This window comes from Budorcas taxicolor, chromosome 4 (assembly GCF_023091745.1).
Source record: "Budorcas taxicolor isolate Tak-1 chromosome 4, Takin1.1, whole genome shotgun sequence".
Classification (NCBI taxonomy): Eukaryota; Metazoa; Chordata; class Mammalia; order Artiodactyla; family Bovidae; genus Budorcas; species Budorcas taxicolor.
Window position 1 is genome coordinate 34,616,078 of NC_068913.1, and position 209,908 is coordinate 34,825,985.

At 39.4% G+C, this 209,908-nt stretch overlaps 2 protein-coding genes across 2 annotated transcripts; both read right to left on the reverse strand.

Annotated features, from left to right (window-relative positions):
• Positions 1–204: 204 nt before the first annotated feature.
• Positions 205–43,014, reverse strand: LOC128046259 (probable mitochondrial glutathione transporter SLC25A40). Its single transcript, XM_052638381.1, is given in 10 exon segments — positions 205–311; positions 738–824; positions 7,750–7,834; positions 11,038–11,147; positions 22,503–22,666; positions 23,292–23,420; positions 25,815–25,882; positions 27,933–28,164; positions 28,281–28,419; positions 42,873–43,014. Coding segments are annotated over 10 exon segments (1,263 nt in total).
• Positions 43,015–46,705: 3,691 nt separating this feature from the next.
• Positions 46,706–125,593, reverse strand: LOC128046260 (phosphatidylcholine translocator ABCB4-like). The gene is given in 16 exon segments (XM_052638383.1): positions 46,706–46,806; positions 49,608–49,769; positions 55,413–55,583; positions 55,938–56,141; positions 60,719–60,844; positions 61,063–61,173; positions 63,131–63,192; positions 63,195–63,243; positions 65,222–65,393; positions 67,488–67,638; positions 69,860–69,926; positions 75,086–75,219; positions 80,350–80,428; positions 82,865–82,987; positions 113,484–113,614; positions 125,572–125,593. Coding segments are annotated over 16 exon segments (1,788 nt in total). The 3' UTR covers positions 46,706–46,782.
• Positions 125,594–209,908: the final 84,315 nt, after the last annotated feature.

The window sequence follows — 209,908 nt, forward strand, 5'->3', positions numbered from 1 at the left end:
ATTTTTCTCTTCTTTACAAGAATGCTCAATGGTTATGATTTCTGGAATACCTTTTTAAAATTCTCAAAAAGTAGGATAAAAATTTGAAGTTAGAATGATAGAAAACCACTGTAAGATAATAGCATAAAAGGTGAAAAAAGCTCTTGCCTAACAGTCTCCTCTTATTATTTGGTATGGTTGTTATTTCAGGTTGAAACAGCATCTCTAGTATTGCTGTCTTTGAGCATTTTGTTTCTGGAAGAAAGACTTTCCAAATTCATATGTACTGATCATAACAGCACAAGCAGGAGCAATTTTAATTAAATGAGGAAAACAGTCCTAAAAAAGGGAACAGAAAAATTTTACCTTACATTTTAAAATGTTAATTTATTTGATTTCATTCTGACAGTTATCAAATTAAGTGAGGTGAGGTGAGGTGAAGTTGCTCAGTCGTATCCGACTCTTTGCAACCCCGTGGCCTGTAACCTACTAGGCTTCTCTGTCCATGGGATTCTCCAGGCAAGAATACTGGAGTGGATAAAACACTGTCCCATAACTGGTGTCAAAGAACTGTTCACTCCTCACTTTAATTCCAAATTACTTCAAAAGCAACTGGTATTTAAAAATTTTAAACTTACAGCAAAGATATTTAGGAGGAAATAGTAAATGAGGAATATTTTCAAAAATTTTCTGCTGAAAGGCAATTAATTTAAAAGGAAAAGTAAACATTTTAGTCAACAGTTTGGTAAAGGAAATATTTTTACCTGTAAATAATCCAGAAAATCCATTCTGAGCAACAATGTTCTTCATTATACTCCAGGTTGACATTTGCAAAGGCATAGAAACTAAATGTTAAAGAAACGATGCTATTATAAATTACCACTTAATTTCTAATATAGATAAATACACATCAAAGAGTGTTTATGGGCTTTGGGATATATCATTTCATTATAATAAGAACAGATCTGTTTACATAAAGAACTATTTTAAATCTTATTTTTAATAGTTGGATTCATTAAAAAGAAATTTTAAAGGCACTTTTAAGGTACATAGAACCAGATGTAATCAAGGAGGAATATACAGAAAGCCTCTCCTGAACTGATGTTTAAGCTTGGTGGTGTGTATCCCTTATACTTTTTTCCATATCTTAAAAATCTTTCATAATGAAAAATTTTAAAGATACACAGGAATTTTCATGGGGTTCTCCAAGTGAAGCCATGATAACCATTTTTCATTGTACTTTTAGTGCATACATTAAACCTTTTTTCCCCAAAGAGAAGCTTTAAGGAAAATAGCTCATTCTCCCTAGGGAGGTTCTACCTTAAAAGAATCTTTCTGAATAGATGTGCTAGTCTTGAAATAAATCAGTCCTGTCTCCTCTGAAGGGAAGAGTTGTTTTCCTGTAGCTAACAGTAACATCTCGCTTATTTGCAACTGCTCAAGTGTCTGGAACACAGTGAAGAAACAGATTTATACATCTTTTGAAAACAGCAAAAATAGATGTTACTCAGATTCAAACATAAACCTCATGAATGTGCTGTACATACACAAAGATTGCTCACCTTCGTTGTACACAATGATTCTAAGCAGCTGGCTTAGCTGCCAGACTACAGACACTAAAGATGAAAAAAAAAATCTGCTAAAAGGTGGGCATCCTACCACTTCAGCACTGTGACAGCTGAAGATTTCAGTCTTGCCCAGCCCAGTGCGTGATAGGCCAACACTCCTAACTGTCTCACTAGCTTCTGAGAGCTGTGTTATGAAACTACAGTAATCAGTGTGTACAGTGATGATAACTCTGAGTCATCAGGATTAAAGTACATTTTAGTACGTATGCCTAGGGAAGAAGGGAAAATTAGGGAAAGGGGTCATTCAGTAACAGCTCTGTAGAATCTGCAACTTAATGACGAGGGACTCATTATCTCAAAATTTCTTCTATATAATATCAGGTTCTCTATGAAGATAAATGAGGCCTTGTTATTTAAGAAGCTAAACTATCTATATAAATAGCGTAAGTAAAACTACAGTGATTAGAGCAACCAAACGGAAAGGATACATTTTAAAACCAAGAACAAAGTATTTATGACTGAAATTTAACCCTCTAAAAACATTCAGTGACAAAATATTTACACTGCAGGTTGACAACTTATACTCCTTGCTTAAATGTTTTCAATTTTGGAAACAACTAGTAAAGAAAGGAGGCGAACCCTAAAACCTGTGGGACACTATAAAAGAAGTGCTTAGAGGAAAGTTCATAGCAATATAGGCGTACCTCAAGAAACAAGAAAAAACTCAAATAAATAACCTATCTCTACACCTAAAGCAACTAGAAAAGGAAGAAATGGAGAACCCCAGAGTTAGTAGAAGGAAAGAAATCTTACCAATTAGGGCAGAAATACATGCAAAAGAAAAGAGACCATAGCAAAAATCAACAAAGCCAAAAGCTGGTTCTTTGAAAGGATAAATAAAATTGACAAACCATTAGCCAGACTCAACAAGAAACAAAGGGAGAAAAATCAATAAAATTAGAAATGAAAATAGAGAGATCACAATAGACAACACAGAAATACAAAGGATCATAAGAGACTACTATCAGCAATTATGTGCCAATAAAATGGACAACGTGGAAGAAATGGACAAATTCTTAGAAAAGTACAACTTTCCAAAACTGAACCAGGAAGAAATAGAAAATCTTAACAGACCCATCACAAGCACAGAAACTGAAACTGTAATCAGAAATCTTCCAGCAAACAAAAGCCCAGGTCCAGACGGCTTCACAGCTGAATTCTACCAAAAATTTAGAGAAGAGCTAACATCTATCCTACTCAAACTCTTCCAGAAAATTGCAGAGGAAGGGAAACTTCCAAACTCATTCTATGAGGCCACCATCACCCTAACACCAAAACCTGACAAAGATGCCACAAAAAAAGAAAACTACAGGCCGATATCACTGAGGAACATAGATACAAAAATCCTTAACAAAATTCTAGCAATCAGAATCCAACAACACATTAGAAAGATCATACACCATGACCAAGTGGGCTTTATCCCAGGGATGCAAGGATTCTTCAATATCCACAAATCAATGTAATTCACCACATTAACAAATTAAAAAATAAAAGCCATATGATTATCTCAGTAGATGCAGAGAAGGCCTTTGACAAAATTCAACATCCATTTGATAAAAACTCTCCAGAAAGCAGGAATAGAAGGAACCCACCTCAACATAATAAAAGCTATATATGACAAACGCACAGCAAACATTATCCTCAATGGTGAAAAATTGAAGGCATTTCCCCTAAAGTCAGGAACAAGACAAGGGTGTCCACTTTCACTGCTACTATTCAACATAGTTCTGGAAGTTTTGGCCACAGCAATCAGAGCAGAAAAAGAAATAAAAGGAATCCAAATTGGAAAAGAAGAAGTAAAACTCTCACTGTTTGCAGATGACATGATCCTCTACATGGAAAATCCTAAAGACTCCACCAGAAAATTACTAGAGCTAATCAATGAATATAGTAAAGTTGCAGGATATAAAATCAACACACAGAAATCCCTTGCATTCCTATACACTAATAATGAGAAAGTAGAAAAAGAAATTAAGGAAACAATTCCATTCACCATTGCAACGAAAAGAATAAAATACTTAGGAATATATCTACCCAAAAAAACTAAAGACCTATATATAGAAAACTATAAAACACTGATGAAAGAAATCAAAGAGGACACTAATAGATGGAGAAATATACCATGTTCATGGATCGGAAGAATCAATATAGTGAAAATGAGTATACTACCCAAAGCAATTTACACATTCAATGCAATCCCTATCAAGCTACCAGCCATATTTTTCACAGAACTAGAACAAATAATTTCAAGATTTGTATGGAAATACAAAAAGCCTCGAATTGCCAAAGCAATCTTGAGAAAGAAGAATGGAACTGGAGGAATCAACTTGCCTGACTTCAGGCTCTACTACAAAGCCACAGTCATCAAAACAGTATGGTACTGGCACAAAGACAGACATATAGATCAATGGGACAAAATAGAAAGCCCAGAGATAAATCCACACACATATGGACACCTTATCTTTGACAAAGGAGGCAAGAATATACAATGGAGTAAAGACAATCTCTTTAACAAGTGGTGCTGGGAAAACTGGTCAACCACTTGTAAAAGAATGAAACTAGATCATTTTCTAACACTGCACACAAAAATAAACTCAAAATGGATTAAAGATCTAAATGTAAGACCAGAAACTATAAAACTCCTAGAGGAGAACATAGGCAAAACACTCTCAGACATAAATCACAGCAGGATCCTCTATGATCCACCTCCCAGAATTCTGGAAATAAAGGCAAAAATAAACAAATGGGATCTAATTAAAATTAAAAGCTTCTGCACAACAAAGGAAAATATAAGCAAGGTGAAAAGACAGCCTTCTGAATGGGAGAAAATAATAGCAAATGAAGCAACTGACAAACAACTAATCTCAAAAATATACAAGCAACTTATGCAGCTCAATTCCAGAAAAATGAACCACCCAATCAAAAAATGGGCCAAAGAACTAAATAGACATTTCTCCAAAGAAGACATACAGATGGCTAACAAACACATGAAAAGATGCTCAACATCACTCATTATCAGAGAAATGCAAATCAAAACCACAATGAGGTACCACTTCACACCAGTCAGAATGGCTGCGATCCAAAAATCTGCAAGCAATAAATGCTGGAGAGGGTGTGGAGAAAAGGGAACCCTCCTACACTGTTGGTAGGAATGCAAACTAGTACAGCCACTATGGAGAACAGTGTGGAGATTCCTTAAAAAATTGCAAATAGAACTACCTTATGACCCAGCAATCCCACTGCTGGGCATACACACCGAGGAAACCAGAATTGAAAGAGACACATGTACCCCAATGTTCATCGCAGCACTGTTTATAATAGCCAGGACATGGAAACAACCTAGATGTCCATCAGCAGAGGAATGGATAAGAAAGTTGTGGTACATATACACAATGGAGTATTACTCAGCCGTTAAAAAGAATTCATTTGAATCAGTTCTGATGAGATGGATGAAACTGGAGCCGATTATACAGAGTGAAGTAAGCCAGAAAGAAAAACACCAATACAGTATACTAACACATATATATGGAATTTAGAAAGATGGCAATGATGACCCTGTATGCAAGACAGGAAAAAAAACACAGCTGTGTATAACGGACTTTTGGACTCAGAGGGAGAGGGTGGGATGATTTGGGAGAATGGCATTGTAACATGTATACTATCATATAAGAATTGAATCGCCAGTCTATGTCTGACACAGGATACAGCATGCTTGGGGCTGGTGCATGGGGATGACCCACAGAGATGTTATGGGGACGGCGGTGGGAGGGGGGTTCATGTTTGGGAACACATGTAAGAATTAAAGATTTCAAAATTAAAAAAAAATAAAAATAAATACTCTTGAACATTCAAAAAATATATATATATATATAAGCAACTTATGCAGCTCAATGCCAGAAAAGTAAATGGCCCAATCAAAAAATGGGCCAAAGAACTAAATAGACATTTCTCCAAAGAAGACATACAGATGGCTAACAAACACATGAAAAGATGCTCAACATCACTCATTATCAGAGAAATGCAAATCAAAACCACAATAAGGTACTGTTTCACACCAATCAGAATGGCAGCAATCCAAAAGTCTACAAGCAATAAATGCTGGAGAGGGTGTGGAGAAAAGGGAACCCTCTTACACTGTTGGTGGGAATGCAAACTAGTACAGCCACTATGGAGAACAGTGTGGAGATTCCTTAAAAATTGCAAATAGAACTGCCTATGACCCAGCAATCCCACTCCTGGGCATACACACTGAGGAAACCAGAATTGAAAGAGACACGTGTACCCCAATGTTCATCGCAGCACTGTTTATAATAGCCAGGACATGGAAGTAACCTAGATGTCCATCGGCAGAGGAATGGATAAGAAAGCTGTGGTACAAATACACAATGGAGTATTACTCAGCCATTAAAAAAAATACATTTGAATCAGTTCTAATGAGGTGGATGAAACTGGAGCTGATTATACAGAGTGAAGTAAGCCAGAAAGAAAAACACCAATACAGTATACTAAGACATATATATGAAATCTAGAAAGATGGTAATGATAACCCTGTATGCAAGACAGCAAAAGAGACACAGATGTATAGAACGGACTTTTAGACTCTGTGGGAGAGGGCGAGGGTGGGATGATTTGGGAGAATGGCATTGAAACATGTATACTGTCAGGTAAGAAACGAATCGCCAGTCTATGTTTGATACAGGATACAGGATGCTTGGGGCTGGTGCACAGGGATGATTCAGAGAGATGATATGGGGTGGGAGGTGGCAGGGGGATTCAGCATTGGGAACTCATGTACACCCGTGGCTGATTCATGTCAATGTATGGCAAAACCAATACAGTATTGTAAAGTAAAAGTAAATTTAAAAAAAGATTAAAAAAGAATTTAATAGTCAGTAGAAAAGTAATCTCTGCTGGTAATTTAAATTTTACTAATTATATATGGTTTTGAATTTCTTAAAAATAAAGCCTCAAATATTAAAAAAAAAAAGGTGGCTAAGTAGCTGGGTATTTCTAATCTTACGGAGCTCAAGTTCCAACTGCTAAGTTGCTTCAGTCGTGTCCGACTCTGTGCGACCCCATAGAGGGCAGCCCACCAGGCTCCGCCGTCCCTGGGATTTTCCAGGCAAGAACACTGGAGCAGGTTGCCATTTCCTTCTCCAATGCATAAAAGTGAAAAGTGAAAGTGAAGTCGCTCAGTCGTGTCCGATTCTTAGCGACCCCATGGACTGCAGCCTACCAGGCTCCTCCATCCATGGGATTTTCCAGGCAAGAGTACTGGAGTAGGGTGCCATTCCCTTCTCAAGTTCCAAACTAGTCTCTATTTTAATAGTAGGGTGAAATGAATGTAAAAGACGACGAACAAGAAGACTTCTCAGCTGGAGGGAAGCCATGGCAGAGCCCTGCCTAAAGATCCAACGTCCAAGAGCTCTTTCTACAGGGGAAAAGCAACTTCAAACACTGTAAGGAAACACTGTGTGATTATTAATATTTCAAGCACAGACAACAATAAACACTTCTCTACTGATCATCCAATTGATCAAATCCTAACAATTTTGTTTCAGAAACAAAGCCCTATTTCCAGTGGGCTTGCTACACTTTCTATAATAAAAACAGAATGAATCTAGTAGAAGCAACTAATAGTACTTTAAAAAAAATATGGACCATTGTTAAATTCTTTAGTGATGTTGTTCAGCATTGCTTCTGTTTTACATTTTTTTTTTTTTTTGGCCAGGAGGCATGTGGGATCTTAGCTCCCCAACCAGGGATCGAACCTGCACCTTCTGCATTAAAGGGGAAGTCCCTAGGACAATTTTGTTCTAGAAGAGATTACAGGTTATAAAGAAGTAGATGGGATAATAGGCAAGGGGGAAAAAAACACATCAAAAGGGAAGCTAAAAAATAGAAAAGAAAAAGAATATGTATATGCATACTAATATAGTCTTTAAATTTTCTTAAATTTTTTGCTTAGGTTTAGAGGTTTTTCTGGGTACTCCATTCTAGCAGTACATTAGTTTGAGTTAAATAGAGAGGAAGGCAACCAAGGGGCAGGGAGAATCTTGTCTTCCCTATCTTAGCTATTCCTAGCTATCTCGAAAGAAAATATTTTTCATGGCATCTTAGACACATTTTAAATTAATTAAACTTCTTTTCGGGCTTTCATATATCCAAAGTTGTATCTGCTCTTATGTTTTTACCACATCAAATGGCAAAGTTACAACAGCTGCAAACTAACAAAAAATAAAATTGATTAAATTTTTCCCAAAGTATTTTATACTCTAATTAGCGTATTACTTAATAAAGATAGTAATAAAATCAGAACTAAACTGAAAAAGTGAAACCAGAGATATTTAAGGAGAAGCTCCTATTGAAGAGAACAGATAAAGTCTTATGCATTTCTCCTAAAGTTCAGGAGTAAGAGAACAGTCCTCCTATATTCTTGAGGTCAACCACACTAGTTGGCAGTCAGAATTCCAACGAGACCCTCTGACTGCAAAACCAGTATTCACAATTTCTGATGCTCCTGTGTGTTCCATTATTCCTTTACTATAGATGAAGGTATAGTATTATATTTTAAAGCAGAAATCAAAGTACCTAGTAATTAGCATTTAAAATTTTCCAAATGTTTTTAAAATTGTTAAAAAAATAAAGAAAATGGACTTTTGAACTTTTAGTGCCATATACATTTTCTTTATGGGTTTCAACATATTTATCAAATGTAGTTCACAAATAATTTTTAAAAACATTTCATGCAAATCAAAACCACAATGAGGTGCCATCTCACACTGGTCAGAATGGCTGCTATCAAAAAGTCTACAAACAATAAATGCTGGAGAGGGTGCAGAGAAAAGGGAACCCTCTTACACTTTTGGTGGGAATGCAAACTAGTACAGCCACTATGGAGAACAGTGTGAAGATTCCTTAAGAAACTGGAAATAGAACTGCTGTACGACCCAGCAATCCCACTGCTGGGCATACACACCGGGGAAACCAGAATTGAAAGAGACACGTGTACCTCAATGTTCATCGCAGCACTGTTCACAATAGCCAGGACATGGAAGCAACCTAGATGTCCATCGGCAGAGGAATGGATAAGAAAGTTGTGGTACATATACACAATGGAATATTACTCAGCTATTAAAAAGAATGCATTTGAATCAGTTCTCAAGAGGTGGATGAAACTGGAGCCTATTATACAGAGCAAAGTAAGTCAGAAAAACACCAATACAGTATATTAATGCATATATATGGAATTTAGAAAGATGGTAGTGATAACCCTATATGCGAGACAGCAAAAGAGACACAGATGTAAAGAACAGACTTTTGGACTCTGTGGGAGAAGGCGAGAGTGGGATGATCTGAAAGAACAGCATTGAAACATGTATATTACCATATGTGAAATAGATCACCAGTCCAGGTTTGATGCATGAGACAGGGTTCTCAGGGCCAGTGCACTGGGACGACCCTGAGGGATGGTATTGGGAGGGGGGTTCAGGATGGGGAACACATATACACCTGTGGCTGATTCATGTCAATGTATGGCAAAACCCACTAAAGTAATTAGCCTCCAATTAAAATAACTAAAAATGTCAAATTAATGAATTTAACAGTTATTTCCATAATGCCTTAATTAAGCAAGAAAGGTTTTCTGAAAGAACAAATTCCCCTAAGAATGTCTTATATTTGATATAACAGTCATGCAAAGTAAAACCTAGTCTCTATTTTCTGTTTCCCAACTTACATTTGCTCAATATGCTCATAAAATAACCTTTAAAGTCATTCATTTTTATTTCACCCATCAATGTAAGGAGATTTAAGTTCTTGAAACCAGTTTCAAAGATCTCAGGTAAGATAAAATCAATGATCGTTTCTCCACAATCTAACACATATAGTTGTTCTTTAGTATCTGAGGTGCATTGGCTGCAGATACTGAAACCTGCTGAGTATCTGTCCCTTATATAAAATGTCATAGCACAGCTGGTCCTCTGTGTCTGTGGTTCCACATCTGTGGATTCAACAGCCAAGAATCGAATTGGTTCAATCTGCAGGTGCAGAACCCCTGGATAGGGGGTGCTGATGGGAGTATCAAAGGCAGCAACAATGCGGGATGAGCCTGACACTCTGCAGAATAACAGGTTTAGGCTGTTCGGTTTTCTAACAGAAAGCCTGGACATTATCCCACTGATGTGCTTTTCCTGTTGCAGACACATTTTTATTTGTTTAACAGTTAAAAGGCAGTAATAGTTTCTAAATTATTAAAGATTTTAAAAATATATTTTCTGTGTTAGGTAAGAAATAGTAAAACAACATTCTTTCGTTACTGGAAAGCTGGGACCCTAAAGCCATTCAACTTTTTCCTTTTTTTACATAACGCACTAAGTACAGAATTGGTTCTACAATTGTTAAGGATCACTAAACATAAATGGTACTTGTTTTTCATTTCATGGTGGATTAAGATATAAATAAAATTTGTAAGTTACTTTTAATCACCTCACAAATAGAAATAATGAATCATAAAGATTTTGCTCGTATTCTAACTTCTTAAATTGCTACAAAGAATTGCTCTTTTGCCTCAATATATTTATACCCCCCTAGGGTTAATTTGACATATACCGGACCCGAGAATCTTCATGTCTCAATTTTGAACACAATCTCTGAGATTGTGCCTAGGTTTTCTGACAGTGACTCCAGTAGTTTTCTGCCAGTCTCCATGACTGCACTGTGCTCCTTCACTCTCTCTATCTGGTTCCAGTATGTCAGCACATCACTGTGTCATCAAAAATTCATTCTCTAAGTATGTGGGGATAATAAAGCTCTCTGTGTCCAAGATCATGGTGATAAGAATCTGCATAAAGGCCCACTACATGAGTTTTCATTATGTGGAGGAGTGGCCAAAGGTGAACTCCCTACTACCCAAAAACGGTCACTGGGTACTGCTCCCTTCTAATTGTAAGTTTTTTAAAAATCCTTTTAAGAGGTACTCAGCTAGAATGTTCCCAAAGAAACAGGAATTAGCAGCAAAGGATGCAATTACTTCTATTCAATCAGATGATATATAAGAGATAACATTTATAAAATATTAACTAACAAGATCTACTGGTATTTAATGACCAAACTGCCAAATACTTTGTGTAATAAAGTACTATCTAAACTCATTATCATAACTAATGATCTAACAAGTTCAAAAGTTTCAGAAAGATATAATGTACTTGTAATATAATAAAGACAGATATAAAATGCATTTTAAAATATTTAATGGCTAGTGCTGATAATTTATCTTCAAAATAGGGTAGTAAATACTTAGCACTTTGAGGATGCACTACCCTAAAGCTGTTCTATCTCAATGGACTTGAAATGCTACATAATATTTTGTTCTGTTTCAGTAAGACAATTATCACTATTTTGGAATATAACAACAATAGAATAAACTTACAGAACCAGACAACGCCCCTGAGGTAAAGTTGATCATAAATGTTGGTTCATATAAGCCAGATTTTGCACACAACCACTTCTTTAAGACTTCATAGTTATACCAGTACATTGCTACAAAAACAGAATAGAATGAACACATTTAGAAATGAAATGTGGACTTTACGGAAAATATTTGAAGAATATTATATATTAAAGGAGAAGAGAATTCTAGTATTGACACACCTTGCTTTCTGCTTAGACAAATACTCGGTGAAATTTGTAAAAATAGTAACCAAATTCTCAGTAATATTCTAGGGGTCTTATAAACAAAACTATGCATCAGTAAAAAGTAGGAGTTTGATCTCAAAACCCAATAAGAACACGAGAGGAAAGGAGAGAGTCACATCTCATGAACACTGATGTAAAACTCCAAAAGAAGAAAACCAAGTATTTCATGAACTGTCACACACTATGCCTAAATTCATTTCAGTTCAGTTGCTCAGTCGTGTCTGACTCTTTTCGACCCCATGAATCGCAGCACGCCAGGCCTCCTTGTCCATCACCAACTCCCGGAGTTCACTCAGACTCACATCGATCGAGTTGGTGATGCCGTCCAGCCATCTCATCCTCTGTCGTCCCTTTTCCTCCTGCCCCCAATCCCTTCCAGCATCAGAGTCTTTTCCAATGAGTCAACTCTTCACATGAGGTGGCCAAAGTACTGGAGTCTCAGCTTTAGTGTCATTCCTTCCAAAGAACACCCAGGACTGATCTTCTAATGGACTGGTTGGATCTCCTTGGAGTCCAAGGGACTCTCAAGAGTCTTCTCCAACACCACAGTTCAAAAGCATCAATTCTTCAGTGCTCAGGCTTCTTCACAGTCCAACTCTCACATCCATACATGACCACTGGAAAAACCATAGCCTTGACTAGCTGGACCTTTGTTGGAAAAGTAATGTCTCTGCTTTTGAATATGCTGTTTAGGTTGGTCATAACTTTTCTCCCAAGGAGTAAGCATCTTTTAATTTCATGGCTGCAATCACCATCTGCAGTGATTTTGGAGCCCCAAAAATAAAGTCTGACACTGTTTCCACTGTTTCCCCATCTGTTTCCCCTGAAGTGACGGGACCAGATGCCATGATCTTCGTTTTCTGAATGTTGAGCTTTAAGCCAACTTTTTCACTCTCCTCTTTCACTTTCATCATGAGGCTTTTGAGTTCCTCTTCACTTTCTGCCATAAGGGTGGTGTCATCTGCATATCTGAGGTTATTGATATTTCTCCCGGCAATCTTGGTTCCAGCTTATGCTTCTTCCAGCCCAGCGTTTCTCATGATCTACTCTGGTAGAAGTTAAATAACCAGGGTGACAATACACAGCCTTGACGTACTCCTTTTCCCATTTGGAACCAGTCTGTTATTCCATATTCAGTTCTAACTGTTGCTTCCTGACCTGCATATAGGTTTCTCAAGAGGCAGGTCAGGTGGTCTGGTATTCCCATGTCTCTCAGAATTTTCCACAGTTTATTGTGATCCACACAGTCAAAGGCTTTGGCATAGTCAATAAAGCAGAAACAGATGTTTTTCTGGAACTCTCTTGCATTTTCAATGATCCAGCGGATGTTGGCAATTTGATCTCTGGTTCCTCTGCCTTTTCTAAAACCAGCTTGAACATCTGGAAGTTCATGGTTCACGTATTGCTGAAGCCTGGCTTGGAGAATTTTGAGCATTCCTTTACTAGCGTGTGAGATGAGTGCAATTGTGCAGTAGTTTGAGCATTCTTTGGCATTGCCTTTCTTTGGGATTGGAATGAAAACTGACCTTTGCCAGTCCTGTGGCCACTGCTGAGTTTTCCACATTTGCTGGCATATTGAGTGCAGCACTTTCACAGCATCATCTTTCAAGATTTGAAATAGCTCAGCTGGAATTCCATCACCTCCACTTATTCGTAGTGATGCTTTCTAAAGCCCACTTGACGTCACATACCAGGATGTTTGGCTGTAGGTGAGTGATCACACCATCGTGATTATCTTGGTCATGAAGATATCTTTTGTATAGTTCTTCTGTGTATTCTTGCCACCTCTTCTTAATATCTTCTGCTTCTCTTAGGTCCATATCATTTCTGTCCTTTATCGAGCCCGTCTTTGCATGAAATGTTCCCTTAGTATCTCTAATTTTCTTGAAGAGATCTCTAGTCTTTCCCATTCTGTTGTTTTCCTCTATTTCTTTGCCTTGATTGCTGAGGAAGGCTTTCTTATCTCTCCTTGCTATTCTTTGGAACTCTGCATTCAGATGCTTATATCTTTCCTTTTCACCTCTCTTCTTTTTACAGCTATTTGTAAGGCCTCCCCAGACAGCCATTTTGCTTTTTTGCATTTCTTTTCCATGGGGATGGTCTTGATCCCTGTCTCCTGTACAATGTCACAAACCTCTGTCCGTGGTTCATTAGGCACTCTATCAGATCTAGTCCCTTAAATCTATTTCTAACTTCCACCATATAATCATAAGGGATTTGATCTAGGTCATACCTGAATGGTCTAGTGGTTCTCCCTACTTTACTTGTTTATTCATGTATAAACAAGACTGAAAACAAAACAGTTGCACATATAAAACAAAAGGAGTATTTCCAAGTAAAATAAATTTTATACCTCAAAAATAGGCAAAACTGTATACCATTGTTAAGCAATAATACATATGTGGTAAAACTACCTTTTAAAATCAAATAAATGATAAAAATTCAGGTAAGAAGTTACCACTAATGATGTGACAGTGGAGGTGGACATATGTGGTTTCATGATTTTAAAAACTGCAGTGTTCTAATTCATATACAGAGGTGGTGATGTCACAGGTGTTTATTAGTGCACTTGGTAATTTATATCCTTACTACTTTTTATGTATAAAACATCAAAAATAAAATGAAAAAGTATTAGTCTAGGAATCCATGGTGTTTCTAAAAAGCATAGATGAACACAAAAGTTGAAGAAAAATACTAATGGAAAGGGAATGATACAGGACTGTGAACAGGAGTCCAAGCAAAGGATTAAATCAAAGGGAGAAAGAATGTGGAATGAGAGGCAGTCCTAAGATGGTGGAGAAATAGGATGGGGAGACCACTTTTTGCCCCACAAATTCATCAAAGGAACATTTAAAAGCTAAGTAAATTCCACAAAACAACTTCTGAATGCCGGCAGAGGACATCAGGCACCCAGAAAAGCAGCCCATTGTCTTCAAAAGGAGGTAGGAAAAAATATAAAAGACAAAAAAAGAGAGAAAAGAGGTAGGGATGGAGCTCCGTCCTGGGAAGGGAGTCTTAAAAAGAGAGAAGTTTCCGAACACCAGGAAACACTCTCACTGCCGAGTCTGTGGTGAGCCTTGGAAGCACAGAGGGCAACATAACAGGAAGGAAAAATAAACAATTAAAACCCACAGATTATGAGCCCAACGGTAACTCCCCCAGCAGAGAAGCAGCACAGACGCCTGCACCCGCCACTAGCAAGCAGGGGCTGGGCAGGGAGGCGCAGGCTGCATTGCTTAGAGTAAGGATTTGGCCTGAATGCCCCCAGTGCAATCTGAGTGAACTAACTTCAGCTAGCAAACCAGACTGTGGGATAACTGCCACGCGAAAAGCCAGCCCTAACCTAAGACACCAGCAGGCCAGCACACAGAACAAAGGACTGAACAGAGATAGCCAGCTGCAGACCATCTCCTGCCGGTTGACAGACAGCCAGAGCCGGAAGGGGGCAATCACAGCCCCAGAGAGACATTATCTACAAAACTGTTAGCAGGCTTCTTTCCTAACTAAGACTTCTTGGGGTTCTGAACGGTCAACATCCGCCTGAGAAGGTGCGCCGGTTGTACACCCAGAAAACCGAGCAGCAGGGACAGGGGAGGCGATAAGTTGCAGCAACTGCGCTCGCCAAACTCCATCACCTGAGCTGCTTGGACTTGGGAAGGGCACAAAATGCAGGCCCAACTGAGTCTGCGCCTCTGAGGACTACCAGAATGCCTGAACCCGAGTGGCTTAGACCTGGGAGGTGGATGCAACGCAGGGCCGGCCTCGGTCGGTTCCTGGAGGAGCAACCTAGAGCCTGAGCAGTGTGGGCAGGGAGGGTACATGCACTGTGAGCAGGGTTAGGCCCAGTGTTGGGGAGGGACTGTGAGCACACGCCAGTGTTATTTGTTTGCAGCGTCCCTCCCTCCCCACAGCATGACTGAACAAGTGAGCCTAAAAAAAGTGTGCACCACCGCCCCGTTTGTGTCAAGGTGGAAATCAGACACTGAAGAGACCAGCAACCAGAAGAAGCTAAAACAGAGGGAACCGCCTTGGAAGTGACAGGTGTAATAGATTAAAACCCTGCCATTAGTACTGACTACATAGGAAGGGGCCGATAGATCTTGAGAAATATAAGCCAGACCAAGGAACTATCAAAAAATGAACTGACCCCACAATACCCACAACACCAGAGAAAGTCCTAGATATATTTTTACTATTTTTATGATCATTCTTTTTTAAAATTTTTTAAAATTTTAAGTCCTCTATTACTCCTTTAATTTATACTTTATAACCTACTATTACTTTGCAAAAAAGACCCTATTTTTTAAAAGCAAACTTCATATATATATATTTTAAAATAATTTTTGTGACTTTGTTTTTTTTTTTTTCTTTTTCTCTTCTTTAATATTGTATTTTTTAAATTCCAAACTCTACTCTAGATTTTTAATCTTTGCTTTTTGGTATTTGTTATCAATTTTGTACCTTTAAGAACCCAATCTTCAGTACCCATTATTACTTGGGAGTGAGATTACTGGCTTGACTGCTCTCTCCCCCTTTGGACTCTCCTTTTTCTCCACTAGGTCGCCTGTGTCTCCTCCATACCCCCTCTCTTCTCTACCCAATTCTGTGAATTTCTGTGTGTTCCAGACGGTGGAGAACACTTAGGGAACTGATTACTGGCTGGATCTGTCTCTCTCCTTTTGATTCCCCTCTTCTATCCTCCTGGCCACCTCTGTCTCCTTCCTTCCTCTTCTCTTCTCTGTAAAACTCCATGAACATCTCTGAGAAGTCCAGTAGTGGAGTGCACATAAGGAAGTGTTTACTGGCTAGCTTGCTCTCTCCTCTATTGATTCCACCTCATCTCATTCGAGTCACCTCTAACTCCCTCCTCCCTCTTCTCTTCTCCATGTAACTCTGCGAACTTCTCTGGGTGTCTCTCATTGGGGAGAAACTTTTCATCTTTCAACTAGATGTTTTATCAATGGTGCTGTATAGGAGAAGTCTTGACACTATTGTAAAAATAAGACAGAAAACCAGAAGCAGGAGGCTTAAGTCCAAACCCTGAGAACACCAGAGAACTCCTGACTCCAGGGAACATTAATTGACAGGAGCTCATCAAATGCCCCCATACCTACACTGAAACCAAGCACTACCCAAGACCAACAAGTTCCAGAGCAAGACATATCATGAAAATTCTCTAGCAACACAGGATTACAGCCCTGAGCTCCAATATACAGGCTGCCCAAAGTTACTCCAAAACCACTGACATCTCATAATTCATTACTAGACACTTCATTGCACTTCAGAGAGAAGAAATCCAGCTGCACCCACCAGAACACTGACACAAGCTTCCCTAACCAAGAAACCTTGACAAGCCCCTGATACAACCCCACCCACAGCAAGGAAACTCCACAATAAAGAGAACTCCACAAACTGCCAGAATACAAAAAGGACACCCCAAACTCAGCAATATAAACAAGATGAAGAGAGAGAGGAATACCCAGCAGGTAAAGGAACAGGATAAATGCCCATCAAACCAAATAAAAGAGGAAGAGATAGGGAATCTACCTGATAAAGAATTCCGAATAATGATAGTGAAAATGATCCAAAATCTTGAAATCGAAATGGAATCACAGATAAATAACCTGGAAACAAGGATTGAGAAGATGCAAGAAAGGTTTAACAAGGACCTAGAAGAAATAAAAAAGAGTCAATATATAATGAATAATGCAATAAATGAGATCAAAACTCTGGAGACAACAAATAGTAGAATAATGGAGGCAGAAGATCGGATTAGTGAAGTAGAAGATAGAATGTTAGAAATAAATGAATCAGAGAGGAAAAAAGAAAAACAAATTAAAAGAAATGAGGACAATCTCAGAGACCTCCAGGACAGTGTTAAATGCCCCAACATTTGAATCATAGGAGTCCCAGAAGAAGAAGACAAAAAGAAAGACCATGAGAAAATACTTGAGGAGATAATAGTTGAAAACTTCCCTAAAATAGGGAAGGAAATAATCACCCAAGTCCAAGAAAACCAGAGAGTTGCAAACAGGATAAACCCAAGGCAAAACACCCCAAGACACATATTAATCAAATTAACAAAGATCAAACATAAAGAACAAATATTAGAAGCAGCAAGGGGAAAACAACAAATAACACACAAGGGGATTCCCATAAGGATTACAGCTGATCTTTCGACAGAAACTCTTCAAGCCAGGAGGGAATGGCAAGACATACTTAAAGTGATGAAAGAAAATAACCTACAGCCCAGATTACTGTACCCAGCAAGGATCTCATTCAAATATGAAGGAGAAATCAAAAGCTTTACAGACAAGCAAAAGCTGAGAGAATTCAGCACCACCAAACCAGCTCTCTAACAAATACTAAAGGATATTCTCTAGACAGGAAACACAGAAAGGGTATATAAACTCAAACCCAAAACAACATAGTAAATGGCAACAGGATCATACTTATCAATAATTACCTTAAATGTAAATAGGTTGAATGCCCCAACCAAAAGACAAAGACTGGCTGAATGGATACAAAAACACGACCTATATATAAGTTGTCTACAAGAGACCCACCTCAAACAGGGGACACATACAGACTGAAAGTGAAGGACTGGAAAAAGATTTTCCATGCAAATAGAGACCAAAAGAAAGCAGGAGTAGCTATACTCATATCAGACAAAATAGACTTTAAAACAAAGGCTATGAAAAGAGACAAAGAAGGACACTACATTATGATCAAAGGATCAATCCAAGAAGAAGATATAACAATTATAAATATATATGCACCCAACATAGAAGCACCACAATCTGTTAGACAAATGCTAGCAAGTATGAAACGGGAAATTAACAAAAACACAATAATAGTGGGAGACCTTCCCCTCTCACCTATGGATAGATCAACTAAACAGAAAATTAACAGGGAAACACAAACTTTAAATGATACAATAGACCAGTTAGACCTAATTGATATCTATAGGACATTTCACCCCAAAATAATGAATTTCACCTTTTTCTCAAGTGCACACGGAACCTTCTCCAGGATAGATCACATTCTGGGCCATAAATCTAGGCTTGGCAAATTCAAAAAAATTGAAATCATTCCAAGCATCTTTTCTGACCATAATCCAGTAAGATTAGATCTCAATTACAGGAGAAAGACTCTTAAAATTCCAACATATGGAGGCTGAACAACACGCTGCTGAATAACCAACAAATCACAGAAGAAATCAAAAAAGAAATCAAAATATGCATAGAAATGAATGAAAATGAAAATACAACAACCACAAACCTGTGGGACACTGTAAAAGCAGTGCTAAGGGGAAAGTTCATAGCAATACAGGCATACCTCAAGAAACAAGAAAAAAGTCAAATAAATAACCTAACTCTACACCTAAAACAACTAGAAAAGGAAGAAATGAAGAACCCCAGGGTTAGTAGAAGGAAAGAAATCTTACCAATTAGGGCAGAAATACATGCAAAATAAACAAAAGAGACCATAGCATAAATCAACAAAGCCAAAAGCTGGTTCTTTGAAAAGATAAATAAAATTAAGAAATCATTGCCAGACTCATCAGGAAACAAAGGGAGAAAAATCAAATCAATAAAATTAGAAATGAAAATGGAGAGATCACAACAGACAACACAGAAATACAAAGGATCATAAGAGACTACTATCAGCAATTATATGCCAATAAAATGGACAACATAGAAGAAATGGACAAATTCTTACAAAAGTACAACTTTCCAAAACTGAACCAGGAAGAAATAGAAAATCTTAATAGACCCATCATAAGCATGAAAATTGAAACTGTAATCAGAAATCTTCCAGCAAACAAAAGCCTGGGTCCAGACGGTTTCACAGCTGAATTCTACCAAAAATTTAGAGAAGAGCTAACATCTATCCTACTCAAACTCTTCCAGAAAATTGCAGAGGAAGGGAAACTTCCAAACTCATTCTATGAGGCCACCATCACCCTAACAAAACCTGACAAAGATGCTAGAAAAAAAGAAAACTACAGGCCAATATCACTGATGAACACAGATGCAAAATCCTTAACAAAACCTAGCAATCAGAATCCAACAACACATTAAAAAGATCATACACCATGACCAAGTGGGCTTTATCCCAGGAATCCAAGGATTCTTCAATATCCACAAATCAATCAATGTAATACACTACATTAACATGTTGAAAAATAAAAACCATATGATTATCTCAATAGATGCAGAGAAAGCCTTTGACAAAATTCAACATCCATTTATGATAAAAAACTCTCCAGAAAGCAGGAATAGAAGGAACCCACCTCAACATAATAAAAGCTATATATGACAAACGCACAGCAAACATTATCCTCAATGGTGAAAAATTGAAAGCATTTCCCCTAAAGTCAGGAACAAGACAAGGGTGCCCACTTTGACTGCTACTGTTCAACATAGTTCTGGAAGTTCTGGCCACAGGAATCAGAGCAGAAAAAGAAATAAAAGGAATCCAAATTGGAAAACAAGAAGTAAAACTCTCACTGTTTGCAGATGACATGATCCTCTACATAGAAAACCCTAAAGACTCCACCAGAAAATTACTAGAGCTAATTAATGAATACAGTAAAGTTGCAGGATATAAAATCAACACACAGAAATCTCTTGTATTCCTATACACTAATAGTGAGAAAACAGAAAGCGAAATTAAGGAAACAATTTCATTCACCATTGCAACGAAAAGAATAAAATACTTAGGAATATATCTACCTAAAGAAACTAAAGACCTATATATAGAAAACTATAAAACACTGATGAAAGAAATCAAAGAGAACACTAATAGATGGAGAAATATACCATGTTCATAGACTGGAAGAATCAATATAGTGAAAATGAGTATACTACCCAAAGCAATCTACAGATTCAATGCAATCCCTATCAAGCTACCAGCGGTATTTTTCACAGAGCTAGAACAAATAATTTCACAATTTGTATGGAAATAGAGAAAACCTCGAATAGCCAAAGCAATCTTGAGAAAGAAGAATGAACTGAAAGAATCAACCTGCCTGACTTCAGGCTCTACTACAAAGCCACAGTCATCAAGACAGTATGGTACTGGCACAAAGACAGACATATAGATCAATGGAACAAAATAGAAAGCCCAGAGATAAATCCACACACCTATGGACACCTTATCTTCGACAGAGGAGGCAAGAATATACAATGGATTAAAGACAATCTCTTTAGCAAGTGGTGCTGGGAAAACTGGTCAACCACTTGTAAAAGAATGAAACTAGAACACTTTCTAACACCGTTCACAAAAATAAACTCAAAATGGATTAAAGATCTAAACATAAGACCAGAAACTATAAAACTCCTAGAGGAGAACATAGGCAAAACACTCTCTGACATACATCACAGCAGGATCCTCTATGACCCACCTCCCAAAATACTGGAAATAAAAGCAAAAATTAACAAATGGGGCCTAATTAAAATTAAAAGCTTCTGCCCAACAAAGGAAACTATAAGGTGAAAAGACAGCCTTCAGAATGGGAGAAAATAATAGCAAATGAAGCAACTGACAAACAACTAATCTCAAAAATATACAAGCAACTCCTACAGCTCAATTCCAGAAAAATAAACGACCCAATCAAATAATGGGCCAAAGAACTAAATAGACATTTCTCCAAAGAAGACATACAGATGGCTAACAAACACATGAAAAGATGCTCAACATCACTCATTATCAGAGAAATGGAAATCAAGAGCACAATGAGGTACCATCTCATGCCAGTCAGAATGGCTGCTATCGAAAAGTCTACAAGCAATAAGTGTTGGAGAGGGTGTGGAGAAAAGGGAACCCTCTTACACTGTTGGTGGGAATGCAAACTAGTACAGCCACTATGGAGAACAGTGTGGAGATTCCTTAAAAACTGCAAATAGGACTGCCTTATGACCCAGCAATCCCACTGCTGGGCATACACACTGGGGAAACCAGAACTGAAAGAGACATATGTACCTCAATGTTCATTGCAGCACTGTTTATAATAGCCAGGACATGAAAGCAACCTAGATGTCCATCAGCAGAGGAATGGATAAGAAAGCTGTGGTACATATACACAATGGAGTATTACTCAGCCATTAAAAAAATACATTTGAATCAGTTCTAATGAGGTGGATGAAACTGGAGCTGATTATACAGAGTGAAGTAAGCCAGAAAGAAAAACACCAATACAGTATACTAACGCATATATATGGAATTTAGAAAGATGGTAATGATAACCCTGTATGCGAGACAGCAAAAGAGACACAGATGTATAGAACAGTCTTTTAGACTCTGTGGGAGAGGGCGAGGGTGGGATGATTTGGGAGAATGGCTTTGAAACATGTATAATATCATAAATGAAACGAATTGCCAGTCCAGGTTCGATGCATGATACTGGATGCTTGGGGCTGGTGCACTGAGATGACCCAGAGGGATGGTATGGGGATGGAGGAGGGAGGGGGTTCAGGATGGGGAAAACGTGTATACCTGTGGCGGATTCATGTTGATGTATGGCAAAACCAATACAATATTGTAAAGTAATTAACCTCCAATTAAAATAAATACATTTATATTTTTTAAAAAAGAATGTGGAATGTTAATACAATGGTTCTCAAGAATTATTTCTTCCAGGTTTTAAATGGAAACATCAGTTTCACAAGAGAAGTACTACTGAAGTATGCACATTCTATAAGTTGTTTTGTATTTCTTCATGATTTTCTCCCTCTTCATAATTCAATGATTAGCACAATCTTGAAATGATTTATCATAGTCCCTAGAAGACACGCACTCAAGTAGGGGAGATTGTTAATAATTGAAATAAGTAGGCATCAATATAATTCACAGGTGGTCTTAAATGTTATAATATTTTGATTTGTAGTACTTTACATATCTTACTAATTATGACTTCTTTACAATAATTTTAAAGGTAGCTTGTATTACCTAAATATGAGTAGTCACCAATTGATATTTAAAAAGAAAGAAAACACAAAGAGAAAAGAAAACCAGGCTTGAAACAGAAACCGTTCATCAAATAAATACTCATCAAGATCTGAGAAAGCCACACTGAACGAGGTGTGTGTGATCATCTAAGACAGTAACTTACCTTTATCCTTAAAGAGTCTAGAATTTCCTTGATTTAAAAGTGGTACATACAAAGCTACTTAAAAGGTAGCAGATAAGTCCTACCTGAGGATGGCACATCTCTAAGAATGGTAGGAGCCCAGCCCCTCCAGAGGGAAATCCAACCATCTTCAGACACTTTCTTGCTGACAAATAGAAGCAGTTCCTCATAAGAAAACTTCTTAGATTGCATCTTTGTTCTGATCAATTCCAGTGGACTTATTACAGTCCTGCACCAACTGGTACAAAACAAGCGAATACAACAAAAGCAAGCCATGCATTACGAAAACATGCTTGCAGAAATGATTATTTCATGCATCTTTATATTTTAAAATTTTATTCTGAAATGTCTGCAAACTGTGTCTAGTATCTCATGATGGCAACATACTGGCTCAGATTTTTTTCCTTGATAAAGGTATTTCACATATCTTACTCTTTCAAGAGCAGGTCCCCAGCCATTATACATCAACCAGGACTATTATAAACCTCACTTCCACTACACAGAGAAAAATGTCCTTCTGATTAAACTCTGAATCTCAGAGTGTATACAGAAAATGATGAAAGACTCTGGCATTAATTAGACTCTGTGTTATTATCCTAAAATCTAGAATCTAAGGTCTACAATCTCACATCTGAGACTCTGTCCAAGAATTAACAGGATAGGCTGATCCCGTCTGGTTCTGACGGCAGTCACCACACAATGTGACCGCTAGAGCATAGGTGTCGACATATGAGGACAAACTACAATGCAAAATAAACCGTCACCAATACTCTACTTGAAATTCTCCACGAATGTAAACATTTTAAAGCAAGCTTTAAGTAGAAATCAGAATGAAAATATTCTGAATTTATTACTTACGTCTGGCCACGATTCCAGCAACGATTGGTATGCGGCTTTCATTTTCTCCTAATTTAGATCTCAGAAGAGCAGTTAATTGATCATAGCAGGTAAAATAAATAACTGTGGCAGGAACTGCCATCACTCTGTTAGAACAAACGAAAAGATTGGTCCAACACTATCAAAAGGCAGAAACATATTCTTACGATATTATGAAGCACAAGATACAGTCATAGTGCATAGGTGCTCAGTCATATCAGACTCTCTGAGACCCCATGGACTGCAGCCCGCCACGCGCCTCTGTCCATGGGATTTCCCAGGCAAGTATACCAGAGTGTGTTGACATTTCCTTCTCCAGGGGCTCTTCCTGACCCAGGTATCGAACCCACATCTCTTGTGTCTCCTGCACTGGCAGGTGGGTTCTTTACCAACTGCACCACCTGGGAAGTATAAAGTGAAGATCCTTCTATTTTATAGAAGCTGAAAACCACAACAAATCAGCTATGAGATCAATTTTTCTTTAAGAATTAGCAGTGTTTAACTTAGAAGGCTATGGTTTTTCCAGTAGTCATGTATGGATGTGAGTTGGACTGTGAAGAAAGCTGAGCGCCGAAGAAGTTATGCTTTTGAACTGTGGTGTTAGAGAAGACTCTTGAGAGTCCCCTGAACTGCAAGGAGATCCAACCAGTCCATTCTAAAGGAGATCAGTCCTGGGTGTTCTTAGGAAGGAATGATGCTAAAGCTGAAACTCCAGTACTTTGGCCACCTCATGTGAAGAGTTGACTCATTGGAAAAGACTCTGATGCTGGGAGAGATTGGGGGCAGGAGGAAAAGGGGATGACAGAGGATGAGATGGCTGGATGGCATCACCGACTCAATGGCGTGCTGCAATTAATGGGGTCGCAGAGTCAGACATGACTGAGCGACTGAACTGAACTGAACTTAGGCAACAAAAAGATGTAAAGTAGGTTTCTGCTCCCCAGAGATTTGTAATGTAGTAGAGAAGGTAAGTTTAGAGCATCCAGTCAGGTCATAAATATGAAAAGACAAATAAGTCATCTTGACTTATTCTGTGTCTGGTCTTCATTCCCAACTACATACATTACGGTAACATGAAAATCACTAAAGTAAAACATCTTGTAAAAATTCCTTGTAAAAAATATATAAAATTATAAAATACTTTTGAACTGTGGACCATGTCATACCTGCTTATAATTGAAAATAATGTCACCAGAATTATATATACTTAAAGCAAATTCCAATGACATTCTTTCAAATGAAAATATCAAGAGGGAGTTATTAATTAAACACAAAGTTGAAGGTACTATCATGTCCTAAAGATTTAACACAACAAGAAACTGGTCTCTGTTTCTGGTCTAACCAAAGGACTATCACAGACCACACGTGGCAACACCTAATACTCGACAGTGAAGTGTGGTGATGAGAACTTAGGAACAGGACTGACTGCTGCTCCTGGATCTAGCACCAACCTTACAACCTTAGGCACTGTTTAGAGTATATGCCTCAAAACTGACTAATGTGCTCCATAACAAGATAAATCAGAAAAGTGAGGCAGAGAAAGGCAAGGTATTAATTGGAATTTTTACATTCAGCCTTACTAGCTTGCTGCTGTCCATGGGGTTGCACAGAATCGGACACAACTGAAGCAACTTAGCAGCAGCAGCAGCTTGTCATATGAATTCATGTAATAGCTAGTTAGTACAGAATTTAATTATCTGGAAAAGAAGTATAAATAGCACAGTATCTCTCATTATCTTAGTAAAATAAAAACTCAAATGAACACTAATTTCTTAATTTCTGAACATGAAAAGATAAAGAATGCTTGTGCCCCAAATCCAGTATCTTCAGGAGGGCCTATTTGTCTACTTGACCTTGGGTCATCTTCAAGGAATTTAGCCCTTGAAATACTCCCTGTAACAAGGCTTTTCTGTATGTCTGGAGCACTAAACCAACTTGCCTGCATTGATTTGTGCAACTGATGTGAGTTTTGGTAAACATCTACCGCTTTTTGTGGGGCTGGAGTTTCAGTAACCACAGCCAGTCATGAACACAGCATGCTATATCATCAGCCCCCAGTGCAAACCCTAGACTCAGATTCAAGTGTGGGTAAGGCTGAACCCCTGCACTTGCCGCAGTGGCCTGGGGCTGGGAGAGGCAGCATGCACCCTGCGTGTCACAAGCGGGGTCTTGGGAGGACTCCACCTGGCCAGCTCCTGTTGGGCCTCTCCCCTCACTGATTCTGCTTCACGCCTCTCCCCTCATTGATTCCGCTTCATGCCTTTTCTCCTTACTGATTCCACTTCGTGCCTTTTGCGGTAATAAACCACAGACATAAGTATACATCCTGTGAGTCCTTCTAGCAACTCATCAAATGTGGGGTAGTGTGAGAGTCACAAACCAATGCTCTAGAAAATGAAAAGTTCTGATATTAACATGCATGATGTTGTCCCATCATACTGATAAGGCAAAACAAAAACACCACCATCACTAAGTAAGAAAAATACTAAATTTCAACTTACAACGTATGAGGAAGGCCACTCCATAGGGATTTAATGCTCTCATTTAGAATGATTTTCAAAAAAGCATCCTAAAATTGTAATAGAAAAAAGTGGTCAAAATATACAAAAAAGCTTATAGTGATAATTGGTATTTGATTCTTTTAAGCATTTATTTCTAAAATAAAAGCTTCCCAGATTTACATACACCCATTCTTTAAAAAGGAAAAAAGAATTTTTCTCGACTTTCAGACACAAATGAAGCATTTCTAAATGACAGTTCCTGCTTACAAAATAAACCTACATTACTCAGCTTGGGATTGTTCTACTTAGGGCTAAGAAGCAATGTGTTTTGAAGATTATTATAAAAAGGAAGTGGAGGGATGGCAGAAAGTTAGAATAACTCTCTTCTCCAATTATGAAATCTGAGAGAACATTATTTAAACCCAATATTTGAAACCTCTCAGGAAGAACAAAAAGCAAGTAGAAGCTAGAAGGAAGCTTCTGTTAAAAGTCAAAGTGCCATGAATGAGGTTTGCACATTTACAGCTTTTTGCCAATGGGAGCTGCAAGGAACAGTACATTTACTTGCTTGAGATAGCAAACACCAGAGTTTAGGCTCGTAAACTAATCAGAAAGTTGGAAGGGAAATCCTAGGTAAAGAGGCTACAGAGGACATGATGTTGTTGCCATTTTAGTCTCTCAGTCATGTCTGACTCTGCTACCCCACGGATTGTAGCCCTCCAGATTCCTCTGTCCATGGAATTCTCCAGGCAAGAACACTGGAGTGAGTTGCCATTTTCTTCTCCAGAGGACCTAAGCCCTTGAATTTAGAGACAAAGTCAGCCCCAAGATGTGGCTCACCACTCAATTGTGCAGCCCCAGGAGAAGACAACAAAAACAAACCAGATACCCCGTGGATGGCAGACGGGGTGGGAATTTCAGCTGCAGCCCCCCACAGTGGTGCCTGAGTGCGAAGTCTGAATCTGGCCAAAGTTAACTGCCTTTTAGAGCAGAATGGACTCTTGGGAAGAATATAAAAGAACCCAGAGTCTTTACAAGGCATTCTTCATAATGCTCACTATCCAATCAAAATTCATTAGACATAAAAAGAAACAAACGAAAAAGTAGTTATCAGAAATCAGCACAGACATGATTAAGATGATGCTATCTGCAGACAAGAACTCCAAAACACCTATTATAAACATGTGCAAGGGTTACAAAGATGATGGGTCCATAGTACGTGGACAAATTTGGAATTCAGCAAGGAAATAATTACTGTTAAACTGCCAAGTGAAAATTCTGAACCTGAAATGAAAAATTAACTAAGTGGGCTTAACAGCAGAAAGGAGACATCAAGGAGTCACTGAAGACAAATCTAAAATTAAATCGGAAGAAGGAAGAGAAAACGAATGAAGAAAAATGGGAACTTCTCCATGGTCCAGTGGTTAAGACTCTATGCTTTCACTGCCAATGGTCCAGTTCAATCCCTGGTCTGGGACTGTGATCCAGCAACCCATGTGGCATGGCCAAATAAAAAAAAACCCAAAACTTAAGAAAAATGATCAGAGGCTCAGAGACCTGAGGGGAAATATAGAGTCATAGAGAAAAGGAAAGAAAACAGAATAGGAAATTACCTGATGAAATGATGAGCAAAAACCTCCCTGAATTAGTAAAAAGTATCAGTTGACAGGGTCCCCCCCACCCCAGAAAAAAACACCAAGTTAATAAAAAACAAAACAAAAAACAGTAGAGGAAAATGACAAAATACATATAGGAAAAGGATGATTAAATGAACCAGCTTCTCAGCAGACACATGAAAGGCCAAAAGACACATTTAAGGTGCTAAAAAAAAAAGCAAGCCAGAATTCTGTATGCTGCCAAACACATGTCAAAAATGCTTTTTAAAGACACTTCTATAGAACAAAAACTTAGAGATTACACTGCCAAAATACCTTCATTAAAGAAATGCTGAAAGAAGTTCTTTAGGGTCAAGGGTCATGGCGGCACCGTGTAACTACCATCTTAAGAAAGGCAGGAAGGACAAAAGAGGTGGTAAATATGTGGTTACAGGTAAAATATGTATTTCTTTTTTAACTATTTAAAAGACATAAGACTATTTAAGTGGAAAATTCTGTGAACCGTGGCATCTGTAAAGTACGAGAATGTGCCATCTGTGAGGCAACAACACAGATGAAGAGGAGGGGGTAAGGGTGTCAGGACATGAGGGGCCTGAGATCCATTCCACTTGCGAGTCAGCAAGTCGGCCTGCATGGCATCATGAGAGCACAGGTAACGACGAAACTCTCTGGGGTGAGACATAAAGTTCATCGTCACAGCAACAGCAGCAGGCAGAGTATCGGCATTCTGATCCCTGCATCCTGAGCCCCAGTTTCCACAGGCAGTGTGAAGACAGCTAGATGACACCTTAACACACAGTGGATGCACTCTAGGGGAGGAAACCTGACCTCAGGGGACCAAACCACTTACAACGGGGAGTAAGGATGCCTGTATCTTCCAAAGTCATTCACTCTCCAAACAGCCTTGAAAAGATGATCGGAACAAAGGACAGACAATGCCACGCACATGAGATATGCCCAATGTGAAACACTTTTGAAGAACTGTTTGCCTAGAAACAGGAATTGAGGAATCAATATAATGTTATTAAAATTCAAACCAATAACAGGAAAGGAGGAAAAAAGGGAACAATTAGAAAAATATACAAAAATAGATTAATACTCCAACCATATGAAAAGTTATATTAAAGGACTAAACTTTCCGATTAAAAGTTACTACATTAACAGCCATCTGCATCCTATCTGTGGAGTCTCTAGGGCTTCCCAGGTGGCGATAGCAGTAAAGAATCCACCTGCCAATGCAGGTTCGATCCCTGGGTCAGGAAGATTCCCCTGAGTAGGAAATGGCAACCTGCTCCAATATTCTTGCCTGGAGAATCCCATGGACAGAAAAGCCTGGCAGTTCAAGGGGTCACAGAGGGTGACAGAACAAGACAGAACTGTATCACCATCTTTGAGTAAAAGAATGGAAAAAGATAGGCTACATAAACACTACTATGAGAAAGCTAAAAGCTGCAAGCTGAAAGGTGGCTATACTATATTCAGATAAAAGACTTTGAGATAATAAAGATGTATCAGAAAAACATATCAAGTGAATGTGTATGTTCCTAATAATTGAGGTTCAAAACCCTATGAGGCAGACCAGAGAGAACTAAAAAGGAAAACAGACATATCCTCAATCCTATCTAAAGATTATTATATCCTCTATCAGAGAATAATAGAATAATTTTTAAAAATCTCTAAGACTTCAGCAGATCTAAATAAAGCATCAGCCACCCTGACCTAATGGCTTATAGAACGCTATACCCAACAATTGCAGAATACAATATAGACTTTAAAGAGCACAAAACAGTCACCAAGGCAGATCATACATAGGGCCATTACACAAGACTCAATACATTAAAAAAAAAAAAAAAAGACAATACATTAAAAAAATCTGAAAACGTAAGAGTATATTCCTTTGACCAGATTGGAATTAAATTAGAAATCAGGAACAATAAGGTATCTAGGAAAATATCCAATTATTGGAAAATTAATAATCCATGGCAAAAGAAATTACAAAGAAAATCAGAAAATATTTCAACTGATAATGAAAACACAACATCAAAATCTTTGGAACATATCTAATTTAGTACTTTGAAGGAAATTCACAGCTTTAAATGTGGAGTTGAGGAAAGAAAGGCTTAAAATCAATAATTCATGTTTCCACCTAAGTAGCATGCAATGACCAAAATAAATCCAAAGAATAATTCTGATTTCTGGTTCTGCATGTAAAGAGCTTGAAAGCATCACTTCCATCCTCACAACAAGAAAAAAACGTGAACAAACTGAAAAATCAATTCCTCTTAGAATAATCAGAGAATTGAGGTCACTGGTCAAGCTGCTACCTTGAACACTGATAAGTGAAAGTGAAGTCGCTCAGTTGTGTCTGACTCTTTGCAACCCCATGGACTGTAGCCTACCAGGCTCCTCCATCCATGGGATTTTCCAGGCAAGAGTACTGGAGTGGGTTGCCATTTCCATCTCCAGAGGATATTCCCAACCCAGGGATCGAACCCAGGTCTCCCATGTTGTAGGCAGACGCTTTACTTTCTGAGCCTATAGAGACCGTGAAATGCAGAGACTCACTGACAGCACAGTAGGGCAGAAGCCTGAAGTTAGAACCAGCACCAACAGAAATGCTATGAGCTATAACTGACAAACGGCTGGAAGCTCAGTGTAGACTAACTGGAGAGGGAACATACATCAACACACTAAAAGCCATACACACCCAGCCCACAGCTAACATCACAGTCAACAGTGAAAAGCTGAAAGCATCTCTGCTAGGATCAGGAACAAGACAAGGATACACCTACTCTCATCACTCAACATGGTTTATTCAACATAGTTTTCAAAGTCCTAGCCACAGAAGAGAAGAAAAATATGCAAGGAATCCAAATTGGAAAGGAGGAAGTAAAACTGTCACCATTTACAGATGACATGATATTAAATGCAGTAAATCCTGAAGATGCCAGCAGAAAACTACTAGAGCTCCTCATGAGTTCAATAAAGTTGCAAGATGCTAAATTAATATACAGAAATCTACTACTGCATTTTTAAACACTAAAAACTATCAACAAGGAAAACTATGGAAATTATCCCATTCACAATCATATCAAAAGGAATGAAATACCTAGGAATAAATCTAACTAAACAAGGTAGTAAAATATTAATACTGAATTTAGAAAATTACAAGACCACAAATTGCAGGTGACTCAAACAGATGTTTTTTGATTGGAAGAATAATGTTAAAATGACCATACTACACAAGGCAATCTATAGATTCAATACAATTCCTATCAAAATGACAATGGCATTTTTTACTGAACTAGAACAAATAAATTCTAAAATTTGTATGGAAATACAAAAGATCCTGCATTGCCAAAACAATCTTGAGAAAGAAAAACAAAACTAGAGGTTATCATTATCCCTGATTCCAAACCACATTATAAACTGCAGGCATCAAAACAGACCTCTAAGATGGCAGAGTTGAAGGACATGCACTTATCTTCTGCAAGAACTCCAAAATTCCAACTAGCTGCTGAGCAATTATTGAAAGAAGAATATTGGATCCTACCAAAAAAAGATATCCCACATCCAAGGGCAAAGGAGAAGCCCCAACAAGATGGTAGGAGGGGAGAAATCACGTTTAGAATCAATCCCCATACCCGCCAGAGACTCTCGGAGGGCTCAAACAAAACCTTGTGTGCACCATGACCCAGAGACCCCACAAGAGACTGAGCCATTGAGTGTTTGCCTTTGAGAGCCTGCCTTTGAGTGTTTGAGTGTCTCCTGCGGAGGCATGGGTCAACAGTAGCCTGTTGAGGGGACAGGGGCTCTGGCTGCAGCAGACCTGGGAGGCACAGCATGTGGCCTAAGGCCACTTGTAGGAGGCTGCCATTAGCCCAACCATACAGCCACCGAGCAGATGACCCACAGACTGGAGAACAGTTATACCAAAGAAGTTCTCGCACTGTTGCAAAAGTTCTAAGGCCCAAAGCAGATTTCTCAACCTGGGGATCCGGCAAAGGGACTGAGAATCCCCAGGGAACTTGACTTTGAAGGCCAGTGGGATTTGATTACAGAACTTCCACAGGACTGGGGACCAGACTCTTGGAGGGTACAACAAAAACTTGTGCACACCAGGACCCAGGAGAAAGGAGCAGTAACCCCATAAGAGAGTGAGCCAAACTTGCCTAGGAGCGTCCCAGAGTGTCCAGCAGAGGCATGGGTCAACAATGACCTGCTGTGGGGTCATGGCACTGAAAGGGAGGGAACACAGTCCCACCCATCAGCAGAAAATTGGATTAAAGATTTACTGACCCACCCATCACAGCAAGATCCAGATTCACCCACAGCCAGTCCCTCCCATCAGAAACCTTCCACAAGCCTCTTACCTTTATCCATCAGAGGGTGACAGACTGAAAACCACAATCACAGAAAACTAACCAAACTGATCACATGGATCACAGCCTTCTCTAACTCAATGATACTATGAGCCATGCCATGTAAGACCACCCAAGATGGATGGGTCATCGTGGAGAGTTCTGGCAAAACATGGTCCACTGGGGAAGAGAATGGCAAACCACTTATATATTCTTGCCTTCAGAACCCCATGAACAGCATGAAAAGGCAAAAAGATATGACACTGAAAGATGAACTCCCCAGGTTGGTAGGTGCCCAGTTGTGACTGAAGAAGAGTGGGGAAATAGCTCCAGAAAGAACGAAGAGGCAGAGCCAAAGCAAAAACAATGCCCAGTTGCGGATGTGACTGGTGATGGAGGTAAAGTCCGATGCTGTAAAGAACAATACTGCATAGGAACCTGAAGGATTAGGTCCATGAATCAGGGTAAATTGGAAGTGGTCAAACAGAAGATGGCAAGAGTGAACACTGACATTTTAGGAATCAGTGAACTGAAATGGACTGGAATAGACAAATTTAATTCAGATGACCATTATATCTACTGCTGTGGGCAAGAATCCCTTAGAAGAAATGGAGTAGCCCTCACACTCAGAAAAAAAAAACAACTCTGAAATGAAGTACTTGGGTGCAATCTCAAAAACGACAGAATGATCTCGTTTTGTTTCCAAGGCAAAGCATTCAGTATCACAGTAATCCAAGTCTATACCCCAACGACCAATGCCAAAGAAGCTGAGGTTGAATGGTTCTATGAACACCCACAAGGCCTTCTAGAACTAACACCAAAAAAAAGATGTCCTTTTCATCCAAGGGGACTGGAATGAAAAAGTAGTTAGTTAAGAGGTACCTGGAGTAACAGGCAAGTTTGGCCTTGGAGTACAAAATGAAGCAGGGCAAAGGCTAACAGAGTTTTTCCAAGAGAACACACTGGTCATAGCAAACACTCACTTCCAACAACATAAGGGACTACTCTACACATGGACATCACCAGATGGTCATTACCGAAATCAGACTGATTATATTCTTTGCAGCCAAAGATGGAGAAGCTCTATACAGTCAGCAAAAACAAGACTGGGAGCTGACTGTGGCTCATATCATGAACTCCTTATTGCAAAATACAGACTTAAATTGAAGAAAGTAGGGAAAACCACTAGACCATTCAGAAATGACATAAATCAAATTCCTTATGATTATACAGTAGAAGTGACAAATAGATTCAAGGGATTAGATCTGATAGAGTACCTGAAGAACTATGGATGGAGGTTGTAACACTGTATAGGAGGTGGTAATCAAAGTCACCCCCAAGAAAAAGAATGCAAAAGGCAAAATGGTTGTCTGAGGAGGCCTTACAAATAGCTGAGAAAAGAAGAGAAGCTAAAGGTGAAGGAGAAAAGGAAAGATATACCCATTTGAATGCAGAGTTCCAAAGAGCACGGAGAGATAAAAGAGCCTTCCTAAGTGATCAGTGCAAAGAAAGAGGAAAACAATAGAATGGAAAGACTAGAGATCCCTTCAACAAAATTAGAAATATCAAGGAAACATTTCATGCAAAGATGGGCACAATAAAGGGCAGAAACGGTGTGGACCTAAAAAGAAGCAGAAGAGATTAAGAAGAGGTGGAAAGAATACAAGAAGAACTATACAAAAAAGATGTTAATAACCCAGATAACCATGACAGTGTGATCACTCACCTAGAGCTAGACATCCTGGAATGTGAAATCAAGTGGGCCTTAGGAAGCATCGCTATGAACAAAGCTAGTGGAGGTGATGGAATTCCAGTTGAGCTATTTCAAATCCTAAGAGATGAAGCTGTGAAAGTGCTGCACTCAATATGTCAGAAATTTGGAAAACAACAGTGGCCACAAGACTGGAAAAGGTCAGTTTTCATTCTAATCCCAAAGAAAGGCAATGCCAAAGAATGCTCAAACTACTGCACAACTGCACTCATCTCACACACTAGTAAAGTAATGCTCAAAATTCTCCAAGCCAGGTTTCAGCAATACATGAACTGTGAACTTCCTGGTGTTCAAGCTGGTTTTAGAAAAGGAAGAGGAAGCAGAGATCAAATTGCCAACAACTGCTGGCAAGTGTTGAAAAAAGCAAGAGAAATTCCAGAAAAACAACTACTTCTGCTTCATTGACTATGCTAAATCTTTTGACTGTGTTCACTTCAGTTCAGTTGCTCAGTCATGTCCAACTCTTTGTGACCCCACGGACTGTAGCACGCCCGGCCTCCCTGTCCATCACCAACTCCCGGAGTTTACTCAAACTCATGTCCATTGTGAGTCAGTGATGCCATCCAACTATCTCATCCTCTGACTGTGTAGATCACAACAAACTCTGGAAAATTCTTAAAGAGATGGGAATAGCAGACCACCTCAACTGCCTCCTGAGATATCTGTATGCAGATCAAGAAGCAACAGTTAGAATCAGACATGGAACAATGGACTGGTTCAAAATTGGGAAAGGAGTACATTAAGGCTGCATATCATCACCCTGCTTATTTAACTTGTATTCAGAGTACATCATGAGCAATGCCAGGCTGGATGAAGCACAAGCCGAAATCAAGATTGCCAGGAGAAATATCAATAACCTCAGAAATGCGGATGACACTATCTTTGTGGCAGAAAGCAAAGAGGAAGTAAAGAGCCTCTTGAAGAAAGAAACAGGAGAGTGAAAAAGCTGGCTTAAAACTCAACTTTCAAAAAACTAAGATCATGGCAACTGGTCCCATCACTTCACGGCAAACAGATGGGGAAACAGTGGAAACAGTGAGACTTTATTTTTCTGGGTTCCAAAACCACTGCAGATGGTGACTGCAGCCATGAAATGAAAAGAAAAGCTCCTTGGAAGAAAATTCATGACCAATCTAGATAGCATATTAAAAAGCAGAGACATTACTTTGCCAACAAATCTCCATATAGTCAAAGCTATGGTTTTTCAGTGGTTGTCTATGGATGTGAGAATTGGACCATAAAGAAAGCTGAGTGCTGAAGAATTGATGCTTTTGAACTGTGGTGTTGGAGAAGACTCTTGAGAGTCTCTTGGACTGCAAGGAGATCAATCCAGTCCATCCTAAAGGAAATCAATCCTGAATATTCACTGGAAGGACTGAAGCTGAAGCTCCAACACTTTGACCAGCTGATGCAAAGAACTGACTCACTGGAAAAGACGCTGACTCTGGGAAAGATTGAAGGCAGAAGGAGAAGGGGACAAGAGAGGATGAGATGATTGGATCGCATCACCAACTCAATGGACATGAGTTTGAGCAAGCTCTGGGAGATGGTGAAGGACAGGGAAGCCTGGTGTGCTGCAGTCCAGGGGGTCGAAGAGAGTCAGATACAACTGAGTGACTGAACATCAATAACAAATGTGTAAAATGGATAGCTAGTAGGAACCTGCTATAAACCAAAGGAAGTTGAGCTCTGTGATGACCTAAATGGGTGGGAAAGAGGTGAGGAGGAGGGAAGTCCAGGAGGGTTTGGATATATGTACACATATAGCTGATTCACTTTATTGTACAGAAGAAACTATACAACACTGTAAATTAATTATAATCCAATAAAAAAGAAGATATTCAAATATTAAAAAAGAAACTTTTTAAAGAGGTTCATACTGACATACCAAGGGCTAAAATGTTGTAACAGGTGTAGTTTACACTACTTCAGAAAAAATAAATATATTAATATGTTAATAATCTGTTAAGTCTAGGTTTAAGTACCTAAGTATCTTAAGTTTAAGTACTTAAGTATCTTAAGATAATTTAAGTATCACACAACAAATTTTTTTAATTCCCAAAATGTATGTAGAATCTTCAAATCTAAGAACCTATTTCTAACATTGAACACAGGTCTTTTAAGTAGAAAAATAACATACATATGCTAAAATTCGGGTATACACTTCCTCCTGAAAGTTTAAAAGACCTATATACTTTAATACCCATCCTGAAGGATGGAAACCTGCATATTCTCACCTGAAATTAAAGCAAAAATAATTTATATATTTCTGCCAAGTGTTTAGAATGTAAGGGGGAAAAAATCCAAAGTTTAGATGTAACTTTTTAGAACCAAAAATTAAAGTCATTGAACTTTCATTTCTTAACATATATATGTGTATATATGTTATACACATATATATATTTCAGAAAAAGATCATTATCAGCCATCTCTAAAGATCATAACATGAATCTACTTATGATATCTGAAAAATCAGTCTCCTTTTCAAAATACTAGGGGTCAAATGGATAAGAAACCCAAAGATTCGGGAAATATGAAGAAAAAATGAGAAGTTATTAATATAATTTTGTGGACTGTCAAGAACTTAAAATGTATTCTCTAGTGCTGTAAATTCCTCTAGTCTAATCAACCTACTTACAGTTTTAGTTGTATCTGCTCTTCTATATGGCAGGTACCATCCCTTTTTCAGGGACCACATGGACTAGTGGGAAAGATGACATTAATATCTCCTTTAACTTATGGAGTCACAAACAAATGTTCCACAGGAATAGCTTGCTTCCTCAACTCCCTATAAAAATTCTCTTTTCTATACTTTCCCTGCATTCTGTACTCAAGTTAGTATTAATGATTTACTCTACCTGGTCAAGGTGGTCTTCAAGTATAAATGGTAAACTAAGGTCATGAGGAAGGAGGCTCGGCATATGCAAAGGTGGGATCAAGCCTCAGGAGACCCCCTGTTCCCGAGCATCTACCCCCAAAACCAGAGTCTGCCTACTTTACTGCTTTATGCTCTCACCTACGCCTCTGACTTTACGGGGGGCTATCCCCCACCACCTCTCTCTATAAAGGAGTTAACTTAGGACTCCAGATAATAAATCTCCTGGGTGTGACAAGGGTCTCAGGTCAAACCTCTCTGCTGGCAGACTAGCTTGTGTGACAGGATTATCCACACTCTTGCTACTACATACATGATTGTTTACAACCTCTCAACCATAAACAGCACAGAGAGTTTGGAGTATTTTGAAAGTCTTAGTTAGCATAGGGTTTTTCTAAAGATAAAAATCATGTTGGTGCAGGGTTTCATTGCTGAGTTAATGACTGCCGCCAGGCCTCCATATCCTTAGGCACCTGGGAGTATGTTAATCAATGTAATTGGAATGTAGAAAAAGAAATACAGTAGTTTTGATGTTAGCAATACTAGACTTTTTGAGTTAATGAATTTTCTCTTTTGTTATAGATCACTGTACTCCTCTTTCTTTGTTATGAATCACAGTGTCCTTGCTATGTAATAATGTCACTTTATCACTATCTTAAGACTAAACAGATCTTAAGGGGAAACAAGTTTTCTGATCGATTAACCTTTATCAATGGAAAGAAAGGTGGGGCCATAAAATGTTAATCAGACCAGAAGATATTGTGAACAAATGTAAGACCCTTGTAAGAACAAAGATATGGTGATAAGGGTCTGAGCAGCTGACCCTGCCTGACTCTGTTTCTTGCATTTATCTCTATGTATAACTAAAAGTATATAAGCAGACCTGAAAAATAAAGAAACGGGACCAGTTCCTGGAAAGACTGGTTTCCCCCATGTGGTCTTTTCTCGTTCTCTTCTTTTCTGGCTGAATTCCCATCTGGAGCGTGGAGGCTTGCCATGTCTACTTACTTGCCCTGGCTTCTAAGACCCACGCGAGAGGGAGCCCAAGGTGGGCCACCCTCCACTATTCAAGCAGGCGCCGGTGGCCTACGTAGGCGGTGCAAACTCCTTGTCTTGGGAGTTTTATTGGCTTTCCACGTAAACCAAGTTATTCAGCCTCTTTTCTCCACTAATTTTCTTACTATACTATTTTTTCCTAATCTCTCTTTATATTTCTAATTAAATAGCTCTTTCCTAGGACACCAACTCCATCCCCACTTCGAATTCCCTGGATCCACTGGGGCTGGACTCTGGAAGTAAACATTCTCAAACATGAGTAATCAATGAGCTCCTCTTGGGGGAAGAAATGAAAGCTACGTGATGACATCTACTCAACCAAGCAATAAATGGAGATGATTTAGTAAAAGGATTATAGCAATATCCAAGTCAGAAGATAGTAAATCAATATATACTTAGTATCATCAGAACTTTAAAAATTTTCCACAAATGTGTGCTAAATGCTATCTTCTTACCATCTTATGTTTTCTGATAATTAATGATGTTTAACATCTCTTCATATTATTAATATTAGCAGTATGTATTGCCTTTTCTGTAATATGTCCATTCATATCTTTTGTCTTATTTTCTTACTGATTGATTGACTGCCAGCCCCCGTGGCATGTGGGATCTTAGTTCCCCAACCAAGGACTGAAACTACACCCCTTGCACTGGATCAGCAGGAAAGTCCCATTTGTCCATTTTTCTCTTGGTGTATTTACATTATTTACTGGTCTAAGGACTTTTTTATTCTTAGTACAAATTATTTGCAGGTTGTGTGACTTCTCTCTTCTCAGAGTCTATGATTTATCTTTCTACATTCTTCACAGCATCTTTTTGATAAAGTTCTTCATTATTTTTTATGGTAAAAAACACAACATGAACTCTACCTTAACAAACTTTTAAGAGTACAATACAGCACTGTTAACTATATGCACATTATTTTACACATCTCTAGAACTTTTCCATCTTGTGACTGAAATTCTATACTCATTACTAACAACCCTTTCCCCTTTTCTTCAGTCCCTGGTGACCACCATTCCACTTTCATCTTCTAAGAATATGACTACTTCAGAACCTTTTATGATTAGAATCATGAAGTGCTGCTCCTTCTATAACTGGCTTATTCTGCCCAGTATAACGCCCTCAAAGGTAATTCATGTTGCAGCATCTGACAGGATTTCCCTCTTCCACGAGGAGTATATGATACCCTATGGTATGTATATACCACATTTTAATCATCCATTTCCCCATCAAGGGACATCTATGTTGTTTCCACCTCTGGAACTGTGCAGATGGCTACAATGAACACAGGAGTACAAATCTCAAGACCTTGATTTCAGTTCTTCTAGATAAATATCCAGAAGAGGGACTGCTAGATCATATAGCTATTCTATTTTAAATTTTTTGAGCATCTCTACACTGTTCTCCATAGCATATCATTCTACATTCCCACCAACAAAGCACAGGGTTCTGATTTCTCCACAGCCTCACTAGCACCTGTTTGGTTGTTTAACTATGGCCATCATAACAAGTATAGGAAAGACTAGATATCTCTTCAAGAAAATTAGAGATACGAAGGGAACATTTCATGAAAAGATGGGCACAATAAAGGACAGAAATGGTATGGACCTAGCAGAAGCGATTAAGAAGAGGTGACAGGAATACACAGAACTATACAAAAAAGGCCTTAATAACCCAGACAATCATGATGGTGTGGTCACTCACTTAGAGCCAGACATCCTGGAGTGTAAAGTCAAGTGGGCCTTAGGAAGCAGTATTAAGAACAAAGCTAGTGGAGGTGATGGACTTCCAGCTGAGCTGTTTCAAATCCTAAAGGATGATACTGTTAAAGTGCTGCACTCAATATGCCAGGAAATTTGGAAAACTCAGCAATGGCCACAGGACTGGAAAAGGTCAGTTTTCAATCCAATCCCAAAGAAGGGCAATGCCAAAGAATAGTTCAAACTACCATACAACTGCACTCATTTCACATGCTAGCAAGGTAACACTCAAAATCCTTCAAGGTAGGCATCAACAGAACGTGAACTGAGAACTTCCAGGCATACAAGCTAGATTTAGAAAAGGCACAGGAACCAGAGATAAAATTGCCAATATGTGCTGGATCATAGAAAAAGCAAGGGAATTTCAGAAAAACATCTACATCTGCTTCACTGACTACGTGAAAGCCTTCAACTGTGTGTATCACAACACTGTGGAAAATTCTTAAAGACATGGGAATACCAGACTACCTTACCTGCCTCCTGAGAAACCTGAATGCAGGTCAAGAAGCAACAGTCAGAAATGGACACGTGGAACATAGGACTGGTTCAAAATTGGAAAGGAATATGTCAAGGCTGTATATTGTTACCCTGCTTATTTAACTTACATGCAGAGTACCTCATGCGAAATGCTAGGCTGGATGAATCACAAGCTGGAAACAAGATTGCCAGAAGAAACAGCAATAACCTCAGATATGCAGATCCACCCTAATGGCAGACAGCAAAGAGGACCTAAAGAGCCTCCTGCTGAAGATGAAAGAGGAGAATGAAAAAGCTGGCTTGAAACTCAACATTCAAAAAACTAAGATCACAGCATCTGGTCCCATCACTTCATGGCCAATAGATGGGGAAACAATGGAAACAGTGACAGACTATTTTCTTGGGCACCAAAATCACTGCAGATGGTGACTGCAGCCTTGAAATGAAAAGACGCTTGCTCCTTGAAGAAAAGCTATGACAAACTTGGTGTATTAAAAAGTAGAGATATCACTTTGTCAACAAAGGTCCATATAGTCAAAGCTATAGCTTTTCCAGTAGTCATGTACAGATGTGATGTGAGAGTTGGACCATAAAGAAGGCTGAGCACTGAAGTATTGATGCTTTCAAACTATGGTGCTGGAGAAGACTCTTGAGAGTCCCTTGGACAGCAAGGTCAAATCAGTCAATCCTAAAGGAAATCAACCCTGAATATTCATTGGAAGGAATGATGCTGAAGCTGAAGCTCCAATACTTTGGCCATCTGATGCAAAGAGCCGATTCACTGGAAAAGACCCTGATGCTGGGAAAGACTGAGGGCAGGAGAAGAGGGAGACAGAGGATGAGATAGTTGGATGTACGATGGACTGACTCAGTGCATGGACCCAGTGGACATGAGTTTAAGTAAGTTCCTGGAGATAGTGAAGGACAGGGAAGCCTGGCATACTGCAGTCCATGGGCTTGCAAAGCTGGACATGACTGAGCGACTGAACAAGAGTATCAAGTGATAACTTTGGGATTTTGATTTCATCTGCTTGATGATTAGTCATGCTCAGTGTCTTTTCACACACTGTTGGTCATTTGTACCTCATTTTTGAAAAATGTCTATTAAGGCCTTCTATCCATTTTTAAATCAAATTATTATTATTATTATTTTTTTGTAAATCCAACAAAGTTAGCCTAGATACTCCAACAAACATGATCAGCTGCATAGTAACAGGTTAATAATACTTACTGTACAAATAATGCATACATAAAACACAAACACAAAAAATGAAGGAAATATTTTCAATCTTATAGTACAGAACCCTGTAAAGTACAGTAGTGCAACAGCTGGCATACAGGGCCTGGCATGTGAGTTTGCACCTTTGCAAGTTCACAACCTGAAGGTTCGTATGTAGGGGACTCACTGTGCATGGTTACTGCCATGGGCTGGAACGCTGCACGTGGACTGAGTGTGGCTGCACCGTCATGTTTATTCCCCTTCTTCTACACCTGCTCCTCCCTCTGCCTGAGCTCTTCCGCCCCTCACCTGCCTCCCCCCACCCCACAGGGTCTTGGCCCAAAGAGGTCTCTCCTGACCAAACTGCACGAAACAGCACCCCCAGTGCCAGCCCCTCCACTGCCTCACTGCTTTTAAAATGCCTGCGATCCTGTGACATGTAATATACTTGTTTTGTGTGTGTGTGTTATGCGTCTGTCCTAATAGAAAGTAAACTGTTTGGGGGCAGGACTGGTTTATTTTGTTTTCTACTCAATCTCCAAAAGCTCCATTTGACACTAAGGAGAGACCCCCTCATATAAATACAGGCCACACTGTTTTTGAATTGCAAGAGAGTCAGGGATTGCCTTATTCTGTACTGTAAAAACAGTTGGTGGGTTCTCCTTAATTCATTTATTTTTAAATTTGTGGTCTTAATGGTAGACCAACTTTCCAATTCAGAAGCGTAATAAATTCTTTATATGATGGGGAATAATTCAACTCTAACAAAAATTCTCTCCAATAACATTAGAGATTAACTAAGGACATAAAATATAAACGTTGGATTTTATGGAGCCTTAGATATTTCTGATCATTACTGATAAACATCCCTCAGGGAATTTAACAATTGGATTGTAGGAGTTTTCCTTCTGTGTCTCAGCCTCTCCAAGCCTTGTAAGGATTACTGAACAATAATGTAGTAGATAGCACTTTTTAATACTTACTTTGAGGTAGACACCCTTAAATGCTTTCTGTATATTAATCATTACTTATATCATCTCTCTTTTTAAAAATTTTTATTGGAGTATAGTTTTTATCATCTCTTAATCATCAGCCATCCTAGGAGGTAGGTTCATTTTACAGATGAACCAACTGAGGTATAGCAAGGTGAAGCATTTGCCCAAGTTTGCACAGCAACTGGGGGCTTCCCTGGTGGCACTAATGATAAAGAACCCATTTAAAGATGCAGGAGACGTAAGAGATGTAAGTTCTATCCTTGGGTCAGGAAGGTGCCCTGAAGAAGGACATGGCAACCCACTCCAGTATTCTTTCCTGGAGAATCCCATGGACAGAGGGGCCTGCTGGGCTCCACAGGGTTGCAAAGAGTCAGACATGACTGAAGCGACTTAGCACAGCAATTAAATGGTGAGGCCAGTCTGAGCCCAGAGCCTGGCCTCTTCAACCCTTGAGACGTGAGCTCTTCCCCCACCCCCACCACCCAACCACCCTGTGAGGTGAGCATCTTGTCTCCACAAACAGGGTGGGGATCACGGCCTGACCCCAGTTACCCGAACAAGGAGAGAGAATAGAATGCCTCCTTCAGGCGATCTCCTGTGGGGGTTAGTCGCTAAGTTGTGTCTGACTCTTGCAACCCCGTGGACTGTAGCCTGGCAGGCTCCTTTGTCCATGGGATTCTCAGGCAGGATTACTGGAGGGGGTTGCCATGTCCTTCTCCAGGGATCTTACAGTTTCCAATTTCCTTGACAGCATAACTGGCTGGCTTTTTCTTTTGCCTTGTGGCTTTCCTCCACGGGGAGTGAAAGCCTTTGGCGTAGGTTCACTGGAGGCTGCCTTACTGCGGAGGGGACTGGGTGGGCATGAGAACTGAGTTCGTGGCTAAGTGATTTCACTCAGGCCACCCAGTGGTGTTCCCACACTCACCGCTATCATTTCTGAGAAGATGACTGAGAAGGCCGGCTAGAGCGCCCCGTTGGCAATGGCGCACAGGGTTCCCACCACTAAGTAGGGCCACTCTGTCTTGTTCAGTTTCAGGATCTTCAGAAAAGACACCGGTGGCACACATTCGTCCTAGAACACACACACATCAAGATGGACAGGCAGCAACACCATAGGCACCAGAGCATGGACCTGGAAAGGGCCTGGCCTGCCCTCCAGGAACTTACAAGTTGGGCGGAGGGAATGCCTAGGCCACAGCAGACCACGGGAGGGTCAGACAGGATGTGACAAGATGCTAACTATGTCCCTGTCAATCCTAAAGGAAATCAACCCTGAATATTCACTGGAAGGACTGATGCTGAAGCTGAAGCTCCGATACTTTGACCACCTGATGCAAAGAGTCCACTCGTTGGAAAAGACCCTGATGCTGGGAAAGACTGGAGGCAGGAGGGGAAGGGGACGACAGAGGATGAGATGGTTGGATGGCATCACTGACTTAATAGGCATGCATTTGAGCAAACTCCGGAAGATAGTGAGGGACAGGGGAGCCTAGCATGCTGGAGTCCACGGGGTCGCAAAGAGCTGGACGTGACCGAGTGACTGAGCGACAGCAGACGGACTGCACAGCCTGAGCCGGGGGAGTCCACCACCCAAGAGGCAGTCCTCGCCGTGTGGCCAGCCTTTCTCTATCCCAGCCTCAGCAAGTGAGCGGAAGCAGGATCTGCGCCCCAGATGCCCTAAAATTCAAGTCATGATGTTGGGGTCACACAAGGTAAGACCCACAAATAGATGAGTTAAGCGTCCTCACCAACACAAGGCACTGTGATTCATCTGGGGACCTGGGCCTGGTCTCCTCACCCCAGAACCCTGCCTCGCACCTTATCCGTGTCATGTCCTAACTCACAAAACTCAAGTACCCACGCCCTTTCCTTTCACCGCTACTAACGGCAGGGCAGACTGCCTTGCTCTGCATTCCCTACAGACTTCTGCTTCATAGCTTCACTTGCTTTCTGATTTCCCCCCTGTTTGTTTACACGTCTCTGTGGCTTTGTTTTAAGATGTCTTGGCTCATGCCTCGGCTTTCCCTGTGGCTCAGATGGAAAAGACTCTGCCTGCAATGCAGGAGACCCGGGTTTGATACCTGGGTTAGGAAGATCCCCTGCAGAGGGAAATGGCAACCCACTCCAGTACTCTTGCTGGGAAATCCCATGGACAGAGGAGCCTGGTGGGTTACAGTCCGTGGGGTCACAAAGAGTTGGACACGACTGAGAGACTAACTGAATGGCCGACACTTTATCTCCTTAGAAGCAGCCCAATGCCTGGCACATACCAGCTTCTCGGCAAGTGCTGAGCCTGACGTTTGGTCAAGCATGAGGGATTTAAGTCACATAAAGGAGAATATTCTAGGGAATTCCCTGGCAGTCCACTGGTTAAGACTCTCTTAGCACCTTCACTGCCATGGGCCCCGTGTTCAATCCCTGGTCAGGAAACTAAGATTCCACAGGCTGTGCTGCTGCTGCTGCTGCTAAGTTGCTTCAGTCGTGTCAGACTCTGTGCGACCCCAGAGACGGCAGCCCACCAGGCTCCCCCATCCCTGGGATTCTCCAGGCAAGAACACTGGACTGGGTTGCCATTTCCTTCTCCAATGCATTAAAGTGAAAAGTGAAAGTGAAGTCGCTCAGTCGTGTCTGACTCTTAGCGACCCCATGGACTGCAGCCCACCAGGCTCCTCCATCCATGGGACTTTCCAGGCAAGAGTACTGGAGTGTGGGGTGACCAAAAATAAATAAATAAATAAAAAGGAGAATATTTTGATTATAGAGGTGTTTTCACAGTAAACTAGATACCATATGTGCCTAAGGAAACCCATGGCCTTACAGTTGTTTAAATAGGTTACAATTGTGTCTCTATGAAATAGAAAACATACGAATAGTTTCTATTCAGCCCTTTGCTTTCAAACCACCCCGCTCCTCTGCATTTTTAGGGGTTTTTTTCCTCCCTAGTTAGCCCTATCTTTTAGACCTGGCCTTCAGCCTGATAAAGGAGCTCAGGCTGCTTTTCACAAGCAAACAGTCATTTTAATCAGATTTAATCTCCCCCTCTCCCTGGGCACACCGTTTATCCCTCTATGATGGCACCGAGGACAGTCGTATTGATTGTGGCATTTTCTGCCTACCCCTCCTTGCAGAGAAGTGCTCCTCTAAAATACCAGACCTAAAGATGTAACAGTGTAACTATCCAGACAAATGAGAAAATGAGAAGCAAATACTTAACAGCCAAAAAGGGAGAAACTGACTATCTTACTTGTAATAATATAGCAGCACAATATACAATGTTATTCTCTTTCCATAAATGCACCAAGATTGAGACTGCTAAAAGAGCCCTTCTTATCTCTGTGGTGAATATCATCGTGGGCAGAGAAAACCAGTGGGCAGTGAACTCTCAGTAGGATCAGTTTCCTCAGACCTACACAAGAGGTAAAATACACTCAGCTTTTATTAATTGTTGTTTAGTTGCTAAGGCAAGTCTAACTCTTTTGTGACTTTTTGGACTGGATGTAGCCCACCAGGCTCCTCTGTCCATGGGACTATCCAGGTAAGAATACTGGAGTCGGTACGTTTTCACTTCTCCAGGGGATCTTCCTGACCCAGGAATTGAGCCAGGGTCTCCTGCATTGCAGGCAGATTCTTTACCAACTGAGCTATCAGGGAATAACATCAAAATACACTCCTAAATCATTTCTTAAAATCATAAAATATCTTTTCTTGGAATGTGTTCCCTTTCTATTATAAAAGCTTCTGTTAACTTGAATTAATAACATCCCAGTTACTTCTCTTGAGGTCCTTTGCCTTTTGTACTGTAAACATGAGATTTGTGTGAAAATTTGTATTGTAAAGTGCAAGATGTTTATCTAAAAAAAAAACAAAAAACACCCAAGGTTTCAGGTGAGAAATATTAAAGAATGTACACTTTGGCTATTTCTGGTTACTCTGTCCTTTTTTCCTAGTAAGAGAATTCCAGTTTCACTCAGACTAGCAATGCATATAGCAAAAAGGTTCAGTTTTCTACCTTCCCTTGTAGCTAAGTATGGACATGTTATGTTAAGTATGGACACGTTATGGCCAATGACATTTTTTTTTTTAAGTACTGTATGAGATGTCTGGAAAATCTTTGTTTTTTCTTACTTCATGGAACATAGATGTGATGGCTGGAGCATCCAGAGTCATTTTAGATTACTGAGAATGAAAGCTACATGCCAGGATAATGAGAATAAATATGAAACGAGCTTGAGTCCATGGTAACCATGGTGGAGTTACCATTGTAACCTTGGGTTTCTCCCCTGGTTTTTTTTTTTTAATGTGAAAGAGAAATTAAAGCTTATTTTTCTTAAACTGATATTACTCTGGGTTTCCTAGCATAGTCAGTCAAAAGTAATCCTACATAATAGATTATGCAAATATTAGGGTTTCTTGCTTTAGACCAGCCTTGTATTACTCTGGATCTCAAAAATGAATGGAATATCTCGTTTTAATTTTAAGCATCTAAGCACAAAGACTATGTTTTAGGATCCCTTTTCATTGAAAATTTATTGTTAATTGGAACTGATTTCAAATTTTGACAAGTACAACTACTGTTGGATATTTCCTTCTTTTAAGAAGGCTATGGCTCATGGTGGGAATCTTCTGTGCCTACAATGTACTTGCAAGGCTACAGACTTCACCAGCGAAACCAAACAATGAAAGATAATTGAAAAACAACTTACAAGTTCACTGGTTTCCACATCAAAGCCGTTCTGATACTGTCAGGAACTCCTCAGGCTTTTATGAAGAGAACGCCTAACTATGGGATGAGTCAAACCCACGGCAGGCCTTTCATGAGAGACTTTAAATTCTTCTCACTGGAGCTGGTTTCCTGAAATCTGGAAGAACAAAATGCTGAGCTGTATGTCCAGACGGATGTAACCTTCAAGTTTAGAACCAGTAACTACCATCTGTCAGGGATCTATTTTATGTTAGGTGCTTTTCAAAAAAAGAAAAAAATGATATAACAGCTTTATTGAGACAAAATTCACATACCATGAAATTCACCCTTTTAAAGTGCTTTTTCCTAGTATATTCAGGTGGTACTCATCACTACGAACAAAACTAGTGGAGGTGACAGAATTCCAGCTGAGTTATTTCAAATCCTGAAAGATGATGGTATGAAAGTGCTGTGCTCAATATGCCAGCAAATGTGGAAAACTCAGCAGTGGCCACAGGACTGGAAAAGGTCAGTTTTCATTCCAATCCCAAAGAAAGGCAATGCCAAAGAATGCTCAAACTACTGCACAACTACACTCATCTCACACGCTAGCAAAGTAATGTTCAAAATTCTCCAAGCCAGGCTTCAGCAATACATGAACCGTGAACTTCCAGATGTTCAAAGTGGATTTAGAAAAGGCAGAGGAACCAGAGATCAAATTGCCAACATTCACTGCATCATTGAAAAAGCTAGAGAGTTCCAGAAAAACATCTCCTTCTGCTTTATTGACTATGCCAAAGCCTTTGACTGTTTGGATTTCAACAAACTGTGGAACATTCTGAAAGAGATGGGAATACCAGACCACCTGACCCGCCTCTTGAGAAACCTGTATGCAGGTCAGGAAGCAACAGTTAGAACTGGACATGGAACAACAAACTGGTTCCAAATAGGAAAAGGAGTATGTCAATGCTGTATATTGTCACCCGCTTATTTAACTTATATACAGAGTACATCATGAGAAACGCTGGGCTGGAAGAAGCACAAGCTGGAATCAAGATTGCTGGGAGAAATATCAATAACCTCAGATATGCAGATGACACCACCCTTATGGCAGAAAGTGAAGAAGAACTGAAGAGCTTCTTGATGAAAGTGAAAGAGGAGAGTGAAAAAGTTGGCTTAAAGGTCAACATTCAGAAAACTAGGATCATGGCATCTGGTCCCATCACTTCATGGCAAATAGATGGGGAAACAGTGGAAAGAGTGGCTGACTTTATTTTTTTGGGCTCCAAAATCACTGTAGATGGTGACTGCAGTCATGAAATTAAAAGACTCTTGCTCCTTGGAAGAAAAGTTATGACCAACCTAGACAGCATATTAAAAAGCAGAGACATTACTTTGTTAACAAAGGTTTGTCTAGTCAAGGCTATGGTTTTTCTAGTAGTCATGTATGGATGTGAGAGTTGGACTATAAAGAAAGCTTAGCACCAAAGAATTGATGCTTTTGAACTGTGGTGTTGGCGGAGACACTTGAGAGTCCCTTGGACTGCAAGGAGATCAAACTAGTCTACCCTAAAGTAAATCAGTCTTTAGTGTTCATTGGAAGGACTGATGCTAAAGCTGAAACTCCAATACTTCGGCTACCTGATGTGAAGAGCTGACTCAATTGAAAAGACCCTGATGCTGGGAAAGATTGAAGGCAGAAGGAAAAGGGGACGACAGAGCATGAGATGGTTGGATGGCATCACTGACTCAATGCACATGAGTTAGAATAAGCTCCAGGAGTTCGTGATGGACAGGGAGGTCTGGCGTGCTGCAGTCCATGGGGTTGCAAACAGTTGGACACGACTGAGCGACTGAACTGAACTAAACAGGTGCTTATTTCTTAACCTTGCAGCAGCCTCACATGGTAGGTTTTGTATTTCAAATGTGGAAACTGAAACTCAGAGGAGTTAAATTAAATTACTTGTCAGAAAACAAAATAAATTTTTGCCTTAACTTTTTTGGAACCCACCCTTACCCCCCTCCCTGCCATGGGCTCCCAAAGGGCGATATTTAGAACAGAGAATTACTAGAAACAAGCCATGTAGTCAACTTTAGAGAAATGATCAAGCAGTTTATTACACATTAATGTAATTACTGCTGAAGACATATAAAATGATAGTATTTGGATGATGTGTATCTGAAATGTGAAGAAAAAAATAACAAAAGTATGTACATATTAGTTACAGTTATCAAAGCAAATGTATTAACTTTAACAAATATAAGAATTGTGTTTGCAGGATAAATATTTTTCAATTATTTATTTTGCAAAATTGCTCATGACTAATTTCAATAATAAGGCAAATCAATGATTATCAATAGAACCTGCTTTAGGAAATAGAATGAATAGTTGTTGTTGCTGTTTTAAAGGAAAACCAAACTCAGGAATTCCCTGGAGGCCCAAAGGTTACAACTTGGGCTTTCACTCCTGTGGGCCCAGGGTTTGATCCCCAGTCAGGGAACTAAGATCTTGCAAGCCAAAAACAAAAAACAAAACACCAAACCATTTACTTCCAAGAGCCATGAGTCTTGCTATTGGCTTCATTAGGATGATCTGGGAAGTACTTTAAGGTCTCATAGGACCTCTCCCAACTACCAGAGATCCTGGCCTCAGTCTCTTACCCCGACCACTACTCTGAACATCCCTAATGTTCAGAGTAGTGGTCGGGAAGGACCCATTAGTTTGAACAGGCAATTAAGAATCATTGTCCTAAACAACAAGTTCAAAATGTTTCTGGCATTTTCTTTTATTTCCTTCCCTCCCCACCTTTCTCTTTCAAGATTCTTTCAACGACTCTGAATTAAAGTCTCAGATGTATACTTGGCATCTTTCTGATACTTCTCATTTCTCAGTACAGCATTAGCTATGTGATATTTTAATAAAGAAAGAATACTATATTAAAGGGAAAACAACAGGAAAACTTCCCAAGAAGCAGATACCTGCGTGTCTGCAAGCCTGAAGTAGACCCCTTCCTTCTTCATTAGTTCTCTGTGGCTTCCTTGCTCCACAATGATTCCATCGTCAAACCCAGCGATGACATCTGCATTTCGGATTGTAGACAGTCGGTGTGCTATCACTATGGTGGTCCGGCCTTCCTGGGCCTAGAGGGGAAAAGGACAGGCACGAAGGGCAGCAGGGTTACACCATCCTTGCACTGTTGATCAACACACAGTGAAGCACGCAGATGGGGGTGTCTGTGGTTATTGGAGAGCAGCTCACCATCCCTGTGTGATCAGGGCACAAAGGCATCACTCACATGTGAATGTATACAGAGTGAGAGTGAAGTTGCTCTGTCGTAGCCGACTCTTTGCGACCCCATGGACTATAGCGCACCGGGTTCCTCCATCCATGGGATTCTCCAGGCAAGAATACTGGAATGGGTTGCCATTTCCTTCTCCAGGGGATCTTCCCAACCCAGGGATTGAACCCAGGTCTTCTGCACTGCAGGCAGACGCTTTAACCACAGAGCCACCAGGGAAGCCAAGGGCATTTAAACTCTGGACCAGACAGGAGGCCAGTCCCCCAGGATGAAGATGGATAATTCTGGAGTTTCTCTAATGTTTTCACACCATTGTGAGGAGCCCTGCTTCTGAGTTATATGATATGCTAAAGACTTTAGCAGAAGCATGTTCAGAAGTTGTTGCCACATAAGGCCTTCTCCAGAGCACTTCTGTATGATTTCTTCTGAAGTGCCTGCAATTCTGTAATTAGTGTGATTGTAATTCTGATGGACTATGTGCAGGCACCTTAGGTGAAAACATATCCTGAGGTCTGGATGGTTTAAATTATGGTTCAAAGACCATCTCAATCACAAACTCTAGAGTGGGGCCAGTAACTGTGATTTTTAACAAATACTTTGGGTGGTTTTTATGGATACTGAAATCTACAAATCACCCCCTAAGTAGTTCAGTGAACTCACATTGTCATTAGCTTGATGGGTTTATGAATGGGCTGGAAAATGTCCATCAAATTATTCACATTATGTTATTAACAATAGTTATTCTTTTTAATATTCATTACCCTATTAGACTAACAACTTCTTAAGACCACTACCTACCTACTCTAAGGCAATAAAACCACATTGTTAGCATGGTATTTAGGGTGTGGCCCAAATCACCTAAGCAGTTAAAAACATAAAAATGAGAGGCTAGATGCATAATAGCCAAAAAGTGAGAACAATCCAAATGTTCAGTTGATCAAAAGATAAACAAAAGGTGGTATATCCATACAATGGAATAGCACTGGGCCAGGAAAAGAAATGAGATTTTGATATGTGTTTCAATATGGATGGACCTTGCAAATATGATGCTAAGTTAAAGAAGTCAGTTAAAACAGACCATGCCTTGTATGATTCTATTTATAGGAAATATCCAGAATGGGAAAATACAGAGAGAGAGAAAGATTAGTGGTTGCCAAGCACAAGGGTGAGGGTAAAATAGAGAGTGAGTATTATGGGGTACAAGGGTTTTTTTTTTTTTTTTGAATGATGAAAATATTCTGCAGTGAGATCATGCAGATGGTTGTAAAATCTTGTGAATATATTAATACTAAAAACCAATGACTGTGCATTTAAAAAGGGTGAACTTCATGGTATATGAATCTTTTTAAAAGATTCATCAATCTTTTTAAAAAGAGCATCCACAAAAATTCTGAAAAAATTAATAAATATCTGGGTAATAGCTCTACTAGATACTAAAACATAAAAAGCTACAGCAATTAAAACAATAAAATCCAGGGGAAGCTATCACATGAACAGACAACTTGATCAACAGAACCATACGGAGAGTCCAGAATAGACATACATTTTTAAGAATTCAGTTCAGTTCAGTTGCTCAGTTGTGTCCGACTCTTTGCAACCCCATGAACTGCAGCACGCCAGGCCTCCTTGTCCATCACCAACTCCCAGAGTTCACTCAAACTCACGTCCATCGAGTCGGTGATGCCATCCAGCCATCTCATCCTCTGTCGTCCCCTTCTCCTCCTGCCTCCAATCCCTCCCAGCATCAGAGTCTTTTCCATTGAGTCAACTCTTCACATGAGATGGCCAAAGTATTGGAGTTTCAGCTTTAGCATCAGTCCTTCCAGAGAACACCCAGGACTGATCTCCTTTAAGAATTAGTGTGTGATAAATATGCATTGTCTATCAGTAGAGAAAAGGCAGACTATGGGATAAATGGTACCGAGTCAATTGTGTAGCCACCTGGATAAAAAAAATGTGGTCTTTCTTCTTCAGGCCTTATACTAATAACCAGATGAATCAATTATGTTTCAATAAATATAAAACAGCCTGGTGGCTCAGATGGTAAAGAATCTGCCAGCAATGGGGGAAACCCAGGTTTGATCCCTGGGTCAGGATCCCCTGGAGAAGGAAATGGCAACCCCCTCCAGTATTCTTGTCTGGAGGAGCTACAGTGCATGCCAGGCTACAGTGCATGGGGTCACAAAGAGCTGGACACGACTGTGTGATTAAGCTCACAGCACAGGAATGAAAGGTAGGCCCAAACAGAGGAAGCACTCATCTATTAGGCTTTTTGACTTCTGGGAGGAAAAAGCATAAATGGAAACTTTGAGGGATCATTTCATTAAATCACTATTTTCATTATTTTCCTGCCCCTGCAGTATGGAAATACTATGAGTAGAAGAGGGACATAGGTACAAAACTTTGTGATTATTGACTTTCTTTAAGAAATCAAAATATCAAGTCTGCTGTTCTATTCTTCTTTAAAATTTTATACTGAAAACCTATTATTTATTTTGAAGAACAGTTGCTATCTATTCAGCCAAAAGTGGATATGGTCATTAATTATTTGTTTCTAATGTAGAACTGTATTATTCAATGAGCTAGGCCATGGTAATCAATTCAGTAAAAATTTATTCAGGCTTTACTATGTGCAGGCACTGGAGTGGGTGTTATAGAGTAAACATGAGCCATTTATTAGTTCTGCCTCTTAGGAGAGAGATAGAGAAAGCATATAAATAAATAGCTAAGTACAATAACATGGTGCCAGACAAGAGACAGTGATAAACGTAGAAAGGGGCTACAAAAGGGAAATATTATGCTTCCAGGCTAGGTAATCAGAGAGGAGAAACAGTAATAGTGTTACATCCTTATGCTCCTCAAAGGACAGAGAATTACAAAACTCAACTTTCATTGTTAAAAGACAGTTGTTTTTAACCAGGTGGACCAGCCGACTGACTGACCAGTATCACTGGGGGAGAGTGCAATAATGAACGACTTCCCTCTTAAAGTTTATTGTCTGAAAAACATATCAGTTATCTTGCAATGTATGGAGTCTATTCAGTAGATTATAAACCATCTGTAGCAACCATGTAGATAACAAATGGCCACAAGCACTTTGCGGCTATTCCCATTCAGAGATGGACTGTATTTTTCCACCTCCTCAAATTTAGGCAGGCCATTTGACTAGTTTTAAGCAAAAGATGTGAAGGAATGAATGCTTGTTCAATGTCCAAAGCATAGACTTCAAGAGGCCTTATAGCTTCTGTGTCTGCCAACACAAATTGAAAGAAGCACCCCACTGTAGCACTTGCCTGGAAAATCCCATGGACGGAGGAGCCCGGTAGGCTGCAGTCCATGGGGTCGCTAAGAGTTGGACATGACTGAGCAACTTCACTTTCACTTTTCACTTTCATGCATTGGAGAAGGAAATAGCAACCCACTTCAGTGTTCTTGCCTTGAGAATCCCAGGGACGGAGGAGCCTGGTGGGCTGCCATCTATGGGGTCACACAGAGTCAGACACGACTGAAGCGACTTAGAAGAAGAAGAATGTATCCAAATATGAATTAAAACTTGCAAGGATACAACTTTTGTTGACAGAATTCACATCATGAAAAACTTGTCAGTAATTCTGTTTGTTTAGCACAGCAAGGGCTACTATCCTGAATGTACACATCCTAGAAAGTTTTGGGACCTGGGTCCTAGGGCTGACTAGGAGTTTTTTCTCATAAATATCCCTTATCATATGTAACTTTATGCTAAAAAAAATCTATATTGACATGTTTTAAATCAATTGTTTAATGAATGCATGTATTTGTTTTTATGATTTCCTGATTTAAGTCACCTCTAATTAACCAACCAAATATAAATCCCTTATGTATTATATTTTGGTTCATTGAGACTTAATATATGACTTCCCTGGTAGCTCAGACGGTAAAGCGTCTGCATAAAATGCGGGAGACCTGGGTTCAATCCTTGGGTCAGGAAGATCTCCTGGAGAAGGAAATGGCAACCCACTCCAGTATTCTTGCCTGGAAAATCCCATGGACAGAGAAGCCTGGTAGTCCACAGTCCATGGGGTTGCAAAGAGTCAGACACAACTGAGCGACTTCACTTTCAAGAAAGCAATGTAATTCAGTACAAAAATTTATGAGGAATAATTATCATATTCTCTCAATTATTAAATTACATTATATAAAATAAGCCAAAATGTTAATACGATAAACCACAAAGCCTGAATTAACTACAGTTTATAGCACACAAGGCAGTTGTGTTTACTTAGGATTCAAGTATACATTTTCCTGAGAAAATAAGGTTCATACAGCTCATCTGTATAATTTCAAGAGGACATATATATATATATTATATATATATAATATATATACATACACATATATGTGTATGACTGAATCATTTTGCTGTACACCTGAAACTAATGCCACATTGTAAACCAACTATATTTCAATAAAAACTGAAAAATAAAGTAGGTCTATTCAAAAAAAATTTCAAGAGGCAATTTGGATAGACTGTTAAGTAACTTGCACATTTCATGACAAAACTTTCTGAAGTCAAAAATGTTTATGATATTTATGTGTTTGAAATCTATTTACATAGTGTCATCTGACTCTAGTTTTTATACTGTGTTGTTATGACAGATGACATCAGCACTAACCTTGAAAGTGTCCCAAGATAAGGTTCATCCTGTGAAGCTTCAGCTTAGTAAAGACGATAGTGAGAGATTTAGAAACACTGAGCCAGGCCCATGAGTTCAGCAGCCTTGAAATATGTTCCTTATTTATATGCTTAAAGAAACACACACAAATTGAACTTTATTTCCAGAGAAGCACCCATTCACTTTTATGAACAGATAAAGATGATGTACTGCTACAAAATAAGGCAAGTATTTTGAACTGCTTTTCAGATGGACCACTGGGTAAGTAATCAGAATTTTCTTTGTACATTTTACCACAAGAACTTTTGATCAAAGTCCTAACCTATATGTAAACAAACAAAACCCCCAAAGCTAAGCAGTTCACTCCACAGGTCTGGACTGGGGGATAACTGCGCCTTGGTCCAACAAAGCAAGCCAGTAAATGGGCTGCCCACGTCTCTCTGCAATGTGCCCTGACAGAAAGGAGAAATCAAGAATGTCCCATGGCGTTGACCTGTACACACTGCTGTATTTAAAATGGATAACCAACCTACTGTATAGCACAGGGAACTCTGCTCAGTGTTATGTGGCAGCCTGGATGGGAGGCGAGTTTGGGGGAGAATGGATCCATGGATACGTAAATGCTGAGCCACTCTGCGGCGCACCTGAACCTATCACAAGACATTGTTAACCAACTATACTTCAAATGAAATACAACGTTAAAAAAAAAGCCCCACGGGAGAGCTGCATCTGCTCTCATATTCATGTTTTTCAGCCTAGGCCCACAAAACATTGGTAAGAATTTCAATAAAGTTTCAAGGGGCTGGCTCTTCAGGCGTTGAGGATCCACTGACCTTATCCAGGGCCGCCTGAACCTCGGCTTCACTCTCCGTGTCCAGCGCTGAGGTGGCCTCGTCCAGCAGGAGGATCTTGGGGTTGCGAACCAGGGCCCAGGCGATGGCGATTCTCTGCTTCTGTCCACCGCTCAGCTGAACCCCTCTCTCTCCAACCAGGGTGTCAAACCTCTACAACAGAAAGCGTGGTAGAGCTCTTGAAATATTTCAAATAGAAAAAGCTATGGAGTCTAGGAATTCATGGAAGACAACAGGGCGCTTCATTTTGACTAGTGTAATGAGTCACAAATCATAATAAATCATATCACATTCTAAAAAACTACTAACACAAACTCTAGAAAATTTCCTATGAGTCATTGTATCAAGCTACACTCCTTGACCCTCCAAATGGATAATTCAAGGGACTTACCTAGCAAAGTTGGACAACCTGGAACCTCAAACATTATTAGCTTATTTAAGCTTTGAAGAAAGAACTCGGTGGCATGAAGTGAAGTTCAAGGGCACTTAAATTAACAGAGGCTTTACCTGTGGTAATCTCATGATAAACTCATAGGCGTTGGCTTCCTTCACAGCTTGCTTTATTTCATCCATGGTGACATTTCCACGGCCGTAACGGATATTTTCAGCAATGGTGGTAGCAAAGAGCACTGGCTCCTGACTCACCACTCCAATTATTTCCCTCAGATACTTTGCATTAAATGTCCTAATATCCTGCCCATCGATGATAATCTGAAGAAACAAGATACTTCCATTAAATATTTTAAACCATCTGACGTTGAAAATATTTGTTACCAAAAAATCCTTAGCTAATATGTGATTCACGTTGTACAGCAGACACCAAGACACCATTGTAAGGGAATTATCCACCAATTAAAAAAAAATAACAATAAACGCAATGGGTCCACACAAACTGAGTGAGCTATTTATTATTTTACCACAACATGTAAATAAAATGGTGCTAATAAAATTTTTTCTTTTCCTGTTTTTGGCCATGCCACTTGGCTTGAGGGATCCTGGTTCTCAATCAGGGAATCAAATCCAGGCCCACTGCAGTCAAAGTGCTGAGTCCTAAACCACTGGACGGCCAGGGAATTCCTGCTAATAAAGTTTCTTCATTAGCACTCACATAATATTAAAAGTCAGCAGCAGTAATTTATATCTTTGTTCTTTTAAAAGACACTTTAATGGGATTATCAGCTATTTCTGCTTGCTGTGTTTACAAAGATCTTAAATTTGAATGCTTTAATCTTTTATTTAAATTATTACCATTCAATTTATACATTGGAATCTATTATTTTAATTGGGATGTTTCCAACATTGGTAAAACCATCTTTTAAATAATCTTTATCAGAACTTTACATATTATTTTTAGAATATAGCTCAATAAAATGTTTGCTGACAAGACAAAAAAAAAAACCTTAGCTAATATTTAACTTAATTCAGTGGTTAGAAATCAGAATTGGAAATAATGACCAATGTGCAAGGCTAAAAATAAAGTCTATTCTCTCTTTTGATTTTATTATCTTATGTATACTGTTTTTCATGGATGGAATATTCTCCGACCTAATAGGAGCAGAAGATATTAAGAAGAGGTGGCAAGAATACACAGAAGAACTGTTCAAAAAAGATCTTCACGACCAAGATAATCACGATGGTATGATCACTCACCTAGAGCCAGCCATCCTGGAATGTGAAGTTAAGTGGGCCTTAGAAAGCATCATTACGAACAAAGCTAGTAGAGGTGATGGAATACCAGTTGAGCTATTTCAAATCCTAAAAGAGGATGCTGTGAAAGTGTTGAACTCAATATGCCAGCAAATTTGGAAAACTCAGCAGTGGCCACAGGACTGGAAAAGGTCAGTTTTCATTCCAATCCCAAAGAAAGGCAATGCCAAAGAATGCTCAAACTATCGCACAGTTGCACTCATCTCACACGCTAGTAAAGGAATGATCAAAATTCTCCAAGCCAGGCTTCAGCAATACATGAACTGTGAACTTCCAGATGTTCAAGCTGGTTTTAGAAAAGGCAGAGGAACCAGAGATCAAATTGCCAACATCCGCTGGATCATGGAAAAAGCAAGAGAGTTCCAGAAAAACATCTATTTCTGCTTTATTGACTATGCCAAAGCCTTTGACTGTTTGGATCACAAGAAACTGGAAAATTCTGAAAGAGATGGGAATACCAGACCACCTGACCTGCCTCTTGAGAAATCTGTATGCAGGTCAGGAAGCAACCGTTAGAACTGGACATGGAACAACAGATTGGTTCCAAATAGGAAAAGGAGTACATCAAGGCTGTATATTGTCACCCTGCTTATTTAACTTAGGTGCAGAGTACATCATAAGAAACACTGAGCTGGAAGAAGCACAAGCTGGAATCAAGATTGCCGGGAGAAATATCAATAACCTCAGATATGCAGATGACACCACCCTTATGGCAGAAAGTGAAGAGGAACTCAAAAGCCTCATGATGAAAGTGAAAGAGGAGAGTGAAAAAGTTGGCTTAAAGCTCAACATTCAGAAAACGAAGATCATGGCATCTGGTTCCATCACTTCAGGGGAAATAGATGGGGAAACAGTGGAAACAGTGTCAGACTTTATTCTGGGGGGCTCCAAAATCACTGCAGATGGTGATTGCAGCCATGAAATTAAAAGACGCTTACTCCTTGGAAGGAAAGTTATGACAAACCTAAATAGCTTATTTAAAAGCAGAGACATTACTTTGCCAACACAGGTCCATCTCATCAAGGCTATGGTTTTTCCAGTGGTCATGTATGGGTGTGAAAGTTGGACTGAGTGGAAAGCTGAGTGCCGAAGAATTGATGATTTTGAACTGTGGTGTTGGAAAAGACTCTTGAGAGTCCCTTGAACTGCAAGGAGATCCAACTAGTCCATTCTGAAGGAGATCAACCCTGGGATTTCTTTGGAAGGAATGATGCTAAAGCTGAAACTCTAGTACTTTGGCCACCTCATGTGAAGAGTTGACTCATTGGAAAAGACTCTGATGCTGGGAAGGATTGGGGGCAGGAGGAGAAGGGGACGACAGAGGATGAGATGGTTGGATGGCATCACTGACTTGATGGACGTGAGTCTGAGTGAACTCTGGGAGTCGGTGATGGACAGGGAGGACTGTCGTGCTGCGATTCATGGGGTCCCAAAGAGTCGGACACGACTGAGCGACTGAACTGAACTGATGATATTTGCTTACCGTTATTAAATCTGAATTAACTGTCCTTTACCTACCTAGTCTACATATCACTTTGATGGCATTATGATGTTTTACTCTACATAATATATCAATACCATAATGTACTTCAGCATTTCCCACCTGCTGAGTATTTGGCTTCGTGCAAAGCACGCTGAAGGACAATCATAGTAGAAGGACAGAATTACCAGACTGAAGAGAATGTTTTATTTTTTCTTCTCCAATAATAATTGCTTAATTCATACAATGACTGGCAAATGTTGGGTATTTATTATTTGCTGAATAAAGGTTGAACAAACTCTCTAAAAAGATTTTTAATAATTTATGGTGGCAGCAGGAATATATAAATATGCATTTGCTTCACTGTAATTTACTGGCTTTTATCATATTAATCTGTCTTTTCTAATTAAAAAGTGTATGTTGTAGCTTATATTTAATTCATATATAAGTGAAATTGAGCATTTCTTGACTCTTTTTTACAAATCTACACTTATTCTCAAAAGATATGCATGTTCATAGCCTCTGACAGATTCATATTAATTTATAAAATAGTAATATAATAGTTTTACCATATATCATAAATTTTTCATTGCAATTTATTTCTTTCTTAAACTATAGCTTTACTGATTTTTATTGGAGAGAGGTTTAAGGGGAAATTGAAGCAATCAACTGTACCACTGGGCATTTTTTCCATTATTTCAGCAGTAAGAAAACTGTTAAATCACAATATGAACAGTGAATATCTCTGAGTTACAGAATTTCTGAAGACTTTTTTCCTGCTGACATGTATTTTCTTTTAAAAATGTATTACTCCAATAGTAATTTTTAAAATGTTTTCAAATGCTTACCCTCAATGTAAGTATTTACTAGGTTCTTTTTTAAAAATAAAGAAAACTGTTAATACTTCAACCAACCTAGAGTTTGCTTTAGGAAATGAGAAGGGGCCCATGTTCCTACTTGGTGTATCAGATTTTTCAAAGAAATTTTGTTAATTTTATTAAAGAAAGTAAATAATTCATGTATCCTAGAACCTCTTTCCTATATTAATGCCTTTTTGTGTTTTTATGTTTTCCTCTATAACTTGTAAACTTCTGTTTTCATAATTATAATACATTTCAATGTCAGGTAAACTCAACGTTCAAACTGAGGAAATTTGAATATTGACTGTGGGCCCCTATGGTATTAATGTCAAATTTACTGAATTTGATAATTGTTTTGTGATTAAGTAAGAGAATACTGTCTTCTCAGAAAATACATTCTGCTTTGCTATATGCCTGAAACGAACACAACATTGTAAAACAACCTATAATCCAATAACATTAAAAAAAAAAAGTAATTATATTCTAATGTATGTAAGGGTCAGGGGGCCATAATATCTTTAACTTACTCTCAAAGGTTCAGAAAAAAACTGGTATGTATGTTTGTGTTGTGTTTCATACATACACACAAACATACAGTAAGAAAGAGATGATAATAAGGCAAGTAGGTCAAAATAAAAACAATTAATAAATCTGGGTGAAGCATATATGTGAGTTCCTTACCTGCAACTTTTCTGTAAGTTTCAATTTATAATAAAAATTTTAAAAGATCAAAAAACTATACCCTAGGCCGTTACTGTTTCTCATATCCCCAGTTTCATGGAGACTGTTCCACTTTCCCCTTCAGATATTCCAACACTGAAGAAAACTCAACTGTCTTTGATGAATTAAATTACTGCCCTAAGATTCCTTGTGACCCTGAACACAAGCTTATTGACAATTACTAATGTGGAACATTTTTAACCAAACTCAGTAAGTCATTGAAAATAATCCTCTCAGTGGTTTGGATGACTATTTTCCAGTGACATAGTGGATTATGAAAAGCTTAGTTGGAACAGAGGAGAGCATTGTCTAGCTTCTTTGAGTTTTATCATCTTGACTACTTTTGCCAAAATATCCCAAGGGTTTGAAGGTCTTATGCAGATGCACTGCAATTCCAGAGCCTTTTTTTTTTTTAACAAAATTGGATTCACATGCAAATATGTTACCAAAAAAAAAACATTTCTAAGGGCTATTTGATACCCAGCTTCCCATTGTGAAGAGCGGGGGTTCTTCCCACTTACCCTCCCCACATCAGGGTCATACAGCCTCTGCACCAGCTGGACTACTGTGCTCTTCCCACAGCCGCTGTTCCCAACCAGGGCCACCGTCTGCCCGCTCTCTACCTTCAGGTTGAGGCCCTTCAAGATCTTTAAGGGAAGAGAGAAAAAGAGTACACTTCACATCAAAAGCCTGAAAGAGAAGTAATCTGACTCAATTTTAAAGTTGGAAAAATAGTATTAAATAAGGGACTATAACCCCCAAAGGAAAAGGCACATACATATCAAAATAATAGAGACTGTGGATTCCTGAAGATGATTAAACAATCAATCAAATTAGGAATCCCTATAAATACAACTTATAATACCTGGACATCAGGCTGAGCAGGGTAAGAGAAATGAACATCTTTGAACTCCAAATTCCCTTTGATGTTGTCTGGTTTGTGTCCTCTCTCTGAAAAACTGTCAATTTTAGGATCCTAAACAAAATAAAATTCAATGGCTATTCCATCATAGCATTTCTAAGGAATATGCTTCAGCAATTACAAAAACAGGACCCAGAAAAGCATAATTCCCTTCATGTGAGTCAGAACCCAAGTTGAAGACTGTATATGTGTGTGTGTGTATGTATGCGTGTGTGTGTATGTATGCATGTATTTATGTGTTTAAGGAAGTATTCCTTCTCTGAAAATAGGTTTTTCTTAAAACGTACATAAGGGACATATTCTTTTCATTTCATATGATATTTCACTTTAAGTTTCTGGCATATCCTCATAAATTTTCTAAATGTACATTCCTACAACTGTATTTACAAAATATACTATAATTGATACATCCAGGTTTTTCTAGTAGCCATGTATGGATGTGAGAGTTGGACTGTGAAGAAAGCTGAGCACCGAGGAATTGATGCTTTTGAACTGTGGTGTTGGAGAAGACTCTTGAGGGTCCCTTGGACTGCAAGGAGATCCAACCAGCCCATTCTAAAGGAGATCAGTCCTGGGTGTTCATCAGTCCTGGATGTTGAAGATGAAACTCCAGTACTTTGGCCACCTCATGTGAAGAGTTGACTCATTGGAAAAGACTCTGATGCTGGGAGGGATTGGGGGCAGGAGGAGAAGGGGACGACAGAGGATGAGACGGATGGATGGCATCACCGACTTGATGGACGTGAATTTGAGTGAATTCCGGGAGTTGGTGATGGACAGGGAGGCCTGGCGTGCTGTGATTCATGGGGTTGCAAAGAGTCAGACACGACTGAGCGACTGAACTGAACTGAACTGATAGATCAGGTATTTCAGCATTTAGTGAAAATTAGCTTATTCTTAAACAATAAGTGTGATGGACTGGACTGAGAAGATTGAAAAATTGGTCAGGGACAACTTAGTTTGGAATGATGTAAATTTTCAATATATGCAGAAGCTGAACAATTTTCTCATGATTTAGATTACTGAAACAGGAATTGCTTGGACTCACAATTACATTTCAGTTAGCTAGTTAGCATTTTCTCTGTGTAAATACAGAGACCACCTTTAATGTGTCAAAATGATTTTCTTTATTTCACTTCAGTCAGGATAACTTATGCAATACAATTGATTCAAAATTATATTATATATACAGTGATTTTTTTTTTTTTTGAGGGAGAGGGCAATCCACAGCAAAACATACTATCAATTTTGGTCCCACCAATCATTTTTCCATCCACTCATCTTGTCTACAAAGCATAATATTCTCAGTCTGGCTACAAAATGAAAGAGAAAAGGAGAAAAACTAGGAAGACAAACATCTTTGCTTTGAACTCTAATAATAACACACTAGTTCAGATGCACTTTCCTAAGTGAGATCAGTGCTATTTGATTAGATAAGCATTCAGAAATATTTTTTCTTTAAAATAAAGTTTATTGGAGAGAGAATTCTTTAAAAAAAAAACAAACTTGTTCTCCTTTATAAAAGTTCTTAGCACATTCTGCCTTTTATTCCCCAATTGGCTAACTCAAAACTTAAATTTATTAAACCCTAACTTGAGGCAGGCAGAGTAATAAGCACTCCTAACCTCATTTATTCCTCACTTGGAATCCCATTTCTATTCATTTATTATTTTGTATTGATTCTTTAATTTGGAACCAGTGTGAATGTTACAAATAGTCAAGTCTAGACTTAACCAAAAAAAGATTCCTCATCATTTAGAGCTGGTTTTGATTACTGATCTTGGGATCCTGTGAGTTCTCAGACTCAGAATATAATGCAAATAATTAACCTTGAAAAACAGATATTTTTTTTCAAACTTTCACAAATATTCAAAAGAGGCATTTGGTTTTATTCATTAATAAGCAGAGGTTTTTCACGTCACTTAATTTTTACAGGACATTTAACATAAAGCTAGATTTAATTATCCAGGCCTCAAAAAATTTTCAGCATTAAAAATAATAAATGACTCACATTATCAATAATAGCAAAGATTGCATATGCTGCTCCTCTTGCATTGGCAAAAGCGTCTATACAGGTGCAGCCTGTCCAATGCTGAAGGCTCCGATCAGGACTGAGAAAAAGACCTGAGCAAAAGAACACAAGGAAAAGTTACATGTCCCATTCCAGTGTCCACTGCCATCTCAAACAATGTGTTTGGAACACAGGCTACCCAAAGCGTCAAGATTAGGTCTATCCCTTGAAAACTTTTTTCAGCACAAGAGCAAAATTTATAAGGTAACTACAGAATTTTGTTGCACAAATGGGTTTCTTCAACCTCAAAAATATTTTTTTCATCTATCTTGTCAAACTATTGGTTGTTCTTCTCCTGGGCTTAGACAAAATGACAAAGATTTTTCAAACCTGTTGCCTTGATTCTGAAGCCATTGCCACCAGAGGAAAATATTTTCTGTCAGTATTATTCAGTACTAAATTATTTTCTCTAACTATGCATGGAATTACACAGAATGTTCAAGATGAAACAAGGTAGATTTTGGCCCCATATAACTTTCCTTAAAAGTGCCATGTTATATATATATATATATATATATATATATATACATTTTGATAAGATTTTTAACATTAAAGAGTAACGGTTCATGCATTATACATCACATCTGTGTGCATTGATTAATAATTCCTCTACACAATTAGCCTGTACTACAGCACACAGACTTAACACATTTCCCTTCATATTTTTTTTTTTCACTAGGTAAACAAATTGATACAGAAAAGTCAAGACTGTAGTTTCAGGAATCCAGGTTATTAGCATACATTAACTCAGAAAAACCTAAATGAAGAGAAATGACTCCTTTCTCTCTAGGCTTGGTGAAACATCTACTTATAGTTTGGCTTTTCTCAGAAGATGACAAATAACAATAACACTTAACATACCAGAACTCAAATATCTATCTACTATCTGCAATACAGAGAAAGACCAGCAAGAGAGCAAAAAAATGTCCCTACCAGAAGCAATGCTAGAAAGTTAACACACTCGAGTTCTCGGGCTTCATGAAGAGGGCATCACTGGGCTCCCTGCATCATGCGAGTCACTCTGCTCCCCTGTTTGGGAGCAGTCACTGTCTACACCCAACAAATGGGGAGACCAGGCCAGAGAGGATGAATGCCAGAGTCAGGGCTCCCTGCTTTGTAAAATTTAGCAAATGAGGAAGTAAAGAGAGGTGGAGTGCTTCCAAGCTGACAAGGAGAGGGGACCAACATGAGAAAAAACAGACTCAGCAGTGATGAAACCTCATCCAGCCAAACAGCCCTCCACACTTCAATGGGGGTCTGAAGGTACCACTCTAGAGAACATTCTGAAATGATAAATTTCCATAATGCTCCTAAGTCATCATCAAGGGGTCAAACTGTGTTCCATGTCCTCTCTTTAGAAAGACAGGGAAGTGCAGGTTTTAAAACATGGCTAGTTGAATGGTTACATGTTGTCGTGACCATCACTGACATGGAAAGAAGGTCACAATATGTTGCTAGTTTATAAAAAAATTTACAAAAAGATTTGCATAATGCAATTTAGGTTTCAAGAGAAACAAACCCATATACAGAAAATACCAAAAGTTATCATTAAGTGTATACGGATTTTTAGATCATAAGTAATTCTAAGTAATTTCTAATTTTTAAAAGTACTCTAATCTTTTGTATAACTAGTATGTATAATTTTTCTAATCAATAAATGAACTTATTTTCATTTTATAAAAGAAAAAAAACTAAAATCACTTTTCATCTTGTATTTGGATAGCCAATATGATACAAATTTAATATTCTCTCATACTATGAGAGACATACTATGCCAATTGATATTTGTTCATTCATAAATTCTTTCCAGCTTTCTTTATATGCTCCATATGTTTCTCAGTTGGTCTAACCACATGTTATGCTCTGTGTATTCTAGAAGGCCAGCTCTGCCCACAGGACTGAGCAAAGATATGCCACAAGTAAAAAGGTTAGAACCATGGTTCATCCTTCAAAAAGGAGGAAAATGAAAGAAGAGGTAGATAGATAAACAATATTTTCAGATTTGTAACAAATATTAGGAAAACAACTTACTGTAATTGCATTTCCAATAGCGTATTCTTTCGCTATAACTAGAGCGGATCCATACCAGAAGGTCAGTGCATATGATGCATATATTAGCAGGAAGACAATGCCCATAGAAATGTTCGCTGAAATAGCTTTTTAAATTCCAATCTTTTTGGCATTTTCTAGATGTTTCTGACACCTACCAGAAAATGAAGGGGGAAATATGATAAGAATCCATAATCTTAGCTATATTCCCCTCCTGGACAGCTAGAGGTTTAAGGGACAAGAACCATCAACCAAGAAACCCGTGGAGACACCCAGCTTCCCAGGAATTGAACCAATGCAGGGTCAGCCTGGACCAGAGCCCAGCTGAGCCTTTTCTCTACTGGCCTGGACCCATCTCCCTCGGTCCCCACCAGTCCCAGCAATGTTCCCATAGCTGATCCAGGACTGAACTGCCAACCCTGAGTGAACCTCACTATCAACCTTCATGGCCAGCATCACAAGCCAAGGTTAAGGAGGAAGAAGAGAAACCAAGCCCACCAGGAGTGACACCAAAATGTAAACTGCAAACACTATTTGGGACTCTTAAAGCAGTTATATTCTCAAGACAGGCTAATTTGTCTTCTCTGCTGTCCCACTGGGTGAAAGTGAGAGTGTTAGTCACTCGGTAGTGTCTGACTCTTTTCGATCTCATGGACTGCAGCCCACCAGGCTCCTCTGTCCATGGGACTCTCCAGGCAAGAATCCTGGAGTGGGTTTCCATTTCCTCCTCCAGGGGAGCTTCCTAACCCAAGGATTGAACCTGGGTCTCCTGCATTGCAGGCGGATTCTTCACCATCTGAGCCACCAGGGAAGCCTGACCCCTGTCCATGGGATTCTCCAGGCAAGAGTACTGGAGTGGGTTGCCATTTCCTTCTCCAGGGGATCTTCCCAACCAGGGATCGAACCCAAGTCTCCTGCATTGCAGGCAGACACTTTAACCTCTGAGCCACCAGGGAAGCCCAAGAGGTCACTACTTATGGGATATAATTTCTTACTCAACTCTTTTAGATTTTAGTTTCATCACTTGTAAAATGGAATTACTTTTTAAAAATTGAAGTATAGTTGATTTACAGTGTTGTGTTAGTTTCAGATGTGCAAAGAGATGCAGTTACACACACACACACACACACACACATTCTTTTTCAGATTCTTCCACCTTACAGATTATTACAATATATTGGGTATAGTTCCCTGTGCTATTCAGGTCCTTGTTGCTTACCTATTCTATATAGAGTAGTGAGTATATGTTAATCCTAAACTCCTAATTTCCCCCTCCCCTCCTTTCCCTTTTGGTAACCATAAGTCTCTTTTCTATGTCTGTGAGTCTGTTTCTGTTTTGAAATAAGTTCATTTGTATCATTTTTTCCAGGCTCTGTATTATCATAGGATATTTGTCTTTGTCTGCCTTACTTCACTTAGGATGACAAGCTCTAGGTCCATCCATATTGCTGCAAATGCCATTATAAAATGGAGTTACTAACGCCTACCTTGCTAGATGATTGCGAGGTTGAAGGACAATGTCAGAAAGTTGTTAGAACAGTGCTGGCACATAGTTGGCAAAATCTGATAAATCCTATTCTTATTCTTATTGCTATTGTTTTAGAATTTAATCTCTTCCTAAATACCACTCATTCTATTATAACCATAATTTTAAATATTAAGTAAAATCCATTATTACTGGCTTCTGGGATTTGACATAAAGGTACACGTGTCTAGAATGGTTCTGTTAAATAACAACATTTTTTCCATCAATTTCAGTTAAGCCTATCATTCCATGCTAGATGCAGAGAGTGTATAAAATTTAAATTTGGTTCCTTAAAGTCAGAAAAGAAAAAATCCACTGATGTACAATGAGACTTTAGGGAAAAGATCACATCCATTAGAATGTTTCTAACAGAAACAAAATATCACATCCATTAGAATGTTTCTAACAGAAACAAACAACATCATATCTTTTTTAGTTTAACCAAATAAGATGCTGAGAATTTATTCATTTTAAAAAATGCGTCCTGCCACCCAAAATTATATCTTTTAATTACTTAAAGCACCTAACTCTCCAGTGTTCTTTCCTCAGTGTTGGGCCATGCACTGACTTAGCAGAGCTGCGTCCCTGGGGAGACAGCTGGCACCCCTCGCCCAGCGCTGTGCTGAATCCCAGGTGCCCTGGCTGCAAGGTGTGGGCAGGGAGGTTTACATCAGCCCCACGTGACACGGGTTCCAGGGACAAGGATGGACATGCTGTAATTACCTTCGCTTAGATGGCTCGCCTTTTGCAGCTAATGGAGCGGCACTGATTACACTCACATCCTGAGGTGTGTGGGCTATTGTGTGCAGGAAGCAGCAGTGAGAGAGAGAAAGGAAGAGGTTAAGAACCAGGCACAGGTTGGCTGTCAAGAGGACTTAAGGAATAGAAAAACAGAAAATGAAAAAGAGGGGAGAGGGGAACCTTTGCTTTCAAGGCTAGAGAATTTCCAGAGAATTTCTTTTTCATAGAGTTGGGGGTATCAGGAGTCCTGCAGAATGGCAAAAGAAAATATTTTACATGGAGTCATACTTCAGTTATATTAGGGTATGTTATTATTTATATAAAACTGGTTGGAGAGTTGAGTAGCCTTTATTAGGGGGTTTGTTCTGGCCCATACATTTTTGTCTATCAACTCCCCTTAGAGCAGAGGCACTCGACCTGGAATCCCCGGTTAAGGAATTTGACCAGGGAAAAATTTACACTTTTAATTTTGCTAACCCCCAACCAAAATTCAGCTTTTCCTTCGATTATCAGTGCAGGCAACAAGCCTCTGTAGTGTTATCAGTAACTGTGACTGTGTTGCCAATAGAAATCCCAAACCAATTTCATATCATGGTCTAGTTTTTACAGATTTCTGGAAATACATTTTACCCACAGATCTACTTTGAATTACAGTAGGTATTAGACCTATAGTTAGTTCTTGATATACAATGGGTTAAAAATAGAGGCATGGATTTCAGCTCAGTTCAGTTCAGTTCATTTTAATCACTCAGTCGTGTCCGACTCTTTGCAACCCCATGAATTGCAGCACACCAGGCCTCCTTGTCCATCACCAACTCCCGGAGTTCACTCAGACTCACATCCATCGAGTCAGTGATGCCATCCAGCCATCTCATCCTCTGTCGTCCCCTTCTCCTCCTGCCCCCAATCTCTCCCAGCATCAGAGTCTTTTCCAATGAGTCAACTCTTCACATGAGGTGGCCAAAGTACTGGAGTTTCAGCTTTAGCATCATTCTTTCCAAAAAAACACCCAGGACTGATCTCCTTTAGAATGGACTAGTTTGGTCTCCTTGCAGTCCAAGGGACTCTCAAGACTCTCCTCCAACACCACAGTTCAAAAGCATCAATTCTTCGGCGCTCAGCTTTCTTCATAGTCCAACTCTCACATCCATACATGACTACTGGAGAAACCATAGCCTTGACTAGACAGACCTTTGTTGGCAAAGTAATGTCTCTGCTTTTGAATATGCTATCTAGGTTGGTCATAACTTTCCTTCTAAGGAGTAAGCGTCTTTTAATTTCATGGCTGCAATCACCATCTGCAGTGATTTTGGAGCCCCCCAAAATAAAGTCTGACACTGTTTCCACTGTTTCCCCATCTATTTTCCATGAAGTGATGGAACCAGATGCCATGATCTTAGTTTTCTGAATGTTGACCTTTAAGCCAACTTTTTCACTCTCCTCTTTCACTTTAATCAAGAGGCTTTTGAGTTCCTCTTCACTTTCTGCTATAAGGGTGGTGTCATCTGCATAACTGAGGTTATTGATATTTCTCCCGGCAATCTTGATTCCAGCTTGTGTTTCTTCCAGCCCAGTGTTTCTCATGAATTCTGCATCTAAGTTAAATAAGCAGGGTGACAATATACAGCCTTGACATACTCCTTTTCCTATTTGGAACCAGTGTGTTGTTCCATGTCCAGTTCTAACGGTTGCTTCCTCACCTGCATATAGGTTTCTCAAGAGGCAGGTCAGGTGGTCTGGTATTCCCATCTCTTTCAGAATTTTCCAGTTTCTTGTGATCCAAACAGTCAAAGGCTTTGGCATAGTCAATAAAGCAGACATAGATGTTTTTCTGGAACTCTCTTGCTTTTTCCATGATCCAGCAGATGTTGGCAATTTGATCTCTGGTTCCTCTGCCTTTTCTAAAACCAGCTTGAACATCTGGAAGTTCACGGTTCATGTATTGCTGAAGCCTGGCTTGGAGAATTTTGATCATTACTTTACTAGCATGTGAGATGAGTGCAATTGTGTGGTAGTTTGAGCATTCTTTGGCATTGCCTTTCTTTGGAATTGGAAAGAAAACTGACCTTTTCCAGTCCTGTGGCCACTGCTGAGTTTTCCAAATTTGCTGGCATGGCATATTGAGTGCAGCACTTTCACAGCATCATCTTTCAGGATTTGAAATAGCTCAACTGGTAAGCATGCATACATACATGCATACATAGGGTAAGCAACCATAAATTAGGAAAGCCTAACACAGCCTTAAATAAGAACACTCTTAAAAACAAAGAAAAAGAAAATTCACACAAGACATCCAGGAAGAAGGAAGAACTCAATGACAGTAGAGAGTTCATACTTTCAGGCCAGAGACTGACTAAAGGGGAAGAAGGCAATCTTGAACTTGAAATCAGCTGGGATGCTACGAAAATCCAATGGAAATATCTGCAACATAAACAACAATAGTAACTAAGGATCCAATACAGTGGACCTTCTGTCAAAGGTCATGTATTAATATTATGCTTACAAGTAATTGGCCCACATTAGCAAATAGGGAAGATGGATAAGTTCAGAAGCAAGCAAAATAGGTACCTGTTGATATGAAGTTATTTTTCTCAGAAAGCTAATCCTAGCCTGACACCTAAATAAGCTGATGTACAGAAACCCTATGTCCCCAAATTCCTGCATATTATACTTTTTATTTTTGGCTGCACTGGTGGACCTGCGGGATCTTCATTCCCTGACCAGGGATCAAACCTATGCCCTCTGCAGTGGAAACAGAGTGGTAACCACTGGACTGCCAGGGAAGATCCCTTGTGTACTGCAGAAAGAAGAGCTGCAAATATGGCTGAGACGTAAAGATTACAGTCACAGTCTTCAATTCAAATATTCGATTTCATTGACCGACTATGAACAGGCAGGCCCTGGAAAATGAGCTCAACTAGTCACAGACTAAGCAAAGAAAGGGAATGTCTACATTTTACAGGTCTCAGATTACGGTGACTAAGTTCACATCTCTTGTGGCAGCAAGTTTCTACAATGTGAATGTCAGCTGTACAGCGATATGAAGACAGAGGCAATCCTGATTCAATCAATCAATTTAGAGAATGTCTCTGGACTGAATCAATCATTGAGCCACAGGGTATCCTGTCTTCCACTATTTAAAATGTTCACATAACCCTAAAAGTGTAATCAGAATGAATCTGGTTTCTTAAATAGAAGTCAAAAATGAAGATTGTAGTTTGGTCCCAAGCCTACCGAGTTACACACTGTTTAAAACGTAAGCTTGGTGCTCAGGTTCTGATACGTTTTCCCAAGTATCAAGGCTGGATAAGAGTGCTATACATACTAGCAGTCACTCCGAACTGCAGTTCAAAGGCTCAGTAAACCTGCCAGGTGAGATATCTCTTTAATCCTTCAATCCTGACACTTGGCAGATGTGATTCACTGAGTAGATTAACTACTTTGCTCTTTGCTCTACAATAAATAAAGACAGGTGTAATCTTTGCCTGCAGACTTCTCTAGACAAGTAGTAGATCTTGCTTCCCAGTGGCTCAGATGGTAAAGAGTCCGCCTGCAATGAGGGAGATCTGAGTTCGATCCCAGGGTTGGGAAAATCCCCTGCAGAAGGAAATGCCAACACACTCCAGTATCCTTGCCTGGGGATGGACTCTGTTTGAGGTCTGAGCAAAACAAAGATATAAAAACAGGATTTAGAACGTAATTATTCTGTGGTGTTTTGATACTCAATACCAGTTTTTTACAGAATAAATATTAATCTGTCTCTGCTGGGCAGCATCTTGCTGTGTAGGGCCTACTCCCAAGGCTTATTAAGAGAGCTGGTCAGCTGGAGTTTGGGATTCTTTGGTCCACCCAGGTCAAGAGTGCTACATTTCTAGTGCTTCTTACCTTCTCAACTACCTTTTCTACTTTGGTATATGCTAGTTATAGAAATATATTCTCCCCTATATTGAAGGGGTTTAGAATATACTTGTCATGTTAATCTCTCCTGCTTTTAATTTGAAAATAAGAAAATAAAGTTTCTGTATCACTGGGGTACCTTCTATGAATATAATCCCTTATGATTATAAAGTGGAAGTGACACACAGATTCAAGGGATTAGATCTAATAGATAGTGCCCGAAGAACTATAGATAGAGGTTCCTAGCATCGTACAGCAGGTGGTGACAAAAACCATCCCCAAGAGTAAGAAATGCAACATGGCAAAATGGTCATCTGAGGAGGCCTTATAAATAGCTGAGAAATGAAGAGAAGCTAAAGGCAAAGGAGAAAGGGAAAGATAAACCCAGCTGAATGCAGAGTTCCAAAGAATAGCAAGGAGAGATAAGAAAGCCTTCCTCAGTGAACACTGCAAAGAAACAGAGGAAAACAACAGAATGGGAAAAACTAGAGATCTCTTCAGGAAAATCAGAGATACCAAGGGAACATTTCATGCAAAGATGAGCACAATAAAGGAAAGAAATGGTATGGACCTTGCTGAAGATATTAAGAGGTGGCAAGAATACACAGAAGAAGAACTATACAAAAAAGATCTTCATGACCCAGATAACCACAATGGTGTGATCACTCAGCTAGAGCCAGACATCTTGGAATGTGAACTCAAGTAGGCCTTAGGAAGTATTGCTACAAACAAAGCTAGTGGAAGTGATGGAATTCCAGCTGAGATATTTCAAATCCTAAAAGATGACACTGTGAAAGTGCTGTATTCAATACAAAAGCAAATATGGAAAACTCAGCAGTGGCCACAGGACTGTAAAAGGTCAGTTTTTATTCCAATCCCTAAGAAGGTCAACGCCAAAGAATGTTCAAACTACCATACAGTTGAACTCATTTCACATGTTAGCAAGGTAATGCTCAAATCCTTCAAGTTAGGCTACAACATTACATGAACCGAGAACTTTCAGATGTACACATTGGACTTAGAGGCAGATGAACCAGAGATCAAATTGCCAACATCCACTGAATCACAGAAAAAGCAAGAGAATTCCAGAAAAACATCTGTTTCATTGACTATGCTAAAGCCTTTGTGTGGATCACAACAACTGTGAAAAATTCTGAAAGGGATGGGAATACCAGACCACCTGACCTGCCTCCTGAGAAACCTGTATGTAGGAAGAACCAGACATGGAACAACAGGCTGGTTCCAAATTGGGAAAGGAGTACTTCAAGGCTGTATATTGTACCCTGCTTGTTTAAATTATATGCAGAGTAGATTATGTGAAATGCCAGGCTAGATGAATCACAGGTTGGAATCAAGACTGCCAGGGGAAATATCCATAACTTCAGATATGTAGATGACACCACCCTAATGGCAGAAAGCAAAGAGGAACTAAAGAGTGTCTTGATGAAGGTGAAAGAGGAGAGAGAAAAAGCTGGCTTAAAACTCAACATTTTCAAAAAACTAATCTCATGGCATCTGGTCCCATCACTTCATGGTGAACAGATGGGGAAACAATGGAAACAGTGACAGACTTTATTTTCTTGGGCTCCTAAATCACTGTGGACAGAGACTGCAGCCATGAAATTAAAGACACTTGCTCCTTGAAAGAAAAGCTACGACAAACCTAGGCAGTGTTTTAAAAAGCAGACATACCACTTTGTTGACAAAGATCTATATAATCAAAGTTATGATTTTTCCAATAGTCATGTATGGATTTGAGAGTTCAACCATAAGGAAGGATGAGCACTTAAGAATTGATGCTTTTGAACCTTGATGCTAGGGAAGGCTCTTGAGAGTCCCCTGGACAGCAAGGAAATCAAACCAGTCACTCCGAAAGGAAATCAAGCCCGAATATTCACTGGAAGAACTGATGCTGAAGCTGAAGCTCCAATATTTTGGCCATATGATGTGAAGAGCCAGCTCACTAGAAAAGACCCTGATGCTGGGAAAAACTGAGGGCAGGAGGAGAAGGGGGCGACAAAGAATGAAATGGGTGGATGGCATCATTGATTCCATGGACATGAGTCTGAGCAAACTCTGGGAGATAGTGAAGGACAGGGAAGCCTGGCGTGCTGCAGTCCATGGGGTCACAAACAGCTGGACATGACTGAGCGACTGAACAAGTCTTTTCATCTTAACCTACAGAAGCCACGATACAAACTCAGTTAAGACGTAAAAGAGAATTCAAATTGCACATTTTTATAACCTGTATTCAATCAGACAATTAGAAAGCAAATAAATGAATAAATTTAATAGTTCAAGAAAATGGAGGCCAAAGGACCACTAAGATAACAATTGTGACAAAAATGAAATCTGCTAAAGCAAAAGAGAAACAAAAAAGATTTAAACATCTATGAGAAAAACTTTTTTACAAAAAAACTAGTCATAGTTGACTTAGAAATGAAGACATTTATTGACTTCAATGTATTCCCTATTGGCTCAGACAGTAAAGAGTTTGCCTGCAATATAGGAGACCCGGGTTTGATCCCTGGGTCAGGAAGATCCCTAGAGAAGGGAATGGCAACCCACTCCAGTATTTCTGCCTGGAAAATCCCATGGACAGAGGAGTCTGGTGGGCCCCAACCCATGGCATTGCAAAGAGTCAGACATGACTAACACACTAACTTAAAAATATTACACATTCCATTAAACAAGATAAATACATTTTTGTTAATATTAACGTTATCAGAAAAGTCTTTTAAGTCCTAGGAAGCTATCAAGCTTGTGAATACACTTTAAGTTTTCCCAAGTTCTGATTTTTACCTGAAAGCTTTAATTTTAACGTTGGCCACAAATATTTGTCAAGCTGTTTTTCTTGTCAGAACAGACTTACTTCATTCATCTTTATTTAAGGACTGTCTACAAATGCCTAAGTCAAAAAAGCTATAGTTTGAATGTTTTTCTTTCAAGTAAAAATACTATTACACAACAAAAGCATCTAGTTCAGCTAACAATTCAAACGGTTGCATGAGTACTTTTCCTTGAGATGACCACCATATTTCAGTATGCTGCAGAAACGCTTTATGCATGCTTCCCATTGTGTCACTCAAAATACTAAAAAGAAAGGCTTTCAAAGGTTGAGATTTAATTAAATTAATGTTTACCAATATAGACATTAAGTGAAACTGGCTTTTTTTTTTGACTGAGTGCATGATGAGGAAGAACTCAATGACCACTAGAATAGTTTGATGCCACTGTTTTAATTTACGCCAAGGCATCAGCAATTTTACCTACCACTGCTTCTGCACCAGTAATATGAATATCAGCCTGGTACAAAAGGCAAATCACATTTTGGAACTATGTGAACAGACTCTGACATGCGGACTGCCAGTGCAGGACACAAAGAGATGCTGAAACTTCCCAGACTTGGAAAGATTTCACCGTGCCTCTCAAAAAAGAAACTCACAGTGACTAGCTTCATGCCTTCTTGCTACTTATAGGGCAACAGAGAAGATTTAAGAGCACTCTAAAATAACTAGTAAAAAAAAAAAATTAAGCCTCTGAAAGATGTTAAATTTGGTCAAGTGCTTAATTTCAACAAAGAAAAATATTCTATACAGCAAAGAGGTTAAATTCTCTATTTGGGTTAAAATGCTTAGTCTGAGAGCGTACACACACCCTGCACATTATTACTGATGTCTTACCTTAGCTCTGGAGGAACTGACATGTTCCATATTTTCAATGCTGCAGATACAGTTCTGTGAAACTTTCCGGCAAGCCACTCTGATATAGTCCCAGAAGCTACGAGGACTTCCATAACCAAAGCAGGTTACTTGACCTTCAGGAGACAAATTGTAACACAAAATAAAAAGAAAACCAGACTAGTAACTCAAAATGCAAAAACAACAAAATAAAGGGCAGTAGAGTGTGAGATTGTGGAAAGGACACTGATCTTGGGGTCAAAAAGCCTTAAGTCTGGTCCCTTTCTAACTTTACCTACTTGTGTGATTTTGGACCATCTATTTAATGGATCTGGATCGTAGTTTTCTCAACAATACAATCAGAGTAAATGAAGCAAAAAGGGCCTAGACACTAAACACAATTGTTTGCATGTTAATATCCTATTATTCTAACACAGTCTTTCAGAGAGCACACAGTTATCCTTCCTTGTGCTTCCAGTTAAGCATTCATTTAAATCACATCTTTGCTATTTACTGGCTGTGTGACCCCAGGCAAGTTAATTAACCTTTCTGAACACCACTTTTCTTGACTCTAAAAGGGGACTAGTTGGAGTAACCACTTTATGAGTATTCTCTGAATCAAATACAATACCCGAGTAATGCCTGACTAGTCCTGAGTAATGCCTGAGTAATGAGTATGCCTGAGTATTCAGAGTATGAGTATTCTCTGAATCAAATACAACAATGCCTGAGTAATGCCTGAGTAGTCCTGAGCATAGGACTTGGCACATAAGTACTATAAAGTAAGAAAGATAATAAAAAAGAAAAAAAAATGTTACCTATTGCATCCTAAACCTTTTTCTTCTTGGAAAAACAGAAAAAAAATTAAAAGGCAATACTGTTTCTTCTCTTCAGAGGGATACTTCAAAGAAATGGAACAATATGTAGCCCATAAGTACCTAGCAACAGCAGGAACCACAGGCTGACTAATCATTACCACCCATTCACTACCATTCTCCCAAGCCTTCATCCGTCATTCACCTGCTCACTTCTAGTCAACAACCCATGACAGGTCCTTAGGCACTTACCATTCTAATCTTCCAGACCTAGATAACTTCATCTGTGTTCAAGAACAAATGTCCTTTTGTGTGTATTAATATTTCAATGCAGGACTTTGGGTAATAAGTCCATGGGAACAATTTTATATTCTGAATATTCTTAAATGGGATATGAGAGACATCTTAGTATTTCTTCAGTTTTCTGAAATAATTATTCTTACCTAAGGAAGCTGTTCAATCTTAAGAAAGAATAGCTTTTATATTTTAAAACCTCTGCCTCTTTATTTTCAAGTAACATTTATTTATCTCAATTTTCTTTTCCCCAGTAACATGTTCTCTCTAAGCAACATCAAGAAGTGTAAAAGTGTTCTTGTCCACAAGCAGCATTTTATGAACAATGTCTGAAATATCCGAGTGGTGTCCAACCACGGTAACACTTAAGAACAAATAGGCTTCTTTTAAAAAGTACTCATGTCTAGGCTCCACCCAAACTAAATAACCAGAATCTTTGGGGGTGGGCCTAGGGCACTGGTATTGTTAAAAAGATCCCTCTGGTATTTCTAATAATATAGTTAATCAACCAAGGGAAAGCTCACATGTCATGATAGGTAATCCCTATTCATCATGCAGGACATTTCAAAGGCCTCCTCTTTTTGTAAGCCACATGTGATCTCTACAGCAAGTCACTCCTCCCTATGAGCTGGCCTAATACCCTGAGTTTACACTTAAAGTTACCTGCTTACTTGATTGTCTCACACATTAGATGGTAAGGTCACTAAGGCAGAGACTATATCTTATTTGTCTTTAATTCTATCTCTAGCACTTGACACAATGCTTGTCTCACAGCAGGCATTTAATAAATATTTATTAAAACAAATCGACTGGCTAATCTACACTAACCAGATCTTAACTGCTACTCATAAAAATTTGAATCTTAAAAATCTAATTAGGATCTTTTTACAGTAACAGCTCAGTGACAATCTGGTATCAAGATGTCTGCATGCTACATTACAAACATCAAATATTCTGGACAAAAATATTTACTTTTATAAAAATACAAAAGCATTGACACATCCCTACTCAAACATCATTATATAACTCAAAAACGTCTCTTCAGTAATGAAATCTTACTGCCAAAAGATAGAAATCTATAGGAATATTTATAATCTTCCTTCTTTCCTTCAGTCTCTCCCCATCACTTTTCTTTGCTCCTTCTCCTCGTTAGTTAAAAAAAGTTCCCAGAACAGGATGTCAGTACAGCCTGTTTTTAGGGAAATTTTCATGTTATCAATTTGTTAGCCATTTGGAGAAGAGATAGGATGTCTAATGTTAAGAAAGTGGGCTTTTGATTCAAGAGGACCAGAGCAGATCACTTTTTAGACATGTAATCTTAAGCTAATGACTTTTCACTCTACCAACCTGAGTTTCTTCTATAAACTGATGATAATGGTAGTATCTACATGATAACACTGTTGTGAGGATTAGCTAATGTATGTGCAGCAATTACTATATAGCCTAATACAGATGTGAATAATCATTATTACTTTTATTATTATTATCATACAAAGGGTTAAGAGATTCAAGCTCCCCTTGCATTACAAAATAGCAATGAAATGCACAGTGAAGTTTTTCCCATTACTTGTTTAGAATCTAGAAATATCTTTAAAATTCACTCCCTAATCCAACCTTTTCCCATATCAACCATCCTAAATTGACCTCCCTAAAATCTAGTCTTGGTTAATTTCTTTAGCCTCTATTAATTGAGATCATCCCACAATTTAAAAATGAGGACTAGCAACCACACTTCTCTCAATAAATGGAGTACCATACACTGGAAGCAATCTTGAAGGGAGAATCACAAGGCTTCTCTGGTAACTTTATTTTAAACCTTCTCATAAGTTTGATGCAGTTGAGGAAAATAATTTATGAGAAGTTTAAAAGTGGAGCTGTTGAAAAACTTAAAAAATGTAACAAAGTCCCCTTTGATGGGTAGGGTGACTCAGTAATCCCACTACTGGTCATATTTCCAGAGAGAACCATAATTCAAAACAACACACGCACCCCAATGTTCCCTGTAGCACTACTTACAATAGGCAGGACACAGAAACAACCTAAATGTCCAGCAATAGGGGAATGGACAAAGAAGCTGTGGTATATATATAGAATGGAATATTACTCAACCATAAAAGAGAATGAAACTGGATCATTTGTAGAGACATGTATGGACCTAGAAGCTATCATACAGAGAAAGGTTAAGTTACAAAGAGAAAAATATCATATATTAATGCATATATGTGGAATCTAGAAAAATGGTATAGATGATCTTATTTGCAAAACAGAGACACAGACACAGAGAACAAACATATGGACACCAAGCAGGGAAGAAGTGGGGTGGGATGAATTGGGAGTTTGGGATTGACACATATACACTACTGGTAACATGTATGAAATAGAAAAGTGATGAAAACTAACTATATAGCTCAGAGGAAATCCCCAAATGAGGGGATATATAGATACGTACAACTGACTCTCTTTGTTGCACAGTAGAAACTAACACAACATTATGAAGCAACTACACTCCAGTAAAAATTAATTTAAAAAACAGAGTCCCCTTATGGAAGAGAGGAAACAAAGATACGGAAAAACTAATTATCTAGGCTTAGGTTATACGGAGAGGAATGGAGGCTAAATCCTTGAGACTCCTATCATCTGTATGATTGCTGTCTACAGGACTTTCACCCAAGAGACAATGACGAGATTTCCCAGATTAGAAACTAAAGAAACTGAGAAGCTAAACAACTAACAGCCTGACTCGTCACTATGACTCGCAGGGCCTTATGCCGAGGCTGAAGCTCCAATACTCTGGCCACCTGATGTAAAGAGCTGACTCTTTAGAAAAGACCCTGATGCTGGGAAAGACTGAAGGCAGGAGGAGAAGGGGACGACAGAAGATGAGACGGCTGGATTGCGTCACCGACTCAATGGACATGAGTTTGAGCAAAGCTCCAGGAGATGGTGAAGGACAGGGAAGCCTGGTGTGCTGCAGTCCATGGGGTTGTGAAGAGTTGGATACAACTGAGTGACTGAACAACAACAAAGTATACCAGCAATAGTATCTTCACAACACTTCCACCTACTCAAGAAATTAGATGAGAGCGTGATTGGCTTGATTCTGCCCGCCTTACTCTTTCATGTGCATCGTTTTCAAAATGAATTTGTTAAATCAAGACTCTGAATTTTTCACATTCAGAAGATGTGCATTGATTAAGAGAAGGTGGGGTCGTTTGTTGGAAACTCCAAATGAACTCTCATGTAAATTGTCCATATATCCTAGGATTTTAAGAAAGTAATTTCTGCATCTATTTAAATGCTTGAGGTTAAAAAGAATAACAGGAGTGTTCAATTGGTTATTTGATTTATTATTACTTGAACATCACTTCTACTTAAATACAGATTAACTGTTAGTAAAAGATGTACTTGGGGTTATTAGTCTGTAAAATATATTCAACAGGAAAATTCAAAAACAAAGTTACAAGCTGACCATGCCTTTAAAAATTGCTGAGGTAATAAATAATCACTCCAAAGATAGTCTCATTTCCTTTAAAAATAACTACAAAAGCAAATCACATAGCAAGGAACCAACTAGCCTATATTTTGAAGACATTTTATTCAGAAGAAACATGCTATCACTAATTGAATTCTCTTTTTAATGTTGCCAACAAGTACAGATATATAAAGTGCTTTCAGTTTTATATGTATTTTTAGAAGTTGACTTTTTCCAAAGTGAAACAAACTTTTCAATACTTATTTCCAACCCATTGACCTGACTCTAATTCGTTTCAGGCACTGAAATACGAGGAGACAGTTTGCTAGACTAAAAGGTGATCTGCTACTAACCAGCTACATGATGTCTTTCCCACTAAACTGCCTATTTTCAAGCACCTTAAAATGGCTTGTGATCTCTAAGGTCTAACATTATTTTAAATTGCTCTTTTACATTACCTAACTTGAATAATGTAGATATTCACATCATCCAGAATATTTGTGTTTTGCTCTTATGTTATTTTATGGCCAGATGAGACCTTCTAAAAACTGAAATTTCCAAAGTGGATCTCTATTTAGTAGTGGATGACGACACGTCATCTTTTGGTAATATATAATGAATCTGTTAGATGACTTTCTTTCTCCACTCTTTGTATTCTGCTTAGTTATGTAAAGAGCTGGTCTCACAAGCTGAAGTTTTGTTAGTGCCACAATACATCACCTGGATGACAACATCCAAGACTGTTACCTGGGACCGGCCATTTATCTAGACAAGCGATAAAAGACAGAGCCATCAAATTTTAAAAAGCCACTCTAATATCACTGCTGCTTGGAAGAAAAGCTATGACAAAACTAAACAGTGTTTAAAAAGCAGAGACATCACTTTGCCAACAAAGGTCCACATAGTCAAAGGTATAGTTTTCCAGTAGGCATGTATGGATGTGAGAGCTGGACCATAAAGAAGGCTGCATGCTAAAGAACTGATGCGTTCAAACTGTGGTGCTGGAGAAGACTCTTGAGAGTCCCTTGGACAGCAGGACATCAAACCACTCAATCCTAAAGGAAATCAAGCCTGAATATTCACTGGAAGAACTGACGCTGAAGCTGATATTCATTGGCTACCTGATGCGAAGAGCCAATTCACTGGCCAACCCTGATATTCACTGGCCACCTGATGTGAAGAGCTGACTAATCGGAAAAGACCCTGATGCTGGAAAGACTGAAGGCAGGAGGAGAAGGGGACAACAGAAGATGAGATGGTTGGATGGCATCCCCAACTCAATGGACATGAGTTTGAGTAAACTTTGGGAGACAGTGAAGGACAGTGAAGCCTGGCATGCTAGAGTCCATGGGGTCGCAAAGAGTCGGACACGACTGAGCAACTGAACAACAAAAATATCACTGCAAAAGTTTCAGATACTGAAAGGAAACTAATTACTTGTGGATTTATATTGTTGCCAATATACTTAGATTTTTTAACTTTGCACTGTATAGTGTGTGTATGCGTGTTCAGTTGCTTCAGTCGTGTCCAACTCTTTGCGACCCTATAGACTGTCACCCACCACAGGCTCCTTTGTCCATGGGATTTTCCTGGCAAGAACACTGGAGTGAGTTGCCATTTCCTCCTACTGGGGGGATCTTCCCAACTCAGTGATTGAACCCACGTCTCCTGTGTCTCTTGCACTGCAGGCGGATTCTTTACCACTGAGTTGCCAGGGAAGCAGGAATCTTACATTTCTTCCTGCTAATTTATGAAAATTAGTTTAAAATTTTCTAAACAGAGAAAATTCCCATTTATGCAAAAGATCAGAATCCTATCCTTAAAAAAAAAAGGGCACTACTATTAGTTGAAGTTCACATTTATTAGACCACTCAGTGCTGAAAGTACAATCGTGACCTTGATTAATTTTCCAGATAAAGTTTCATGTTAATGTTCTTAAAAAAAAAAGAACAAATATAAACACTTAAACTAACTTTAATTACACTTTCAGCTGATGTGAATAAGCCTGAGTCTAGATGAGATACTCAACTGTACTTATACCGCTAGCTCTATGTTACTTATAAGATGCCTCAAGTAAATCATTTAGTAACTGTGAATCACAGTTACCAATCTATAAAATGTAATCATTATCCTTTGGTACTGACAATGTCTTGTTCATTGGTAAGGAATTTATCACAAACAAATTTCTAAACTATACCACAGTTTATACCATAAAAATTAGCCAATTCTTAATCTCCCAGAACAACAAAGAAAATGAAGATAATCAGGTTCACCAGAAATCTGAAAACTGAATTTGACTTATAGGCTTTTTTATCCCAGTAATTCTACCATCTTTTGAAGCAGAGTACAAAGGTTTTGCTTTCTTCTTCCACCAGCATTTTTGATATAAGGCTTAGAACACTGGTAGACTGAATTAAGAGCATGAAGGCTGACATCCACACAGAGTCACATATCAAAGCATAGGCCTGAAGAAATCAAGTGTAATGTTTCAGCAGTGACTAAGATTATGCATAAGGGACCTAAATTGTTTAAAGTGATTATGGGGATCAGGATTGAGGAAACGAGAACATACTGTTTTTCTATTTCTACCTGTCTTACTATAAGTGATCTTTAAAAATAACAACTATATACTTCTTTTCTAAGTGAAAAAATATAATAAAAGGCCAGGTCATTAGCATGAGGCCTAGAAGTGCTTTGTATACAGCAGGAACACGATAAAAAAAGTTTCAAATAAGTGAGTTAAGGCATATATTTTACCTTGAAGAAAGGAAACTAAGGAATATAATCCCACTAGTGGTTTAAAACCAGCAGTGACTGTTGATAGCACCCATGTATGTTTTACTGAGTAACTTTGGAAAATTCATAGCTTCCCTGAGCCCCAGTTTGCATGTAATTCAAATATTATTACACAGCACTTACAAACTGAGAAAATAACCAGTAAGTCTTATATTAGTGAGTTACAGTAAAATATAAATAACACAGATACACATGATTAATAAAATTGTGCTTAAAACCAGGAAACTTAATAGAAATATAGAGGGGGTCATGTAGGAGAGTAAATGGAGTATTATATTGTGTGGGTTAACAAAAAGCTTTTAATTTAAAAATCAGTGTAAGCATAGTTCTGCCCTCTGGATTAATAAAAGCAGAAAGTTTTGCAAAACCCATGCAATGTACTAAGAAAGATCACTTAACTGATACAGCCCTCCCCAGTAAGTCAATTCCATGTTCCCGCGCAGCTCGGTGGTGGGATACATCACCAACATAGAGTACCTTGGAGAGGTATTTGCAGATGAGACAGCCATCGGCAACTTTGAGAACTCTCTTTAAAAAAAATAAACAATAACACAGAGATATTTGAGAAACCTGACATGAAGTTTACAAAAGCAAACTGAACAGCCCCAATAAGATAGCTACAAGTAATCTTGATGCAGTAAACACCACTTACATCTAAGATGAACTCAATTAAGATGAACAGGGGCTCTATTCAGCATGGAAATCAAAGTGGTCTCTTGTAGCCTATTCTGTTGGAGAGGCTGCGGTGTGTAAGTTGCAAAAGAGAGAAGCTACTGTTCCCTGTTTATTTTCATCTCCATTACTACTCCCCAAACATAACAAGCTGATAATGAAAGAATGCAAAATGAACAAGAAGCCTGCTGAATTTGCTAGCCTTGCACCTTAGAATGTATACAAATGGCTAGGAAAGTTGCTCACTTATTGAACTATATGACTCAGAAAGTTGACTTTAAAAATATGTGATCTTTTTTACTGTTAAACTTTTCAAAAAGTTATAAAATTCATTTTAAGGAGAAGTTCTCTCTTTTATTGCTTTAAGAAGAGATAAAGTTTGCATAATTTTTTCTGAATCATGAGAACAACAATTATTTTGTAAAATAATCCTTAGTTTAACCAATGTTGACTAAATGCCTACTTTATGCAAAAACACTGTTTTTCCTACAGCTTCCAATTATTGTTTAACAATCACCATCTGGAAAAGTACTATAAATTCTTGCCTATGTTTTTTGGCAATTCCCAGTAGAATTACACAGGAACACTCCAAAGTCAAATTTCTGAAGTCATACTCCCCACAGATGGTATCTTCTTTCATAAGCAAACACTGAAATTCCAACAGGACATGGTCCCACACCTTGCCAAATACTTAGACCTTTTATGAAACTAAACAGAAGCAAGCAACCAAACACGGTCAGTAATGCATAAAAAAGTAAAAGGAAGGAGATAGATATAGTTGTGCTATTGGCTACGTCTATGTTTCTACTATTCAGCTCTATCCTCCTACATTCAGTTGCATCATTGCAAACAAATATTAAATTGGAAACATATCCAGAAGGATCTAGAACCAAAAGTTACCCGAGTTGAAGCGCATATTAAAATTGAATGCTCTTTCTACAACAAACAAAATGAAAATCCCTCTGCATTAAATGTAAATCAGAACAGAATGCTTTTCGTTGAAAATGTTAAGAACACCAATTTTTAATGTTTAAACCATGTTTACTAGCTCTGCCTTGAAAGTAGTGTATCTTATCTGTAGTCATTTACATAATCAAAAAGTTATCAAAGTAAAAACAATTTTCAGGGAAACTGTGCTTAAAATAATTTTACCTTAGAAAAAAGTTTCAAGTAAGATTCATCATGTTCAGATTTATGTCATGGTTTAATCAATCCCTGGTACAAAATGGGAAACAACTACTGAATTTATTATGAAGCTCAGTTTATACTTTGGTTTTTTTTTCAGCTGTTAACATGTTAGCCTTTATGACCTGGTATGCATAATATTTTGATTCTGACTGTGGAACACCATCTGACAATTTTAACAACTAAAACATTTCCACTTATTTGCAGGCATTAATTGCTTTGATCATAATTTAATATCTCACTTGAGGTCAGTTACAAGCAACCAGAAGTATCCAGACCAAAAGACAATCCACCAGATTCCAATTATCTGTAGTCACAGTTCAGCACCCATCTCGTTCTGTAGATGGAAAGGTGAGGCTCAGAGAGCGCCCACCTAGACCCTGCACATCTGTTCCCTGCATCCTCATGCTCATCTGCTCCTTCGGCTGTAGACAAGATCTGACAGATGAGAGAATCAGTCGACTGGCTTTCCTGGTTGAACGTGAGTTCTTACTACAGTCTCATAAATGGGAAAAATAATGGTGCAGTAAACACAGAGTGTGAATGGGGTAACTATTTTTCATATAAAATATAAATCCTTATCTTAGATGGTGCCTATATATATATATATATATCTATATATATATGAATGGTAAAGCTTACATTATTTCAAAGTGGCTCAAGGAGTGGCTTTATAAGTAGAAAACATTCTCATTTTCAATTGAAATTAAAACTTTTTGTTTTAAAGTATACAATAATATGTATTTATATATTTTGTTTAAATTATTTATAATATATAAAAGATATAATATATACATGATATACCTGAATAAGAATATACATATATTAATATGTAAATACTTGAAATTTGTTTACATATTTCATATGTAATTTGTTACTCATTTCATATGTAATTAATATGTAATATTATATATTAAAATCTATTACATATATAATGTTATATATTTAACATTAAATATATAATGTTAGGACAGATGAGACAAGACCAAATATTTAAACCAAACAAACTGAAAATGTTTTGTTCAAGAACAAAAGTCATTCAAATGGACCATTATAATTATATAATATATGGTGATACTAGGTGCTAGTTTCCAAAATTTTATCCAAAAGAAGAATCTACTCAGAAATGGATATGCAATAAAAGAATGCTTAAGTGTACTTAAGATATAGTATTTTCTGACTTGGAAAGTAGATAATTTTCAAAAACAAATAACTAAGTAAATCAACTTTATAATCTTTATATTAACGTGGAAAATGGCTACCATACAGAAAAGACTGCTTTAAACAAATCAATCAGCCTTGGTGATAAGACTGAATGTAATACCAATCCATAAATACATTTATTCTTCCCTTTTTTTCATGTTAGCCCTTGTTACAACTTTAGCTTTCTATTTGATTCCTTTGAAGACTGAGCTACATTATCATGATTGATAAAGTCTGACAAATGCTAACAACTATGTAAAATGTGAACCTTTTGCCTGTGCTGTATTTAGTCTTATTTTCTCTTTGTGCGTGTATACTTTTCTAATAAGGCTGCAAGTAGAAGATTTTACTTTTATGTAATTAAAGATGGATTCCTGAAAAGATCCCTAGATAGATTTGTAAATTGATTGCCATTTATAAGGCAAATAACAAGACTGATAATCAATGATCAGAGAGTAAGTCAGAATTTTCACAAGTTTTCTTTTTAAACTGGGAATACCAGATAGAACATACTCTTTTCTGTCATTAATACTAATAATGTTCAAGTTTGTATTGCTTGAAATTTTGAATCATTAACCATGTATCTGGATGTAAGAGAAAATCACTCAGTGAAGCAATATTTACAACTGCAATATGCACTGTAATTCAGCTAACAATGAAACAGTATCTTTTCTATGTAGCCATTTTCCACTTTTTAGTAGCTTCTAAAATTAAAATGTTATATATAACTTATCTTAAACTTCTTAAAAGTTTGCTTTAAAATGCCATTTACAGGTAAAAGTATTTGCTTATTTGATTCAACAATTTTTTAAAACTGAGCACCAAAATTATGCAAATACTTTACATTTGATAAGTCATAGTGACTTTAAAGAAAAAAAATATAAGAAGAAGTTTAACCAAATAAAAATATTAGATTATATGCATGAACAACACATTGAAATTAGAAAATCAGAAAAACGTAGGAACTGAAATTATGATGCTCTCCAAAAATGAATGAAAGTCCATTAAATTGTGCAATCTTTTCCCTGTTCTATACTATGAGAAATATTTACTTCCTTTAAATGAGCAGTATTTGAGCATTAAGTGATCTAAACTGTTGAAGTTATGTAACAAAAATTTTACCAAGAAAAAATTTCCATTACTGAAAATAAACAAAATATGATTTGATAATTATAAGTACTGTAAGTAGCTCTATGCTAATTTGCAAAAATCATAAGATCAAACTGGGAATGTCCTATTATTTTTCTGGCAGAGACTCAAAGGACTGCAGACACAGGTAAACAAACACAAACATGAATTACCATCAGAAACCATCATTTCCTTGCTAACTCCAAGAACTGGATTACCTAATAGAATCAGAAAGTTTTTTAACTCTATCCTATATTTTAAAAAAAGCACACACACAAAATATCCTAGGCACTTCTATCAATAGTAGCTATTATTTAATACATCTTTTTTTTCTTTTTGCAGTTTCTTTTTCTTGTTTTTTTCTTTTTATTTTTACTTTATTTTACTTTACAACACTGTATTTCATAATGCTTTCTTCCATGTAGTAATCCCTTCTCAGAACTCAACTCTATATTGTAATTCTTTCATTTGAAGGACTTTTGAAGGGAAGTTCACAAAAAATAAACTTGAAAAACTCTCCAGGGGTAAGCAGGTTTAAAACCACTAATAACCCTCTCCTTCTGTAAATAAGAAAATGCTTAAATGTGAAGTTTAAAAATTCCTTGAAAATTACGGTTTGGTTCTAAAATATAAAAACTGTTTTGTTCCTATCTCCAAATAAAATATAAAAACTTGAGATATCTTTCTTGCTCTTCACCTAAAAATGCCTACAACAAATACACTAATTAAGTGTTAGTGTGATTGTATAACAATCACATACTTCAAACAGGAGCAAATCACCAACTATGTGGCCATTGTGTGTTTCAGAATTTTAAACATTCAAAACCATATACAATGTGAAACTAAGACAAGAAAAATATTTCAGATGTTTAAAAACAGAAATGAACTTTCAAGTGAAACATAAAAATAAAATAATAAACAACCAATAATATTTATGTAAGAAGACTAATAAAAGTCATTGACCAAAATGGGCTATAAAATAATGAGTTCCACATAATGTACATAATTAATTCTTTTTCATTCTAGACTAATTCAAAAAATTCAATCCACAAAACAAATAAACAAAGTCATAATCTGGAAGTTAGGAAAAGAGATAAGTAAACATGAACATACATTCAATCTCATTTGTAAACAAATTAAAATAACAAAATGTTGTATATATTTCATATTAATAGAAGACCAAATATATTTTCCCCTTACCAAATTAAAAATAGTAATATAATAGTATAATGAGCATATGAGAAAATAACCATATATACTATTGTTGGTACAACCTGATAGATGATAGATAATATAGCAACATACATTAAACATAACATAGTACATATATATCATAATGTGCATACCCCTTAATTTCAGTAATTACAATTCTAAGAATTCATTAGCTACTATCATTAATAGAAAACTATTTTGAAGAATTAGAAAATTGTGAAAAAAATTTTTCAGTGGTATATGGCAGCATGTTTATGAAAGAGAAATTTGGTAAAAAATTTTGATAAGTAAATATGACATTAATTATGGTTCATTTATACAATCAAATATTCTATATTTGTTTAAAATGAAATGGCAGTATAAACAAGAGAAGATAGATGCTCAAAAACCTGTACATGACTTTTCATAACAGTACTATTATAATAGGACTGTGGCTGTAGAAAAAAATGGAAACAATCTAAATGTCCATTAAATGATTAATGAATATACAAAATGTGGTGAGTCTATAGAAAGGAACATTATTCAACCATTAAAAGGAATGAAGTTGTGGTACCTGTACAAGAAGGATTAGCCTTGAAAACACGCTAAATTAAAGAAGCCAAACATAAAAGCCACATATTTTACGACTTCATTTACATGAAGTGTTCAGAAGTAAATCCGTAAGGACCAAAAGCATATTAGTGGTTTCAAGGAAATGGGGTGGGGATGGTGGGGAGGAGAGAAAAGGAAGTGACTGTTTAGTAGATACAGAGGTTCTTTTATAATGAAAAGGTCCTAGAACTGACAGCAGTGATAGTCGCACAACACTGTGCATATACTAAAATCCAGTATATTGTACACTTTCAGTTCAGTTGCTCAGTCGTCTCCGACTCTTTAAACACCATGAATTGCAGTATGCCAGGCCTCCCTGTCCATCACCAACTCCCGGAGTTCACTCAGACTCATGACCATCAAGTCGGTGATGCCATCCAGCCATCTCATACTCTGTTGTCCCCTTCTCCTCCTGCCCCCAATCCCTCCCAGCATCAAAGTCTTTTCCAATGAGTCAACGCTTCCCATGAGGTGGCCAAAGTACTGGAGTTTCAGTTTTAGCATCATTCCTTCCAACAAAATCCCAGGGTTGATCTCCTTCAGAATGGATTGGTTGGATCTCCTTGCAGTCCAAGGGACTCTCAAGAGTCTTCTCCAACACCACAGTTCAAAAGCATCAATTCTTTGGTGCTCAGCTTTCTTCACAGTCCAACTCTCACAATCAAACAGAACCCCTGGAAAGACCATAGCCTTGACTAGATGGACTTTGTTGGCAAAGTAATGTTTCTGCTTTTGAATATGCTATTTAGGTTGGTCATAACTTTCCTTCCAAGGAGTGTCTTTTAATTTCATGGCTGCAATCACCATCTGTAGCGATTTTGGAGCCCACAGAAATAAAGTCTGACACTGTTTCCACTGTTTCCCCATCTATTTCCCATGAAGTGATGGGACCAGATGCCATGATCCTCGTTTTCTGAATGTTGAGCTTTAAGCCAACTTTTTCACTCTCCTCTTTCACTTTCATCAAGAGGCTTTTGAGTTCCTCTTCACTTTCTGCCATAAGGGTGGTGTCATCTGCATATCTGAGGTTATTGATATTTCTCCGGGCAATCTGGATTCCAGCTTGTGCTTCATCCAGCACAGTGTTTCTCATGATGTACTCTGCATAGAAGTTAAATAAGCAGAGTGACAATAGACAGCCTTGATGTACTCCTTTTCCTATTTGGAACCAATCTGTTGTTCCATGTCCAGGTCTAACGGTTGCTTCCTGACCTGCATATAGGTTTCTCAAGAGGCAGGTCAGGTGGTCTGGTATTCCCATCTCTTTCAGAATTTTCCACAGTTTATTGTGATCCACACAGTCAAAGGCTTTGGCATAGTCAATAAAGCAGACATAGATGTTTTTCTGGAACTCTTGTGCTTTTTCCATGATCCAGCGGGTGTTGGCAATTTGATCTCTGGTTCCTCTGCCTTTTCTAAAACCAGCTTGAACATCTGGAAGTTCATGGTTCACATACTGCTGAAGCCTGGCTTGGAGAATTTTGAGCATTACTTTACTAGCATGTGAGATGAGTGCAATTGTGTGGTAGTTTGAGCATTCTTTGGCATTGCCTTTCTTTGGGATTGGAATGAAAACTGACCTTTTCCAGTCCTGTGGCCACTGCTGAGTTTTCCACATTTGCTGGCATATTGAGTGCAGCACTTTCACAGCATCATCTTTCAGGATTTGAAATAGCTCAACTGGAATTCCATCACCTCCACTAGCTTTGTTCATAGGGATGCTTTCTAAGGCCCACGTGACTTCACATCTAGGATGTCTGGCTCTAGGTGAGTGATCACACCATCGTGATTATCTTGGTCGTGAAGATATTTTTTGTACAGTTCTTCTGTGTATTCTTGCCACCTCTTCTGAATATCCTCTGCTTCTGTTAGGTCCATACCATTTCTGTCCTTTATCGAGCTCATCTTTGCATGAAATGTTCCCTTGGTATCTCTAATTTTCTTGAAGAGATCTCTAGTCTTTCCCATTCTGTTCTTTTCCTCTATTTCTTTGCATTGATTGCTGAGGAAGGCTTTCTTATCTCTCCTTGCTATTCTTTGGAACTCTGCATTCAGATGCTTATATATATTCTTTTCTCCTTTGCTTTTCACCTCTCTTCTTTTCACAGCTATTTGTAAGGCCTCCTCAGACAGCCATTTTGCTTTTTTGCATTTCTTTTCCATGGGGATGGTCTTGATCCCTGTCTCCTGTACAATGTCACGAACTTCCATCCATAGTTCATCAGGCACTCTATCTATCAGATCTAGGCCCTTAAATCTATTTCTCACTTCCACTGTATAGTCATAAGGGATTTGATCTAGGTCATACCTGAATGGTCTAGTGGTTTTCCCCATTTTCTTCAATTTAAGTCTGAATTTGGCAATAAGGTGTTCATGATCTGAGCCACAGTCAGCTCCTGGTCTTGTTTTTGTTGACTGTATAAGAGCTTCTCCATCTTTGGCTGCAAAGAATATAATCAATCTGATTTCGGTGTTGACCATCTGGTGATGTCCATGTGTAGAGTCTTCTCTTGTGTTGTTGGAAGAGGGTGTTTGCTATGACCAGTGCGTTCTCTTGGCAAAACTCTATTAACCTTATGCTCTGCTTCATTCCGTATTCCAAGGCCAAATTTGCCTGTTACTCCAGGTGTTTCTTGACTTCCTACTTTTGCATTCCAGTCCCCTATAATTCACTCGTGAACTTTATGTTATATGAATTTAATCTCAAGTCTTAAAATGCTAATAAAACAAAATGAAGTGGAAAAATATAGTATGACTAACAGCAAAACACAGGTCATAACAAAGAAAATACACATATTGTCTATATATACATATTCAGATGTGATAGATATACAGAAAGTTGCTAGCTGCAATTTTATCTGGGATTTCTGGAAGGTTTTATGAATGCTTCTAAGGTTTTATATGTGAACCCCTCGACATTTTTATATGGAGTAGGAGTAAAAGGGAAGGATGAGAACAATGATAATCCAAGAAGATGAACGCATAGGGAATCATGCTAGAGCTTAATCATTTTCTTCCTTTCTTTCCTTTTTTTAAAAACATAGTAGAACATTAACAAGAATATAAACAAATAGTCCACATGGCCTTTATGGGATAAAATCCTAAAATGAAGAAAGAAGTTTTTCAAAAGGCATCAGAAAAACAAGAAATGATAAGGGCTATAACCTTAGGAATACATAAAAGTATATGGATATCATTTTAATCAAAAAAGATATATGAAGAAAAGGAAACTTGAGTGATACTTCAATGTTTCCAGTTACATTTTTTAAACCATACTTGCCTTACAGACTGAAGTCCTCTGTTTTTAGAATCTACATAGCTGCTTATTTACTACTTGAAGTTTAAATTTACTATACTACATAGAGGTTAATTTTATTTCCTATACAATTTAAGGGGCTCCCCCCATGGCTCAATGGTAAAGAATCTGCCTGTCAATGCAGGTTCAAACCCTGGGTCAAGAAGATCCCCTGGAGAAGGAAATGGCAACACACTCCAGTATTCTTGCCTGGGAAATCCCGTGGACAGAGGAGCCTGGTGGGCTACAGTTCATGGAGTTGCAAGAACAGGATACGACTTAGAAACTAAAACATACAATTTAAGACACTGAACGAAAATAACCATCTACATATAACCCTGGATGTTTCAAGAATGTTTGAATATTATGATTTTCTGAGATACAAAATCTGCTGAAGGTTTCCTGCATTTCCAAGTATACCATGGAAGTACATTCCAAGAACAGAGTGGCCTTGTCCATTGTCTAAAAGCCAAACTTTGGCAACCTTCAGAGCCGCTTTCTTTTCTATTGTATCATGTTTTTTTGGCCTGAGTAGGTGAGTTTTATTGGGTGAGTTGTGTTCAAATGTTACTGCAGAAACAATTCAAGTCTCATTTTATGTGGAAACTAAGACTCAAAAGTTGGAAAACATTCAAAAATGAACAAAGAAAATTCAAGAGCCAAATGGAGAGGTTTATCTTTACCATTGTTTCTAACAGTGTTTACACCACACTTCAAAAGGTGGCCTCATGGGGAGGTAGCTATTTATTATTTAAGTCAGGAAGAGCTTTGAGGTTCAAGCCAGTGTTCCTGAACAATGCTTAGGTATCATAACAGTTCAACTGGATTGCAGAAATTCTAAAATGTCAAGTCACAGACATTCTATCTTATTTTAAGTGTCTGAATCCAGATACTATCAGAGAGAAAAAACCAACCAACCAAAAAAAAAAAAAAAAAAAACACCCCACAGAAAACCAGCCCATAGATTAGTACTCAGGGGATCAAGAAGTGGAAATTTCTCAAGAGTTCTGTTTTCCAACAAATATTCACTATGTGCCTACCATATCCCAAGCACTGTTCCAGAAATCTAGGCGACATCAATGAATGAAACAAAGATCTTTAGCCTAACAAAGCTTATACTTTAGCAGAGGTAAAGGAATACAATAAACAATAATCATAAAGAGTAAATCACCTATGTCAGAAGTTAAGACTTTAAAAAATAACCAGGACAGGGAAAAAAGGTCAGGAATGCTTCAGGTGAAAGAAGGTGAGGTGAGTTCTAATTTAAAATATGCTGGAAGGATTTACACTTCAATGAACAGTTTTGAAACAGATGGGGAGTTAACCATTCAGATGGAGATGTGCAATGGTGTTCTATGATAGCTGCTGCTGCTACTGCTAAGTCACTTCAGTCGTGTCCGACTCTGTGTGATCCCACAGACAGCAGCCCACCAGGCTCCCCCATCCCTAGGATTCTCCAGGCAAGAACACTGAAGTGGGTTGCCATTTCCTTCTGCAATGCATGAAAGTGAAAAGTGAAAGTGAAGTCACTCAGTCGTGTCTGACTCTTAGCGACCCCATGGACTGCAGCCTACCAGGCTCCTCCATCCATAGGATTTTCCAGGCAAGAGTACTGGAGTGGGGTGCCATTGCCTTCTCCCTCTATGATAGCAGTGTCTGGTTACTTAAGAAAAAGGAGAAGACCAATAGGCTAGAGCACAGGAATTTAAAAACAGAAAGAGGATTCTCTGTGCATAGTGTAACTAGAGAACAATGTTGAGAACTGAGGAAAAATCAAAACTCAAAGTGAGTCAGCAAGCCCAAAGTTAGGAAGTTTAATTAGCAAACTAATTCATAGGAAATTTGATACATCAATAGTATCTTATTATATTTGGCCATTTGATATATCAATAGTATCTCATTATATTTGTTCCTGTTTTAGTATATTGCTAATTGATAGGCTTTAGTCCTCTATGATACTCAGAGCTTTTTCATTTTAATCAGCTATTTTTCATATAAACTTTACAAAATTCACCACTATATCCCATCTCCGTATCACCTAGTTGAAGCTTGCAAGATGTTTTTTCAAGATTGTTTCTGACCACTTTACTGCTAAATTTCGTATTTTTCTTAAACTGTCCAGTCTACAATGCACTACTACACTCAAAGTCACAGATGACATTTTTTAAATGAAATTTAAATTTTTATTTGAGGCAGTTTTATGTTTTTCTTGTGTGGACCCCTCTCTGAAACAAGAGGCAGAAAGAATTATTCACTCTTTTGTGCTACATCACGCTCGTTAATACTTCTACTATGACTCAACCATACTAATCTACATCACTGTTTGTTAATGTACCTTCCCTTTGCCCTCCAGAACTGACTTCATGTGAAAGCATGTCTTATTAATCTTTGTATCCCATATGGTAGCAGAGGATCTAGATGGACTGTTAAACAAGAGAATGAGTGGTATAAATAGGGTGTGTGTGTGTGTGGGTGTGTGGGTGTGTGTGGGTGTGTGTGTGAAGATTAGGGAAAAAAAGAAAAAAGAGAAGGCATATGTGCAATGTCAAGTTTCAAGCATGTGCTCCAGGAAAAGTATAGGGAACTCACACTATGACTTGTTGCCAAAGCAGAGGAAAAATGAAGAGTTATATTTAGCCATGAAAAATGTGAAGGGGTGATGGCTATCTTCCTTGGGTTTTTTTTTTTCCTACTATGTTAGGAAACTTACTCAACTTCCTAAGGTAACCAAGAATCAAGGAATAGTAATTTTAAGTATTACAATGAAAGAGTGGGATCTTTGCCATTTTAAAATGTTTTAATGGGAACTGACAGAACTAGAGGAAGTTATAAATATATATTTTGATGTACAGTAAGTTTGCTGTCGGTATTGAGTGCTCAGTCTCTCAGTTGTGTCCGACTGCTTGTGACCTCATGGACTGTTGCCTGCCAGGCTCCTTTGCCCATGGAATTTTCCAGGCAAGAATACTGGGTGGGGTGCCAATTCCTACTCCAGGATTGAACCTGCATCTCTTGCGCCTTCTGCATTGGCAGGTGCATTCTTTACCACTAGCACTACCTGGCAAGCTGAGTTCTGTGCATTTTTTAAATGCAAGCAATCATGTAATCATGATCACAAGATACATAACAGTTCTATGACTCAAAAAAAACTCCTTCATGCTGACAGTATGAACATCAACATCTCTAATCGCTAATCCCTGATAACCACTGAACCTCTTCTCTGACATGACAGTCTGGTCTTTTCTAGAATGTCATACAAATGGAAGCATACAGTATCTGACTTTCAGAGTCTCACTTCTCTCACTTAGCATAATACATCTGACATTCATAAAGCTTGTTGTGTACAGAGAAGATGTTTTTTTCCTTTTTTTTCTCAGTTTGTACGGACTGTGTTGATTTATCTAGTCATCACATGAAGGACACTGGGCTGTTTCTAGTTTTTAGTGATTATGAATATGGCTGTTATAAACAGATCTTTGTGTAAAGATAAATTTCCATTTCTCTTGAGTAAAGGAATTAGCTTCTGAGAAACCATTTTGCATTCCCACTGGTAACACATTAATATTTCAACTTCCCCACATCCCTACAAGAAATGGGTATAGAGTCCAGCAGTGCCTGTGGTTTTAATTGCACTTTCCAATTAACTAATGATACTGAACATGTTTTCATGTGTTTTACATGCCTTTTGCGTATTTTCATTGATGAAGGGTCTGTTCAAATCTTTTGTCAGTTATTAAATTGGGTTAGATGTTTTCAAATTATTATAGTCTTTGATTAGCTCTAGTAATTTTCTGGTGGAGTCTTTAGGGTTTTCTATGTAGAAGATCATGTCATCTGCAAACAGAGTTTTACTTCTTCTTTTCTAATTTGGATTCCTTTTATTTCTTTTTCTGCTCTGATTCCTGTGGCCAAAACTTCCAGAACTATGTTGAATAATAGTGGTGAAAGTGGGCACGCTTGTCTTGTTCCTGACTTTAGGGGAAATGCTTTCAATTTTTCACCATTGAGGATAATCTTTGCTGTGGATTTGTCATATCTAGCTTTTATTATGTTGAGGTATGTTCCTTCTATTCCTGCTTTCTGGAGAGTTTTTATCATAAATGGATGTTGAATTTTGTCAAAGGCTTTCTCTGCATCTATTGAGATAATCATATGGCTTTTATTTTTCAATTTGTTATTGTGGTGTATTACATTGATCGATTTGCGGATATTGAAGAATCCTTGCATCCCTGGGATAAAGCCCACTTGGTCATGGTGTATGATCTTTTTACCGTGTTGTTGGATTCTGATTGCTAGAATTTTGTTAAGGATTTTTGTATCTATGTTCATCAGTGATATTGGCCTGTAGTTTCTTTTTGTGGCATCTTTGTCTGGTTTTGGTATTAGGGTGATGGTGGCCTCATAGAATGAGTTTGGAAGTTTCCCTTCCTCTGCAATTTTTTGGAATCATTTGAGTAGGATAGTTTCAATTTCCATGCTTGTGATGGGTCTGTTAAGATTTTTTATTTCTTCCTGGTTCAGTTTTGGAAAGTTGTACTACTCTAAGAATTTGTCCATTTCTTCCACGCTGTCCATTTTATTGGCATATAATTGCCAACATAGTAACGTTGCAGGATATAAAATCAACACACAGAAATCCCTTGCATTCCTATACACTAATAATGAGAACATAGAAAAAGAAATTAAAGAAACAATTCCATTCACCATTGCAATGAAAAGAATAAAATACTTAGGAATATATCTACCTAAAGAAACTAAAGACCTATATATAGAAAACTAGAAAACACTGGTGAAAGAAATCAAAGAGGACACTAATAGATGGAGAAATATACCATGTTCATGGATCGAAATAATCAACATAGTGAAAATGAGTATACTATCCAAAGCAATCTACAGATTCAATGCAATCCCTATCAAGCTACCAGTGGTATTTTTCACAGAGCTAGAACAAATAATTTCACAATTTGTATGGAAATAGAAAAAATCTCGAATTGCCAAAGCAATCTTGAGAAAGAATGGAACTGAAGGAATCAACCTGCCTGACTTCAGGCTCTACTACAAAGCCACAGTCATCAAGACAGTATGGTACTGGCACAAAGACAGAAATATAGATCAATGGAACAAAATAGAAAGCCCAGTGATAAATCCACACACCTATGGACACCTTATCTTTGACAAAGGAGGCAAGAATATACAATGGATTAAAGACAATCTCTTTAATAAATGGTGCTGGGAAAACTGGTCAACATTTGTAAAAGAATGAAACTAGAACACTTTCTAACACCATATACTAAAATAAACTCAAAATGGATTAAAGATCTAAACATAAGACCAGAAACTATAAAACTCCTAAAGAAGAACATAGGCAACACACTCTCCGACATACATCACTGCAGGATCCTCTATGACCCACCTCCCAGAATATTGGAAATAAAAGCAAAAATAAACAAATGGGACCTAATAAAACTTAAAAGCTTCTGCCCAGCAAAGGAAACTATAAGCAAAGTGAAAAGACAGCCTTCAGAATGGGAAAAAATAATAATTATTATATTCTCATAGTTCTTAGCATATTTTGGATACAAGCCCTTTGTCAAACATGTGGTTAGCAACTATTTTCTCCCAGCCTATGGCTTGTGTTATTCTCTTAACAATATCTTTTGGAGGACAAAAGTTAGTAATTTTCCTGAAGTCTACACGTCATTATTTTTTGCTTCATGGATTACACTTCTGTTGTTTTACCTAAAATGTTTGCCTAATTAAACACAACAAAGAAGTTTTATGTTTTTAACGGTTCTTATGTTTTCACATTTAGTCTAAGATCCATTTTGAATTAATTCTTGTATGTGGTGTGAGGTAAAACTCAAAGTTGATTTTTTGCAATATAGAACTATGGACAGAGGTTTGTGACACTGTACAGGAGGCAGGGATCAGGACCACCTCTAAGAAAAAGAAATGCAAAAGGGCAAAATGGTGGTCTGAGGAGGCCTTACAAATAGCTGTGAAAAGAAGAGAAGTGAAAAGCAAAGGAGAAAAGGAAAGATATACCCATTTGAAGGCAGAGTACCAAAGAATAGCAAGGAGAGATAAGAAAGCCTCCCTCAGTGGTCAATGCAAAGAAATAGAGGAAAACCATAGAACGGGAAAGACTAGAGGTCTCTTCAAGAAAATCAGAGATACCAAGGGAACATTTCATGCAAAGATGGGCTCAATAAAGGACAGAAATGATACAGACCTAACAGAAGCAGAAGATATTAAGAAGTGGTGGCAAGAATACACAGAAGAACTGAACAAAAAAGATCTTCATGACCCAGATAACCACGATGGTGTGATCACTCACCTAGAGTCAGACATCCTGGAATGTGAAGTCAAGTGGGCCTTAGGAAGTATCACTACAAACAAAACTAGTGGAGGTGATGGAATTCCAGTTGAGGTATTTCAAATCCTAAAAGATGATGCTGTGAAAGTGTGCATTCGATATGTCAGCAAATGTGGAAAACTCAGCAGTGGCCACAGGACTGGAAAAGGTCAGTTTTCATTCCAATCCCAAAGAAAGGCAATGCCAAAGAATGCTCAAACTACAGAACAATTGCACTCATCTCACATGCTAGTAAAATAATGCTCAAAATTTGATTTGGGAGAATGGCATTGAAACATGTATAATATCATATAGGAAATGAATCACCAGTCCAGGTTCAATGCATGATACAGGATGCTTGGGGCTGGCGCACTAGGATGACCCAGAGAGATGGTACAGGGAGGGAGGTGGGAGGGAGGTTCAGGATGAGGAACACGTGTATACCCGTGGCAGATTCATGTTGATGTATGGCAAAAACAATACAATATGGTAAAGTGATTAGTCTCCAATTAAACTAAATAAAAATGTTTTTTAATCAACCAAATAAAATAATAAATAAAAATGCACTCAATAAAACAGTGAAATAAAAAATTCTCCAAGCCAGGCCTCAACAGTATGTGAACCGTGAACTTCCAGATGTTCAAGCTGAATTTAGAAAAGGCAGAGGAACCACAGATCAAATTGCTAACATCCACTGGATCACATAAAAAACAAGAGAGTTCCAGAAAAACATTTATTTCTGCTTTATTGACTATGCCAAAGCCTTTGACTGTGTGGATCAAAAGAAACTGGAAAATTCTTCAAGAGATGGGAATACCAGACCACCTGACCTGCCTCCTGAGAAATCTGTATGCAGGTCAAGAATCAACAGTTAGAACTGGACATGGAACAACAGACTGGTTCAAAATTGGGAAAGGAGTACATCAAGGCTGTATATTATCACCCTGCTTATTTAACTTATATGCAGAGAACATCATGCAAAATGCCAGGCTGGATGAAGCACAAGCTGGAATCAAGATTGCCAGAAGAAATATCAATAACCTCAGATATGCGGATGACACCACCCTTATGGCAGAAAGCAAAGAAGAACTAAAGACCCTCTTCATGAAAGTGAAAGAGGAGAGTGAAAAATTTGGCTTAAAACTCAACATTCAAATACAAAGATCATGGCAACCGGTCCCATCACTTCATAGCAAACAGATGGGGAAACGATGGAAACAGTGACAGACTTTATTTTGGGGGGCTCCAAAATCACTGCAGATGGTGACTGCAGCCATGAAATTAAAAGACGCTTGTTCCTTGAACGAAAAGCTATAAACAACCTAGACACCATATTAAAAAGCAGAGACATTACTTTGCCAACGAAGGTCCATCTAGTCAGAGCTATGGTTTTTCCAGTAGTCGTGTATAGATGTGAGAGTTGGACCATAAAAAAGCTGAGTGCCGAAGAACTGATGCTTTTGAACTGTGGTGTTGGAGAAGACTCTTGAGAGTCCCTTGGACAGCAAGAAGATCAAACCTGTCAATCCTAAAGGAAATCAGTCCTGAATATTCCTTGGAAGAACTGAAGCTGAAGCTGAAACTCCAATAGTTTGGCTACCTGATGCGAAGAACTGACTCATTTGACAAGACTCTGATGCTGGGAAAGATTGAAGGTGGGAGAAGAAGGGGACAACAGAGGATGAAATGGTTGGATGGCATCACCGACTCAATGGACATGAGTTTGAGTAAACTCTGGGAGTTGGTGATGGACAGGGAGGCCTGGTGTGCTGCAGTCCATGGGGTGGCAGAGTCGGACACAATTGAGTGAAGGAACTGACCTGAATCCCATTGTTCTAGCACTATTTTTTGGAAAAGATGATCAATTTACCAGTGAAATGCCTTTTCTTCTTAGTAAAAAACCAATCAAGCCTATCTGTGTGCCTCTTATTTCAGGACTCTACTCCATTCTACTTCCCAGGTGGCTCAGTGGTAAACAATCTGTCCTCCAAGCCAGGGACCCAGGTTTGATCGCTGGGTTGGGAAGATCCCCTGAGAAGGAAATAGCAATCCACTCCAGAATTCTTGCCTTAGGAAATCCGATGCACAGAAGAGCCAGTTCATGGAATCACAGAGTCAGATACGACTTAGCAACTTATATATTTATGTATATACGAAAGCTTTTACCAATACGTAAGTGTAAGTAAGTGTTAGTCACACAGTCGTGTCCAACTCTTTGCGACCCCATGGACTGTAGCCTATTAGGCTCCTCCATCCATGGGATTTTCCAGGCAAGAGTGCTGGAGTGGATTGCCACTTCCGTCTCCAGGGGATCTTCCCGACCCAGGAATCGAACGCAGGTCTCCCACATTACAAAAGAAGCTTGCTAACATTTTGAGAGGACACTGGATCTATTGATCAATATAGAGAGAACTGACATCTTAACAATATTGAGTTTTAGAGGAATTATCAGGTCCAAAACGTCACTAATCCTAAAGCTAAGCAGCACTATCCTGCTGTAGACTTCTGTAGATTCCGGCTACACACTGAATGTTTGTGTCTCTCCAACACTGAAACCTAATCCCCAAGTGTGATGGTGTTTGAAAGTGGGGCTTTGGGGAGGTTATCACATCATAAGCCCTCATGAATGGGGTTAGGGCCCTTATAAAAGAGACCATTTGTTTCATTTGTTGGAAGGTTTTCAACTACTTATTCAATCTCTTTAATAGATGCAGGACTAGGCAAGTTATCTATTTCTCTGTTAAGTCTTGTTAGGATTTGTCTTTGAAGACATTGATCCATTTCATCCATGCTGTCAAATTTATGTTGAGTGGTTCATAGTATTTACTTATCCTTTGAATACAGGATCTATAATGATATGCCCACTTTCACTCCTGATACTGGTAGTTGGTCTTCTCTTTCTTGCTCACTCTAGACCAAGAGGTCATAAAATTAAAATGTATTAATGTTTTAAAACAACTAGCCTTTCATGTGATTGGTTTTATTTATTGTTTTTAGGTTTTTAATTTCATCAATGTCTGCCTTTATCTTTATTATTCTGAACTTTCCACTTGCTTTGGGTTTAATTTTCTTGTTTTTTTTTTTTTGTTTCTTCAGGTGGAATCTTGAATTATTGGCTTTAAACCTTTCTTCTTTTCTAATACAAGCTTCCTTATTTAATGCCTAACACTGCTTTAACTTCATTCCATAAATGGTATGATGCATTTAATTTTTCATTCAGTTCAAAATACTTTCTAATTTTCCTTGAGACTTCCTCTTTGAAATATGAATTACTTATGATTTTTTTTTAAATTCCAAAATAGTTGGTGATTTTTCTGATGCTTCTGTTCTTAATTTCTAGTTTAATTTTGTTAGAGTCAGAGAACATACTTTGTATGATTTTAATTCTTTTAAATTTGTTAAGGTTTGTGTTATGGCTCAGAGTAAGATCTTTTTGAATGTTCCATTTGCCCTTGAAAAGAACATACAACCTACTGCTGTTGGGTGGAGTGTTTTATAAATGTCAATTTGGTCAGTTGGTTCTGATCTTCTATATTATTGCTGTTATATTTTTACATGCTGTTTTATTTTTTATTCTTTATATGCTGTAATATTTTTATGCTGTTTTACATTATTGCTGTTATGCTGTTCAGATCTTCTATATGACTGATATTCTGTCTATCTGACCTACTGGTTATTACAGAGTGCTGTAGTTGATGGGGCTTCCCAGATGGTACAGTTGGTAAAGAATCCACCTGCCAAAGCAGGAGACTCAAGAGATGAAGTTTCAGCCCCTGGGTCGGGAAGATTCCCTGGAGTAGGAAATGCAACCCAACCCAGTATTCTTGCCTGCAGAATTCCACAGACAGAGGAGCCTGGCGGGCTACAGTCCATGGGGTCATATAGAGTCAAACACAAATGAACAATTGAGCATCCACACAGGGACACTGTAGTTGATAAGTACAACTGTAGATTTCTCTCTCTCTCTCTTTTTTGGCCACATTGTGAGGCATGTGAGACCTTACTTTCCTGACCAGGGATCAAACCCATGCCCTGCAATGGGAGTATGGAGTCTCAACCACTGCACCAGCAGAGAAGTCCCTACTTGTAGATTTTTCTATCTTTAATTCTCTGGTCAGGTCCATCAGCTTTTGCTTTTTGAAACTATGTTAAATGTATGTATCTTAGGATTTTTTATGTCTTCTGGACAAACAGACTCTCTTTTTATAATGTGAATATCCACATTCAATCACATCAATTTTCATTGTTCTGGAATTCACATTATCTGATATTAATACAGTCACTCCAACTTCAATTAGTTTCTGCATGGAATATCTTTTTATATCTTTTACTTTTAAACTATCTGTATTACTATAGTAAAGTTTTTTTAAATTTTATATGTTGAGTTTTTTCCCCAAAATGATCTCTTTTAATTAGTGTGTCTAGGTCATTTATATTTAATGCAATTAATAATACAACTGGAGTTAGTTCTACCAGTTGACTGTTTTCTCTTAGCCTTTTTCCCCCTCTGCCTTCTTTTGGGTAATTTGAATATCTTCAGCATTCCATTTTAATTTAGCTGTTAGATTTTTTTCTACATCTCTTACTATTTTTATAGTCACTGATTAAGGATTACAATGTAAAACCTAACCTTTGAGATATCTGGGACATTAAACACACCAACACTTACATTATAGGGGTCCCTGAAAGAGAAGAGAGAGAAAGGGCCTGAGAAAAATATTTTTAGAGATTATACCTGAAAAATTCCCTAACATGAGAAAGGAAACACTGACTCAAGTCCGGGAAAGTACAGAGAGTCCCATACAGGATAAAGGCAAGGAGGAACATGCCAAGACACATATTAATCAAACTGAAAAAATTAAGCACAAAGAAAAACAATAAAGGTAACAAAGGAAAAGCAATACATAATTTACAAGTGGTGGTGGTTTAGATGCTAAGTCATGTTCAACTCTAGTGACCCTGTGGACTGTAGCCCATCATGATCCTCTGTCCATGGGATTTAATCAGAAGAGAAGCCAAGAAAAAGAGGAAGAGAAAAAAGATCTCCAAAAACAAATCCAAAATAATTAAGAAAATGGCAATAGGAACATTACTTTAAATGTAAATGGATTAAATGCTCCAACCAAAAGACAGACTGCCTGGATGGATACAAAAACAGACCCATATATATGCTATCTACAAGAGACCCACTTCAGATCTAGAACACATCCACACTGAAAGTGAGGGGACAGAAAAAGGTATTCCGTACAAATGGAAATCAAAAAAGCAACAATAGCAATATCCTCCTGAAACTCCTCCCAAAAACTGCTGAGAAAAGAACACTCCTAAGCTCATTGTAAGAGGTCATCATCACCCTGATACCAAAACCCCAACAAAGATACCACAAAAAAGAAAACTACAGGCCAATTATCACTAATGACCATAGATGCAAAACTCCTCAACGAAGTACTAGCAAACCAAATCCAACATTACATTAAAAGGATCATACACCATGATCAAGTGGGGTTTATCCTAGGGAAATAAGGATTCTTCAGTATATGCAAATCACTCGATGTGATACACCCCATTAGCAAACTGAAGAATAAAAATCATATGATCATCTCAATAGATGCAGAAAACACTTTTAGCAAAACAACACCCATTTATGTTTTAAAAAACTCTCTAGAGAGTGACTACAGAGAGAATTTACCTCAACAAACAAAGGTCATATACAACAAACACACAGGTAACATCATTCTCAATGGTGAAAAAATAAAAGCATTTCCTCAAAGATCAGGAACAAGACAAAGGATGTTTACTCTCACCACATTTATTCAACATAATTTTGGATATCCTAGCCATGGCAATCAAGGAAGAAAATGAAATAAAAGGAATCCAAATTGGGAAAGAAGTAAAACTGTCACTGTCTGTAGATGACATGATAGTATACACAGAAAACCCTAAAGACATCACCAAACTACTAGAACTCATCAGTGAATTTGGTTAAGTTGCAGGGCACAAAATTAGCAAACAAATCTCTTACATTCCTATATACTAACAATGAAAGATCAGAAAGAAAAATAAGGAATCAATCCCATTTACTGTCACATCTGAAAGAACAAAATACCTAGGAATAAACCTATGTAAGGAGGCAAAAGACCTGTAGTCATAAAACTATGAAACACTAATGAAAGAAATAAAAGATGACAAGCAGACAGAAGATATACCATGTCCTTGCATTAGAAGAATGAAAATATTGTCAAAATAATTATACTACCCAAAGCTATCTAGAGATTCAATGCAATTCATATCAAATTACCAGCGGTATTTTTTCACAGAACTAGAACAAAAAAAGTTTTCAATTTATGGAAATACAAAAAACCCTCAATAGCCAAAACAATCTTGAGAAAGAAGAATAGAGCTGGAGGAATCAGGCTCCTGACTTCAGACTATACTACAAAGTATACTACAAAATATTTGGTCATGGCACATGAGACTGACACAAAAACAGATAGACAGTTTAATGGAACACAACAGAAAGTGCAGAGATATATCTATGCATTATGGTCAACTAATAAGGCAAACGAGTCAAGAATAAAATAATGGAGAAAAGACAGTCTCTAATAAGTGGTGCTTGGAAAACTAGACAGTATGTAAAAGAATAAAACTAGAACATTCTTTAACATCATACACAAAAATAGACTCAAAATGGATCAAATACCTAAATATAAGATCCAGACTCTATAAAACTCTTAGAGGAAAACAGGCAGAACACACTATAACATAAACTGCAACAATATCTTTTTGGATCCACCTCCTAGAGTAATAAAAACAAAAATTAACAAATGGGACCCATTTAAACTTAACAGTTTTTGCACAACAAAAGAAAGCATAAACAAAATGAAAACCATTTTCACAAAATGGGAGAAAATATTTGCAAACAAAGAGACCAACAAGGGGTTAATCTCCAAAATACACAAACAGCTCATGCAACTCAATATAAAAAAATAAACAACTCAACCAAAAAAAAGGAGGAAGATCTAAACAGACATTTCTCCAAAGAGGACATACAGATGGCCAAAATCACAGGAAAAGATCCTCAACACCACTAATTATTAGAGAAATGCAAATCAAAACTACAATGATAACCTCATACCAGTCAGAATGGCCAACAACAAAAAGAACACAAATAATAATGCTGGAGAGGGTGTGGAGAAAAAGGTACCCTCCTGCGCTGTTGGCAGGAACATAAACTGGTACGACTATTATGGAGAACATTATGGAGGTTCCTTAAAAGAATTAAATATAGAACTACCATATGATCCAGCAATTCCACTTCTGGGCACAGATCTGCAGAAAACCATACTTCCAAAAGATATATGCACCCCAGTGTTCACTGCAGCACTGTTTACAATGGCCAAGACACGGAAGCAACCTAATATCCACTGACAGAGGAATGGATAAAGAAGACGTGGTACATATACAATGAAATATTACTTAGTCATAAAAAAGAATGAAATAATGCCCTTAATTGTTTCAATGAGTAATACCCAGGAACAGACTTCACTGTCAAGTAGAAAATAAACTTTGTATCTACAGGAACAAAAAAGTATTTAAAAGCCAGGGCTACAGGATGCAAATGGGTGAATTTATGTGTAAAAAAAGGGGAAACTAGGAAAAAGGGGGATCAAACTACCACACAATTGCACTCATTTCACAAGCTAGTAAAGTAATGCTCAAAATTCTCCAAGCCAGGCTTCAGCAATACGTGAACCGTGAACTTCCTGATGTTCAAGCTGGTTTTAGAAAAGGCAGAGGAACCAGAGATCAAATTTCCAACATCCACTGGATCATGGAAAAAGCAAGAGAGTTCCAGAAAAACATCTATTTCTGCTTTATTGACTAGGCCAAAGCCTTTGACTGTGTGGATCACAATAAACTGTGGAAAATTCTGAAAGAGATGGGAATACCAGACCACCTGATGTGCCTCTTGAGAAATCTGTATGCAGGTCAGGAAGCAACAGTTAGAACTGGACATGGAACAACAGACTGGTTCCAAATAGGAAAAGGAGTACGTCAAGGCTGTATATTGTCACCCTGCTTATTTAACTTCTATGCAGAGTACATCATGAGAAACACTGGACTGGAAGAAGCACAGGCTGGAATCCAGATTGCCTGGAGAAATATCAATAACCTCAGATATGCAGATGACACCAGCCTTATGGCAGAAAGTGAAGAGGAGCTAAAAAGCCTCTTGATGAAAATGAAAGTGGAGAGTGAAAAAGTTGGCTTAAAGCTCAACATTCAGAAAACAAAGATCATGGCATCTGGTCCCATCACTTTATGGGAACTAGATGGGGAAACAGTGGAAACAGTGTCAGACTTCATTTTGGGGGGCTCCAAAATCACTGCAGATGGTGACTGCAGCCATGAAATTAAAAGACGCTTACTCCTTGGAGGAAAAGTTATGATCAACCTAGATAGCATATTCAAGAGCAGAGATGTTACTTTGCCGACTAAGTTCCACTAGTCAAGGCTATGGTTTTTCCAGTGGTCATGTATGGATGTGAGAGTTGGACTGTGAAGAAGGCTGAGCGCCGAAGAATTGATGCTTTTGAACTGTGGTGTTGGAGAAGACTCTTGAGAGTCCCTTGGACTGCAAGGAGATCCAACCAATTCATTCTGAAGGAGATCAGCCCTGGGTGTTCTTTGGAACGAATGATGCTAAAGCTGAAACTCCAGTACTTTGGCCACTTCACGTGAAGAGTTGACTCATTGGGAAAGACTCTGACGCTGGGAGGGATTGGGGGCAGGAGGAGAAGGGGACGACAGAAGATGAGATGGCTGGATGGCATCAGTAACTCAATGGATGTGAGTCTGAGTGAACTCCGGGAGTTGGTGATGGACAGGGAGGCCTGGTGTGCTGCGATTCACTGGGTCGCAAAGAGTCGGACATGACGGAGTGACTGAACTGAACTGAAACTTTAAAATATATACATAATATATGATATACTGTATTACCTAAATATGAATTTATTAAATAACAGTGATTATATGTTATTTTATGTGATATAATATCCATATATATATACACACACATCTGAGTATTTTTCATTTTTAAGAAGTTTTATTGGCATAGAGTTGATTTACAATGTTGTGTTAATTTCTGTTTGTACAGCAAAGTTAATCAGTTATACACATAGCCACACTCTTTTAGATTCTTTTCCCGTATAGGTCATTACAGAGTACTGAGCTGAGTTCCCTGGCACCACTGATTCTTATTCATCTTTTATTCAAAACCATCTTTCCAGTTCTCCAATCTCTTTACTACACATAAGCAACGCTCCAGTTCTACAGGTATGTATACCTTTTTTTTCCTACCATGACACATGGCTTGTGGGATCTTAGTTCCCCAACCAGGGATTAAACCCAGGATGGTGGCAGTTAAAGCACGATGTCCTAATCACTGGACCACTAGTGAATTCTCCAGTCCCATAGATTCTGCTTGCACAGTACCTCTGTGTTTTCATTTCAGTTCCCTCTGCCATCCAGTTCAGACTCTCATTACCTTTCAATCAGACTTATCTTAACAAACATTTCTGACTCCCTACCGCTAAGCTCTCCTAACTCCCAAAGTGTCTAGATATTGTTTCCAGATTAATGTTTTGATTCTGATATATTCTTCTGAAACACTTTGAATAACTTCTTACAATATCTTGTCCAACTTTAATCTTCACGTAATTCAAAGTAGTTCAAAAAGTAATCCCAACTTACCTTTCTACCCTTATTTTGCCCTTCTACATACAGAATTTATCTGGGCAAAGCAAAAGGAACTCCTCAGCATTTCCTGGACATAACTCATTTCCTCTCTCCATGCTACCTATGATTTATTCCTGATATTCAAATGCCTGCATCTTGACCTAGACATCTCAAATGAAATCTCTTTCAGAAGTTTTTTCTTGATCCCTGCCAACAGAGGAAGTCTTGCCATTTTTGACTCTTCTAGAGATCTGGGTATTTTTTAATTACATGACAATAGAAACTATCTAAAAGGAACTAATGAATACTTACTATTGGTGCCAGACTTGTTTACATCACAACATCACACACTTTGACCATTAAGTTTAACTGCTCACTCAAATCAACAACAAAGGGTAAGGATAACTTTCAAAGAAGAAAAGAAAAGTTTGGAACTCTCTCTAGAGAGAGCAAAAATTTGTCCTTGGAATGGAAAGCAGGAATTTAAGGAAAATCTCTCCTCCCAACACAAAAGTAGAAATACTAGATAAAATATAATAAATACACTTTTAAACATGGCAAACACATGGGGAGAAAACTCACAGAAATCCTTAAGAGGCCAAAAATGAAAGTGAAAGTGAAGTTGCTCAGTTGTGTCCGACTCTTTGCGGCCCCGTGGACTGTAGCCTCAGGCTCCTCCATCCATGGGATTTTCCAGGCAAGAATACTGGAGTGGGTTGCCATTTCCTTCTCCAGGGGAGCTTCCCAACTCAGGGATTGAACCCGGTCTCCCGCATTGTAGGCAGACGCTTTACCCTCTGAGCCACCAGGGAAGTCTAAGAGACTCTATAAAAACTCTAAAACTTAATGCATCAAAATAGACTCAAAATACAGAAAGCAAAAATAGACATATCTTAAGAATAACTTAAGAAATTCATCAGAATGATACTTTAAAACTTCTGTTATTAATAGATCAAACTGACAAAAATGTGACTAGTATTTGAAAAAAATAATCAAGAATTGGAGAATACAAATTCTTCTCAATATAGAACATTTATTGAAACTAATCATAAACTAAGCCATTAAGCAAACCTTGTAAGTTTCAAAAATATCTGCCATACAGACCAAATTCTCTGATCATAAGTCAATTAACATAGAAATAAAAGTGAAAATGTAAAAGCTATTTTCAGAAACATTAAAAATAAACTTCTAAATATGGCAGCTAAGACCTGGTACAGACAAACAAATATTTTTTTTTTAATAAATAAAGAGAGGGATGGTACGGGGAGGGAGGAGGGAGGGGGGTTCAGGATGGGGAACACGTGTACACCCATGGCAGATTCATGTTGATGTATGCAAAACCAATACCATATTGTAAGGTATTAGCCTCCAGTTGAAATAAATAAATTTATATTAAAAAAAATAAATGAAGAGAATGATTAGGAAAATAATACTTCATTTGTCCCTATCAAACTTGATCTCTGGCAACTGATTTAGAGAATCTAAAACATAAGACAAGCAACAGTTAAGCTTTTAGAATCTCTGGGGTTTTACTTGGCCTTTACTTAAACATAAACAAAAGTGTGATGTGGGGATCAGAAAGTCACTGTAATCTCAAACCCCAACCAACACAGACGTTACCTATCTGAAGCACTTTACTCAGCTCTGAGTACCAGATTTTAAGATCCAGTAAACCACTGATAAACCCGAAGAATGAGACTACAGTGGTTCCAGAAGACTGAAAGAACTAGAGATACTTCACCTGAAGAAAGAAAAGGGGAACTAAGGAAAAAGGATTATGTAGTAGCGACTTTTAATATGTATTAGGCTCACAATTTTAAAAAGAGGCAGAAAAGCACGGTCACCTAAGTTGACTTCTTACATTATACATCAGAATTTTCTAACAATCTGAACTGCCCCCAAAATAATGGCCTGCTGTACTATTCTTTGTTCCCTGGTATCAGAAGTATTCAAATGAAGACCGTACGTCCACCAGCTGGAAATACTGGTTGGTGGATTGCTTCAGTAGGAGACAGACTAGTGATTTTTAAGCTATGATTAATGGCGCTGCCCGAAGTGGTACTGTGGAGGTGGGGTGTGATTGCTGCTGAGCTGGAAAAATGCCTGATATTCCCACCGAGCTTCAACAAGACCTTCCACTTACATATCCAGCATCTGCAGTGGCTTTTACTGGGGGAGATGGAAGTTAACTGGAGAAAAGGATTATGCTTTAGAGCAAAAGTTAAAAAATGACTGAAGTGAAGACATGAACTAAGGCCTCTTTGAACTTTCCATTCTGTGATCAATTCTTGGTTCTCAGCTATATTCCAGAAAAGTAAGATCATCACCTTATTACAGCATTACTGCAGACAACATTAATATATGTGATTTTAAAAGTCTTGTATTTTTTTTAGTAATGAGTCTGTTAGAATGAATGAAGCTCTCTTTGCTGCCTGTGTCAGTACAGCCTATAGTGGGCCTGGGGTGAATTTTTGTTTTTCCTCTGAAAAAAACTGATTAACTAAATGCCTTTTTATTAAAAAAATAAAAAGCTACAGAAAATAAGCCTTGTAAACCCAGGAAATCATACATTTTAAACTTGTACTTCTATCAAGGAAAGAATAGAAAAAATTAGTTGTTACATTAACTAAATTCTATGTGAACACACTATATTATCAAAATAATTATATAACTTTTGCAAAATTAAAGGCAATTTGTTAATTATTAGAATAGCAAAAAATGGGGCAATACTATATGAAACTTTCTAGATACCTGAATCTTTAATAAACTACCTCATCATGAAAGTTACAGATCATTTCATGATTCATAACCATACTAACAACAGTGACCACCATAGTTGATCTACAGGAACTTTTTTAAAAGCATGTTTTGAATTATTAATCTTACCAAGCTTAAAAAATTCACAGATTTCAGAATCATCTTTCTTACTGTCATTCTAGTGGAAGTCTTATCCATAAAATAACTAGAGATTGTATTCTCAACACAGCAGTCCACTGGCTTCTATAGAAGTAACATTTATGGTGAGGAAGTCAGGCTAAAGGTCTATGATGTGTATTTTGCTGAGGCATGATTCAGAAGATGGCAGAGAGATGTGCCACTTATATGGTAGCGAGTCTACCCCGTCACTCAGCATGGCGAGATCAACGTGGTTTGTTTTCTTTGTAGTTTATGTATTTTGTGAACAAATTACATGCTAAATGATATACCAAATCAAGGGAATTGAGGTCTTATGATAAAACCTTTGTGGAACATTAAGATACCTCAAACACCACTGTATTTCATATGGTTTAAAATATTATTTGTAAATTGACATATAAAATTAAAAAATGATAACAACACAATATAGTAACTATGAAAATATTTCAAAATGTTTTCAGACACTTTGTTTTCATAAAAACTTATTTTCTCATAAAGGGTAACATGGAAAATTTAGAAAATATTGAATATCAAAACTAAGAAAAATAAATAACCCTTTAAAAATACAGAACAATGAACTTCAACAGAAAAGCACCAGGAATTTTTATGGATCCCATTTTAAGATGCAAAGGGCTGAATGAATTCAGATTTTGTTACCCTCATTTAACATTTAATTAAATTCAACCATTTATTATAAGCCTACAGGACTGCTCAACTGATTTAAACAATTATAGTAAAACTTGATGCTTTCAGCATTAAAAAGCAAACAACAGAACTTTCAGATTAAATTTGAGATGCTCATAAATTATATCACCAAAATGTTACTTATTTGAAATTACTATACCATTAAGATCATAAAGATAATAAAAACTTAAGTGAAAACATCTAATGATCAAATTTCCTTTAGGGAAACTAGGCAACTGAATTAATGTGGTAAAATTATCAATTATTACTACTAAAATTTATATACTACATACTATTTCTTGATACTATCAGCTATATTTTACAGATGTATATTTTTAAAAGTATAATATTTCTGAAGGAACACAGTTTTCATTTTTTCTTTTGAATTTTAAGAGATTTATGATTCTGACAAATATATTTACTGATTTTTTTAAGTCCAGCATCTCTTTTATATAGCTCTTTTTTAATCTACCTACTGCTAAAAATTTTTCAAAGATTTTGAATTTAATGAAGAAAAGATTAAGCAAACAATGCCTGGTATCCTCTGTAAACTGATTAAAATACCAACTAGTAAAGTTTGAGGAAGAGTTACCTTTTAATTTAAGCTTTTATTTCAATTACATATAGAAAGTGAATCTGCTTCTTGTATGCGGCAATTAATATTCAACATTTCTTATGCATCCTGGATGGGTATAAATTCAAGATTAGATTCTTAACCAGGGACACAGCCAAAAGATTCAGCTCAGTTTAGTCGCTCAGTCGTGTCTGACTCTTTGCGACCCCATGAATCGCAGCACGCCAGGTCTCCATGTCCATCACCAAGTCCCGGAGTTCACTCAGACTCACGTCCTTCGAGTCAGTGATGCCATCCAGCCATCTCATCCTCTGTCGTCCCCTTCTCCTCCTGCCCCCAATCCCTCCCAGCATCAGAGTCTTTTCCAATGAGTCAACTCTTCACATGAGGTGGCCAAAGTACTGGAGTTTCAGCTTTAGCATCATTCCTTCCAAAGAAATCCCAGGGCTGATCTCCTTCAGAATGGACTGGTTGGATCCCCTTGCAGTCCAACGGACTCTCAAGAGTCTTCTCCAACACCACAGTTCAAAAGCATCAATTCTTCAGCGCTCAGCCTTCTTCACAGTCCAACTCTCACATCCATACATGACCACTGGAAAAACCATAGCCTTGACTAGACGGACCTTAGCAAAGTAATGTCTCTGCTTTTGAATATACTATCTAGGTTGGTCATAACTTTTCTTCTAAGGAGTAAGCGTCTTTTAATTTCATGGCTGCAGTCACCATCTGTAGTGATTTTGGAGCCCAAAAAAATAAAGTCTGACACTGTTTCCACTGTTTCTCCATCTATTTCCGATGAAGTGATGGGACCAGATGCCATGATCTTTGTTTTCTGAATGTTGAGCTTTAAGCCAACTTTTTCACTCTTCTCTCTTACTTTCATCAAGAGGCTTTTGAGTTCCTCTTCACTTTCTGATGTAAGACTGGTGTCATCTGCATATCTGAGATATTGATTTTTCTCCCAGCAATCTTGATTCCAGCTTGTGCTTCCTCCAGCTCAGCGTTTCTCATGATGTACTCTGCATATAAGTTAAATAAGCAGGGTGACAATATACAGCCTTGATGTACTCCTTTTCCTATTTGGAACCAGTCTGTTGTTCCATGTCCAGTTCTAACTGTTGCTTCCTGACCTGCATACAGGTTTCTCACGAGGCAGGTCAGGTGGTCTGGTATTCCCATCTCTTTCAGAATTTTCCACAGTTTATTGTGATCCACATGGTCAAAGGCTTTGGCATAGTCAATAAAGCAGAAATATATGTTTTTCTGGAGCTCTCTTGCTTTTTCCTTGATCCAGCAGATGTTGGCAATTTGATCTCTGGTTCCTCTGCCTTTTCTGAAACCAGCTTCAACATCTGGTTCTAAAATCAGTTTTTTGTTTCTCAACATGGTGCAGTCTAAATCACACTAAACTGTATAATTTCTAAAATCTCAAGCTTGTTAATAACAGAACTGTTGGAAGGATAAATAATACATTAGTGCTATTATCTTTCAGTCGGTGACTCAGAATCTGTTCCAAAATGGCTGCAAAGTTGGTGAATTCAGGAGAAGAATCATCAATTGTCTCAAAGCAGGACCGATCAATCAGGGTCTTCACAGGAAACCCTGAGGAGAGTCAAAAAGTTGGTTTAAACCTCAACATTCAGAAAACTAAGATATTGTCACCCTGCTTATTTAACTTCTACCAGAGTACATCATAAGAAACACTGTGCTGGATGAAGCACAAGCTGGAATCAAGATTGCCCGGAGAAATATCAATAACCTCAGATATGCAGATGACACCAGCCTTATGGCAGAAAGTGAAGAGGAACTCAAAATCCTCTTGATGAAAGTGAAAGAGAAGAGTGAAAAAGTTGGCTTAAAGCTCAACATTCAGAAAATGAAGATCATGGCATCCGGTCCCATCACTTCATGGGAAATAGATGGGGAAACAGTGGAAACAGTGTCAGACTTATTTTTGGGGGCTCCAAAATCACTGCAGATGGTGACTGCAGCCATAAAATTAAAAGATGCTTACTCCTTGGAAGAAAAGTTATGACAAACCTAGATAGCATATTCAGAAGCATTGACATTACTTTGCCAATAAAGGTCCATCTAGTCAAGGCTATGGTTTTTCCAGTGGTCATGTATGGATGTGAGAGTTGGACTATAAAGAAAGCTAAGTGCCAAACAATTGATGCTTTTGAAGTGTGGTGTTGGAGAAGACTGTTCAGAGTCCTTTGGACTGCAAGGAGATCCAACCAGTCTATCCTAAAGGAGATCCATCCTGGGTGTTCATTGGAAGGACTGATGTTGAAGCTGAAACTCCAGTACTTTGGCCACCACATGCAAAGAGCTGACTCATTTGAAAAGACCCTGATGACTGGAAAGATTGAGGGCAGGAGGAGAAGGAGACGACAGAGGATGAGATGGCTGGATAAGATCACCAACTCAATAGACGGGGGTTTGGGTGGACTCCGGAGTTGGTGATGGACAGGGAAGCCTGGCATGCTGCAGTTCATGGGGTTGCAAAGAGTTGGACACGACTGACCTGAACTGATTTTGTAGATCTTTTTTCTTCTGTTGTATTTCTTGACTATATATGTCCCTTTAACATTTGTTTTAAAGCTGGTTTGGTGGTAATGAATCCTCTTAACTTGGTTGTCTGAGAAGCTTTTTATTTCTCCATCAATTTTGAATGAGATCCTTGCTGGGTACAATAATCTTGGTTGTAGGTTTTTCCCTTTCACTACTTTAAATATATTCTGCCATTCCCTTCTGACCTGCAGAGTTTCTGCTGAAAGATCAGCTGTTAAACATATGGAGTTTCCTTTGTATGTTACTTGTTGCTTCTCCCTTGCCTTTTTAATATTCTTTCTTTGTGTTTAGTCTTTTTTAGTTTCATTCATATGTGTAGGACAAAACAATTTTTTTATAACTTGTTAGAATTAGAAAGTATACAAACAAAAAAAATTTCCCAGCTTAAATTAATTCATCTGATTTCTTATATGAAATAATTTCCAATTAAAATCAGCTTAATAAAGAATACTTTCGCTGGACACCTGTATCACATATCACTTTGGAATTCAATTCTTCTTTGTCCAAAGACAAATGAAAATACTCAAGTAATGTATTTTAACATAAGTAAGCTATCGAGGCTTCCCAGGTGGCTCAGTTGAAAAGAATCTGCCTGCCAACACAGGAGATGAGGGTTCAATCTCTGGATTGGGAAGATCCCCTGGAGAAGGCAATGGCAACTCACTCCAGTATCCTGGCCTGGGAAATTCTATGGAGAGAGGTGCCTGGAAGGCTACAGCCCACAACAGTGTCACAAAAAGAGTGGGACACAACTTTGCAACTGAACAATAATAATGCCAAGCTATCTAGTAATCTAGATAGACAGTTCTACTACTGAAGCTATTAGATGTTTTAATTTCAATGCTTTTTATTTTTTTCAGTTTTTAAAGGTTATATCCACTGATAATTACTAGAAAATATTTGCTATATTTCTCATGCTGTATAATATATCCTTGTAGTTTATTTTATACCTAGTATAAAATATGTAACAAAAAATTTTTTTAAGTATTTACCTCTTAATCTTCAACCCTTACACTACCCCTCCCCCAGTCCTCTCCCCCACTGGTAACCACTGGTTTGCTCTCTGTATCTGTGAATCTAAAGCTATTTGATGTTTAAAACCCCTCATTAGAGATTATTCATAAGGGTGGCCTTTTTTTTTAAGAAGTGAGAATGGTTCTTTAGTTTACCTTCAACCTTGTTTTAGAAATATTCACGGCTACTATTCTTCACTAGTTGGACATAATTACCTCATTTGACAAACATCCCTATTATGTACTAGATGCTGGGAATAAAATAGATGCTCAATAAACTATCATTCCTGGACTTGAGAAATGCACATTCCAATAGAAGACAAAAAGATAATTAGATTACAGCATAATGAGCACCATATTTATTAAAAAGTATTTTGGGATAAGGGGGGATAAATGGTTGTAACATTACTGGAGAAGCAGTAACAGTTAAATTTGGATTTACTGTAATAAATCAAGGGTCAAAAGGATAGAAATCAAAAATATAAAGAGTTGACCCTTGAACAACCCAAGTTTGAAGTGTGTAAGTCCACTTATACATGGTCCATTTATTTCCCATTTATGCTACAGTGGTATATGATTGTGGTTGGTTGAATCTGTAAATGCAATCACAGTCTGGAGGGTTGACTGCATACACATGACTGTTAAACGTGGATTTCTGACTTGGGGAAGGTAAGCACCCCTAAGCCTCATACTATTCAAGGGTAAACTATATAGAAAATGAAAAAGAATATATAACAAACAAGTTCATACAGAGAAAGCTAAAGGGAATAAATGAAATAACAAAAAATAATGATACATAAGATAAAAACTGAACATAAATAGTAAATTGGTAGTCATAAATCCAAATGTAATATATTAAATATAAATAGGCTAAATGCTCTAAACAAACAACTAGATAAAATGTAAAATTAAATTCTATCCTGCCTACAAAGAGACACTTTTAAGGACCCAGAAATACTGAAAGTTAAGAATAAAAAGTATATCATATAAACACTAACTAAAAGAAAGCTATTTTAACTATGCTAATAGCAGAAAAACTAGACTTTAAGGTAGGAACACTATTAGAGATAAAGAAGGACGTTTCATGATAACAAAGGAATGAAATCACTAGGAAGAGATCACAATTCTCAATCCGTCCCCACCTGGTAATCAAACAACAAAACATTTTAGCAAATCAATGAGAGAGCTAAACAGAGGAACAGACAAATCTACACTCAGATCTGACAGATCTAACACACCTCTCTCAGCATCAGGCTGAGCACACAGAAAACTAGGAGGACAGTGAAATTAGGAACACAATGGCATCTATAAAACATGCAATCAGCAATGAGAGAATACAGTCCTCCCTTGATATCTGCAGGGAATTGCTTCCAGGAACCCTGAAGAAACCAAAATCCACAGATGCTCAAGTTCCTTAGAGTTGGCCCTCCACACTGCTGGATGTGGAACTGGTGAATACAGAGGACTGTTTATCTTTTTTTCAAATGCATATGAAAGAGTTACTAAAATTGACCAAATCTTGCATTGTAAAGTGAAGAATTGACTCATTGGAAAAGACTCTGATGCTGGGAGGGATTGGGGGCAGGAGGAAAAGGGGACGACAGAGGATGAGATGGCTGGATAGCATCACTGACTCGATGGACGTGAGTTTGAGTGAACTCCGGGAGTTGGTGATGGACAGGGAGGCCTGGCATGTTGCAATTCATGGGGTCGCAAAGAGTCGGACACGACTGAACGACTGAACTGAACTGAACTGAAAGCAAGCATAGATAAAAATTAAAAACTTTAAAATAGTTTCAAGTACTCTCTGCACAGTGGAATTAAGTTAGAAATCAATAACTAAAAACAGAAAATTCTCAACTGTCTGAAAGTTAAACAGCACCTTTTAAAATAAACAATGAGTCAAAGAAGAAATCCCAACAGAAAGTAGAAAACATTTTAAACTAATTAACAATGAAGATACAAATTTTAAATCTGTGTCTTATTCTGCAACCCCATGGACTGTAGCCCACCTGGGTCCTCTGTTCATGGAATTCTTCAGGCAAGACTACTGGAGTGGATTGCCATTCCCTTCTCCAGGGGATCTTCTCAACCCAGAGATCAAACCCAGGGCCTCCTGCATTGCAGGCAGATTCTTTACTGTCTGAGCCACCAGGGAAGCCCCTTGTTTGCTATCCCAAAGCAATGTCAAACAAGGCAATCTGTGGTCTGAAAATGCAAAGATTGGAAAGAAGAAAGGCTGAAAAACAATGATCTAAACTTCCATCTCAAGAATTAGAAAAAGAACAGGAACTTAATAAAAAAGCAGAAGGAAGGAAATACTAAATACAATAAGAGAAAGCAACAAATTAAGAAATATACAGAGAGGAAATTAACAAAGCTAAAGGCTGGTTCTCTGAAGATATTAATAAAATTTATATACTCCCAGCAAGAAAAAAAAAATGGGAAAAACAGAAATTACCAAAATCAGAAGGAAAAAATGGGAAATGACCAGATTTTTAAATGATAACAAGATATTCAGAGGATATTGCGAGAAGCTTTAAATTTGGTAACATACATGAATAGGTGTATTCCTTGAAAAACTAACTGAAACTGATAAAAGAATAAATAGGAAATTTGAATTGTTTGGTATCTATTAAATAAATTGAGTCTGTTACTAAAAGACTTCCCACAAAGACAATTTGTGGTTCAGATTTCTTCCCTGGTGAATTCTTCCAAAAGTTTAAGAAAGAAAGAATATTAACTGTACACAAATTCTTCTACAAAACAGAATAAAAGAACATTTCCCAATTGGTAAAGTCAGATAATCTTACTGACAAATCTAGACAACGACACTATAAGAACAATCACAGACCAATCGCTTTCATGAATATGCAAAAATCCCAAATAAAATATCACCTCACTTAATGTAAAGATATGTAAAAAAGATAACACAGCACAACCCAGTTTATTTATTCCAGGGTGAGTTAGCATTAAAAAGTCAATTAGTGTGATTAACTACATAAAGAGAAAAAAGGAGAGAAATCATATGTTCATCTTGAAAGAAAACGTATTTGATAACATTTGTTGTTGTTCAGTTGCTAAGTCGTGTCTGACTCTGCGACCCCATGAATTGTAGCTTGCCAGCTTCCCTATCCTTCACTATCTCCCAGAGTTTGCTCAAACTCATTCAGTATCCACTTACAATAAAAATTCTCAGCAATCTATTAGTAAAAAAAAAGAACTAAGAAAAACCTACTGCAAACATCAGTGGTAAAACTGTTAATGCTTTCTACAATACTGTGATCCTAGGCAGTGCAGAAAGACAAAAAAGAAAAGCCGTAAAGTTTAAAAAGGGAAGAAATAAAATAGGTAGAAGACATGACAATGTTTTCAGAATGCTAAACACACACACACAAAACTGCAGAAAATCTATTAGCATTAATAGCACAACTGGTAAAATTGCTAATTACAAGAACAACATTGTAAAAAGTCAATTTAATGTCTATACAGCAGCAAAAAATAAAAAAGTTTTAAAATTATTATAATACAGAGATATTAAATATGGGAGAACAAATCTAAAAAGATAAAATCTATATATTCAAAACTATGAAACATCTTTGAGAAAAATTTCAGAATAATTACAAATACATGAAAGGATGGACACTTTTTACTCATGGATTGCATTTAAGTCTTGTCAAGATGACAGATGATGTATAGATTAAATTTAATCTTGAAAAAATTCCAGCAGATTTTTAAAATGGAAATTTACAAGTTGATCCTAATATCTAGTTTGCAAAGCCCAAGAATAGACAAGACAGTCTTGAACACAAAGCTGGAGAACTTTTATTTCCAAACACCAAGACATACTATAAAGATATAGTTATTATGATATTAGCTCAAGAACAGATAGACTAATGGAACAGAAGAGGGAGTCCAGAAGCACACACACAACTGATGCCATCACCTTGTTGTTGCCCAGTCACTCAGTCACCTGACTTGTAAATGTGACACTTGAGTGTAGTGAGGAAAGCATGGTCTTTTTTAATAAATGGTACTAGGGAAGATCCCCTGGAGGAAGGCATGGGAAGCCACTCCAGTATTCTTGCCTGGAGAATCCCATGGACAGAGGGGCCTGAAGCGCTTCTGTCCACAGGGTAGCAAAGAGTCGGACACGACTGCAGCTATTTAGCACACGTCAAACTGATTTTCCTAAGGAAAATACTTAATTTTGACTCCTATACTTCACAGCATAAACAAAAAATAAAGTACAGGTGGATTCTTGATATAAATGTAAGAGACAAAACTAAATCCTTTAGAAGAAAACAATATTTTCATTGCTTGGAGTACTAGACCAATTTCTTAAGCAGGCCACAATAAGCACGAACCAAGAAGGAAATTTATGATGGACTACTTCACAATTATGAGTTTCTATTTATCACAACATAAAGAGAATGAAAAATCAAGCCACCACATGGGGAAAGATACTTGCATCACATAGACCCAGCAAAGATCCACATAGAATGTACAAAGAATTACACAAACAAAACATCAGACATTGCAAATGATAAACCACTGAACTGGCATGTCACAAAAGAGACTCTCCAGATGGCCAAGAGACTTATGGAAAGGTGCTTAACTTCAACAGATCAGGGAAATAGAAATTAGATAAATCGCCATGTGACACTCCATCAAACACACCAGAATCGCTAAAGTGAAAACAGAAAAATTTCAAGTGTTAGTGAAGATTAGAGACACTGGAATTTTCATACAGTTGACCCTTGAGCAACATGAGTTTGAACTGCATGAGTCCACTTAATGCAGGCTTTTTCACTGAATACAGTACTACACGGGCTTCCCTGGGGGCTCAGATGGTAAAGCGTCTGCCTCCAATGCAGGAGACCCGGGTTCAATCCCTGGGTTGGGAAGATCCCCTGGAGAAAGAAATGGCAACCCACTCCAGTATTCTTGTCTGGAAAATTCCATGGACAGAGAAGCCTGCTAGACTACAGTCCATGGGGTCACAAAGAGTCGGACACGACTGAGCGACTTCACTTTTCACTTTCACAGTACTACACAGTCAGCAGTTGGTAGAATCTGAGAATGCAGAACTGCTGATACAGCCCACTGTGAAGTTACATGCAGATTTTAGGCCATGTTCAGAGTCAGCGCCCCTAACTCTATTCCACTGTTCAAGAGTCAACTGTACACTGCTCACTACTATGCAGCCTGGTAAAATGCCTTTGGAAAACTTGTATGCAGTGAAGCCAAACATCTACATAACATATCACCCAGGATTGCCAGTTCAGTTCAGTTCATCCGCTCAGTCATATCTGATCTTTGCGACCCAAGAACTGCAGCATGCCAGGCTTCCCTGTCCATCACCAACTCCCGGAGTCCACCCAAACTGATGTCCAGCGAATCGGTGATGCCATCCAACCATTTCATCTTCTGTCATCCCCTTCTCCTCCTGCCCTCAATCTTTCCCAGCATTAGGGCCTTTTCAAATGAGTCAGCTCTTTGCATGAGGTGGCCAAAGTATTGCAGTTTCAGCTTCAACATCAGTCCTTCCAACGAACACGCAGGACTGATCTCCTTTAGGATGAGCTGGTTGGATCTCCTTGCAATCCAAGGGACTCTCAAGAGTCTTCTCCAACACCACAGTTCAAAAGCATCAATTCTTCAGGTCTCAGCTTTCCTTATAGTCCAACTCTCACATCCATACATGACTACTGGAAAAACCATACCCTTGACTAGATAGACCTTTATTGGCAAAGTAATATCTCTGCTTTTCAATTTGCTCTCTAGGTTGCACCTAACTTTCCTTCCAAGGAATAAGCGTCTTTTAATTTCATGGCTACAATCACCATCTGCAGTGATTTTTGGAGCCCCCCAAAATAAAATCAGCCACTGTTTCCCCATCTATTTGGCATGAGGTGATGGGACCAGATGCCATGATACTAGTTATCTGAATGTTGAGCTTTAAGCCAACTTTTTCACTCTCCTCTTTCACTTTCATCAAGAGGCTTTTGAGTTCCTCTTCACTTTCTGCCATAAGGGTGGTGTCATCTGCATATCTGAGGTTATTGATACTTCTCCCAGCAGTCTTGATTCCAGCTTGTGCTTCCTCCAGCCCAGCGTTTCTCATGATGTACTCTGCATAGAAGTTAAATAAGCAGGGTGACAATATACAGCCTTGATGTACTCCTTTTCCTATTTGGAACCAGTCTGCTTTTCCATGTTCAGTTCTAACTGTTGCTTCCTGACCTGCATACAGGTTTCTCAAGAGGCAGTCAGGTCTGTATTCCCATCTCTTGAAGAATCTTCCACAGTTTATCATGATCCACACAGTCAAAGGCTTTGGCATAGTCAATAAAGCAGAAATAGATGTTTTTCTGGAACCCTCTTGCTTTTTCCATGATCCAGCGGATGTTGGCAATTTGATCTCTGGTTCCTCTGCCTTTTCTGAAACCAGCTTGAACATCAGGGAGTTCACGGTTCACGTATTGCTGAAGCCTGGCTTGGAGAATTTTGAGCATTACTTTAATAGCATGTGAGATGAGTGCAATTGTGCGGTAGTTTGAGCATTCTTTGGCATTGCCTTTCTTTGGGATTGGAATGAAAACTGACCTTTTCCAGTCCTGTGGCCACTGCTGAGTTTTCCAAATTTGCTGGCATATTGAGTGTAGCACTTTCACAGCATCATCTTTCAGGATTTGAAATAGCTCAACTAGAATTCCATTACCTCCACTAGCTTTGTTCATAGTGAGGCTTGCTAAGGCCCACTTGACTTTGCATTCCAGGATGTCTGGCTCTAGGTGAGTGATCACACCATCGTGATTATCTGGGTCATGAAGATCTTTTTTGTACAGTTCTTCTGTGTATTCTTGCCACCTCTTCTTAAAATCTTCTGCTTCTGTTAGGTCCATACCATTTTTGTCCTTTATCCAGCCCATCTTTGCATGGAATGTTCCCTTGGTATCTCTAATTTTCTTGAAGAGATTTCTAGTCTTTCCCATTCTGTTGTTTTCCTCTACTTCTTTGCATTGATGGCTGAGGAAGGCTTTCTTTTCTCCTCTTGCTATTCTTTGGAACTCTGCATTCAGATGCTTATATCTTTCCCTTTCTCCTTTGCTTTTCGCTTCTCTTCTTTCACAGCTATTTGTAAGGCCTCCCCAGACAGCCATTTTGCTTTTTTGCATTTCTTTTTCTTGGGGATGGTCTTGACCCCTGTCTCCTGTACAATGTCACTAACCTCCATCCATAGTTCATCAGGCACTCTGTGTATCAGATCTAGTCCCTTAAATCTATTTCTCACTTCCACTGTATAGTCATAATGGATTTGATTTAGGTCATACCTTAATGGTCTAGTGATTTTCTCCACTTTCTTCAATTTCAGTCTGAATCTGGCAATAAGGAGTTTATGATCCGAGCCACAGTCAGCTCCCGGTCTTGTTTTTGCTGACTGTATAGAGCTTCTCCATCTTTGGCTGCAAAGAATATAATCAATCTGATTTCGGTGTTGACCATCTGGTGATGTCTATGTGTAGAGTCTTTTCCTGTTGTTGATAGAAGGTGTTTGCTATGACCAATGCATTATCTTGGCAAAATTCTATTAGCCTTTGCCCTGCTTCATTCTGTATTCCAAGGCCAAATTTGCCAGTTACTCCAGGTGTTTCTTGACTTCCTACTTTGGCATTCCAGTCCCCTATAATGAAAAGGACATCTTTTTTGGGTGTTAGTTCTAGAAGGTCTTGTAGGTCTTCACAGAACCGTTCAACTTCAGCTTCTTCAGCATTACTGGTCAGGGCATAGACTTGGATTACTGTGATATTGAATGGTTTGCCTTGGAGACGAACAGAGATCATTCGGTCGTTTTTGAGATTGCATCCAAGTACTACATTTTGGACTATTTTGTTGACCATGATGGCTACTCCATTTCTTCTAAGGGATTCCTGCCTAGAGTAGTAGATATAATGGTCATCTGAGTTAAATTCACCCATTCCAGTCCATCTTAGTTCACTGATTCCTGGAATGTTGCCATGCTCGTAGGTCCATATATTCACCAAAAGACATATTCATGAATATTCAATTAGTAATAGTCAACGAGTGAAAACAATGCAAGTGTCCTATTTAGGCAGAATGGGTAAACTGTGGTATATTCACATCACAGATGAGATTTGTTGAGTTTTGCCTCATTGTGAATTTGAAATGAACGGAATAATATGTACCTTTTTCTATTTATTTTGCTCAGCGTTATGTTTGTGAGATTCATCCTTTTTGTTGCACATAGCTGTAATTTAATGTTCAATGCTGTACCAAATTCAAAAAGAGGCAAAACTAATGGTGCTGAAAGCTAGGAGTATTTGGTAACTGGAAGAAGGGAAGGAAGAGATTTCATGGGCTTTGGGTAGTGTTCTCTTTTGTTAGTAATATTGGATTTCCAGGACTCAATTATCTTCAAACTGGAAGTTTGCACCTTTTGTCACCTTCACCTTTTTGCTAACCTCCCTCCAACCTGTTCTCTGTATTCGTGGGTATGGTTTCTTTAAGATTCCACATATAAGTGGGATCACAAAGTACTTGTCTTTCTCTGACTTACTTCACTTAGCATAATGCCCCCAAGGTCTATCCATGTTGTGGCAAATGGCAGGATTCCCCCTTTTTTATGGCTGGATAATTTTCAATTGTGCATGCACATCACATTTTCTTTATGCATTCACCATCTGGTGGGCACTTAGGCTCCTTCCATGTCTTGCCTATTCCAAGCAATGCTGTGATCAGCATGCAAGTGCAGGTGCCTTTCTGAAACAATGATCTTGTCTCCTTTGGGTAATGCGCTTTTTTCTTGAACTGGGTGCTGGATAGAAAGCTCTGTTCTCTTTGCAAAAAAATCATTGTGCACCTATGCTGTGTGTACTTTTATATAAGCATATGATAAATCAATAAAAATCTATATTTAAAAAATGGAAGCAAAGTGTAGCTAGAAACAAGGCTAAATATATCACTATGGTGTTCTCTATATGTTTCAGAGGTTGGCCACAGATTTAACACTGCTGCTGCTGCTGCTGCTGCTAAGTCACTTCAGTTGTGTCTAACTTTGTGCAACCCCATAGACAGCAGCCCACCAGGCTGCTCTGTCCCTGGGATTCCCCAGACAAGAATACTGGAGTGGGCTGCCATTTCCTTCTTCAATGCATGCTGCTGCTGCTAAGTCACTTCAGTTGTGTCTGACTCTGTGCAACCCTATGAACAGCAGCCCTCGAGGCTCCTCTGTCCACAGGAGTCTCCAAGCAAGAATACTGGAGTGGGCTGCCATTTCCTTCTCCCGATTTAACACTAAGATTTCTAATAGCTCTATGAGAAAAAAAGAAGTTGCCAGCTACACATTCATTTGTGCCCAGTAGATAAAAATAGATCAGTTGCCTAAAGATACAACTCTTGGCACTAAAAAAAAAAAAAAAAAAGACACATTTCTCATAGAAATCTTCACAAAAAGACGACATTTTTTTGACATAATAAACAATGTTCTTGACAACAATTTCAAGAAGATCTTCCAAGGCTTCCTCTCCTGACACTCGATGTGAAGTGAAGTGAAGTGAAGTCGCTCAGTCGTGTCCGACACTTTGCGACCCCATGGACAGTAGCCTGGTAGTCTGCTGGAATCTTACCAAAGCAAGATGGGGCAAAAGCAACCGGAGACAGGACAGGGCAAAGCGATGCAACCTACACACTCAGCTGCCCTCTGGACAGACCCAGGGATATAGTTTATAAACCTGTAAGACTAATACAATAGTGGATAAGCTCCACATGTTTCCCCCTGAATATCGCATCTCTCAACCAAGTTCTGACATTTATCAATCAGCAGTGAGATTAACACAATACCCTCTAATAAATGTGTAGTGGACAGCTATTCTCCATTATCGGTTGAATATGAAGCCAGTTAAGCTAGGGGAAGGGATAAGGATCTTCTGTGAATGCTGAGAAGCTGACCTCTGACCATTAAGACGATCATCCTGTCTCACTGGGATCACTTATGATTAAGGCTCTAAGACTCTTTAGAAATGAAAGTGAATCTTCTCCAAAGCCATACAGTAACAAGCAAAGTCCCAACCGAAAGTTCTACTATGTACAGCATTGATTAAAAGAGCTTTAGCCAAAACTATAATCACGATAGGCAAGGTATGAACAACCTGCTCAAGCATTCTCAAGCAAATAGTAACAAGGAAAGTAAGTCACTGCACTTAAAGTTATTTAGACGATTATATCACCAATGATATTCAGTAACATTTCACATATCTGCATTTTAACTACCTTATTCAAGTACAGGAATATATCTTTTTTTCCCCTGATTATTCAGCACCAGACATTAAGAGGTTCAGAGTGCTAAAGCTCACTCACTGAACTTAAGTGTTTCAGTGCTTTTTTTTTAAACACTGGATAAATTTACTTATCTGCTTTCCTAGTTCACAACCAACTATAATGAGCATGTCAGGATGGGAAGCACAGAGGAAAGAGCTGGTAGAAACAGGCAGGGGTGCAGGAAATAACTGCTAACTTGGTAGGAAGAGCCAGCAAATGCAAAAGCAGACCAAGAACACCAAACACACCATGGGGCCACGTAGCAAACAGCTCTGTGTACCTCAGGAATCTCCAAGGTCAACCACTGCACAGGGTATATTCACAGAAACAGATCCAGAGTAAAGTCACTTTTAAGGATTCTGTGCAGAATCTTTTTAAATAAGGTAGGGAAATGTATAATGCTTTTTAAAAAGCAGTTTATCCACAATGCTTAAAACAGCATTCTTTATTATTATATAAATCTGTGCACTTAAGATTCTAAGCTCCAGTTAAACAGAAGACTGCACTCCACAAAAAAATGCTGTGCAAAGCACTGCAGTTGACTGGAGAATTTTAACTCAAACACCAGTTACAAGAAAAATACGAGCATCTCATTTCCCAAACACATTGAGAAAATGAGGTGCTATTCAAATGAGGTTATCTGAATTAACATTCAAGTTATGAAATAGTATCTTGACCTATAGAAAACTAAGAACTATGTACACGTTATTGAAAGTACTTTAATTTTGAAAATCATCATTTGTCTCTACTATGCTTACTTCACCACACTATCTCCTTCAATCTTTCATTAGTCTTTTCCATACACAAGACAGGGAAGTTACGGCTTTATGTGGGAGTTTCTCTTAATGTATTGGTTCAGAAGTTTGCCAAATGTTATTTTAAAATATTTATGCACCTATATTTAAATGTATACCTTAATAATTTTTCATAAACTATTACTGACCCATGGATAAAGAACTTATATTTTAATTCTCCTTGTCACCAGAACTAAAATGAAAGGAATATGTAAGTTTTTTCAACAACCTATGAAGCTTAAATTCAAAATTCTCCAAGCCAGACTTCAGCAATATATGTACCGTGAACTTCTAGATGTTCAAGCTGGTTTTAGAAAAGGCAGAGGAATCAGAGATCAAATTGCCAACATCCGCTGGATCATCAAAAGAGCAAGAGCATTCCAGAAAAACATCTATTTCTGCTTTATTGACTATGCCAAAGTCTTTGACTGTGTGGGTCACAATAAACTGTGAAAAATTCTGAAAGAGATGGGAATACCTGACCACCTGACCACTCCACTCCAGGAGTTGGTGATGGACAGGCAGGCCTGGCATGCTGCAGTTCATGGGGTCGCAGAGTTGGACACGACTGAGTGACTGAAGTGAACTGACTGATGAAGCTTAAAAATGTAACTAGTACCTGATGTTCTATGATGAAAAATGCAGGTTAAAAAAATCCTCAAGGATTTTAACAATTTTTATAAATGGTAGAGAATATGCAGAGAAAATACTAGTTTGTACATAGAAATAAGTCAGTTTATGAATATTTTAGAGTTGAATGTGGAACATTTAGAGACTTTGATGATCTATTTTCTATCACAATCTGGAAAAAAAATGATTAAAAGATTACTTATTTGCTGACATAAGTACTGTTTTTAGTCTACAATATATCAATGTTCATGAAAACACTGATGAAATAATTTCACACAGAATCACAATGAACCAAAATTCAATTCTTGACTATCCTACCTAACCAGATAACTCACTTCCAAACTTCAAACTGTAACACTGTTCTTAATATGAGGCATTTTTAAACCAAAAGAATTGTGTGGTTATGTAATAGGGCTGTAAACCTAAACTGAGAGTATGCCTAAACTGTTTCAGTTCAGTTCAGTTGCTCAGTCGTGTCCCACTCTTTGCGACCCCATAAATTGCAGCAAGCCAGGCCTCCCTGTCCATCACCAACTCCCAGAGTTCACTCAGACTCACGTCCATCGAGTCAGTGATGCCATCCAGCCATCTCATCCTCTGTCCTCCCCTTCTCCTCCTGCCCCCACTCCCTCAGCATCAGAGTCTTTTCCAATGAGTCAACTCTTCGCATGAGGTGGCCAAAGTACTGGAGTTTCAGCTTTAGCATCGTTCCTTCCAAAGAACACCCAGGACTGATCTCCTTTAGAATGGACTGGTTGGATCTCCTTGCAGTCCAAGGGACTCTCAAGAGTCTTCTCTAACACCACAGTTCAAAAGCATCAATTCTTCAGTGCTCAGCCTTCTTCACAGTCCAACTCTCACATCCATACATGAAAAGCATTACTATGTAAGTATTGATGCATATCACCTGTACTGATTAACCTACAAAGAACTTAAACAGGTTAAAATATCTTTCCACCCTCAACTAACACATATACCAGAACGCTGGTCAGGGGTAGGGGTAGTTTGTTTTGGTTTGGCTTTCTATACTGTTCCATTTTTCCAGAATACCAGTAGAGAATTAGGGTATCACAATATAGAAAGCACAATTCAAAATGTTTTTGTTTACAGAGAAAAAGCACATGCCTCATCTAGTTACCATTCAGCATATGTCTACCATTACCCTGCTCATGTTTGGAGAAATTAAAAACTAAGTATGAACCAACCCATTCTGCTTAAATGAGCACTAGCTTTTTTTTTTTTTTTTTTACTACTTTTAGGGCTGTCAGTGAAAATTACCAATGATTCTGTTCAAGATTATCTTACAGATGAGAAAATTGAAAAACAGACTTGTTAAATTAATTAATGACAAAGTAAACTTCGAAGTCAATTATATTTTCACTAAACCAGCTTCTTCCCAACTTAAATATGAAATCACGTCTGATCTGCTACATAAAAATTTAAAAATAAATTAATTAACAGATGTGGGTGAGATACCTAGGTTCTGGTAATTCTGAAAGAGAAAAGCAACAGAAATTCACAAATACTGATTTGTTTCTTTTGCAGAATTCGAGGTGGGGATACTTAAAACACTCAAATGGCCTACAATGACTTTTCCCTCAAAACTAAAAGCCTTTAGACAAAATCAAATAGATTTCTTTACTAGAAAAGGATAATAATTGATATGCACTAACTATTTGAACATGAAGAACAGTGTTAGGAACATTATCCACATAAATAAATACACAAGTTGAAATCTAAGCCAGAAACTGAAAAGTGAAAGAGGAGAGTGAAAAAGCTGGCTTAAAGCTCAACATTCAGAAAACTAAGATCATGGTATCTGGCCCCATCACTTCATGAGAAATAGATAGGGAAACAGTGGAAACAGTGTCAGACTTTATTTTTGGGGGCTCCAAAATCACTGCAGATGGTGATTGCAGCCATGAAATTAAAAGACACTTACTCCTTGGAAGAAAAGTTATGACCAACCTAGATAGCATATTCAAAAGCAAGGTCCGTCTTGTCAAGGCTATAGTTTTTCCAGTAGTCATGTATGGATGTGAGAGTTGGACTGTGAAGAAAGCTGAGCACCGAAGAATTGATGCTTTTGAAGTGTGATGTTGGAGAAGACTCTTGAGAGTCCCTTGGACTGCAAGGAGATCCAACCAGTCCATTCTAAAGGAGATCAGTCCTGGGTGTTCTTTGGAAGGAATGATGCTAAAGCTGAAACTCCAGTACTTTGGCCACCTCATGCGAAGAGTTGACTCATTGGAAAAGACTCTGATGCTGGGAGGGATTGGGGGCAGGAGGAGAAGGGGAGGACAGAGGATGAGATGGCTGGATGGCATCACTGACTCAATGGACGTGAGTCTTAATGAACTCCGGGGGTTGGTGATGGACAAGGAGGCCTGGTATGCTGTGATTCATGGGGTTGCAAAGAGTTGGGACTGAGTGGCTGAACTGAACTGAATGAAATTTCTTTTAGCTACAATGCTAAATTTATCGTAAACTGCAACTAAAGTCAGCATGTATGCTCATTCCAGGGTAGAAAAGAATAATTAGACAAACACAACAAAATTCTGCTAACCTAGATAGCTGTCCACACAAATCAGTGACTGAAATTTCTTAAATATGTAACTTAAATAAGGTTTAGATATGTCCTTTTCTTTTCCTGAACTGCCTCTGCTGCCATGACAAAAATGGAGACGCAAAACAGTATCCTCCATTGAATTTTTCATTCATCGGTTTTTATTGTCTTTAAAAATTAGTAGAGTATAAAACCTCTCACAGTGTTTTACCCCAAATCTTCAACACCCGTCCCTTCTGAAGACTGCCACAGTGATTGAGAGCAGTTTATGTCAGCCCAGGTGTTTAAAGTCCCAGGCTGAAATATTTGGGTAATTAACATCATCCTACAAACACTCAAAATCATTTCAGCTGCCACTAGTAGTTAACAAAACTCTCCCCCAAACTGTAAGAAACTTAGCCTTGATTACTGTTCTATTTATCTAACTTAAAAACATTGCCTAGATGTAAAAAAAATTTCATACAACCTATCTTCCTCAAAAGGTTGCATCCTAAACAGCACAAATGTCAATTCAAAAGATTCCATATTAATATTTGACTGTTTATAACTCCAAGTGCCATAAAAGTCAGTGAAGCAGGTCTTCCTCCCAGAGGGGTGAACAGCTCTTAAGTCCAATGCAATTGAAAAAAAAAAAAACTGCTCAAAGTTACAGAATATAAGTCCAAGTATAAATATCTATATTCTGCATAACACACTAGACACATCTTTACATAAGGAAAAGAAAAAAAACATGTAAAGGAGGGAAAGGTCTCCTCATTCTCTTACTCTTACAGGATTTTTGATGGCTGAGGAAGTTTCATGCAACTAAGTACTTTTACAACAACTTGATGGCTCAATGACGTTCCTAAGAAATGAATGCTTAGGATTACCATGGATTTAATACCCAGAAACAAGACTTAAACAAAATGTGAGCATGTGAAAAGTCAGTTATTTCTGCAAACTAGGCTGGTTGAAAGTAATTTCTCTATATATTTTTTAAAGTAAGGGAATACTACGATTATAGTTACAAAACAAAGAAAGGCAAAACTTGAAATAAATCACCGACTAGGTATCCTCCACAGTCCCACTCTTGGTATCAGCTGCAGAAATATCAGTAACACTGCAATTTCGAGCGCAGAGGACAAGGAATCACACACACGCGGCCAGCATGTAGCAGGCACTCACCATCTGCGGCACGAAACGACGATATATGTGCTAACAATCAAAAACAGAAAACAAAATGCACTCCGATTTTGAGGCAACACAGTCAACAATTAGAGCAACAATTACTTGACGAAAAGCTGCCGGACGGCTTAACGTGCACTAAAAGGAAGCAGCTCTTCCTCCCTGCCCTCCTCTTTCACTCAGACGCTAGATTGTACATTGAAAACAAATCCTCCCCCAGCCCCGCCCCAAGCCCTACCCTCAGCGGCTCCCAGCACTGAAACTGACGGAAAGTCCGGGGCCTTGGCGGCGCCCAGACCGGCCCCACTCAGGACGCTCTGGCCGCGGACACGCCCGGCGCGGCGGCGGCGGCCCGGGCTCCAGCCGGCTGTCTCCGGGACCCCCAGCGGCTAGCGCTCTCCCCAGCCCGCGGCGCCGGCGGCCCCCTCCTCTGTCCCCGAGCGGCGGGCCGCGCCGTACCTGCACACCGTGATCAGGTTCCTCCTCTCCACGGCGGCGTTGCGGGCGCTCAGGCTCTTCTTGACGCCGCCGCCCCCGCCGCGGCCCCCTCCCAGGCCCCCCAGGCTCCGGGAGGCCATGGCGGGCTGACCCCCGGGCCCCTTTGTCTCGTGCGACACTGCCCGCCACCCCCCCCCCTCCACCTGCTTCCCTGGGCTTTTGCTCGGCTTGCGGCCGTGGGGACGCGGGAGGGTGGCAGGGAAGGAACAGGGACGGAGGGAGGGTGTGGAAAACGATGGGGGACTCGCACCCGGGCACTGGCGGCTGGCGCACCGCACCAGAGCTCTACACACATACACACACTCACGCGCACACACGAACGCACCACCCCCGCTCACGCGCGCAGGAGCCGGGCTTCGCGTGCGGTTCGGTATCAGCCGCTCCCCTACTTCCCCATGGATCTCGGCGCCCCGCACGCCCAACCAGCCGCACTCAGCCGCCACCCGCGCCCCAGCAGCGGAGCCACAGGGAGCCACGGGCCTCGCGCGCGCAGCCCCGCCCTCTCTGTGCCTATCGAGCCAATGCCTCCCCAGCTGGAGCCAATCGCCGCGCGCGAGGGGCGGGGCTGCCCCGCGGACCTTTAAAGCTACCTGCTAGAGCCCGCCCCGGCGCGTGGGCAGCTGTCAAGAGGCCGGGCTCGCGCTCGCCACCCTGGTGCTGCAGTCAGTCTGCCCACTGGGGAGCAGCGCCGCAGCTGGCCTGGGGTTTGTGGGATTCGGTGCTCACGAGTGCCCCGGGAACATTGCCGACTCTTTCCCGGAGCCCAGCTAATGGCTGGGATCGCTAGCTCTAACGGCTGACCCTATTGCCGGAATCCGACGCCCCAGCCTAGTGGCATCCGTAGCTACAACGCCGAGCCTGCACTAGCTCCCGCTCCGGCACCTGACCCAGGGCCTGACTTCCAGGAAGGGAGCGGATTTTGTTGGTGGTGGTGTGCGCGTGTGCGCGCGGTGGTTTTAGTGGTTGTGGTGGGGGTGTTGGTGGGTGTTTGTTTGTGTCTGTGTGCGTGTGTGCGTGTGCGTGTGTGTGTGTGTGTGTGTGTGTGTGTGCGCGCGCGCGCGCGCGTTAACGCCCTCCCCTGGCCTGATAGACAACTACAAATAGCCCAAGGAGGGAAATTGCCTGCAGAACATCCCTCCTGGGGTGTCTGCTCCTGAGATTTTGTCGCCACTTTGCTCCTGTCTTAGACCCCAGCATGGCCTGCAGCCCGGAGTGACCGCCCACAGAAGAAGTGTGCCGTAAGTGGACACTGCACGTTTCGCCCTTCTGCAGTCCTGGGCAGTGACCCCGGAATTAGGAGCGTGGGGGCGGCGAGCCTCCAGGCAATTCGGCCTTGGCTCGGCTGGGCTGCTCCCAGAGATGAGAAAAGGAGTGCTATCCACACACAGCGCGACAGCTGGGAACCTAGCGCCCACTTTCCAGAGGTTCTCCACCCCTGACGTTACCAACAGGGAGGTCCTGGCTTTGACCCCGAGTTCTCTGTCGCTCATCTAGGTTGGCCATTCATCTATCTTTGCATCAGTATGCCCAGCTTTTAGAGTGAAGTCCTTAATCACAGTGTCCCTATGATACCTAGCTCGCTGCTGTGCAGACAACTGGTTTTCAATAAATGTTCGTTAAATGTAACTTGAAGTCACATTTGACACCCAGTTCAGTTCAATTCAGTCTCTCAGTCGTGGCCAACTCTTTGCGACCCATGAATGGCAGCACGCTGGGCCTCCCTGTCCATCACCAACTCCCGGAGTTCACTCAGACTCACGTCCATTGAGTCGGTGATGCCATCCAGACATCTCATCCTCTGTCGTCCCCTTCTCCTCCTGCCCCCAATCCCTCCCAGCATCAGAGTCTTTTCCAATGAGTCAACTCTTCACATGAGGTGGCCAGAGTACTGGAGTTTCAGCTTTAGCATCATTCCTACCAAAGAAATCCCAGGGCTGATCTCCTTCAGAATGCACTGGTTGGATCTCCTTGCAGTCCAAGGGACTCTCAAGAGTCTTCTCCAACACCCCACTTCAAAAGCATCAATTCTTCAGTGCTCAGCTTTCTTCACAGCCCAACTCTCACATCCATACATGACTACTGGAAAAACCATAGCCTTGACTAGACAGACCTTAGTCGGCAAAGTAATGTCTCTGCTTTTGAATATGCTATCTAGGTTGGTCATATCTTTTCTTCCAAGGAGTAAGCGTCTTCTAATTTCATGGCTGCCGTCACCATCTGCAGTGATTTTGGAGCCCCAAAAAATAAAGTCTGACATTGTTTCCCCATCTATTTCCCATGAAGTGATGGGACCAGATGCCGTGATCCTAGTTATCTGAATGTTGAGCTTTAAGCCAACTTTTTCACTCTCCTCTTTCACTTCCATCAAGAGGCTTTTGAGTTCCTCTTCACTTTCTGCCATAAGGGTGGTGTCATCTGCATATCTGAGGTTATTGTTATTTCTCCCGGCAAGCTTGACTCCAGCTTGTGCTTCTTCCAGTCCAGCATTTCTTATGATGTACTCTGCATATAAGGTAAATAAGCAGGGTGACAATATACAGCCTTGACATACTCCTTTTCCTATTTGGAACCAGTCTGTGGTTCCATGTCCAGTTCTAACTGTTACTTCCTGACCTGCATACAGATTTCTCAAGAGGCAGGTCAGCTGGTCTGGTATTCCCACCTCTTTCAGAATTTTCCACAGTTTATTGTGATCCACACAGTCAAAGGCTTTGGCATAGTCAATAAAGCAGAAATAGATGTTTTTCTGGAACGCTCTTGCTTTTTCCATGATCCAGTGGATGTTGGCAATTTGATCTCTGATTCCTCTGCCTTTTCTAAAACCAGCTTGAACATCAGGAAGTTCACGGTTCACGTATTGCTGAAGCCTGGCTTGGAGAATTTTGAGCATTACTTTACTAGCATGTGAGATGACTGCAACTGTGTGGTAGTTTGAGCATTCTTTGGCATTCCTTTATTTGGGATTGGAATGAAAACTGACCTTTTCCAGTCCTGTGGCCACTGCTGAGTTTTCCACATTTGCTGACATATTGAGTGCAGCACTTTCACAGCATTATCTTTCAGGATTTGACATAGCTCAACTGGAATTCCATCACCTCCAATAGCTTTGTTTGTAGTGATGCTTTCTAAGGCCCACTTGACTTCACATTCCAGGATGTCTGGCTCTAGGTGAGTGATCACACCATCGTGATTATCTGGGTCGTGGAGATCTATTTTGTACAGTTCTTCTGTGTATTCTTGCCACCTCTTCTGAATATCATCTGCCTCTGTTAGGTCCATCCCATTTCTGTCCTTTATTGAGCCCATCTTTGCATGGAATGTTCCCTTGGTGTCTCTAATTTTCTTGAAGAGATCTCTAGTCTTTCCCATTCTGTTCTTTTCCTCTATTTCTTTGCATTGATCGCTGAGGAAGGCTTTCTTATCTCTTCTTGCTATTCTTTGGAACTCTGCATTCAGATGCTTATATCTTTCCTTTTCTCCTTTGCTTTTCACCTCTCTTCTTTTCACAGCTATTTGTAAGGCCTCCCCAGACAGCCATTTTGCTTTTTTGCATTTCTTTTCCATGGGGACGGTCTTGATCCCTGTCTCCTGTACAATGTCATGCACCTCATTCCACAGTTCATCAGGCACTCTATCTATCAGATCTAGTCCCTTAAATCTATTTCTCACTTCCACCGTATAATCATAAGGGATTTGATTTAGGTCATACCTGAATGGTCTAGCAGTTTTCCCTACTTTCTTCAATTTGAGTCTGAATTTGGTAATAAGGAGTTCATGATCTGAGCCACAGTCAGCTCCTGGTCTTGTTTTTGTTGACTGTATAGAGCTTCTCCATCTTTGGCTGCAAAGAATATAATCCATCTGATTTTGGTGTTGACCATCTGGTGATGTCCATGTGTTGAGTCTTCTCTTGTGTTGTTGGAAGAGGGTGGTTGCTATGACCAGTGCATTTTCTTGGCAAAACTCTATTAGTTTTTGCCCTGCTTCATTCTGCATTCCAAGGCCAAATTTGCCAATTACTCCAGGTGTTTCTTGACTTCCTACTTTTGCATTCCAGTCCCCTATAATGAAAAGCACATCTTTTTTGGGTGTTAGTTCTAAAAGGTCTTGTAGATCTTCATAGAACCGTTCAACTTCAGCTTCTTCAGTGTTACTGGTTGGGGCATAGACTTGGATAACTGTGATATGAATGGTTTGCCTTGGAAACGAACAGAGATCATTCTGTCATTTTTGAGATTGCACCCAGGTACTGCATTTCAGACTCTTTTGTTGACCACGATGGCTACTCCATTTCTTCTGAGGGATTCCTGCCTGCAGTAGTAGATATAATGGTCATCTGAGTGAAATTCACCCATTCCAGTCCATTTTAGTTCACTGATTCCTAGAATGTCGACGTTCACCCTTGCCATCCCTGGTTTGACCACTTCCAATTTGCCTTGATTCATGGACCTGACATTCCAGATTCCTATGCAATATTGCTCTTTTCAGCATCGGACCTTGCTTCTATCACCAGTCACATCCACAACTGGGTATTGTTTTTCTTTGGCTCCATCCCTTCATTCTTTCTGGAGTTATTTCTCCACTGATCTCCAGTAGCATATTGGGCACCTACTGACCTGGGGAATTCCTCTTTCAGTATCCTATCATTTTGCCTTTTCATACTGTTCATGGGGTTCTCAAGGCAAGAATACTGAAGTGGTTTGCCATGCCATTCCCTTCTCCAGTGGACCACATTCTGTCAGACCTCTCCACCATGACCCACCCATCTTGGGTTGCCCCACGGGCATGGCTTAGTTTCATTGAGTTACACCAGGCTGTGGCCCTAGTGTGATTAGATGACTAGTTTTCTATGAGTATGGATTCAGTGTGTCTGCCCTCTGATGCCGTCTTGCAACACCTACCATCTTACTTGGGTTTCTCTTACCTTGCGCGTGGAGTATCTCTTCACATTTGACATTATTTGACTCTAATTTTACAGTTTTGGTGGCTACAAAAACGATTAAACTTTCAGCTCTGGTGCTGACATTTCTGTCAAAGAATATTATAAAATAGATACATAGATATAGTGTAAGTATCTCTGTGCTTCTTGTATATTATGCAAAGTACTACAGGAGGTTCTGTTACTGTATGTTGAATGCTTTTAAAACAGAGCTTTGTATATTAAAGCTGTCAATTACTAATTTCCAAGATTGTAAAAAATTTGAAATCTCTATTTGAAATCATCAGGGCAAAGACTGAGCCCTTTCATCCATTCAGCCTAATCAGAGTATTAATAGAATGAAAATACCCTGTAGAAAAAAACTGTCACAACTAATTTATTACAATAAATATTCAGGCATTAAAATTATAATAAACAATGTAGACTTTAATCATGATCTTTCACATAAAAGTAGGAGGTTTTTCCAGGGCAGTGCACTGGTTGCCAAACATTCCTTGTCTGCTCTGTGATGAATGACATAGAGGCTTGTCAGGAAACTTATCCTACTCAAATCGAAATTGTTATTTAACTACAAATGAAAACTGCATAGAGAAAAGAATGGGAAGTTATCAGTTATCAAGAAAATTTCATACTGGTTTGTCCTGCAGGAGGGAGAGAACACACATGACTGAAACCCTTATCAGGAAGACAAAACTGAGTTGTTATGTCAAATAGAGAAAAGTGAGATGTCATTATTCTTAAAATTGACTTCCTAGCCTTTCAAGTACATTTTCATGTTACTTGTACTCGAATTTACAGTTATGACTGAAGACTTAGTAAAACTCCATCTTACATGATTAGGTAATAATATTATTTTTCAAAAGCTACTTTTACTGGGATTCAGTTGACGGCACTTGCTACACAATATTTCGTTTAAACCTTTTTTATGCACAGCGTGTCATTAAACTGCCACATGCTGGCCTTATTTGATAAAGCTTTTTTCTTAATTACCTTGAACTATATGTTGCAGGTCTCATTCTTTCTTCAGATCACTAATCTGGGAGATAATAAATCATTATATTCCAGTGCAAAGTACAATACTACTATAGAAGCACATGAGTTTTCATGTTATGTTTTGAACTATTTTGTCACATATTGCAATTCTTTATTAATCCAAGAATTGGCACAAAGGTTATTCAGAGATGTAAAAAGACACAGTAAAAATAATGAGAACAGTAAATGCCGAATTTAACCTACAAGGACGCCATAGAACTCAATCAGTAGATTATACTCATTCATCGTTTCCCCAATCTCCTTGTTTTCCCCACCAAAAAAAGACAAAGAAAAAATTTAGAAAGACAAAATTCCAATTGTAAGACATAAAATGTCCTCAAATCTAAAATATTATAAGCCAGAGAGATTACCAAATCATCATTTATAATCTCAAAGAAGTGGACTTTCTATGTATACCCAAGCCCAGCACATATAGAAAAGATTGATAAAACTGAAGACACAACTTTTTTAAATCTATGAAGCAAGTTTCATCATAAACACAAAGGAAAAGTAACAGAGTGAGAAAACATATTTGAAAGTTACATCATGGACAAAGAGCTAATTTCCTTTTATGCACAACGTTCCTGCAGATGAATAAGCACTGTTTCAGTAGAATAATGAAGGTGGAAGCCAAGTAGGAGACTAAAAGAGTGGGAACTGAGAAACACACAATTAAAAAAAAATTTTTTTTTACTTTACAATATTGTCTTGGTTTTGCCATACATCAACATGAATCTGCCACGTGTGTACACATGTTCCCAATCCTGAACCCCCCTTCCACCTCCCTCCCCAAACCATCCCTCTGGGTCATCCCAGTGCACCAGCCCCGAGCATCCTGTATCATGCATCGAACCTGGACTGGAGATTTGTTTCACATATGATATTATACATATTTCAATGCCATTCTCCCCAATCATCGCACCCTCTCCCTCTCCCATAGAGTCCAAAAGACTGTTCTATACATATGTGTCTCTTTTGCTGTCTCCCATACAGGGTTATCATTACCATCTTTCTAAATTCCATATATATGCATTAGTATACTGTATTGGTGTTTTTCTTTCTGGCTTACTTCACTCTGTATAATTGGCTCCAGTTTCATCCACCTCATTAGAACTGATTCAAATGTATTCTTTTTAATGGCTGAGTAATACTCCATTGTGTATATGTACCACAGCTTTCTTATCCATTCGTCTGCTGATGGACATCTAGGTTGCTTCCATATCCTGGCTATTATAAACAGTGCTGTGATGACCATTGGGGTACACGTGTCTCTTTCAATTCTGGTTTCCTCAGTCACACAATTCTTTTTAAAGGTTATTGTAAAGGGGGGAAAAAGTGGTAGTGAGATAGGGAAATGTTGAGTAAAGGGATGTTGGTATTCTATCCCTACTGTTGTGTTGTTTTTGTGTTGTGATGTGTTTGTTTTCATGGAAATGACATGATCACATTTTAAAGCTGATGGAATGAATCCACTGGTAAGGAAATGTTAGTAATGCAAGAGAGGAAAAATGATGAGAAGTGAGAATATGGAAAAGCAATGGGATCCAACACATAGGTAGATGGATTGAGCTTTGGTTAAAGATACTAATTCTCAGTTGTAACCATAGAGAAATGTGGGAGCCCAGGTGCAAACATAAGTAATCATAAGCTTTTATTATTAGAAAGATGAGAAAGTTCCTATCTGGTAACTTCTGTTTTAACTTCAAAATAAAAGACAAAGCCACTGGTTAAAATTTTCAAACAGTCCATCTTACAGTGAATGGTGAAATAAGTTGACTAATGAAATTTAGGACTCCTCATCAGGGTCTGAGGACCAATTTAAGATTGATGAGGGCTTCCTGGTGCCTCAGATGGTAAAGAATCTCCTGCAGTGCAGGAGACCCAGTTGGATCCCTGGGTTGGGAAAATCCCCTGGAGAAGGGAACGGCAACCCACTCCACTATTCTTGCCTGGAGAATTCCATGGATAGAGGAACCTGGCGGGCTACACAGTCCATGGGGATGCAAAACCGGGCACAACTGAATGACTAATATATTTTCTTTTAAGGTTCGTGATGATGAATTTATAGTGAGCCCTATCTATCCTATTGCGTGATTTTCCTTGATATTGTTAGTGTCGTAGTCATCTCAGGCTGCCATAACCAACACCATAGTCTGGAAGGCTTAAATGATGCAGATCTATTGTCTCAAAGTTACAGAGGCTGAGAAGTCCAAGGTCAAAGTACCAGTCAATTTGGTTCCTGGTGAAACATTTTTTGGCTGTAGATGGCGCCATCTCCCTGTGTGCTCACAAGACCTCTTTGTGTGCGGAAGGTGGGGTAGCAGATGAGAGAGAGCAAATTCTTCGGTGGTGACTCTTCTAAAGAAGGGCACTAATCCATCATTAGGGCGCATCCTCATGACCTCATCTAACCCTAATAACTTCCTAGAGGCTCAATCTCCAAATACTGTCACACTGGGAGGGTAGGGCCTCAGTGTATGAGTCTTGGGGAACACAACATTCAGCCCAGATGATTAGGCTGCTGGCATGGAAGTAATAAGGGAAATGTTGATTTTATGCAGGAATGACATTTTTATGAGAGCATAAGAGGAAAAGACAGAAATACAAGGAAAATTCGGATATTAACAGTATGATTCTAAAGAGATTCTTAAAGCATTTTACACCAGATACAGAGGAAAAGATGAAAAGAGAAACAACGGGTTGGGGTAGAAAAGAAATATCAAAGGACTGGATGATCTTTTTTTTTAGCTTGTTATTGCCATTTTTAGTGCCTATAGAGTTACAGTGTAGAGAGATGTTGAAAACGTTTTATTCAAATTATATTCATCATTATTTTCCCTTATTGGTTTTTCCCTGGGTCATTTTAGAATGGCCTTTGCCACTCACAAGAATATACAGAAATTTTATGGTTTCTTTTTTATACAAAAAAACAGTCCATCTATTTTTTTGTTTAAAAACTTATTTCTGTAAAAATTTATAGGTACTGTGGCTCCAGGAAGACAAATATCACTTTCATTATATTTAACATCTAGCACATTGTTTTTAATATCATAAAATATTTTTAATGAAAGTTCATCTATATGGAATATATGAATGTGTGAAATTAGGATATATGTTTATTTTTTCCAAATGGTTAGCCATTTGTCTAAGTTTACTTATTAAACGATTAATCTTTTCCCTACTGACTTGAAATGTTAAATTGGCCAACATCTACTTCTCCTTTATTGACTATACCAAAGCTTTAACCGTGTGGATCACAACAAACTGTGGAAGATTATTTTATTTTATTTTACTTTACAATACTGTACTGGTTTTGCCATGCATCAACATGAATCCACCACGGGTGTACACATATTCCCAATCCTGAACCCCCCTCCCACCTCCCTCCCCAAACCATCCCTCTGGGTCATCCCAGTGCACCAGCCCCGAGCACCCTGTATCCTACATCAAACCTAGACTGGTGATTCATTTCTTATATGATATTATACATGTTTCCATGCCATTCCCCCAAATCATCCTACCCTCTCCCTCACCAAAGAGTCCAAAAGACTGTTCTAGACATCTGTGTCTCTTTTGCTGTCTCCCATACAGGGTCATTGTTACCATTTTCTAAATTCTATAATATGCCTTAGAATACTGTATTGGTGGTTTTTTTTTTTTTTTCTTTTCTGGCTTACTTCACTCTGTATGATAGGCTCCAGTTTCATCCACCTCATTAGAACTGATTCCAATGTATTCTTTTTAATGAGTAATACTCCACTGTGTATATGTACCACAGCTTTCTTATCCATTCGTCTGCTGATGGACATCTATGTTGCTTCCATGTCCTGGCTATTATAAACAGTACTGCGAAGAACATTGGGGTACATGTGTCTCTTTCAATTTGGTTTCCTCGGTGTGTATGACCAGCAGTGGGATTGCTGGGTTATAAGGCAGTTATATTTGCAATTTTTAAAGGAATCTCCACACTGTTCTCCATAATGGTTGTATTAGTTTGCATTCCCACCAACAGTGTAAGAGTGTTCCCTTTTCTCCACACCCTCTCCAGCATTTATTGCTTGTAGACTTTTGAATAGCAGCCATTCTGACTGGTGTGAAACGGTACCTCATTGTGGTTTTGATTTGCACTTCTCTGAATTAATTTATATGCAGAGTACATCATGAGAAATGCTGGACTGGAAGAAACACAAGCTGGAATCCAGATTGCCCGGAGAAATATCAATAACCTCAGATATGCAGATGACACCACCCTTATGGCAGAAAGTGAAGTGGAGCTAAAAAGCCTCTTGATGAAAGTGAAAGAGGAGAGTGAAAAAGTTGGCTTAAAGCTCAACATTCAGAAAACGAAGATCATGGCATCTGGTCCCATCACTTCATGGGAAATAGATGGGGAAACAGTGGAAACAGTGTCAGACTTTATTTTGGGGGGCTCCAAAATCACTGCAGATGGTGACTGCAGCCATGAAATTAAAAAACACTTACTCCTTGGAAGAAAAGTTATGGCCAACCTGGATAGCATATTCAAAAGCAGAGACATTACTTTGCCGACTAAGGTCCGTCTAGTCAAGGGTATGGTTTTTCCAGTAATCATGTATGGATGTGAGATTTGGACTGTGAAGAAGGCTGAGCACCGAAGAATTGATGCTTTTGAAGTGTGCTATTGGAGAAGACTCTTGAGAGTTCCTTGGACTGCAAGGAGATCCAACCATTCCATTCTGAAGGAGATCAACCCTGGGATTTCTTTGGAAGGAATGACGCTAAAGCTGAAGCTCCAGTTTTGGCCACCTCATGTGAAGAGTTGACTCATTGGAAAAGACTCTGATGCTGGGAGGGATTGGGGGCAGGAGGAGAAGGGGACGACAGAGGATGAGATGGCTGGATGGCATCACTGACTCGATGGACGTGAGTCTGAGTGAACTCCGGGAGTTGGTGATGGACAGGGAGACATAGTGTGCTGCGATTCATGGGGTCACAAAGAGTCAGACACGACTGAGTGACTGAACTGAACTGAACTGAACTGATAATGAGTGATGTTAAGCATCTTTTCATGTGTTTGTTAGCCATCTGTATGCCTTCTTTGGAGAAATGTCTATTTAGTTCCTTGGCCCGTTATTTGATTAGGTCATTTAGTTTTCTAAAATTGAGCTGCAGGAGTTGCTTGTATATTTTTGAGATTAGTTGTTTGTCAGTTGCCTCATTTGCTATTATTTTCTCCCATTCCCAAAGCTGTCTTTTCACCGTGCTTATAGTTTCCTTTGTTGGGCAGAAGCTTTTAATTTTAATTAGGTCCCATTTATTTTTGCTTTTATATACAGTATTCTGGGAGGTGGGTCATAGAGGATCCTGCTGTGATTTATGTCGGAGAGTGTTTTGCCTGTGTTCTCCTCTAGGAGTTTTATAGTTTCTGGTCTTATGTTTAGATCTTTAATCCATTTGAGTTTATTTTTGTGTATGGTGTTAGAAAGTGTTCTAGTTTCATTCTTTTACAAGTGGTTGACCAGTTTTCCCAGCACTACTTCTTAAAGAAACTGTCTTTAATTCATTGTATATTCTTGCCTCCTTTGTCGAAGATAAGGTGTCCATAGGTGTGTGGATTTATCACTGGGCTTTCTATTTTGTTCCATTGATCTATATTTCTGTCTTTGTGCCAGTGCCATACTGTCTTGATGACTGTGGCTTTGTAATAGAGCCTGAAGTCAGGCAGGTTGATTCCTCCAGTTCCATTTTTCTTTCTCAAGATTGCTTTGGCTATTTGAGGTTTTTTGTATTTCCATACAAATTGTGAAATTATTTGTTCTAGCTCTGTGAAAAATACTGCTGGTAGCTTGATAGGGATTGCATTGAATCTATAGATTGCTTTGGATACTATACTCATTTTCACTATATTGATTCTTCCAATCTATGAACATGGTATATTTATCCATATATTAGTGTCCTCTTAGACTTGTTTCACCAGTGTGTTCTAGTTTTCTATATATAGGTCTTTAGTTTCTTTAGGTAGATATATTCCTAAGTATTTTATTCTTTTCATTGCAATAGTGGGTGGAATTGTTTCCTTAATTTCTTTTTCTACTTTCTCATTATTAGTGTATAGGAATGCAAGGGATCTCTGTGTGTTGATTTTATATCCTGCAACTTTACTATATTCATTGATTAATTAGCTCTAGTAATTTTCTGGTGGAGTCTTTAGGGTTTTCTATGTAGAGGATCATGTCATCTGCAAACAGTGAGAGTTTTACTTCTTTTTTTCCAATTTGGATTCCTTTTATTTCTTTTTCTGCTCTGATTGCTGTGGCCAAAACTTCCAGAACTATGTTGAATAGTAGCAGTGAAAGTGGGCACCCTTGTCTTGTTCCTGATTTTAGGGGAAATGCTTTCAATTTTTCACCATTGAGGATAATGTTTGCTGTCAGTTTGTCATATCTAGCTTTTTTTATGTTGAGGTATGTTCCTTCTATTCCTGCTCTCTGGAGAGTTTTTATCATAAATGGATGTTGAATTTTGTCAAAGGAGTTCTCTGCATCTATTGAGATAATCATATGGCTTTTATTTTTCAATTTGTTAATGTCGTGTATTACATTGATTGATTTGCAGATATTGAAGAATCCTTGCATCCCTGGGATAAAGCCCACTTGGTCATGGTGTATGATCTTTTTAATGTGTTGTTGGATTCTGATTGCTAGAATTTTGTTAAGGATTTTTGCATCTGTGTTCATCAGTGCTATTGGCCTGTAGTTTTTCTTTTTTTGTGGCATCCTTGTCAGGTTTTGGTATTAGGGTGATGGTGGCCTCATAGAATGAGTTTGGAAGTTTCCCTTCCTCTGCAATTTTCTGGAAGAGTTTGAGTAGGATAGGTGTTAGCTCTTCTCTAAATTTTTGGTAGAATTCAGCTGTGAAGCTGTCTGGACCTGGGCTTTTGTTTGCTGGGAGATTTCTGATTACAGTTTCAATTTCCATGCTTGTGATGGGTCTGTTAAGATTTTCTATTTCTTCCTGGTTCAGTTTTGGAAAGTGGTACTTTTCTAAGAAGTTGTCCATTTCTTCCACGCTGTCCATTTTATTGACATATAATTGCTGATTGTATTCTCTTATGATCCTTTGTATTTCTGTGTTGTCTGTTGTGATGTCTCTATTTTCATTTATAATTTTTTTGATTTGATTTTTCTCCCTGTGTTCCTTGATGAGTCTGGATAATGATTTGTCAATTTTATTTATCTTCTCAAAAAACCAGCTTTTGGCTTTATTGATTTATGCTATGGCCTCTTTTGTTTCTTTTGCATTTATTTCTTCCCTAATTGGTAAGATTTCTTTCCTTCTACTAACTCTGGGGTTCTCCATTTCTTCCTTTTCTAGTTGCTTTAGGTGTAGAGTTAGGTTATTTATTTGACTTTTTTCTTGTTTCTTGAGGTATGCCTGTATTGCTACGAACTTTCCTCTTAGCACTGCTTTTACAGTGTCCCACAGGTTTTGAGTTGTTATGTTGTCAGTTTCATTCCTTTCTATGCATATTTTGATTTCTTCTGTGGTTTGTTGTTCATTCAGAAGCGTGTTGTTCAGCCTCCATATGTTGGAATTTTTAAGAGTCTTTCTCCTGTAATTGAGATCTAATCTTACTGTATTGCGGTCAGAAAAGATGCTTGGAATGGTTTCAATTTTTTTAAATTTACCAGGGATAGATATATGGCCCAAGATGTGATCTATCCTGGAGAAGGTTCCATGTGCACTTGAGAAAAAGGTGGAATCCATTGTTTTGGGGTGAAATGTCCTATGGATATCAATTAGATCTAACTGGTCTATTGTATCATTTAAAGTTTGTGTTTCTTTGTTAATTTTCTGTTTAGTTGCTCTATCCATAGGTGTGAGTGGGATATTAAAGTCTCCCACATTATCGTGTTATTGTTAATTTCCCCTTTCATACTTGTTAGCATTTGTCTTACAGACTGTAGTGTTCCTATGTTGGGTGCATATATATTTACAATTGTTATATCTTCTTCTTGGATTGATCCTTTGATCTTTATGTAGTGTCCTTCTTTGTCTCTTTTCACAGCCTTTGTTTTAAAGTCTATTTTATCTGATATGAGTACTTCTACTCCTGCTTTCTTTTGGTCTCTGTTTGTGTGGAATATCTTTTTCCAGCCCTTCCCTTTCAGTCTGTATGTGTCCCTTGTTTTGAGGTGGATCTCTTGTAGGTAACATATATAGGGGTCTTGTTTTTGTATCCATTCAGCCAGTCTTTGTCTTTTGGTTGGGGCATTCAACCCATTTACGTTTAAGGTAATTATTGATAAGCATGATCCGGGATTTCTTTGGAAGGAATGATGCTAAAGCTGAAACTCCAGTACTTTGGCCACCTCGTGCGAAGAGCTGACTCATTGGAAAAGACTCTGATACTGGGAAGGATTGGGGGCAGGAGGAGAGGGGGACAACAGAGGATGAGATGGCTGGATGGCATCACGGACTTGATGAATGTGAGTCTGAGTGAACTCCAGGAGTTGGTGATGGACAGGGAGGCCTGGCATACTGTGATTCATGGGGTCGCAAATAGTCGGACACGACTGAGCGACTGAACTGAACTGAACTGAACTGATGATCTTGTTGCCATTTACTCTATTGTTTCGGTTTTGGGTTTATACACCCTTTTTGTGTTTCCTGTCTAGAGAAGATCCTTTAGCATTTGTTGGAGAGCTGGTTTGGTGGTGCTGAATTCTCTCAGCTTTTGCTTGTCTGTAAAGCTTTTGATTTCTCCTTCATATTTGAATGAGATCCTTGCTGGGTACAGTAATCTGGGCTGTAGGTTATTTTCTTTCATCACTTTAAGTATGTCTTGCCATACCCTCCTAGCCTGAAGAGTTTCTGTTGAAAGATCAGCTGTTATCCTTATGGGAATCCCCTTGTGTGTTATTTGTTGTTTTCCCCTTGCTGCTTTTAATATTTGTTCTTTGTGTTTGACCTTTGTTAATTTGATTAATATGTATCTTGGGGTGTTTCACCTTGGGTTTATCCTGTTTGCGACTCTCTGGGTTTCTTGGACTTGGGTGATTATTTCCTTCCCTATTTTAGGGAAGTTTTCAACTATTATCTCCTCAAGTATTTTCTCATGGTCTTTCGTTTTGTCTTCTTCTTCTGGGACTCCTATGATTTGAATGTTGGAGCATTTAATATTGTCCTGGAGGTCTCTGAGATTGTCCTCATTTCTTTTAATTCGTTTTTCTTTTTTCCTCTCTGATTCATTTATTTCTAACATTCTATCTTCTACTTCACTAATCCTATATTCTGCCTCCGTTATTCTACTATTTGTTGCCTCCAGAGTGTTTTTGATCTCATTTATTGCATTATTCATTATATATTGACTCTTTTTTATTTCTTCTAGGTCCTTGTTAAACCTTTCTTGCATCTTCTCAATCCTTGTCTCTAGGCTATTTATCTGTGATTCCATTTTGATTTCAAGATTTTGAATCATTTTCACTATCATTTTTCAGAATTCTTTATCAGGTAGATTTCCTATCTCTTCCTCTTTTGTTTGGTTTGATGGGCATTTATCCTGTTCCTTTACCTGCTGGGTATTCCTCTGTCTCTTCATCTTGTTTATATTGCTGTGTTTGGGGTGGCCTTTCTGTATTCTGGCATTTTCTGGAGTTCTCTTTATTATGGAGTTTCCTTGATGTGGGTGGGGTTGTATCAGTGGCTTGTCAAGGTTTCTTTGTTAAGGAAGCTTGTGTCAGTGTTCTGGTGGGTGGAGCTGGATTTCTTCTCTCTGGAGTGCAGTGAGGTGTCCAGTAATGAGTTATGAGATGTCAGTGGTTTTGGAGTAACTTTGGGCAGCCTGTATATTGAAGCTCAGGGCTGTGTTCCTGTGTTGATGGAGAATTTGCGTGGTATGTCTTGCTCTGGAACTTGTTGGCCCTTGGGTGGTGCTTGGTTTCAGTGTAGGTATGGAGGTGTTTGATGAGCTCCTATTGATTAACGTTCCCTGCTGTCAGGAGTTCTCTGATGTTCTCAGGATTTGGACTTAAGCATCCTGCTTCTGGTTTTCAGTCTTATTTTTACAGTAGTCTCAAGACTTCTTCTATTCAGCACCATTGATAAAACATCTAGGTTAAAGATGAAAAGTTTCTCCACAGTGAGGGACACCCAGAGATGTTCACAGAGTTTCATGGAGAAGAGAAGAGGAAGAAGGGAGTTAGAGGTGACCCGAATGAGATGAAGTGGAATCAAAAGAGGAGAGAGCAAGCTAGCCAGTAGTAACTTCCTTATGTGTGCGCCACAGTCTGGACCACTCCGAGATGTTCACAGAGTTATACAGAGAAGAGAAGAGGGAAGGAGACAGAGGTGGCCAGGAGGATAAAAGGGGGAAATGAAAAGGAGAGAGACAGATCCAGCCAGTAATCAGTTCACTAAGTGTTCTCCACTGTCTGGAACACACAGAGATTCACAGAGTTAGGCAGAGAAGAGAAGGGGGAGGGAGGAGATAGAGGCAATCTGGTGGGAAAAAAGGAGAGTCCAAAGGAGGAGACAGCAATCCAGCCAGTAATCTCGCTCTCAAGTAAAAATGGGTACTGAAGATTGGGTTTTTGAAGGTACAAAATTGGTAACAAATACCAAAAAGCAAAGATTAAACATCTAGAGTAGAGGATGGATTTTCAAAAATACAATATTAAAGCAAAGAAGAAGAAGAAGAAATAAAAAACAAAGTCACAAGAATCATTTTAAGAAATATATATGTATATGAAGTTTGCTTTAAGAATAGGGTCTTTTTTTTTTGAAAAGTACTAGTAGGTTATAAAAATGAAAATTAAAGGAGTAATAGAGGACTTAAAAAGTTTAAAAAAAGAAGAAAATGAAAAAAAAGAATGATCATAAAAATAGTAAAGATATATCTAGGACTTTCTCTGGTGGTGTTGTGTGCAGTGTGGGATCAGTTCATTTTCGGATAGTTCCTTAGTCCGTCTTGTATTTCTGAAGCTTTATAGGCCCCTTCCTATGTAGTCGGTACTAACGACAGGGTTTTAATCTATTGCACCTGTCAGTTCCAAGGCAGTTCCCTCTGTTTTACCTTCTTCTGTTTGCTGGTCTCTTCAGTGTCTGATTTCCATCGTGACACAAGGGGGGCAGTGGTGGACACCTTTTTTAGGCTCACTTGTTCAGTCGTGCTGTGGGGAGGAAGGAATGCTGCAAACAAATCACACTGGCGTGTGCTCACAGTGTCTCAGCCACGCTGGGCCTGCCCCCGCTCACGGTGCACACAGCTCAGGTTCTAGGTTGCTCCACCAGGAACCGTCTGAGGCCGGCCCTGGGCTGCATGCACCTCCCAGGTGTAAGCCTCTCAGGGTCAGGCACTCAGGTATTTCTCAGAGGTGCAGACTCGATTGGGCCTGCGTTTTGTGCCCTTCCCAGGTCTGAGCAGCTCAGGTGACCAGGTGTTTGGCAAGCGTGGTCACTGTGACTTTTAACCTCTCCCATCCCTGGTGCTCAGTTTTCTGGGTGTACAACTGGCGCACCTTCTCAGGCAGATGATGACTGTCCAGAGCCCAAGAAGTCTTAGTTAGCAAAGAATCCTGCTTGCAGTTTGATAGATAATGTCTCTCTGGGGCTGCAATTGCCCCCTTCAGGCCCTTCCAGCTCTGGCTGCCTGTCACCGGAGGGGGATGGTCTGCAGCCAGCTAATTCTGTTCCGTGCATGGAACAGAATTTTGTTCTGTGCATGGTCCTGGCGGTGTCTTTTGTTAGAGCTTTTCCCGTGGTAGCTATCCCACAGTCTGGTTTGCTAGCCCAAGTTAGTTCGCTCTGGTTACCCTCTTTGCATTCAGGCCTGATCCTTAAAAAGCAATGCAGCCCATGCCTCCCTGACCAGTTCCCGCTTGCTAGTGCCGGATGCAGGCGTCTGCGCTGCTTCTCCACTGGGGGAGTTACCATTGGGCTCGTAACCTGTGGGTTTTAATTATTTATTTATTTTTCCTCCCTGTTATGTTGCCCTCTGTGCTTCCAAGGCTCGCCACAGACTGAGCAGTGAGAGTGTTTCCTGATGTTTGGAAACTTCTCTCTTTTTAAAACTCCCTTCCCGGGACGGAGCTCCCTCCCTACCTCTTTTATCTCTTTTTTTGTCTTTTATATTTTTTCTTACCTCTTCTTGAAGACAATGAGCTGGTTTTCTGGGTGCCTGATGTCCTCTGCCAGCATTCAGAAGTTGTTTTGTGACATTTACTCAGCATTTAAGTGTTCTTTTGATGAATTTTTGGGGGAGAAAGTGGTCTCCCCATCCTATTCCTCCACCATCTTAGGACCATGCCCCCGGAAAATTCTTTAAGAGATGGGAATACCAGACCCCATGACCTGCCTCCTCAGAAATCTGTATGCAGGTCAAGAAGCAACAGTTAGAACTGGACATGGACCAACAGACTGGTTCCAAATAGGGAAAGGAGTACATCAAGGCTGTACATTGTCACCCTGCTTATTTAACTTCTATGCAGAGTACATCATGAGAGACGCGGAGCTGGGTGAAGCACAAGCTGGAATCAGATTGCTGGGAGAAATATCAATAACCTCAGATACTCAGATGATACCATCCTTATGGCAGAAAGTGAAGAGGAACTAAAGAGCCTCTTGATGAAAGTGAAAGAGGAGAGTGAAAAAATTGGCTTAAATCTCAACATTCAGATAACTAAGATTATGGCATCTGGTCCAATCACTTCATCACAAGTAAATGGAGGAACAATGGAAACAGTGAGAGACTTTATTTTGGGGGGCTCCATAATCACTGCAGATGATGACTGCAGCCATGAAATTAAAAAACGCTTGCTCCTTGGAAGAAAAGCTATGAGCAACCTAGACAGCATATTAAAAAGAAGAGACATTACTTTGCCATTAAAATTACATCTAGTCAAAGCTATGGTTTTTCCAGTATTCATGTATGGATGTGAGAGTTGGAATATAAAGAAAGCTGAGCACTGAAGAATTCATAATTTTGAACTGTGGTGTGGCAGAAGTCTTTTGAGAGTCCCTTGGACATCAAGAAGATCCAACCAGTCCATCCTAAAGGAAATCAGTCCTGAATATTCATTGGAAGGACTGATGAAGCTGAAACTCCAAACCTTTGGCCACGTGATGCAAAGAACTGACTCATTTGAAAAGACCCTGATGCTGGGAAAGATTGGTTGAGGGAGGAGAAGGGGATGACAGATGAGATGATTGGATGTCACCACTGACTCAATGGACATGAGTTTGAGTAAACTCCAGGAGTTCATGATGGACAGGGAAGCCTGGCATGCTGCAGTCCCATGGGGTCACAAAGAGTCAGATATGACTTAGTGACTGAACTGAACTGAATAATTTTAATAGTAATTTTACATTTGCAATAAGTATATGTGCTCATGATAATAAATCCACAGAGACAATGAACATAAATGTTTCACAGCAACTTTTTTCGAAATATCTCTCCAGACACAAAATAAAGATATATGTACTTAATTTTGTTCAGATGGTCTCATGCTATACACAGTCATTATGTATTTTCAATACCTGTCACTATGTTTGTTTTCTGCCTTCCAAAGGCTTTGTATTTTTATGCAGTCAAATTTATGTGTTTTTATTTTTATGTTTTTTGTGTGTTTTCATTATTAGAAAAACTCATTTATGCTTAGATTATAAAAATGATTAACATTTTGTAATGTGTTTTTCCTTTTTGTTTTTCGCATTTGTATATTTGATACTTATAAGTCTTGCTGTAAGAAACAATTGTTGAAAAAGCCTAACTTTTCCAAGTGAGTGATGCTTTAACATTGGTATTAAATAATGCATTCCTTCCCATGGGCATGAAATGCTACCTTTATTAGGCTCTAAATATTTACATATATTTGAGTCTATTGCTGGATTTTCTATTCTGATCCAATGATTTATCATTTGTAAGCTAGTGGTACCAAAATCTGATACATATTGAATGAAGCCTTCTAATTTTTTTTTTAACTATCTAGTAGGGCTTGTGTGTTAGTCACTCAGTTGTGTCTGCCTTTGCGACCCCATGAACTGTAGCCCACCAGGCTCCTCTGTCCATGGAATTTTCTAGGCAAGAATACTGGAGTGGGTTGCCATTCCCTTCTCCAGGGCACCTTCCTGACTCAGGGATCAAACCCAGATCTTCCACATTGCAGGTGGGTTCTTTACCTTCTGAGCCACCAGGGAAGTAGAGCGTATCTCTTAATTAAACTCTTTCAGAAAGTTCTTAAGTAACTTTAGAGTGTCTACTCTTCACATTAGAATCATTTTGACACATTCTTCCCCCAAAAAACTATGGAGATTCTGATGAAAATGCACTACATTAATAAATTAGGTTAAAATATAAACATCTCTGCAATATTTGCAGTGTTCTAAGACCATGGTATGTGTCTTCAGTTCCTTGAATATTCTTTTATTTCACTCAGTGGAGTTTTCGTTGTAAAGTTCCAGTGATAGTATGACTAGGCTTTTTACTTTCATTATATGTCTAACTATTTATGGTTATAATTTTTCATAGGAAATATACTACCTTTTGCACAGTTATCTTTTTGAGTGTGCTTATTGTTATTAATGGGCTTCCCAGGTGGTGGTAGTGGTAAAGAAGCCGCTTGCCAAAGCAGGAGACATAAGAGATGTGGGTTTGATCCCTGGGTCAGGAAGATCTCCTGAAGGAGGGCATGGCAACCTACTCCAGTATTCTTGTCCAGAGAATCCCATGGACAGAGGAGCCTAGAGGGCTACAGTACATGCAGTTGCGAAGAGTCGGACATGACTGAAGTGACCTAGCACACACACACACAAATTGTTATTAATATATTTTCAGTCGATTTTCTTAGATTTCAAGTAAACTATTATATCACTTGAGTTTACTCCTGTAGCGCTTATAATATTGACAGACACTTGGTAAGCATGCAATGAGCATTAGATATAATTATTATTATTATTTATATTGGTTATTAGAATGATTAAATTGTCCATGATGAAGTAAGTAGGTTTACATTTGGGGGTCTTGGCAAAATTATTCTAAATTTCATCTGTAAGTCACATAAACATGCAAATGTAGCCTAGATCACCAGGCAAAGCAAGAGTAACAAGGAAAGACTTGCTTTATCAGATAATAAAATCTATTGTAAAGTATACAAAAACATACTATAGAAAGTAAGATACTAGCTCAGAAGCATGAAGAATAATAATGAAGTTAGTAAAGTAACACACAAATCTCTCTAACATCAGGAATTCATTTTTATAGTTATAACTGGGTGACTGCCAATTCTACAAAGTAATTTTCTGTAAGTTATCTTAGCCAACTTATTCAAATATACAGTTTTTCAAAATAATCATCTTGGGGATATTTGGCAAAAGTTAAACATCAGTGAGAAATGAGTTACTCACAAACTTCCAAAAAAGATTTTAAGCCATGATGTCAAGGATATATATATAGCTTTAATTCTTTCTGCGGATAGACTAAATGAGACTTCTTAAGCTTAAAACAATTTTCAAGAGAATTCTCCTAGAGAGATTCTTTAAGTCAAGAGAATTAAAATACATTTGGTATCACTTGACTATGTCCATAGTTGAATTTTGCATATACATGTTCAAAATATATCAAAAAGACCATGATAGTAATGACTGCCCCCTTGAATTTTCAGAGTCAAATTAATCATATTGTTAAGGAACTCAGGTTTGGCTGTTTACCACTCAAAAGTCAATACTCAAGAGACAAGTGTTGGTTAGAAAAGAAATTTGCTTTATACCCTGGCAACCTGGGGAGAAGGTAGACGTCCAAAAACCAACATTGAAGATCCAGCTCAACAATAAAAGTTTTTTAAAAGAGAATCATTTGGGGAGGAGGGTCTTCATTATTCTCCACTCTATGCAGACTTTCTTCTGATTGGTTGGTGATGAAGTAACAGGGTGAAGTTCTAAGAATCTTGTGCTTAGCATGAAGTCATCATCCTCCACTTGAGTGGAGGCCTTAGTTCCTGCAGAAAAACTCAAAGGTATTGTTAACGTCCTTTGAGGAGGAACCAGGACCCTGCTTTATTGCTGTACTATTGTTTCTGGAGTGTTCCGCCTTTGTTTCTGCCTTCCCTGCTGCTGCTATGTAGTCACCAAGTCGCGTCCAACTCTATGCGACACCATAAACTGTAGTCTGCCAGACTGCTCTGTCCATGGGATTCTTCAGGCAAGAATATTGAAGTGGGTCGCCATCTCCTTCTCCAGGGATCTTCCTGACCCAGTAATGAACCTGAGTCTTCTGCTTACTTGGGCAGATTCTTTACCACTCACCAAGCCACCATTCTCTCCCTTCCTCTATTATCAACTATTTGACTCTGCCCTTTGGAACTCAGGGAAGGTCAAGGAGGCTGAACAAAGCCTATATCCTACAAACAAGAAGCAGGAGGCACAGAAAGACCCCAAGACCCAGACTCCCACTCAATTTTAATTCAGGGAACTGGGCAACTATGGCTCTGATAGCTTCCTGTCAAAATAGGGCATAGGGCCGCCTCAGTTTGGAGAATAGACACTGAACTGGAAGCACTTCTGAGTTCCAAGTCCTAGATCTGAGTCTTGTATGATTAAAATCTAAATCCCTTGGTCTGTCATTTTGATGTAACAGACCCAGTTAGAAGTAGTTGGAGGAGTGACAACTGGAATTTTGATAAACAAAATAAAATCTCATTTCTTTTCACAAAAATAGGCCTGAAACCCAATCTGGACCTGGCACTTTGAGGAGACTTGTAGCCTGGTAGCCAGTTGTTTACTTTTATCAAGTTTGCAGTTATTAGCTGCCTGCAGACATTGTTTTGACAATGTCTCAGTTCAATTCAGTCGATCAGTCATGTCCAACTCTTTGCGACCACATGAATTGCAGCATGCCAGGCCTCCCCGTCCATCACCAACTCTCGGAGTTCACTCAGATTCACGTCCATCAAGTCACTGATGCCATCCAGCCATCTCATCCTCTGTCGTCCCCTTCTCCTCCTGCCCCCAATCCCTCCCAATACCAAAATCTTTTCCAATGAGTCAACTCTTTGCATGAGGTGGCCAAGTACTGGAGATTCAGCTTTAGCATCATTCCTTCCAAAGAAATCCCAGGGCTGATCTCCTTTAGGATGGACTGGTTGGATCTCCTTGCAGTCCAAGGGACTCTCAAGAGTCTTCTCCAACACCACAGTTCAAAAACATCAGTTCTTCAGCGCTCAGCCTTCTTCACAGTCCAACTCTCACATCCATACATGACCACTGGAAAAACCATAGCCTTGACTAGACGGACTTTAGTCAGCAAAGAAATGGCTCTACTTTTCAATATGCTATCTAGGTTGGTCATAACTTTTCTTCCAAGGAGTAAGCATCTTTTAATTTCATGGCTGCAGTCACCATCTGCAGTGATTTTGGAGCCCCCCAAAATAAAGTCTGACACTGGTTCCACTGTTTCCCCATCTATTTGCCATGAAGTGATGGGACCAGATGTCATGATCTTAGTTTCCTGAAAGTTGATCTTTAAGTCAACTTTTTCACTCTCCTCTTTCACTTTAATCAAAAGGCTTTTTCGTTCCTCTTCACTTTCTGCCATAAGGGTGGTGTCATCTGCATATCTGAGGTTATTGATATTTCTCCCAGCAATCTTGATTCCAGCTTGTGTTTCCTCCAGTCCAGCGTTTCTCATGATGTACTCTGCATAGAAGTTAAATAAGTAGGGTGACAATATACAGCTTTGACGTACTCCTTTTCCTATTTGGAACCAGTCTGTTGTTCCATGTCCAGTTATAATGGTTGCTTCCTGACCTGCATACAGATTTCTCAAGAGGCAGGTCAGGTGGTCTGGTATTCTCATCTCTCTCAGAATTTTCCATACTTTATTGTGATCCACAGAGTCAAAGGCTTTGGCCTAGTCAATAAAGCAGAAATATATGTTTTTGTGGAACTCCCTTGCTTTTTTGATGATCCAGTGGATGTTGGCAATTTGATCTCTGGTTCCTCTGCTTTTTCTAAAACCAGCTTGAACATCAGGAACTTCATGGTTCACGTATTGCTGAAATCTACTACTGTGGGCAGGAATCCCTCAGAAGAAATGGAGTAGTCATCATGGTCAACAAGAGCCTGAAATGCAGTACTTGGATGCAATCTCAAAAACGACAGAATGATCTCTGTTCATCTCCAAGGCAAACCATTCAATATCACAGTAATCCAAGTCTATGCCCCAACCAGTAATGCTGAAGAAGCTGAAGTTGAACGGTTCTATGAAGACCTATAAGACCTTTTAGAACTAACACCCAAAAAAGATGTCCTTTTCATTATAGGGGACTGGAATGCAAAAGTAGGAAGTCCAGAAACACCTGGAGTAACAGGCAAATTTGGCCTTGGAATGCGGAATGAAGCAGGGCGAATACTAATAAAGTTTTGCCAAGAAAATGCACTGGTCGTAGCAAACACCCGCTTCTGACAACACAAGAGGAGACTCTACACATGGACATCACCAGATGGTCAACACCAAAATCAGATGGATTATATTCTTTGCAGCCAAAGATGGAGAAGCCCTATACAGTCAACAAAAACAATACCAGCAGTTGACTGTGGCTCAGATCATGAACTCCTTAATACCAAATTCAGACTTAAGTTGAAGAAAGTAGGGAAAACCGCTAGACCATTCAGGTATGACCTAAATCAAATCCCTTATGATTATACGGTGGAAGTGAGAAATAGATTTAAGGGACTAGATCTGATAGATAGAGTGCCTGATGAACTATGGAATGAGGATCGTGACATTGTACAGGAGACAGGGATCAAGACCGTCCCCATGGAAAAGAAATGCAAAAAAGCAAAATGGCTGTCTGGGGAGGCCTTACAAATAGCTGTGGAAAGAAGAGAGGTGAAAAGGAAAGATATAAGCATCTGAATGCAGAGTTCCAGAGAATAGCAAAAAGAGATAAGAAAGCCTTCTTCAGCGATCAATGCAAAGAAATAGAGGAAAAGAACAGAATGGGAAAGACTAAAGATCTCTTCAAGAAAATTAGAGATCCCAAGGGAACATTTCATGCAAAGATGAGCTCAATAAAGGACAGAAATGGTATGGACTTAACAGAAGCAGAAGATATTAAGAAGACGTGGCAAGAATACATGGAAGAACTGTACAAAAAAGATCTTCACGACCCGGATAATCACGATGGTGTGATCACTAATCTAGAGCCAGACATCCTGGAATGTGAAGTCACGTGGGCCTTAGAAAGCATCACTATGAACAAAGCTATTGGAGGTGATGGAATTCCAGTTGAGCTATGTCAAATCCTGAAAGATGATGCTGTGAAAGTGCTGCACTCAATATGTCAGCAAATGTGGAAAACTCAGCAGTGGCCACAGGACTGGAAAAGGTCAGTTTTCATTCCAATCCCAAAGAAAGGCAATGACAATGTCTAGTGGCATCCAAATCTGGCCCAACTCAGAAAGCTCAAGTTCTTAGCAATACAAGGACTAGTTTGAAATTGCACCCATAGCATCACCTAGTTATTTCCTTAGATGTCTGAACCACAGCTATTCAATCTTTCTTTTTTCTTTTTCAACTTTTAATTGTAATATTCTCCTTAATAGCCACAGTAGATGTCACTGTTAATGATGTTAGTATTTCTCTAGGCATGAGAAGATGCAAGAATTGGGACTCATAAAATCTCCTCCTGAAAATATCTAACTCTCTGAAGGCCTGTTCTGCTAGTTTTTCCTAGAGCACAGAGTACCTTGCTCCTGATCTCTGCCCTGCACTTCTTTTGGGGGTGTTGAAGGTCAACAGCTGCAGTGGCCATGGTTTAATCTTTGTAGCGGTAGGTGGCAAGTTCCAGTTTCTAGTTGGCAGAGTCCCCTCATGGTCATAAACTTGACTGTTATAGGGGGCATTTCATGACCATTTAGAGGGTATTTTAAACTTAAATGATCATAGCCTGGTGTTATCTACATAAACCCATCCCATACTTGTGGGAGATTTCCTTTTAATAGTCTAGAGGATTTGGTTGAGACTTTGCTCATCATTCTGAATGAATCTGAGTGACCCTGAAAAAAAATTTCATCCTATGGCCAGAGTCAGAGCAGGCATTATTAATTGGCCAGGTGAGGTGATTCTATCTAGTAATATCAATAGTGACCTGAACATGACTATAATTTTGCTTTTAAAGTAAATTTGCTCATCTCCAGCCAATTAGAGCCTTGGAGTAGAGAAATTCACCAGGGTAACCCAGAGCTAGACATAGGTAATTGGCCACAAACCTAACAATTGGATTGATTTCTAAGACTAGCATAGGATCATGTCTAGGTCCAAGAAGTTAAGAAAGCATTATAAATGATCATACGAATCAGGTCCAGGATCGTGGGAAAGTTGACTACTTTTGATGTCATCTTCCTCTCATCCTAGTATAGTGTAGTTTCCTCTGAGAGCCATTTTAAGGTGAATTCAGGTCAGCAGTCCTCTCTATAGACTAGTCCAGCCTTTGGAAGTGGAAATTAATCTTTCCTCTTGAATTTCGCTGTGCATGAGCTATTTAAGAGTACCTGATTAAAAGGCTCTTCCATCCATGTTGGAAACAGCCCGTTATGTTATTTTCTAGTTCTGGTTGCAGGTAGTGAGGCACTTGATCTTCGTTCAAAGACAGATTACTGAGATAAGCTTCAGAAACAAACTTAGGGTGTCTTCTAATAATTTAATTAAATTTTAAATTACTATACCCTAACAGCAAAGAACTATCCAGGAAATGAGTCTCAGTAAATATAGACCTTCATTAACAAACTGGGATTTAGTGTTCATTGAAACATCACTTTCTTCTAAAATCACCCTCATTTTTACCAAATATAACCAAATTAAAACTAATTTGTTTATGAAATAGGTCTGGTCTCAGTAAACTTGGCCTGATGATTTATATAACCATAATTGATCACATACTTTTTGCTTTGCTGAAACTTTTATAGAGTCTCAAACTGAACTTAAAAAAAATCTATTTATTTTAATTGGAGGCTAATTACAATATTGTGGTGGTTTTTGCATACATCAACATGAATCAGCCATGGGTGTACATGTATTCCCGCATCCTGAACCCCCCTCCTACCTCCTTCCCCATCCCATCCCTCTCGGTTGTCCCAGAGCATCGGCTTTGAGTGCCCTACTTCATGCATCGAACTTGCACTGGTCATCAGTTTTACACATGGTAATATACATGTTTCAAAGCTATTGTGTCAAATCATCCCACCCTTGCCTTCTCCCACATAGTCCAAAAGTCTGTTCTTTACATCTATGTTTCTTCTGCTATCTTGCATATAGGGTCGTTGTTACCATCTTTCTAAACTCCATATATATGCGTAATATACTGTGTTGGTGTTTCTCTTTCTGACTTACTTCACTCTGTGTAATAGGCTCCAATTTCAGTCACCTCATTAGAACTGACTCAGATGCATTCTTTTTTTATAGCTTAGTAATATTCCCTTGTATATATGTACCACAACTTCCTTATCCATTTGTCAGACTGAACTTTTAAAGTAAAATATTTCACAGCTAAGAAATTCATGCCAAAGGCTTATCATAGATTTTGCCTCATAAATCTAGGTGAATTTCCTCCCTTCTCAGGGTCTCAAAAGTTCCTTGAGACTTCTGTACCTGTTAATGAGATAATCTTCCTAACTTATCTGATAAAGTTATTGGAAACCTAAGAGTTTCTAATTTTTGGAGGGGTCAGATAGAGAGAAAAGATAAATATTTCAATTTGTCTATACAGTATAATTTTACCATATTACTGTCATAATTAGTTTGAAGGGAAGGTTTTCCATACTCCTAGAAAACATGCATTCAAACTAGTAATTTTTTCAGATAGAAACAATAGAAGTTATAAGCATATTCACTAGTTAATTCAGTCCTTTTGTTAACCTTTGTGAAGTCATCAACTTTCCCATTAGAATACCAGGACATATCAGAATTTCAGGAACTCCATGTAATTTCTAGGATATCTATATTAGTAACATTTACCATAAAATATAACCTAAAATGATGTATTACTCATTGATAATATAATATTTCCCACATAATTTTATATACCAAATGAACCTACTTAGTTTAGTATCTTTCTTTGGAATGTTTCAGGGGCCCTTTGTAGCATCCCAAAGTTAGTTGAAGTCAAAAGAACTTTAATAGAATTTTATTTAGGAAATTTTGTCCAAAAAAGCAAAAGGATCTAGAACACTTATATTTAGCCAATACTAGTTATGACCAACCTAAATAGCATATTAAAAAGCAGAGACATTACTTTGCCAACAAATGTCCATCTGGTCAAGGCTATGGTTTTTCCAATGGTCATGTATGGATGTGAGAGTTGGACTATAAAGAAAGCTGAGTGCCAAAGAATTGATGCTTTTGAATTGTGGTATTGGAGAAGACTCTTGAGAGTCCCTTGGACTGCAAGGAGATCCAACCAGTCCACCCTAAAGGAAATCAGTCCTGAATATTCATTGGAAGGACTGATGCTGAAGCTCCAATACTCTGGCCACCTGACACGAAGAACTGACTCATTGGAAAAGACCCTGATGCTGGAAAAGATTGAAGGCAGGAGGAGAAGGGGACAACAGAGGATGAGATGGCTGGATGGCGTCACCAAGTCAATGAGCATGAGTTTGAGTGAACTCTGGAGTTGGTGATGGACAGGGAGGCCTGGCATGCTGTGATTCATGGGGTCACAAAGAGTAGGACACGACTGAGCGACTGAACTGAACTGAACTGAGTGGGTATATCACTTAACTTGCTGATATTTTATAATGGGTGCATATACCAAAGCGCAAGGTCTAGTGAAAGTTGATTCCACCGTCTTGGACCTAGTTGATTCTAACCAGTTTTCCTATGGCTGAGTCATTTCTAACAAAATCCATTTACCCAATTAATTGTGATCTGATTTTAGCAAATCCTGATCATGCATAACTCATTCATTTCAGTACTTTTTCATTTCTTACACCTTCTGTTACTGAAAACACTTCCCTTAAAACTTTTTTCCCATGGAGTTTGTTTTCTTGTTGACAAATTTGTAACAGATAGAATACAGTCTCATTTGACCTCTAGTAATCCTAGGTACAATTGCACTCATCTCACATGCTAGTAAAGTAATGCTCAAAATTCTCCAAGCCAGGCTTCAACAATATGTGAACGGTGAACTTCCTGATGTTCAAGCTGGTTTTAGAAAAGGCAGAGGAACCAGAGATCAAATTGTCAACATCCGCTGGATCATGGAAAAAGCAAGAGTTCCAGAAAAACATCTATTTCTGCTTTATTGACTATGCCCAAGCCTTGACTGTGTGGATCACAATAAACTGTGGAAAATTCTGAGAGAGATGGGAATACCAGACCATCTGACCTGCCTCCTGAGAAATCTGTATGCAGGTCAGGAAGCAACAGTTAGAACTGGACATGGAACAATAGACTGGTTCCAAATAGGAAAAGGAGTACATCAAGGCTGTATATTGTCACCCTGCTTATTTAACTTCTGCCGGGGGCCAGCGTGAGGAACTCCGCCCACGGCAAAGGTCATGAGGAAGGAGGCTTGGCATACGCAAAGGCATGATCAAGCCTCAGGAAACCCCCTGTTCCTGAGCATCCAACCCCAAAACCAGAGTCTGTTTCATGCTCTCGCCTGCACCTCTGACTTTACGAGGGGCTCTCCCCCATAACCATTTCTCTCGGAGAAGGAGTTAACTTGCAGCTTCAGTTAATAAAAATTCCTGGGCTTGACAAGAGTGTTTCAACTTAGAAATTCCTCTGGCGGTCCTCTAGCCTCCCTGATCAGGTTCGTCCGGCCACATGTGATTGTTTACAGCCTCCCAACCATGAGAGGCATGAGATGCTTTAAAACTTTCTAAATACAGACTCTTTTGAGAAAATTATTAGTATAGTACAGTGGGTTGATTAGAAATTATATTGGTGAAGGGTTTTTCATTTGTCCTGCCAATAATTACTGCTAATTCCCTGCCCTGGGTGTGACAAGGGTGTCTCAGATCAAACCTCTCTGCTGACAGACTAGCTTGTGTGACAACCTCTCAACCATAAACAGCACAGAGAGTTTGGAATATTAGCATAGGGCTTTTCTCATTGTTGAGTCAGTGATTGCTGCCAGGCCTCCATATCCTTAGGCACCTGGGAATATATTAATCAATGTATTTGGAATACAGAAAAGGAAATAAAGTAGTTTTTGATGTTGGCAATACTAGACTTTTTGAGTTAATGAATTTTCTCTTTTGTTATAGATCACTGTACTTTGTTATAAATCACTGTGTCCTTGCTATGTAAAAATGTAACTTTATCACTATCTTAAGACTAAATAGATCTTAAGGGGAACATTGGTCAAGGGTTTACATTTGTTGAGCCAGTATTTGCTGCTAAATCCCCATATTCCTTGCCCTTATAATGAATATAACTAGCATATAGGAAAAATAAGTGTTAACCTTTAAGATTAATCATGTTAAACCTTAGGCTAAGTAAATTCCTTTCCTAGTTGTAACTCACTACACCCTCACCCTATAGGAATGCAACTTTATTTGGAGGGTGGCACCTGATTTAGAAAAAAATCACCCCTGGAAAAATAAGTTTTCTGGTTAACTGACCGGTATCAGAAAGGGCCATAAAATGTCAGCAGGTCTCATGGCCAGAAGATGATGTCAAAACCATAAGGCCTTTGTATAATTTTACATGAAACACCTGATTGTGACAAGGGTCAGGTCTGCTGACCCCCACGTGACTCTGTATTCATCCCTATGTATAACAAAAAGGTATATAAACAAACCTGAAAAATAAAGAAATTGGATCAGTTTCTGGAAAGACTGATTCCCCCGTGTCGTTTCTTTCTCGCTCCCCATTTTCCTGGCTGAATTCCCATCTGGTACGAGGGTATGCACCAAGCCTACTAATCATGCCGGGGCTTCTAAGATTGGACCAGGGAGGCCTCAGTGCCTCCTCTCCTGTGGCCTACGTAGGTGGTGATTAGTATTCCACATAAATCAGTTATTCAGCCTCTTTTTCTCCACTAATTTTCCTGCTACACTATCTGTTTCTAATCTCTCTCTATATCTATAATTAAATAAGTTTATTCCAGGACGCCGATTCCATCCCCACCTTCGAATCACCCTGGATCCACTGGGGCTGGACCCCAGCAAACTTCTATGAAGAGTACATCATGAGAAGCACTGGACTGGAGGAAAAACAAGCTGGAGTCAAGATTTCCGGGAGAAATATCAATAACCTCAGATATGCAGATGACACCACCGTTATGGCAGAAAGTGAAGAAGAACTCAAAAGCCTCTTGATGAAAGTGAAAGAGGAGAGTGAAAAAGTTGGCTTAAAGCTCAACATTCAGAAAACGAAGATCATGGCATCTGGTCCCATCACTTCATGGCAAATAGATGGGGAAACAGTGGAAACAGTGTCAGACTTTATTTTGGGGGGCTCCAAAATCGCTGCAGATGGTGACTGCAGCCATGAAATTAAAAGATGCTTACTCCTTGGAAGAAAAGTTATGACCAACCTAGATAGCATATTGAAAAGCAGAGCCATTTCTTTGCTGACTAAGGTCCGTCTAGTCAAGGATATGGTTTTTCCAGTAGTCATGTATGGATGTGAGAGTTGGACTGTGAAGAAGGCTGAGCACTGAAGAATTGATGCTTTTGAAGTGTGGTGTTGGAGAAGACTCTTGAGAGTCCCTTGGACTGCAAGGAGATCCAACCAGTCCATCCTAAAGGAGATCAGCCCTGGGATTTCTTTGGAAGGAATGATGCTAAAGCTGAATCTCCAGTACTTGGCCACCTCATGCAAAGAGTTGACTCATTGGAAAAGATTTTGGTACTGGGAGGGATTGGGGGCAGGAGGAGAAGGGGACGACAGAGAATGAGATGGCTGGATGGCATCAGTGACTTGATGGACATGAATCTGAGTGAACTCCGGGAGTTGGTGATGGACAGGGAGGCCTTGCATGCTGCGATTCATGTGGTTGCAAAGAGTCGGACACGACTGAGCGACTTCACTTTCACTTTTCACTTTCATGCATTGGAGAAGGAAATGGCAACCCACTCCAGTGTTCTTGCCTGGAGAATCCCAGGGACAGGGGAGCCTGGTGGGCTGCCATCTATGGGGTCGCACAGAGTCAGACACGACTGAAGTGACTTAGTATCAGCAGCAGCAGGAGTTAGCAATGGTCTAGATAAGTGTTCCTGAGAGCCCTGGTTTCAGGACCCAGGGAGAGAAAATCAAGTTCTACTTGATTTTCTGACCTCAGCATCAGAATTCCAATAAGTTGTTTGATCAAGTTTGCTTTTAAAACTGTATATGCAAAAAGAACCAGTTTTGGAACTGATTTTTAAGACTTTTACCTAAACCAACTTTCTCTGAGGTCTAAACAAAATGGTGACCACACAAAGCAAAAATGGTCATCACAAATCACAACACAAATCACAGAGTATAAGACACATACATAGATCCAGACGTCCTAATCAAATACTCCCTTAAATAAAAGATTACAGTCTCTCAAAAAACCTCCTATTGAGACACAGAAGTTCAGATCCAAGTACTAATAGAGTAAATGAAAATATCTCAGGTCTTCAAAGATTTCAAAGGGAAGAAAAGAGACCAGATTGAAATAAGATGGGGAAGGAGATGGGAGAGGAGGGGAGCAAAAAAGGTGGTCTTACAGACTTCTCTTGCCATCTGCAGATACCCATGCATTACGGGGCTTTTCCCTGGGCCTCCAAGGAAGGGAGGACTGGAACTTGGCCCTACCAGAAACAGACCAGACCAGAACCTAACCGAGTCCAAATCAAAAACCAGACAAAAACAGAAACAGAATTCGAATTCTTGGCCAAGCTGAGGTGATATTCCTCCAACTCTCAGCTCAGGCTGAGGCCCTTCGACTAGACTCTTGTGCTTAGGACTACAGACTAGAAGAAAAGGGTAGGATAGGAAGGGTTAAGAAGGGAAAAGAGAGAAGGAAGGGGAGAGAGGTCCATAAAGTCTCTTGTTCCTTACCCAGTCAGGGCACTCTGGCCAGTTGTCTGTGTTGGGAGCAGACCAGGGACTAAAGGGTCCCGGTTGTGGCCACTGGATCTGTTCCATCGGTGGGCAAACTGGTCCCTGAGTACCCCGAGTAGTCAGGATGTCAGTCACAGTGAAGAATCCCACTAGAGTTGCCATTTGTTGCAGGAAGGAGGACCCCTTCCAGAGCCCAAGAGTGGGCTCTTGTCTAGCACTTGGAAATGAATTGTCCAAGGAGACACATGTGCTGACAAAGCAAGAGACTTTATTGGGAAGAAGCACCTGGGTGGAGAGCAGTATGGTAGGGAACCCAGGAGAACTGCTCTGCCACATGCTCACAGTCTTGGGTTTTACGGTAATGCGATTAGTTTCTGGGTTGTCTTTGGCCAATCATTCTGACTCAGTCCTTCCTGGTGGCACACGCATTGGCTCAGCCAAGATGGATGCCAGAGAGGATTCCAGGAGGTGGTCAGAAACGTGGTGTCTCCTTTTGATCTTTCCTGAACTCCTCTGATTGATGGTGGCTTATTAGTTCCATGTTTCTTACTAGGACTTCCTGTCATGAAACAACTCATGCAAATAGTTACTATGGTGCCTGTCCAGGGTGGGCGGTTTCAGTCAGTATGCTTCTCCTAACAGTTGCAGCAAGAGGGGGCTACTCTCTAACTGCAGTGCATGGGCTTCTCATTGTGGTGGCTTTTCTTGCTGTTGAGCACGGGCACTAGGCTCACAGTCTTCAGTAGTCGCAGCACACGGGCTCAGTGGTTGCAGCTCACGGGCTAGAACTAGAACACACGCTCAACAGTCGTGGCACACGGGGTTCGTTGGTCCATGGCATGTGGGATCTTCCCGGATCAGGGATCAAACCTGTGCCTCTTGCATTGGCAGGCAGATTCTTTACCACTGAGCCATCAGGGAAGCCCTGTTTCTGTATTCTTTTTTTTCCTTAAGATCATTAATTACTGAGAACAGTTCAAGGCCAAGCATTGTGACCAGCCTTAGATCACAAAATAATTTAGGCCCAAAATGGCTTCTCTTATGTCAAGAAAGCCATGTCTGATCCTCTTTCTCTAAGGATGCTCAACTGTATTTGCAGGAACAGGACTCCAGAAAGTACTATTACCATAGAATATAATGTCAGCAGCACCTCTGGAGTTGAACAACACTGTGTCCCTATAGGGATGTCAGGGAAGGAAGTAATGATTGAGCTGAGGTGTGAAGGAAGAATTGGGCTTCCCCACTGACTCAGTGATAAAGAATATGCCGCAGTGCAGGAGCTGTGGGAGACACAGTCTTGATCCCTAGGTCAGGAAGATCCCCTGGAGGATGGCATGGCAACCCACTCCAGTATTCTTGCCTGGAGAATCCCATGGACAGAGAAGCCTGGCAGGTTGCAGTCCATGGGGTTGCAAAGAGTTTGAACACAACTGAAGCCACTTAGCATGAACACACATAAAGGAAGAATTAGGAATTAAATAGTTAAAGGAGCTTAAGATGAGAGAAGGAACGTAGGCTGAAGGAAGAGCATATACAAATGTCCGAGGGCTGGAGGAAATGCATTCTCCCTGAGGTCAGCGTGGCTGGAGCTCTTAGTATGAAGGGGAGTAGGGGGTATTTTTGGACAGAAGACCAGAAAGGAAGACAGCATTTGCTTTACACAAATTCCTTGATCTCAGGAAGCATTTTGATATTTATCCTAAGAGTCCTGAGAAGCCCTTGGAACTGTATGTAGCAAAAGGCTGACCAGAGCAGATTTGTATTTTGAAAAGACACCCTGGTTGCCTTGTGGAGAACAGTTGAAACAGCAAGTAAGAAGTGCTGCCACATTATGATTTGGTAGCACTTAGCAACTCTTGCCTGGAGAATCCCAGGGACAGGGGAGCCTGGTGGGCTGCCATCTCTGGGGTCGCACAAAGTCGGACATGACTGAAGTGACTTAGCAGCAGCAGCAACATTTCATTACTTTCCCTAAAGACTTAGGGTTTCATACACTTTGTGATTGAAAACTCTAGTTCTTTCTTTCACGCCCTAGTAGTTTCCTGATAATAGGTGCCAGCACTGTGTACTTTCCTGTCCTGAAACAACTTGTACTTTGTAGCAGAAGAAAAACAAAAACATTTCATATTGGGGGGGGGGGGGTGATTATGTTGCTGCGGTTTTGCTTTGTATGAGAAAACTACAAGTTTTTATTCTTCAGTGTTTCCTAACCATCAACACAGTAAATGAGATTGTTGTTACAAACGCTCTCCTTTATGATATATAGGAATCCCTACTTGACATACAGTTCTCATTTAATTTTGGTTGATTGTGTCATTATAATTTTCTATCTAAAAGGAAAGATAGAGAACAGACAAGAGTGTGGGGATGGGTAAATAATTTTTAAGGCAAATGCCTGAATGCAGGATTGTCCTGGTTATGGCCAAGTTCCCTCCCCACTTAAGTGAAATTTAGCCATCAGACCAGTGTCTAAATCCATTTAACAGAACCCCAGGCCAGACAAGCTAGATAATCTAATTTTTTGATTCCTTGTTTGCATCATCAGCAGAACTGTAACTGATGGAATGGATTGAATAGAACATATAACCCAAATCAGCCCATATCCTGTTCCCATGGGCTTCTCCTCTGCTCTGCTTTGCCATCCACATACCTCCTTCCTGTATTAGGCAGGACTCTTGGGAGAATCAGAAATGATAGTGTGTGTGTGTGTGTGTGTGTGTGTGTGTGTGTGTGTGTGTGTAGAAATTAATTATGAGGAACTGACTCACATAAACACAAAGGCTGAGAAGTCTCACAATCTATGTGAGCTGGAGACCCAGGAAAGCAAGTGACCTGATTCATTCCGCATCCAAAGGCCTGAGAACCAGGGGAGACGATAGTGTAAATCTCAGTCTGAGGACAGGAGAAGGTGAGATGAGAAGTCCCAGCTCATCTCTGAGGCAGGAAAAACAAGAAGTGACTTCCTCCTTTGTCCATCTTTTGTTTTGTTCAAGCCCTCAATGGATTGGATGGTGTCCACCCACATTGGGGATGGCAATCTACTTTACTGAATCTACCATTTCAAATGCTAATCCCATCCAAAAGACTGTACAGACAGACCCAGAAATAGTGTTTAATCTGGGAACCCTACAGTCAGTCAAGTGGACATACAAAATTAACCATTATATCACTCATTCCTCTCACAATATGTTTTGGTTTTCTTTCTTTTTAATTGAAGTATAGTTGATTTACAATTTTCTGTTAGTTTCAGGTGTAGAGCAAAGTGATTCTGTTTTTATATTCTTTCTCATTATAGCTTTCTACAAGATACTGAATATAAATCCCTGTGCTATACAGTAAATCCTTGTTGTTTATCTATGTTATACACAGTGTATATCTGTTAGTGTGTATCTGTCAATCCCATACTCCCAATTTATCCTCTACCCTGCCTTCCCATTTGGTAATTGTAAGTTTGTTTTTCGTATCTGAGTCTGTTTCTGCTTTATAAATTAGGTCATTTGTACTATTTTTTAGATTCCATGCTGCTGCTGCTGCTGCTGCTAAGTCACTTCAGTCGTGTCTGACTCTGTGGGACCCCATAGACGGCAGCCCATGAGGCTCCCCCATCCCTGGGATTCTCCAGGCAAGAACACTGGAGTGGGTTGCCATTTCCTTCTCCAATGCATGAAAGTGAAAAGTGGAAGTGAAGTCGTTCAGTCGTGTCTGACTCTTAGCAACCCCATGGACTGCAGCCTACCAGGCTCCTTCATCCATGGGATTTTCCAGGCAAGAGTACTGGATTGGGGTGCCATTGCCTTCTCCGTTAGATTCCATATATAAGCGATATCATATATTTGTCTTTGACTTACTTTACTTAGTGCAATAATTTCTAGGTCTATCCATGTTGCTGCAAATGGCACTATTTCATTCTTTCTTATGGCTAATATGCCATTGTATGTGTGTGTGTGTACACACACCACATATTCTTCATCAATTCACCTGTTGATGGATATTTAGGTTGCCTACATGTGGCTATTATAAACAGTCCTGTTATGAACATTGGCGTTCACATATTTTTTTGAATTAGAGCTTTCATCTTTTCCAGATATATGCCCAGAAGTGGGATTGCTGGATCATAAGGTAGCTCTATTTATAGTTTTTAAAGGAACCTCCATACTATTTTCCATAATAGCTGCACCAATTTATGTTCACATCAAACTATGTAGGTAGGAGGGTTCCCTTTTCTCCATGCCTTCTCCAGCATTTACTATTTGTAGACTTTTTGATGATGGTCATAGTGAACAATGCTACTTCATTATAGTTTTGATTCACATTTCTCTAATAACGGCAATGCTGAGCATCTTTTCATGTGCTTACTGTCCACCTGTAGTCCTTGACTATACCACCCTGAAAGTGCTGAATCTCATCTGTGCCATGTTTTTTGTTACTTTTTGAATGAAGGATGCAGTGAATATGGCCCACGGAAACTTCCTCAGACAATTTAACTTTATCATGAAGTTATGTGATAGCTCTCGGCATGGTCCTTCATGTATTAATACTATGTGACTTGTGAAAATTACATAATTTCTAAATACATCTATTCTCTGACTTCTAAACATGGGATGATGATGACAGCACTTTTTTCATAGGGTTTGGGGGAAGATTAAATGGAAAACAAGAGAAGCTCTTAAAACAAGGTGTGCTTCTGCTGCTGCTAAGTCGCTTCAGTCGTGTCCGACTCTGTGCGACCCCATAGACGGCAGCCCACCAGGCTCCCCCGTCCCTGGGATTCTCCAGGCAAGAACACCAGAGTGGGTTGCCATTTCCCTCTCCAATGCATGAAAGTGAAAAGTGCAAGGGAAGTCGCTCAGTCGTGTCTGATTCTTTGCAACCCCGTGGACTGCAGCCCACCAGGCTCCTCCGTCCATGGGATTTTCCAGGCAAGAGTGCTGGAGTGGGGTGCCATTGCCTTCTCCAAGACAAGGTGTAGTGTATAGTAATTGTTCAACAATTGTAAGCTATTATTATTAATGGTTCTTCCTGGATGTTCTACCAGAACATCAAATCTGGATTCAGCTAGTTTCTCCAAAACTCTGTTACATGGCTTGGCAAGATTTTTATAAATTTGACTTTAACATTGAATTTTTTTTTCAACACAGAATTGTATTAGTTCCATATTGAACAGAACATCTATCTTTCTTTATCAGACAAATTCATTATCTGAATTGTCCATAATATAACAATCTGTGCTAAATTTAACTACAAAAATGTTATTGTATGGCAAGATTATATTTATTCACTAATTGTGAATTTCTTCACGCAAAAGACAAAATTTTATTCCTTGTTGTCTGCCACAGAAGCTGTGCCACATAGCATGATGGCTTACACATAACATACAATCAAATATTTAAACAGAAAATGATATTGTTATACAAATTCTTCATTCTAAATGACAATTCCTTGTAATCTGATAAAACTCTATAGAAGTCAAAAACTAAAAGCACAAGTTTTATTTTCAATAAATTTTTATAGTGTCACACTTACAGAAATACATCATGCTACTTATAGAATAATAGAACATATATATTTGTAAATTTTGGAAATAATAATTCACATTTTCTTTACCCAGATATTCAGGGCTTTTCATAATGTGCAAGCAGTATTATACAATTGTAATAGTATGGTAAAAACAATCCTGTATCCTGTGTTTTTACTTATTTGCACGATAAACTCTTGCTATATTACTCCATAGTCCTCTTACATATGAAAGTAGTCACAAATCATAATTTACTTTTGTTCCTATATTGTTGGATAATTATTTGTATTTCAAACAACATTCTAATAATCAAGTCTGTCATAAACCTTTTTGTATTTAGAATTATTTTTCTAAGACCAGTTTCCAGGAGTATATGTTGTTGTTGTTGTTCAGTCACTGAGCTGTGTCTGACTCTTTGCGACCCCATGGACTGTAGCACACCAGGCTCCTCTGTCCATGGGATTCTCCAGTCAAGAATACTACAGTGGATTGCGATTTCCTTGTCCAGGTGATCTTCCTGGACCAGAGATTTAACCCACGTCTCCTGCATTGGCAGGCAGATTCTTTATCACCGAGCTCTCAGAGAAGTCATATATGTGTGCGTGTGTTAAGGTCCTTCAGTTGTGTCCAACTCCTTGTGACCATATGGACTGTAGCCCACCAGGGTCCTCTGTCAATGGGATTCTTCAGGCAAGAATATTGGAATGGATTGCTATGCCCTCCTTCAGGTTATCTTCCTGACCCAGGGATCAAACCCACATCTTTTACATCTCCCACATTGGCAGGAGGGTTCTGTACCACTAGTGCCACCTGGGAAACCCACATACATGTGTGTGTGTGTGTGTGTGTGTGTGTGTGTGTGTGTGTGTACATAACTTGAGAAAAGATCTACACTTTTGGCTGGAATTTTCCTTCTTACTATACAACAAGCTTAGGACAGTGATAATCTTCACTGTATTATGTAAAAACATTGTTTTCCACCAATTTAGAAGTGAAATTTATGGGCTTAAGGAATGTCTGAATGTTGGGGGGGGGGGGAAACAAAGAAAAGATCTTAATATTATGCAGGAGGCGGTCCTAAGATGGTGGAGACCACTTTCTCCCCCACAAATTCATCAAAAGAACATTTAAACACTGAGTAAATGCCACAAAACAACTTCTGAATGCCAGCAGAGGACATCAGGTACCTAGAAAAGCAGCCAAGCGTCTTCGAAAGGAGGTAGGAAAAAATATAAAAGATTAAAGAAGAGACAAAAGAGGTAGGGGATTTAGCTCCACCCCGGGAAGGGAGTCTTAAAAAGAGAGAAGTTTCCAAACACCAGGAAACACTCTCACTGCCGAGTCTGTGGCGAGCCTTGGAAGCACAGAGGGCAACATACCTGGGAGGAAAAATAAATAAATAATTTAAACCCACAGATTATGTGCCCAATGGTATTTCCCCCAGTGGAGAAGCAGCGCAGATGCCTGTACCCACCACTAGCAAGTGGGGGATGGGCAGGGAGGTGCGGGCTGCATTGTTTAGAGTAGGGACCAGGCTGAATGCTCCAAGGGCAATCTGAGGGAACTAACTTGGGCTAGCAAACCAGACTGTGGGATAGCTACCACGGGAAAAGCTCTAACCTAAGACACCACAAGGCCCGCTTACAGAACAAAGGCCTGAACAGAGCTAGCCCACTGCAGACCATCCCCCTCCGGTGACAGGCAGCCAGAGCTGGAAGGGGGAAATTGCAGCCCCAGAGAGGCATTATCTATCAAACTGCAAGCAGGCTTCTTTGCTAACTAAGACTTCTTGGGGTTCTGCACGGTCAAAATGCATCTGAGAAGGTGTGCTGGTTGTACACCCAGAAAACCGAGTGGCAGGGACGGGGGAGGCAATAAGTCGAAGCAACCGCGCTCGCCAAACACCTCATCACCTGAGCTGCTCGAACCTGGGTAGGGCACAAAACACAGGCGCAAAAACCGAGTCTGCACCTCTGAGGACTACCCAAGTGCCTGAACCTGAGCAGCTTAGGCCTGGGAGGTCCATGCAGCCCAGGGCCGGCCTCAAACTGTTCTCAGTGGAGCAACCTAGAGCCTGCGCAGTGTGACAGGGAAATCACACATGCCATGAGCGGGGGCAGGCCCATTGTGGCCGAGACACTGTGAGCACATGCCAGTGTTATTTATATGCAGTGTCCCTCCCTCCCCACAGCGTGACTGAACAAGTGAGCCTAAAAAGCGTCTACGACCGTCCACTTGGGCCGGGGCAGAAATCAGACACTGAAGAGACCAGCAAACAGAAGAGAAAAAACAGAGGGAACCGCCTTGGAAGGGACAGATGCAATAGATTAAAACCCTGTAGTTAGTACCGACTACATAGGAAGAGGCCTATCAGTCCAGTTCAGTTGCTCAGTCGTGTCTGACTCTTTGCGACCACATGAATCGCAGCATGCCAGGCCTCCCTGTCCATCACCAACTACCGGAGTTCACTCAAACTCACATCCATCAAGTCGGTGATGCCATCCTGGCATCTCATCCTCTGTCATCCCCTTCTCCTCCTGCCCCCAGTCCCTCCCAGCATCAGGGTTTTTCCAATGAGTCAACATTTTGCATGAGGTGGCCAAAGTACTGGAGGTTCAGCTTTAGCATCATTCCTTCCAAAGAAATCCCAGGGCTGATCTCCTTCAGAATGGACTGGTTGGATCTCCTTGCAGTCCAAGGGACTCTCAGGAGCCTTCTCCAACACCACAGTTCAAAAGCATCAATTCTTCAGCACTCAGCTTCCTTCACAGTCCAACTCTTACATCCATACATGACCACTGGAAAAACCATAGCCTTGACTAGACGGACTCTTGTTGGCAAAGTAATGTCTCTGCTTTTGAATATGCTATTTAATTTGGTCATAACTTTCGTTCCAAGAAGTAAGCGTCTTCTAATTTCATGGCTGCAGTAACCATCTGCAGTGATTTCGTAGCCCCCTAAAATAAAGTCTGACACTGCTTCCACTGTTTCCCCGTCTATTTCCCATGAAGTGATGGGACCGGATGCCATGATCTTCGTTTTCTGAATGTTGACCTTTAAGCCAACTTTTTCATTCTCCTCTTGCACTTTCATCAAGAGGCTTTTGAGTTCCTCTTCACTTTCTGCCATAAGGGTGGTGTCATCTGCATATCTGAGGTTTTTGATAGTTCTCCTGGCAATCTTGATTCCATCTTGTGCTTCTTCCAGCCCAGTGTTTCTCATGATATACTCTGCATAAAAGTTAAATAAGCAGGGTGACAATATACAGCCTTGACGTACTCCTTTTCCTATTTGGAACCAGTCTGTTGTTCCATGTCCAGTTCTAACTGTTGCTTCCTAACCTGCATACAGGTTTCTCAAGAGGCAGGTCAGGTGGTCTGGTATTCCCACCTCTTTCAGAATTTTCCACAGTTTATTGTGATCCACACAGTCAAAGGCTTTGGCATAGTCAATAAAGCAGAAATAGATGTTTTTCTGGAACTCTCTTGCTTTTTCCATGATCCAGTGGATGTTGGCAATTTGATCTCTGGTTCCTCTGCCTTTTCTAAAATCAGCTTGAACATCAGGAAGTTCATAGTTCACGTATTGCTGAAGCCTGGCTTGGAGAATTTTGAGCATTACTTTACTAGTGTGTGAGATGAGTGCAGTTGTGTGGTAGTTTGAGCATTCTTTGGCATTGTCTTTCTAAGGGGCCTATAGATCTTGCGAAATATAAGCCGGACCAAGGAACTATCCAATAATGAATTGATACCACACTGCCCACAACAACACCAGAGAAAGTCCTAGATACGTTTTTAATATTTTTGCTATCATTCTTTTTAAAAATCTTTTTTACATTTTTAAGTCCTCTATTACTCTTTTAATTTTAATTTTATAATCTACTATTACTTTTCAAAAAAATAGAACTTATTCTTTTAAAGCAAACTTCATATATATTTAATAATTTTTCTGACTTTGTTTTTTTTCTTATCTTTAATATTGTATTTTTGAAAATCCAACCTCTACTCTAGATTTTTAATCTTTGCTTTTTGGTATTTGTTATCAATTTTGTGCCTTTAAGAACCTAATCTTCAGTACCCATTTTTACTTGGGGGTGAGATTGCTGGCTTGACTGCTCTCTCCCCCTCTGGACTCTTCTTTTTCTCCACCAGCTTGACTCTATCTCCTCCTTCCCCCTTCTCTTCTGTACCCAACTCTGTGAATCTCTTTGTGTGTTCCAGACGGTGGAGAACACTTAAGGAACTGATTACTGGCTGGATCTGTCTCTCTCCTTTCCTTCCCCCCTTTATCCTCCTGGCCACCTCTGTCTCCTTCCTCCCTCTTCTCTTCTCTGTGTAACTCCATGAACAATCTGAACGGACCAGACTGTGGAGTGCGCATAAGGAAGTGATTACTGGCTAGCTTGCTCTCTCCTCTTTTGATTCCACCTCATCTCATTCAGGTCACCTCTAACTCCCTCCTCCCTCTTCTCTTCTTCATGTAACTTCATGAACCTCTCTGGGTGTCCCTCACTGTGGAGAAACTTTTCATCTTTAACCTAGATGTTTTATCAATGATGCTGTATATATGGAGAAGTCTTGAGGCTACTGTAAATATAAGACTAAAAACCAGAAGCAGGAGGCTTAAGTCCAAATGCTCAGAACACCAGAGAACTCCTGACTCTAGGGAACATTAATCAACAGGAGCTCATCAAATGCCTCCATGCCTACACTGAAACCAAGCACCACCCAAGGGTCAACAAGTTCCAAAGCAAGACCTACCATGCAAATTCTCCAGCAACACAGGAACACAACCCTGAGCTTCAATATACAGGCTGCCCAAAGTTACTCCAGGTTCAGTTCAGTTCAGTCACTCAGTCATGTCTGACTCTTTGCAACCCCATGGATCGCAGCATGCCAGGCTTCCCTGTCCATCACCAACACCCAGAGTTCACCCAGACTCACATCCATCGAGTCCGTGATGCCATCCAGTCATCTCATCCTCTGTCGTCCCCTTCTCCTCCTGCCCCCAATCCCTCCCAGCATCAGAGTCTTTTCCAATGAGTCAACTCTTCGCATGAGGTGGCCAAAGTACTGGAGTTTCAGCTTTAGCATCATTCCTTCCAAAGAAATCCCAGGGCTGATCTCCTTCAGAATGGACTGGTTGGATCTCCTTGTAGTCCAAGGGACTCTCAAGAGTCTTCTCCAATACCACAGTTCAAAAGCATCAATCCTTCGGTGCACAGCCTTCTTCACAGTCCAACTCTCACATCCATACATGACTACTGGAAAAATCATAGTCTTGACTAGACAGACCTTAGTCGGCAAAGTAATGTCTCTGCTTTTGAATATACGTTGGTCATAACGTTTCTACCAAGGGGTAAGCATCTTTTAATTTCATGGCTGCAGTCACCATCTGCAGTGATTTTTGGAGCCCCCCAAAACAATGTCTGACAATGTTTCCACTGTTTCCCCATCTATATGCCATGAAGTGATGGGACCAGATGCCATGATCTTCGTTTTCTGAATGTTGACCTTTAAGCCAACTTTTTCACTCTCCTCTTTGACTTTCATCATGAGGCTTTTGAGTTCCTTTTCACTTTCTGCCATAAGGCTGGTGTCATCTGCATATCTGAGGTTATTGATATTTCTCCCAGCAATCTTGATTCCAGCTTGTGCTTCTTGCAGCCCAGCGTTTCTCATGATGTACTCTGCATAGAAGTTAAATAAGCAGGGTGGCAATATACAGCCTTGACGGACTCCTTTTCCTATTTGGAACCAGTCTGTTGTTCGATGTCCAAATCTAACTGTTGCTTCCTGACCTGCATACAGGTTTCTCAAGAGGCAGGTCAGGTGGTCTGGTATTCCCATCTCTTGAAGAATATTCCACAGTTTATTGTGATCCACACAGTCAAAGGCTTTGGCATAGTCAATAAAGCAAAAATAGATGTTTTTCTGAACTCTCTTGCTTTTTCCATGATCCAGCAGATGTTGGCAATTTGATTTCTGGTTCCTCTGCCTTTTCTAAAACCAGCTTGAACATCAGGAAGTTCACGGTTCACGTATTGCTGAAGCCTGGCTTGGAGAATTTTGAGCATTACTTTACTAGTGTGTGAGATGAGTGCAATTGTGTGGTAGTTTGAGCATTCTTTGGCATTGCCTTTCTTTGGGATTGGAATGAAAACTGACTTTTTCCAGTCCTGTGGCCACTGCTGAGTTTTCCACATTTGCTGGCATATTGAGTGCAGCACTTTCACAGCATCATCTTTCAGGATTTGAAACAGCTCCACTGGAATGCCATCACCTCCACTAGTTTTGTTCATGGTGATGCTTTCCAAGGCCCACTTGACTTCACATTCCAGGATGTCTGGCTCTAGATTAGTGATCACACCATCATGATTATCCGGGTCGTGGAGATCTTTTTTGTACAGTTCTTCTGTGTATTCTTGCCACCTCTTCTGAATATCTTCTCCTTCTGTAAGGTCCATACCATTTCTGTCCTTTATCGAGTCCATCTTTGCATGAAATGTTCCGTTGGTATCTCTAATTTTCTTGAAGAGATCTCTAGTCTTTCCCATTCTGTTCTTTTCCTCTATTTCGTTGCATTGATCGCTGAGGAAGGCTTTCTTATCTCTTTTTGCTATTCTCTGGAACTCTGCATTCAGATGCTTATATCTTTCCTTTTCTCCTTTGCTTTTAACTTCTCTTCTTTTCACAGCTATTTGTAAGGCCTCCCCAGACAGCCATTTTGCTTTTTTGCATTTCTTTTTCATGGGGATGGTCTTGATCCCTGTCTCCTGTACAATGTCACAAACCTCATTCCATAGTTCATTAGGCACTCTATCAGATCTAGGCCCTTAAATCTATTTCTCACTTCCACCGTATAATCATAAAGGATTTGATTTAGATCATACCTGAATAGTCTAGTGGTTTTCCCTACTTTCTTCAACTTGAGTCTAAATTTGGTAATAAGGAGTTCATGATCTGAGCCATAGTCAGCTCCTGGTCTTGTTTTTGTTGACTGTAAAGAGCTTCTCCATCTTTGGCTGCAAAGAATATAATCAATCTGATTTTGGTGTTGACCATCTGGTGATGTCCATGTGTAGAGTCTTCTTTTGTGTTTTTGGCAGAGGGTGTTTGCTATGACCAGTGCATTTTCTTGGCAAAACTCTATTAGTCTTTGCCTTGCTTCATTCTGCATTCCAAGGCCAAATTTCCTGTTACTCCAGGTGTTTCCTGACTTCCTACTTTGGCATTCCAGTCCCCTATAATGTAAAGGACATCTTTTTTGGGTGTTAGTTCTAAAAGGTCTTATAGGTCTTCATAAAACCGTTCAACTTCAACTTTTTCAGCGTTACTTGTTGGGGCATATACTTGGATTACTGTGATATGAATGGTTTGCTTTGGAGACGAACAGAGATCATTCTGTCATTTTTGAGATTGCATCCAAGTACTGCATTTTGGACTCTTTTGTTGACCATGATGGCTACTCCATTTCTTCTGAGGGATTCCTGCCCGCAGTAGCAGATATAATGGTCATCTGAGTGAAATTCACCCATTCCAGTCCATTTTAGTTCACTGATTTTAAGAATGTCGATGTTATCTCTTGCCATCTCTTGTTTGACCACTTCCTATTTGCCTTAATTCATGGACCTGACATTCCAGGTTCCTATGCAATATTGCTCTTTACAGCATCGGACCTTGCTTCTATCACCAGTCACATCCACAACTGGGTATTGTTTTTGCTTTGGCTCCATCCTTTCATTCTTTCTGGAGTTTTTTCTCCACTGATCTCCAGTAGCATATTGGGCACCTACTGCCCTGGGAGTTCCTCTTTCAGTATCCTATCATTTTGCCTTTTCATACTGTTCATGGGGTTCTCAAGGCAAGAATACTGAAGTGGTTTGCCATTCCCTTCTCCAGTGAACTACATTCTGTCAGACCTCTCCACCATGACCTGCCCACCTTGGGTTGCCCCATAGGCATGGCTTGGTTTCACTGAGTTAGACAAGGCTGTGGTCCTAGTGTGATTAGATTGACTAGTTTTCTGTGAGTATGGTTTCAGTGTGCTTGCCCTCTGATGCCCTCTTGCAACACCTACCATCTTACTTGGGTTTCTCTTACCTTGGGTATGGGGTATCTCTTCACGGTCACTGACATCTCATAACTCATTATGGACACTTCATTGTACTCCAGAAAGAAGGAATCCAGCTCCACCCACCAGAACACTGACACAAGCTTCCCTAACCAGGAAACCTTGACAAGCCACCTGTACAACACCAACCACAGCAAGGAAAATCCACAATAAAGAGAACTCCACAAACTGCTAGAATACAGAAAGGCCACCCCAACACAGCAATGTAAACAAGATGAAGAGACAAAGAAATAGCCAGCAGGTAAAGGAACAGGATAAATACTCACCAAACCAAACAAAAGAGGAAGAGATAGGAAATCTACCTGATATAGAATTCTGAATAATGGTAGTGAAAATGATCCAAAATCTTGAAATCAAATTGGAATCACAGATAGTCTAGAGACAAGGATTGAGAAGATGCAAGAAAGGTTTAACGAGGACCTAGAAGAAATAAAAATAGTCAATATATGGTGACTAATGCAATAAATGAGATTAAAAATCACTCTGGAGGCAACAAATAGCAGAATAACAGAGGCCGAAGATAGAATTAGTGAAATAGAAGATAGAATGGTAGATATAAATGAATCAGAGAGAAAAAAGAAAAACGAATTAAAAGAAATGAGGGCAATCTTAGAGACCTCCAGGACAATATGAAACGCCACAAAATTTGAATTATAGGAGTCCCAGAAGAAGAAGACAAAAAGAAAGACCATGACAAAATACTTGAGGAGTCAATAGTTGAATACTTCCCTAAAATGGGGAAGGAAATAATCAAGTCCAAGAAACCCAGAGAATCTGAAACAGGATAAACCCAAGGCAAAACACCCCAAGACACATATTAATCAAACTAACAAAGGTCAAACACAAAGAACAAATATTAAAAGCCACAGGGAAAAACAACAAATAACACACAAGCGGATTCCCATAAGGATAACAGCTGATCTTTCAATAGAAACTCTTCAGGCCAGGAGGGAATGGCAAGACATACTTAAAGTGATGAAAGAAAATAACCTACAGCCCAGATTACTGTACCCAGCAAGGATCTCATTCAAATATGAAGGAGAAATCAAAATCTTTACAGACAAGCAAAAGCTGAGAGAATACAGCACCACCAAACCAGCTCTCCAACAAATACTAAAGGATACTCTCTAGACAGGAAACACAAAAAGGGTGTATAAACTCAAACTCAAAACAATGAAGTAAATGGCAACTGATCATACTTATCAATGATTACCTTAAACGTAAATGGGTTGAATGCCCCAAGCAAAAGACAAAGACTGGCTGAATGGATACAAAAACAAGACCCCTATTTTTGTTGTATACAAGAGACCCACCTCAAAACAAGGGACACATATAGACTGAAAGGGAAGGGCTGGAAAAAATATTCCATGCAAATAGAGACCAAAAGAAAGCAGGAATAGCAATACTCATATCAGATAAAACAGACTTTAAAGCAAAGGCTGTGAAAAGAGGCAAAGAAGGACACTACATTATGATCAAAGGATCAATCCAAGAAGAAGATATAACAATTATAAATATATATGCACCCAACATAGGAACACCGCAATATGTAAGACAAATGCTAACAAGTATGAAAGGGGAAATTAACAATAACACAATAATAGTGGGAGACTTTAATATCCCACTCACACCTATGGATATCTCAACTAAACAGAAAATTAACAAGGAAACACAAACTTTAAATGATACAATAGACCAGCTAGACCTAATTGATATCTATAGGACATTTCACCCCAAAACAATGAATTTCACCTTTTCTCAAGTGCACACGGAACCTTCTCCAGGATAGATCACATCCTGGGCCATAAATCTAGCCTTGGTAAATTCAAAAAAATTGAAATCATTCCAAGCATCTTTTCTGACCACAATGCAGTAAGATGAGATCTCAATTACAGGAGAAAGACTCTTAAAATTCCAACATATGGAGGCTGAACAACATGCTTCTGAATGAACAACAAATCACAGAAGAAATCAAAAAAGAAATCAAAGTATGCATAGAAATGAATGAATATGAAATCACAACAACCCAAAACCTGTGGGACACTGTAAAAGCAGTGCTAAGAGGAAAGTTCGTAGCAATACAGGCATACCTCAAGAAACAAGAAAAAAGTCAAATAAATAACCTAACTCTACACCTAAAGCAACTAGAAAGGGAAGAAATGGAGAACCCCAGAGTTAGTAGAAGGAAAGAAATCTTACCAATTAGGGAAGAAATAAATGCAAAAGAAACAAAGAGAGCATAGCATAAATCAACAAAGCCAAAAGCTGATTCTTTGAAAGGACAAATAAAATTGACAAACCATTAGCCAGACTCAACAAGAAACAAACGGAGAAAAATCAAATCAAAAAAATTATAAATGAAAATAGAGACATCACAACAGACAACACAGAAATACAAAGGATCATAAGAGACTACTATCAGCAACTATATGCCAATAAAATGGACAACGTGGAAGAAATGGACAAATTCTTAGAAGAGTACAACTTTCCAAAACTGAACCAGGAAGAAATAGAAAATCTTAACAGACCCATCACAAGCATGGAAATTGAAACTGTAATCAGAAATCTTCCAGCAAACAAAAGCCCAGGTCCAGACGGCTTCACAGCTGAATTCTACCAAAAATTTAGAGAAGAGCTAACACCTATCCTACTCAAACTCTTCCAGAAAATTGCAGAGGAAGGGAAACTTCCAAACTCATTCTATGAGGCCACCATCACCCTAATACCAAAACCAGACAAAGATGCCACAAAAAAAGAAAACTACAGGCCAATAGCACTGATGAACATAGATGCAAAAATCCTTAACAAAATTCTAGCAATCAGAATCCAACAACACATTAAAAAGATCATACACCATGACCAAGTGGGTTTTATCCCAGGGATGCAAGGATTCTTCAATATCCGCAAATCAATCAATGTAATTCACCACATTAACAAATTGAAAAATAAAAGCCATATGATTATCTCAATAGATGCAGAGAAGGCCTTTGACAAAATTCAACATCCATTTATGATAAAAACTCTCCAGAGAGCAGGAATAGAAGGAACATACCTCAACATATTTAAAGCTATATATGACAAACCCACAGCAAACATTATCCTCAATGGTGAAAAATTGAAAGCATTTCCCCTAAAGTCAGGAACAAGACAAGGGTGCCCACTTTCACAACTACTATTCAACATAGTTCTGGAAGTTTTGGCCACAGCAATCAGAGCAGAAAAGAAATAAAAGGAATCCAAATTGGAAAAGAAGAAGTAAAACTCTCACTGTTTGCAGATGACATGATCCTCTAGTAGAAAACCCTAAAGACTCCACCAGAAAATTACTAGAGCTAATCAATGAATACAGTAAAGTTGCAGGATATAAAATCAACACACAGAAATCCCTTGCATTCCTATACACTAATAGTGAGAAAATAGAAAGAGAAGGAAACAATTCCATTCACCATTGCAACGAAAAGAATAAAATACTTAGGAATATATCTACCTAAAGAAACTAAAGACCTATACATAGAAAACTATAAAACACTGGTGAAAGAAATCAAAGAGGACACTAATAGATGGAGAAATATACCATGTTCATAGACCGGAAGAATCAATATAGTGAAAATGAGTATACTACCCAAAGCAATCTAGAGATTCAATGCAATCCCTATCAAGCTACCAACAATATTTTTCACAGAGCTAGAACAAATAATTTCACAATTTGTACGGAAATACAAAAAACCTCGAATAGCCAAAGCAATCTTGAGAAAGAAAAATGGAGCTGGAGGAATCAAGCTGCCTGACTTCAGGCTCTACTACAAAGCCACAGTCATCAAGACAGTATGGTACTGGCACAAAGACAGAAATACAGATCAACCGAACAAAATAGAAAGCCCAGAGATCAATCCACACACATATGGACACCTTATCTTTGACAAAGGAGGCAAGAATATACAATGGAGAAAAGACAATCTCTTTAACAAGTGGTGCTAGGAAAACTATTCAACCACGTGTAAAAGAATGAAACTAGGACACTTTCTAACACCATATACAAAAATAAACTCAAAATGAATTAAAGATCTAAATGTAAGACCAGAAACTATAAAACTCCTAGAGGAGAACACAGGCAAAACACTCTTTGACATAAATCACAGCAGGATCCTCTATGACCCACCTCCCAGAATATTGGAAATTAAAGCAAAAATAAACAAATGGGACCTAATTAAACTTAAAAGCTTCTGCACAACAAAGGAAACTATAAGCAAGGTGAAAAGATGGCCTTCAGAATGGGAGGAAATAATATCAAAGGAAGCAACTGACAAACAACTAATCTCAAAAATATACAAGCAACTCCTGCAGCTCAATTCCAGAAAAATAAATGATCCAATCAAAAAATGGGCCAAAGAACTAAACAGACATTTCTCCAAAGAAGACATACAGATGGCAAACAAACACATGAAAAGATGCCCAACATCACTCATTATCAGAGAATTGCAAGTCAAAACCACAATGAGGTATCATTTCACGCCAGTCCGAGTGGCTGCTATCCAAAAGTCTACAAGCAATAAATGCTGGAGAGGGTGCAGAGAAAAGGGAACCCTCTTACACTGTTGGTGGGAATGCAAACTAGTACAGCCATGATGGAGAACAGTGTGGAGATTCCTTAAAAAACTGGAAATAGAACTGCCTTATGACCCAGCAATTCCACTGCTGGGCATGTAGTTCGAGGAAACCAGAAATGAAAGAGACACATGTACCCCCAATGTTCATCACAGCACTGTTTATAATAGCCAGGACAAAGAAGCAACCTGGATGTCCATCAGCAGATGAATGGATAAGAAAGCTGTGGTACATATACACAATGGAGTATTACTCAGCCATTAAAAAGAAGATATTTGAATCAGTTCTAATGAGGTGGATGAAACTGGAGCCGATTATACAGAGTGAAGTAAGCCACGAAGAAAAACACCAATACAGTATACTAACGCATATATATGGAATTTAGAAAGATGGTAACCATAACCCTGTATCTGAGACAGCAAAAGAGACACAGATGTATAGAACAGACTTTTGGACTCTGTGGGAGAGGGAGAGGGTGGGATGATTTGGGGGAAAGGCATGGAAACATGTATAATATCATATAAGAAATGAACTGCCAGTCCAGGTTCAATACATGATCCTTGGGGCTGGTGCATGGGATGACCCAGAGGGATGATACGGTGAGGGAGGAGGGAGGGGGGTTCAGGATGGGGAAGATGTGTACACCCGTGGTGGATTCATGTTGATGTGTGGCAGAACCAATAAAATATTGTAAAGTAATTAGCCTCCAATTAAAATAAATAAATTTAAATTAAAAAAAGTATTATGCAGCTTTGCTTTCCCATTCCATATTTTTATTCATTCTTCCAATTATCCCCATTTCCCTGAGTACTTCCTTTGCTTCCTTTTAAGGAAATTACATAAATTCTAAAATCCTGAAATTCTGAAATGGGATTAACAGATATAAACTACTATACTCATACTGGTCAGAATTGCCATCATCAAAAAATTACAAATAATAAATGTTGGAGAGAGTGTGGAGAAAAGGGAACACTCTTGCACTGTTGGTGGGAATGCAAGTTCATACAGCCATTATGGAGAACAGTATGGAGATTCCTTAAAAGACTAGGAGTAAAACTACCACATGCCCCAGCGGTCCCACTACTGGGCATATGCCCTGAGAAAACTATAATTGAAAAAGACCCCAATGTTCATTGCAGCACTATTTACAGTAGCCAGGACATGAGACCAACCTAGATGTCCATCGACAGATGAATAGACAAGGAAGTTGTAGTACATACACACAATGGAATATTACTCAGCCATAAAAATGAGCATTTGAGTCAGTTCTAGCGAGGTGCAGTTCAGTTCAGTTCAGTTGCTCAGTCGTGTCTGACTCTTTGCGACCCCATGAATCTCAGCACACCAGGCCTCCCTGTCCATCACCATCTCCCGGAGTTTACTCAGACTCACTTCCATCGAGTCCATGATGCCATCCAGCCATCTCATCCTCGGTCATCCCCTTCTCCTCCTGCCCCCAATCCCTCCCAGCATCAGAGTCTTTTCCAATGAGTCAACTCTTCGCATGAGGTGGCAAAGGACTGGAGTTTCAGCTTCCGCATCATTCCCTCCAAAGAAATCCCAGGGCTGATCTCCTTCAGAATGGACTGGTTGGATCTCCTTGCAGTCCAAGGGACTCTCAAGAGTCTTCTCCAACACCACAGTTCAAAAGCATCAATTCTTCGGCGTTCAGCCTTCTTCACAATCCAACTCTCACATCCATACATGACTACTGGAAAAACCATAGCCTTGACTAGACGGACCTTAGTCGGCAAAGTAATGTCTCTACTTTTGAATATACTATCTAGGTTGGTCATAAGTTTTCTTCCAAGGAGTAAGCGTCTTTTAATTTCATGGCTGCAGTAACCATCTGCAGTGATTTTGGAGCCCCCAAAAATAAAGTTTGACACTGTTTCTACTGTTTCCCCATCTATTTCCCATGAAGTGATGGGACCAGATGCCATGATATTCATTTTCTGAATGTTGAGCTTTAAGCCAACTTTTTCACTCTCCTCTTTGACTTTCATCAAGAGGCTTTTGAGTTCCTCTTCACTTTCTGCCATAAGGGTGGTGTCATCTGCATATCTGAGGTTATTGATATTTCTCCGGGCAATCTGGATTCCAGCTTGTGTTTCTTCCAATCCAGCGTTTCTCATGATGTACTCTGCATAGAAGTTAAATAAGTAGGGTGACAATATACGGCCTTGACGTACTCCTTTTCCTATTTGGAACCAGTCTGTTGTTCCATGTCCAGTTCTAACTGTTGCTTCCTGACCTGCATACAGATTTCTTAAGAGGCAGATTAGGTGGTCTGGTGTTCCCGTCTCTTTCAGAATTTTCCAGTTTATTGTGATCCACAGAGTCAAAGGCTTTGGCCTAGTCAATAAAGCAGAAATAGATGTTTTTGTGGAACTCTCTTGCTTTTTCCATGATCCAGCAGATGTTGGCAATTTGATCTCTGGTTCCTCTGCCTTTTCTAAAACCAGCTTGAACATCAGGGAGTTCACGGTTCACGTATTGCTGAAGTCTGGCTTGGTGAATTTTGAGCATTACTTTACTAGCATGTGAGATGAGTGCAATTGTGCAGTAGTTTGAGCATTCTTTGGCATTGCCTTTCTTTGGAATTGGTATGAAAACTGACCTTTTCCAGTCCTATGGCCACTGCTGAATTTTCCACATTTGCTGACATATTGAGTGCAACACTTTCACAGCATCATCTTTCAGGATTTGAAACAGCTCAACTGGAATTCCATCACCTCCACTAGCTTTGTTCGTAGTGATGCTTTCTAAGGCCCACTTGACTTCACATTCCAAGATGTGTGGCTCTAGATTAGTGATCACATCATCGAGGTAGATGAACCTAAAACCTGTTACACAGAGTGAAGTAAGTCAGAAAGAGAAAAACAAATATCATACATTAACACGTACATATGGAATCTAGAAAAGGTGGGTTTCCCAGGTGGCTCAGTGATAAAGAATCCACCTCCCAATGCAGGAGACGTGGGTTCAATCCCTGGGTTAGGAGGATCCCATGGAGATGGAAATACCACCCCATTCCAGTCTTCTTGACTGTGAAATTCCATGGACAGATGAACCTGGCAGGCTATATAGTCCATGGAGTCACAAAAAGTTGGACATGACTTAGCAACTAAATGACAACAGCAAGGGAAATGGTACTGATGAACCCATTTGCAAGGCAGGAATAGAGACGCAGACAGAGAACAGACTTGTGGGCACAGCAAGGGAAGGAGAGGGTGCGATGAACAGAGAGTAGCTTTGGAACATATACATTACCATATTAAAACAGATAGCTAGTGGGAAGTTACTGTATGATGCATCGAGTTCAGACCTGGTGCTCTGACAACATAGAGGGGTGGGATAGGAGAGGGGGTCATTGGAGGGAGGCTCAGAAGGAAGGGGACAGATGTATACTCTTGGCTGATTCGCGTTATTGTTTGGCAGAAACCAATACAACATTGTAAAGCAATTATCCCCCAGTGAAAAATAAATTAAAAAAAAAAAAACAGGTAAACAATGAGGTTCTACTGTCTAGCATAGGGAACTGTATTCAATATCCTTTAAACCATAATGGAAGAGAAAAAAATCAAGAAACACATGTAGTTATACCATCCAGACACGTAAACTAGGCTTCCTGCTGTCACGCCCAAGCTAATAGTAGTTATGAATACTAAAAAACTCTTCTCACACATTCCACCCATAGAGCCCATGACAACACCTTTCTGGATTTAATTACCAATCTCCCCATGTCTCAAGGCTACGCTGAGAGCTATCTCATTCAGAAACTAGCTCTGAAAACTGCCTATTAAATCATTTAAACATACTCCAGCTCAATAGTTTTAACAGGCCTGAATATACTTATAAGAAACTGTTGAAAATATGTAACAATTGTTGATTCAGGTTGGTTTTACATTTTCATGAATTTGAATTGCTTTCCTTGGCACATGGATGGAGACTATTTTAAGTACCCTTTCAACAACAAAATATGTACCTCAAATATTCATCCTCTCTAATAGAGCTGCATTTAGCATTAATCTATGTGATTATTTTTAGGGTAAAGTTCAAATGTGGATATATAGGCTCTTAAAAAAAAAAAAAAAAGGATGTCCTTAAGTAGCACAATAGAGGCCTGAGAAAAGATCTCAGTTCTTCTTTCTAAACACTCTGTCATTTGAACCTGAGGAAACATACAGAAGTGGTTAAAGATGTGGGTTCCAAAGTTCAAATTGCTGTATGGGATCTTGAATGCAAATTTCTGTCCTATTGGTCACTGACTAGGTGTTATTTTACAGCTTTTTTAAACATCACTGAGTCTTAGTTTTCTTTAAAAATAAATATAATGATAGCCCTAATTGTGTCAGCAATGATTTACAGCTCAATAAATATAGTCATTATTTTTACTTCTTTCCTCTGATACATTAGGAGCTCTTTTGAGGGCAAGGGTTAACTCATTTCTCTTTACGCCTAGAGTGTTCAGTACAATTGCTCAATAAATATTTGTTAAGTTTTGTTGTTATGGGATTCTTAGGTCTGATAGAACCATCTGGAGCACTGCTATAAAAAATTTTGTAAATAATATATTTCTTGTGGCACCAGGGTAAAGCATGTAGTGACAAAGAGCAGAAAATTCTTTTCAATGCTAGTCACAAATCTCGAACATTTAACAGTCTCCAGAAATTTCCCAGTCTTTATCTTCAGTAAAGGTAATTTGCTCTATGCATAACTAAACCTTTTTTTTTTTTTTTTTTGGCCAGACCACATGGCTCATGGGATCTTAATTCCACAACCAGAGAATGAACTCAGGCCTCAGCAGTGAAAGTGCTGAGTCATAAGCACTGGACCATCAGGGAATTCCCGTTTTATAAAAATGTTTATATACAAAAAGCCATAAATAAAGATTATTCGTTTGTGAATAATTATTTTATTTATTTTTAGGTAAATGACTATAACATGTCCTGATTTTTATTTGCAATATGTACACAAAACTGAAAATCAAATCTATTGATTTTGATACATAGTTCAAAGAATTTCAGACATGCCCTAAGCATTTTTAAAAATGTATTGATGCCCTATTTTCTTCATAAAGGCCTCTCCGATGACTTGGTGGGTAAAAAGTCTGTGCGATATAGGTCCCACAGGAGACTCGAGTTTGATCCCTGGGTCGGGAAGATTCCTTGGAGGAGGAAATGGCAGCCCACTCCAGTACTCTTGCCTGGGAAATCCCATGGACAGAGAAGCTTGGTGGGTTACATTTCATGGGGTCGCAAAGAGTCAGACACGACTGAGCACACTAGCACACATGTCTTCTTCTTCATGGTCTCAGAAAGATGGGACTCTTTCAGCTTCACTGAGTCTTAGTTTCCTCATCTTAAAAGGAATCTTTCTAAGAATGTTAAATGAATGTAGAGATGTTTATCAGCTAAGATCTTTCAAACTTGTTCTACAAATGTGGAATGATGATTCAAAATGAGGAAGGCCCAGTATAAAGAGAGAAAAAGCCAGGGGATGAACAACAGTATTAATTTAGCCATTCTTTCATTCAGTAAATATTTACCATGTTCACTATCCTTCCTTTGTTGGGAAACAGAAGAACAAAGCAGAAACGGGCTGCCCTTCCAGAGTTTATATCTCAATGGGAAAGACACATTTTGTAATGAGCAAAAATTGCAATTGTGATGTTTAATAGGAAGGAGAAGTGCAATATACTCTGTGAACTACTATCAAGATGACAAAATCTAACCCAGAAGAATAGGGAATATTTCTCTGAGGAACTGATGTTTGAAGCAGAAGAATGAATCAATTAGCCACCTGCTGGTGTGTGTGTGTGTGTGTGTGTGTGTGTGTGTGTGTGTATGTTTCCATGTAAATGTATGTTGGCCAGTTGTAAGGGGTAGAAGAGGGTATAGGGGTAGAGAAAGACCACTCCAGGAGGGTGGGCAAGAGGAACACCATGCCCAGTAAAGCTCCAAGGAGCTGACAGAGGCCAGCATGCCTGGATCACGAAGGAGCAAAGAGAGAAGCAGCCTGTAGCTACAGAGATGAATGGGGAATTGAACCTGAGAGCAACGGAAAGGCATTGCAAGTCTTTACATGGGTGTGTGACATGGCCATATGTGCATTTTTACAAGTTACTTTTCCTGCTGTGGAGAGTGCATTATAAGCGTTCTAGAATGGATATGGAGAAGCCAGGTGGGAAGCTCTGATAGTAACTCAGGTAAGAGAGGATAGTAGTTATTATGGTTTGACAAAATTGCATGCCTGCCTGTGTGCTAAGTCGCTTCAGTCATGTCCGACCCTCTGTCCATGAGATCCTCCAGGCAAGGATACTGGAGTGGATTGACCTTCCTTTCTCCAGGGATTACAAGGCTATTATCACTGTTGAGGAGAAAATGGATTCAAGTCTGACACAGAAAGTAGGGGAGAAGCAGGTGCCGAGGTTGACTGCCCCTTTCCCCAGGTTTCTGATATGAAGTAAATGATGGTGTTGACTCAGATATGCAACTGAACGAGAAGCCAATCTGGCGACAGGATCAGAAGTTCAGAGGTTGGGGACTTCCCTGGTGGTCCAGTGGCTAAGACTCCACACTCCCAATGCAGAGGGCCCAGGTTCGAACCCTGGTCAGGGTGCTAGATCCCACATGTGGCAACTAAGAGTTCACACGCCCAGCTAAAGATCCCACATGCCATAACTAAGAGCCAGCACAGTCAGATTAATAAATAAATAAGTAATAAAAAGAAAGAAAGCAAAAACAAGTCCAATACTCAATGTGAGATGTTTTGAGCCACCCAGATGGCAATTTTAAAGCATGATCTTTGGAATTTACTGTATTTAGAGTAACAAAGATAACAGAATGAGAAAAACTAGACTGTAGAATAGCAAGAAGGTTCATCTTTGTCATGTGATAAAATGGTAATAAGATAATATAATTGGCTTGTAGTCGCTTTAGTTGTGTCCAACTCTTTGTGACCCCATGGACTGTAGCCCTCCAGAATCCTCTGTCCATGGCATTCTCCAGGCAAAAATACTGGAGTGGGTTGCCATGCCCTCCTCCAGGGGATCTTCCTGACCTAGGGATCAAATCCACATCCCTTAGCATCTCTTGAACTGATAGGCAGGTTCTTTACCACTAGCACCTAGGAAGCCCCAATATACTTGGCTTGAGGGAGCACTATTTGACTGTAATGCATAATAATCAGCAAAATAAAAGGAATAAAAGTAGAAGTGATAGTAGAATGTTAATTGCAAACTAAATTTCCAGTTCCTGGAAAAAAACAGGCAATACGACAGTGATTAGAAGCAACGCAATAGCTACAAGGTCATGGCAGGTTATGTCAAGTAACAGAGACAATGCAGTCAAAAATTCAGTTGAACTACAGAATTCCTCACTGGGAAGGACTAACACAAGGGAAACCAACTAAAAGATAAGAATCAGAATTCATCAGTGTCTCAAGAAAAGGTCATGTGATAAATGACAAATTTTGCAATTTCTTTTACACTACTGGGGTTAGTAGTATGTCCTCATTTTCTAATAACATGAGAAATGTTAATACCATTTAAGGTATTTTAATATGTAATTTAATTTTGAGCTACAACAAAATGCAACTTGTAATGAACAATATTTCTTTCATGCATTTTCAAGCATGTGCAACAAAATAAACCCCAGGTCTCAGCTGGCCAGCTTTAGAATCCCAAATAATTGGACTTCAGACACTACTAAGGCAGAGTATACCCTCGAACTACAGCCCTTCTCCTGAGTCCTGAAAAATGGTGATTAAAACAGGCAAGTCTAAATGAGGCAGGCTAGGACCTCCGACCAGAGAAGGCAATGGCACCCCACTCCAGTACTCTTGCCTGGAAAGTCCCATGGATAGAGGACCCTGGTGGGCTGCAGTCCATGGGGTCGCGAAGAGTCGGAGACGACTTGAGCGACTTCCCTTTCACTTTTCACTTTCATGCATTGGAGGTGGAAATGGAAACCCACTCCAGTGTTCTTGCCTGGAGAATCCCAGGGACGGAGGAGCCTGGTGGGCTGCTGTCTATGGGGTCGCACAGAGTCAGACACAACTGAAGCGACTTAGCAGCAGCAGCAGCAGCAGCAGGACCTACGACCGGGACCATTGGCTGCAGTGCTTGCATCTGGACAAATACCCCTGGAGTAACAAAATGAAAACAAAGTATAAGAAACTAAAAATAATCATGTGCATGTGCGGTTGGGGCAAATTATGGACAAGATGGTATGAAGAGACCAAAAACCTAACTGCCACTTTTGAAGAGTGGGAGGCAAAAGCAAGCTACTGTGCAAGCCCCCTGCACACAATATCCCCAAAGAAGTGGGCAAATTACCTAAGCCACCCCTCCACCCTGAGCCCTGGACCCACCCCTTGCTGTTGTTTAGTCACAACAAGTCCTTTAAGTCCTGTCTGACTCTCTGCGACCCAATAGACAATAGCTCAGCCCACCAGGCTCCTCTGTCCATGGAATTTCCCAGGCAACAAATACTGGAGTGGATTGACATTTCCTTCCCCAGGAGACCTTCCTGACACCCCTACTGTTACCCCATATAAGGGAACCTGTTATTTGTTTTCCCTCCTCTTTGCTGCAGCATGAGCCCCAGTAATAATGCCTTGTCTAAATTTCTTGACTGGCCTCTCATCAATTTTGATTGATTAAGGAGGCTGAGAACCCTAGTCAGTAATGTAACTGATCAAGGACAAAAACAAAATCAAGTGAGAGAAACTTGCCACAAAGCTGAAGTAAAACAGCTAGAGAGTCTGATTGCACCTGTGCCCCTAACACGCACCCTATAGTAGCCAATCTGAAATCTTCACCATTAGGATCCCTCTCAACATGATAGAAAGAACAGCAAACTCAGTGTCAGAAAAATCTATGTTGTTAACTCGACCCTTGCTGATTATATGGCCTTCAGTCAAGTGACTTAGCATTTCAGAGACTTGGTGTAATAAATGACCTGCATACATTGACCTCTAAATTCTCACACAAGCGTAAACATCCATGAATCTAGAAGGAAACACTGGAGCATGAAAATTACCCTACAGCAGAAACCATTTTACAGAAATAATTTTAAAAGCATCATTATTCAGTTTTGAGTAGGATGACCTCATGTGACCGAGACAGAATCTCGGATTCCCAAGATCTTAACTCCATCGCTGATAACCTTCCTCAGCTCCATCCTGTCTCGGTCACATGGAGTCTTCCTACTTAAAATTGCAATCTTTTCCTGACTGGCACAGTCCCCTTCCTCTGCTATTTTCCCCAGAGCATGCTCCACTTTTTAACATACTAAATCACTGATTTTCTATGCTTTTGTGGATCTGTCTACCTCACCACCAAATGTAAGTTTTACCTGGGCAGAGATATTGTTGTTGTTCATGGACAAATGCCAATGGACATATAATAACACATGACATAGAGATGGTGCTCAATTAATATTGTTGACTGGATGCATGAACGAATTCCAATATAAAGTGAAGCATTTCCTAACTTGAGTTATAATCAGAAAATCACATCTAACGACTACGCATCAGTCTATTAGCACAATGTTTCTTCCACACGGAAGTATATTTTAAGTAGATTTGTTTTTTGAAATAATACAAAACCTTTTTGAAAAAATAAGTGAGCAAACGTCAGCTTGGTGAACTGAGTTGACCTTGTTCTGAGGAGAGAGTTCATTTAAGATCAAGCAAGTTCAAAGTCTATGAATCATAAAGCAATTAAAAACAAAAAAGGGAGTGTTATTTTTTTATGAACTATGCAAGTTCAAAAACCATTTAAAGTAACATTGTTATTGTGTTAGGCATTCCTCGCTACTGATGTCTGAGGGCAAAAGGTTTGGCTATAAAGTAAAAAAATGATTAAATGCATATATACTAGGAGTGATTCAAGTAAATAAACATTGAACATTGAAGGGATTTCCCTCTAGGAATAGTCTTCAAAACAAATTTGCTAAGCCCACAAGAAAATTGGGCTCATTACATTCTAGCCATATTTCATTTTTAGCTGAAACGTCTCTCAAGGAAGTCAGCCACTAGCCTACTACTAACAATGAGAAAACAAAAGTAAATGTTCAAAGCTTAGACATCCAGGTACTAAGCTAACCATCCTACATTCACTAATTTTAAAAATGAGACATTTCTGTTGCAGTAAGAATAAATACATTGCCTAATATCAAATGATCTGTTTCTAAAACTTAAATTTATCAACATAAAGCAATACTTGCTAACACTGAGGACGTTCAAAGCATATGTCAGTAGAATCTGAAGACAAATTCCCACCAAAGTTCTAACAACCTTATTTCTTGGCACCACTGAAATCGTTTCATAGTTTTCTTGGGTATTTACTTTGAAGAGGATAGTGGTCATTTTATATGTAAAAGTTCAGTTTTGTTTTTTAAAAAACACAAACAAAACATCTGTTGTGTATACTAAAGTTATACTAATAATTTTCACCCCTGGAAACACATGCACACAACTTGAGGGACTTTGCACTCCTTCCTCTTCCCATTGCTAGCATTTAGCGGATGCCTGACCACACAGCACTCAATACAAATATCAAGAAAAGAAGACTCAAGAAAGACCTAGTTGTTCTGGTAAAATTCATCTTTATTTGTTTGGATATGCTTTAAAATGAAAAATACTGACTTTCCTGGCATTCAGTGGTTGTGACTCTGCCCTTCCACTTCAGGGGACACGAGTTTAACCCCTGGTCAGGAAACTAGGATCCCACAGGCTACGCGGTACAGCCAAAAATTTAAAACAACAAAAAACAAAACCAAAAAGTCAAATAATGCTGTTAATGGGGTTTTCTCTAAGTCCATTCAACGGGCAGAAATTTAGTACCGACGATCTGCACTGTGCTGTGTACTAGGCAGCAGCAGCATGGTGTAAACCAATATTCAATATCCTGTCATAAACCATAATGGAAAAGAATACATAAAAAGAATGTATATATGTGTATAACTGAATTACTTTGCTGTACAGTAGACAGTGGCACAACGTTGTAAATCAGCTAAACTTCAGTTAAAAAAAGACACAAGACTTCTACCATCATGGAGCTCTACTCTTCAGGGGAATGACAATGAAGTCCCTAATAGGTCTTTCCTCCTCCTTATTACTTTACTCAGGGGGAGGTATGGCATAGTTATTCAGGAGAAGTACTTCTAGTGTTTGATCTATTCCATGATGCTTTGGCATTTTTAAGGAAGCAGCAATGAGATAAATGTAGCCATGTCACCCAGACAATGAATTGGCAAAACTAAAAAATCGGTCTTTCAGTCTACTATTGAGCTCCGGGAGTTGGTGATGGACAGAGAGGCCTGGCGTGCTGCGATTCATGGGGTCGCAAAGAGTCGGACACGACTGAGCGACTCAACTGAACTGAACTCATGTTTTCTTATCACTTAAAAGAGATATCTCTCTATTTTTACCTCTGTCTTTCTCCCTTGCTCCTTTCTCTCTTCTTTGAAAAAACATGTTAAAGGAATTTTCTGAAATACAATTTTTGAAGAAATGTAGAATATTGGAAAATTCTGAAAGAGATGGGAATACCAGACCACCTGACCTGCCTGTTGAGAAATCTGTATGCAGGTCAGGAAGCAACAGTGAGAACTGGACATGGAACAACAGACTGGTTCCAAATAGGAAAAGGAGTACATCAAGGCTGTATATTGTCACCCTGCTTATTTAACTTCTATGCAGAGTACATCATGAGAAACGCTGGACTGGAAGAAGCACAAGCTGGAATCAAGATTGCTGGGAGAAATATCAATAACCTCACATATGCAGATGACACCACCCTTATGGCAGAAAGTGAAGAGGAACTCAAAAGCCTCTTGATGAAAGTGAAAGAGGAGAGTGAAAAAGTTGGCTTAAAGCTCAACATTCAGAAAATGAAGATCGTGGCATCAGGTCCCATCACTTCATGGGAAATAGATGGGGAAACAGTGGAAGCAGTGTCAGACTTTATTTTGGGGGGCTCTAAAATCACTGCAGATGGTGATTGCACCCATGATATTAAAAGATGCTTACTCCTTGGAAGAAAACTTATGACCGACCTCGATAGTATATCGAAAAGCAGAGACATTACTTTGCTGACTAAGGTCCATCTAGTCAAGGCTATGGTTTTTCCTGTGGTCATGTATGGATGTGAGAGTTGGACTGTGAAGAAGGCTGAGCACCGAAGAATTGATGCTTTTGAACTGTGGTGGTGGAGAAGACTCTTGAGAGTCCCTTGGACTGCCAAGAGATCCAACCAATCCATTCCAAAGGAGATCAGCCCTGGGATTTCTTTGGAAGGAATGATGCTAAAGCTGAAACTCCAGTACTTTGGCCACCTCATGTGAAGAGTTGACTCATTGGAAAAGACTCTGATGCTGGGAGGGATTGGGGGCAGGAGGAGAAGAGGATGACAGAGGATGAGATGGCTGGATGGCATCACTGACTCGATGGACATGAGTTTAAGTGAACTCTGGGAGTTGGTGATGGACAGCGAGGACTGGCGTGCTGCGATTCATGGGGTCGCAAACAGCTGGACATGACTAAGTGACTGAACTGAACTGAACTGAACTGAACTGAGAATATTGGAAGTTCTCCTTGTTACCTGCTTTAGCCAGCTAATTTTGCCCCTCACTAAATATGGCCATTTGTGCCTTAAGAAGCAGCAAACCCCACTGATACTGAAACGTGGATAATAGTAACTGGGGTCCTGAAACCTTTTTCTTATGGCCATCTCTATGCTCTGCACAAAACACCACTTTTTCTATTGTAAAAATAATACAATTTTTTTTTAACTGTCCCAAGCAGCTTATGGGAATCTTGGTTCTCCTCTGGATCAGAGATTGACCTGAACCCCTGTGCAGTGGAAGTACAGAGTCCCAGCTATTGGACAACTGAGGAATTCTCTACACTTTTATTATGGAAATTTGTAAAATACAGAAAAGCTTAAAGAAAAAACTGACACAACTTTCGTCACTGAAAAACAACCATTCTTCACCTTTCAATATATTTCTTCCTAGTATTACATCAGTTCATTTCTTTTACCCTAGTTAAATCATGCTGTCATAATTTTCCCTGTCCTTTTCCTTGCATATTAACATAGGTATTTTCCAGTGTTATTGCAAGTTCTTTGAAGGTACATTTTTCCTTAAAAAAAAATTATTTCATTGAAGTATAGTTGCTGTACCATATTATAGGTGTACAATATAGTGATTCACAACTTCAAAGGTTATAGTAATTATAAAATATTGGCTATATTCCATGTGTTGTTCAAATACACCCTTGTGGCTTATTCTATACCTAATAGTTTGTTCTTCTTCATCCCATATCACTATACTCCTCCTCACACTGGTAACTACTAGTTTGTTCTCTTATTATCTGTGAGTTGGCTTCATTTTTGTTATATTCACTGGTCGTTATATTTTTTAGATTTCACATGTGATATTTTTAGAATTGCATGATATATAATTCCATATATCATACAGTATTTGTCTTTCTCTGTCTGAGTGGGCATCTTTGTCTTGTTCCTGATCTTAGAGGAAATACTTTTAGCTTTTTACCATTGACTATGAAGTTCACAGTACATTTTATATATTTTCTTTGAATGAATGCATCATAATTTTCTCAGCCATTTATATGTGGCTATGTCTTTAGGTTACCTCTTGTTTTTCACTGTTATCAAATAAGGCAGCAATGAACATCTTTGTGCCTGACATTTTTCCTGTTCTTTGGACTGTATTTTTAGAACAGAATTCCTAAAATTGGATTGAGTCAAACATTTAAAGTATATATTGCCAAACATTGTTTCCTTATTCATCTTAATAATTTTCACTTCCCATCTAGTTTACTTCACTCTTGTGAACACTTGATAGTATCATTTTTCAAAATGTCTTTGCTGTTTTAGTTTGAATTTCTTTGTACTGTGAGTGTGAACATTTCACTATATCCTACGTTCTTGACCAGAGTACTATTGCTTTTGTGTGTGTGTACTTTGTGTACTTTGCCCAGTTCTATTCGGGCTTTTGAATTTTCTTCTACACTTACATGAACCATTTAAATATTAAGAATATTAATCCATCATGATATTTACAATGAAGAACTATTTGATTAGTTGTTGCCTCTAAATCTAAATTTATTCAAGATAAGTTTTGCCTTCTTTTAGGCTTTTTTCAAATAATTATTTATATTTTCCATATGATTATTCACTTTCAGTGATCATCACTAGTCCTTTTCAGACACTTTTATTCTTGTATTTAATTTTTATTCCTGACATTCCATTCATCATCTTTACTAGGCTATCTGGGTAACAATACTACTTACTCAACACCAAACACTTTTCAAGTCTTACCCAATCTACTTCTTACAAAAACCTTAGGTGGATTCTACTGTTGTCTCAACTTTAACAATGCACAAATCAAGGGTGGAGTAACCTGCCCAAAACGATTCAGTCAATAAATGATGCAATTAAAATTTCAAGCCTCCTAAGCTTCACTTCACGGCTTCCTTTGTTGTTCAGTGGTAAAGAACCCTCTGGAAAAGGAAATGGCAACTGACTCTAGTATTCTTGACTGGGAAATCCCATGGATGGAGGAGCCTGGTGGGCTACAGTCCATGGGGTCACAAGAGTCAGATATGACTTAGCAACTAAACCACCCACCACCAAGCTTCACTTCATTCTCATCTTTCCCTTGTTTTTACTGCCTTATTCTCTCTCCTATTAATTCTGTGATTTACTTTAAAAATCTTCTTGTGCTATTATGGTAGATTTATTTTCATAGAAAACAGTGATTTACTCAGAGGGATGATTTGCTACTGGAGTATTCAAGATGCTACGAGAGGTGGATAAAGTTTATAGAACTCTCAAAGCACTGACTTGAGCAATTGGTCTACTGATCTAATTTCTATAAAGCTGTCTCTGACATCAGACTCAGTACTTAACAGATTCAACAAGCTTGTGTTGAATCTTTATCTAAGGTGCTGTGTTATTAAAATATAAACAGAAATTTCTGGGACTTCCTTGGTGGTCCAGGGGGAGCCTCTGTGCTTCCATTGCAGGGGGCACTAGTTCTGTCCCTGTTTGGGAAACTAAGATCCTACTGACTTGTAGAGTGGCAAAAAAAAAAAAAAAGAGAGAGAGAGAGAGAAAGAAATTCCTAATCATATAAAAAGTAATAATAAATATCAAATGAGGGACACAGATTATTAGCATAGGATGGGGGTGGGTAAGAGTCACTTCTGGCTAGTATAGACAGAGAGGGATACATAGAGAGTAGAATTCAGACTTCTGTTTGTCATTGGCTTGGATACATGGCTTGGGCTTCCCTGCTGGCTCAGCTGGTAAAGAATCCACCTGCAATGCGGGAGACCTGGGTTCCACCCCAGGACTGGGAAGATTCCCTGGTGAAGGGAATGGCTACCACTCCAGGATTCTGGCTTGGAGAATTCCAGGGACTGTATAGTCCATGGGGTCACAAGGAGTCAGACATGACTGAGCGACTTTCACTTTGGATACATGGCTTAATCACTTAGTTTTAGAATAAGTCAACTTGTTATCTTCTGATCACCATTTCACCCAAGTCAAGGCTGTTGAATCCATTGGTTAAACAATGTCAAGAGAAATAACCTCTTTGGGGAGCAATATGCTTACGTGAAGAGTTTTTCTTTTTTAGAATGCATATGTGCATAGAAGCAATCTGATGTAATCCAACGTGAATTCAGGTACAGTCATTCAATGTCCCCTGTCATCAAGATAGTCATACATCCTTTGTACATAAAATTAATTACACACAAATGGGTGGAGGGTGTGTGGATCCTTGACTGTTGTTGCCACAGCTGTCATCTGTCTTGCTCTTTGGACTGAAACTTCTGGTGTGTTCTTTCTCTGGCTCAGGTTAGCAGAGTTCATCAGTGTGAATTTGCATTCCTTTTTTGAGAATATTGAATCTTCAATTCACACTCAGATTGGCTAAATAGAAGTAGGAGAAATAAGTAAAATGAATTATTGGAGACACCAGGGAAAGAAATACACGGAATTTACCACAAAAGAGTCATGGGAAGAAGAACCTCCTGAAAAATAAAAAATTCTCTTCTTAGAAGAAGGAAAGTAGGTGAGATCATAAAAAATAAATTGTAAGAGTAGCTTGAAAAGGTAATAAAGGGTTGAGGGAGCTAAGATATAAATACTCATCTAAATATACAACCAGAGAGCCTGGACATTCTTCAGAATCCATTTTTAGTCAGTGCTTGTTGGTTGATAAAAACACATGTAATGGATTTTCTATTAACGGCAGAATTTAAAACTTCTGAAAATTCTACCTCAAAGAAATAAAAACGTATTAATAACATATTATACAGAAATTAAAATGCAAGGAATTGCAATTAAGATCCATTTGTGAATAGCCTAATAGACTGTAAGATAAAGTCAACTAAATAAAAGTAGTTAAAATGCTGGTGGTGCCACGTCTAATATTTAATTTTTCAATGCACTGAGTGAAACTCACCACTTATGGGACTTATAAGGCAAATACTCTTTACATTTAAGATTGAGTCATCTGAACATATTGGTGAGGACACGAAGAAAGGAGAAGTATTGTGCACTACTTGCTGGAATGTAAATTGGTACTATCATTATGGAAAACAGTATGGAGGCTTCCTCAAAAAATTAAAAACAGAACCACTATATGGTCCAGCAATTCCATTTCTGGGTATTCACCTGAAGAAAACAAAAACACTAACACTAAAAGACATACGCTTGCTCATGTTCATTGAAACATTATTTACGATAGCAAAGACATGGAAACAACCTAAGTGTCCACTGACAGATGCATAAAGAAAATGTGGCATGTATACATAAAATGAATATTGTTTAGCCATAACAAGAATGACTGTTACTATTTTCTTTATTTAAAAAAAATTTTTTTTAGTATGAATCTGCCACGGGTATACACGTGTTCCCAGTCCTGAACCCCCCTCCCACCTCCCTCCCCATACCATCTCTCTGGGTCATCCCAGTGCACCAGCCCGAAGCATCTTGTATCCTTCATCAAATCTAGACTGGTGATTCATTTCTTATATGATATTATACATGTTTCAATGCCATTCTCCCAAATCATCCCACCCTCTCCCTCTCCCACAGAGTCCAAAAGACTGTTCTATACATCTGTGTCTCTTTTGCTGTCTCACATACAGGGTTATCGTTACCATCTTTCTAAATTCCTAAATGACTCTTACTATTTTCAACAACATGGATGAATGTTAGGCTAAGGGCATTATTGAAGGCGTTATGCTAAGTGAACTGAGTCAGCCAGAGAAAGATAGATGCAATCTGATCTCACTTATATGTGGAATCTTAAAAACCAAAACAAAACAAGCTCATAGATCCAGAGAATAGACTGGTGGTAGCCAGAGGTGGGAAGTGGGAGTGGGACAAATGGCTGAAGAGAGTCAAAGGTGCAACTTTTCAGTTAAAAAATAAGTCATGAAGATGTAATGTACAGCATGAAGTTAACAATACTTAATAACATATTTGAAAGTTGCTTAGAGAGTGTTGGCTGTGAAGGTGGCCAAGAAGAGCTACCCTGGCCTGAGGGCAGGGGTGGGGGCCGAGAGGAGCTACCCCGCATCAGAGGTAAGGAGAAGCGGCTGCGCTTTGCTGGAGCAGCCGTGAAGAGAGACCCCATGTCCGAGGTAAGAGAAACCCAAGTAAGATGGTAGGCACTGAGAGAGGGGATCAGAGGGCAGACACACTGAAACCACAATCACAGACAACTAGCCAATCTGACTGCACGGACCACAGCCTTGTCTAACTCAATGAAACTAAGCCATGCCGTATGGGGCAACCCAAGATGAATGGGTCATGGTGGAGAGGTACAGCAGAATGTAGTCCACTGGAGAAGGGAATGGCAAACCATGAACAGTATGAAAAGGCAAAAAGATACGACACTGAAAGATGAACTCCCCAGGTCAGTAGGTGCCCAATATGCTACTGGAGATCAGTGGAGAAATAACTCCAGAAAGAATGAAGGGATGGAGCCAAAGTAAAAACAACACCCAGTTGTGAATGGGACTGATGATGGAAGCAGGGTTAAATGCTGTAAAGAGCATAGGAACCTGGAATGTTAGGTCCATGAATCAAGGCAAATTGGAAGTGGTCAAACAGGAGATGATAAGAGTGAACATCAACATTCTAGGAATCAGTGAACTAAGATGGACTGGAATGGGTGAATTTCACTCAGATGACCATTATATCTACTACTGTGGGCAAGAATCCCTTAGGAGAAATGGAGTAGCCCTCATAGTCAACAAAAGAGTCCAAAATGCCGTACTTGGATGCAATCTCAAAAACGGCAGAATGATCTCTGTTAATTTCCAAGGCAAACCATTCAATATCACAGTAATCCAACCCAGGGATCAAATGCAGGTCTACCACATTGTCGGCAGATTATCATTTGAGTCACCAGGAAAGCCCAAAACTAATACAATAATGTGTACCAATTATATCGCAATAAAAAGATAGAGTTTTTCGGTAGAGCTTCGCATACTAGTTTTGCTTGACATTGGGTGGAAAGGTGTGTTTCAGGAGAGGCGGGCCGGCTCGCTCAGCGCAGGCGGCCGCGGGCCGGCTCGCTCAGCGTGACCGAGAGGAGCTACCCCACGTCTGAGGTCAGGGTCAGCAGCCTAGAGTGCCAGGCTGCGATGGAACAGGAACGGCGGAGAGTAACTACCTTGTGTCCGAGGTCAGGGGTGGGGCTGAGAGGAGCTACGCTGCGTCCGAGGTAAGTGGTGGCGGCTGCGAGGAGCTACCCTGCATCTGAGGTCAGGGGCGGTGGCCGGGAGGAGACCCCTCGAGTCCGAGGTCAGGGGCGGCGGCCGAGAGGAGCTACCCCGCATCCAAGGTCAGTGGCAGCCGGGAGGAGACACCCCATGTCCGAGGTCAGGGCAGCGGCTGGGAGGAGCTACCCTGCGTCCGAGGCCAGTGGTAGCCGGGAGGAGACACCTCGCGTCCGAGATCGGGGGCAGCCAGGAGAAGCCACCTCTCGCCCGAGGCCAGGGGCGGTGACCTTGAGGAGCCACCCCAAGCCCAAGGCCAGGGGAGGCAGCTGGGAGGAGCCACCCACGCTCAAGGCCAGGCCCGGCGGCCGGGAGGAGCAACCCGAGGAGTGATGGCTGCGCAGCACAGGAGGGCCTAGAGGAGCTATCCCACGTTGAATGGTGGCGGTAAGGAGATACCCCTCGTCCGAGGTAAGGAGCAGTGGCTGTGCGTTGCTGGAGCAACGTGGAGATACCCCACGCCAAGGTGAGAGAAACCAAGTAAGATGGTAAGTGTTGCAAGAGGGCATCAGAGGGCAGACACACGGAAACCATACTCACGGAAAATAAGTCAATCTTATCACACTAGGACCACAGCCTTGTCTAACTCAGTGAAAGCAAGCCATGCCTACAGGGCAACCCAAGACGGGTGGGTCATGGTGGAGAGGCCTGACAGAATGTGGTCCACTGGAGAAGGGAATGGCAAGCCACTTCAGTATTCTAGCCTTGAGAACCCCATGAACAGTAGGAAAAGGCAAAGTGATAGGATACCAAAAGAGGAACTCCCCAGGTCATTAGGTGCCCAATATGCTACTGGAGATCAGTGGAGAAATAACTCCAGAAAGAATGAAGGGATGCAGCCAAAGCAAAAACAATACCCAGTTGTGGATGTGACTGGTAATAGAAGCAAGATCTGATGCTGTAAAGAACAATATTGCATAGGAACTTGGAATGTCAGGTCCATGAATCAAGGCAAATTGGAAGTGGTCAAACAAGAGATGGCAAGGGTGAACGTTGACATTGTAGGAATCAGTGAACTAAAATGGACTAGAATGGGTGAATTTTACTCAGATGACCATTATATCTACTACTGCAGGCAGGAATCCCTCAGAAGAAATGGAGTAGCCATCATGGTCAACAAAAGAGTCCAAAATGCAGTACTTGGGTGCAATCTCAAAAATGACAGAATGATCTCTTCATCTCCAAGGCAAACCATTCAATATTACAGTTATCCAAGTCTATGCCCCAACCAGTAACACTGAAGAAACTGAAGTTGAACGATTTTATGAAACCTTCAAGATCTTTTAGAACTAACACCTAAAAAAGATGTACTTTTCATTATGGGGGACTGGAATGCAAAAGTAGGAAGTCAAGAAACACCTGGAGTAACAGGCAAATTTGGTCTTGGAATGCGGAATGAAGCAGGGCAAAGACTAATAGAGTTTTGCCAAGAAAATGCGCTGGTCATAGCAAACACCCTTTTACAACAACAAAAGAGAGGACTCTACACATGGACATCACCAGATGGTCAACACCAAAATCAGATTGATTATATTATTTACAGCCAAAGATGGAGAAGCTCTATACAGTCAGCAAAAAGAAGACCGGGAGCTGACTGTGGCTCAGATCATAAACTCCTTATTGCCAAATTCAGACTTAAATTGAAGAAAGTAGGGAAAACCGCTAGACCATGCAGGTATGACCTAAATTAAATCCCTTGTGATTATGCAGTGGATGTGAGAAATAGATTTAAGGGCCTAGATCTGATAGATAGAGTGCCTGATGAACTATGGAATGAGGTGCATGACATTGTACAGGAGACAGGGATCAAGACCATCCCCATGAAAAAGAAATGCAAAAAAGCAAAATGGCTGTCTGGGGAGGGCTTACAAGTAGCTGTGAAAAGAAGAGAGGCCAAAAGCAAAAGAGAAAAGGAAAGATAAAAGCATCTGAATGCAGAGTTCCAAAGAATAGCAAGAAGAGATAAGAAAGCCTTCCTCAGCAATCAATGCAAAGAAATAGAGGAAAAGAACAGAATGGGAAAGACTAGAGATCTCTTCAAGAAAATTAAAGATACCAAGGGAACATTTCATGCAAAGACGGGCTCAATAAAGGACAGAAATGGTCTGGAGTTAACAGAAGCAGAAGATATTAAGAAGAGGTGGCAAGAATACACAGAAGAACTGTACAAAAAACATCTTCACGACCCAGATAATCATGATGGTGTGATCACTAATCTAGAGCCAGACATCCTGGAATGTGAAGTCAAGTGGGCCTTGGAAAGCATCGCTAACGAACAAAACTAGTGGAGGTGATGGCATTCCAGTGGAGCTGTTTCAAATCCTGAAAGATGATGCTGTGAAAGTGCTGCACTCAATATGCCAGCAAATGTGGAAAATTCAGCAGTGGCCACAGGACTGGAAAAGGTCAGTTTTCATTCCAGTCCCAATGAACGGCAATACCAAAAAATGCTCAAACTACCACACAATTGTGGTCATCTCACATGCTAGTAAAGTAATGCTCAAAATTCTCCAAGCCAGGCTTCAGCAATATGTGAACCGTGAACTTCCTGATGTTCAAGCTGGTTTTAGAAAAGGCAGAGGAACCAGAAATCAAATTGCCAACGTCCGCTGGATCATCAAAAGAGCAAGAGAGTTCCAGAAAAACATCTATTTCTGCTTTATTGACCATGCGCAAGCCTTTGACTGTGTGGATCACAATAAACTGTGAAAAATTCTGAAAGAGATGGGAACACCAGACCACCTAATCTGCCTCTTGAGAAATCTGTATGCAAGTCAGGAAGCAACAGTTAGAACTGGACATGGAACAACAGACTGGTTCCAAATAGGAAAAGCAGTATGTCAAGGCTGTATATTGTCACCCTGCTTATTTAACTTCTATGCAAAGTACAATATGAGAAACGCTGGACTGGAAGAAACACAAGCTGGAATCAAGATTGCTGGGAGAAATATCAAAAACCTCAGATATGCAGAACACACCACCCTTATGGCAGAAACTGAAGAGGAGCTAAAAAGCCTCTTGATGAAAGTCAAAGAGGAGAGTGGAAAAGTTGGCTTAAAGCTCAACATTCAGAAAACGAAGATCATGGCATCTAGTCCCATCACTTCATGGGAAATAGATGAGTAAACAGTAGAAACATTGTCAGACTTTATTTTTTGGGGCTCCAAAATCACTGCAGATGGTGATTGCAGCCATGAAATTAGAAGACGCTTACTCCTTGGAAGAAAAGTTATGACTAACCTAAATAGTATATTCAAAAGCAGAGACATTACTTTGCCGACTAAGGTCCATCTAGTCAAGGCTATGGTTTTTCCTGTGGTCATGTATGTATGTGAGAGTTGGACTGTGAAAAAGGCTGAGTGCCGAAGAATTGATGCTTTTGAACTGTGGTGGAGAAGACTCTTGAGGGTCCCTTGGACTGCAAGGAGATACAACCAGTCCATTCTGAAGGAGATCAACCCTGGGATTTCTTTGGAGGGAATGATGCTAATGCTGAAGCTCCAGTACTTCGGACACTTCATGCAAAGAGTTGACTCATTGGAAAAGACTCTGATGCTGGGAGGGATTGTAGGCAGGAGGAGAAGGGGACGACTGAGGATGAGATGGCTGGATGGCATCACGGACTCAATGGACGTGAGTCTGAGTGAACTCCGGGAGTTGGTGATGGACAGGGAGGCCTGGCGTGCTGCGATTCATGGGGTCACAGAGAGTCGGACACGACTGAGCGACTCAACTGAACTGAACTGAATGTTATTTTGAATGGCAAACAGTTTCAAAGAAAATAGGGAAACTGAAAGCATCACTACCAACAAAGCTAGTGGAGGTGATGGTATTCCAGTTCAGCTATTTAAAATCTTGAAAGAGGATGCTGTGAAAGTGCTGCACTCAATATGCCAGCAAATTTGGAAAACTCAGCAGTGGCCACAGGACTGGAAAAGGTCAGTTTTCATTCCAATCCCAAAGAAAGGCAATGCCAAAGAATGCTCAAACTACCGCACAATTGCACTCATCTCGCACACTAGTAAAGTCAATCTCAAAATTCTCCAAGCCAGGTTAAGCAATACGTGAACTGTGAACTTCCAGATGTTCAAGCTGGTTTTAGAAAAGGCAGAGGAACCAGAGATCAAATTGCCAACATCGACTGATCATCAAGCAAATCAAGAGAATAACATCTATTTCTGCTTTATTGACTATGCCAAAGCCTTTGACTGTGTGGATCACAATAAACTGTGGAAAATTCTGAAAGAGATGGGACCACCAGACCAGCTGACCTGCCTCTTGAGAAATCTGTATGCAGGTCAGGAAGCAACAGTTAGAACTGGACATGGAACAACAGACTGGTTCCAAATAGGAAAAGGAGTACGTCAAGGCTGTATATTGTCACCCTGCTTATTTAACTTCTATGCAGAGTACATCATGAGAAACGCTGGACTGGAAGAAGCGCAAGCTGGAATCAAGATTGCCAGGAGAAATATCAATAACCTCAGATATGCAGATAACACCACCCTTATGGCAGAAAGTGAAGAGGAACTCAAAAGCCTCTTGGTGAAAGTGAAAGAGGAGAGTGAAAAAGTTGGCTTAAAGCTCAGCATTCAGAAAATGAAGATCATGGCATCCAGTCCCATCACTTCATGGGAAATAGATGGGGAAACAGTGAAAACAGTGTCAGACTTTATTTTGGGGGGCTCTAAAATCACTGCAGATGGTGATTGCAGCCATGAAATTAAAAGACGCTTACTCCTTGGAAGGAAAGTTATGACCAACCTAGAAAGCATATTGAAAAGCAGAGACATTACTTTGTCAACAAAGGTCCGTCTATTCAAGGCTATGATTTTTCCAGTGGTCATGTATGGATGTGAGGGTTGGACTGTGAAGGAAGCTGAGTGCCGAAGAATTGATGATTTTGAACTGTGGTGTTGGAGAAGAGTCTTGAGGGTCCCTTGGACTGCAAGGAGATCCAACCAGTCCATCGTAAAGGAGATCAGTCCTGGATGTTCTTTGAAAGGACTGATGCTGAAGCTGTAACTCCAATACTTTGGCCACCTCATGCAAAGAGTTGATTCATTGGAAAAGACTTTGATGCTGGGAGGGATTGCGGGCAGAAAGAGAAGGGGACGACAGAGGATGAGATGCCTGGATGGCATCACCGACTCAATGGATGTGAGTCTGAGTGAACTTTGGGAATTGGTGCTGGACAGGGAGGCCTGGCACGCTGCAATTCATGGGGTCACAAAGCGTTGGACACAACTGAGCTGCTGAACTGAACTGATGCTGACAATGGCATTTTTGGTATCTCTACCATAGACAGTACAGTACTACATGAACTGTACTTTTCAGCACTCTGAACTGCAACACAACCAAATAATGAAACACACAATCCCAGTCTATTTGGGCCAGAAGAACTTCTATGAATAAAACAATCTGCAATCTCCCTGAAGGCAGAATTTAATGTTTATACCGTCTATCACTATAATTTAGCTCCTCTATGACTTGAAAGTCTTGTTACTGTTTAGTGGCTCGGTCGTGTCCTACTCTTTTGTGACCCCGGGGAATGTAGCCCACTAGGCTCCTCTGTCTATGGGATTTCCCAGGCAACAGTACTGGAGTGGGTTACCATTTCCTTCCCCAGGGGATCTTCCCAACCCAAGTATCAAACCCGTGTCTCCTTCACTGGCAGGCAGATTTTTACCAGAGTCACCTGGAAAACTTGTTGAAAGTAACAGAGAATACATACGTGTAGCTACATATATGAGTGGTGAAGAATAGCAAGGAAGGGCAAAAGTAGACTGAGAAGGGGGTTTTATTACTAATATATAACAATTATTGAGTGCTCAATGTGTTTCAGGCACTACAAACCCTTTCAATACACAAATCACTTAATCTTGCAATAACTTTATATGGTATCATTATTATCTCCTTTTACCAAAGAGACAACTCAAGGACTGAAAAGTAAATTATGAATTGTTCAAACTTTGACAGCGAAAGGGCTTCCCAGGTGGTGCTAGTGGTAAAGACCCCACCTGTCAATGCACAAGACCCAAGATGTAGGTTCCATCGGGTTGTGAAGTCCCCCTGGAGGAGGGCATGGCAACCCACTCCAGTATTCTTGCCTGAGAAATCCCATGGACTGAGGAGTCTGGCAGGCAACCGTCCATATGGTCGCTTAAGAGTAACGTGAGACTGAAGCGACTTAGCATACATGCAGTAGTTGAATCTAAGTTCGAGTTGTTTGTGGAGTTTGGTACTGAAAAAGAAAATTGCTGTAAATTAAAGATTTACATATGGAAAGGCACAGAGAGAAAAAAAGCAAATCATCTGAGAGGTGAGTTGGGCCAAAATGGAGTGAACACTCATATATGTGTTGGGGTTGAGGAAGACAGTGTAAGGAAGTGAGGTGGATGAAGACAGTCAGAGAGACATTGTGTGTTACAGCCCTTACAAGTCAAGTGGAAACTCTCAGATATGATAGATACAGTTGGTGGTAAGGAGCCATTGCATGATTTCTAAGATAGAGTCATAAGATGAAAATGTTTCATGGGGCTTGAAAAGGCAGTGTAGGACAGTGTACTATAATAGCGTACCATTGTAGGCAAGTGGTTAAGAGTGTAATTATGAGGGCTGGGAGCTGGATTGCTTTCAAGTCCTGGGTCAGCTGCGTACCAGTTGTGTGACTTTGGGCACGTAATGTCAAACCTCAGTTTCTGTGACTGTAAAATGGGAATAAGAATAAACTTACACATGTCAGAGGATAATTGTGAGGATTAAATGATTTAATCTCTTTCAAATACTTGGGATAATTCCTGGCACACAGTCAGTGCTTAGTCAATGCTAGTTGTTATTATTCCCATAGATATGTATTATTATTCCCTCAGGTATGTAATAAACTGTGGCAGGGATGCTAAGCTTGAATGTTGCAAGAGTACATTAAAGCCTGTGAAAGGACTACATGCCAGTGGAAGACAGGAAGGTACAGATAATGGGGAAGCACACTTCAAGAAGGAAAAATGTCTGCTTCAATGAAGGTGTATGAGTCAAGACTTGCAAAGGGTTTGCTTTCCAAAGGGTTTCACCGGAAGTTAATGAGATTCATAGTGGAAGTGCCTAGTCCAGCTGTTCAATATTACCAGGAGTGGCTGGCAGTAATGTGAGACAGGAGTCAGAGTCTTTAAAATCAACAGTTATGGTTCGGGAGTAGCTAGAACCATCCATTGTTTTAGGTCCATTGTATTTTATATCCATATCTTCATGCCAGTGGAGCAAAACAACTTACATACATATATATGTGCATGTGTATAAAAGCTTTATTGAAAATTCTGTGGGCTATTCTGATCCTTAAACCACGTACTACTGGATAGAGATTATCACTTGAAGCTCAAGCCTGTAGAAAGAGTGCAATCAACAAAATATATGTTCTACTTTAAAAAAATATCCTGTTACTCAGCCATAAAAAAGAACGAAATAATGCCATTTGCTGCAATATGTATATACGGAGAAGGCAATGGCACCCCACTCCAGTACTCTTGCCTGGAAAATCCTGTGGATGGAGGAGCCCGGTAGGCTGCAGTCCATGGGGTCGCTAAGAGTCAGATACGACTGAGCGACTTCACTTTCACTTTTCACTTTCATGCCTTGGAGAAGGAAATGGCAACCCACTCCAGTGTTCTTGCCTGGAGAATCCCAGGGACAGGGGAGCCTGGTGGGCTGCCGTCTATGGGGTCGCACAGAGTTGGACATGACTGAAGTGACTTAGCAGCAGCAGCAGCAGAGATGATCATACTAAGTAAGTCAGAGGGAGAAAGACAAATATCATATGACATCAATTTTATGTGGAATCTAAAAAACGGATAAAAATGACTTATTTACAAAACAGAAATAGAGTTGCAGACATAGAAAACAAACTTTTAGTTACCAAAGGGAAAAGGGAGCAGGAGATAATTAGGAGTTTGGGAATCGCATATACACAGTACTGTATATAAAATAAATAACAAGAAATTACTGTATAGCACAGGGAACTATATTCTATATCTTGTAATAATCCATAATGAAAAAGAATCTAAAAAAGAAAAAATATATATAAAACTGAATCACTACGCTGCACACCTGAAACTAACACAACATTGACAATCAACTATACTTGAATTTAAAAAAAAATCCTGCATTGTTTTAGGGAGGATATAGGGCATTTTTCAAGGATACATAAAATATTGTATATATGACAAGATCACATAAACTAAATGAG